This window comes from Leucoraja erinacea, chromosome 6 (assembly GCF_028641065.1).
Source record: "Leucoraja erinacea ecotype New England chromosome 6, Leri_hhj_1, whole genome shotgun sequence".
In the NCBI taxonomy this organism is placed as follows: domain Eukaryota; kingdom Metazoa; phylum Chordata; class Chondrichthyes; order Rajiformes; family Rajidae; genus Leucoraja; species Leucoraja erinaceus.
The window spans coordinates 16,296,314-16,584,671 of record NC_073382.1 but is presented as its reverse complement, the minus strand read 5'-3'; the positions used below and the strand labels follow the sequence as shown (position 1 = coordinate 16,584,671).

The following is a 288,358-nucleotide window of genomic DNA, read 5'->3' as shown; positions in this document are numbered from 1 at the left end:
CACCTCTGACTGCAAAATGAAGGTCATAAGATTGTTTTGACTATATGCATTGCATCCATCTTTCAGAGATAATAAATGTGCAGCAATTTCCAATTCTACCCCGTGCCTTAATATGGGAACAGACATAGAGTATAATATCAGATTAGCTCGTAGCTAAGACCACATTGCTGTTCAGCGGCAATATTTAAGGACAGGTTGGCCCCAGGTTGCGAAGGGGTTCTAATGCTGATAACCTTTTCACAACACAAACTATTTGTAGGTAGGAACTGAACAGAAACAATATGTGGGAAATGATCACAGAATGATGGGAGGGCGAGCAGCTACAGGAAGAGCTGCCACCACACTAAGTTGCCTGGAACAATGCAAGCAGGATATCTCATGGATAAGTCAGTCATTGAACATGTAGTAGCAATTTTACAAAATTTTGAGATTTAAAAAATCAAGTCTGCAATTTATCCCATCAGATAAAGCATAAAAATAAGTTTAATTTGACACCTAATTCACTTTCATATCTCAAGTATTTAAAAAATTATGGCCATTTTCATACTCGGAAATTAGCATCTTGTTCCCTATTGATTTTCTATGGACATAACAAAAAAGCTGTGATCGTGGACAGTCAAAAGCCCATAACCTTCTTAAAAATTAAGAGAACTGAATGAAATTTTCAGTTATCATAGATTAAACCATTCTTAAACAAATATAAAATAATCTTACTTGGATGACCTGAAATTAAAGCATATAATTAGTTAGTTACCCAATTGTAGCTACTTTCAAACTTCAATTACTAGATCTAAACATCTATCCATTTCTTAATAAATGATTAACATTTTTAAATAGCCTGTGTCCAAATAATATTCACAAATAATTCACAATAAAACATGATTTTTAAATCTCATTTACGTTAATTTATAGGCCAAATGGAAAGAATTTAGTGTTCAATTGCTGTAAATAAATGCCCATTTAAATCAGCTTTCTAGTGGGATCCTGTAAACGCGCTGGTTTAGAACGTTCACATTGCGCTAGATTTGTGCCTCAAATGCCCAGAAAAATACTGCGGGATATAATGGGCCCAAAATGAGCTACTCGCAACTTTAAACTTTGTATAAAGGGATCTTAAGAAGCCCTTTTTAATGTAAAAATAAACAGCCTACCTTCCGTTGTCTGCTGTATGAGACCCTGCCGGTTGCCGGCCGTCGGGGGTTTAGAGGTTAATTTTTAAACTACTATAACACTTAGATAAAGCTCGTAAAACTAATAATAGCTCAAGTGAGGGAATCTCCCAGCGAATTTTCGTTAATAATTAACTAGGCTGAACATCCTCGATTTGAACAGCCTAGAGAAAATCGCGTTTTAAACCCGCCCCCTCTAAACGGCGCCACAATCGCGCACACGGGCTGGGACAGATTTTCAGCGACGTTTCAGGTAGGCTTTGCAACATACCTACATGTAGCATAATGGAAATGACTTTATTTTTTGACTTTAGCATGCAGGACAATGGTGCAACTGGTAGAGTCACTGCCTCACAGCGCCAGAGACCCTATTTCAATTTTGACCACCTGTCTGTATGGAGTTTGCACCTTCTCCTTCTGACTGCACAGGTTTTTTTCTGGATGCTCTGGTTTTCTTCCATATCCCAGTCATGCAGATTGGTAGGGAAATGAGCCATTGTAAATTGTCCCTAATTTGTAGGAGAGTGGTAGGATCTGGGGCAGGAAAGTTTAGGCATATTAGTGTAAATGAAGATGGCCAGTATGGATGCAGTGGACCAAAGTGCTTGATGGTTTGCTGTATCTCTCAAACTTCCTGATAACGTACAGTCATCAAGGCTGGATATGATCATCTTCACCAATAGGATGTTTAAGACAACAGCTAAGATTATGTAGGGCATAAATCTGTTTCAAGGAAAAATGGAAAGAATTATTGAGTGGGATGAATTAGCAAGGGAAATGGTACATCCAAGAAAAATAAATCAGAGAGAGACAGTAAGCCCCTGGTTGCTCTGCTCACAAGATGTCCACTTCATGAAATGTAAGATTATTAAACGTTTGGACACGCTAGAGGCAGGAAGCATGTTGGGGGAGTCCAGAACCAGGGGCCACAGTTTAAGAATAAGGGGCAAGTCATTTAGAACGAGGAAACACTTCTTCACACGGAGAGTTGTGAGTCCGTGGAATTCTCTGCCTCAGGGGGCGGTGGAGGCCGGTTCTCTGGATACTTTCAAGAGCGAGCTTGATAGGGCTCTTAAAGATTGCAGCGTCGGGGGATATGGGGAGAAGGCAGGAACGAGTACTGATTAGGATTGATCACATTGAATGGCGGTGCTGGCTTGAGGGGCCAAATTGCCTACTCCTGCACCTATTGTCTATTGTCTATAAAACAATCCAAGTTTGGACAACCTCCTTGTAGGGAAAAGCTTCTAATCCTGATATCATTCTGGTAAATTCACAAAATAAATCAGTCGGTTGTGCATGGAGGCATTAGTGAGATAGTGTTGAAGTTGATACACATTCAAAGGATATGAGGATAGTGTAAGAAGGTAGATTTAGGGTGGATACACAGTGTCCTTTAGCTCTGTGGGGAATCAAGAACGAGAGGACATGGTTTTAAGGTGAGGTGGGAAAGATTTAATAGGAATCTGAGTGGCAACTTTTTCACACAGGGTGGGTGTATGGAATGAGCTGCCAGGGGAGGTAGTTGAGGCAGAAACTATAACAACATTTAAAAGAAATTTGGACAGGTACATGGATAGGAAAGGTTTAGAAATATATTGGCCAAATGCTGGCAGGTGAGGCTGGTGTAGATGGGGGACCTTGCACGTGCAAGGGCCTGTTTCCGTGCTGTATAACAATGACACTGAAATATAAGATTTTTCAGCTTTTTACTGTACCTCAGTACACGTGACGATAATAAACTAAAACTAAACTACAGATCAGCTCACAAGGGGCTAAATCAGGGGTGGGGAACCTGCGGCCTTCTAGGCCATTAAGTGCGGCCTTTTGAATGAATCCAAATTTTGTAGAACAAATCCTTTTATTTTTATTGATAGACAAAAATTCTGGAGAAACTCAGCGGGTGAGGCAGCATCTATGGAGCGTAGGAAATAGGCAACGTTTTGGGTCAAAACCCTTCTTCAGACTTTTATTTTTATTAATATGTTTTTGTTCATCTTATTATTTTTATTTTTTTAATCTTAAAATGAAAGTATTTAAAATACCAAAGAGTAAAAGAAAATTAAACACTCACCTAGTTGCATGTCTTTTTAGCCTAATGAACTACAAATTAGCATTTCAACCTGCAGATGCTAGAATCGAGGTACACAGAAAAGTGGAGAAACTCAGCGGGTGCAAGCATCTATGGAGCGATGGAATAGGCAACGTTTCGGGCCGAAAGCTTCTTCAGAAGATGACAGGGTTTTAAAGCCTATTTCCTTCGCTCCATAGATGCCTGCACCCGCTGAGTTTTCTCCAGCTTTTCTGTGTAACCTATTTGACGCTACATTTTAAAGTCCTTATTTCCGAAGAAAATCCAATTCAAATATGGAAAAATGCAGTAGAATATACCATGAAAAATGCACAAAAAATGCTTTCTTGCTTTTCAACCACTTATTGCTGTGAATCTACTTTCAGATCAGTTCAATTTTATTTGTCATATGTAGGTTAACACAGGGTCAAAGGAACAATGAAATGTGTTTGACAGGACAACGGGTCACCTCAGCAATGATATTACAAGGATAAAATTAAGATAAAATAAGATAAGATAAAAGTGACTTTGGTAGGTAAAAGACAATAATAAAATATTCAACATATATTATGTGTTTATGAGTTCAAAAGCCTGATGGCCTGATGATAAAAACTAAGTGCTAAGTCTGGTGGTACATGCAGCCATGCTCCTGTATCGTCTGCCTGACGGTAACAAGGAGAACAGTCTGCGTGCTGGGTGGCTGTGGTCCTTGATGATGCTGTGTGCCTTCCGCAGGCACCGCCTGTGAAAAATGTCCTGAATGGCCAGGAGACAGTTGCCAATGATGTGCTGTGCCGCCTTCACCACTCTCTAGTGATTTGCGGCTGTGGGCAGAACAGTTCCCGTACCAGACTGTGATGCAGCCCGTCAGCAGACTTTCGATGGTGCAACTGTAGAATCTCCTACCTAATTATGAATTAGTTCTCCTACCTAACCCAAATCAAGACGTCCTTAAGGTCGCAAATGACGGACACCCATCTAGAAGATCAGCTGAAACTGCGTACCTCCATGTTGCCACCAAATATTCATATGCTTTCCCATAAAAATCAGCCACAAAAAAGTCATTATAAGGTTAGTTAACTTTAGAATTAACAATTTTTTTTCATTTTTTTGAAGTTAGTACATAGTAGAATTGAAATGTTTTGGATGTGCCCTTATTAGATTACAGCTAACTAAATGCGGCCTTCCAACATGAAAAGGTTCCCCACCCCTGGGCTAAATGGTCAAATCTTGCTTCTAGTTCTTATATTTAAATGAACAACAAACCACAGGATCCAATATATCAGCCTGAATTTCAGTTTAAATTTACTATCCGTTTATTTCCTTGCTGATGCTCCAGTAATTTCCCAGCTTGCTAGACATAATCTGTTCCAGTCTTCTAAGCATCATTTCAGCTTAGCATGCAGCAAATTATTTACTTGAAAACTATTTTTAAGAATGTTGAAAAACGTCATGACGTTATCTGAGATTACTTTAATTCTTTAATCTCAGATTCCACTGATTTAATCTCTTTCTCTATCCTTCCTCTCCAACACAAAAATAAGATTTATTTTACCGCAGGTAATTTTGCAAAGAGTGAGCAGACTTTATGTTAACAGTCAACAGTCAAGTGTTTTATTGTCATATGTCCCAAGTAGAAGAATGAAATTCTTACTTGCAGCAGCACAACAGAATATGTACATAGTACTCTGTAAACAATATAATAAAGGAGAAAAGCTCCAGTGTGTGTATACGTGTATATGTATGTGTGTGTATGTGAGTGTGTCTATGTATATATTTTTATAAATATGTATGTATATATATATATGTGTGTGTGTATATGTATGTATGTATATACAAACATACATACACACATACAGCACATATACACATATATATATACATACATATTTATAAACATACTAGACCAAGTGGGACCCGTTGGGTCCCTGTCACATGGGAGTCCTGGTCCCCCAACGCAACCCATTCCCCAACGTAATATTCCACCACTCACCCATAACCGACAAATGTGCAGGGGCTGCTCATTTCGCCTTATGCACCCTCCCTCATTTAAAAAAAAATGCAATTGCGCTTGCTAGTTATTTTTTTCCAAGTTTCTTCAGATTTTTGAACATTTTGATTAATAACTCGAGAAATAATGCATTAATTTTTCAGATAAGGCGATTTTTGACTTCAGGGGATAAATCTCTACCGGAATATGTAAAGATTTACCATTAGCACGTCGTTTTTTCTAGAAGATGTGATCGCACACGAACAAATAAACACACACACACACACACACACACACACACACACACACACACACACACACACACACACACACACACACACACACACACACACACACACACACATATAAAAATAAACAAACATTAATAGTGCAGTTGTCGGGGCTATGGGGAAAAGGCATGAGAAAGGGGTTAGGAGGAAGAGATAGGTCAGCCATGATTGAATAGCCGAGTAGACTTGAGGGGGCAAATGGCCTAATTCTGCTCCTATCACTTATGAACTTATGAAGTCATCTAATGATAACTTTCCAAAATCTTCAATGTAGCAAAATAATTAACGTTTTTTCCACAGGAACTGCAAGAAAGAATTTGACGCCATGTTAAAGGTCGAAAAATGAGGATGGGGTTCATTCAGGAGTGTTTTAATAGAGGAAGAATAATTCGGGAAATAAGGTAGTTTAGGGGAAGAATTCGAGATGAAGGCTTCGGGGGTATTGGTGAAATGATTCAATTGGGCATAAACCAAAGGTCAGACTTGGAAGAGAACAGAGATCTTGGAAGGTTGGTGTGCTGGAGAAATATACAGAGATAGAGAGGGATGAGGTGGTACATTGGTAAAACTAACAATCGAGGGATTTGAATCCGAACCCCGCTATGGTAGTTGTGGAATTTAAATTCCATTCATTATTCAACAACATCTCATGTCAGTATATTTAAGAATGAGAACTTTATGAAATCTTGGTAGGTTGGAGGAATGTGGATCTCCAACCACTATGGTGTCTGGCCAATGGGACATGTGTCAAGTTAGGACAGGTGCTACATTTATTTTTGGATACATTCTTTTACAGGGTGTGTGACGAGAGAGATTGGAGAGAAGGGTGTTGGAACACACAGTGTTGGATAAGCTGGGGTAGGGGAGCACTTGGCGATGTTAAGATGGTCGATGTCTTGAGATAGATTATTCATCTCCTTTAGTTGAGGAGAAAATCTTCATATTTCCTTTGAACCATGCTCTAACTTTAGAAGCCAAGAGCTGTGTATCAAGCAATAGGCAAGATTGGCCAAGAAAAAGGTTAGTTGAAAAAACGGCACTAAAATCCCTCTCTTTCCTTCCTTTGATAGATGCTCCTGATTCAAATTGGTTGTGGCCAAGCTGAGTCACGTCCAGCAGGCTGTGGCCAGGGGTTATTTTAAGACATGCACTATGTTCCCACACAAGCAAATCCCAAATGTAACCAGACTTGCTGCTGGATGCAAAATATAGGGGAAAAGGCTGCAACCAAAAGGATTGGAAGTTCATTAAATCATCCTTAGCTTATGAGAGGTCCGTACAAGAGTCTGATAACAGTGGAAAAGGAGCTGGTCGCGAATCTGGTATCACGTTCTTACAAGCGATTAGATCTTCTGCTCAACAGAATTAGATTAGATTAGATTCCTTTATTGTCATTCAGACCTTTCGGTCTGAACAAAATTTCATAGTGGAGAAAAGAGAGAATGACCAGGGTGGGATAGGTCCTTGATTATGTTGGCTGCTTTCCCAAGGCAGCGGCATGAATGTAGATGGAATCAATGAGGGGGGGCGGGGGTGACTGCCTGGTGGCTGTTTTGCATGATGGACTGGGTTGCATCTACGACTCTCTGCAGTTCTTGCAGTCCTGCACAGAGCAGTTCCCATGACAGGCTGAGATACATCTTGCAGGGGAGGGAATCTCTTATCTGGAGTATATGTGACCCCTTTGTAGTTGATTCTTACCTACATGCTAAAATGCCTATACAACACTGAAACTTCTCCAGAGAACTCCCCACCAACTCCTCCAGGGATACACTTGATACCAGCTGCCTCTACCTGTCCCATGCTTCCTTCTTATTCTCGACCAAAGCCCCAATTTCACTTGTCGTCCAAGCTTATTCATTGAGGTCTTTGCCCATCTCCTGTGGCTCCACACTGAGATTTGATGCTTGAGGAGCCATATTCTCTCTCTGGTTACTGGAGGCTGCAGCGAATCATCCGATCAGCTGAGAAGGTTATTGGCTGCAACCTTCCCTCCATTGATGAACTGTACACTGCAAGGGCCAGGAAGCGAGCGGGCAAGATCATCTCGGACCCCTCTCACCCTGGCCACAAACTCTTTGAATCACTTCCCTCTGGAAGGCGACTCCGGACTGTCAAAGCTGCCACAGCCAGACATAAAAACAATTTTTATCCACGAGTAGTTGCTCCACTCAACAGCTAAAAATCTGTAGCCTTCCTTTGATCTGGTATTTTGTTGGTTCACATGCTTGATCTATGGTGTTTTATCATTAATGTTTTATTATTATTAATGTTTAGTGTTTTCTGAGTCATTCGTAACTGTCACTGTATGTCATGTTGTTACTTGTGGGCAGAGCACCAAGGCAAATTCCTTGTATGTGAACACTTGGCCAATAAACGTACTTACTTACCCTTTTCCCCTTAATGCACATAAAATCTCTTCAGGTTACTCGTAATATTTTCTGGCACAGCTTTCTCTATCAGTTCCCAAAACTCCTCCAGGGACACACTTGATCCCAGCTGCCTATACCTCTCCATGTCTCCTTCTTATTCTTGACCAAAGTCCTAATTTCTCTTGTCATCCAAGCTTCCTCAAGCCCACCTGCCCTGCTCTGCCTCAAATGACAAAAAATAGATGTATATTGGAAACCCCTCAGATGCCAATTATATATTGTTTCTTCTTTATATCATTGCTGTGTACACTACCGCTAATTTATGGCATATTCTCATTCTCAATTGACCTTTCACTTGTTCATTTGATGTCAAACAGAAATTTCAAAACAAAGTCACTTAGTATGCTGGTGGTGAATTAGTAACTCAGCCATTTGACAAGAGATTTATTCTCAGGATGATAGATTAGTTTGCATTGAAAAATCCTTTACCTTATTTTTTGTGATAGCAAAACAATAACAACTAGGTAAAGGGTGTAATTTTTCCTGTCACTTCAATTCCCTATTTTGCTCCTGCTCTGACTTCTCTCCTATATTGTTCAATGTAATTTTGCACAACAGCATCCAACCTTCTGACTGAGCACATTAGAGCACTACAGCACATCATTTCTTCAATAACTGACAATGACAATAACTTGAATGATCATTTTTTTTTTTTTTTTTTTACAGGCACTTACCAAATTGGTCCATCTTCCTTCCCCTTTACCATCATCCTTTTGTCATTTCATCTTTCTTACCCTCCACTCTGCCAGGGACCTTCGTTCTTGTTCTCTCTTCCTCTCTCCCTTTCTCTGCATCCTAAAACCCATTCCATTTCTAATGAAATTTCATTTACCCAAAATGTTAACCCTGTTATCGTTTTTATAGATGCTGCCTGAACTGACAAGTATTTTCACAACTCTCTATATATATATAACCTACAAGACATTGGTCAGCAGAAAAATACATTTGAGCGAGCATTTTAGAGTAGAAACAAGGAACTGCAGATACCGATTTACAAAATATAGATACAATGTGCTGAAGTAACTCAGCGGGTCAGGTAGCATCTCTGGAGAACATGGATAGGTGATGTTTCGGGTCCAGACCTTCTTCAGACAGTCCGGACATGTATTTTGTTTATGTTCAAGTATAATGAGACTTGATGGAATAGTTTCTTAAAGCCAGGGAACTGAGGCATAAACTTTCAAGTGGAGGAAATTAAATTCCTGGAGGCTGAAATGATTGGCTATTCGTTGGGCAGTATGTGGCGGATTTCATTAAAGCTGATGATACTGAGATCACTTCTGCTCGGCACAGATACTGCCAGCGTTCCTCATTCATTTTTCCACTAAATCATTCCTTGCCTTCCGTTCTATCCCACACATTTCCAATGGTTATCTATGACAACTTCCCCCATTTCTGGTTCTACAGCCAGGCTTTCAGCCCACCGAGTCCTGACTGACCATCAACTACCATGTACCCGGATCTGACACTAACCCCATTATATTTTCTCCATGTGCTTATCAACAGTCCCGGGCCATCTACCTACATACTAGGGAGTAATTTACAGTGACTAATTAACCTACAGACCCTCACGTCTTAGTGACGAGGGTGGACAATGGGGCAGCTGGAAGAAACAAGGTGATCACAGGAAAATGTGCAAACTCCACACAGACAACTTGAGACTCTTGAAATAAAATGTATTATTATTATTATTACTATTGCTTGTCCATTTACCTCCCCAGATGCTGCCTGACCTGTTGAGTTCCTTCATCAGATAGATGCAGTGCTGGAGCAACTCAATGGGTCAGGCAGCATCTCTGGAGAAAAAGGATGGGTGGCAGTTCTAGTCGGAATCCTTCTTCAGACTCAGTTTCTTTATCAATTGCTTTTTAGTCAGGTATCCGGTATCTGCACCCTCTTGTGTCTTCTTTAATCAATTATCGATTTAGAAAACTTGTAAATGCTGGAGAGTGATAGTTACTTCCAAATAATATTCTGACAGCAGTCAAATTTTAGTCTCATTAGGACTGAGTCAAACATCCTCACTACCAAGAGCGACCGAGATATGAAGGTTGCGGCTTCAAGAGAGTATGATATCTGTAATTGCCAGCAATCTATTTATTTCAAGTTGGTAGAGTTTCTCTGGACCTTAACCAGGTTGTGACATTGATTGCTGCTTTACAGGAAATATTTTCCATTCCTGGAACTTAAAATATTCCCTTTGGCTTGATGCACATTAATTGAGGTTTATCAGTGCAATTCTGACCTTGACTCAGATGCCCAGACACACACATTGTTCGGGGAAGGTCTCAAACACAATGTCAATTAATGGGAAATTCATCCAACTTACCTTATTTGCAGAAGATAGTGAAAACGATGATGAATATAATATAAATTAACAGCATATGGTTAAAAATTCATTGAACTCGCTCTGCCTGATCAAATACATTTGAGAAATATAGACGTTGTGACCGTCACATTTTGTGGAATAACCCCATGAAACCAACAGAAACTTTCCTGATCTTATTGCAGACAAGAAAATTAGGACTTGTTATCAATAAGTCACAACCGGTCACCCCAGGCCTAGCCCTGATGTAGGTCTCTTCACAGTTACGTGCAGTCGCTGGAACGTGTGCTAATTGCCCAATGCTCATAGTCTAAATTCCCCAAACAATTCAGCACTATATCCAAGGACACCAAGAATCTTCTCCCATTGATTCTGATGGCAGGGAACTGGAATGCACAACAATCAACATATTTAAATGACTTCAAGGCATTTACTGTATTATTATACTATTTTAAATGTTTTGTTAAGTCTCTAGTGGCTTGTTAATTTTGATTTTGTAATGTTTTGAAGTGTATTTATTTTCTTTAAGTATCTTAACATTTCTTTACATAAATAGGGTCCAGGGTGACAATGTCAAAGACGAGAAGGCAAAGACTCTGGACTTTGTAGATACAGCGCGGAAACATGCTCTTCAGCCCACCAAGTCCATTCCGACCAGTGATCACCCTGTACACTAACCTAGACACACTATGGACAATTTTACAACCTATAGAAGCCAATTAACCTACAAACCTGTACATCTATGGAGTGTGGGAGAAAACCAGAGAACCCTGAAAAAACCCACGCGGTCACAGTGAGAACGTACAAACTCCGTACAATCAGGATTGAACCCTGGTCTCTGGCACAGTAAGGCAGCAACCCTACTGCTGCACCACTGTGCCACCCTGAACGGTGAGAAGAGCAACATTTTAAAAGGAATGTGCAGGGTAAGTTTTTTACACAGAGAGTGGTCGACGCCTGGAACATACTGCCAAGGGTGGTGATGGAGGCAGATGCAATATTGGCATTGATTAGGCTTTCAGATAAGCACATGGATATACGGGGAATGGAAGGATATAGATCATATGCAGGCAGTGGAGATTAGTCCAAATTGGCACCTCCGGAAGTGGCTGTGCTGGTGAACGGCTGCGGCTCGCCTGCAGTCCGTTTGTTTTTACTTTTTTGTGGTTTTTTTTTCCGTTTTGGTTAGTTTTCTCTGGTTTTTGTTTTTTTAGTGTTTATGTGGGGGGTGGGGGGTTGAAACAGGGCTTGCTGTCTCTCCCTTCGGGGGAATGTGACTTTTTTGTCGTATCCCCCTTCTCTGCCGCCGTCTGCGCTGAGGCCTAATGGCGGAGCTGGCGACCTCGAGGCTCCGGAGGCAGCCTGTCAGTACTCACCCTGGGCTCGCTCCCGTGAGGGCGGTCCGGCTCGGGGCTGGAACGGTGCTCCCGTGAGGGGCTGAGACGCTCCCTACGGCGCTCCTGTGGGGGCGGCCCAGCCCGAGGGTGGAACGGCACTCACGTGAGGGCGATCCGGCTCGGGGCTGGAACGGTGCTCCGGTGGCTGAGACGGCGTTCTGGCGGCGGTGACTTGAGTCCGGGGTTCAGCCGCGGGCCAGTGGACGACGTCGTCAGCGGCTGCGTCCGCTGGACTGGAGGGCGGCAGCTTCGACCACCCCGGGCCGCGGTGTTTGAGCCGGCCCGTTCGCGGAGCTCGGTGAGCCGCGGGACTGATTTTGCCATCGCCCGGTAGGGTATCGCCTCAGCGCAGAGGGAGAAGAGGAGGGAAGAGACTGCAGCCCTAAGATTTTTGCCTCCATCACAGTGAGGAGGTGCTTGGTGGACTCACTGTGGTGGATGTTAATTTGTGTTTACTGTTGTTTATTATTGTATTATTGTATGTATGACTGCAGGCACGAAATTTCGTTCAGACCAAAAGGTCTGAATGACAATAAAGGAAATTCAATTCAATCATGTTCGTGCAGACAATGTGGGCCAAAGGACCTGTTCCTGCCCTGTACCATTCTATGTTCTATGTTAAATCTTTTAAATACTTTTTAATGTCCACACAAAATTTGGAATGCTTCAAAATGATTTAGGGATTTGCCAGCAGTGTGATTTAACAATTTTTTTTTTCCTATTTGGTGGGCAGAGTGATGTTCCTTTTATATCCCCAAATGACGTGCAGAAGACCTCAAGAAAGCAAATGAAGATGGATTTAGTTTAGTTTAGTTTAGTTTAGTTTACTTTAGTTTACTTAGTTTAGCTTAGTTTAGTTTAGTTTAGTTTAGAGATACAGCGTGGAAACAGACACTTCAGCCCCCCTATACAGTGATCCCCTCACACTAGCACTATCCTACATACACCGGGGACAATTTACAATTATACCAAGCCTATTAACCTACAAACCTGTATGTCTTTGCAGTGTGAAGGATTTCCTCTGAAAAGGTATACCAGGATTCAGCAAGAAGCGAGTTGGAACATCTCTTTTTTTGCCGTTGCTAACTTGTCTCAAATGAGATCAATCTGAATTAAGGAAAATCATTGACCTAACCCAGTGCCCATGTCTTAACTTTCACAGTAAACATCAAAAATGATTTAAACAAAGGAAATACTGCCTCTTTTCAGGACACATTGGCAGTGGAAGCTACAGTAATTCATCAATAATACTCAAATGGGAATTGGACACATAGGAAATTTGCGGGGCAAGGGGGTTGTTTGGGTAAGTGAGTGTATTTGGAAAGCTCCTTCAAAGACTTGGCACAGATGCAGTGAGTTAAATGGCCTCTTTCCATGCCAAACAAATGCAAGCCTAAATGAAAAATAAATCAATTTCCAATTAACAACCTCAATGTTTTCTTTTGTAACTGCGGACAAAGAATTTATGTTTACTGTGTTGCTAATCAAAGATCATGCAGCTCACAAGAACCGCATGAATAATGGGCAACACAAACCAATGTTAATCAATCTGGATACTTTTTCTTAGCTGTATAATTCAAGCTCAGTTTTGCATTCAAAGTTTTTTTAGGGTGAGAAGCAAAGGGACTTAAATTCTCAAAGATTGACAGAACAATCTGCAATAAAGGAAACGATTTCTGTAAACATAACAAGCTGACAATTCACAGAACATGAATAGGGTAGCACAATAAACAGCATGCAGAGAATGGAGTATTGAGGTACATAATAGAAAGAAGACACAGTAAGGACAGAAGAAGCATAAACTGGTTGTGCTGTCTGTTTCTGTACTGTTAGTTGTAACTTCACAAATATAATCCAATATTTGAGTACTTTGCAATGTGAAGAAAATAAGCTTGAATGCCAAGAGAAGCCTATGCAGACTGTGGAACCTGTTCTCCACTGAGATCATTGGTTTTACCATGTTGGCAACAATCCCCAAATCCCTGGATTCTGTTAGCATTAAAAAATATCAGCCCTGAATAGATGCAACTACTGAGCACCCAGGGCCTCTGGTGGAGAGAATTCCAATGATTCACACCCAATTGGGAGAAGAAGCTTCCCATCGTCTCCATCCTAAACCGTTGACCTCTTTATCCTAAGGCTGTGACCCTGGTTCTACGCAGTCCAGCCTGAGGAAACATCATATAATCACCATATAATTCTGAAGAAGGGTCCCAACCCAAAACATCATCCATCCTTTTTCTCCAAAGATGCTGCCTGACCCACCGAGTTACTCCAGCACTTTGTGTCTATCTCTACCATAGAAATCACATCAGAAAGGTGAATGAAGTAGAAAATGAATTATTGCTGCCGTTTAACGAAGAAGCTTGTGAGAGATATTTGGCTTTCTCTTCTCAACTGGGAAGTCATTTTACATCTGTAATGAAGTGTGAGGTGTATGCGCCAGATACATCTCCTTTTCTGCATGGTAACAAATGTATTCCAAGTAGGATAGAGAACCTGCCTCTCTCTGAGGACAGGACCAGCTCACACAATTAACACTCCACAAATAAATTGCATGTGTGTGGATATAAAGTTAAGTCCTTACTTGGGTTGACATGGTACACTCCTCTGCTTTGTTGTAATATTGATTACTCTTAATAAGTTATTTTTTCCAATTAGGGATCAGTCAGGTTTTGTTATTATATATTATGAATTTTATTTATATATCAATAAATCTCTATTTATGCGGACGTACAGATTTATGATACACTCAGGTATATGAAGTGAAACTGAATTATCATGCGGGTTCAGTCAATTCAAGGTTATCCTCAGGATTTCTTGATGGTGTAACAAATTAATCTGCCCCAAACTTAATTCTGGTATTTCTTTAATTGATCTAAACAGAGTGGACATTCAGAGTGGAGGGGCACTCTGCCCCAAATGGAAATTGGTTTGGAAGTTGTCCAGACACTGATCAAGCTGTTCATGATGATGTCTTGCAGGTAATATTGCATATTTAGGACTTGTTGTTATAAAGACATTTGAACCTAATTACTTCAAGGTCAAAATTGTATTACTTCAAGGTCAAAATTTGTAAGTTAAGGGCCTGTCCCACTTGGGCGTCATTTGCTCGTCATTTATGCAACATCATTTACGCGCCATGATGCATGACGCGCACGTGGCGTGCATTACACGTGCATGGCGCGTGGTGAGGCGTGATGGCGTAGGCAGTGACGCGGGGTAGCGCTCGACGCCCCAGGATTTTGGGATTCTCAAAATGACGCCCAGGTGGGACAGGCCCTTTAAACTCATGACCAGCTAATACCTCTTGGCTGAAGCTTCCCTGTCAAGCTGCAATACTATCTTTCAACCGATCAGCCTGCTCCCTCAGTGGTCAATTGGGAAGAATCTGCAGCCAAACTTTGACAGTGGCCACACGGTGAATATTTATTTCTCAACCAAATGCTGAAAACACATAGTGTTTAAGAAGGAACTGCAGATGCTGGAAAATCGAAGGTACACAAAAATGCTGGAGAAACTCTGTGGGTGCAGCAGCATCTATGGAGTGAAGGAAATAGGCAACGTTTCGGGCCGAAACCCTTCATCAGACACACTGTTGCTCAATAAAGCTAGGCTGTTGTTAGGGCTTGCTGTTCACAAATTGGATACCTCAGTACAATAATGAGGTTACAGTCAGATGTATATTATATTATATTATTATTACACTATATTACATAATAATATATTATATAATCTAGATTACATAAGGCTAAATGTCAGAACAGACTGCAGGAGATTAGTCATCTCCAAGTTTGTTTTCTTAATAATTTTTCATTAGAAATTCTCTAATACCTACGATTCATAAGTAAACAAGTGGATGACCTGAACTTAATCAGTTATTTGCAACAAGTGTAGAAACAAGGAACTGCAGATGCTGGTTTAAACAAAAGAACACAAAGTAACTCAGTGGGTCTTTGAATTGGCAACATCTCTGGAGAATATGGATACGTAACGTGTCAGAAGGAACTGCAGATGCTGGTTTACACCGAAGATGGACACAAAATGCTCGAGTAACTCAGCGGGTCAGACAGCATCTCTGGATAAAAGGAATAGTTGACGTTTCGGGTCAGGACCCTTATTCATACTCCAAATTCTGAGTCTGAAGAAAGGTCCTGACACGAAACATCACCTATCCATGTTCTGCAGAGATGCTGCCTTACCCACTGAGTTAATCCAGCACTTTGTGTCCTTTTTGCAACCCCCCCCCCCCCCCCCCCCTGAGTTAATTTTGGCTAGACATGTTTCAATGTCTCGGTTTTGGAGGAGGCACGCCTGTGGCTCTGAGCAACCTGGTTGTGGGTGTTGTAGAACTGAGGCGGTGGGAGGGATGGAAGCAGAAGTAGCGACGGGGGCAGATGCGGACAGGGAGCCGGGGCTGGAGAGTGTTTGTCGGGCTGGCGAGTTGCTCGCTGCAGATCTGGCCATGGAGCAGCCTCAGTGCAAGAGTCCCGGGCCGTCGGAGGCGTCGGAAGCATTGCGCCGCTGCCGTGAGAGTCTCTGCGCTGAATTCACCCTGGCTAAAGGAATCAATGGATATGGGGAAAAAACAGGAATGGGGTACTGATTTTATATTAAAGCCATGATCATATTGAATGGCCGAATTACCTATTCCTGCAGTTATTTTCTATGTTTCTATGTAACTTGCTCATGGTTGAGTATCTATATAACTAAAAGTCATTCTTGCACCACTTCCTGTCAGCATTGTATATTGATTTTAGAAAAATCGCTACCATATTGCGCTATGATTTTTGGCCATATTACTCACAGTCCCCCTCAGCAAAAAATCTTGAGATCTGCTGATTGGTCCCCTTGCCTGTCAATTGGTCCCCTTGCCTGTCAATTACCACTGTGAAAGTAACGCCCCTTCCGGGGGGGGGGGGGGGGGGGGGGCAAAACTGTAAAACCCCGGATGCCTGGACGTCAGTCAGTCACTCTGGAAGATTGCAAGGGAGAGTCCACAACTCTCGACCACATGATTTTGAAACATACATGCATGGTGGAGGTATAGTGTAGTCATAGAGTGATGCAGTGTGAAAACAAGCCCTTCAGCCCAACTTGCCCACACCCACCAACATGTCCCAGCTACACTACCTGCTTTTGGTCCATATCCCTCCAAACCTGTCTTATCCATGTATCAGTCTAACTGTTTCTTAAATGTTGGGATAGTCCCTGCCTCAACTACCTTCTCTGGCAACTTTTTTTCCATACACCCACCACCCTTTGTATGGAAAAAGTTACCCATCAGATTCCTATGAAATCTTTTTCCCTTCACCTTAAATCTGTCATCTGGTCCACGATTCACGTACTCTGGGCAAGAGGCAGTGCGTTGAAATGTATATTTCTAATGGATTTTAGATTTCTTGAAGGTTTTACTTTTTATAAAGCAACATTTCCACAAACATATACCCCCTTTATTAATGTCATGGTTTGATGATTCTAAAGTCAAATCAAAATGAAATATAGGTCAAAAGGAGAACGCATACTTTCCAAATACTTGGATTTTTTCCCCGAGCAAAACATAATTTGCATGACTTTGCAAAATCAGGAAATGTTATGATTATTTCTTGTCCCTTTTTCCAACTACAAACAAAAAAAATACCACTTGAAATTATAACCCTTTTAAAAGATTTCTCTTTTTTGTCAAATTTTCTATACAGTGGAAGGCACTGGCATCGATCCTGGGCAAGAGGGGGCGGGGGGGGGGGGGGAATATATCTCCCCACTTTTTTTTAAGGCGGGGATGCCCCCCGTTTTTGGATGTCGAGCAATAACAAAAATAATAATCACCTGCTCCTATCTCTCATGTTGGCCCTACATTCTTAAAAATACTTCAAACAAAAAACATTGAAATCATACTTCTACAATGCACCAAAACATGATTTTAATACATCAAATTTCAAATAGTCCGTACCGTCCCCCCTCCCCCACCCTCCGCCACACGGTCGCTCCACTCCCTCGCCGAGTACCCCCGAGATCGGTGATCAGTGATCACTCAGCCCCCCCCACTTTCAAAAATGCTCCACAGCCCCTGACATGTGGGTTTTATGAAGCAATATTGATGATGGATAATGCATATACGTTCCTGAGAGAGCTGGACAGAGTGGGTGCGGAGAGAATGTTTTTCTCTTGTGGTAGAATTTAGAACCAGGATTCTCTGATTAAAAATAAATGTTCCCCCATTTAAGGCAGAGATGAAGCAAAACCTTTTTAGCTCACAGTCATACATTTTTGTAACTTTCTTTCTCAAAGGACAGTGGAATATTTTTAAGGCAATGGTCTATAGATTCTTGGCAAGGAAGGTGGCGATACAACGTTATTGGGCTCGACAGGGTTGTGAAGCTGAGGTTTACAATCAGATCAGTCTTGAGGGGAGATGGGAGGAGGCATTCCTAGCAGTGGGAATTTTGACCTTCACCCCCCTCCAAAGGAAACCAATAAGGCTGGTAGGTCAAATGATAATTTCCAAACCTTCTTCTTGTGGAAGCTGGTTGCATCTCACAATTAACAGAATTATCGGTTTATCTTAATCAACATCCATATGCATGAGCGCTCTCAGTACCCTAACAAGGCATTCACCTTTCAGATTGCCCTGTTCCTAGCGAGAGGGAGTTTGTTAGCAACCTGGCATTCAATCCTCTGCTCCTTCAATTTTGGCTGTATAAAGTCATACAAATTTCAGTCAATTTGAAGATCGTTAGTTAATTTCCAAAAAAATAGATACACAGGGACTACATTGCCGTAACTATTATGGACATAATTTGTAGGGCATAACTTACCTTCACTCACTGAATATTGCTGGGGAAATCAATCTGTTTGATAAGTAGATATTATTGTAGTTTCAGTCAGGAATTCCATTTGCTATAATTTTTGAACAATTTTTAAATGAACTCTATAGACTAAAGGTGTAGTGCACCCTCTAAATAGACTATAATTGTTTGCTCCATTCCATTTTCTAAACTAGACTCTGTAGACTGTTTGCTGTTGTGCAATGGTTAAATAAACCTTGCCGACTAGTGCAATGTACCGTTTAAATATACTCTACAGGCTGCTTGTCACAGAGCATTGCTCAAATAGTCTCTGTTTGTGGAATCAATTGATTCTGTTGGCTGTAAATAGAGATTTGCTCTGAATCTTTCGTAAGTGCTTGCACAATTTCATTTCATACTCAAACAGTAGTGTCAATATATACGTTGTGAATTCCGAGCAGTGGGATTTCAAGGAGTTGATTAGTAAATCCATCGTTCCTCTATCCGTGATACATCAGTTTTGTAGAAACATTATTCTGTGAACAGCTGCCTGGGGCTTCCTCGCACATTTTCAGGTTTTCAATTGATTCATTACGACAGTTCTTGGCTGATGGGCTGTGTTAATGATCCAGTCTCCTCACTGGATGACCAGTTGGGGAGAACGAGGGGGCAGAGGAGGAGTGCTACAATGTAAGTTTCAGTTCAGTCGCAAACAACATTAATCAGGAATTCTTAACCAGCCTAATCTCTAAAAATCTCAAACTTTTAGTTAACCCTTCAATAGCAATATTTGAACCAATCTAGTTAAATCAGAATGGCATGGCGATCTCTGTTTCTTGCAAACCAATCTTTATTATTTAAGAACAATTAATCTATTCCCAATTCTAAAATCCTATAATAGTACCGCATACAAAAACAATGGGATATACAAATTTGATACCAACAAGCATTGCTCTCTGGTTTAAGAAAGAACTGCAGATGCTGGAAAAATCGCCGAAACGTCGCCTATTCCTTTGCTCCATAGATGCTGCCTCAATCGCTGAGTTTCTCTGGTTTCATGCACATTTCTTCCCATGCTCACTTAATTACACATCAGAAGGAGGCCCAATGGATCCATGCAAGCCCATCAATTCCATTTCCACTTTATTTATTTCCCTGCGTTCCTGCAAATTATTCTTTCCCACACAAATCCATCAATACCTCCGATTATTTTTCCATTAACTTGCTTTAGGGGATAATTGAAGTGGTCAATTAACCTACCAGTACATCTTTGGGATGTTGGTGCGCGGGCGGGGGGGGAACCAAGACACCCGGGAAAAACCATTTGATCATGGAAAAAAATGTGCAGACAATTGACAATAGACAATAGGTGCAGGAGTAGGCCATTAGGCCCTTCAAGCCAGCACCGCCAATCAATGTGATCATGGCTGATCATCCACAATCAGTACCACACTACACACAATCAGACTACATGCTGAAACATCAGTATCGAACCCAGGCCCCTAGAGCTGTGAAGCAGCAGCACTAACTGCTGTAGCTACCTCCATCTTCTCCTTCTCCAGGAATTTGGTGATTAGCTTGTTGGTTTGAACAGGGAGTCAGAGGACTCCGTGGATGTTGCCTGGGCCATAATGCATCTTATAATGCATAATGCATCTATTAAGTTCACTGCTGTTACTTGTTCAGGTTATTTCAATAGCACCTCCCAAACTGACACCTGCTACCATCAAGAAGGACAGGGGCAGGATATCACCAACCATTGCCGCCTCCACTCCAGCTCACACACTATCCTGACTAGCCGGGATGAGAGAGATTCCAAGAGCTAAACAATAAGAAGATATTCCACAAGGCAAGGTTATATTCCCAGAAATTTAAAAGGGTGTGGAACGATCTGATTTCAAGGTATTTGTAGCATTAATAGGATAGATAGGAAGTGCATCAGTTGAGGAGTCCAGAACTGGAGGGCAGAGATGAAATGAGGAGCCAGGATTTCAGAGTGAAGTAAGGAAGCAATGTTGCAACTGGAGCAGAAATTATTTAGAACTTTCTCCCGCAAAATAAAACAATTGATGTCATGATTAATTGTTAATTTTGATCACCAATGACATTGAGAGATGTGGGGGTAACGACAAATCAAGGGAGTTAAGGGCCTGTCCCACTTTCACGACCTAATTCACAACCTTTTTTGCTCGTAGACATTTTTCATCATGTTGAAAAAACGCTGCGACCTACCCGATGCCACGAGTACCTACGACTAGCATCACAACCTACCTACGACCTACCTACGACCTCCTACGACCTCGTGAAGACCATGCTGTGAGTATGAGTCAAGGGCAAACTTGGGAGATGGTCGTGAAATTGGGACAGGCTCTTTAGATCACAGATTGATGGAGATGGAAGAACAGACCAGGGAGACATGAAGGAAAATGTCTCTTCACAATGCTGAAAGGAGAGGCAACAGAAAAACATATGCCTTATGGTGAAATCTAATTTAAGTTGATGGGAATTGCAAAGGATGAACCCTTGAAAGAGGATGCTGGTGGAGTTTTTGGCAGGATAGAAATGTTGCTGCCTGCTAATATTCATGTAAGAAGTGCTGGCACAAGGTTCAAGCTAATGTTTCAGTTGGCACATGTTAGGCAATTGGGTACAGAAGTTGGGATGATATGATGCAGTTGTACAAGACATTGATGAGACCACACTTGGAGTACTGTATTCAGTTTTGATCACCATGCTACAGGAAATATGCCATTAAGTTGGAAAGAATGCAGAGAACATTTACAAGGATGTTGCCAGATCTCAACTGCATGAGCTATAGGGAGAGATTAGGCTAGGCTAGGACTTTATTCTTTGGAGCACCAGAGATGGAGGGGGTGAACCTGTTGAGGTGGAATCAAGGTCTAGAGGGCATAGATTTAAAGTGGAACTTGAAGATTTAACAGGAACTTGAAAGGCAACTTCTTCACACGGAACATTGGGGGTTTATGGAATGAGCTTCCAGAAAATGCAGTTGAGGCAGGTACAATAACACCATTTAAAAGATATTTGGACAAATACACTTATAGGAAAGGTATAGAGGGATATGGACAAACACTGGAAAATGGGACTTGGTTAGTTGAGGCAGCTTGGTCGATATGGATGAATTGGGCTGAAGAGCCTGCTTCCATGATGTATGACTCTAAATGAAGAAGCACGGTGCTAACAGTGTGTGGTGCTGCTGAGCGGCGGCACGACTCACGTCGCAGCGGCCTCTGCAGACCGTCTGTCCTTTTATTATTTTTTGTCTCGTTTGAATGGAGTTTTTTTTTTTTTTTTGTGTATGTGTGTGTGTGTGGGTATGTGTGTGGGGGGCAGGGGGGGGGAGTGGGGAAACTTTAAAAAATCTATCCCCTGCACGGAGAACCCGACCTTTTCTCTGTCGGGTCTCTGTTGTCGTTAGGGCCTAGCACCGTGGGGATGGGAGGCGACAGCTCGAGGGTTAAAGAAGGGGAGGAGACAGCAAGGGCTAGCACAATTGGGAGAATTCAACATTCATGCCATCAGGATGCAAGCTGCCCAGGCGGAATATGAGGTGCTGTTCCTCCAATTTCCGGTGTTGCTCACTCTGACAATGGAGGAGACCCAGGACAGAGAGGTCGGATTGGGAATGGGAGGGGTAGTTGAAGTGCTGAGCCACCGGGAGTTCAGGTAGGTTATTGCGGACTGAGCGGAGGTGCTCGGCGAAACGATTGCCCAACCGCCGCTTAGTGTCCCCGATGTAAATTTGCATGGTTACTGTTCTGCCCAACACCGCAAGAAATTGCAGAGAGTAGTGAATTCAATCCAGTTTATCGCATAAACCACTATTCCCATTCTCCACCCCTCATCGATTCTATCTACACTCTGGGAAAACAGCTAACATGATCCACGACTACCCTCATCATTCTCTCTTCTCCCCTCTCCCGTGCAGCAGAAGATATAAAAACTTGAAATCACATACCATCAGATTGAAGACCAGCTTCTTCCCCACTGTTATCAGACTCTTGAACCGACCATTTATATGCTTAGGACAAATTCCCGATCTTCCAATCTACCTCGTTGCAGCCCTTGTACGTTTTTGATCTGCACTTCCTCTGTAGCTGTAACACCATGTTCTGAACTGTGTTTATTTTGCCTCCTGCATTACCTGTTGCACCTGCAGGTAGGTATGATTTGCCTGGGTTGCATGGAAAATAAGTTTTTTTTCACTGTATTCATTACATGTGACAATAATAAGCATAAAATAACTTTTTTCACTTTTTTCTAAGAAATGTAGCTGCTTAAATAAATATCAATACCATAATAAAAGAAATTATCACAAAAGGCAACTGCAGCCTAAAACTACAACCTGGCCTTTGGAGGCGCAGTTGCCAAAAACAAAATCAAATAACAAAACAAAACAGCAGGCTTGAATTTAAAATGAAAGCTAAAATGGGCTGCATAAAGTAAAACAACAATGACCCCTTGCGATCCCTGGTACATATCAATTATTCAATGAGGAAGCTTGATTTTCAATCTCTGTGTACACAGTATTAAATGTTCAGTTTCTGTAATACCTTTAGCTGTTTAGTCTCAGCTAATCTGCCTTATCTCCGAAGGCTGTGTACCTTCTTGAGGTCAAAGGGGTGGTGTTTTTTTTTTAAATTCACTGCAATAATCCTTGCTCCCACAAAAAAAAATCCTTTTGCTTTTTTTCTAATGACATTTGCTGTTAATCTTGAAGAAGCACTAGTTTGCTTTTGCTTGTGCATTGAATGAGCAATAATCTTCTTGACTGTAGGTGCCCTGTGGCTGACATCTAATGAAGTTAATGTATTAAAGTATTAAATGATTTTGTGTTTAATTAATTTCCTTTACAATTCTGCTTCACACATAATTAGATGCCCTATCAAAAGTTGAAAACAGTGACTGATTAATGGAAGTACGGCACATTCTGACACTTTGTACTCACCGCCTGTTGTACATCCTGCTAAGATTTCAAACCCGTCCCTCCCTGATGCAGAAGAGTTAATCTAATTCATTTTCTTGAAATAAACATAGGATTCTTACATATAACTATTTTAACCACAGAAAGTGACCTTTATTTTAATAACCAATTTAAAAATGTATTCAATATTTACCACTTAGTGACTTGGGCAATAGATTATTTCCTCTGGGTAACATTTAATGAATTTTGTCTTGTGGGGGCTATTTGTTCTAAAATTATGTTGCAAATAGCAATAAATTGCAAGGTAAAAGGAGATATGTGACCTGAAAGGAGATTCCAATGCTCTCAAGTCTTTTCCTCCACTAATGAGGTAATCTATTTTTCTCTTCCTGTTGCATTACAAGGGAAAGTCTGAAACTTGAACACTGTCTGGTGTCCCCCTGAGGTGCTGAATGGAGAAGAGAGGTGACTGCCGGGCGTGGAGAAGGACGACGGTTCGCTGGCCACTCGGATCGAGGCGATGGCTGGAGGCCCTGCAGCCAGGACCACGGGCCTTAATGGCCAGCTGCAGCGCGGGCTTTGACAATGGGGCCAAAACTTGGCGACTCTTGTAAACAGTCTCAGTTATCTATTTCTAAGCACTTTGTTCTTAATCTGGGATTATGTTTATGCATAGTAATAATTTACTGAAGAGTACACACAAAAAAATGTCATTGTACCTTAGAAAACCATTGAATCATTGAGACCTCCCTGGATTGATTAATGTGACGTGCTTCAGGCTTTGGATGCATGGCCATGAATGCCTTATGGACATTCACGGAGCAGGTGTCACAGTGTCCCTGACCCATGGGAACTTTGTGGAGGCACAGCCATAGTTCTTGGCCCAGGGGGAAGCCAAAGGTCACTGCTATGGGGGCAAAGATGGGATTATTCCTCCCTGCATTGAATGTGTCCAATTACTTCCTTTTGGATAATGGAGTATTATTAAGATATTGGCTGTCCTTGCCCTGAATGAGATTTTAACGCCTTTGTAGTAAACTTGACGGTGAATAGAAAACATCTTATGCAATAAGATTCATTTGAATGCAACTATTTTTAAGGTATCATACTGGGCTGATTGGTAACTTTATATGGCTTAATTGTTTGATTCATGGTCAGAAACTATTGCCATAAACCCTCTTCTCTGTGGATTGTTACCTTGTCGTGGTGGAGAAGCTTGTGTGGTCCTCAGATCCTGAGAGCGATGCCGTCTGGAGCTATGCTCCTGGTAGGGCCACCCATGGCGGTAAGGTCGAGGGGGAGGTCCCTGTTAAGAGCAATCCAACCAAGACCTCAATGGTGGAACAGGCAGAGGATGATACAGAAACAAGGGTCCTGAACTTAAAGAAAGGTGACTTTGAGGGTATGAGACGTGAATTGGCCAAGATAGACTGGCAAATGATTCTTAAAGGGTTGACGGTGGATATGCAATGGAAGGCATTTAAAAACTGCATGGATGAACTACAACAATTGTTCATCCCAGTTTGGCAAAATAATAAATCAGGGAAGGTAGTGCATCCGTGGATAACAAGGGAAATCAGGGATAGTATCAAAACAAAAGATGAAGCGTACAAATTAGCCAGAACAAGCAGCCTACCAGAGGACTGGGAGAAATTCAGAGTCCAGCAGAGGAGGACAAAAGGCATAAATAGGAAAGGGAAAATAGATTATGAAAGAAAACTGTCAGGGAACATAAAAACTGACTGCAAAAGGTTTTTATAGATATGTGAAGAGGAAAAGATTAGTTAAAACAAATGTAGGCCCCTTGCAGTCAGAAACAGGCGAATTGATCATGGGGAACAAGGACATGGCAGACCAATTGAATAACTACTTTGGTTCTGTCTTCACTAAGGAAGACATAAATAATCTGCCGGAAATAGCAGGTGACCGGGGGTCAAATGAGTTGGAGGAACAGTGAAATCCAGGTTAGCAGGGACGTGGTGTTAGGTAAATTGAATGGTTAAAGGCCGATAAATCCCATGGGCCAGATAAGTTGCATCCCAGAGTATTTAAGGAAGTAGCCGCATAAATGGTGGATGCATTAGTGATAATTTTTCAAAACTCTTTAGATTCTGGAGGGTAGCTCCTGAGGACTGGAGGGTAGCTAATGTAACCCCACTTTTTAAAAAGGGAGTGAGAGAGAAAACGGGGAATTACAGATCAGTTAGTCTAACATCGGTGGTGGGGAAAAAATTCTTGAGTCAGTTATTAAAAATGGGATAGCAGCACATTTGGAAAGTGGTGAATTCATTGGACAAAGTCAATATGAATTTATGAAAGGTAAATCATGTCTGACGAATCTTATAGAATGTTTCGAGGATGTAACTAGTAGAGTGGATAAGGGCGAACCAGTGGATGTGTTATATCTGGACTTTCAGAAGGCTTTCGACAAGATCCCACATAAGAGATTAGTATACAAATTTAAAGCACACGGTATTGGGGGTTCAGTATTGATGTGGATAGAGAACTGGCTGGCAGACAGGAAGCAAAAAGTAGGAGTAAACAGGTCCTTTTCAGAATGGCAGGCAGTGACTAGTGGGGTACCGCAAGGCTCAGTGCTGGGACCCTAGCTATTTACAATATATAGCAATGATCTGAATGAGGGAATTGAATGCAACATCTCCAAGTTTGTGGATGACACGAAGCTGGGGGGCGGTATTAGCTGTGAGGAGGATGCTAGGAGGCTGCAAGGTGATTTGGATAGGTTGGGTGAGTGGGCAAATGCATGGCAGATGCAGTATAATGTGGATTAATGTGAGGTTATCCACTTTGGTGGCAAAAACAGGAAAGTAGGCTATTATCTGAATGGTGGCCGATTAGGAAAAGGGGAGATGCAACGAGACCTAGGTGTCATGGTACACCAGTCATTGAAAGTAGGAATGCAGGTGCAGCAGGCAGTGAAGAAAGCAAATGGTATGTTAGCATTCACAGCAAAAGGATTTGAGTATAAGAGTAGGGAGGTTCTACTGCAGTTGTACAGGGTCTTGGTGAGACCACACCTGGGGTATTGCGTACAGTTTTGGTCTCCCAATCTGAGGAAAGACATTCTTGCCATAGAGGGAGTACAGAGAAGGTTCACCAGACTGATTCCTGGGATCGCAGGACTTTCATATGAAGAAAGACTGGAGAGTGTACTGGCTTGTACTCGCTAGAATTTAGAAGATTGAGGGGGTTGATCTTATAGAAACTTACAAAATTCTTAAGGGGATGGACAGGCTAGATGCAGGAAGATTATTCCCGATGTTGGGGAAGTTCAGAACTAGGGGTCACAGTTTAAGGATAAGAGGGAAGTCTTTTAGGACCGAGATGAGAAAATCATTTTTTACACAGAGAGTGGTGAATCTGTGGAATTCTCTGCCACAGAATGTAGTTGAGGCCAGTTCATTGGCTATATTTAAGAGGGAGTTAGATGTGGCCCTTGTGGCTAAAGGGATCAGGGGGTATGGAGAGAAGGCAAGGATGGGATACTGAGTTGGATGATCAGCCATGATCATATCGAATGGTGGTGCAGGCTCGAAGGGCCGAATGGCATTCTCCTGCATCTATTTTCTATGTTTCTATTACTTTAGTGGAGCATCACAACGGCTGGGAAGGCAGATGAAGGCTGCAGCAGAAAAGGGCCCCCGGCCGTCTTGGACTCCATGCCACTGGACCCTGACCCAGATCTGTCAAGGACCGTGTGGTGGCTGTCTGTGCACCAGTCTCCCCACATTAAACAAAGTCACGCACAGGCGTCCTCCATAGAGGACAGTCATACTAATTTCAATTGACCGCCGATGAAGACCTGTTAAGTCACCCTGCTTGCTCTATCAAAGCCTTCCAGGGAATATTTGCCTGACTGATATCTGGACTCCAAGAGATAAATGATAGTGAGGAATTGCACACCTCAGGCAGGAATCCCTGGAAGATAGATTGTTAAAGAGGGGTTTAATTAATGTTTTTGAGATACCTTGAGGTTGTTGATGAGAAACAATGTATGTTGCCAGGGAGTCTGGGGCTGGGAAAGAGAGTCTAAACATTAGATCCAGGGTTTTTGAGGAATGGATCCTGGGTCTACAAGTTAGGCCCATATCCTTTCTATGCCTTTCCTATCCAGGTTCGTACCCAAAACAAAACAACGGCACCAACTGAAAACAACCCCAGCCTGTCTCAGTGCAGCACTAACTGGATGACAAGTCGCTACATCTGAAACAAGAGTACTACCACATGAGCCACAGGAAAGAAAAGATGATTTTGATCTGCCACAATCGATCTCCTGCTCCCAGATATGTGTTCACGCTGGTAGTGTTGTCATTGAGTCTGAAGGTAAATTGGAACGAGGGGCTACATGATAGCATCTCTTGCAGAGACAGATGAACTAACAATGGAACCAAGCAAAGTCAGGATGGATTGCCTCAGGCACCAGAGAAAAATGCAATGAAATGCTAAGGCTGTGCTGGGCTTTATCAGTCACATTGGAATTCAAATGCAACAGGTGTCATCCAATTTTCAGCATAGTAAATACAGCTAAATATTATTTTCTACCAATTGCAACTTGAATTAACCTGTGTAATCTTGCCCAGGAACTCATTCCATTCTTTACCCACTTGCTGGAATATTTCTTCTGAGAATAACTTGCAGATTGGATATGCTGTCAATCACAATCTTCCAGTGAATAGGTCAGAGAATGTCATAGACATAGAGTTATGCAGCACGGACACAGGTCCTTCAACCCAACATGTCCACGTTAACTAAGATGTCTATCCGAACTAGTCCCATTTTGCCTGTGTTTGGCTCATATCCCGCTGAACCTTTCCTACTCAATGAACCTGTCCAAATGTCTTTTAAACACTGTAATTGTATTGTATGGCAGTTTGTTCCAAGTGCCTACCACACTGTGAAAATGTTGCCTTTCAAGACCTTTTCATAGATACATAGAACATAGAAAATAGGTGCAGGAGTAGGCCATTCGGCCCTTCGAGCCTGCACTGCCATTCAATATGATCATGGCTGATCACCCAACTCAGTATCCTGTACCTGCCTTCTCTCTATGAATCTGTGGAATTCTCTGCCACAGAAAGTAGTTGGGGCCAGTTCATAGGCTATATTTAAGAGGGAGTTAGATGTGGCTCTTGTGGCTAAAGGGATCAGGGTCCCTTTCCCTGATCCCTTTAGCCACAAGAGCCACATCTAACTCCCTCTTAAATATAGCCAATGAACTGGCCTCAACTACTTTCTGTGGCAGAGAATTCCACAGATTCGCCACTCTCTGTGTGAAAAAGAAAATCTCATCTCGGTCCTAAAAGACTTCCCCCTTATCCTTAAACTGTGACCCCTTGTTCTGGACTTCCCCAACATCGGGAACAATCTTCTTGCATCTAGCCTGTCCAATCCCTTAAGAATTTTGAACGTTTCTATAAGATCCCCCCTCAATCTTCTAAATTCTAGCGAGTACAAGCCGAGCCTATCCAGTCTTTCTTCATATAAAAGTCCTGCCAGCCCAGGAATCAGTCTGGTGAACCTTCTCCACACTCCCTCTATGGCAAGAATGTCTTTCCTCAGATTAGGAGACCAAAACTGTACGCAATACTCCAGGTGTGGTCTCACCAAGGCCCTGTGCAACTGCAGTAGAACCTCCCTGCTCTTATACTCAAATCCTTTTGCTATGAATGCTAACATACCATTCGCTTTCTTCACTGCCTGCTGCACCTGCATGCCTACCTTCAATGACTGGTGTACCATGACACCCATGTCTCGTTGCAACTCCTCTTTTCCTAATCGGCAACCATTTAGATAATAGTCTACTTTCCTGTTTTTGCCACCAAAGTGGATAACCTCACATTTATCCACATTATACTGCATCTGCCATGCATTTGCCCACTCATCCAGCTTATCCAAGTCACCTTGCAGCCTCCTAGCATCCACCTCACAGCTAACACTGCCCCCTAGCTTCGTGTCATCCGCAAACTTGCATTCAATTCCCTCGTCCAAATCATTAATATATATTGTAAATAGCTGGGGTCCCAGCACTAAGCCATGCAGTCACTGTCTGCCAATCTGAAAAGGACCCGTTCACTCCTACTCTTTGCTTCCTGAGTGCCAGCCAGTTCTCTATCCACATCAATACTGAACCCCCAATACCATGTGCTTTAAGTTTGCATACTAATCTCTTATGTGGGACCTTGTCGAAAGCCTTCTGAAAGTCCAGATATAACACATCCACTGGTTCTCCCTTATCCACTCTACTAGTTACACCCTCGCAAAATTATATAACATTTGTCAGACATGATTTACCTTTCATAAATCCATGCTGACCTTGTCCAATGATTTCACCACTTTCCAAATGTGCTGCTATCCCATCTTTAATAACTGAATCTAGCATTTTCCCCACTGTAGATGTTAGACTAACTCGTGTTTAATTCCCTGTTTTCTCTCTCTCTCCCTTTTTAAAAAGTGGGGTTACATTAGCTACCCTCCAGAATCTAAAGAGTTATGAAAAATGATCGCTAATGCATCCACTATTTATGGGGCTACTTCCTTCAGCACTCTGGGATGCAGCCTATCTGTCCCTGGGGATTTATCAGCCTTCGATCCATTCAATTCACCTAACACCAATTCCCGACTAACCTGGATTTCACCCAGTTCCTCCATCTCATTTGATCCCCGGTCCCCTGCTATTTCCAGCAGATTATTTATGTCTTCCTTAGTGAAGACAGAACCAAAGTAGTTATTCAATTGGTCTGCCATGTCCTTGTTTCCCATGATCAATTCACCTGTTTCTGACTGCAACAGACCTACATTTGTTTTAACTAATCTTTTTCTCTTCACATATCTATAAAAGCTTTTGCAGTCAGTTTTTATGTTCCCTGCCAGTTTAGCTAAGAGACGTCCCGAGCTCCAACGTACCCTTTCTATGTTTCTATGTTTCTACATACATTCTACGTACTTACCACGAGTTTGATTCTTTTTTAAACTCAGGAGAGCTCTTGAATTATCTCGTACAGTGGGACAGGCCCTTTAGGTCACCCATCAACCTCCTAAATGCCAATTAAAACAGTGCTAGCCTATCCAGTCTCCCCATATGATTTTTTTTTTTTAATTTAAAATTTTTATTAGAAGGAAACATATTATGGTAAAGTATAGCTACATATTATAGTTTTTAAAAAAATGATTTAAACGATCCAGTCCCAATTTGCCCATTGTGAACCTTCAATATACCTAATAAAATATCCTTGAATCCTTCAGGACTTTCCCTTCACCTGGATTGATACACCATCCTGAAGGTTGTTGTCCATGTTTACCTGACAGCAATCTTCTGGATATCTCAGGATGCTTCACTGTGTTAAAGTTGCAATACAAATATAAATATTTATGGCTCGTAGTGGCAAAACAAGCCACATTGTGCCAGAGACCCAGGTTCAAGCTGGAAAGGGTACAGATAAAATTTATAATATTGCTGCCAGGGCTAGAGGGTCTGAGTTATAGGGAGAGGTTGGGTAGGCCTGGATTCTATTCCTTGGGGCACCAGAGGATGAGGTATAAAATCATGAGAGGAATAGATCAGGTAGATGCACAGTCTCTTGTGAATCGAACATAGGTGATAGGAATATGGGGCAAATTAAATTGGGGACATAAAAAGAATTCGAGTAGGGTTAGAGTAAATGGGTGATTGATAATCAGCATGGATTCAGAGGGCCCAAAGGGGCTGTTTCTGTGCTGTATCTCTCTATGACTCATTAACTATAAGATTGTTTAATTTAATACCTCCTCTCAGCACTTCTTCAGGCTTAGACATTACCTCTGCTTCTATGGTCTGGATAATGTGAGTTGTCTTGAGGACAGTGTTTTCCTTGGAATGCGATGAAACATTTATCTCAACTTATTTTCCAATCATTTGTTCCCCACTTCCCCAATTGCCCTGGTCCCCTTCCCCACCTCTTTGAAATAGCTGTAATATCTGCAATAAGACGTCAAGAACTGTGCGCACTCTCCTAAATGTGTTTGCAGCAATAATTGATAAACCAGCATGATTAGCACATTATTTCAGCAAAATATTGACCTTATATAATTTCCCAATGTCTGATTTGCTACTCACTCCCATGGAGCATTGTTGCAAAATAATCAATTTATTGCAATTCAGAACTTCAGGTCTCTGTCATTTTCCACGCACGTCACTTTCCTCTCACGTAAGTAATAGTCCTTTTGGGGTTATAGTGTTTGTGTCTGAATTGCTTTCCGTTTCTTCACATCGAAATTCATCTGCCAAGCCAAGATGTATTTCATCCATTATCCGATCATTTACAGTTTCATATTCAAATTCATACCCCATAATTTGCAACGTATGACAGGTTTCCTTAAATCCACACAGACCTAGGATTATCGCCATTAAGTCTGTAAGAAATGGTTTAATGAATTCCATTAGATTACTACAAGGAGTGAACTTCAATCGTTCCTCATCGGCTGCAATGCCTATTTGAGCTATCAGAGATACAGGTGCACAACCTTTTATCCGAAAGCCATGGGACCAGACACTTCTCGGATTTCGGAATTTTTCGGATTTCCGAATGGAAGATTTTTAGCATAGATTAGGTAGGTAGCGCGGGCGGCTTGAAAAGTCTGGAGCGGCTGCCTCCTCCCCGGAGACCGGGGAATCATTGTAAATCATTGCTTAAATGTTAGTCAGTTAGTTTGGAGGGATTTTATGTGGTCAGGGGGAAACTTTAATTCTTAGTCCCCTACCTGGTCGGAGAGGCGGGGAGCGGGCAATGCCTTACCGGGTCGCCTTGCAGTAAGCTCCGGAGCGCTGTGGCTGCCGACTCCCAACATCGCGGAGCTGGGGCTGCGGGTGTCCGGCCGCAGGCAGCGCCGATTGGAGCTCCAACCTCGGCAACTACCCCTGGCTGCGCGGCTCTCCAATTCCAGCGCCGCCCGCAGCCCCAGCCCCAGCTCCGCGTTGTTGGGAGTCGGGGGCCACAGCGCTCCGGACCTTACTGCATGGTGACCCGTAAGGCATTGCCTGCTCCCCGCCTCTCCGACCAGGGAGGGGACTAAGAATTAAAGTTTCCCCCTTCACCCCCCCCCCCCCCTTCACATAAAAGCCCTCCAAACTAACTGACTATCATTTAAGCAATGATTTACAGATGTTTAAGTGTCTCCCCAGTCTCCGGGGAGGAGGCAGCCGCTACAGTAGTACAGACCTGGGTCGACCGTGGGTCGTTTCGGGTCAAGTTTGGCGCCAAACGCGAGCTTTGGTGTGCAGACGACATCCTGGAAAAAATGTCCGGTTTTCGGAGCTTTTCGGTTTCCGAAACTCCGGATAAAAGGTTGTGCACCTGTAGTAGAAAGGTAAGCTGTACTTCACATCTTTATAACAGGCTAATGATTCTAAAGTAACAGTTATAATTCCCAGGATTTAACACCTGATCTTACTTATTCTTTAAAAAAAGCGCTAGGATTATCTCCTCCATTCTTTAGTGGTACCTCTGCTGCATTTAATGAACTGTGAAAAATATTACCCACAGCTCCAGTTATTCCGAGACTGGAGTTTCCATTTTGGGGCATTTGGAAAGCTGGGCAAAATGCACTGTAACTCATTTTGATAAATATTCTGGCCTTCACTGAATAGAGTACAGCAGTGCAAGGGGGATTAAATTATCATGGGTTGTAATCAAAAGGCTTCGGAGTAAAAATCTAGGGGACTGAGTCCAGATTCCACGACCCAATTTAAATTCATTTATTACAAACTCTCATGGGCCATTGTTAGTAAAGGCTAGAAAACTCATCTGGGTCCCTAGTGTCCTTTAGAGAAGACAATTTGCTGTCCTTACCCAGTCTGACCCCCATGTGACTTTAAACCAAATGATGCAGTTGACTCTTAATGCCCTCTGAACTGGCCATCTAGTCACTTGATCAAGGGCAATTAGGGATGGGTAATCAATACAAGCTTCACCAGTGAAGCCCAGATATAAGAAATGAATACATTTGTGAAATATTCCATGTATCAGTGTAATAGAGTATAAATGCTTCTTTTTTATTTCCATTGAATAAAAATATTCTTTGAACTATAGTCTGATGCAGCTAAAGAAACATTTGCATTTCTATAGTGGCTTTTCACAATCTCTCACAGCATCTTACTGCTGATGAAGTGAATTTACCAGAGCAATGGAGGAGGCAATTTACACATAGTCAGCCTCCAGGAACTAATAATACCTTCATCTGAGAGACCAGGAACAATTTCTCTACTGAAGTAGCACCACGAGAGAGCGGGAGGAGCAGCAGAAGGGTGGTGCAACTATTAGAACCGTTACTCGAGAACGACACGGTGGTGCAGCGGTAGAGTTGCTACCTTACAGTGCCAGATATCCGGGTTCAATCCTGACTTCCGGTGCGATCTGAACAGTTTATACGTTTTCCAGTGTGACCGTGTGGTTTTCCTCCTGGTGCTCCAGTTTCTGCCCACATTCCAAAAATGTGCAGGTTTGTAGGTTAATTGGGCTTCTATAAAAAATGATCCCCCGTATGTAAGATAGAATTAGTGTACGGATGATCGTTGGTGTGGCGCGGACACTGTGGGCTGAAGAGCCTATTTCCGCACTGTATCTCTAAACTACGTGAAACTAGTTTACAGCGTCAGAAACCCGGTTCAATCCTGACTGCCAGAGCTATTTGTGTGGAGTTTGTAAGTTGCCCCTGTAACCATGTGGATTTCCTCATGGGTGCTCCAGTTTCCTCCCACATCCCATAGACGTGTGGGTTGGTGGGTTAATTGGTCTTTAGTGCGTAGGGGAGTGGTAGAGTCTTGGGGATCTGATGAGAATGTGGGGAGAATAGAAAGTGAGATTAGGCTAGCTGTTTGTGGAGTCTGCATATTCTCTGCCACACGCAGGAAGAACAAGAAGTGTAATGGTTTCTCCATACACTACAGTTCTGGACATTATTCACCTGGTGTAGTTGTCACATCTTACTGGGAGGTTTCCTGCACAGAGAATATCATTCCCTTCAGCCAATCATTCCTATTAACAAACATCCTGCATGGAGATATGAATCAGAGCCTGAACAAATTCTCCCTTTAAACATATATTCTCATTATCAGCTGGCTTTCTCTTCTAACTGAGGGCTAATTAGGTGAGTTGTATAAATTTAATAAAGTAACTATCCATTAATCATGAGCTTTCAAATGAAGTACAAGACATTTTCGACATTACTGGAACATTTTCTGATTCTGCTAAACCATTGAGGTTCGAATGGGAATGTGCAGGCCCCCAAAATGCCAAGTATTTGCCTCCCACTCAGAGTCAGTAGTCCTCAGCTCCATTTGCTGCTGAGCAGAAGATGCAGTGGCCACCATCCTACAAGAACCAAGTCCTGGCAGATTATGGCTGATAAGGCGGTGCTGGCTCGAAGGGCCGAATCGCTGCCTCCTGCACCTATTTTCAACAAATAATATTTGTTCCACACACTTGGCAAGCAAAGGCCATCTCCAACAAGGGTGTCTCACCATCTTGGTGCATAGAACTTAGAATAATACAGCACAAAAACAGGCCCTCCAGCCCATCATGTCTATGCCGAACCTGAAGCCAAGATCATCTCTTATCGACCTGCACATAATCCATATCCCTCCATTCCCTGCATTGCCATATGTCTGTCCAAAAACTCTCAAACTACACTATTGTATTTCCCTCAACCACTGCTCCTGGCAGCACATACCATCCACTCACCACCCTCTGTAAACTTTCCTCACACATCTCCTTTAAATGTTGTCCCTCTCTTCTTAATCCTTTGTCATTCTTTGACATTCACTGTATCCCCTACTATCAGCTTTCTCAAGTTCCCATTAACGAATGCTCAAAATTGGACCAGGTGCTGTAATGGTAAGGGAAGATCAAAGACTGGGCAGGTAATTTACCTCTTGCCACCCCAGTCTTTTCACCAGGCATATTGGGAGTGTGATGGAATATTCCCCTCTTACCTCGATGAAGGTATCTCCAACAACTCTCTCAACACTTGACACCATCGACGACAAAGCAGCCCATCCGCCACCCTCACCATTCCCTCCCTCCACTACTAGTGCATTGTAGCTGCGGTGAGTATCATCCACATAATGCACTGCAGTCACTAGGCTCAACCTCACAAACCTATGCCTTTACCACAAAGGAGTATTTGGGCAACAGATGCAGGGGAACACCACCATGCCGCACATATATCATTGGCCTTTCTTCATTGCTGGATCTAAACACTCTCCCCAACAGCACTGTGGAAGCACTTTCACCAGAGGCACTTCAGGGGATCAAGAAGGCAGCTTACCACCACCTTCCCAAGACCGCCAGAAACTGCAGAGCCATGGACACTACTCCCAGTCAATCTCGCAAACCAGCTTCCCTGCCATCAACTGTACTTCATACTACCTTGGGAAATCTGGCAACACAATCAAGGTCTGCTCATACACCAGTAAATCCCCCTTCTCCCCTCTTCCATCAGGCAGAAGGTACAAAAGCTTAAAGGCATGCACCACAAGAATAGCTTCTTCCCCATTGTCATCAGACTCTTGAACAGAATCTCATATGCTCAGGATGATTTTTCCGACATCCCACCCACCTCATAAAACAGTGCAGTGCAGTACAGGAACAGGCGCTTTGCCCACAATGTCAATGGCAAACATGATGCCTGTCTGTTAAACCACCTGTCTGCAACATCTTTGCAGCCCTTGCACATTTTTTTAATCAGCACTTTCTCTTAACTGTGACACTACATTCTGTGCTCTGTTTATATTAACTTTTGCAATATTCACTCTGCTAAATATATTCCTTTTGATCTTCTGTCTATTTTGTATGGATTTTGAGAGGAAAGGGAAATTAAAGGAATAACTCCAGTGGTGTCCTGTGGTTGCTCTGTGGGGAAGAATCATCTGAAAATCTGGAGAAGTAAAGCATTTGTTGGATTTCAACAGTGGGGAAGAAATTTTAGTTGCTAAGATCTTGTATTAGAAATGATGGCAAAACTAATTGCATTTGTCATCATTACTCCATGACCTAGTAGCAGCTCTGGGATTTATATACAGGCATAGTTTAACAGGCAGATATGAACTTATTGCATTTTAGGACTACACTGCACAGTTTTCATTCTTTGCAATCAGCAAAAATCGATTATATTTATATAAATATTGGATATTCAACCAACTGGTTCTATTGTGAAATACCTTAATCATTTTAAGTCTTGTTAGAACATCAAAGCACAAAAGTATAAAGGCTAGCTTGGGCTACTCAGCCCTTAAGCCTACTCTGCTATTTCATGGAATTGATATTGATTTATTATTGTCACATGTACCGTGATACAATGAAAAGCTTCGTTTGCACGCTATTCAGTCCAAATCATACTACGTATAAGAGCAATCAAGTCATACACAATGACATCGGATGTTACAAAGATAAAAATACCAGAGTGCAAAATACAATGTTACAGTATTATATCATTATTATTATTATTCAGTGTTATACAGTATTGCAGTTACAGAGAAAGTGCAGGATAAAGAAAGTGCAAGAGCCACAATGAGGTTGGTTGGGAGATCGGGACTACACCATTAGCTAATTTAATATGAATGGCTGGTCTGCCCCAGGCCAGTTTTTCCTCTCACTCTCGATTCCTTGATCATGCAAAAATGTATCACTTACTCTTTAAATATCACCCTCCATCCCTGAAGGTAGGGATTTCCAAAGATTCAGTCCTCTGCAAAAGGCCCCTATGTAATTTAGTTTTAAACAACCAGCCCCCAAATTATAAACTGTCCCCTCTTTCAAGACTCTTTCAAGACTCTCCCACTCATGAAAACATTTTAACATCTAAATGGTCCCTCAGGATCTGACATGTTTCAATAAAATCAGCTCTTGTTCTTCTAAACTCCAAAGCATATGAATCTAGCTTCTAGGTTACTTGTAATAGGTTAGAGAGAGAAAATGGAATCTGTGATGTGGTTAATTAAGGGTAATGAAGACATTGAAAAGATTGAATTGAATTAAGAATTTGCAAGGTCAAAATTAACAGCCAGGGTCTGAAACTTAGTAAAACTGGATATCAAATGAAAGATATTTCAAGCACTGATTCCTTGGAGTTTACAATGTGACCTGCACTGCTGATCTGAAAAACATGCAGAATATATATAAGACAGACAGCAATATTTCATTTCCATTAATATTCCTGGTTTCCCATTTACTGGGGAAAATGTGATAACACTGGGAACAATCTCGAGGAACGATTGCAAAATATTGCCAAGTATTTATAGTACAGAACAGGTCCATCTTGATGGCACAAGGAATTATAGATGTTCTCTTACAAAAAAAGACACAAGAATTCTGGAGTAACTCAGTGGGTCAGGTAGCACCTTTGGAGAACATGGACAGGTCGGGACCCTTCTTCAGACCATCTTTGATACCCAGTGCATATATTAATGAAACTATTCAATGGCCACAACAACTCTGCATGACATTGCAATGTACTGTACAAACAAAGGCCAGTTACCCACAACATCCCACCTTGTTGGGTCTGCTCCACAGGATCTTCCTCTCATCCATCATCCACCTTCTGCATCCTTGCCATATACTCTCCCCACCCCCCACCCCCTCCACCTTCTATTCCTCTTTCCCAGTTTTAACCTGATCTCTGATTTTCACTTGGACTGGGCCTTGTGTGGGTGTGGGTTCCGCAATCTCCTGATCTTCGTTGTAACGAAATTGAAATCTATGATTGCAGGTGCTGGTGTTGACTTGCAAATATCCTCCCAGTGACAAACCATTTCATAAACCCACACAACTCTACCAGGTCCACCAAAGATAGACACAAAGTGCTGGAGTTACTCAGCGGGTCAGGCAGCATCTCTGGACAAAAGGAACAGTTGACAAACTAAAGGTCTGAATAGGTTCAGAACAAATCAGAGCCAACACCGATGACCAAGGAAAGGTGGAGCCCACAATGGTCCATTGTTGGCTGTGGAAGAGGTGATAAAAAAAAGGGATATATGGATGTGAACAGTGCAAATGGCTGGACGACTTGGGTGGGGACGGGATGGAGAGAGAGGGAATGCAGGGGTTACTTGAAATTAGAAAAATCAGCATTCAACACAAATATTTTGCTTGTGGCCTCACTCTGACAGTGGAGGATGCCCAGGCCAGAAAGGTCAGTATGGGAATGGGGAAGGGTGTTAAATGTTTTGTAAACAGGAGATCATGTATATAGATGATGTAGACATGAATATACATCATGTAGGCCAAGGCAGACTGAAATTAGGTTTTCGGCAGAACGGGGAATCAGGTCCATCCTCTGTCTCCCCTTCTGCTACAGTAAAAAATACCCATCCCCTTGGACCTGGTTAAGTTTCTCTTACAGCTTCTCTTTGCCATGGTGAGTGTAATGTGGGATGTGGGAAGGACAACATCAATTTTGAAGGATTTACTGAAGTGAGGATGCACCCATTGAGGGCAGGAGAACATTCTTCTTGTAAGCATTACAATTGAACATCCTGAACCTCGTATTAATGGCTTTGAGCATTCAGACAGTGTAGAGATACAGCCTCTGCTCCAGTTAATATCTTTTGTGTCGAGAGAGAAGATACATCAACATTGACTGAGGGGAATAATGTTGCTCTCCATTTAATTCCATTTAATTTAGTTCCACGCATCTAAGCAAATTTATTTTGGAAGCCAGTTATATTTGGCCATGGGTTATGCAATCTTTCAGTGCCATCTGGTGGCGTAAGATTTTACTTTTACCTGACAACTTTTCATAAACGATCACTCAAGTAACTGCAGAGGTTGGAATATAGAGCAAAAAGCAAACTGCAGGGGGAACTCAAGGGGTCAGGCAGTGTCTGTGGAGGTGTGGAAGCAAAAAAACTCTAATGCAGGGCCTTGATTCGAAATGTCAACCGCCCCTTTGCCTCCACAGATGCTGCCTGGCCTCATGGCTTTGTTTTCTTTCTTTGTTTCTTGCTTTTCATATTTTAGTTGTTTTTATTTAACAATTAAATGAAAAAAATGCTTTCCAACATTCTCCAAAGGAGGGAGTCTTACTAGGAACAAAAACCAGTGGAATTGGGTTCAATTATGACCTTGGGTAGTTGCCATAGCACAATCTTAATCACCTGGTGAGTAACCAGGCACATCCCATAAGCCACTCTATTCTTGGTCTTAAGCTTATAATTGGCTTCATTTGTCCTTATGACATTCTGTTGACTATGAATCAATACCATAAGAGCTGTAAACGCAGAAACAAACCCTTTACTTCACCCTGTCCATGCTGACCATCAAGTACCCATTTATAAAAACCCATTTACCAGAACTTGGTCCGTTGCCCTTGATACTTTGCCAATTCCAGTGCAGATCATGGTGTATCAGGCTCTGCCACGGGGTGGGAGATTGCAACCTCAACGTGGTCCGCCTTGTTTCAATGAATGCAATCAACCTGGCGTGCACAATCAAATGAGATCAAATAGAACAAGTTGTTTGCATCTGCTGCTCTAGATGTCAGCTGATCTACATCGGTGAGACCGAGCGTAGGATTGGCGATCGTTTCACCGAACACCGCTCGGTCTGCAGTAACCTACCTGATCTCCCAGTGGCTCTGCACTTCAACTCCCCCTCCCATTCCGAATCCGACCTTTCTGTCCTGGGCCTCCTCCATGGCCAGAGTGAGCAACCCCAAAAATTGGAGGAGCAGCACCTCATATTTCGCTTGGGCAGTCTGCACCCAAGCGGCATAAACATTGAATTCTCCAATTTCCGGTAGCCCTTGCTGTCTCCTCCCCTTCTCAGCTCTCCCTCAGCCCTCAGGCTCCTCCTCTTCCCTTTTCCTTTCTTCTCCCCCCCCTCCCCCCCACCCCACCCTACTTCAATCTGAAGAAGGGTTTCGGCCCGAAATGTTGCCTATTTCCTTCGCTCCATAGATGCTGCTGCACCCACTGAGTCTCTCCAGAACTTTTGTCCTACAACTTCAGGCTGGGAACGTGAAAAGCAAGAAGAAGAAGAGTCTCTGCCATCATTGACTCAATTTAGACAAAGTTTGCAATAAGAAGCAGGCCAGGGAACAGAAGATTAATGGTGGATTCCTGGGCACTTGCTATCCACTGCAGTGTCAGGAGTAGACCAGAAAATGCACAATCAACAGAAGCCTGTAATCCGGATGCTAATGCCCGTGTCCCACTTAGGAAACCTGAACGGAAACCTCTGGAGACTTTGTGCCCCACCCAAGGTTTCCGTGGGGTTCCCGGAGGTTTTTTGTCAGTCTCCCTACCTGCTTCCACTACCTGCAACCTCCGGCAACCACCAGCAACCTCCGGGAACCACAAGGAAACCTTGGGTGGGGTGCAAAGTCTCCAGTGGTTTCCGTTCAGGTTTCCTAAGTGGGGCAGGGGCAGAAAAGTGCAATTGCCCTGTTTGATGGGCTGGGGTCTCTTCAAGAAAGTTTATTCTATTCATTTGTTTATGAGTTATGCACATTGCTGGCAATGTCAGCATCTATTGTCTACCTGTGATTGAAACTGGACTAAGGAGCCAGTCAAGAGCTGACCATGTTAATGAACCAGGAGTCACATCCAGCCAGACTATAAGGGCAGCAGATTCCCTATCCTGAAGGGAATCATAGTAACCATAACCAAAGTTGCCTTTTTTTATACATATTGCAAATTTGAGTTAACTACTTGAATTTAAATTCCACTGCTACCACAGTGAGATTTTAACTTTGTCTCAAAATCAATGGTCCTGAACCTTAGCAGCTAGATAAGTAACCTAACCACTGTAGCACTCTTTCCAAATTGACACGTCAATCAGTCCAAAAGGTCTGTGAGGCTACAAGTCAAGGTTATACGTCCAGCTCAGTTAAGGTTGAAACTTCAACATTTTCAGCACCTGGATTGCATTGACATATGTGACTAGCTGAGCACGATTTGTGGCTTTACTACAATATCCATTCACAATTCATCTTCATTTCAGTAATGTGGCTTTAAGAAGCAAGCTAAGGGTTTCACATTGAGTCGCAATCGGTGATCCAGGCACAAAATGTATTCAAGATTGCACTACATTTAAGAAGCCTTTCCTTTTGCTCAAGTTTCCATTTAAATTCATTTGCCCTATCACAGAACATTAAATCAACAATGACTCTTTTTATTTGCTCAATTTCTGGGATCTGGGTGTCACTGGCAATGCCAACATTTATTATCTGCCCCGAACAGTACTTGCGGAACAGATGGTGAACAACCTCCATGACCCCTGCAGTCATTCAGGTGAAGATACTCCCTCAGTGATGTTGGGGGGTGGGTATTTAGGATATAAAGTCTAGGTGTCAAGATAATATGTAATGTCTGAAGAAGGGTCTCGACCCAAAATGAGACCTATTCCTTCAATCTAGAGATGCTGCCTGTCCCATTGAGTTACTACTCCAGCTTTTTGTGTCTATCTTCGGTTTAAACCAGCATCTGCAGTTTCTTCCTACTCATGATATGTAATGTTACTATATAAAGGTTTCTCTCCAGCATTTGCACCTGAAATTCTATTGCTGTCCATTCATCATTTCTGGGTCTAAAATCCTGGAACTTCAACCCCCTCCCCCGCCCCGAAAAACAACATATTGAAATAAATATATTATTCTGTAGTTCGGGGGAGGGGTTGAAGTTCCAGGATTTAGACCCAGAAATTATGAAGGAACAGTAATAGATTTTCAGGTTAAAATAATGAAGATTATTATTCTAACCTTTTTTAATCTGCACTTTCTCTGTAGCTGTAACACCATATTCTGCACTTTGTTTATTTCCCCATGTGCACTACCTGATGTACTGTTGATGGTCTGATTTGCACTGGATAGGTCCACTGAAACCGGACCTCAGCAAATACAACAACAATAAACCAATACCAATACATATATTTGTTTGCAACTCTCTAAAGTTATACAAACAATTTTGTGACTGGAATTACTAATTGTGATATCTTAATCAGATACTTTTGTTCTCATTGAATGTTATATATTTAACTTAATTTACTCAATGACAGAAGTTTAAAAAGTTATTTTACAAAACCCTTAATAAGATCAGCATAAACAATTAACATGTGTGCAACTAAAATTCTATTATGCTGCTAATATATTTAATCAGTAACACTTCTGTGAAATGGTAAACATGAATTACAAGCTTTTTAATCAAATGAGGTGCTGTGTTATTAACGTATAATAATTATGGATTGTTCACCATTGCATAATGTAGCAGCTCGTTTGCCTTCTGTGAAACCTCTTCCAACTAATTAGTGCCGAATTCTCATCTGGATCACTCCGGCAGCAGGAAACTACATTAAAGGAGAAACAGGTCGTAGAGAATAATCCCTGTACAAAATGCCAATCTTCACTTCTCCCTTTCAAGTGTGTTTAGACACCTAGCAGTGGAAATCTCCCTGTGGTTGCTCATGCTTAATATGTGCAATCGTATTGATTGAATGTTATATTCCCCTCTTGACATTGGCTCATTTTAAATTAGGAGGGTAGAGCTCTCCTGCCCATTTAGCATGAGTAATCAAAGAAAGATTTTCAACCTCAATGAATTCTAAATAAGCATGGAGATATAATTTGTATAAAGGATTCCCTGGATGATGTTGGTTCTACGTTAAGTAGTGGTCATTACTGAACAGGAAGTATCCTGACTGGTTGCATCGTGGACTGGTATGGCAGTTCCAAAGCACAGGAAGGCAAGTGGCTGCAGAGTGTAGCGGACTCATCTCGCTCCATCACGAGCACAGCCTTCCCCTCAGGTGGAGCCAGGTGTAGAAAAAGCTGGATGTGGGAAGGAACTGCAGATGTTGGTTCACACTGAAGATCTGAAGAAGGATCACGACTCAAAACATCACCTATTCCTTTTCTCCAGAGATGCCGCCTGACCTGAATTACTCCAGCATTTTGTGTTCACCGACATCAGGTGCTGCCTTAAGAAGGTGGCATCGATCATCAAGGATCGCTGCCATCCGGTCATGCCCACTTCTCACTGCTATCATCAGGTAGGAGGTACAGAACCTTAATGTTGCACACCATCAGATTCTGGAACAGCCAACCATTTGGTTCTTGAACTGAACTCATCTGAACGACCCTAATACCACCTCAGCAACGGAACTGTACAGACCCCGTCTTGCACGACCAATGACTCGTTCTTTAATTGTGTTGTGCACTAATGTCTTCTCTTTTTCACAGTCGTTTTCTTTGTGATGTCTTGCGTAATTAGGTATGAGTTATGCATAATTTATGTGTTGTGTGCTGCCTGGGTCTGTGTGCTTGTGATGCTGCTGCATTGTACCTGTACCTCACTGTACTTGCGCATACGAATAGCCAACTCTACTCAACGTGACATGGCTTGCAGGTCATTGCGAGTGGGATGCTGTGAATGGAAACAAATGTTTCCACAAAGACTTTATAAGTGATAGTAGAATTAGGCCATTCGGCCCATCAAGTCTACTCCGCCAATCAATCGTGGCTGATCTATCTCCGCCTCCTCACCCCATTCTCCTGCCTTCTCCCCATAGCCTCTAACACCCGATCTTGCCCTTTAATTTGTAACTTCAAAAGCTTAATCAATATAAGCTAAAAATGCCAGAAATGCTCAGCAGATTAGGAAGCAATTGTGGAAGGAGAATTAGTAAACATTATAAACCAATGACCTTGTTTCCAAATTTGAGTATTTCATTTGCACTTCCTATCATCCATTTCTCCTGCCACAACCTCACCCCAAAACAAGCCAACTTCCCCTCTCCACCCCGCACAACCCTTAGTGCCTAATTCTGAAATCATGTCAATAAAGTATTCTGACTTTCTATCTGCATTTCATTCTTCAAGACCCAAGGACAGCACGGTGGCATTCAAACTATTCCTCTTGGCAATAAGAAACAGGGATGGAAGATTCCCAGAGACTTAAGCGACTATAGGTGCTGGAATCCTGAGCAAAAAAAGCACACTGCTGGAGGAACTTAGTAGGTCAGGCAGCATCTGTGGAGGGTAATGGATAAATATGTTTCAGGTCTGGATCCTTCTTCATGGGATAGACACAAAAAGCCGGAGTAACTCAGCGGAAGGCAGCATCTCTTTAGAAGGGTCTCGACCCAAAACGTCACCCATTTCTTCTCTCCAGAGATGCTGCCTGTCCCACTGAGTTACCCCAGCTTTTTGTGTCTATCTTTGGCTTAAACCAGCAATCTGCAGTTCCTTCTTACACATTCCTTCTTCATGGGACCTGACCCACATTTAAATCCTGCTGTTAACGCCTAGAGTGAAACAGCCATCTTCATTCCTGAAATAGGTCGCAGGTCGAATCCCTAAATTCTTGGAAGTTACATATTTACTGCTTGAAGCTCAAAATTAAATTGTGAAATTTGCACTGATGTATTGCGGATACGCAATGGAACCAGACAGAGCCGGTGAAGGAGCAGCCTGGTATTGAATGCACCATTGGAAAGCTATCAAATGATGCTACTGCAAAGGGAAATACTTTGAAAATCACATGAAATGAACCTTTTGCGCAGTTACGTTTTGAATTCCTTAGATCTTATTGTGCATTTGAGATGGGCAACACTAACACATAAAGCCCGGTGATGAAATCAAAAAAGTGCAGATTGTTAGAAATCTGAGGATAAAACAAAAAGGGTTGGAAATATTCAGTAAGTCAGGCAGGAACTGTGAGAAGAGAAACAGTTTGAATTATACTGTATGTAAAGAAACATTCAGCTGTGATTCCCTTAGCATCAATGCTATGGACTGGGATGTATGCCCCACTGTTAATGGAGAAGGACATATGCCCTGCTGTTAATAGACTAGGATATATGCCACACTGTTAATCAAGTACTGGAGCTGCCCAGAGGGTTGAGTCTCCCAAGTGAAAGTGGATGCCTGAAAATCCAGGACAATCCCAGGACAACAGCGCTCTTGTGTTAGACTCCTTGAGGGATCTGGAGAGGGAGGGCAAATCTCTGTAGACTTTCCAGATGCTGATTGTCATGTCAGGTTAACTTGCAACAAGTCCAGTGAGTCTACCGATGTTAATGGAGAAAATTGGCTGGAGACAGCAGGGTGAATGCAAGTTAATTTCCTTATCTTGAAGTTAATTGTGTTGATTTAAATGTAGTTAATACTTTTAATTGTTCCCCGGTGTTCAGGTTTTTCTAAGAAAGGTATTTTCTCGGTACCGTTTCTGGTTCTTTAATTGGTTTCCTTGTTTTTACAGGCATTCACAGTCAATCTATGTATTTGACAGTTTTGCCAGTCGCCTGAGTTGAAGAAGGGTTTAAAAGGAATTCTGGAGATAGGGTTTGTCCGTTTTAATTGGGAGGTCCCTATGCTATTCTCTCGGCGTCATTGATCTGCTAGAAAGTCACACACAGACACGCTTTAGGTAAGACAATCACTGGCTTCAGATAGCAGATAGCCACCGATTTGCAGAAGATCCAAGGCATTAACCTCTGCACAGGTTTGGGTTGATTGAGCCATTAGAACTTGGCATTGTTCACCAAGAAAACATACTAATTATTTTTCACTCATCCATCCTGAATATCTCCTTCATGTACTCTTTGAAAGCAGTGTCTGCTTCCTATGTCCCCAAATGAGGCAGTCAAACGCATCCAAAAGTCCGAAGATCTCCTTCAAGCCTTAAGTCAATTTTACTAATTGTTGTTCATAAAAATCAAGTCACTCGGAAACCCCAAGTGCCCAAGCCGGTGCATGACTGTCAGCAGATTATATCAGTACTTATTGATTAATGGAACTATGGGGTGACCTTTAAGCCAGACTTTCAAACCATATTTTAAAAAATGTCACAAAATATTAACGACAAGAGGTATAGTTATTTTTGTTAAATGCATCTCAAATCAGAGTGCACAAGCTGCTGTTATTGTGTGCGAATTATCCAAGTGCTCAAGATTGAATATCTTTTAAGTGGATAAGATCGTTGTAAATACAAGCATTTTATTTTCCATCAAATCCCCATATTCTGCTAATTAAGACGCTCATTGTCAGCAAGCAGAACACTGAGAACATTGAACAGACAATAGACAATAGGTGCAGGAGTGGGCCATTCGGCCCATCAAGCCAGCACCGCCATTCAATGTGATCATGGCTGATCATTCACATTCACAATCAGTACCCCGTTCCTGCCTTTTTCCCCAATATCCCCTGACTCTGCTATCTTTAATTGCCCTATCTTGCTCTCTCTTGAAAGTATCCAGCCAACTGTTCCTGAGCACAGCACAGGAACAGGCCCTTCAGCCCACAATGTATGTGCCAAACTAAATTAATCCTTTCTGCCTGCAAATGATCCATATCCCTCCATTTTCTGCATATGCATGTGCCTATCTAGAGTTTTAAATGGCACTATCATATGTGTTTCCACCCTGGCAGCATGTTCCTGCCAACTACCACTCTCTATGTAAAAAGGTTCTTACCCTATCTATGCCTTTCGTAATTTTGTAAACTTCTATCAGGTCTCCCCTCAGCCTCCGAAGCCTCAGAGATACCAATCCAAGTTTGTCCAACTTCTTCTTATTGTTAGTACCCGCTAATCCAGGCAACATTCTGGTAAACATCTTCTGCACCCTCAGTCTTACAGTGAGTGAAACAAAGCAGGTCAAATGCAGAGAAGTGGGATGAGTGTAAATGGGCAGTGTAGATAGCAAACAAACATAGAAACATAGAAATTAGGTGCAGGAGTAGGCCATTCGGCCCTTCGAGCCTGCACCGCCATTCAATATGATCATGGCTGATCATCCAACTCAGTATCCTGTACCTGCCTTCTCTCCATACCCTCTGATCCCCTTAGCCACAAGGGCCACATCTAACTCCCTCTTAAATATAGCCAATGAACTGGCCTCAACTACCCTCTGTGGCAGAGAGTTCCAGAGATTCACCACTCTCTGTGTGAAAAAAGTTCTTCTCATCTTGGTTTTAAAGGATTTCCCCCTTATCCTTAAGCTGTGACCCCTTGTCCTGGACTTCCCCAACATCGGGAACAATTTTCCTGCATCTAGCCTGTCCAACCCCTTAAGAATTTTGTAAGTTTCTATAAGATCCCCTCTCAATCTCCGAAATTCTAGAGAGTATAAACCAAGTCTATCCAGTCTTTCTTCATAAGACAGTCCTGACATCCCAGGAATCATTCTGGTGAACATTCTCTGCACTCCCTCTATGGCAATAATGTCCTTCCTCAGATTTGGAGACCAAAACTGTGCGCAATACTCCAGGTGTGGTCTCACCAAGACCCTGTACAACGGCAGTAGAACCTCCCTGCTCCTATACTCAAATCCTTTTGCTATGAAAGCCAACATACCATTCGCTTTCTTTATTGCCTGCTGCACCTGCATGCCTACCTTCAATGACTGGTGTACCATGACACCCAGGTCTCGCTGCATCTCCCCCTTTCCCAATCGGCCACCATTTGGATAATAGTCTGCTTTCCCGTTTTTGCCACCACAATGGATAACCTCACATTTATCCACATTATACTGTATCTGCCAAACGTTTGCCCACTCACCCAGCCTATCCAAGTCACCTTGCAGTCTCCTAGCATCCTCCTCACAGCTAACACAGCCCCCCAGCTTAGTGTCATCCGCAAACTTGGAGATATTGCCTTCAATTCCCTCATCCAGATCATTAATATATATTGTAAATAGCTGGGGTCCCAGCACTGAGCCTTGCGGTACCCCACTAGTCACTGCCTGCCATTGTGAAAAGGACCCATTTACTCCTACTCTTTGCTTCCTGTTTGCCAGCCAGTTCTCTATCCACATCAATACTGAACCCCCAATGCCATGTGCTTTAAGTTTGTATACTAATCTCTTATGTGGGACCTTGTCGAAAGCCTTCTGGAAGTCCAGATACACCACATCCACTGGTTCTCCCCTATCCACGCTACTAGTTACATCCTCGAAAAATTCTATAAGATTCGTCAGACATGATTTACCTTTCGTAAATCCATGCTGACCTTGTCCAATGATTTCACCACTTTCCAAATGTGCTGCTATCCCATCTTTAATAACTGACTCTAACAGTTTCCCCACTACCGATGTTAGACTAACTGGTCTGTAATTCCCCGTTTTCTCTCTCCCTCCCTTTTCAAAAAGTGGGGTTACGTTTGCTACCCGCCAATCCTCTGGAACTACTCCAGAATCTAAAGAGTTTTGAAAGATTATTACTAATGCATCCACTATTTCTGGAGCTACTTCCTTAAGTACTCTGGGATGCAGCCAATCTGGCACTGGGGATTTATCGGCCTTTAATCCATTCAATTTACCCAACACCACTTCCCGACTAACCTGGATTTCACTCAATTCCTCCAACTCCTTTGACCCGCAGGTTTCTGTATCTTTATTTCGTCTGGAGCAATATGAAACTTCATTATGTTACTTTAGATGTTATATGTTGCAGATCTGAACATTTCTTCAAAATGTTATTGATGATGCTTTGCAGAGTGGGAAGTGTGAGTGATGAAAGCTGCTCTTCAGGTTAGATATCTTGATTAACGAAAAGCAAGAGCTATTAATAATTTGAATGCTTGAAGTGCCGCAAAATGCTTCTGGTCCTCGGTGATTGCAACTTTGCCTCCACTTCAAATCAACCAAGAACCCAATGTCTGTAGCAAGCACCGAGTGAAATCCCGAGGTCAAAATCATCATTTTGCAAAAAGTTACAGTAAATGATCTCATCTTGAAATTCATTTTATTTAGTGATATTTTTTCGTTGACAGAGACTTTTGATGATTGTATAGTAACGCAGCAATAGGTGTAAACAAAGACTCCACACAGCAAAAAATCTTCAAATTCTCTTGATATTATAATGTAAACTAGATAGTTTCAGCACCTATTGCTGCCTTGAACAAACATTCAGTAGGTAATACATAGAACATAGAAAATAGGTGCAGGAGTAGGCCATTCAGCCCTTCGAGCCAGCATCAACATTCATTATGATCATGGGTGATCATCCAAAATCAGTACCCCGTTCCTGCTTTCTCCACATATCCCATGATTACAAGCGCGCCATCCACTGTGTACAGATACATGATACAGAGAATAATATTTAGTGCAAGATAAAGTCCAGTAAAGTCCAATCAAAGATAGTCCAAGGGTCTCCGATGAGGTAGAAAGTAGCTCAATACTGCTTTATAGTCGTTGGTAGGATGGTTCAGTTGCTTGATAACTATCCCTGAACTTCTATGTCTTTTTGCGCGATGGGAGAGGGGAGAAGAAGGAATGGCCGCTGTGCGACTCATCCTTGATTATGCTGGTGACCTTGTTGAAGCAACGTTAGGTATAAATGGAGTCTTTTTCTTCTTCTTGCATATGGCGTGCACAGCCTAAAGATGTAGAACAACTTGTTCTATTTGATCTTATTTGATTGTGCACGCATCCGTTGAAACAGGGCGGACCACGTGAAGGTTGCAATCTCCCACCCCATAAATGGAGTGAATGAAAGGTAGGTTGGTTTGAGTATGGTCAGGGCTGTGTCCACAATTCTCGGCAATTTCTTGAGGTCTTGGATGAAGCTGTTCCCAAACCATACTGAGATGCATACTGATAAAATGCTTTCTACAGCGCATCTGTAGAGGTTGGTGAGAGTTGTTGGGGACATATCGAACTTCCTAAGCCTTCTAAGGAAGAAGAGGCGTTGGTGTGCGGGGGACTGAAACATCAGGGGCCTGGAAGGAAGGTAGGTTTAGATTTTTGTTTTCCATTCCCATTCACTGAAAAATATATTATAATACTAGACCAAATGCAGACCCGTTGGGTCTGTTCCCCCAACGTGCGGTTGTGGGGGGGGGGGGGGGGGGGAGGCGGCATGCAGCATCACACACACTAACTATCCTCCCCCCCCCCCCGCATTCCCCTGCCTCCCTCAATTGCACCTCCCCTGCCTGCTGCAGCAGTGAAAAGTTCAGTGTTCCTGTCTTGCAACTTTGTTTCGAAGTGTGTTGGAAGCTGATAGGAAGGAGCAGCCGTCAACGAATCAAAAGGCAGGAAGGGATCCGTACTGCAGGCGGACGTCGGATGGATTTGAGTTTTATATATTAATAGATAGATAGATATAAGATTGTGCAACATGTAAAAAAGAAGTGAAAAAAAACTGCTCTTTGTTAGTCTAAAGAAGGGTCTCAACCCAAAACTTCACCTATTCCTTCTCTCCAGCGATGCTGCCTGTCCCGCTAAGTTACTCCAGCATTTTATGTCTATCTTTAGTTTGAACCAACATCTGCAGTTCCTTCCTATACATTTCATCTGCTATTTGGTAGTAATAGAAGTAATATTCAATTGTTCAAAGCATCTGCTGGTCCCACCCAAGTCCCTAGGCTACCGGATAATCTGAGTTTTACAGGAATCTGGATGGAACTAAAATGTTGGCCTTTATTGTAAGACAGATGGGATATAAAAGTAAAGGCTTATTACAAATGTATAGAATGCTGGTGCACCCTTGCCTGGAGTACTGCATTTGAGTTTGGTTTCCTTATTAAGGAACACAGGCAGCAAAATCTCATTCATTTCTTTCTTGCAATGAACCTTGGTCCCTCACATCACAAAAATCTATCAACCTTTGTACTGAAGGATCCATTAGTAGCCAGCTTCAGCAGCTTTTGGGAAGGAGGGTTGGGGAGGGGAGCAGGGATGTGTTGAGGTGGGGGTAGATTTCTGTATTCCCTCTGCCCACTGTGTAAGAGCCTCTTGACATCACCAACAATGGACTGGCTCCATCCTCTCCGCTCAAAGGGTGGAGACCAAATCATCTTGAATGCTTCAATCAGATATTTTTCCATACTTGAAAGAATGCAAACCTAGTCTGTCTAAATTGACGAACCCTTTCAGTCCAAATCTCACTAAGGTTAACCTACATTGTATCCCTGTTGTTAATATCTGTCATGAAAAGATAATCCATTTTAAAAACTAAGGAACATAGAAATTATGTTTAGCGTGTTTACATTATCAATGGGCCTTCACTCTATAACCAATGTCGAAAGTTTAATAAATATGTACCACTGAAATTTCACATCTGGAGAGTTTATGTCTCAACGCGAGGAGAGAGGCAAATAAAATGTGATTTAATGTAAGTTAGGGACAGCTTCACGCTGAACTTTATTCGTGCTGCTTCATTTGCACATAAATTTGATTTTGAACAGTCTGAATTTGAAGCTCCCAGTGACTCACAACCTCAGAATTCTCCCTTCGTCCTTTGTGCTGTTAATACTTTGTGGCACTTGCAGATATACCTAATAACAGGCTTTCCAGATGAGCAATCTCAGGAGTAAGTGACCAGAGGAAATGCTTTTCAATATCAAATTGAACAACCTTGGGCAACTCACCTTCTCTGTTCGTATCAGAATTGGCAAAACCCACAATCCTTCTATAATATTGGCTCCGTTTTTCTCTCTCCATTGTTGCTGCCGGATTTGCTGAGCATTTCCATTTACCCAAATATTGAAGTAGGCCGTTCAGCCCATCAATTCTATGCTTTCTCTCAGAACAATCTCGTCAATTCCTTTTCACCACCATCCCTTCCACCGGGTGGCACCAGCAATGGCTGTCCCGCCAACATTCTGCCTGTCCCTTCCTTGTTGTTTTAATAATATGTGTTAAATCTGTTTTTCATGTTCTTTAGCCTGTTTTATGTGGGGGTGGGGCAGGGGTGTTGGGGGAAACTTTTTTTAATCTCTTACTTTGACAGAGAAGCGGGGGCTTTGACTGCCGGCTGCGGGAGCTTCGATCGCCCCGACGCGGGAGAATAAAGATGAAGAAGATTGGACTTTACTGCCTTCCATCACAGTGAAGAATGTGGGGAATCCACTGTGGTGGATGTTTATGTTAACTTTTATGTAGTTGTGTGGCTTGTTGCTTTTTTTTAGTATGGCTGTATGGTAATTCGCATATCACTGTGCCTTAATTGGTACAGACTTTTGAAACCTTTGGTACAGACTTTTGAAGCCAAAAGATTTTTGAAACCTTTGAAACCTTTGAGACCCTATCCATATCCATGATCCATTCTCGCAATCTATTAGTAAGATTGAACGAGAACTTACCAGTTTGAAGTTTGATCTTTATTTTATGAGGAGTTACGTTGAGGGACTACGTGAAGAAGACCCATCCAGGCGCACGTGCGTCAATCTTCAAAGCAACGGTGTGAAATCACAAATGATAGATACCGAAGGATAATAGTAAGCTACGTGATACCAACTTAACTTACCTTTGATCTTTATTAGGGTGGGAGCGGAGGGCACGTAGTCCCTCAACGTAACTCCTCATAAAATAAAGATCAAACTTCAAACTGGTAAGTTCTCGTTTAATCTTACTATTTTACTTCGGAGTCATGTGAGTGACTACGTGAAGGTTTTAAAGCTTCTGTGATTTCAGGCCGTAGATTCAACTCTGGCGTATCACTGCATTTGATTGACTCTATATGAGTGAAAGACAGTCAATAACATGCAACCATAACATTTATGTAATCAGTTAATGGTTTTTATTTATCATAAACATTTTGTGTCCCTTTTTAATCACTGGGGAACATTTAATACTGAATCCAAAACAGTACCACCAAATACACCAGGGTCTGCAATCTCTTTGTGGTAATACTTGTAAAACATCCTTTCATTTGCCCATCCTGCGGCCGCGAGGATATGGTCTATTGGAATGTCCAAATCCTTGGCCGCCGATGTTGCCGCCGCCCTGGTGGAATGAGATTTAAATTTGTCAGTATCAATTCCTGCATCCAATAGCACCTGCTTCAGCCATCTGGAAATTGTTTGTGTTGACACTTTCTTGTGTGGTTTTTTGTGGCTGATAAGTAATGCGGATTCTACACCTCTTAGATTCTTGGTGGCCTCAATGTAGTATTTTAAATGTGTCACTACACATAGTCTTGGATCTGAAGGATATGCTGTAAAGACCAATTTACACCCCGTGACTCCTGGTCTGCTCTGTTTTAGTAAGTCATAGACATAGAATGTAATTTCCTCTGTGGTCATTCCCATTCTGTCTATCCGTAGTTTGTGTAAAGTCTGTACTCTTTGGGCTGAGACTAAAGCCATTAACATGACTACCTTCATGGTAATTTTGTCCAAAGACAAATTTGAGATGGGACTCCAATCCCGAAGTAACATGAGCACATCCCTCACATTCCAGATTTCCGTATATCTAGGTCTGGGAGGTTTAGCATTGAAGATGCCCTTCATGTATCTACAGACCAAGGGGTGTGATTCTAGAACCTGTTGTTCAGATGCTCTCCATAAATATGTAGAGAGGGCACTCCTAGCAGTGTTGATCACACTATAACTTAAATTTACATCAAAATGTAATGTTGACAGACATTCTAACACATCTGAGGTGTCTGCATTGTGGTATGAAATGTTTTGTCTTGAGCAAAATTCCTCCCATTTCTTAATGTTAGAAATGTACTGCTTCTGGGTACTATCCCTCCAGGCTCCTGCAATTACATCCATAATGCGATTTGATAGTCCTCTTCCGAGATATGGCCTTTTTAGAATCTGCAAATCAACAAATCAATACGATCATGTAAAGGATGAAAATCACCAGTTACAGGGTGCACGAGTAGGTTTTCTTGTCTTGAGATATGCATTAGAGGTTCCGTCACCATTTTTAACACTAGTGGATACCATGGTTGTGTAGGCCAATCTGGGACAACCAATAATCCTGAAGCATTATCTTGTTTGATCTTTTGTAGACTAATAAAACAAAAGGGAGGAAATGCATATAAAAATGTTCCACCCCAATTTAACGAGAATGCATCCACCACTGTTGCACCTGGATCTTGTTCCCATGAAACATATTGAGGTAATTGATGGTTCCTCTGGATGCAAACAAGTCGATTTCCAGCTTTCCAAATTTTTGAACAATGTTGTTGAAAATGTCACGATTTAACATCCATTCTGTATTGTCATTGAATTGTGACCTACTGTCTGCAATTATATTGAATTTACCTGGTAGGTAAATTGCCGAAAGCCAAATGTTTCTAGTAATGCACCAGTGCCAGATAATATTTGCCAATCTGTCACAAGCTTCTGACTTGATTCCACCCATATGATTGACATATGCTACTGCCGTAGTATTGTCAATCTGAACCTGCACATGCAGATTTTGCACCTTAGCGCAAAGAGCTTTGAGCCCATGAAATGTACTTAGCAATTCTAGATAGTTAATGCCATGTGCCTCGAGTAAAGGTTCTTCTTCCGCATTCTATCTACCTCCACAGCTCAAAATGGTATCAGCAGCTCCCCAACCTAGTGCACTTGCATCGGTCTGCAGAATGATAGCTGGTGATTCAACCAGAATTTTTCTGTAAGAATAAAAAGCATTCTTAATCCACCATTATATATCATCAATTGCTGTTTTTGGTAGTTGCATGGGCCTATCAAAGTGTCCCGAATGTCTTTTTAATGCTTGGACCTTTGCTCGCTGCAGCTGCTGGTAATGCGTTGGACCAAACTGAACAGCTGGAAAAGAAGCAATTAGTTTGCCAAGTAGGCTTGCCACTTGCCTAATTGATGGTTGATGATCTGAAATTAGTTTGTTACAACCCCCAATTAGCTGCAGCTATTTGTCCTTGGGTAACATCACTGTCATGTGCTCTGAATTAATAGTGAGACCCAAATAGTTATTTGTTTTGTTTGGTGACAGTCTAGATTTATCTGGATGTATAAGAATTTTTTTCACACAATCTCTGGAACTCTCTGCCACAGAGGGTAGTTGAGGCCAGTTCATTGGCTATATTTAAGAGGGAGTTAGATGTGGCCCTTGTGGCTAAGGGGATCAGGGGGTATGGAGAGAAGGCAGGTACGGGATACTGAGTTGGATGATCAGCCATGATCATATTGAATGGCGGTGCAGGCTTGAAGGGCTGAATGGCCTACTCCTGCACCTAATTTCTATGTTTCTAAATCCCAGATTTTGAAATGTTAGTTTGACTTCTAACACTGATGCTTTTGTTGTAGCTTCAGTGTCTCCCACAATTAAAATGTCATCCAAATAAGCCATTACCAAATGGCCCTGGGCTCTTAACAACGCTAAAATTGGTTTTAGCAATTTTGTAAACAATCTTGGGGCTGAGGTGAAATCATTAGGCAATGCTTTGAATTGCCACAATTGATTCATCCAGTTAAATTTCAAATATCTATGGTCATTCACATGCACAGCCACCGAATCATATGCATCTTGGAGATCTATGCTTGCCATATAGCATTCTGTTGAAATTAAATGCAAAGCATTAGTAAATGTCTCCATTTTGAAATGTTTATGCTGTACAAAAGGGTTGAGACTTGTTAAATCTAGAATAATTCTACAGCCACCATCCTTTTTCGGTCTAGAAAAGATACTAGATATAAATTGGTGGTTTTGATAGACTGTTTTTTCAATAACCCCTTTTTTACTCAAAATGTCAAGTTCCACTTGAATGATTCTGTTCTCTTCTTTACAGAAAGAATGTATTCGTCTTGGAATATGTTGAGTGGGGGGATTCTCATTTTGGTAGAATTCAATTTTAAACCCCATGATACTGCACAGTATAAATGCGTCAGATGTTATTTTCCGCCATTCTTTGAGAAAGAATTGTAACCTTCCCCCAATTTGCGAATATGAAACATCTGATATGTTTCTTTCAGAACCAGAACCACCTACCTCAAGGTTTGCTGGTGTCACCTTTTGTACCTTGCCCCTTGTGGGAATGCCATGTCCTCAACGTCCTGGGGTTGTGCGCTAATAGCGCATATACGGGTACGAGCGGCTTGTCCCTTCACCAGCTCCAGCAACCCTTCGGTATGGATATTGCCTTTGAACTGTTCTGCCAAACATCGGTGGTTTTATCATACCCATGGTTTTTGCCCCTTCATTCAGGACTTTCAGCTTTTTGGCTAGATCTTCTCCAAAGAGTAAGTTCAGCAATTGTATATTTGATGGTTTACAGAGCCCTGCAAACTTAGGATGTATGTTAGGTCTTATCGCACTTTTACGAATACAGTTTATTTCAAAGTGTGCATTACACATCATCCCCATAACTTCCTGTTGTGACGTTGTCAAATTTCCTTCTTCCAGGTCTCTGGCAAACACCGTAATGTTTGACCCCTTTAATCTTAGTACCCGCTGTAATCTCATTTCTTGTGCGTGTACTGTGGTGCCCAAATAACCCCATATTTCACTGTTTAGTGCTGGGACTGCTAGCAGTGCGCAATTCTGCGGGATTTCGTATTTATTCACAATCTCATCCATCGTTGGTTCTTCCAAATGATGGGAAAGCAGGTAATTTATACTTTCTGCTATATCCTCTGGCAGAGGTTGTCCCTTGTGTCTGGGACTAAAGAATGTTTGGGCCAGACCCGGTACTTTGAGCTGTATTATCGGGCTCTGATCTTCATATGGTTCATTGTCAGAATCTTCTGGATATTCCTCCTCATAATGGGGTTCACCTGGCATTTCTTCTTCAGGCGTTTCATGCGCTAGCTCTCTGAAAGGCCTACGCTTAGTAAACCCTTTTTTGGGTATAGCAGGCTCTTCCATAGAACCATAATCTGGCAGCCCTTTTTTGGATGCTGCTTCATACACTGGCTCTCCTGTAGACCAACGTCTGTATTGTCTTTCAGACATTTCTGTTGCTGGCTCTGTGCTAGGCCAACATACATATTCATCATCATCAGGCATTTCAGGCGCTGGCTCACTTGTAGGCCAACGTTTCCCAAGACCTCTCCTGGGTGTCCCATACGCTGGCTCTCCTGTAGGCCCTCGGTAACTATACTCCTTGCGGAGTTTGCCTTTGTATATCATTTTCCCCATGAGGAATTCCAATTGTGAAACCCGGTCTGACATGACCCCCGGTTCCGACTCATCCGAGTCCACTGGCCTGTTTGTTTTCTTTTTGGCCTTACACCCTGTGGGTGTTTCAAATGAGCTTTTTTCTCCCGTTTTAGAAGTCGCTGATTTTTCTACAGCCGACTTTTTTTACAGGACGCCCGCTACTCTCAGACATTCTGTCCTCTTGAGTTCTTACTGCAGTGCGCTTCCCTCTACTTTTCCCACTTTTGTCCATAATAGACTTGCCTGATTAGCAGCACACAGTCTCCTCGGCCGAAAAATGGCCTGAAGTGAAAGTGAAACTATTTACCTTCAGGTTTACTTTCACTCACCGCTTGGAGTGCTCTGTTCCTCCTAACGCGGTCACAGTCGCTCTGCGTCTGACGATATGTCGCACGTGCGCCTGGACGGGTCTTCTTCACGTAGTCACTCATGTGATTCCGAAGTAAAATCACTCATCCATGCCCATTAACAACACCCTAATTCTCTTAGTGATCTAACCTAGGACTCATTTACATCAGCCAATTAACCTACCAAAGTAGCTTCAAAGTCAAAGTCAATTTTATTTGTCACATGCACGAACTAAGGTGCAGTGAAATGAATTTGCCAGCAGCGATACACTTAAAAAAGAACACACAATACACAATACAATTTAACACAAACATCCACCAAAGCCATTCTTCACTGTGGTGGAAGGCAACAAAGTTCAGTCAGTCCTACGCCTTTGTTCATCCGTCGTCGGGGCCATAAGCCCTCCGTAGTCGCCGCTATGGACATTTAGACATCACAAAAAATGTTGAATAAATGAACACACTGCTGACAGGGCAGCCGACTCGCAGTGCCCCCAACTCCAACTTAGTTTAGGGACACATCATGGAAACGTGTCCTTCGGGCCACCGAGTCCACACGGACCATTGATCACCTATTCTCATGAGTTGAATGTTATCCCACTTTCATATCTACTCCTACACACTAGGGGCAATTTAAAGATGCCAATTAGCCTACAAACCTAAATGACCTTGGGAAGAGAGAGGAAACCCATGTAGTCACACGGGAAAGCATGCAAACTCCACACGGACAGCACCCAAGATCAGGGTCGAACATGGGTCTCTGATGCTGTGAGAAAACAATACCCACAGTGCTATCACTCCACATATCCTAGCTTTTACATTATTTTGTTCTCCACCTGCCCACATTAGCCTGTCAATCGGATAAAATCGCAGTTTTATTGGCATGTAACACTTGGCTTACCCTATCAGAGTTTTTCTTTTTGTTCTTTGCAATGCTCTCTCACCCTCTCTCGTTTTGTCTAATTCCACGTTTTTTCTGTATCCACTGTTTTAATTCGTCAAATAACTTTAAGAGACAAAGATTAGCTGCACCGAAGCTTAATTTCATTTGATGATACAGATATTCAGTACAGAATTTATTAATAGATTTTTCATGTTTTAGGATCAACAGAACACAATATCAAAAACTACAAACAGAGTGGCACAGTGGCGTAATGGTAGAACTACTGCCTTACAGCACCAGACACCCGGGTTTGATCCTGACTACAGGTGCTGTCTGTATGGACTTTGTACATTCTCCCCATGACCTGCCTGGGTTTTATCCAAGATCTTCGATTTCCTCCCATACTACAAAGACATACAGGTTTGTAGATTAATTGGCTTGGTATAAATGTAAAATTATCCTTAGTGTGTGTAGGGTAGTGTTAATGTGCGGGAATCGTTGTTTGGTGCGGGCTCGGTGGGCCGAAGAGCCTGTTTCCGCGCTGTATGTCTAAATTAAATAGTCTGCAGGCCAGTCAGCATCCATACATACTACTTGCAACTTGTTTTTGTTGACCCAATAACCAAGATTCCAACACATTACTATTTACATTCATCATGTTATTTGGTGAACAGATTCTGAAGGTGCTTGGGAGGATGATTCCCCTAGTGACTGAGGGGGCAGAGTTTCAGAATAAAGGGGTCACCCATTTAAGACAGAGATGAAGAATATTTCCTCTCAGAGGACCATGCATGTTTACAATTCTCTACCTAAGTGTGCTGTGCAGTTGGATTCATTATACACATTCAAGGATGAGCTGGTAAGATTATTGGGTCAGAATGGAACTATGATGTGAACAAATAGGGAATGGAAGTGAGATCAATAATCAGATCAGCTGTGATCATAGACAAGGCCAAATGGCCAGAGGCATCTTCTGCTCTTTTATATGATTTTGTATCCATCACAGATCTCAGTTCACAGAGAGCAGTGACAACTTGCATTCTTATAACATCTGACGTGAGACCTAGCAACCTGATAAATGGGACAGAATTGGAGGCATGCAAAGATTTGCAATGCGAAGAAAAGTACAGAGGCAGTGAGAAAGAGACATGGTGGGTCATAACATAATCTTGAGAATTAAAGCAAGAACTAAACCAAGCTGAATCATCAGGGGTAATGCATGAATGCAAACTGGTGTAAGTCAGGTCCTGGGCAGTAGAGCATTGGATGACCTCAAACAAAGGGCTGGCGCAGTGGCGCAGTGGTAGAACTGCTGCTTTACAGCACCATAGACCTGGATTCGATCCTAACAAGGGGTGCTGTCTGTATGGAGCTTGTAAGTTCTCCCTGTGACCGCGTGGGCTTTCTCCGGGTGCTCTGGTTTCCTCCCACACTCCCAAGACATACAGGTTTGTAGGTTAATTGGATTTGATAAAATTGTTACTAGTGTGTCGGATAGTGATAGGGTGAGACGTGATTGCTGGTCGGTGCAGACTCGGTGGGCCGTAGGGCCCGTTTCTGCGCTGTATCTCTAAAGTTTAAGGTAAAGTCAAAGAGATTAATATGGTACACACTAACTTGTAGTGTGTTGATATAGTCATGTTTAGAGGAACAAAAGTGTGGATAAGAAATAGACAAGCCTAAACAGGATCCGTCACTAAATGGTCCTTGTGCTGGAATGTCTTAGATGCTTTTAGTTCAAATAGATAAATTAATTAACAGAACAAAGCAGGACCAAGAGTTGTGTGGAATTATCTTACATATTATTCAATACATTACTTATGACAAAACATCAAATGTAAATTCAAGAATTAATTTGATTGAAACTCCATATGGTTACAATCATTCATCACAAAATGACCTTAGATTCAAACATGAAACAGAGATTGAAAGGTATTAATAATAATCTATCTTCAGATATTACAATCTACAAACCAAGCCAATTGATTTCATTGAAATCACTAAGATTATGGTAGAAATAGGTCATAAGATGTTTTTTTTTAAAGAAAGTGTTTATATTTGTTCCCAGAAAGTTGAAATGATCAAAGCTATCCACAGGATATAAATAATCTGAACATGCAAGGCTACTGTGACATCTGAAACTACTGGAAAGGCCCAAGTACACTGTGACATTATTCATTATTTTGTCCACACTCAGTCTGCATGAAGTCTTTTTGAATCTAATTCTTTTTAAGTTTATGTGAAGCTCTTGAGAGATTAAAAACAAACCTTGGGTTCTCATTTGTTATAAAATGCTGCACATTTAAGAAAAATAAATCAAAGAGAATCAATTTTGATTCAAGAATAATTTTTTGTGGATATTTTGAATAATTTTGCATAACATTAGAACATAACAAACAGTGCGCAGCAAACCCCTCATACTTGTTCTACTACTCAATCAAATCATGGTTATCTTCTACCTCAGCCATCTATACTAATGCCATAGGACAGGGTGGCACAGTGGTACATCTGGTCGAGCTTCTGTCTCACGGTGCCAGTGACCCAGGTTCAATCCTGACTTCAGGTGCATTCTGTGTGGAGTTTGCATGTTCTCCCTGTAACTACATGGGTTTCCTCCGGGTGCTCCAGTTTCTTCCCACATCCCAAAGATGTGCAGGCTGGAGGTTAATTGGCCTCTGTAAATTGCCCCTAGTGTGTAGGGTGGATACGAAAATGGGATAACTTAGAACTAGTTGAATGGGTGACCAATGGTCGGCGTGCACTTGGTGGCCAAAGGGCATTTCAGAGTTCCTTGCATTTGTTGAGCTCACCATTCAGATTATGCGTTTTACTTCCAGTATTTGCTTACAGAAAAATCTAGTGGATGAGGCAAAGACACAGATATAGAACAGAAGCTTGGGGCTGAATGGTGAGTTCTATCAAAAAGTGAGGGCATGGGCAATGGACTGAATGATCTATAACACAGGTGACAAAAGACAATAGACTATAGGTGCAGGAGTAGGCCATTCAGCCCTTCGAGCCAGCACCGCCATTCACCATTCCTGGCACAATCTGATCCTGGCTTATATATCCCTTGACTCCGCTATATCTTTGTGGCCCTTGTGGCTAAGGGGATCAGGGGGTATGGAGAGAAGGCAGGTACGGGATACTGCCTTTGGATGATCAGCCATGATCATATTGAATGGCGGTGCAGGCTCGAAGGGCCGAATGGCCTACTCCTGCACCTAATTTCTATGTTTCTATGTTTCTATGGCTGATCCCCACAATCAGTACCCCATTCCTACCTTCTCCTCATATCCCTTGACTCCGCTATCTTTAAGTGCTCTTTCTAACTCTCTCTTAAAAGCATCCAGAGAATTGGCCAGTCACTGCCATTCTGGGGCAGAGAATTCCACAGATTCGGGAATTAACTCTCTGTGTAAAATGTTTTTCCTCATCTCCATTCTAAATGGCCTCACTGCTGGATTCTTAACTGCACATGGCCCCTGGTTCTGGACTCACCAGATCCGGTACAATGTTTCCTCCCTCTAGCGTATCCAATCCCTTAATAATCTTAGGTGTTTCAATAAGATAGCCCTCTCATCCTTCTTTAAATTGCACTGTATACAAGCCCAGTCAACTCCACTGTTTAGACATAAACATATTTCCCTGTATCATAATTAAGGGCCTGTCCCCGGGAGACTTTTAACCTCGTGAATCTACTCTGCACTCCCTCAATAGCAAGAATATCCTTCCTCAAATTTGGAGACCAAAACTGCACATAATACTCTTGGTGTGGTCTCACCAGATCCCTGTACAACTGCAGAAAGACCTCTTTGCTTCTATACTCAACGCCTCTTGTTATGGAGGTGAACATGCCGAACATAAAGAACAGCAGCTGCACCATGGCAGACCGGGGTGATTGGCTTCATTGAGGGAAAAAACCAGGACGAGCGCAGAGGATCAGGCTAACCCTCTCCCCTCCCTAAATGCCCATCTAACCTCCCGCTGCTTAGCAGGGCAAAAAAGTGGTCTGGCATAAAAGACAGCCCCCCCCCCCCCCTGCGTTTTCTCCTGTTCCCCCCCTGCTGCCCTCTGGAAGGCGCTATAATTGCATCAAATGGGACAGGCCCAAACAGACTCAGGAATAGTGGGCTGTAAAAAGATTGGAAATTATAACTACTATAAATTCAAATTCACACATGCACTGACTACACCGCCCAACACGGCACTTTCCAAGGGGATATTATTGTAAACAACATTATGTATGCGCCTATTACAATCACAGAATTTATCTGCTGGCATTGCACCTAGGCCCCCCCCCCCCCCCCCCATCCCTCCCTTCTGTTTTTCTTTTTTCTGTTTCTTGTTTTTTGTGCTAAATTGTATGTATGCACTGAGTACGAGCAGCTTTCAGTTTCACTGTACATGTATAGTGACAATAAATGGCATATCTATATCTATCATTCAACATGATTATTACTGATCTAACCCCATCTTGAACCTCTCCATCTGATTCATGAATCTTCTGTGGAAACACTTGCAGTGCCTTGCTACAGTAAAGATGCTAGATAAATTCAGATTTTAATCATAGAAACATAGAAAATAGGTGCAGGAGGAGGCCATTCAGCCCTTCGAGTCAGCACCGCCATTCATTGTGATCATGGTAATCAGCCCAAAATGGAATCATCCTTCATGGTTTTCTATATGTATTGGTCATCTTTGCTGATGACTGGGAGCCCATTTAGTCCTTTGAGTCCAAGCTAATTCTCAGCGCATTCCCATGCATCACATATTCCCTCATACATTTCCCTGCAATGCTTTCTCCCCACATTCCTATCAATTCCATCCAGATTCCACCCCTCACCTACACACTAGAGGTAATTTACAGTGGGCAATTAACCTACCGACCTGTGCAATTCTTGGGATGTCTGATGAAACCAGAGCATCCAAGGGCAAATCACGTGGTCTTAGGAAAAATGTGCAAACTCGGCACAAGACAGTACCAGAGATTGGGATTGAACCCAGGCTGCTGGAGCTGTGAGGAAGCAGCATTACCAACTGTGCCACTTTGCACCCGATAATGACATCTTCTTTCAAATAATTCTCCATGAGTTGGTAACTTCATCTTCCACCTTGAACAGGCATGGAATCCCCCATTTGTTCTATACAGTCTAACTTCTTTGTCATAAATTCAATGTGTCAAATAGGAATTTATCGCAAAAAAGGTCCCTTCGAATCACAGTGACCATCAATCACCCAAGTACACTAATCCTAAATTACTGCCATTTATTATTCTCGCCATATTTTCATCAACTCTCCCAAGATTGTACACTCTACACATCAAGAGCAATTTACAATGGCCAACTAACCTACCAGCTTACATGTCTTAGGGATGTGAGAGGAAACTGGAGATCCCGGAGGAGACCCACAGGGAGAATGTGGAAACTCTACATGGACAGCACCCAAGGTCATGATCAAACTCGGGTCATTGGAGATGTGAGGCAGCAGCTCTACTAGCTGTACCACTGTGAAACAGGAAAAATTATTATGAAAAGTATTACATTTTCAGATATTAACAATAATACCAGAACACAACCTTCAGACTGTTCAAGAACATACATTCAGTTGTCTAGGTGGTGAGATCTATTCCGTCTGATGAGCCAACTCTTGCAAAGTGCTCAACTCAGAATTATTGATTGACCAACAGCTCAGTCTTAGTCAGGGTCACAAGCATTAGTTGAAATCTCTGAACAATGGGATCTCAGAAAGCTGAATCTTAGCAAGAAGCACAAGGGATGGAAGTGATAGAAAAAGCTGTGCTTGAAGAGCAATCACAGTCTTGGCATCGGACAACACTAACCACAGGGTATAGTGGAAATACTCAGCAGGTCGGGAACATCATTGCAGAGAAAAGAGGGTTAACAGTTCAGGTTGATGAGATTAGATCAGACAAGAAAAATGTGTGACATGAAATGTGCTTTGACTTGCAAGAAAAGGGGAAGGGTGGAAATAAAAACAAGGTTGATACTGTGGGTGGAGCCCAACAAGATTCAAGATCCAAGATTCAATTTAATTGTCATTTGGACCTCTTGAGGTCCAAACGAAATGCCGTTTCTGCAGCCATACATTACAAACAAATAGACTCAAGACACAACATAATTTACATAAACATCCATCACATCGCTGTGATGGAAGGCCAAAAAAACTTATCTCTCCACTGCACTCTCCCCCCCCCGATGTCAGAGTCAAAGTCAAAGCCCCCGGCTGGCGATGGCGATTGTCCCGCGGCCATTAAAGCCACGCCAGTGATGCAAGGTCGCACACCGGGTCTTGATGTTGGAGCCCCCGGCGTGCGCTCGCACAGTCCCGCGGCCATTCCAAGCCGCGCGGGGCGGTGATGTCAGGCCCCGCTCCAGGAGCTCTTCGACCCCGCAACTCGGGCGGGAGAAGTCGCCGTTGCAGGAGCCCTGAAAAGCGGTCTCCCTCCAGGGACCCGCGGGCTCCCGGTGCCGCCGTCCGCCAGACCCGCAGTTGCAGCCTCCGAATCTCCGGAGGTCGGGCCGCAGCAGCAGCAGCGCTCCACCACCGCTCCACCCGCTCCGGACTCGGCCAGCTCCGCGATGGTGAGGTGAGTCGTCGGCACCAGAGTCCCCGGTCTTCTCCTGTTGGAGGCCGCTCCTCATTGCAGCCCCAACGACAACGGAGACCCGACAGAAAAGGTCGGGTCTCCCGTGCAGGGAGAGATTTAAAAGTTACCCCCTCCCTCCCACCTCACACACACACCCCAACAAAAAGTAACAAAAACTACATAAAAACATAGACAAAAAATAATAAAAACGCGGACGGGCTGCAGAGGCCGCTGCTGACGAAAGTCGCGCCGCCTACCGGTACGAGACAACAGAGACTGGACATCATGGGGTGGCATTGAGGGAAAGTGGTGAAGCCTTGTTAATCACAACTTATTTGCCTAGAGACAGATGAGTTGCAATTAACAACTGATTTGGGGGAGGGGGGGGGGGGAATAAAAAGAAATAAATGTTGAACTGTGACATACAAAACATTGGAGAAACAAAATACTGCAGGGCTGGAAATCCTGAAATAATAGAGAATGCTAGAAATACCCAATGTATCAGGCATCATCCGTGGAGGGAAAAATAGAGTTAACGTGTTGCTATGATGACCATTCATCAGAACAAGCCAGTTATTTTACAAAGGCTTGGCATACTTCTGTGTTCGAAAGAGAACAAAGGTGAGCTGAAAAAATAAAAACTTCTGATCAGCTTCACAGTGTTGCAACAGTAAAAGTCATATACCTATCCAAACGTCTCTTGAATGACACAACCACCCCCAACAGCATGTTCCAGGCACTCACCACCTTCTGTGTAAAAACACTTGTCAAGCTCATCTGCCTTAAACTTTGCTCCTCTCACCTTAAAGCTATGCCCTGTAGTATTTGATTTTTCCATCCTGAGAAAAGGGTTCTGACAGCCTACCCTATCTAAGCCGCTCATAATTTTATACACTTCTACCAGGTCTCCCCACAGCATCGAGAGAAAACAATCCAAGTCTGTCCAACCACTCCCTATAGCTAATACCCCCTAATCTAGGCATCACTCTACCTCCTCTGCACAAAACATTAGCTACTCTCCAGACCTCACCCGTAGCAAGAGAAGACGCAACAAAATTCAAGGCTCCCACAATCTTCTCCTTTGCCTCTCTTAATAACCTACGATAGATCCCATCAAGTCCTGGGGATTTATACAAATGGATGCTTGATGGTCAAAGCATACTCAAAGGACCCGTTTCTGTGCTCTTTGACTCAATGACTCCACGCTCAAAATGTAATTTAGCTGAAACCAAATTTTGGAAGCTGAGTGCTAACCACAGCCTCTAAATCTCACTGTACATTTAGAGCATGCAACCAGGACCAATCACTGCAACCATCAACCTCATTTTAAATTGCATCAGCAAGAAAGCTTAACTGCAACAACCGTCTTTCAGCATCTGAAACCAAACTACTAAATGCGCAGAATAAATAAGATATCAACTGACATCTGAATTTATACTTGATGTTTCAAATTATTGTTCGAATCAAACATATTCATTTATCTGACTTTCGATTCTGCCTGATTGAAACTCAGCACTCATTTGTATTTCAAGTTACAGTCACACTAAGTGACTGATAGACGTTCCTGCCAAAAGAGTAAATTAGAAGACAAAGTACCACAACTTGAGCTATTTATCTCAGCAGTCTGGCTGCTTTGATACTTTTATATTGAGCTAACATAAAACCCTCTAATGTTACCCTCTAATTAGTTTTTGACTATTCTTCCGCTGCTACTCATTTACATATATGTTGACCATTTCACCATTTTATTACAGGTCCTCCACAGCTTACGAAGGCCCGATTTATGGTATATACAGCCTATATATATGATCGAGCATTTAGGCGACAGGGGCTGCAAGCATTTTCTGTTGTGTGGGAACTCGGATTGGGACTGTATGTTCGAGTTGCGAACTATTCAAGTTACAAGGAGTTCACAGGAACGTGCCATAATCAGAAGACAATCAGAACAAGGAAACTCTCTCCTTTATTTCTATCAATCTTTACACTAAATTATGTCAGAGCACCTAACAAAAAATATATAAGATTGTGGGAGACATAGATAAAAAAGGATAGTCAAAATATTCCTCCTATGGATAAGATGATTCAGCATAATCCCCGGGGTAGGGAAGTCTAAAACTAAAGGCAAAGGTTTAAGGGGAGACAGGAAAGATTGAAAAGGGATGTAAGGGGCAACATTGTTACACAGAGTGCGGTGCATACATTGAACAAGCTGCCAGTGGTAGAGGCGTGTACATTAAGGACATTCAGAAAACACTGAGACAGATACATGGATGGGATTGGTTTGGAGGTTTATAGGCCAGGCAAGTGGGATTAGCTCAGCTAGGCAACTTGTTTGGCATTGACAGATTTGGCTGAAGGACTCGTGTCTATGTTGTATAACTCTACGATTCTATAAAAATAAGTCCCTACTTTCTCTGCACTACCTGCCCCTCTGCCTAAAGTAAAGTAGCCTTTATTGTCATTCAGACCTTTCGGTCTGCACAAAATTTCGTTGCCTGCAGTCATACATATAATAAATATGTCAAAAACACCCAATAAACACAAATGTAACATCCACCACAGTGAGTTCACCAAACACCTCCTCACTATGATGGAAGGCAAAAATCTTAAAGTTCTTGTCTCTTCCCTCCTCTTTCTCCCTCTGCTCCGACCTGTGAGCTCCCGACATTGTCGTCCACCTGATCCTCCGAGGTCAGGTTGTGGCTGATCCTCCGAGGTCAGGTCGTCGCTGCTGCCGGAACGCCACAGCTCCGCTGCCGGCCACAGCTCCGCTGCTGGGTCGCAGCTGCCGCCGGAACGCCACAGCTCCGCTGCCGGGTCGCCGCTGCTGCCGGAACGCCACAGCTCCGATGTTGCCACTGGAACGCTGCCCCAGCTCCACCATTAGGCCTCGGTGCAGACGGGGGATACGGGGGATACGACAAGAGAAGTCGCATCCCCCCGAAGGAAGAGACCAAAAACACTGGAACGCTGCCCCAGCTCCACCATTAGGCCTCGGCGCAGACGGAGACGGACACGGGGGATACGACAAGAGAAGTCGCATCCCCCCGAAGGAAGAGACCAAAAACATGTTCCCCCCACACCCATACACAACATAATGTCTTTGTCTCCCTTATGGAAAAATAAAACCAAAATTAACTAAAACAGGACAAAAGAACAAACAAAAAAAAGAAAAAACAAACGGACTGCAGGCGAGCCGCAGCTGCTAAGGCAGCGCCGCCATCTTGCGCCTTATTTTCGTATCATCCGCAAACTTGGCCATGAAGCCTTCAATTCCCTTATCCAAATCATGAATATATATAGCATGAAGAGTAGTGGTCCCAGCACCGACCCCTGCGGAACTCCACTGGTCACTGGCAGCCAACCAGAAATCCCCCCCTCCCCCCTTTATTGCCACTCTTTGCCTTCTGCCATCCATCCAGCCAACTTGCTCTGCATGCTAGTATCTTGCCATTTGATACCATGGGCTCTCATCGTCCCTAGCAGCCTCAAGTGCAGAACCTTAGCAAAGGTTTTCTGAAAATCAGTTATTGCCCTCGAGGTCCTGTCTTTGTCTCCCTTATGGAAGAGAATGTTGATATGACAACAGATGTGAACGATGAGAACATGGTGGGCCAAAGGGCCTGTTTCCATGCTTTATCTTTAAATTAAACTAAGCTCTGCATATTACCTACCAACGTGTTTTTATCCATGAGCAATCTCCAGTGTTACTTCTAATTTCAAATTTGCAACACTCGCAGTTTATTTTCATCCATATTTCGTTACTTTGATCTATAACAATTAATAAGCAGGCATTTTCTCCACGGAACTTGCGCATCTGCTTGGAAGCCCAGTTAGTTGATGGAATCAGGTAGTTATTATACATGGCAGTTTGGAGATATAATGAAAGATGCTGCTGTAGCAGGTTAAACTACTCTCTTATCTCATGTGTCAAAAGACAGATGTGTCTCATGCAACTATGGTTCAATAACATCTGTACCTTTGGAGCAGAGAGAAATAAAATATATGTAAACACCTGGCTATTCATTAATCATTTAACTTGATTTCTCCAGATGCCCCAATTACTGCAAGAATTGACCCGTAAGATGAATTTATGAAATAAAATGAATGCACAAAAGTTAATAAGCACAACTTCTTGAAATCCTGTAAAGCCGTTACTAGACAAATGATGCCTCACAGGAAGGATGAAATATTATTTATTCTTTAAGCTAAATTTATGCTTTGGTTGAAGAAAGGAACTACAGACATAATGCTGAAGAACCATCAAACTTTTTGTGTAGCCTTTCTATCCCACAGGGCTCAGTTCTTGGCCCTCTCCTCTTTTCACTCTATTTGCTCCCACTCGGTTCCATCCTTAGGAAGCACGGGATTTCATTTTTTATGCTCCCACTCGCTTTCAATGTCCTCTAGAAGCACGGGATTGGATTCCACTTTTATGCTGCTGACATCAGCTTTACCGAGAGCGCCACCTATTGGAATTACAGGGGAAAAATAGGAGCTAAGCAGCAGTAATTTGCACAAGAAAACCTATTATGCGACGATTTTGTCAAGGCAGCACAGTTTTCCTTTGCATAGAATTGTACTCTTGCATGGAAAACATGTTTCTCACCTGCGACCCATCATATCCTTTTAAAGTGGGCCTACCTATCTGTCCCACTTATCGTGTCCTTGGCAAGCTAAAATTACGCAACCTCGGCTCCGTGGGTCACGTTGAGGCTTCTCTACGGGCATATCGTATGGCCGCGTGGGGCCGTTTTCCCACTTGTGTTTTAGAAGCGCGGAGTTGTATGGTTGTATGCCTGTATGATGTCTTGCTTGCATGACATTGGCATGGGGCTAACCGAATTATATTTGTAGTGACATCGCAACAAAATGTTCGTGCGCCAACGGCCTGTCACGGAACTGACGGCCAAAGTGGGACAGGCCCAAGACCCTGACGGGACGCAACGTCTCACCTTCAACAGCAGCAGAAGCAGGCAAACGATCGCCGAACTCGGCTTGGGGCTCATGGCCATTGCAGTCCGGATCCGCCCCCACTTCTATTCCCAGAGCGGGGCCAAGAAAATTGAAGATAGACACAAAATGCAGGAGTAACTCAGCGGAACCAGCAGCATCTCTGGAGAGAAGCAATGGGTGACGTTTCGGGTCAAGACCCTTCTTTTCAGACGGAAGAAGAGTCTCGACACGAAACATCACCCATTACTTCTCTCCAGAGATGCTGCTGGTCCCGCTGAGTTACTCCATCTTTGGGTCCATCTTCAAATGATGTCACGAGCTCCAGACGGCTATGCGTATGCATGTAATCGTGCCCGACCTTCGCAGGATCATCGCGGCTCAATTTGCGTGCCAAGGACACGTAAGTGGGACAGGCCCTTTACTGACCATTGAGTACCCATTTACACTCTTGTGTAGTCTTCTCTGCCTCGCCGATTCAGGTAGAAACAAGGAACTGTAGATACTAGTTTATACAGACGACAGACACAAAGTGCTGGAGTAAGTCAGTCAGGCATCATCTCTGGAGAAAAAGACTATGTGACGTTTTGGGTGGTACACAAAATTGCTGGAGAAACTCAGCGGGTGCAGCAGCATCTATAGAGCGAAGAAAATAGGCGACGTTTCGGGCCAAAACCCTTCTTCAGACTGATTTGGGGTGGGAGGGGAGAAGGAAGGAAAAAGGGGAGGAGGAGGAGCCCGAGGGCAGGGGGATTAGAGGAGACAGCTCAAGGGTTAAGGAAGGGGAGGAGACAGCAAGGGCTAGCAAAATTGGGAGAATTCAACATTCATGCCATCAGGATGCAAGCTGCCCAGGCGGAATACGAGGTGCTGTTCCTCCAATTTCCGGTGTTGCTCACTCTGGCAATGGAGGAGACCCAGGACAGAGAGGTCGGATTGGGAATGGGAGGGGGTGTTGAAGTGCTGAGCCACCGTGGGGTTCAGGTAGGTTATTGCGGACTGAGCGGAGGTGTTCGGCGAAACGATCGCCCAACCGCCGATTAGTCTCCCCGATGTAAATCAGCTGACATCTAGAGCAGCGGATGCAGTAGATGAGGTTGGAGGAGATACAGGTGAACCTTTGTCGCACCTGGAACGACTGCTTGGGACCTTGAATGGAGTCGAGGGGGAAGGTGAAGGGACAGGTATTGCATTTCTTGCGGTTGCAACGGAAAGTGCCCGGGGAGGGGGTGGTACGGGAGGGAAGGGAAGAATTGACAAGGCAGTTGTGGAAGGCAGACATGGGGGGAGATGGGAAGATGTGGCAAGTGGTGGGGTCGCGTTGGAGGTGGCGGAAATGGCGGAGGATTATGTGTTGTATTTGCCGGCTGGTGGGGTGAAAGGTGAGGACCAGGGGGACTCTGCCCTTGTTGCGAGTGTGGGGATGGGGAGAGAGAGCAGTGTTGCGGGGTATGGATGAGACCCTGGTGCGAGCCTCATCTATGGTGGCGGAGGGGAATCCCCGTTCCCTGAAGAACGAGGACATTTCCGATGCCCTGGTATGGAAGGTCTCATCCTGGGAATAGTTCTGTGATGCTTTGGGTTGGGGCCCTTCTTCTGACCCGAAACGTCACCTAGCCTTTTGCTCCAGAGATGCTACCTGACCCGCTGAGTAACCAGCACATTGTGGCTATTTGGTCAATTGAGGTGCTCAGTTAAAATATTTCTTGAACATTGTGAGAAATATTTCTTAAACTCCCCATCAGGCGGTAAGTTTCGGATTGCAACCACCTTCTGGGTGAAAATATTCTCCCTTATGCCCCTGCCCCACTTAGGCAATTTTTTAGGCAACTACAGGCGACTAGGCTATCGCCACATGGTCGCCGGGGTGTCGCTTGTATAGTCTCCTCAGTCGCCCAAAGAGTCTTACCTTTTTTCTGGTCGCCGCTGGGTTTCGAAATGTTCAAAACGTTTCGGCGACAGTCGGCACCCATGGGCTTGACGCCCACAATCATAGCCGGACATAGGTGCTATCGCCAGGATGACGTAGGTTGTCGCCGGTGCTGACTTCGGTGAATGCTGTTGGTGACTACCTACGTCAACCGGCGACAGGTACCGGCGACTGAATTGTCTTACCTTGTCGTAGCTTGTCGCAAGTGGTCGTAGGTTGTCGTAGATGGACGACCCTCATGGTCGCCAGTTGTCGGTAGCTTGCCGCCGACTAGGAAGTAGGTTGTTGTAGACATTTTGGTGGACATTGTCATGGGGGGGTCCAGTCGCTGGTTTTTCGGTGACCTGCTACGACCTTGACAGTCGCAGCAGTCGCCGAAAAAATCGTCTAAGTGAAACAGACCCATTAGTTCCCCTCTAAACATCAGGCCCATTACGTACATGCCCTCTAGTTTTAGAGGCCTCTTCTATGCAGAAAGGTTTCCGACCATCTCCACTCCCTATGCCCTCAGACACATATATCTCTGTCAGGTCCATGCTCAGTCTCCTCCCCAGCGCTGATCCTGGAAGATTTGTTTGCATGCTTACCTGTGAATTTCCATAGGGAAGACCATCGGACATTTATATTTTACTAGACCAAGTGGGACCTGTTGGGCCCCGTTCCCCCAACCCAATATTCCACGACTCACCCATTCCCTCAACGTAACCCGTTCCCTCCAATGCAATGTTCCACCACTCACCCGTTCCCACAACGTAACCCGATCCCCCAACGCAATATTCCGCCACTCACCCATAGCCCCCAACTGCGCAGGCATGGCTCATTTCCCCTCATCCCCAGCACTCCTGTCATTGTGGGGTAGATCACTGTTGATGGGCATTTTATGTAAATGAAGTCCGATTGTGATGTCATAGCTGCTAATTGCCAGTGCAAGTTCAAGTGATTTTTCTCAAACTGGATTTTGTAAAGTTTAAAATGTGATTAACTTGTAAAATACACCATGAATCTGAACAAAATTAGATACACCATACCACAGGACAATGTTGAGTAAGATGGTTCCAAAATGTGTACCATTTTGGCGTAATTTCAGGATCTCACGCACAGACAGACAGATTCACAAACAAACAAGATGAGAGTTTAAGTAATATAATAGACTAAGTGGGGCCGGTTGGGTCCCAACTTAACACGGGAGGGCTGGTCCCCCAACGTAATATATTCCACCTCTCCACCAATTCTAATATTAGTGGCCAGTGGGGGGGGCTTTCTGGAGCACTAGTATGGGTGTTGCAGGCTGAAAGGACTGGTTTCCAGAGGGCTAGTATGGACATTGTGGGCCAAATGGATTATTGGGCTGGCGGTTCAGTCACTTAAGCCTGTTGTGCTGGCAGCTCACTCACTCACGGCTGGTGGGCTGTTGACTCACGGCTATTCCTTGAAATTCCACTTCAAGCAGGGTGCAAGGCCACCAAATTCAAATGCAGTTTCATACCATTTCAAGCACGGTGCAAGGCCACCAAATTCAAGTGCAGTTTCAAACCATTTCAAGCAGGGTGCAAGGTCACCAAAGACAGAGAGTCGTGATCTCTCCCTCCCCCATCTTGCAGAGACTGAGCCACGGCCACACTTCCGGGTTTTATAGTCCCTCCCCCCTCTCACTGGAAGGGGCGTGGCATTCATGGGGTGATTGACAGGAGAGAGAATCTCAACACTTTTTAAACACTAATAGCTCTTTTAATTTTCATCGATGGGAAAAATCCTCAGCACCTGATGAGCGGAGGGGGACTGAGTAAGATGGCCAAAAATCACAGCCGTACGTGGTAGCGTTTTTTCTAAAATCAATATACAGCGGAAACAGGGTCAACATTAGACTTTTAATTATATAGAAGGCAACACCACTTTTCAACACGACAAAGGCAACATCACTTTTCAACGAGGCAAAGGCAACACCACTTTTCAATAAGGCAAAGGCAACACCACTTTTTAATAAGGCAAATGCAACACCACTTTTGCATTTTCAAACCAAATCACTTTTGCATTTTCAAACCACATTTTCAAACTACATTTTCAAACTACATTAAGGGCACTCACAGGTCAGTAAAACCACTCACAGATTAGTAGACATGTGTTCATTGTTATTCTCAGTTCAGACTGTGAGTTGTGACCTCCCGCTCCCTCATCTAGCAGAGACTGAGGCAGTCTACACTTCCGTGCTTTATAGTCCCTACCCCCCCCACCCCCACCCCACCGGAAGGGGCGTGGCCTTCATGGCATGATTGACTGAAGAGAGAATCTCAACATTTTTAAAACATTAATAAGTCTTTCATTTTTCATTGATGACAAAAATCCTCTTGTCCTGCGCAGCGGAGGGGGACTGAGTAAGATGGCCAAAAATCACAGCCGTAAGTGTTTTTTCTAAAATCAATATGCAATTTCTAGCTGGTGATTTTCCTGAGCTTTTGCGGACCTTGTCCTTCTGGCTGGAAGTGGTGACAGGTTTGGTAGGTGTTGTCTAGGAAGTCTTGTGAGTTGCTCTGTCTATCCTGTAGATGGAACAAACTGCTTCCACTATACATCGGTAGTGGAGTGAGTGAATGGTTGTGGTTGGGATACCTATCAAACAGGCTGCTATATCCTGCATGATGTTGAGCTTCCTGAACGCATTTGCATGCAGGAGCAGGCCACTGATGAGGAACAGAAAGCAATGATAACAAGGTAAAACAGTGAAAGGCCTGGATAGAGTCAGGGCTGCCAACTCTCACGCTTTTGGCGTGAGACTCACGCCCTGGAGCAATTTCTCACGACCGAGTTCTCCCGCTCATGACCGAGTTCTCACGCTGAGTTCAGTCCCTGCGCAATTTGCCCCTTAGCGCCAGGCCAGGGATCTGTGCGGACCGGGGAAGCGCGTAAGTTGGCGGCTGTGAGTGACGTTGCACCTCTTCTCTTTCTTGGTTGGATGTGCAGCCGCCGACAACATGAAGCAGCCGGAGATGGAACTAACCAGGTGAACCAGTTGTAAAACCTGAGGGGGGGGGTTTCGGAATGGCCATGGATTATTAATTGTATAAATACGAGGAGTCCTCAGTAGTGTGTTTAGATCTTTTGCAAACTGTTCCCAATATGCAATATATGGGGCCATGTACATGTTGCATAATTGACTCTATACAGATCTGAATGGGCTTAAAATTACCATTTAAGCCAAATTGCTCCCACTTTCCACATTTTGAATCTTGAGATCAATATCCCTATGCTTTGTTATTTAACAGCGTTAAAGTACTTATGAGGTAGTCAGGAAAGGGGACATGTTTTTTGTTAGTTTGCTTTAATTTGTTAGTTGATTGTTAGTTGACTGCCATAATTTCTGAAATCGTCTTAAAGTAACTTAACTGTTATAAAGCAGTAATAAGTGATTTTTGTCCAAACAGTTTGAACTTGCATAAAATGTTTGTATTATTATTAGTGTGTATGGGCTGCCAACTCTCACGCTTTGAGCGTCACGCTCTCAAGCAAACTCTCACGCCCTCACGCTGATCAGAAATTTCTCACGCTCTGTGGTGAGAAATTCTGTGATCAACAAAAATGTCAAAACTCGGATAAACTGCATGATCCGCGGGTGTTGGAGAGCCCGGGCCGACGGAGGGATGGAAGCAGCGGGCGGATACAGATGCGGGGAGCCGGGGCTGGTGAGTTTGTGGGGCTGACGAGTATTTGCGCGGCTAGCGAGTCGCTCGCTGCAGCTGCGGCCATGGAGCACTCCGGACAGTGCGAATGTCCCGGGCCGTCGGAGGCGTCGGAAGCGCCGCTGCCGCGACAGTCTCTATGCCGAAGGGACAGACTCTCAAAGGGAGGTGGAGAGAGAGAGAGGGGGTGAAGGAGACAGGGAGACAGTGGGGAGAGAGAGGGGGAGAGAGAGAGAGGAGAGAGAGAGAGAGGGAGAGAGAGAGAGAGAGGAGAGAGAGAGAGAGAGGGAGAGAGAGGGGGAGAGAGAGAGGAGAGAGAGGAGGAGAGAGGAGAGAGAGAGAGAGAGAGAGAGAGAGAGAGAGAGAGAGAGAGAGAGAGAGAGAGAGAGAGAGAGAGAGAGAGAGAGAGAGAGAGAGAGAGGGGGGGAGAGAGAGAGAGAGAGAGGGGGGGAGAGAGAGAGAGAGGGGGGGAGAGAGAGAGGGGGGATGGAGAGAGAGGGGGAGAGAGGGAGAGGAGAGAGGGGAGAGAGAGAGGGGGGTTGAGAGGAGAGAGAGTGCATCCTGGAGGACAACCAATGGCTGCTGGAAGTAAGTACCAAGCACTGGGTAGAAACAGTGGAAGATAGTGGACTTCAAATGGGGGTGGTTGGAGAAAGCATCCTGCTTGCCTGCTAGATTTTCACTTACTGTAACTGCAGGAAAAATGTTCCCGATGTTGGGAGCGTTCAAAACCATGGGTCACAGTTTAAGAATAAAGGGGGGGGGGGGGCAGTTAGGACTGAGATGGGAACAAACTTTCTTCACGCAGAGACTTGTGAATCTGTGGAATTCTCTGCCACAGAAGGCAGTGCAGGCCAATTCACTGGATGTTTTCAAGAAAGAGTTACATTTAATTCTTGGGTCTAACAACATCAAGGGATATGGGGGAAAAACAGGAAAGAGGTACTGATTTTAGATGAATAGCCATGATCATATTGAATGGCAGTGCTGGCTCGAAGGGCCGATGGCCTTTTCCTGCACCTATTTTCTATGTTTCTATGCTTGAGTATATGGCAATAAAACTCGATCACTTGATTTTGAATCATTCATGCATGGTGGAGGTATAATGTAGTCATAGAGTGATACAGTGTGAAAACAGGCCCTTCGGTGCAACTTGCCCACACCCGCCAACATGTCCCAGCTACGCTACCTGCTTTTGGTCCATACCTCCAAACCTGTCCTATCCATGTAGCAGTCTAACTTTTTCTTAAATGTTGGGATGGTCCCTGCCTCAACTACTTCCTCTGGCAGCTTGTTCCATACACCCATCACCCTTTGTGTGGCCAAAGTTACCCCTTAAAAAGTTACCTCTTAAAAATACTTCATACAAAAAACATTGAAATCATACTTCTACCATGCACTAAAACATGATTTTAATACATCAAATTTCAAAAAGTACCCTTGGAGGTGACACATCCTTCTTCCACACCCTCTCCCCACTCGGTTGCTCCACTCCCTCACCGGGTACCCCCAAGGCCAGTGGTCAATGATCGCACAGCCTCCCCCCTTTCAAAAACGCTCCAATCCAATTTAAAGCATATATATTGTATTCAAGTGTAAGTTAAAAGACTCGCTGCAGTATGCACCATATTGCACAATTCCAATGGGGTTAGGAGGGAGAGATAGATCAGCCATGATTGAATGGGAGAGTAGCCTCCATGGGCTGAATGGCCTAATTCTGCTCCTATCACTTATGAACAGTTTGAATTGTTTCATATCTTAATTGACACCGAGCAGATGACATGGATATAATTCGTGTGGTGTGTATAAGAGCTGAAATATATGGCACGAGTTCTTATAAAAATAATTGAGAAGCAACTGTGGTCAAGCTACTTTGGCCTCCAAGTAAGCTGTTGAATATTAATCTAGATACCATATTCCTTGCAAATCTACGTTCTCTCAACAATAAATGTCTCCAGGCAGACCACGATAACAGGATATTGCAGCAAGAGAAAATGGAGTGAGAAAAGGAAAGTGAAAGAGAGTGCAACAAAGAGAAATGGGCAAGAGCAGAGAAAGAGAATGAAATGAATGAAAGCAATGAAAGAATAAGTGTGAAAAGGGAGTAAGAGTGAGCGGAAGATCAAGGGGAAAATAACTGCATGAGGGAAAAGGTTTCTAAAAAGTAGCAGAGAGGAAGGGAGAGATGCTGGTTGATAAAAACAAATTTGGGTTTATGTGTGTTTGCGTTATATCTCTCTCTGGCTCCATGAAAGAGGTGAGGTAGAGAAAAAAAATTAAGAATGGGAGATGGTGCGAAATAAATAAAGATCTGTGCCAGAGTGAATGATCCCGGGTGAGATTAGCTCCACTCGAAGTTGGTAAATGACCCTGGTGTATTCAGAAGCTGCTTAAATAGTATCACGAGGGGCTATTTTTTAATTATTATTACAGTGTGAATACACAACCGTGCAGGATGTTGCAACATCAATGAACATTGAAAGGAAAATCTTGCCACTGGATAATCTACTAACACAACATTAGCCTCCAAAGAATCAAAAGGGAAAAACAATCTGTCAGAAGCAGACAATTCTAATCCCTAAAGTTATTCATGCAATTTGCAGTTGCAGCCTTACATGTTAAGTTTGATAATTTAATATTTCACAAACAACTACTGCTGGTGTTGTTAGCAAAGTACAGAATTATGGGACCTTACACTGAATATCAATAACCACCGCTGAAAGAGATCTTTTGATCCATCTGTCTTGGCCTGTTCTTTGGAAAAACTATCCTATTTATCCTACTCTCGTCGGCGGTGCCGATGATGGCTGCCACTGTGTACTGCTCCTTGCTGTTTTGTATGTGTTTGTTCGTTTGTGTCATCTCTAAAACCCACAAAGATCACTTTCAATGAGAGAGGTACTCGTTAACATCAGACATACAGTATCTTCAAACATTGTTCCGGATTTCTCTCACTCGCTGGATTATTTGGACATACTCGTCCTTGGTGTTGTGGCTGTGTTCGAGTTCTTCAGACGGAGGAAGATCCGGAGGAAGCGCTCTGGAGCACACACCCGACTCACTCCGGCGACGAGGATTACGCACAACGCTCCCGAGTATACCATATTCCTTGCAAATCTATGTTCTCTCAACAATAAAGTGGACGAGCTGCAACTCCTGTGCCAGACAAACAAGGACTTCTCTCGAGCCGCTGCCCTGTGCTTCACCGAGACCTGGCTGTGTGAGTCGACCCCGGACAATGCGCTGCAACTGGCTGGCTTTCAACTACATAGACATTCTCAACCAATCCCTGCAAACCTGAACTGTCCCTGCAAACTTGTACTGTCGCTGCCTGCTTCAAAGTCTCCACTATTGTCCCTGTACCCAAAAAGACAAGGATCACTGGTCTTAATTACTACAGGCCTGTCGCACTGACCTCTGTCATCATGAAGATCCTTGAAAGACTTGTGCTAGCCCAGCTGAAAAATATCACATATCGCTCTGTTCCCTGGGCGGCTCTGGGTCTCTCTGATCATTGATTAGTTCACCTTATTCTGACCTACAGGGTCCAGCAGGAGGCAGAACATTGTTCAGTTTGCATACCGGGCCAATAGATCAGTGGATGATGCAGTCAGGCTAGGCCTGCACTTCATCCTACAGCACCTAGAGCGCCAGGGGACCTATGCAAGGATTTTGTTTGTTGATTTTAGTTCTTTATTCAACACCATTGTGCCAGAGCTACTACACTCCAAACTCTCCCAGTTGACTGTGCCTGAACCCCTCTGTCGGTGGATCACCAACTTCCTGACAGGAAGCAGCATGCGACGTTGGGAAAGCACATCTCGGACCCCCAGACCCTCAGCATAGGAGCACCGCAAGGCTGCGTACTCTCCCCTCTCCTTTACTCTCTCTACACCAATGATTGCACCTCCACAGACTCCTCTGGCAAGCTTCTCAGGTCTGCGGATGACACAACCCTGGTTGGAATGATCCAGGATGGGGAGGAATCTGCCTACAGACAGGAAGTGGCACAGCTGGTGTCCTGGTGCCTTCGTAACAACCTGGAGCTCAATGCTCTTAAGACAGTGGAATTGATAGTAGACTTTAGGAGAGTTCCCCCTCCTCTCCCCCCACTCACCATCAACAACACCACAGTCACATCTGTGGAGTCTTTTAAGTTCCTTGGAACCATCATCTCCAAGGACCTTAAGTGGGGGGGGCCACCATCGACTCCACAGTCAAAAAGGCCCAACAGTGGATGTACATACTTCCTGCGGCAGCTGAGGAACACAATCTGCCACAGGCTATGATGGCCCGATTCTATACTGCCATCATAGAGTCTGTCCTCACCTTCTCCATCATGGTCTGGTTTAGCTCAGCCACCAAGCACAACATTCGGAGGCAGCAGCGAATAGTTCAATCAGCTGAGAAGGTTGTTGACTTTAACCTTCCCTCCATTGATGAACTGTAAACTGCAAGGGCCAGGAAGCGAGCGGATAAGATCATCTTTGACTGCTCTCATCCTGGCCACAAACTCTTTGAATCACTTCCCTCTGGAAGGAGACTCCGGACTGTCAAAGCCGCCACAGCCAGACATAAAAACAGCTTCTTTCCATGAGTAGTTGCTCTACTCAATAACCAAAATTCTGTAATCAATAATGTTTTATTATTAATGTTTAATGTATCATTCTTAACAATCACTGTATGTCATGTTGTCACTTGTGGTCGGAGCACCAAGGCAAATTCCTTGTATGTGAATACTTGGCCAATAAACCTATTCATTCATTCATGTTATATTCTTAATGTTTTAATGTTTTATGTTTTATTCTTAATTGTTTACCGTATGTCATGTTGTTATTTGCGAGCAGAGCACCAAGTCAAATTCCTTGTAGGTGTACATACTTGGCCAATAAATGTATTAATTCATTCATTCATACTCTCCCATTCAGAACCCTGAAAATTTCACAGTAAGTGTACATCCATTGACATATTTTTCTCAGGGTCAAATTTCATGGTCAAACATCAAGTTACAGATGGCGCAATGAGTGTGTGGTAAGATGATTTTAAGACAAGGCTTGCAGCATGTACTTCAGGTTTCCAATGTAGTATGTTCAAAGACCATGGTCTAATGAACAGAATCAGGCTCTCTATTATCAATAGTCATCTGTTGCAGGCTGAGTGTGTCACCTTCACTGGGAAAAAGGCTCATAAAAGTGCTTTGGCAGTTTCTCATACAGCCTTAGAAATATTTGTGGCCGCTGCCTGCGCATTCCATCAACCAGGGAAAATAAACATGTATTTTTGCAAGTGACTGACATAAAGGGAAGTGTGGGAGAAAGGTCAGATCCTAAATGGCCCTTATCATCATTGAGGCCTCAGAAGAGTACGGAATCAGACAAAATTGCACAAAATGGTGTCAAGGTTTAGGTGCAAAGGAAGTGGCCAACATTTTTCTTTAAAACCAACAATGCTGCTAAAGTGTTGCCGTAAGAAGTGATCCACTGTCAGTATATTTTTAGAGCTAATTGAATATGAATCAGGGACATGAGGAACTGTAGATGCTAGAATCTTGGGCAAAACATCAAATGCTGGAGTAGTTCTGTGGGCCAGGCAGTATCTATTGATGAAATGGATAGGCAACATTTTGGTTTGGACCCTTCTTTGGACTCCATATGAAGCAGCTCTAGCTAATCTATATTACTAAAAGTCTGATCTTGACCACTTCCTGTTGTTCTGTATATTGCTTTTAGAAAAAAACGTTGCTACTTACGGCCAAAGATCTTATAGCGAAGCAAGATGGGTTACTCTTACACAAACATGTAGTACGCTCATGGGCGGATTCATGGGTGATTATATGACTCATTTTAGCAACCAGCCTCCGCCATCTTGTTCCGCCGTCTTGCTTCCGGCCATCTTGCTTCCGGCCAAAGATTGGATCCGCAGCGGGGAGAGGGAGTGTGCGGCCCGGGGCAGCGAGGAGAGGGAGTGTGGGGTCCGGGGCAGCGGGAGAGGGAGTGTGGGGCCCGGGGCAGCGGGAGAGGGAGTGTGGGGTCCGGGGCAGCGGGAGAGGGAGTGTGGGGCGCAGCCCGAGGCAGCGGGAGAGGGAGTGTGGGGTCCGGGGCAGCGGGAGAGGGAGTGTGGGGTCCGGGACAGCGGGAGAGGGAGTGTGGGGTCCGGGGCTGCGGGGGAGGGAGTGCACACCCCGGGGCAGCGGGAGAGGGAGTGTGGGGCCCGGGGCAGCGGGCGGGAGAGGGAGTGGGGGGTCCGGGGCAGCGGGGGGGAGAGGGAGTGCGGGGCAGCGGGGAGAGGGGCATAGGAGGGGGGGAGACATTGTAGTGAGGGGGCAGGCAGGGAGTGCCGGGGGGGGGGATAAGGCCTAGTGTGTGTGAAGTTGCGGGGAGGTTTACAATGTTTCTTATTTACAATGTTTCTTATTTAATGTCCCTTGTCTAGTCTGAAATAAAGTTCATTATTGCATCAGAAGAAATATAATTGTGTGTGTTATATGGTTATATGGTTATCCTTAAAGTGTGTCCCCTTGTTTTGGACTTCCCCAACATTGGGAATAATCTTCCTGCATCTAGCCTGTCCAACCCCTTAAGAATTTTGTAAGTTTCTATAAGATCCCCCCTCAATCTTCTAAATTCTAGCGAGTACAAGCCGAGTCTATCCAGTCTTTCTTCATATGAAAGTCCTGCTATCCCAGGAATCAGTCTGGTGAACCTTCTCTGTACTCTGTACAGATGATACCAAGATAGGGGGTGTTGTGGATAATGAAGAGGATTTCCAAAGTCTACAGAGTGATTTAGGTCATTTGGAAAAATGGGCTGAAAGATGGCAGATGGAGTTTAACGCTGATAAATGTGAGGTGCTACACCTTGGCAGGACAAATCAAAATAGGACGTACATGGTAAATGGTAGGGAATTGAAGAATACAGTTGAACAGAGGGATCTGGGTATAACCGTGCATAGTTCCTTGAAGGTGGAATCTCATATAGATAGGGTGGTAAAGAAAGCTTTTGGTATGCTGGCCTTTATCAATCAGAGCATTGAGTATAGAAGCTGGGATGTAATGTTAAAATTGTATAAGGCATTGGTGAGACCAAACCTGGAGTATGGTGTACAATTTTGGTCGCCCAATTATAGGAAGGATGTCAACAAAATAGAGAGAGTACAGAGGAGATTTACTAGAATGTTGCCTGGGTTTCAACAACTAAGTTACAGAGATAGGTTGAATAAGTTAGGTCTTTATTCTCTGGAGCGCAGAAGGTTAAGGGGGGACTTGATAGAGGTCTTTAAAAATGATGAGAGGGATAGACAGAGTTGATGTGGACAAGCTTTTCCTTTTGAGAATAGGGAAGATTCAAACAAGAGGACATGACTTCAGAATTAAGGGACAGAAGTTTAGGGATAATATGAGGGGGAACTTCTTTACTCAGAGAGTGGCAGCGGTGTGGAATGAGCTTCCAGTGGAAGTGGTGGAGGCAGGTTCATTGGTATCATTTAAAAATAAATTGGATAGGCATATGGATGAGAAGGGAATGGAGGGTTATGGTATGAGTGCAGGCAGGTGGGACTAAGGGGAAAAACAAGTTGTTCGGCACGGACTTGTAGGGCCGAGATGGCCTGTTTCCGTGCTGTAATTGTTATATGGTTATATACATTTATATCACATTCATGTATGTGTGTTTATAAACATTTTATTCATTAACAAGAATTAACAGAATTATGAATCTAACCCTATATCACACACAAAAAGTTCCCCCGCAATGTCAATAACCCTGCGAGTCGGGTTGGTTCCGGTTACTACAAAATCAACTCAAACACTGCTTGTGAACCATTTAAAAAGAAATGATTTAAAAAACATTAAAAAAGACAATTACCAGAGTCAAATTTTATTCTTGACAAGAATTATGAACTGACAGATTTATGAATCTAACCCACACAAACTGTTGCCCCGCAACATTGATAACACTGCGAGAATGGGTCGGGTCGGGTCAGGTAGGCTCAGGTTACTAAAAATGGGCGGGGAAAAATGCCCAGGATCCCCTCCATAGCGTACTCACGTCAGCCCATTGCATTTAGCAGGAGTAGCCTATCTTGCTCCGCTATGAGATCTTTGCTTACAGCTGTGATTTTTGGCCATCTTACTCAGAGTCCCCCTCCGCTGCGCAGGAGGAGGAATTTTCCCATCGATTAAAAATAAAAGAGTTATTAGTGTTTAAAATATGTTGAGATTCTCTCTCCTGAAGGCCACGCCCCTTCCAAAGGGACTATAAAACCCGTGTTGACTGCCACGGTCAGTCTCTGCAAGATGGGGGAGCGAGAGGGTCACGTTTCTCAGTCTGAGCTGTGAATAACACTGAACACATGTCTACTAAACTGTGAGTGGTTTTACTGACCTGTCAGTGCCCTTAATGTGGTTTGAAAATATAGTTTGGAAATGCTAAAGCTGTGTTGCCTGTTACCTGACCTACTGAGTGTTTAAAGCAATTTTGTTTTCATCTTTCAGCTCTCTTGTTGACATCTTCCATCCTGCTTCCTCTCGGGACTCCATTCTATTCTTCCTTTTCTGATACATCTGCTCTGATGAGTAGTCATGATGCAGCTTTATGGCATTTTTAGGCAGTATTTGGAGTATTTTGTATTTGGAGTGCAGTTCTGGTTGCCCAATTACATGAACGATTTGGAGCCTTTGGAGAGGGTGCAGAGGAGGTTTGCCAGAATGCTGTCTGAATTAGAGTGTTAACTACAGGGAGAGGTTGGATAGACTTTGATTGTTTTCTCTGGAACATCAGAGGTTCAGGAGTGACTTGATACGAGTATATACAATTATGAGATGCATAGATAGGGTAGGCAGTTCGAACCTTTTTTCACAGGGTGGAATTGTCCAACACTAAAGGGCATAGTTACATGGTGAGAGAGAGAGAATGTTTAATGAACATGTGTGGGGGAAGTTGATTAGTGGGGGCCTGGAACACGTTGCCAGGGGCGGTGATGGAGGCAGATGCGAGAGTGGTGTTTAGATAGGCACATAACATTTTTGGGGAAAGTGGGTTATGGATCAGATGAGATCAGTTTAACTTGGCAACATGTTCAGCATTAATATTGTGGGCCAAACGGCCTGTTCCTGTGCTGTACTGTTCTAGTTCCATTTTCTATGATGAGACTTTCCACACTGATACTTTTAAGATGTCCTTAATCATGTCTCACCTCTACCTTAGTTGACAGAGTTCTCAGCTAGACAAAACGCTGGAGTAACTGAGCAGGACAGGCCGCATCTCTGGAGAGAAGGAATGGGTGACGTTTCCGATCAAGACCCTTCTTCAGATCCGACTGATGTCTCGACCCGAAACGTCACCCATTCCTTCTATCCAGAGATGATGCCTGTACCGCTCAGTTACTCCAGCATTTCGTGTCTATCTTCGGTTTAAACCAGCATCTGCAGTGCCTTCCTAAAGAGTTCTCAACTGTGTCTCTTCTATTTCCCACACTTCTGCACTCACTCCCGGCCCTCTAGCCCAATTCTCTGGAATTCTCTGCCTCAGAGGGTGGTGGAGGCAGGTTCTCTGGATGCTTTCAAGAGAGAGCTAGATAGGGCTCTTAAAAATAGCGGAGTCAGGAGATATGGGGAACGTAGTCAGGGGAGAAGGCAGGAACAGGGGGCGGGGGTACTGATAGGGGATGATCAGCCATTATCACATTGATTGGCGGTGCTGGCTCGAAGGGCCAAATGGCCTACTCCTGCACTATTGTCTATTCTAATAAGATATCCTCACCTTTCACACAACCAAACAGATTGAAGCTAGATTCAGCAAGGAGGTTCATGCCCGCAAATGTTTTAGGCAGTAAGTCATCTAGCAAGCACAGCTGATGAGTTCTGAGGAAATCTCAGACCAACACCCATTGACATTCCAACTCGTTGGGACAAAGTTGCCAGCGAGGCACAAGTAAAGTCTTTGTCCAGGCCTTAACACCACTCCCATCATGTGTTCCACAAATCAATCCCACTGACTGCAAAGCCACAAATTAAATTTGTCCTAATATTCTTGTCTAAATGCAGAGATTCTCAATTATTTACCATTTTCCATCAGGCCTTTGCTAAATATTATCACTATTGGAAAATTGTGGTCAATAAACATCTGAGAAAAGCATAAACGCTTACCTTACAATGATATAAATTGACTCAATTACTTCAGCTAGGCTGCCAAGCCGTGTGGCAGGAAAATTTATTTCAGAGCAATTTAAGTTTAATGTAGTTCAGTGACATTTCATACACATAAATTTGACTGTGTGAATTGTTTATTTCAATAATTTATCCGTGTGCTTTGCACTTGCTTAACTTTAAATGATTGTGGCTGTAATTAAATGCACAGAGGTTGTCAGTTGTAGCTGAACTAATCTGTCACTCTCTCCAAAATCACTCTTGCCCATATGTTTCAAATGATTAACCTTAAATATGCCAATGATTAATGCATAGGAATTAATATGCCTGTTGTCTAATGGATTATGCTTAAGTGCATCATACGGTGGTTTGTAGGTTCAATCTCTTGCTTGTGTTGAGTTTGAAGACTTTATTTATGGGGCATTATGTCTTTCTTTATACTGCACCAATGAGAAAAAAAGAGTTGAAATTCCTGTTAACTATCCAATGGCTTTTTCCCCATCGTGTTTGCCTTAATTAAAATGATGTCTCACAGTACTGTTAAATAATTTCTTTAGAGTTTAGACCAATTGCTTCTTCGATACAACCAAATAGGATTGACTCATGGAGTTAAGGGCCTGTCCCACTTGGGCGACCTAATCCACGAGTTCTGGCGAGTTTGCCCTCAACTCATACTAGCAGCATGGTCGACACGAGGTCGTAGGAGGTCTTCGTAACTCTCCTTCATGCTCGAGAGTGGCCTCCGCGTACTCGAGTCCTCAGCTAGGTTGCGGCGTTTTTTTCAATATGTTAAAAAAGTGCCCGCGAGTAAATAAAGTCACCATGGAAAAAAATCGATACTTTTTTACTCGTATGTTCACCCTATCTATTCCCTACATGATCTTGTACACCTCTATAAGATCACCATTCAGCTATCTGCACTCCAAGTAAGAAAGACCTAGCCTGCCTATCCTTCCCCTTTAGCACAGGACCTATAATCCTGGCAACATCCTCGTAAATCTTCTCTGCTAACAATATCCTTCCGATAGCAGTGGGATCAAAACTGAATGTAGCTTCACCAAGTCTTATACAACTGTAACATAACATTTAACATATAACATATAATAATTACAGCACGGAAACAGGCCATCTCGGCCCTACAAGTCCGTGCCGACACAACTTTTTTTCACTTAGTCCCACCTGCCTGCACTCATACCATAACCCTCCATTCCCTTCTCATCCATATGCCTATCCAATTTATTTTTAAATGATACCAACGAACCTGCCTCCACCACTTCCACTGGAAGCTCATTCCACACCGCTACCACTCTCCGAGTAAAGAAGACCCCCTCATGTTACCCCTAAACTTCTGTCCCTTAATTCTGAAGTCATGTCCTCTTGTTTGAATCTTCCCTATTCTCAAAGGGAAAAGCTTGTCCACATCAACTCTGTCTATCCCTCTCATCATTTTAAAGACCTCTATCAAGTCCCCCCCCTTAACCTTCTGCGCTCCAGAGAATAAAGACCTAACTTATTCAACCTATCTCTGTAACTTAGTTGTTGAAACCCAGGCAACATTCTAGTAAATCTCCTCTGTACTCTCTCTATTTTGTTGACATCCTTCCTATAATTGGGCGACCAAAATTGTACACCATACTCCAGATTTGGTCTCACCAATGCCTTGTACAATTTTAACATTACATCCCAGCTTCTATACTCAATGCTCTGATTTATAAAGGCTAGCATACCAAAAGTTTTCTTTACCACCCTATCTTTATGAGATTCCACCTTCAAGGAACTATTCCCAGATCCTTCTGTTCAACTGTATTCTTCAATTCCCTACCATTTACCATGTACGTCCTATTTTGATTTGTCCTGCCAAGGTGTAGCACCTCACATTTATCAGCATTAAACTCCATCTGCCATCTTTCAGCCCATTTTTCCAAATGGCCTAAATCACTCTGTAGACTTTGGAAATCCTCTTCATTATCCACAACACCCCCTATCTTGGCATCATCTACATACTTACTAATCCAATTTACCACACCTTCATCCAGATCATTGATGTACATGACAAACAACAAAGGACCCAACACAGATCCCTGAGGCACCCCACTAGTCACCTGCCTCCAACCCGATAAACAGCCATCCACCATTACCCTCTGGCTTCTCCCATTCAGCCACTGTTGAATCCATCTTGCTATTCCTGCATTTATACCCAACAGTTGAACCTTCTTAACCAACCTTCCATGAGGAACCTTGTCAAAGGCCTTACTAAAGTCCATATAGACAACATCCACTGCTTTACCCTCGTCAATTTCCCTAGTAACCTCTTCAAAAAATTCAAGAAGATTAGTCAAACATGACCTTCCAGGCACAAATCCATGTTGACTGTTCCTAATCAGACCCTGTTTATCCAGATGCTTATATATATTATCTCTAAGTATCTTTTCCATTAATTTGCCCAACACTGAAGTCAAACTGACAGGTCTATAATTGCTAGGTTTATTCTTAGAACCCTTTTTAAACAATGGAACAACATGCGCAGTACGCCAATCCTCGGGGACTATTCCCGTTTCTAATGACATTTGAAATATTTCTCTCATAGCCCCGGCTATTTCTACACTAACTTCCCTCAATGTCCTAGGGAATATCCTGTCAGGACCTGGAGACTTATCCACTTTTATATTTTTCAAAAGTGTCAGTACTTCTTTTACTTTGAACCTCATAGTATCCATAGCTACACTACTAGTTTCCCTTACCTCACATAATTCAATATCCTTCTCCTTGGTGAATACCGAAGAAAAACAATTGTTCAATATCTCCCCCATCTCTTTTGGCTCTGCAGATAGCTGTCCACTCTGTCTCTCCAATGGACCAATTTTATCCCTCGTTATCCTTTTGCTATGAATATAGCTGTAGAAACCCTTTGGATTTACTTTCACCTTACTTGCCAAAGCAACCTCATATCTTCTTTTAGCTTTTCTAATTTCTTTCTTAAGATTCTTTTTACATTCCTTATACTCCTCAAGCACCTCATTTACTTCATGCTGCCTATAATTATTGTAGATCTCCCTCTTTTTCCGAACAAGATGTCCAATTTCCCTTGAAAACCAGGGCTCTTTCCAATTTTTACTGTTTCCTTTCAACCGAACAGGAACATAAAGATTCTGTACTCTTAAAATGTCCCCTTTAAATGTCCTCCATTTCTCTTCTACATCTTTCCCATAAAACAAAATGTCCCAGTTCACTCCTTTTAAATCACCTCGCCTTTCATCAAAGTTAGCCTTTCTCCAATCAAAAATCTCAACCCTAGGACCAGTTCTGACCGTCTCCATAATTATAATGAAACTAATGGTATTGTGATCACTGGACCCGAAGTGTTCCCCAACGCATACCTCCGCCACCTGTCCCGTCTCATTTCCTAACAGGAGGTCCAGCACTGCTCCTCCTCTAGTAGCTACCTCTATGTATTGCTGCAAAAAAACTATCCTGCACACATTTTACAAACTCCAAACCATCCAGCCCATTTACAGAATGTGTTTCCCAGTCTATGTGTGGAAAGTTGAAATCTCCCACAATCACTACCTTGTGCTTACTACTAATATCTGCTATCTCCTTACATATTTGCTCTTCCAATTCTCGTTCCCCCATTTGGCGGTCTATAATACACCCCTATAAGTGTTGCTACACCTTTCCCACTTCTCAGTTCCACCCAAATAGCCTCCCTAGATGAGCCCTCCAATCTATCCTGCCAAAGCACTGCTGTAATATCTTCCCTGACTAGCAATGCAACACCTCCACCTCTTGCCCCTCCAATTCTATCACACCTGAAGCAACGAAATCCTGGAATATTTAGTTTCCAATCACAGCCCTCCTGCAACCATGTTTCACTGATCGCCACAACATCATACTTCCAGGTGTCTATCCAGACTCTAAGCTCATCCACCTTTCTTACAATGCTCCTAGCATTAAAATATGCACATTTAAGAAACCCCCCCCATCTCTTATTCTCTGTTTATTTCCTTTTTTTTCTTTCTCCTCATGTCCGAGTGCTTCCCTTTTCTGCTTCCTGCCTCCCATTCTGTCTACTAGCTTTCTCTATTTGAGTCCCTCGCCCCAACCATTCTAGTTTAAAGTCTCCCCAGTAGCCTTTGCAAATTTCCCCGCCAGGATCCTGCCCTGGATTTGAATTCCCAAAATGCAACATCTCGCACTTAGCTGCACTAAACACCATTAACTATTCCTCAGCTCACTTGCCCAACTGATCAAAATTCTGCTGTGATTTTTAAAAACCATCTTCGCTATCTATGATATCACCCACTTTAGTGTCAGCTGCAAACTATGCTTTCTGCATTCCCATTCAAATCATTGATATTTCAATGGGAATGCAATTAGGGTTTTGGCGCGAAACGTTGCATACTTCCTTCGCTCCATAGATGCTGCTGCACCCGCTGAGTTTCTCCAGCACTTTTGTCTACCTCCCATTCACACCACTAGTTACAGGCCTCCAATCCCAAAAACAAACTTCCACCATCACCCTCTTTTACCTTCCATGAAGCCAAATTCTATATCCAATCAGCTAGCTCTCCCTGGATCCCATGCGATCTAACCTTACAGAGCAGTTGAGCATGCAGAACCTTATCATACCTGGCTGAAGTCCATATAGATGTCTACGGCTTTGCAATAAATGAGAAATACAGTTTGGTTACATCACACTCAAAACATTGTAGAAATCTTGTCTCTTTCTATACTATGCTGGCACTCCAAAAAGTGGCTGTGATTTACTGAGGAATTGTGTTTATTCACAGAGTGTGGGGAATATGGAATATACTCCCACAGGCTGAACAACTGAACTGAATTTAAATCTTCCCCACATAGTGTGTCTCAGTGTGTGTATATCCTCCCCACATAGTGTGTCTCAGTGAGTGTATCCCTGGGAAAAGCCACATAAATCATAGCAGAGTAGAGCAGCAACAGTCCCTTCTGTCCAAAATTCCTATGCCAAACGTGATGCCAGGTTAAACTAATCTCTGCTGACTGCATGTGATGTATATCCCTCCATTGCCTGCGTGTCCATATGCCTACCTAAAGTGGGATGAATCTGCCTTTATCCCAGACAGATTTTGACAGTCCTGCTTCAAATTTTCAATTTTCTGTTTGAATCCAACATTTTATTTACATCATACCACTTCAGGAACAAGGCATTCACAAATTCTTATAAAAGGTCAAGTATGCCACCTACTGTCAGAATCACTTATTACATGAACCTGGATCAGTTGATACCACAAGTGAGAATATGACAGTATGCCAAGTATGTCTCGTCCAATCTCCAGAAGGAAGAAAAGCACAAGCTACATAATTGTGGCTATGTCACTCTAATGTGAGTTGAGGGTAAACTTTAAATCCAAGTTTTGAAGTATAATAGCCGTATGGCAGACGCATCATTTGGCAGAAACATGGTTTGCGGGGGAGCCTGCAAGTCCTTTGGTCAACCAACAGTCTATAGAAAATAAGACTGAGGGCTTGAGGGCAAGGCAGCTTTACTCCAGCTTTTTGTATCTATCTTCGGTGTTAACCAGCATTTGCAGTTGCTCCTTACACATGGAATAAGCTGTGTGACTGTTTCAGAGGTACACAAAAATGCTGGAGTACCTCAGCGGGTGCAGCAGCATCTATGGAGCGAAGGAGATAGGCAACATTTCTGGCTGAAACTCCTTCTTCAGACTGAACCCTTGTAAAGTGTCCACACCTGATGGCGTTAATGGCCAAGTTCTTAAAATCAGCACAGCCCAACTAGCTGTAGTTTTTCAAGCATCCTCAACCTCACTACTCAGATCCAAAGACACCACCTGCTTTAAAGGACATTCATAATACGAGTGTCCAAGAACAGCAAGGTGACATGCCTCATTGCCTCAACAGTGGCACTGCATCTGTTGTGATGAAGTGCTTTCAGAGGTTGTTTATGGACCTGGACACACTACATTTCACGTACCACCACAACAGATCCACACCATATGCGGTATCACTGCTGCCCACTCTGCACTGGACCACTCAGACAATATAAATATGTACATCAGGCAGTTGTTCATCGACTACAGCTCAGCATTCAACACCATCATGCCCTCTAAACCTATCATCAAACTCAAGGAACTGGGTTTCTACTTGTCTTTATGCAAGTAGATCCTTAACTTCCTCATTGGCCCACCACAATCAGTTAAATTGGCGATGACACTTCCTCAATGACCAACAGCACAGGAGCACCTCAAGGCTGAGTACTCAGTCCTCAGCTCTACTCTCTCTGTACCCATGGCTGCGTAGCTAAACACAGCTCCAATAGCATTTATAAATTTCAGTAGGTCACATATTGCTGGAGGACATGGATAAATGACGTTTCAGCTTGGGATCATCTTCAGAATGATTGTAGTGGGGGGTGGGGGGGGAGGGGATGGGGGGTTGGGGGAGAGAAAGCTGGAAAAAAGGTGATAGGACAAAGCTTGCCATACAATAGGTGGATACAAATGAGGGATTGATTGACAGTGGGTGGGCAAAAGCTAAAGATGAAAAGACGACGAAAGGTTGTTGGATTAAGAAGAGTGAGAGAGGAGCAAAATATAGTCATGGGTGGGATATGTGGAAATTGTCTGGGGAGATAGTGGGAGAAATTGGTGTGCAGCAGAGTGGAGCACAGGAAACAAAGGGGGGAAAGAAAGAAAGGAGTGTTCCCTAAATTTGGAGAATTCCATGTTCATACCATTGGGTTGCAAGCTCCCCAAGTGGAATCGCTATTGGCCTGGGTTGCTTACAACAAACAGTATAAACATTAAATTCTCCACATTTAGGGACTCTTCCCCTCTTTCATGTTCTTCCACCCCAGTGAACAATTATTTCTTCCATTACCCCGACCCCCTTCCCTCACCCATTCTTACCCCTTCCACTTCTAATCCTTCCTTCTGGCTTTACATTTCAGTCCTCTTTTCTCCTTACCTGAAAGACTCTTATGTCGCCTTTTCATCTCTAGTCTTTCTCTACCCATCTGCCAACCAACTCACCTGTATCCACCTATCACTCGCCAGGCTTTGCCCCACTCCAACCTTTCTTCCAGCTTATCATCCGCTATTACAAATCAGTCTGAAAACAGGATTCCTACCTGCTATCCATGTCCTCCAGAGACACTGCCTGACCCGTTGAGTTATTCCAGTTCTACACAATTCCAGCATCTGCAGTTCCTTGTGTCCCAAGGATTTCATTGTTCCAATCTCAATAAATATGACAATTAAACATTCTTGACAGTCAGTATTTTCTTCCCTCCAACAATTTCTACATAAGTATTTGATGTTTATTGAGGAAACACTTTGGACTTTGAGCAAGTTATTTACAAATAAGTTTCTGAAAATTGTTCTATGTTGCCATTTTTAAGCCTTGCTTCCTGTTTGTGGATAGAAACATAGAAAATAGGTGCAGGAGTAGGCCATTCGGCCCTTCGAGCCTGCACCGCCATTCAATATGATCATGGCTGATCATCCAACTCTGTATCCTGTACCTGCCTTCCCTTCATACCCCTGATACCTTTAGCCACAAGGGCCACATCTAACTCCCTCTTAAATATAGCCAATGAACTGGCCTCAACTACCTTCTGTGGCAAAGAATTCCAGAGATTCACCACTCTGTGTGAAAAATGTTTTTCTCATCTCGGTCCTAAAAGATTTCCCCCCTATCCTTAAACTGTGACCCCTTGTTCTGGACTTTCCCAACATCGGGAACAATCTTTCTGCATCTAGCCTGTCCAATCCCTTAAGAATTTTGTAAGTTTCTATAAGATCCCCCCTCAATCTTCTAAATTCTAACGAGTACAAGCAGAGTCTATCCAGTCTTTCTTCATATGAAAGTCCTGACATCCCAGGAATCAGTCTGGTGAACCTTCTCCACACTCCCTCTATGGCAAGAATGTCTTTCCTCAGATTAGGAGACCAAAACTGTATGCAATACTGCAGGTGTGGTCTCACCAAGACCCTGTACAACTGCAGTAGAACCTCCCTGCTCATATGCTCAAATCCTTTTGCTATGAATGCTAACATACCATTCGCTTTCTTCACTGCCTGCTGCACCTGCATGCCTACTTTCAATGACTGGTGTACCATGACACCCAGGTCTCGTTGCATCTCCCCTTTTCCTAATCGGCCACCATTCAGATATTAGTCTACTTTCCAGTTTTTGCTACCAAAGTGGATAACCTCACATTTATCCACATTATACTGCATCTGCCATGCATTTACCCACTCACCCAACCTTTCCAAGTCACCTTGCAGCCTCCTAGCATCCTCCTCACAGCTAACACTGCCCCCTAGCTTCGTGTCATCCGCAAACTTGGAGATGTTGCATTCAATTCCCTCGTCCAAATCATTAATATATATTGTAAATAGCCGGGGTCCCAGCACTGAGCCTTGCGGTACCCCACTAGTCACTGCCTGCCATTCTGAAAAGGACCCGTTTACTCCCACTCTTTGCTTCCTGTCTGCCAGGCAGTTCTCTATCCACATCAATACTGAACCCCCATTACGTGTGCTTTAAGTTTGTATACTCATCTCTTATGTGCGACCTTGTCAAAAGCCTTCTGAAAGTCCAGATCTAACACATACACTGGTTCTCCCTTACCCACTCTACTAGTTACATCCTCGAAAAAATCTATAAGATTCGTCAGATATGATTTACCTTTCACAAATCCATGCTGACTTGTCCAATGATTTCACCACTTTCCAAATGTGCTGCTATCCCATCTTTAATAACTGACTCTAGCAGTTTCCCCACTACCGATGTTAGACTAACTGGTCTGTAATTCCCCGTTTTCTCTCTCCCTCCCTTTTTAAAAAGTGGGGTTACATTAACTACCCACCAATCCTCAGGAACTACTCCAGAATCTAAAGAGTTTTGAAAAATTATCACTAATGGATCCACTAGTTCTGGGGCTACTTCCTTAAGTACCCTGGGATGCAGCCTATCTGGCCCTGGGGATTTATCGGGGATAAACGGATAGACACTATGGGGAGTTAAGGTCTGCTCCCCTCGTCCCTCCCTTGTTAAAAAGTGGGGTTACATTAAGCTACCCACCATCCTCAGTAAACTACTCCAGAATCTACAAGAGTTTTGAAAATTATCACTAATGGACCCTAGTTTTGGGGCTACTTCCTTAGTGACCCTGGGATGAAGCCTATCTGGCCCTGGGGATTTACGGGGCTCATTTTTTTTTCTTTCATTTTCCTTTTTGTAAGCACCATTATTTAGTCACAATTCTAAACATTCGATCCCATGGAATGTTTCAATAAATTACCCAGTAACATTAATTTCCTAATTAAGTATTATAGGAACCAAGTTATAAAATAGCAGACTATATTCAGTTAATAAAAATGGAAAATGCTGGTATTACATACGGTAGCAGGCCAGGGAGCATCTGCACACATTTCTTCAGTAATGGGGAACGTAAACAAAGAAGTACATCTTAATTGTAGAAAAGAAGATTGTTGGAGACCACAAAGAGAATAACTGTCATAGGATGAAGGTCAAGAGAATCCTAATGTTACAGGTGGTGATGGTGCCAGCTGAGATGAAGGCTTGTTAATTGCAATTGGTCTGCCTGAGGTGTAGAGAAAAATGATTAAAAAGAGGAAAATAACTGAAACTGAGATGCAGAACACCAGCTGGAAATCTGAAGTCGATGATTGCTGGATATCGCATGCTGATTAGATAGCATTTCTGGCAGGAGAAAAACTGAGTTGATGTGACAGACCAAATACCTTACTTATCAAAGACTTTATCAGTTTTGACAAAATTAGAAACAACTGGTTATCTGAAATAGTTAAACTGTCCCAGGGACTGTAATATACCTTGTCAGTACATGAAGTACTATTCCCCAGCTTATATTGGGCTTCATTGAAACAGCATACAAGGCCAAAAGACAAGGATTGCAGAATGGAATGGGATGGAGAATTAAAGTGGGGGGCAATTGGAAGCTGTTGCAGAATGATCAAAGGTTCTGTAACAGTCAACAAATCTGCATTTGGTTTCACTAGTTTTAAACTCCTCTGTGACATCAAGAGCAGTAAAGGCAGTACACCACACTGCAAAAAGTGTAAGTGACTCACTACTTCATTTGAAAATGCCAGGTAAATCCCTTAGAGCATGATTTTTTTTCTAAACTGTCCTTCCCTGTGGTCACCTCACTTGGAAATGAGTGTGTTTTGCCCTTATTTTCAAAGTTTATAATTAAATTCTGGTCAGAACAATGGGTATATTTTGTGCTGAAGTGCGTAATTGCTCAAGCCAGCTTCAATTGTTAACTCATAAACAATGTGAGAACAGGTAATTAGCCATGAGGGAATTCGACAGTTACAAGTGAATAGAAAACATCTGTTTCTATTATTTGTATGTTTATCTTTCCGTAGTGAGGACGAAAGAAATAATTGACAAAAATGAAAAATGTTGCTAGGACTTGCACCATACTTTCAAATCACTCTTTCAATAGTCTGTAAATGTTCTGTGTTCTCCAAAGCAGAGCAGTGGCATAGTAACTAGAACATCGCACCAGTAACTCTGGTGTTATGTGGAGTTTACACATTCTCCCTATGATCAAATGGCTTTCCCCCAGGAGCTCCAGTTACCTCCACATCACGGAAATGTGAGAAAATCTAGGGCGTCACAATGGCGCTGCGGTAGATTTGCAGTCTTACAGCGCCAGAGACCCAGGTTCGATCCTGACCTCGGGTGCTTACTGTACAGAGTTGGTACGCTCTCCCTGTGCATTTGCTCTGGGTGCTCCAGTTTCCTTCCATATCCCAAAGACATGCAGGTTTGTAGGTTAATTGGCTTCTGTAAATTGGTCCTTATGTGTAGGATAGAACTAGGGGTGTACGGGGTGATCACTGGCCAGCGTGGACTCAGTGAGCTAAATGGCCTGCTTCCGCGCTATATCTCTAAAGTAAACTAAACAGTAGGACACAGGGAATATTAATGGAGGGGATTGCACTGCTATGTGAACTGGCATAGACTCGATACGGGCGCGATCTATAAAAAAGATCGCAAATGAATATCCCTTTCTCCCTCTGCAATCTACAATTAAAGATAGCAGCAAAGCAAAATCATTCAATGCTGATGTCTACAGCATGGACTTTCATTTTCCTAAACCTACTGTGTGGTCAGTCACCAATTCAAAAGGATCTCTGGCGTCGAGATCTCAAGATGTATCAATCAGGCCCAGCAGACAATTATATTAAAGATTTCTGAAAATGCAAACAACGAAACAAATAGAAATTGTAACATGTAGGAAGGAACTTCAGAAGCAGGTTTAAACCGAAGATAGACACAAAAAGCAGGAATAACTCCGCGAGACAAGACAGTATCTCTGGAGAGAAGGAATGGGAGACGTCACCCGTTCCTTCTCTCCAGAGATGCTGCCTGTCCAGCTGAGTTACTCCAACATATTGTGTCTATCAAGGGATATGAAGATAGTGCAGGAAAGCAAGACCCTTCTTCAGACTAGTCAGGGGAAAGGGAAACGAGAGATATAGATGATGATGTAGAGAGATAAAGAACAATTAATGAAAGATATGCAAAAAAGATGATAAAGGAAACAGACCATTGTTAGCTTTTTGTTGGATGAAAACGAGAAACCTTGGTGGAGTTGGGATGGAGAGAGAGATCGATTGTCGGGGTCACTTGAAGTTGAGACATCAATATTTCATACCACTGGGCTGAAAGCTGCCCAACGAAATATGAGATGCTGTTCCTCCAATTTGCATTTAGCCTCACTGTCAATGGAGGGGTCCTAGGACAGAAATGTCAGTGTGGGAATGGGAAGGAGAATTAAAGTGGTTAGGACCAGGTGATCAGGTGGGTCCAGGCAGACCGAACGAAGGTGTTCAGTAAAACACCTTTCAAAAAGTGGCCGGGGAGGCAACGAGGGCTGGGAGTGAAAGTTGTTAGGTCCACATCTTGAATGGATACAGTAGATGAGGTTGGAGGAGGTGCAAATGAACCTGCCTAACCTGAAGGGACGTTTGGGGCCACTGGACAGAGTCGAGGGGGGAGATATAGGGACAGGTGTAGCATCTCCTGCGATTGCAGGATACCTGGGGTACCTGGGGGGGGGGGGGGGGGGGGAAAGGGATGAGTTAACCAGGGAGTTGCAGAGGGAACTCTAGGCAGAAAGGGGTGGAGATGGGAAGATGTGACTAGTGGTGGGATCTCGTTAGTGATGGTGGAAATGTCAGAGGATGTTTCTATGATAATGTCTTGTATGCAACGGCTGATGGAGTGGCGACTATGGACAAGGGGTACTGTATGTTGCGACTAGATGGAAGGAGAGCAACGCCGGAGCTATGGGGTACCGAGGAGACACGAGTGAGGGCCTCATCTATGATGGGAGAGGGGAATCGCCGTTCTCTAATGAATGAGGACATCTCGGATGTCCTGGTATGGAACACCTCATCTTGGGCACAGATGCTGTGGCGTTGGGGATGAAGCCGGGGTTGCAGTGACCACACTGACATTTGCAGTAGTGTGAACTCACATTATGTACTGTAAACCCTTGTGATAACAGAACATAGGGGGAGGAATGGTGTCCGTTATTGCCAATTGCCCACAATAACCAAGTAAGGGATTATCAATGTATAAAAGTAAAAACAAACAATTCCTGTTGCCGGCAAATACTCAAAAAGACACGAAGTGTTGGAGAACTCAGGTCAGGCAGCATCTCTGGAGAACTTAGATAAGTGAAGTTACAGAACAAATCCCTTCGTCAGACTAAGTCCAGAACTGAGCCTAGAATCAAGGTGAGGCCTGCTTGTGGTAGGGGGAGAGGCAATGATCGGCCGAATCATTGGTTGCTGCCCACTAGCAGCCCGAGTGCAGGTAAGGTTCGGCGGTAGCAGTCGCATACAGGCATGGCCTCTAAATGGCCAAGGAATCCGTATGGGCCGGGGGAGGCATCAACAGCCCATTCAAGAAATAGCCGGGGAGGCAACGAGGGCTGGGAGTGAAGATTGTTAGGTCCGTCTACTGTCAACAAAATTTGTTACACATTAAAACTAGTGTTTACTGTATTTTATTTATAAGCGTGGTGATCTCAGGTTTCTTCCTGCTGATCACCCTTGCCTCAAGAGCAGGGGCTGGCAGTCTCAGGTTTGTCCTGGCAGCTCAGCGTTGGGTTTGAAGAGATGGCATTGGCGGTCTTTGGATTATCCTGGTTGCTCAGTCTTTGCCTCTGTGTGTGGGCAGTCTCTCGTTGTCTGTGGTCAGGAAGTGGCCCTGGCGGCTCAGTCTTGCTCTAGCCACTCAGTCTCAGCACTGGCTATCAAGGGCTTTTCTCAGCAGTTCAGTCAGAGGGTGATGGTCAAAGGTTAATTTTCAGTGGCGGCCTGTGACTAATTGTGCCCCTTAGGTGTTGGTGCTGGGTCCAATGTCATCGGCATTGACCATTTGGATGGGATTGTACAAGGCATTGTAAGTTGCAGGCGACCCTAAAATAAGTGGTATTGTACACAGTGAATAAGGATAAAGAATTAGAGGGATCTTGATCAACTGGGTAAATTGGTGGAGGAATTGAAATTAATAAGTGTGAGGAGTTGCATCTTGGGAATTCAAACCATAGGACTTTCACAGCAAACAATAGGGCCTGGGGAGTGTTGGCAGTACTGAAATCAAAAGCAGGTTGCCAGCAGTATATGTATGTAATTCCATGAAACTGGCATCCAACGTGGACTTGGTGGCCCATGAGGCTATTGGAACACTGGTCTTTATCAGTCAGAGCATAGAGTACAGAAGTTAGGATGTTATGTTACAGTTGCACATTAGCGAGACCGCATATATGGAACGAGCTGCCAGTGGAAGTAGTTAAGGCCAGTACTATGACAACATTTATAAAACAGATTGGAGAACATAAAAGGGATATGGGTCAAACGCAACAAATGGGGCTATCTTTTATGGGCAACTTGGGCAGCATTGTCAAGTTGGGCCAAAGAAGCTGTTGCCACACAATATGACTTTTGACAATTTTATGCCAATTAAACCATCGTGCATTAATGTCACAACATTTTATTAGTTCTTAAATATCTGAAATCCATGTCAGCCCAAATTATTTACTTTGATTCTTTTTTTGAATTCTGCTAGCGATATGGCCTATGAAGGCAGGAAAATCACTGACAGTAACACACACATGCAGTGATCCCAAATTGCTGCCAACTCCACAGAATAATTACAGAAAACGCTAATTATTCCACCATGATTACGAACACAAAATCCACACAATTCTTTTTCTATCTCCACCTTAGTGAACTCCATGATACGGGCATTAAAACTGAGCAATATTCCATATCCAGGAGAAATTCCTTCCAAATGCTCCGTTCCTAATGCACCAGCAAAAGATAACTTTACTTTGCATTGAGAAAAGGGGGGCTGTTAACCATATTTGGATCGGTTTATAAATTATAGCAAGTCGACACATTTACTGCAGCTTTTAGCGCTACCAAGTATAATTGGTGCCAAGGCTCCTGCTGTTTCTAATCTGCATAAATAATCTGGATTTCATTTCACCATCATTAGCTGTCAAATTTGCAAATTAAGGAAATGGGGAAACATAACCCAATCAAAGAGCTAAGGAACAGTAGGGATTCTGGAAAGTTTGAAGGTGAGAACTTACAAAAGCTAAAATTTGTTATACTGAGAAATAAATCAGACAACAATTTAATGAGTCAAATATTCAGAGCAATATCATGATCACTGGATAATGAAGTAGCCATTTTAAAAAAAATGTAAATCTCTTGAATGTTGCAGACTGCACACAAAAGTGCTGCAGGTGACTGATTAAATAAATTGAAGGCTTTGATAGATTTCAAGCACAAGAGGAACAAGAGGATACGAGTCTCAAGAAGGGTCTCGACCCGAAACGTCACCCATTCATTCTCTCCAGAGATGCTGCCTGTCCCGCTGAGTACTCCAGCTTTTTTGTGTCTATCTTCGGTTTAAACCAGCATCTGCAGTTCCTTCTTACATTAGGCACAAACTTAACTGTGCCTTCAGATCTGATTATCAAGGTCATTCAGGTGTACCCATCTCCATGTGAAAGCCAACCATACAAACGGCAAGTTATTTTACAAAGCCATAGCTACACAAGTGATTTATTAATCCAGTTCTATAAATGGATAATCTTTTTCTGGACATTAGAACACTAAATTAACACTCGTGTACATTAACACGCATTTAATTAGAGTTATCCAGTTAGATTCTGAAGAAGGGCTCCAGCCTGAAACGTCACCGATCCATTGATGCCGCCTGACCCGCTGAGTAACTCCAGCACGGTGTCTTTTTTTTCGTAAACCAGCTTCGGCAGTTACTTGTGTCTACTGTCTCGTTCATGATATTGATGGTTACACTTGCCCCAGATATCATTACATTTCAGAGCAATGACTGGCACTAACATACCCGTCACTGCAACAGAAAAGCTGTTTTGATAAACCATAGACACAAAATGTTGGAGTAACTCAAACCAAACTAAAAGCATATCTTGTTTTATGTTACTTGGTACAATAGCAGTTTTTCCTATTTCACTAGTAGTCAATAGACCAGTCATTTTTCAATTCCAACTTTCAACTGCTCAATTTCCTCAAATGAAAATGTTGTCAATGATGCTCACAACAAACATATTTCATTAAAATGACAGCATAAAAATCACATCCTTCTCCTATGGGCTCAAGCAGGAGAAATTTAGTGCAAAAAGATTTACATTTCTGGCACAATTTCCCACATAAAATATTGGCAGCCCCTCTATGGTTTCATCAGAAGATCAAAAGTTCAAACATTTTAATACAATTCAAATGAGGTCCAACCCTGACGTTTATTTTCCACTTGTTCAGTTCGAGCTGACATCAAGGTCTAACATTTCCGAAATCCTGAGGCACATGATCTTATCCAGGAGAAAACTCACCCAAAAACATTTTAGTTACTCAAACACTTCAAACTCCTGAAGTTTTGATATTTTTTAATCCAAAAAAAATTAAGCTAATTTTTTTCTGAGGTAGACCCCACAGAAACACGTTTCAGAGTGCATGATTCCGTCATCTTTGCAGTGGTATGTCCAGAGTTCAAATCTAACTAGTTGTCAGTACGCTATTCTTTTTGTTTAGATACTTGCATTAAATATGAGCAAATAACCATTCACAGTCATCCAATTTGACTCATGATCAGCTAATGGTGTATTGTAATTACATTTACTCCGAGAAGGCATTGCATTTGAAGGAAATTATAAAACGTTGGTTTATTTAAAGACATATTGTTGACATACAGAATGTTAAGACAACAGTTTCACTTGGCACAAAATGTCCCTTTTCTATTTCAAGAGTAAGACAATGCTCCACAAACTAACCATTATCATAATGCAGTGAAGGTCAAGATGACTTTCCCCTCCTGAAGGACATTAATGCGATACATCTCTGAAGTCCATCATCAATTACTTTCACAGTCCTTATGTCAAAGATCTGCTTCTCTTCTACAAACTTCTGGAAGAGGTGGATGCCCCCACCAACCCCAAAGTAATGAGCCTTGGTGGCCAGGTAGATGGTTCCTTGGTCTGACAGCAGACTGGACAGAGCGTGGTGCAGCGCTGCATAGCTCTTTTGGCAGTAGAGCGTCTCGGAACTCAAGATGACATCGTACTTCAAGGAGGCACCACGGTCTGTATGAACTTGACCAAAGAGGGACCAAGGGCCTGAGAAGAAGCAGCAGCGGGAGAGGGGGGAGCCTTCAGCTCTGCTGCGTTTCCCAGGTGGCTCATCATTTTCTTCCAGATCAGAATCTTGATTGGTCCCAGGAAGCGAATGTCCTGGCTCAGCCTTGCTCAGGGCCACATTGGGGATGGTGAGCTGCTCCAGCACCTCACTGTTGTAGTCCTGGAAGTGGACGCAGGCTGCGCCCTTGATGAGGGCAGCGATGCCGACCAGACCAGCACCACAGCCCAGGTCGAGAACCTTTAGGCCCTGTAGATCAATCCCAGCCATGTACTCAACCAGGTCCACAGTACACTCCCAGATCTTCAGGCCTCCCTCATATACGCCAGGCAGCAGATCAGAGTGTGATAACAGATCCCAGGAGAGCCTTTCCTTCTCTGGCCGGGATTCCGACCCTTCACCAGCGGGCCCAGACCCTTCACCAGCGGGCCCCGACCCTTCACCAGCGGGCCCAGACCCTTCGCCATCGGGCCCAGACCTTTCACCATCGGGCCCAGACCTTTCACCATCGGGCCCCGACCCTTCACCAGCGGGCCCCGACCCTTCACCAGCGGGCCCAGACCTTTCACCATCGGGCCCAGACCCCACAACTTCACCATTGGGCCCTAACCCCTCAACATTGCCTTTGGACCCCAGCCCTTCAGCCTCGTCTTTGGGACCTGACCCCTCACCCTCCACTCTCCCGCCCAGCAACAAGGCCGACGGCTCGATGTGTCTAATCCGCAGACCCCCGGCCTTCAGCACCGACACCGCCCCCCTGTCCAGCAGCGCGCCGAGCCCCGCGAGCTCGCCGGCAACGTGCTCCCGGAGCGGTCGCTGGGCAACCGCTGGCTCCGGGCGGTCGCCGGTCTCGGGGCTCCCTCGTGCCTCGGGGCTGCAGCCCAGCGGGAAGTCGAATTTGAATTCCATGGCTCGCGCCGCCGCCCGCAGCAAACCGTCCCCGCCTCCAACCGTCGCTCCCCGTGACGTCAGGCGGCCCGCTCAATGACGCGACGTCGCCGCTAGTCGGCGGCTGGAGCCTAGCGTCCGAAGGCCCGGGACGGGACACGCCTGAGGTGATCACGTGAGTTCAGACCGTCAGCAGTCGGCCATTGAGCCCGTCGGGTCCCGCCTACCTCAGGGCCGCCTTCCTCTCCTGGTGAGAAAATAACTGCAGATGCTGGTTTACACTGTGGGCACAAAATGCTCTACAGGACATGGGGAAGTGCAGAGTCTCCCCCCCTAGATGCACAGAGTAGGTGAATCGAGGACTAGAGTAGCAATGTTACAAAATTTTGAGATTTAAAAATTAAAAATAAAAAATCAAGTCTGCAATTTATCCCATCAGATAAAGCATAACAATAAGTTTAATTTGACACCTAATTCACTTCCATATCTCAAGTAATAAAAAAGTTATGGCCATTTTCATACTCGGAAATTAGCATCTTGTTCCCTATAGGGTGATTTCACCAAAGGTCAAATGAGCGTAGATCCCCCCTCACGTGACCGAAAATTTTAACTGGAGGACATCTCTCAGTTTGGTACATGTAAGTGAATGGGGAAACACGCACTTTCCCACCCGTTAAAAACATGGAAAACGGCCGATTTTTGAGCTGAAATTTTCTGTGCTAGTCGGGGTGACCGTGAAGCACAGCGACCTAAATTTTCAGGCAAAAAAAAAGATAGAAAGTAAGGTAATTACAAGAGGGAACTGAAGGTAGAAAGCGGCGGAAGTGAACAGCTGACATTTGCCGTGGTGATTTTAAGATCCAAAATATCGAGAATTATCGCGTTTGCTCGCTGAATTTCATCAAAAGTAAGGCATTATTAACTTACTTTTGATGAAATTCAGCGAGCAAACGGCCGTTTTCCATGTTTTTAACGGGTGGGAAAGTGCGTGTTTCCCCATTCACTTACATGTACCAAACTGAGAGATGTCCTCCAGTTAAAATTTTCGGTCACGTGAGGGGGGATCTACGCTCATTTGACCTTTGGTGAAATCACCCTATTGATTTTCTATGGACATAACAAAAAAGCTGTGATCGTAGACAGTCAAAAGCCCATAACCTTCTTAAAAATTAAGAGAACTGAATGAAATTTTCAGTTATCATAGATTGAAGCATTCTGAAACAAATATAAAATAATCTTACTTGGATGACCTGAAATTAAAGCATATAATTAGTTAGTTACCCAATTGTAGCTAATTTCAAACTTCAATCACTAGATCTAAACATCTATCCATTTCTTAATAAATGATTAACATTTTTAAATAGCCCAAGTGTCCAAATAATATTCACAAATAATTCACAATAAAACATGATTTTTAAATCTCATTTACATCAATTTATAGGCCAAATGGAAGGAATTTAGTGTTCATTTGCTGTAAATTAAAGTCAATTTAAATCGGCTTTCTAGTGGGTTCCTGTGAACGCGCTGGTTTAGAACGTTCACATTGCGCTGGATTTGTGCCCTCAAATGCCCAGAAAAATACTGCGGGATATAAAGAGCTCAAAATGAACTACTCGCTATAGAAAACTTTAATTACAGGGTTATATACAAGCCCCATTTAATGTAAAAATAAGGTACATACCTTTAATTGTTTGCTTTATAAAACCCTGGGGCTGCGAGAGGTTGCGGAGTGAGAGTGATTTTTAAACTACTATAAATATTATACAAGGCCATAAAAACTAATAATACCTTTTGCGACGGGGTCTTTCAGCGATGTTCCGTTAATGATTTACTAGGCTGAACATTTTCGATTGGAACAGCCTAGTAAAAATCGCGTTTTAAACCCGCCCCCTCTAAACAACGCCAAAATCACACACAAGGGGTGGGGCAGATGCTCAGCCATGATTCAGGTACGTTTTGTAACATACCTAACTAGAGGACATCGATTTAGGGTGAAGTGGAAAAGATTTAATAGGAATCTGATGGGAAGTGGGCCTGTCCCACTTAGGCAATTTTTCAGGCGACTTGCCTAAAAAAACGACAATTGGAACACAACTTCCAGAGTGGAACACACACAAACACACACATCGCTTCCTTCACCAGCCTGTTATGCAGGCGGGGGACAGGGCAAGCGGAGGAGGAGCGCTGTCTGAGTGAAATTCATACGGTGTAAAGCCAATGTGATACAGAAACACACCATGATGAACAGGGTACGGTAAGTCCTTTAAAATAGGAGGGAGAAGGAGTGGAGACAACTTTTTAAAAGCCAAACCTACACGGCTATGAAGCTCGGCGGACATTAACATTATCAGTCGGTTATCCTTGGTTCTGAAAACTACTGCTTATGTTTTTCTTCCCAATGAGCCAATGAAATTCACCGGTCAGCACCGGCTACAACCTATGCAAACATTCGACCTCCTGGCAACCCATTAGGACCTCCTGGTGACCCACCTACGACACGAGAATTCTCGCTGCTCTCCATGGCTGCTTCATTCTGGTCGCCGCTAATTTTTCAACATGTTGAAAAATTCGCAGTGACGATAATGAGGCTGCGACTAGTTCCCAGAATGCGGGAACTCTTCACGAACATGAAGGCGACTACCCAGCAACCACCCGTGAACATGTGGCGACTGCATAGGCCCATAATGTTTTCACACAAAGGGTAGTGGATGTATGGATCAAGCTGCCAGAGGAGGTAAGTTGAGGAACTTGAGGCCGAAGGGCATGTTTCCACAATGTATCACTCTATGACTCTTCGAGCCAGCACCGCCATTTAATGTGATCATGGCTGATCATCCACAATCAGTACCCCGTTCCTGCCTTCTCCCCATATCCCCTGACTTCACTATCTTTAAGAGCGCTATCTAGATCTTTCTTGACAGTATCCAGAGAACCTGCCTCCACCGCCCTCTGAGGCAGAGAATTCCACAGACTCACAACTCTGTGAGAAAAAGTGTTTCCTCGTCTTCGTTCAAAATGGCTTACTTCTTATTCTTAAACTGTGGCCCCTGGTTCTGGACTCCCCCAACATCGGGAACATGTTTCCTACCTCTAGCGTGTCCAAACCCTTCATAATCCTATATGTTTCAATAAGATCCCCTCTCGTCCTTCGAAACTCCAGAGTATACAAGCCCAGCCGCTCCATTCTCTCAGCATATGACAGTCCCGCCATCCCGGGAATTAACCTTGTAAACCTACGCTGCACTCCCTCAATAGCAAGAATGTTCTTCCTCAAATTAGGGGACACAACACAACACTCCAGGTGTGGCCAGACTGGGCCCGGCTTCCGGACCCTCCGAAAATTGGAAACCTCCTCCGGCCCATCCTCAGCTCCAGTAAAGATGCGATGCTGCAGGATGGGGCAGATCGCCATGTGGAGTGACAGGAGAAAAGACCAATCCAGCGGCGCTGAACGGTAGGAAAGGAGTTCGATCTGCGCACGCGCGGTTTTAAAGGTTTTTTAAACCTTGCTATCTTTTACATTAGCCACCAATCGTAACGAAACTTGGTGCAATCGCAGCACAGGAGATCGGTGAGTAAGCTGGCAAAAAAACGTGGCGCTATCGCGTACCGTTTGTGCGCAAATAGAATGACCGCGCAAATAGGAAGATAACAAGATCAGAGCTTTAGATAAGTATAAATACCATCAGATTCAAAAACAGCTACTTACCCACTGTTATCAAATCTTAAATGGACCCCTCATATGCTCAGGATAAGTTTCTGATATTTCAATCTACCTTGTTGCAGCACTTTTTATTTGCATATACTCTAACTGTAACACACTATATTTTGCATTCTATTTTCTCTTTCACACTATTGTACTCATGTATACTATGATTTGCCTGAATAACATGCAGAACAAAGTTTTTCACAGCATCTCAGTACACATGGCATTAATAAATCAGTGCCAACTCGTGTTTGTGGAAAAGGAAAATTTATGCAGTTTATGTTCATTTAAATAATTCTCTGTGCTTTTGTTCTTCAAGCGCCCCAATTTTTTTTTAAAACCTAATTTATCCCATTTAATAGTCTATTTCTCAACCTTTTGCCCACTCATCTAATCTATCATATCTGTGTAAACTGTCTCCCCCTCACAATCTGCCTCATTGCTCTTCTACTGTTGTTCCTTTTAATGTATCAGCCAGGTCCACTTAAACCAATTGTATCCTTGTCCCATGTATTTAAGTTAAATCAGTTGTTTCTGACCTCAGTTTCTGCCTTCTAAACAGAATTCAAAATTCTATCATTTTATGATCACTACTTCCAAGGATACCTTTTAACGTGAGCTTATTCAGATCCAAGGTAGAGTCCTCGTTGTTGGATCTGTGACATGCTGTATTGCTCTGGGAAACTATCCCACCTCCACTCTAAATTTATTCTTGTGGCTACTCTTTCTATCGTGATTAATCCAATCTATATGAAGATTGAAGAATCCCATAGTTAATGGCCCAATATTTGTTGATTTAATCCTTTTCCCACAGTACAGCTATTGTTTGAGGGTCCATACACTGTTACTAGCAGTGTCTTCTTGCTGAATGTGGAAACTACAGGGGCATCTCACTCCTGTCAACAACAGGCAAAGTCCTAGCTCATGTCCTCGGAAACCGACTTCTACCACTGTAGCGGAGGTACTCCCAGAATCACAGTATGGCTTCCGCCCATCCAGAGCTACAGCAGACATGAAATTCCCCCAGCACGCCAACTCCAGGAAAAATGCCGTCAACAAAGGCAGCCTTTGTACATGGCATTCATAGACCTGACAAAGGGTTTTGACTCAGTAGACCACCAGGCTCTTTGGAGCATACTATCAAGGTATGGTTGTCACGACAAGTACATCAGAATATTAAGGCTTCTACATGATGGCATGTCGGTCACAGTGCTCAGCAACTGTGGCTCTGAGTCCGAGCCCTTCACTGTGGAAACGGGGATCAAACTGGGATGCATAATCGCACCCACCCTGTTTGTCGTCTTCATGCCTGCCATTCTTCACCTCATTGGTGAAGAGCTGCCACAGGGGATCCCAATCCTCTACAGAACTGACGGTGGGCTCTTCAACCTTAATAGATTGAAGGCCAAGAGCAAAGTCAGTAACACCGCCATCATGGAGCTTCAGTATGCGGACGACCGCGCCATTGCAGCACACTCTGCAGAAGACCTCCAGGGCATCCTGAATGCCTTTGCCAAGGCATACAGAGCCATGGGCCTTGCCTTAAATATCAAGAAGACCCAGGTCCTACATCAACTTCCACCCAACCAATCGTCTACCCAACCCACTATAAAAGTGGGCTCTTGAAAACATTGACCACTTCCCCAACCTTGGCAGCATTCTTTCCGCAAAAGTTGACATAGACTCTGAGATGAACCATCACCTGAGTTGTGCCAGCGGAGCCTACGCCACTCAGGAAAATAGTCTTTGAAGACCGAGACCTAAAGACCCAAACAAAACTGCTGGTCTACAGAGCCTGTTGTATGGAGCGGAGTCATGGACCTGAGAGCCCTGGAACAATACCATCAAAGATCCTTACGAAAGATTCTGAGGATCAACTGGAGGAAGCCAACATGACCAGCATCACCATCACAATAATGCAGCACCAACTTCGATGGACTGGCCATGTCATCCGCATGTTCAACACACGTCTCCCTAAACAAATCCTGTACTCTCAATTGAAGGAAGGTCGGCGAGCCCCCGGCGGGCCAAAGAAACGCTTCAAGGACAACATCAAGAACAGTCTGAAGAAATTCCATATCACATCAAGCAACTGGGAGCACATTTAACTGGATATGCTCTCCTGGAGGAAATCCGTGCAGGAAGGAATTAAACTACGCCGTGTCGTAGAGATAAAGCAACAGCACCGTAAGGAGAGAGAAGAGGACTCGTCGACTACCAACCACCGCCAGTCTCCACTGCCCACGTTGCATCAAGGTGTGTGGATCGCAGATCGGCCTTTACAGACATCTGCAGACCCACAAGTACTCGACCGTATGGAGTAGATAGTCATACTCATTTTGAGTGACCGCTGATGATGATGATATCCACTCAACCAAACTCATCATCTTCTGGGCCTCAATTACATCCACACCTATTTTATCTCTTATAAGCAGGTCTATTTTATCCCTTTTATCTCGCATCTATGCGTCCAATAAATAAAATATTCCTAAATAGAAACATGGGAAATAGGTGCAGGAGGGGGCCATTCGGCCCTTCAAGCTAGCAACGCCATTCATTGTGATCATGGCTGATCGTCCCCTATCAATAACGCGTGCCTGCCTTCTCCCCATATCCCTTGATTCCACTAGCCCCTAGAGCTCTATCTAACTCTCTCTTAAATCCATCCAGCGATTTGGCCTCCACTGCCCTCTGTGGCAGGGAATTCCACAAATTCATAACTCTCTGGGTGAAAATGTTTTTTCTCACCTCAGTCTTAAATGGCCTCACCTTTATTCTAAGACTGAGGCCTCTGGTTCTGGACTCGCCCAACATTGGGAACATTTTTCCCGCATCTAGCTTGTCCAGTCCTTTTATCTATCTATCTATCTATCTTCTATATTACTAAAAGTCTGTTCTTGACCGCATTTGGCGATCTGTGCTGCGATTTCCGAGAGAACGCCGCCACCTACGGCCATCATTTTTGGCCACCTCGCTCAGAGCCCCCCTCCGCCGCATGTGTGCCTAATGACAGAGATATTAATGATTTTTAAAAATTCCCCATGCTCTCTGCTGCCCCCGCTGGCGGCAGGGGGGGTGGACTATAAAACCAGGAAGTGGTGTGCCTCAATTAGTCTACAAGCTGGAGGAAGGCAGAGGGTCACGTTTCTCTGAGCTGTGAATAACACGGAACACATGTCCGCACAACTGTGAGTAAGTACCCTTAATGTGGTTTGAAAATGAAACTATGGTTAAAGTAAAAAAGCACTGCCTGCAAATGGTTGTTTGGGGGGTTTGGGTTGAAATAAAAAGGCACTCTCTCTCCCCCCCCCTCTCCTCCCCCTCTTCCCCCCCCCCCCTTCCCCCCCCCCCCCCCCCCCCCCTCCCTCCCCCCCCCCCCCCCCCCCCCCCCCCCCCCCCCTCTCCCCCCCCCCCCTCCCCCTCCCCCTCCCCTCCCCTCCCCCCCCCCCCTCCCCCCCCCCTCCTCCCCCCCCCTCTCCTCCCCCCCCCTCCTCCCCCCCTCTCCTCCACCCCCCCCCCTCTCCTCCTCTCCCCCTCCTCCCCGCCCCTCCCCCTCCTCCCCCCCCCTCTCTCCCCCCCTCTCTCTCCCCCCCTCCTCTCCCCCCCTCCTCTCCCCCCCCTCCTCTCCACTCCCCCCCCCTCTCTCTCCCCTCTTTTCTCCCCCTCCTCCCCTCCATCCCCTCCCCCACCGTCCCTTCCCTAAACCCCCCTCCCCTCCCTCCACACGCCCCCCCCCCCCTTCCCTCCGCCCCACTCCCCCTCCCTGCTCCCCACCTCTCCCCCTCACCTCACCCCCCCCTTTCAGCACACCCCCTCCCTCTCCCCCCTTTCCTCTCTCCCCCCCCCTCCTCTCCTCCCCCCCCCTCTCTCCCCCCCCTCTCCTCTCCCCCCCCTCTCCTCTCCCCCCTCCCCCTCTCCTCTCCCTCTCCCCCCTCCCCTCTCCTCCCCCCCTCTCTCCTCTCCCCCCCTCTCCCCCTCCCCCCCTCTCCTCTCCCCCCCTGTCCTCTCTCCCCTCTCCTCCCCCCCCTATCCTCAACCCCCTCTCCTCTCTCCCTCCCCTCACTCTCGCCCCCCTCTCCTCTCCCCCCCCTCTCCTCTTCCCCCCTCTCTCTTTCCTCCCTTCTTTTTCTCCCACTCCTCCCCTCTCCCTCCCCTCCCCCACCGTCTTTCTCCTCCCCTCCACACACCCCCTACCCCCTTGCCTCCACCCTCCCTGCTCCCCACCTCTCCCCCTCCCCTCACCTCTCCCCCTCCCCTCACCTCTCCCCCTCCCCTCACATCTCCCCCCCCCCCTCCCCTCACCTCTCCCTCTCCCCTCACCTCTCCCTCCCCTCCCCTCTCCTCTCCCCTCCCCCTCCCCCTCACCTCTCCTCTCCCCCTCCCCCCCCTCCCCCTCCCCTCTCCCCCCTCCCCTCACCTCTCCCCCTCACTCTCCCCCTCTCTCTCTCCTCCCCTCCACGCCCACCTTTCCCCTCTCACCCCCCCTCCCTCTTCTTCTCCTCGCCACCACTCTCCCTCTTGCCACTCTCTCTGTGTGTCTCTGCCACTTCTCTCTCTGCCCTCACTCTCTACCCCCCCCCCCCCCCCCCCCCTCTAGATGTGACTGTAAGTTGGGGCCTATGCGTAAGTAGATGGGGTGGTTATGGGATAAAAGGAGCAAATTAATAATATTAATATAATATCAAGGGGGGTAATTAGCGTAATTAGTAATTTTATATGTTTCTATAAGATCCCACCTCATCCTTCTAAACTCCAGTGAATGCAAGCCTAGTCTTTTCAATCTTTCCTCGTATGACAGTCCCGCCATCCCAGGGATCAATCTTGTGAACCTACGCTGCACTGCCTCAATCACAAGGATGTCCTTCCTCAAATTAGGAGACCAAAACTATACGCAATACTCCAGATGTGGTCTTACCAGAGCCCTATACAACTGCAGAACCTCTCCACTCCAATACTGAAATCCTCTTGTTATAAAGGCCAACATTCCATTAGCTTTCTTCACTGCCTGCTGTACCTGCACGCCAACTTTCAGTGACTGGTGTACAAGGACACCAAGGTCTCGCTGTACTTCCCCCTAACCTAACCTAACCCCATTGAGATAATAATCTGCCCCCTTGTTTTTGCCACCAAAGTGGATAACCTCACTTTTATCTATATTATACTGCATCTGTCATGCATCTACCCACTCACTCAACCTGTCCAGGTCACCCTGCAACCTCCTAACATCCTCTTCACAGTTCACACTGCCACCTAGCTTTGTGACATCCGCAAACTTGCTAGTGTTGCTCCTAATTCCCTCTTCCAAATCATTAATATATATGGTAAACAGTTGCGGCACCAACACCGAGCCTTGCGGCACTCCACTCGCCACTGCCTGCCATTCTGAAAAGGACCTGTTCACTCCTACTCTTTGCTTCCTGTCTGCCAACCAATTTTCTATCCACGTCAACACCTTACCCCCAATACCATGTGCTCTAATTTTAGTCCCCAGTCTCCCGTGCGGGACCTTATCAAATATTAATTGAAGACTTTGAACTCCCCTTACAACCATCATAATGGTTGTCATATCATCTCTATTTGTACCGTTAGTTCATCAACCTTATGACAAATGCTTCAGGCATTAAGAAACAAAGGTTTTGGATTAACTTTTTCCCATTTTTAATTATCCTACCTTCAAATTATGTTGTGGCCCAGAGCACCCTTGATCTGGTGCCTTTTACTTCTTTGTTCTTTCATTCATTTCTGTCCACGTTTATTTCTCGAAGCTTATACTACTTAAGTTCCCATCCTATTGGAGTAATCGCTTTTTTTGGGCCATTTCTGGAACAGTGAAGGTCACAAATAGGTCCAGACCTGACAAGAACATCAGATTTCCTTCCCTGAAGAATATTGAACTAATTGGATTATTTTATTCCACGTCAAATTCAATTTTTATTTTATTTCACATCAATACTATTACCAACATTGATGTTTTAACGCTTATATTGCATCTCCCAACCTTCATCATGTGATTTTCACAGATTACTTGGCTCTGGATGACTGGTCCAATAATTTAACTATGATTTTACAATCCTTATTTTAGTTTGCATTATCCTTATGTCCAATAACAATAAGATTGGAATTATATGAATAATAAATCACATCATTGATAGATCCTGAAAGACGCAGACCTAATAGCAATAAAGAAAAGTTGAAGTGTGGCCAAGGTATTTCATGAAGAAAAATACCTTCAAACTTATAATCCAGCTTCCTGATCAGTACCAGGCAGGGTCCAACTGAATGTGCTTCACAATTTCTAATTATAAAAGTAATCTAAACCAGTCTACAGATGAGCAAATGTGTTCTAAATAACAGGATGTACTACTTTGACGTGACATCGCCTGACTAGCTGAGGCTAATGGACAGAACATTTTGGAATTATGAAATTAATACCATGTCACAATATAAAGTCATATGTGCCTTACAAATTTAAGGTTTGCACAGAACATTCTCCTGGTTGAACTGATCAGCAGTAAAAGAGACTTTACTATTAAAAGGAAGACATCTGCAGTCTCTTGTGTTTCCAAAAGTGAAGTGGCAGTGAGCCAAATTATATATTACAATTGAGGACCAAAAACATGGTCACAGATTAAGTTTTAAGGAACATCTTAAAAGGAGAGACAGAGATGGCCAGATATAAATTCAGAGTTTAAGATCATGACAGCTGAACCTAATGACATTAATGACAATAAGCTGAATCATGACACCTAAAGGGCCTGTCCCACTTACGCGACCTTTACAGGCGACGGCCGGCTCCCATGATTAGTCGCCGAAATTTTCAACATGTTGAAAATCCAGCAGCGACCAAAAAGACGCTACAACTCTTTGGAGACCTCTCACGACCATACAGGCGACCGCTGGCAACATGTCGCGGGTGACCTCTCACGACCACAGGAGATCTATGTGAGAGGTCTTCATAAAGGTTCGTAGCATCTTTTTGGTCGCCGCTGAATTTTCAATGTTGAAAATTTCGGCGATCTATCACGGGTGCCGGCAGTCACATGTAAAGGTCGCGTAAGTGGGACAGGCCATTAATGGATGCTAAAAGAAGCTGGAATTGGAGCAGTGCTGATACCACATTAGGTCATTTTCTCCCACCATCTCTTCATCAAAATCAAACCCACTCCTAATTGTTCCACTAAACAAAGATGTCAGCTGTCATGGCCGAAAGTAGTGCAGTGCCATGACCTCTTCCTCTGGGTAATTTTATTTGTTACATTTTGAATCGAGGTAAAAATCAAGTTCTTATCCCTTTTATTGAAAACTGTTTTCTAAATAAATGAACGTTCTTCAAATATAATTGCCTCCTGTAAGAAACAGAATTTCTTGAAACCAGGAAATTTCCAGTTTAAACATTATATTAAAATGGTGTGTGTTTAGTTTATAGAGATACAGCACGGAAACAAGCCCTTTGGCTCACCGCGTCCACACCAACCAGCGATCCCCGCATATTAACACTGTCCTACACACACTAGGGACAATTTTACATATACACCAAGCCAATTAGCTTACATACCTATTTGGAGTGTGGGTGGAAACCGAAGGTCTCTGAGAACACCCATGCGGTCACGGGGAGAACTTACAAACTCCGTACAGACAGCCCGTAGTCGGGATCGAACCTGGGTCTCCGGTGCCGCTGCGCCACCGTGGCCACCCTATGTGCATTTAAATAAAACAACATTATCTGATCAAAGTATAAAGAGATTACAATGTATTTATGGGCCACGTTTTCAAATTATAGTGATTGACTGAGAGAAATGAGAATATCATTCCATAAGCACAGCGAACATATAGAAAGCAATTTTAGTGGAGACTTGGAGTCATAGAGTGATACAGTGTGAAAACAGGCCTTTCAGCCCATGTTGCCCACACTGGCCAACATGTCCCAGCTACACTGGTCCCATCTGTCAGCATTTGGCCCATATTCCTCAAAACTTGTCTTATCCATGTATCTGTCTAACTGTTTCTTAAATGTTGAGATAGTCCCTCAACTACCTCCTCTGGCAGCTTGTTCTATACATCCACCACCATTTGTGTGAAAATGTTACCCCTCAGATTCCTGTTCAATCTTATCCCCTTCACCTTAAACCTATGTCCTTTGGTCCTCGATTCACCTACTATGGGCAAGAGACCCTGTGCATCTACCCAGTCTATTCTTTTCGTGATCTTATACACCTTTATAAGATCACCCCTCATCCTCCTGTGCTCCAAGGAATAGTGTCCCCAGCCTACGCAACCTCTCCCTATAGCTCAGACCATCTAGTACTGACAACATCCTCGTAAATCTTCCCTGTACCCTTTCCAGCTTGATAACATCTTTCCTATAATACGGTGCCCAGAACTTAACAGAATATTTGGCCTCACCAACATCTTATACAACTGCAACATGACCTTGTAACTCAATACTCTGGCTAATGAAGGCCAATGTGCCAAAAGTATTTTTATCCATCTGTGACTCCACCTTCAGGGAACTATGCACCTGCACTCCTAAATCCCTCTCCTCTACAGCACTACACAGAGCCCTATCATTCACTGTGTAGGTCCTGCCCATGTTAGACATCCCAAAATACAATACCTCACATTTTTCTGCATTCAATTCCATCAACCTTTCCTCAGTCCACTTTACCAATTGATCAAGATCCTGCTGCAATTTTTCATAACCAACTTCACTATCTGCAAAACTACCCACTTTTGTATCATCTGCAAATGTCCGAGAAGCAACCTTCCACCATCATCCTCTGCTTCCTTCCATGAAGCCAATTATCTATCCATTTAGCTATATCTCCTTGTATTCCATGCGATCTAACCTACCAGAGCAGCCTATCATGAGGAACCTTGTCGAATGCTTTACAGAAGTCTATAAAATTGTGTATATATTGTATGTTATGCAATATCTACAACTCTGCCCTCATCGACCTTTTCGGTAACGTCTTCAAAAAACTCAATCAGATTGTGACACGACCTCCCACGTACAAAACCAAAATGACTATCCCTAATCAGCCCCTGTCCGTCCAGATACCTGAATATCATATCCTTCAGAATACCCTCGAGTAACTTTCCACCCTCTAGTAACTTTCCAACTACAGATGTTAAGCTCACTGGCCTATAGTTCCCAGCATTTTCCCGATAGCCCTTGAATAAAGGCACATTTGTCACCCTCCAGTCTTACGGCTCCTCTCCTGTATTTAAAGACAACCTGTAAATGTCAACCAGGGCTCCCGCAATTTCCTCTCTGGTTTCCCACAATGTCCTCTGATATATATGATCAGGCCCTGGAGATTTGTCTCCCTTCATACACGATAGTACCTTCAGCACCTCTTTGACCATAACACTGACTGCTCTCGACACTTCCATTGACCTCCCCAAGTTCCTCCGTCCTCTTGTCTTTCTCCTAAATACAGAGGAGAAATACTCATTGAAGACCTTCCCATCTCCTGTGGCTCCACACAGAGTTGACGGCTTGGATTACTGAGGGGTCCCACTCTCTCTCTAGTTACCCTTTTCCCCCCGTATGTATTGATAAAATCTATTGGGGTTGTCCTTAAAATAATATAAATAAACTGTCTGTCTGAAGAAGGGTCGATGTTCGCTTGTATGATATGACATTATAATCTGTAAAGCCAGCATAAATTATTGTTATTAGCAATGTTCTGCCGATTGAAGTCAATTAACAGAATTATATAAATGCCAAGTACTGCAGAGTACTGGAAATCTCAAATAAAAAAGCACAAATTATTGTTATTAGGGCTTGATGTTCTAGTCGATTGAAGTCAATGAAATAAGAATTATACCATGAATTTTGTACTGTATATTCTTAGTACTGCAACAATCTCAAGTAAGAAAGCAAAATTTTTGTAGCAGGGCTTGGGATGTCAGTGGTGCAGTAGTTAATAAAAATAATAATGCTGCCCCAGTGGAATTTTGTTTCCAGACATTCTTGGCCCTTGTGGCAAAAGGGGATCATTTAGGGGGTATTTTGTAGAAGCAGGTACGGGATACTGAGTTGGATGATCAGCCATGTCATATGAATGGCGGTGCAGGCTCGAAGCCCCACGAATGGAACTCCTCTAATTTCTATGTTTCTATGTTTCTATGAGTACTGAATGTGGAGATAGCCATTCTCCCTGTGATTGTGTGAGTTTCTGCCAGAACCCTTTTTCTCCTCCATCCTTTAAGTTACCCTCAGAATAAGTCAGTGGCAAAAGAATCAATGGTGAATTGATGGGCATATGTGAGAGAGAGAGAGAATAAATTACAGGGAAATGCGATGGGGAATGGGATTGTTTTGTCATGAATCAAATGTCTCCTGTATAATAGTAAGTGAAATTCATGTTTATGTTCCAAAATCCCGAAACCTATTATTTTGTTTTCTATACAGAACCATATGGCCGCAGTTAGCTGGCATGTCTCGGACTTTTGCAAGTACATGGTCAAACCCAGGGATCTGAGGCGCGCTATAGGTCATGTAATAGCCATTTGAACAGCTGCCCTAACGCAGGACTCACCATTGAGTTCAGCAATGAAACACAACAGGCTAGGTAAAAGGAGCGGATAACTAATAGCTAATTAACAACAGGTCTGACAGCAGACAGCCCTCTGCACCACAGAAGAGAGGTTGGCCCTGTTGGTCCTTTCCATTCAGAACAGGTCAGTGTAAGCAGGTGGGCATGTTTGAGAAGCAGACCAGTTCTAGGACAATTCATCCCAGGATTATGCTAGCTTACAAGTAGACATAGGAATACTGACTATTTATAGGACTGGCTGACACGACTGAAAATGAGAAGCTGCATGCGACAGACTTGAATGCTGAAAAGATATGTGGATGAATTTAGTTCATACAATGTAAGGCAACAGACAGGCAAAATAGCTCTGGTTTCCTCATTCCCATCTATTATAAAGGTCCTACTCCCCACATGCTTCCACTGACAAGGGCCCTGGCTCCCACTCCCTGGCAATCAGCAGTGCCCCAGTTTCCTAACTCCCTTTCACTCACCATGACCCTTGTTTCCCACACTCTTCCTGTCTCCAGGTCATCAGTTCCCACTTCCTTCCATTCACCAGAGCCTTGGTCGCTATATTCCCTTGAAACTCATCTGGTTCTGATCCCCATGCGTCCTTTAAACTTGGTGGATTCACTGAACAATTTATTCTACTATGAAACGATTATTAAAACATTTAAATTAAAAGTGTTTGACCTATTAATAGAATAACACCTGATAATCCAGAAAATAAATTTGTTCATCATCACCAAAGTGCCATGAATGCCAATTTACTGAGTTTTACTGTAATAGGGTAATCCTTAGTCAATCAAGCTTGGTGTAAGCGACTGAAGTTAATTTTATGTGCATATAATTATCCTTTATTTTTTCTGGAATAATTACCCTGTTTTTATTGGGAGAAACTGAGGCACGTCAGTGTTCCTTCACTCTTTAAACATACTCTGTTTTCATGAGTAAATTGACTTTATTTTGAGTCAAGTTTATTATTCTTCGCACAAGCGCAGGGAAATGTAGGTACATTGAAAAACCTTGCTTGCAGCAGTATTACAGGCATATGGACTCAGACAAACACACAAAAACAATTGATACATAAATTACATGTAAGATGTATAAAAGAAAGGAGACTGCAAAAAAACAAGACATTTGTGAAAAAACATAATTAGAAAAAAAAAATCCATAATAGTGCAAGTTGTCGGATTAAGGTTCAGAAGTCAGAGAGTTTAATGGTCATGTACCGGTAGCAAACAATGACATTCTTACTTGCTGCAGCTTTACAGCCCATTAATGAAATAACACACAAATAAATTTATACAATAATCAATAATGCAAGAAATTAAATTCAGTAATAATAGGTAGCCAGATAATAAGTGTGCAAAACTAAAGTACGTAGTGCAACCAAAACAAAGTCCATAGTAGATCATAATTGCGGAGATAGTGTTGAGCTTGATAATTGCTGGGAAGAAGCTGTTCTTGACCTTGGAGGTCACAGTTCACAGTTGAGGCAGGTAGGGAGCTTAGTACTTGTGATGGACCGGGCGATGTTTCTGCGGCCTCCTTTATTCGTGGTCATTCCAGTTATTAAACCAGGTCATGATGCAATGAGTTAGCTTTCTACTGTACACCTGTAGACATTCAAAAGTGTATTTGGCAACATACCAACCTCATAAATATTTTAAGGAAGTTGAGGCTTTGGTGAACTTCCTCTGTAATTGCATCAATGTGCTGAGCCCATGACAGATCTTCATGGTTTTCACGTACAGGAACTTGAAGCTGTTGACTCTCTCCACTGCCCTCCCATTATTCAAGAACCTGATAGTTAGGAAAGTAGCTATTCCTGAACCTGGTGGTGTAGCACTTAAGGTTTTTGTACTTCCCTCCAATGGTAGCAGTGAGAAGAGGCCATGGCCTGGATGAGGCAGTGCCTCTTATAGATCCTTTCAATAGAAGGGTGTACAATGGACCGTTTGCTGCGAGTCAAATGTTCTGCCCCAACTCCAATGCACTGGCTGACACAGTCAATATATATATATATATCCCAAAATCCTATGTTTAGTAACATAAAATCGTTCTTGAGGTTTCTCCGTTTGTTGCTTAATTTTCAAACTACTCAATCCATAAATAATTGTAGTATATTTTTTAAGTCTGTTTCAGTTCCTTACTGCTGTTCTATTAAGTGTTCATTCCATGAAGAGAGCTCCCTCTGAGACATGATATTTGTAGAAATGTATTTGGAAAATTGGCAGCCAATGACTTGCTCCCTTTGGGAATGTCAGATTGCATCTCCGACATTCTTATTCAACCATATTGACCTTTTCTTCTCTTGAATCTATTTTGATCCAGCTTGAATATTTATCATTGCCTCACCAAAAATGTTAATTTGTTGCTTCTAATCAATATCTTGCTCTAAATCACAAGATTTGGGAAAGAAAGTAGACATTTTTTTTCAAAAGGTGTACATTTGGCAAGAGTTTGGCAAATCATTTCAAGATTCCTTAGGAAATTAATTTTCCAAGAAATTATGTTACTTCTCATGAAAATGATATAGCCCTTAAGATTTAGTTCTGGTCGAGTCTTCATTTCCAGAACAAGGCGTCACAGTTTAAGGATAAAGGGGAAATCTTTTCGGACTGAGATGAGAAAAACATTTTTTACACAGAGAGCGGTGAATCTCTGGAATTCTCTGTCACAAAATGTAATTGAGGCCAGTTCATTGGCTATATTTAAGAGAGAGTTAGAATGTGGCCCTTGTGGGTAAAGGGATCGGGGGTATGGAGAGAAAGCAGGCACAGGATACTGAGTTGGATGATCAGCCATGGTCATATTGAATGGCGGTGCAGGCTAGAAGGGCCGAATGGCCTACTCCTGCCCTATTTTCTATGTTTCTATGTTTCAGAATACCTTGATGCCTCACTGCACCTGATCCAGGTTCGAAATTTGACTGTGGGTACTGTCTGTTCAACAATATACATTTTCTCTTCAGAATTAGCAATGGATTGCATATCCAACTCTATTTAAATTGAAAAGAACCTGCACAGAACCATTGCATTAATTATGAGCTAATAATGAGGTTTGGAAGATATTGGTCATGAATTTATGGTCCTATCATCAACATTTTGCAGCTCCTAAAAATTTCCTTTCTTTACTCCGTTTTTTTACATTAAATCTTAGTGTCATTATGATACAGATGAGCAAATAATTCAAGGAAGGAACAGTGACTACTCCAAAGAGGTACCACCACTTTTGAAAATAGAAGTAATTTTCCTCTACCTCATATATCATACTAGCACGATTCTAGATCGCAAATCTATCAAAAGACCTCCATCAAGCCAATTCGGAACAGCACTGGCCCAATGAAAATGACAATCAGCTATGTAGCTCATATGACTTGGTCACATAAGCTTTGGAAACATTGCTAATGACAGTACACAGACAGTAAGCTTTCTGATAAGCTCTCTGCGTAATATTTTAATTTGTGAACTATTTATGAAGTTTAAATTAATAAATAGTCGTTACATAAATATGTTTCACTTCTTGGATAATTTGGCAAGAAAAGGTTCAATTTTGTTCAGCATTACGTTAACTGGAAAACCCCAACCCGTTTACGGAAAAGTTAAATTTTATGAGTATTCAAAATGGATACAGCTTGGTTTGGCAACAGTAATGCCCCTGTCCCATTTAGGAAACCTGAACGGAAACCTCTGGAGACTGTGCCCTACCCAAGGTTTCCGTGTGGTTCCCGGAGGTTTTTGTCAGTCTCCCTACCTGCTTCTACTACCTGCAACCACCTGCAACCTCCGGGAACCGCACGGAAACCTTGGGTGGGACGCAAAGTCTCCAGAGGTTTCCGTTCAGGTTTCCTAAGTGGGACAGGGGCATAAGGTTTCAAGACATTTCAGAGAAATGTGGATATAGCCTAGCCCATCACAAACTAGCCTCCCCTCACTGACTCCATCTACACTTCACACTGCTTTGGGAAAGTAGTCAACGTAATTGAGGACCTTTTACATCCAAGTCATTTCCTGTTCCACCCTCTCTGATCAAACAGACGATACACAATCACAATAATACTTTATTAACCAAGTATGTTTTGCAACATACGAGGAATTTCATTCGCCAAGTCAGTCATACAATTAAAAAGCAACGGAACACACAAAATACAATTTAACATAAACATCCACCACAGTGACTCCTCCATATTCCTCATTGTGATGGAAGGCAAAAAAAAGTTCAAATCTTTTCTAGGTGCATTAGCTCTCCTAGTCTCCTAGCCCTTTCTAGTTGGGAGCCTCGAGCCCTCCGTTGACGGGACGATCTTGACTCCCGTAGCTGGCGTTGTTTGGGCCCTCCACATCGGGGCGATCAGCTCCTGCATCGGGGGGGATGTCAGTTCCCCCGCACCGGCGATCGGACCCCGAGTCGGGGCTGGTCAAACCTTCCGCGACGTTGGAGCTCCCAACTTGGCCTCTCTCGAGACTGCGGGTTCGGGATAGTAAAGTCCGCAGGCCGCGGTTGGATCCCAGGCAAGGGATCGACTCCGATGTTAAGTTCACGCCCGCGGTGGGGCTCAAGGTCAGTCCGAGGAGGCCTCCAGCTCCATCGATGGTAGGCCGCAGAGCGGCCGGAGATGCAACCTGGAAAATAATCGCATCTCCGGCAAGGTAAGAAACTGAAAAAAAAAAGATTTCCCCAACCCCACCCCCTCCCCCCACATAAACAAACCGGAGAACATTTACACGGACTTTTAACATGCACTAAAAAAAATTTAAAAGACAGACTGTTGGCGGGGCTGCCAATCGTGCGGCGCCCCTGGTGGTACCAAAGCTTGAAAGCATATAACTCCGGATTCAGGAACTGTAGGGCAGGACAGTGGTGTGGCACTAGAGCTGCTGCCTCACAGCACTAGACTGGGTTTGCTCCTGACCACTGGTGCTGTCTGTGCGGTGTTTATGTTCTCCTAGTGACTGCGTAGGTTTTTGGTGCTGCAGTTTCTTCCTACGTTCCAAAGACGTGCGGGTTTGTAGGTTAATTGGCTTCTGCAAATCGCCCATAGTGGGTAGGACATAGAACAGGAGTATGGGTGATCATTGGTCGGCATGGACGGTCGGCCTTTTTCCATGCCGTTATTTCTAAACTAAAACCAACAGATGGGTAAATGTGCGCACTAACAATGTTGGCCTTGTCCAGAATTCATTGTAAACATCTGCCAACCCTCCCTAAGGAGTTGTTTTTCTATGACTGCACAGAGGTGTCCAGAACAACCTACAAAGGAAACAGGCCAGAATTTTCAGCCAGGTCAGATGGATGGGGGTTGGAAATTTTCTGTTGAGAAAGAGGCGACGTTAGCAATTTTGGTCACCTATCCACAAAATTCTCATGGAAGTAGCGCAATTGCCTTCAAAGGAAATATGATCAGTTAACTTGCACTGAACTTAAAAACAGCTGATCCCGCTTGGAGATGGCACTGAGAGAATATTATTCTCTGCATCAGGAGGTTGTTGTGAGCTCTCAGGTCCCACTTGATCATAAAACATCTAATGAGGCCCCAGAGCAGTGGTGTCATGCCGGAAGTGCATCTTTCCAATTGATCACATGAATACAACTATGTCCCATGATGCTGCTTTAAAAAGAATGAGAAGAATTTTCCCTCCTGTCCAGTGTCCTCCAAATCAACCCTACTGAAATAATTTATCTTGTGGAGTATGGCTGTGTGCAAGCTGCCTTTCATGTTTACAATACAAAGTGCTGAAGTGATTTTGCGGGTCAGGCAGCATTGTGTCTTCTGGAGGTGCCCAACCCAAAATGTCGCCCATCCATATCCTCCAGAGATGCTGCCTGATCTGCTGAATTACTATAGCACTTTGTGTTCTATACGTGATTCCAGCATCTACCATGTTAATGCCCCTGTCCCACTTAGGAAACCTGAACGGAAACCTCTGGAGACTTTGCGCCCCACCCAAGGTTTCTGTGCAGTTCCCGGAGGATCCCAAAGTTTTTTTGTCAGTCTCCCTACCTGCTTCCACTACCTGCAACCTCCGGCAACCACCTGCAACCTCCGGGAACCGCACGGAAACCTTGGGTGGGGCATAAAGTCTCCAGAGGTTTCCGTTCAGGTTTCCTAAGTGGGACAGGGGCATTACCTGCATTACATCATGAAAGACACCATAGAAAAATGTAAGCCTTTTACATACTTAAAAATCTGCATGTTGTTGCAGAAGAGTGATCAGAGAGCCCTATAATGAAACTAATGCCATTAACTAAGATTTGTTATCAAATGTCATACCTTCATCTGTCAAAAATAGGTTTTTAGATATATTCCGTAACGGGGGCATATTGGAAGTGTAAGTCTATGTCCTTTCTTGGAGAACTTTAGTTTCAAGCTGAGCATCTGAAGAATTTGCTGTACTTTTCTCAAGCACCACCCTGATTCTGCATCGGGCATTCTCAGATTGTGCATGCATGCATGCAACTTTACCTCCATATCTTCTTAGAAACCTATCCAAGGATGACAGAGATGCATAATATTTCCCAGGGAACAGGAATTGGAATGAATCTGAATCTGTGACCTGAATAGTTATGTTGTTTTATACAGACTGGCAAGCATAGCAAATATCACAGGGGATTTCACACTTGGCACTGAGCCAAGCTACTTCTATGCAGTGTTTCAGCAGCACTGCAAGCTTTGTGACTTCCATTACAGGGAGAAAGGTAAGCGTCTTTTTGCAGCACCTTGGTAATTATTGGATTCGTTAAAAGTTGCATATATGATAATAAATTAATCCCCTTCGATAGCTGGCATTACAATACATCTTATTGGTTTATTGTTAAGGTGCAAAGCTTTCTGTTTTTATCTGCATTCGAACGTATAGATCTTTTCCATACAGACTGATTTTGTATTCACTTTGATGGGCTTGAAGTTCAAGGTTACAGAGAAATCCAATGCACGTCATTTTCAACATGTTCCTTGTTTCAACATATGTGCCATGTGTTATAATTGCAGACTAATATTTTTCCTCTGCCACGTAATGGTTGCTGCTGATTTCAGACATGCTTTTTAACCGGTTCTACTATTTATCCATCAAAGCTTTTAGCAAATACATGTTAAGCCTATCGTAGTCTTGCATAAGGTCTGCAAGGTTACATTGCCACAGATAAGGAGATGAAATGCAGAAAATTATCTTGGTTTAATTTGTACGGTTCGGGCATCAATCATTGTTTCTTGTCGGACAAATTCATGACTAATGCTAGGGAATTATTTTTCATGATCAACACATGACTTCCAGATAATGTACTGCAGGTAAAATTCCTGAAATTATTTTAAAAGCTTTTAGATACTGTGATGTGGTTTTTCTCTGGATCGATGAAAGAAAGTGGGTACTATAATTTTGCAATATGCAGATATTGTGCGTAATAAGATGTGCTGGATACTGACATTTTATGACTCATACTTATACGCTCCATGTTGATGTGGGGGTAAATTAATTAGTCGTCATCAAGTTAAAGGTATAAATAGGAGTGAAATTTATATGTTCCATCTGTATGTTTTTAAGCAATGTTGGGAACTGAAGTAGTAGAAAGTTCAACAATATGTTCCTGCCTTTGCTTGTGTTGTTTACTGATAATATTTGGATATCTTGGCAATGTTATGCTCAGATTTAGCAAAAGATTTCATAATTTAGAAAAAGTGAGTTGACTGTGCATTTTAAGATGGAATTGTTTAATTGTTGGCCATTGCATCTGTGTACATAATATGTTCCAATCCGACTCTTCCTTATGCAGAGTCTTTGGTATTGAATATGTATATTTAACCAAAGAAGAATTAAGAAAATGGATATAACATAATCACCAAGGAGGCTGCCAATGTTAGAGTAACGCTGATTGAAAAATATTGGTTTATAGCAGTGCTCAGTCGCACTTCAAGGTGATTTTACCCTGCTCCCTGTTGCTTCAAGAGCGCATAATAGAAAACAAACTATTCCTTTGCTATCAGTTACATTCATGTCCACCTTTTCACCAATTCATAGTCATCAAATCATATTCATCAGCTGAATTATCCCTCAGTTTGAAGGACACATTGTATATCATATCATGAATTCTCAGCTTGGATTGTGCACTGCAGGTTAGTATTCAGCCAAGCAGAATCTTATTTATATGGCTTAGTTCCTGCTTGGCTACAAATCCAACCACTCAGCCCAGACAAGCAATCCAGAGCTCACTCCCCAGTTTGCACAGTAAGACCCAGACATTCCTCAGAAAAGTGTAACTGCTTTGGTCTCAAAACACCAGTAGCCTCTGGCTGTTGTTTAACACTGCAGCAAGCTATAGTAAAAGGATGAGTTAACATTATTCGGAAGCAATTTGCTCAACAGCAACTATAACAACTTAACTTTCGCCATTATAATTGCTAAAGATATAAATATCTATATAAAATGTATTTATGTGAATGATATCTTTAACAGATGAGATAAAATAGCCTACTTTTTACAAAAAATTATTTACAGTGGATATAATAATTTCTTACTAATGTTTAGATAATTTTCTTCAAAACCATCAGGAGAGCTTAGTATTGAGATGTTAAAAAAAAGTGGGAGAGAGAAAGAATGGGGAGATTTCTGGGACAGAGATAGGACACTTGCCATGGAGGGAGCAGGTGTGATGAGAGGCAAAGGCTGGGATAGGAATTCAGTGACAAGATGGAGGAAGGAGAGATAATAAACACCGCTACTCACTGATCAGAGAATTATCTGGGGAATTCTCAGAGTCACGGAAAGATTGGTCTATTTAGTAAAGGGGCAACTAGAGATACAAGTCTTATAAGCCAAAGGTTGGTAACCAAGCACATGGACGAAATGTGATCTGCAAGGTGTTCAGGGAAAGAAAAAAGGGAAGAGGGAGATTGAGGATATATGGGACATGGAGAAAAGTACTGGGGCCCTAATCTGAAATGGGATGTCACAACAAGGTTCCCTTTGATCCCAGTTCTGCCACAACTGCACGCCCCAGCAACGTAATTCACAAATGTGCTGAGTTTTAATGCCGCAACACTGCAACTACACAGTTGAGCCACTTGGCCAGGATTAAACCGTCCAAGATTCAGAGTTCCTCCAATTAAACATTATTGAGATCACAATTAGCCTCTTCAGGAAATGCAAAGGAAACCCCTGCCTCCACGAACTGAAGGTTTGATGCACCCAATTGGGCATATCTTAACTTCCAACCATCTGCATTCACCATCATCCACACATCCTGCATTACAAAATCAAAGCAGAAAAGCCCTTAATGTGAATTTGAGTCTTATGCAGGATCGTGTATTGCTGCCATTTATTGCAAGATGGTTAGGCCATACATTTAAGAAAGTATTGTTACAATTGTACATCATAATGGTGAGGCCACACCTTGAAAATTGTACACAGTTTTGGTCTCCTTATTTAAGAAAGGATATCCTGGCAGTGGAGTCGGTCCAAAGGAGATTCATCAGGATAATTTCTGGGATGAGGGAGTTGTTGTATTGCAAGTGCAAAATAATTTAGATGTATATTCTTTCACATTTAGAAGAACGAGAACGAACCTTTTGAAACGTTTAAGATCGTTAGGGGGCATGGCAGGGTCGATGTTGAGTGAAAGAGTCAGGAACAAGGGGGCATATCTGCAAGGTTGGGATAGTCATTTAAAACTGGGGTGCATAGGAACTGCTCCTCAAAGAGGAGGTGAACCTCCAGAATCCTTTACCCCAGAAAGTTACGGAGGCTGGATCACTGGGTATTTTTTTTTTTAAAGTAGATACATTTTATTTCTATTTCTTATGGTTTTAAGATTTATAAAATACATTTTAATAGAATTACATTTTTTTTAATTGTCAAAATGCTCTCTGCCTTACCCAGAAGCCTTAGCCCTCCCTTACACTATAGATCACAACCATGAAACTCAATCCCAGAGCCAATTATTTTACTTTTAAATAATAGATGTGGTTGTTATGTAGGAAAATGCTACAGTTACTGGATGCAGAAACTTTGCGGATGAGATGAAAATAGGTGGAGGGGCAGGTAGTGTAGAGAAAGCAGGGACTCTGCAAAGAGGACTTGGACAGATTGGGAGAGTGGGCAGAGAAGTGGCAGATGGAATATAATGTGGAGTCATGCATTTTGGTAGTAGGAATAAAGGCGTAGATTATTTTCTAAATGGGGAGAGAATCCTGAAATGGGAGGTGCAAAGGGGCTTGGGAGTGCAGGATTCCCAAAAAGTTAATTTTCAAATCAAATCAGTCGTAAAGAAGGCAAAAGCAATGCTAGCATTTATTTCAAGAGGGCTAGAATACAAAAACAGGGATGTAATGCTGAGACTCTATAAGGCGCTAGTCAGGCTGCATTTGGAGTATTGTGAACAATACACCATATCTGAGGAAAGATGTGGTGGCTCTGGAGAAGGTCCAAAGGAGGTTTACAAGAATGATCCCAGGAATGAATGGGTAAAAAGAGCATTTGACGACACTGAGCCTGTACACTCTGGAGTTCAGAAGAATGAGGGAGGACCTCATTGAAACATACCGAATAGTGAAAGACCTGGATAGAAGTGGAGAGGATGTAGATAGAAGTGGAGAAGATGTGGAGAGGATGTTTCCACTAGTGAGAGATTCTAGGATGAGAGGTCATAACCTCAGAATTAAAGGACATTCCTTTAGAAAGGAGAAGAGATTTATTTTGTCAGAGGGTGGCGAACCTGTGGAATTCTTTGCCACAGAAGGCTGTGGAGGCCGTCAATGGATATTTTAAAAGGCAGAGATAGATAGATTCTTTTCTAGTACGGGTGTCAGGGGTTATGGGGAGAAAGCAGGAACATTGGGTTAGGAGGGAGAGATAGACCAGCCATGATTGAATGGTGGAGTAGACTTGATGGGCCGAATGGCCTAATTCTGCTCCTATCACTTATGACCTTATGAAAGAGCTTGCAAAAAAATTAGATGTATGACCAGTTCTCTGCTGGTTTCAACTTATCTGGGCGACTACTCCAGTTTTCTCCCAATCGACAGCCCATCTTCCACTGTACTCAGTAGAAAGTATGCAATTGTGAAACTCTTATTCACCGTAGAATATTACTGCTATTTATTGATAAAGGGTTAGATCTTAGAAATAAGAAAGTATTATTACAATTGTACAGCAAGAGGCCACAACTGGAGCATTGTTCACAGATTTGGTCTCATTTAAGAAAGTGGCAGTGGAGTCAGTCCAAAGGAGATTTATCAGGCTAATTTCTGGGATAAGAGGGATTTTTGTATTGCAAGCGTCAAAATAATTTAGATAGAGGCATAGAGTCATAGATTAATAAGTGCGGAAACAGGCCTGTCGGCTCAACTGACCCACACCGGCCAACAATGTCTCAGCTACCCTAGTCCCACTTGACTGCGCTTGGTCCATAACCCTCCAAACCCGTCCTATCCATGTACCTGTGGTTGTTATGGGAGATTTCAACATGCAGGTAGATTGGGAAAATCAGGTTGGTACTCGATCCCAAGAAAGGGACTTTGTAGAGTACCTTCGTGATGGATTCTTAGAGCAGCTTGTATTGGAGCCTACCAGGGAGAAGGCAATTCTGGATTTAGTGTTATGCAATGAACCGGATTTGATAAAGGACCTCGAGGTTAATGAGCCATTAGGAAGTAGTGACCATAACATGGTCAGGTTTAATCTACAATTGGAGAGGGAGAAGGGTAGATCGGAGGTGTCAGTGTTACAATTGAATAATGGGGACTATGGGGCCATGAGGGAGGAGCTGGCCAAAGTTGTCTGGAAAGATACACTAGCAGGGATGACAGTGGAACATAAAATGGCAGGTATTTCTAGGAATAATACAGAAGGTGCAGGATCAGTTCATTCCTAGGAGGAAGAAAGATTCCAAGGGGAGTAAGGGGCAACCGTGGCTGACAAGGGACGTCAGGGACAGTATAAAAATGAAAGAGAAGAAGTACAATGTAGCAAAGATGAGCGGGAAGCAAGAGGATTGGGTAAAGTTTAAAAAGCAACAGAAGATAACTAAAAAGACAATACGGGGAGAAAAGATGAGGTACGAAGGTAAGCTAGCCAAGAATATAAAGGAGGATAGTAAAAGCTTATTTAGGTATGTGAAGAGAAAAAAATTAGTTAAGACCAAAGTTGGACCCTTGAAGACTGAAAAAGGTGAACTTATTATGGGAACAAGGAAATGGCAGATGAGTTGAACAGGTACTTTGGATCCATCTTCACTAAGGAGGACACAAACAATCTTCCTGATATAGTAGTGGCCAGAGGATCTGGGGTGATGGAGGAACTGAAGGAAATCCACATTAGGCAGGAAATGGTGTTGGGTAGACTGATGGGACTGAAGGCTGATAAATGGTCTGCATCCCAGGGTACTTGAGGAAGTGGCTCTTGAAATCGTGGATGCATTGGTGATAATTTTCCAATGTGCTATAGACTCAGGATCAGTTCCAGTGGATTGGAGGGTAGCTAATGTTATCCCACTTTTTAAGAAAGGCAGGAGAGGAAAACAGGGAATTATAGATCAGTTAGCCTGACATCGGTGGTGGGGAAGATGCTGGAGTCAATTATAAAAGATGAAATAGCCGCACATTTAGATAGCAGTAACAGGATCGGTCCGAGTCAGCATGGATTTACGAAGGGGAAATCATGCTTGACTAATCTTCTGGAATTTTTTGAAGATGTAACTAGGTAAATGGACAAGGGAGAGCCAGTGGATGTAGTGTACCTGGACTTTCAGAAAGCATTTGATAAGGTCCCACATAGGAGATTGGTGGGCAAAACTAGGGCACATGGTATTGGGGGTAGAGGGCTGACATGGATAGAAAATTGGTTGGTAGACAGGAAACAAAGAGTAGGGATTAACGGGTCCCTTTCAGAATGACAGGCAATGACTAGTGGGGTACCGCAAGGCTTGGTGCTGGGACCGCAGTTATTTACAATATACATCAATGATTTGGATGAAGGGATTCAAAGTAACATTAGCAAATTTGCAGATGACACAAAGCTGGGTGGCAGTGTAAACTGTGAGGAGGATGCTATGAGAATGCAGGGTGACTTGGACAGGTTGGGGGAGTGGGCAGATGCATGGCAGATTAAGTTTAATGTGCATAAATGTGAGGTTATCCACTTTGGTATCAAAAACAGGAAGGCAGATTACTATCTAAATGGTGTCAAGTTGGGAAAAGGGAAAGTACAACGGGATCTGGGGGTCCTTGTTCATCAGTCTATGAAAGTAAGCATGCAGGTACAGCAGGCAGTGAAGAAAGCGAATGGCATGTTGGCCTTTATAACACGAAGAGTCGAGTCTAGGAGCAAAGAGGTCCTTCTGCAATTGTACAGAGCCCTAGTGAGACCACACATAGAAACATAGAAAATAGGTGCAAGAGGAGGCCATTCGGCCCTTCGAGCCAGCACCGCCATTCATTGTGATCATGGCTGATCGTCCCCTATCAATAACCCGTGCCTGCCTTCTCCCCATATCCCTTGACTCTACTAGTCCCTCGAGCTCTATCTAACTCTCTCTTAAATCCATCCAGTGATTTGGCCTCCTCTGCCCTCTGTGGTAGGGAATTCCATAAATTCACAACTCTCTGGGTGAAAAAGTTTTTTCTCACCTCGGTCTTAAATGACCTCCCCTTTATTCTAAGACTGTGGCCCCTGGTTCTGGACTCACCCAACATTGGGAACATTTTTCCTGCATCTAGCTTGTCCAGTCCTTTTATAATTTTATATGTTTCTATAAGAACCCCCCCTCATCCTTCTAAACTCCAGACAATACAAGCCTAGTCTTTTCAATCTTTCCTCATATGACAGTCCCGCCATCCCAGGGATCAATCTCGTGAACCTACGTGGCACTGCCTCAATCACAAGGATGTCCTTCATCAAATTAGGAGACCAAAATTACATAATACTCCAGATGTGATCTCACCAGAGCCCTATACAACTGCAGAAGAACCTGTTTACTCCTATACTGATCTGTTCAATTAATTTAATCAGTCTCTGTAAAGCACTTTGGTTCAAATACTGGTTTTGTTGAAAAGTGCTATATAAATAAAGATTATTATTATTATTATTATACTGAAATCCTCTTGTTATGAAGGCCAACATTCCATTAGCTTTCTTCACTGCCTGCTGTTCCTACACCCCAACTTTCAGTGACCGGTGTACAAGGACACCCAGGTCTCGCTGTACCTCCCCCTTACCTAACCTGTCCCCATTTAGATAATAATCTGCCCCCTTGTTTTTGCCGCCAAAGTGGACAACCTCACATTTATCCACATAATACTGCATCTGCCATGCATTTTCCCACTCACCCAACCTATCCAAGTCACCTTGCTGCCTCCTAGCATCCTTCTCACAGCTAACACTGCCCCCCAGCTTTGTGTCATCCGCAAAGTTGGAGATGTTGCATTCAATTCCCTCGTCCAAATCATTAATATATATTGTAAATAGCTGGGGTCCCAGCACTGAGCCTTGCGGTACCTCACTTGCCATTGTCTGCCATTCTGAAAAGGACCCGTTTACTCCTACTCTTTGCTTCCTGTCTGCCAGCCAGTTCTCTATCCACATCAATACTGAACCCCCATTACCGTGTGCTTTAAGTTTGCATACTAATCTCTTATGTGGGACCTTGTCGAAAGCCTTCTGAAAGTCCATATATTACACATCCACTGGTTCTCCCTTATCCACTCTACTAGTTACATCCTCGGAAAATTCTATAAGATTTGTCAGACATGATTTACCTTTCATAAATCCATGCTGAGTTTGTCCAATGATTTCACCACTTTCCAAATGTGCTGCTATCCCATCTTTAATAACTGACTTGAGCAGTTTCCCCATTACCGATGTTAGACTAACTAGTCTGTAATTCCCCGTTTTCTCTCTCCCTCCCTTTTTAAAAGGGAGGTTACATTAGCTACCCTCCAATCCTCGTTGTTCCTTTTGCTCACGTCTTCAAAAAAATCAATCAGATTTGTGAGACACGAGCTCCCATGTACAAAACCATGCTGACTATCCCTAATCAGCCCTTTCACATCCAAATGCCTGTATATCCGATCCCTCAGAAAACTCTCCTGTAATTTATCAACTATAGATGTTAAGCTCACCGGCTTATAGTTCCCAGCATTTTCCCTGCAGCCCTTCTTGCAAAGAGGCACAACATTTGCCACCCTCCAATCCTCTGGCACCTCTCCTGTATTTAAGGGTGACTCATAAATTTCAACCAGGGCTCCTGCAATTTTCACTCTAGTTTCTAGTATATTTTTCGCCAGTATATTTTTTGCATCTAGAAGAATGAGAATGGTCTTTTCGAAATGTATAAAATCATTAGCGTTCATAACTGGGTCGATGTTGAGTGAAAGAGTCAGGAACAAGGGGCATACCTTTCAGATTGGGGACAGTCATTTAAAACTGGATGGCATAGGTACTGCTTCTCACAGAGTGTGGTCAATCTCCAGAATTCTCCATCCCAGAGAGTTATGGAGGCTGGATCACTAAGTTATTTAACAAGAAGGTAGATACATTTCTGAAAGATTAGGGATATGAGGCATGTGGGGAACTGGCACATAAGGAGAGATAAAACCTAGGGCAGAAAACCCATGATCTTATTGAATGGAAGGCAGGCTTAATGAGCCACTGGGCTTATTCCTGCTCCTGTTTTGCTTTGTGTCGAGTTCTTTAACCAAGTAAGCGAGGCCACAGACAAAACTGCTAATAACCTAATAATTAAAATATATTTTATTGTCATTGCACATAAGTACAATGAGATTTGAGGTACATAAGAATTTCTGAGTCTATTATTCTTTACATGTTGTTGTAATTTTCTTTTAAGCATTGTATTTCTAAATAGATTCAATTTGAAAATTCCTATCTTTTGCCAACAGGATTTGGAAGTAATTAGCATAAATTGCAGTAGATTGAAATGTTGAATACATTGGCCTAGAATAGACACAATGCTGGTAAAGATACATTATAGAACAGTGTGTGGAGGGCCAACTAGCATTGGCTAATCCCCAACCACACTGAGTTCATTGCTATATTCAAATAACAATGAAGCTTTTTGTTAATAAAGGAACATTTTCCAGGGCCATCGGGAATGAGCAGAGGAGTGCAACAAATTACAACAACTTGTATTTGTGTGGAACCCTTGACATAGGAGATCCGAGGCCCTTTAGACACACATAATCAAATGAAATTTGAGAACAAGTTACAAAGGAAATATTAGGACATGACTAAAATATTGGTCAAAGTGGAAGACACATTAATAGGCATTTAGGGAAGAATTTCAGACATTAGGGAGAGAAGGTTCGGAGGATCATTTATATTCAAGAATGATCAAGAGGTGCAGGGGACCGAAGAGATGGTCAGAAGCAAGATTTAGGAATGTGTGAAAATGAGAATCGAGTTTAAGAAATTGTTTAGCCGGGAACCAGTGTAGGTCAGCAAGTAGAGGAATGTGAGTACTGGGACTGGATGTAGATTAGGGCAATGGTAGTGGAGCACTGGACGACATCTGAAGTTAACGATGGGTTTCAAACAACCATTGCTGTCAATTTGGCATGAATATCCTTTTTCTGCATTAAAATCACAGACATTTTTAGTAGAGAATGTGTCCTTTTGGCCCATCACATCCATACTGGTCATCCCCAGGGTTCTGTTGCTGTGAACTGTTTGTAACCCGAACAGTTCACAAATCGGAAACGCGGCCGCACACTGAGTCCCCAATGAAAGATGCCTGCAGCCCTGTAACAGCTGACAGATCCATCCCACGATCTCCCAAACAGGCTGCACATAAGTCTGGTGTTTGCAAGCTGAGGAGGACCTGTACTTTCAAATATGGTCAAATTCATAGATCTCATTCTGCAAAAGTTTATGGATTTTCAAGTGCCTACTCTCCTTGGTCTCCTTTGTTCCGAAGAAAATAACGTCAACTTAGACATGTGTATAATTCTCGAGCCTAATAACAATTCCATAAATCGTTGCTGCATCTTTCCAGCAGAACTATGCTCCATCTGTGGCCTAACCACAGATCCAATAAGACCCCCACCCCTGCTTGTTTATTATAAACACCAACTAAATTTCTCCTCTGTCTCCTTTGTTCGGAAGAAAATAACATCAACATAGACATGTGTTTAATTTTCGAGCCTCATTACAATTCTATAAAACGTTGCTGCATCTTTCCAATAGAACTATGCTCCATCTGTGGTCTAACCACAGATCCAATAAGACCCCCACCCCTGCTTATGTATTCTGTGCCTTTTCTGATCAGTCATCTGCATCATAGATCTGCCGAGAAATGCCAGCAGTGAGCCAGGAAAGACCTTGATCAGGACATTGACTGCAGCACTTGTTGCATAGCTACTGGTTAGCCAGACAAGCAGCACGTTAGAGGTGCAGTTCTGACGTCAGTGAAGACCGTGTCTGAGCTCCACTCGCATTGCACACTGTTGTAACACAGCCCCTTTGATACTGAGAAACTCCTGTGGTAAGTACAGTTGGTGGTTTTGCAGCTAGATTTTGCATTAATCTTGTGTATTTTGGAGTCGTCTCTTGTCTGTGTTCCAGTTACTACGCAGTTACATTTCAGAGAGCACTGGAGAATTAAAATGTAATTGCCTCCCTCAGGTTTGTGCAGTCTTCCCTCAGGAGATTTGTTTATTAAATCTTCGAATTGAAGGCCGACGACGGAAAAATGCTTCTCAGTTAAGATTTAAAAATACTTCATTGTGATTCTCTGTTAAAACCAGTAGATGGAGTGACATACCACAGCATGGGATACAATGCAAGTGGCGTGATGGCACAGTAGGCAGAGCCGCTGCCTCTCGGCACCTGAGTCCCAGGTTGAATCCACCTTGCTCTCTGTGGGGAGTTTATTTGTTCCGCCTGTGACTGCGTGGGTTTTCCAATCTTCCATGTAGATAAGTTGGAGGGAAAAAAATCAAAATACAAATGGTTGGCATGAGTGGAAGAGAGTAACTTGCAGGGCTACAGGGAAATAAGAAGAGGGAATGTGATTGATTCGAACCAGAATGGACCCAAGGGGCAGCTTAGCTACTTTCTGTGCAGTGGTAAGTGAAGGGAAGCAGGGAGATCAGATCCATCATATAACATGGGTAACCAGTCCTTGTCAAGTATTTGTTCTGACTGCAAACCGTAAAGAACAATATGTACATTCGCTTATACATAACAAAAAATAATTTTCGAGAGTGAGCACAAGAGGTTTACCAGGATGATGCCTGGAATAGAGTATATATTACTATAAGGAGCGGTTGGGCAAACTTGTATTGTTTCCTCTCGAGCGTCAGAGGTTGAGGGGAGACCTGATAAAAATGTATTAAATTATGAAGAGAAATAGATAGGATAGCTAGTCAAAACTTTTTGCCCAGGGTGGAGATGGCATATACTAGCAGGGATAGCTTTATAGCAGAGGACGAAAGTTTAAAGGAGATGTGCTTGGCATGTTTTAACGCAGTGACAATATCATATCTGTTTCCACCACCACCACCCTTGACAGTTTCAGGCTGCACAAAAACGGGTGTTTATATGGGCACGTGAATGTGCAGAGAACATGTGCAGGCAGAAGGGATTAGTTTAATTTGGCATCATACTTGGCACAGACATTGTAGGCTGGAGGGCCTGTTGTAATGCTGTACTGTTTTGTGTTCTATGAAAAATGTAAAATAAGAAATAGTTCCGAGATGGTGAATCATTTACATATCTTTTTTTAACAGGGATGAAAATTGTAATTCCCAAGAAATTGTAATTTTATGTCACTGACTGTGATTTACATTATTAGCTCTATTAAGGTAAATACAGTGTTGTTGAATCATTCCAAGTGATAAAATGTTAGGGGAAGAAAAAAAATAAACCTTATAAAATCCATCCTTCCCATGGCTGCCAACTAAATATTGATTGGCTATTGATCATCCTCTTCACCTGCTTATTGCTTGCCAAATCAAACATCTCTTAAGTATTATTATCAGTTCCAAATCATGGCAATTACCAATAGCAGGATCTTATACTTTTTTGTTTTTAACCAATAGTAACCAAAATAAAACACACCCAAATAATTATTCTATTCAATTTGTTGCACCAATGAAAGTATGTTGACAGTATAGTTTAATAATGCATTTTGCTTTCAGAATGTATCTTTAAAAAATGTGTTTTTTGTTGTCAGACTACACACATTTCTGACTCCCATTATTATATCAACTAGTCTTCAGCCCACCCTGTTTCTATTCTCCCGTATTTGCTCCGATGTTGAGGCATCCCATACAGATGTCTATGAAATGTAGACGCAAGCATATGCAGATACTGAAATCCTCTGCAAAATACAAAGTGCCGGAGGAACTCAGGGGATCAGATTGCATTACAGGTAAGGATCGTTCTTCAGACTGAAGTCTGAAGAATGAAAAATTGTCTGTCTATTCCTTCCACAGATGCTGCCTGGCCTGCTGAGTTCCTTTAGTACTTTGAGTGTCGCCTCTGAAATGTCTTGCTTCTTCCTTTATCATTGGCCACCCCTCAACCATTTAAACCTTTGACCACATTACATCCATTTCCTACGCATCTTCATTTAAATGAAAAGCTGATGAATGGTCTTTGACCTGACACATCGTCTCGTTTCTCTTCCCCTGGATGCTGCTGACCTGCTGAGTATTTCTAGCATTTTTTTTAAATTTTAGATTTCCAGCATCTGAAGTTGTTTTTCTTATTCTGTTTGACCAATTGCATCTGTTTGTGTACATGTAAATCATTGCACATTAACGTCAATGGAGAGATGAACCCAGAATAGTGGATTATTTTGCATTACCAATTTATTTTCTGTTTTGATATGGAAACTGAAAGTTGATGCAAAGCCTAAAGCTTGCTCTGTAAACAAAAACGCTTCTTTTGCAGCAGTCATAGCCAAAACCCAAATATGAAAATTGCAAAGTTCAACCCCCAATGAGAGGTTTTCTGATTAAAGGGGAAAGTGCATTTCATCCATTAGATGTATTTCATCAAAAAATGCTGGGAGTACTGTTTCAGTATTTCTCTGCAAGTACACGTATTCAAACATTATCTGCTTCCTTTAAACTGATTCCTGAGTTTTGGACAACAAACAAAATGGAATAGTTTCTTGTTTGTCCTGCAGATTAACTGCATTCCACAGGGAGTTGGTTGTAGGCGAGGTGTAAAAATACAGTAAGGAAGATTGCGAAAATTTCCTTACTACATGTTCCTGTCTGCCTAAAAACTGGGTCGATGGGTCAATTGGTTAGGATCATAACTTGCATGCTATCCAGCAGCAGGCATAGAAATGCAATGAATTTCTAAGGACAGCCATGTTTGAGAAGGATTCTCTATAATCACTCTGAGTAAATGGAATCAAAGACGTTTTGCAAGGTCAGAAAAAGGCATGTGGAATGTGAGTCTGTGACTGCGTAGGCGTTGTGTACTTGAGTTAGTGATGTCATTTTAGAATAACATTAGCTGATTTTTAAACAATGAGTAGAAGGCACAACTTTTAATGTCTGAGCGGCAGGAAGGTCTGGACTTATGAATGCATCCAAGCATTGCAAGAAGTGACAGGCTGCCCATAGATCTGTAATCTGCCTTCCGTCTCCAGCTCTGCCTCTTTGTTGAACAGTGTTACGCAGGAAGCAGAAACCACAGTCATTCAAGGTCCGGTTGCTGAAACGAGAGATGCAAAGCTTGCGGGTGGAAGCCACGCTTGCTGGAACGGGTGGAGGAACGGGACCCACGAGGCTGCAAAGGTTTAGCACAATCTGCTCATTATTTGGCACCACTGCTCATTCAGGTCATTAACCAACTAGTGGCCTCCCTGCTCTGGTACTGGTTGACCACATTGGTCCCAACGGCCACCTTTGCTGGGATCATTCAGAGGAAGTTGGTGGACTTCTTCAGAACCAGTGAGGGTCCCTCTACACAGGAATTCTCGCCCTCTACATCATGAACCTGGGGTGGAGGGTACTGCAACGTGGAGTCCTTTGCAACCTGTTTCTCTCGGGGTTCACAGACTCGCCAACCGCTTGCCACTGTTGCAGGCTGGAAGAGCCTGTGTTCCACGTGTTTATGGAGTGTGTGAGGATGAAGCCCCTGTTCCAATATTTAAAGGGGCTGCTCCTTGCACTCTGGCTGAACTTCTCACCCACCATCCTCATCTTTGGACACCCTGTGCATAGGGGAGAGGGTAGGGCCGAAGATGTCCTGGTTGGGTCGCTCCTGGGCCTGGCCAAGCTGGCTATGCGCGAGTCACAGCGCCAGGCAGAAGAGGGCTCTTCCCGAGCCGGCTGCCTGCCAATTTTTCAGGGTTACGCCCGCGCCCGAGTGGTTTTGGAAAGGGACTATGCGCTGTCCACGGGCGCCCTGGGGGATTTCAGGGAATGGTGGATACTGCATGGGATGGAGGGTATCCTCAATAAGGATGGGGAAATAGTTATACAATATTTAAGAATATTTGTTTATTTTGTATTATGGTGGTGGGTATGTTTGTATTTTTGTGTGTATTTTTTGTAAATAGTTAATTCAAATTTGTTGGTAAAAAGAGCTGACCCTCTGATGTCTCAAGCCTTCCGCAAGCACGCTCATTAATTATTGCTTCTCTGTAACCCCACTGCTTCTCTTCCTCCACCTCCAACAGAATGAGCTGCGGCAGCATACAAATGACTGCACCAACCTTTTGATGAAGATTCTCCAGAGTACTAGCAAAACCCCAAAGTCCACAGTGAAGTAATGAGGCCATCATAGTTGCAGAAGTCTCATTGATCTTGAGGTTCCTTTACCATTTAGCCCCTTGGTTCAGGTTTTCTTGGTGATTTTGACCACCTCTTTGAAATGCCTGCAGCAGCAGTTAAGATCTCATTGCATTCCCACTTTTATCTTAGAACTCAGATTTGAATTTATTCATAATCTACTGACTGCTGCTCTACTTTTACAAATAATCCATTGCCAGCAAACAAGTGGATTGGAGACTAGATTGACATTTTCCTTGCATCCATTGTTGGTGGGAGCTAGGAACCACTAGTAAACACTTCCATGCCCATGTGTGTTGCTTCCGTGCAGCTGTCTAAAACTGTAATACGAGATTGTCATTGTTCAAAGTCTCACTCGTCATAGTGAGTGGATTTCTTAGATCAGATTGCAGTATTGGAGCATTGATTGTGGCATACGGTTTCAGGAATGTTTGTCCAAGCTTTTAATTGTCTTGTAATTACACAAAGCTAACAGCACAGAAATAGGTCATTCATCCCATCTGGTCCGTGCTTGTGTTTCAGTTTCACACAAACCTCTAACCACCCTTTTTAATCTCTTCCCCGTCACCATCTCTTCTCTCTCTCTCTCTTGTGTATTCATGCAGCTTCCCATAAACCTATCCCAGCTTTTTCCTTCAACTGCTCAAGATGAAACTTGTTCTCAACATGATCTGGATAAATGAATTTATTTTTAGATTTATATGAATGATTACCTTATACACACGGCCCCTTCTTTTAAGGTTCCCCCCATTTTAATATTGTCTCTCGGCATTTTCTCTATGGAAATCTCAAAAATCTTAAATATCTCAGTTATACTATTTCTCTATTTTTTTTTTTTTTACCAGAAAAAGACGCTCCATAATCTTATATTTTCTAATTGCATGCTGGGTGTTGTCGTTGATTCTGGTATTGTCCTTGTAAATCTTTGCTCATTCCCCAGTCCCTCAGTATCCTTATCCCAACTATTGAAATAACCTGGCAATAAATATTCAAATTCAACCAATTTGGATTCATGAGGTGGATCATTTTTAGCGTTATCTTAAGTTGAGGGAATGCCAGAAATGCATTCAGTTTTGTGTACCCTTTTTCTTCAACACCCACTGGATATAATCTTATTATTTTAAACTAAGATGATCCTCCAGTAATCTAGTATTAAACCCAATCATGTTTCCTGTGTGTTTGACCTAGATAATCATCTTTAATTGAAGTCACCAGTTAGTTTATTCACGGGGGAATAAGACTATGCGCAACCAGAAATACATATGCAAAACATTATGGAACAGCCTGATCTTAATGAAACATTAAAAATACTTATGGGGTTTGACCGAGTAAATGTAAGGATATTGTTTCTTTTGGTTGGAATACCTAGAATGAGGAATTTCAGTCTCAGAAAAAAAGGGCTAGACATTTACAAAGAAACATTTTCACTCGAGGGGCCGAGCCTGTGGGATTTCCAACCCGGGAGCACTGTGGAGACTTGGTCACTGAGTGTATTCACAACAGTTATTGATAGATATTGTCAGTTTTAAGGGTAGCAAGAGATATTGGATCAGAGCAGAAAGGCAGCACAGAGATTAAGTGTTAACCATGATCTTATTGAATGGTGGGACAGGGATTATGGCCTAATTCTGCTTATATTTCTTATGCTTTTATGTTTTATAAAATAAATGTTAAAAGGATTACATTTTTAAAAATAGTCGAAATGCTCCTCTTTGCCTTACCCAGCAACCTTAGGCCTCCCTGACACTATAGATTGCAAACATGAAACTCAACCCCAGCACCAATTAATTCACTTTTACATAAAAGGTACTTTGTTATGTAGGAAAATGTTGTAGCTACTGGATGCAGCAAGAGTCCACAAAAATTGAGATGCATGACCAGTTCTCTGCTGTTTTCAACATATCCAGTATTCTCTCAGCAGACTACCCGTCTTCCACTGCAGCTTACTCAAAACACAACTGCCCTGTGCGTAGTTCACATGGTACGAGCTAACCACCATCCCTGTATTATCTCCCAGTGAAACAATTTCCCAGTTTTAAAGTTCCCACTCTCCAGCAGTAACAATTGCTCAATAGACTTGGCTCGAAAACTCCCTTTCTGAACTTCTCTTTCCTATTTTGAATTATTTCTTCTAATACATCTGGAATCAAATGGTGCTAAAAGAGGTCAGTTGGCCATTCATGCTTATGTCTGTCTTTTGATAAGCTATCCTATCATTTCCACTCATTCCACACTATCGTATAAATTTCTCATTTTCATTTCAAGCATCGGGTAGCATTTGTAAGTGACAAAAGTATAATAAAGGTTGAGTACCCTGCATTACGAATTGCTTCTTGTAACACTTCAAAATCTTCCCACTGCTCACAAGGGACACGAGGAGTGTAAAAATACAAAGTTAAGGTGCTAAAATCAGTACTTAGAGTCAAGTCTTACGACACAGAAAGAGGCCCTTCAGACTAACTTGTTCATGCCTGCCCAGGTGACCCATCTAAGCTAGAACCATTTGCCTCATATCTCTTTAAACCTTTCCTATACATGTAAATATCCAAGTGTCTTGTGGAATATTGGGTGTGTACCCTTTAAGAATTGCAAATGACCAACCACTGCTCTCTGTATGTCACTGTAAATGTTTTAGTGTTGAACTGAACAGAACCTGTTTGCCTGTCTGGTGGTAATAATGTTGTCCATGGCTGTAAGCTTATCTTTTGTTCACTGCAGAACCCAACAGTGTTAAAATCTGTTACGTTATTTTCAGGTATTTCAGGGAGAGCAACTGAGACCAAAGCTATGGTCATGGAATGAACAGAATTTGACTCAATAAAATAAAATGATTGCCTGCAGTATGTTGCGTGGCCTGTCCTTAAGTGTAGAATAAATTTTAAGTTGGCTGCATTTACCCTGTGGCAAAGTAACCCTCCCCACTGTGTGCAAAACCTCCCTAAACTAATGACCTTGACGTCAGATTGTCAGCTCTGTCTGGATCTCAGCAGAATCTAGGTGCCTGTCTTTGGAATTTCTCTTTTCCTTGAGTTTTTCTGCACTCATGCTTGGCTACCATATCGTGGTAATTTATACTATTAATGCAGTTACAGAAAACTTTGGTTTGTTCCTTTTTTAAAAGAGGCAAGTCTATCCTGTTACCACCCAGACAGATAATGGCAGACTTCCTTAACTACAGTTTTTCTGTTAAAGCCCAAATATTTGACCTTTGCCACCATAAAATTCTGTAGCTGACAGCTGGACTATCTTTTATTAGTTAAGTGTCACTTAGATAAGGGCAGTCAACACAGATGCTAAATAGGAATGTGTCTGATCTTTAACTCTTATAGTACTGGAAAATGTTACTGTTATTAAAACTAACTTTAAAGTATCTGGAGCTATATTGTTATAACTATCTGTCCACTCACCTGGAAAGCAAAAAAAGAATGTGACAAATCTTATTTATATCCTGCCTTTCAGTATAAAAGACAATGGAAGGGGAGAGATTGCCTACAAGAGATTGACTTTGCTGAACTGATGAAGTCAAATGGGATTACTATAGAAAGGTGCAACAGTTGGTGTGGATGTGGTGGGCCGAAGGGGCTGCCTTGTGTTCAATGAGATAACTCCATAGCTCAAGGCTTGATCAAAGGGGATAGAAACATAGAAAATAGGTGCAGGAGGAGGCCATTCGGCCCTTTGAGCCAGCACCGCCATTCATTGTGATCATCCCCTATCAATAACTCGTGCCTGCCTTCTCCCCATATCCCTTGACTCCACTAGCCCCTAGAGCTCTATCTAACTCTCTCTTAAATCCATCCAATGACTTGGCCTCCACTGCTCTCTGTGGCAGGGAATTCCATAAATTCACAACTCTCTGGGTGAAAAAGTTTTTTCTCACCTCAGTCTTAAATGACCTCCCCTTTATTCTAAGACTGTGGCCCCAGGTTCTGGACTCGCCTAACATTGAGAACATTTTTCCTGCATCTAGCTTGTCCAGTCCTTTTATAATTTTATATCTTTCTATAAGATCCCCCTCATCCTTCTAAACTCCAGTGAATACAAGCATAGTCTTTTCAATCTTTCCTCATATGACAGTCCCACCATCCCAGGGATCAATCTCGTGAACCTACGCTGCACCGCCTCAATCACAAGGATGTCCTTCCTCAAATTAGGAGACCAAAACTGTACACATTACTCCAGATGTGATCTCACCAGAGCCCTATACAACTGCAGAAGAACCTCTTTACTCCTACACTAAAATCCTCTTGTTATGAAGGCCAACATTCCATTAACTTTCTTCACTGCCTGCTGTACCTGCACGCCAACTTTCAGTGACTGGTGTACAAGGACACACAGGTCTCGCTGTACCTCCCCCTAACCTAACCCCATTGAGATAATAACCTGCCCCCTTGTTTTTGCTACCAAAGTGGATAACCTCACTTTTATCTATATTATACTGCATCTGCCATGCATCTGCCCACTCACTCAACTTGTCCCGGGCACCCTGCAACCTCCTAACATCCTCTTCACAGTTCACACTGCCACCCAGCTTTGTGTCATCCGCAAACTTGCTAGTGTTGCTCCTAATTCCCTCTTCCAAATCATTAATATATATGGTAAACAGTTGCGGCCCCAACACCGAGCCTTGCGGCACTCCACTTGCCACTGCCTGCCATTCTGAAAAGGACCCGTTCACTCCTACTCTTTGCTTCCGATCTGCCAACCAATTTTCTATCCATTTTAACACCCTACCCCCAAAACCATGTGCTCTAATTTTAGTCATCAGTCTCCCGTGCGGGACCTTATCAAAGGCTTTCTGAAAGTCTAGATACACTACATCCACTGGTACCCCTTCATCCATTTTACTTGTCACATCCTCAAAAAATTCCAGAAGATTAGTCAAGCATGATTTTCCTTTCATAAATCCATGTTGACTTGGACTAATCCTTTTACTGCTATCCAAATGCCCCATTATTACCTCTTTAATAATTGACTCCAGCATCTTTCCCACCACTGAAGTCAGGCTAACTGGTCTGTAATTCCTCGTTTTCTTTCTCGCTCCTTTCTTGAAAAGTGGGATAACATTAGCTATCCTCCAATCCACAGGAACTGATCCCGAATCTATTGAACATTGGAAAATGATCACCAATGCATTCACTATTTCTAGAGCCACCTCCCTGAGGACCCTGGGATACAGACCATCAGGCCCAGGGGATTTATCCTCCTTCAGTCCCATTAGCCTACCTAATACTATTTCTCGCCTAATGAACATTTATTTCAGTTCTTCTACCCCCTTAGATCCTCTGTCCTCCAGTACATCTGGGAGATTGTTTGTGTCTTCCTTAGTGAAGACAGATCCGAAGTACCTATTCAACTCTTCTGCCATTTCCTTGTTGCCCATAATAATTTCACCCGTGTCTGCCTTCAAGGGACCCACATTTGACTTTGCTACTCTTTTTCCCTTAACATATCTAAAGAAGCTTTTACTGTCCTTCTTTATATTCCTGGCCAGCTTCCCTTCGTACTTCACTTTTCAGCCCGTATTGCCCGTTTTGTTTCCTTCTGTTGTCCTATGAAAGTTTCCCAATCCTCTGGCTTCCGGCTACTCTTTGCTGTGTTATACATCTTTTCTTTTAGTTTTATTCTATCCCTAACTTCTCTTGTCAGCCACGGTTGCCTCCTACTCCCCTTGGAATCTTTCTTCCTTTTTGGAATGAAATGATCCTGCGTCTTCTGGATTATGCCCAGAAATTCCTGCCATTGCTGTTCCACCGTCATTCCTGCTAGGATCCCTTTCCAGTCTACCTTGGCCAGCTCCCCTCTCATGCCTTCATAGTCCCCTTTGTTCAACTGCATCACTGCCACTTCCGATTTAACCTTCTCCTTCTCAAATTGCAGATTAAAACTAATCATATTATGATCACTACCTCCAAGCGGTTCCTTTACCTCAAATTCTCTTATCATATCTGGTTCATTGGACAACACTAAATCCAGAATTGCCTTTTCTCTGGTCGGCTCCATTATAAGCTGCTCTAAGAATCCATCTCGGAGGCATTCTACAAACTCTATTTCTTGGGGTCCTGAACCAACCTGATTTTCCCAGTCCACCTGCATATTGAAATCCCCCATCACCACAGTGGCATTACCTTTGTTACATGCCAGTTTTAACTCCTGCTGCAACTTACACCCTACATCCGGGCTACTATTTGGGGGTCTGTAGATAACACCAATTAGTGTCTTATTGCCTTTACAATTCCTCAACTCAATCCACAGTGACTCTACCTCGTCAGTCCCTATGTCTTCCCTCGCAAGGGACTGAATTCCATCCCTCACCAGCAGAGCCACCCCCCCCCTCCTCTGCCCACCTGCCTGTCCTTTCTATAGGATGTATAACCCTTAATATTAAGTTCCCAGGCCCGATCCTTCTGCAGCCACGTCTCAGTAATCCCCACAATGTCATATCTGCCAACCTCTAACTGAGCCTCAAGCTCATCTACTTTACTTCTTATACTTCGTGCATTCATATCCAATACTTTTAATTCCTTACAAATCTCACCTTTCACATCGATCCCTATTACACTTGGCCATACTCTCCTATCCCTTTGTGAGCTTCCTTTCCCGTTAATTCTGGGGTAATTAACCATCCTTTTACTCTCTTTCCCTTTAACTCCGTCCTCGACTATCCCATTTGACACCCCACCTCCCTTATTCAGTTTAAAACCACCCGTGTAGCAGTGGCAAACCTGCCTGCCAGAATGCTGGTCCCCCAACCGTTAAGATGCAATCCGTCCCTTTTGTACAGTTCCCCCTTACTCCAAAACAGATCCCAGTGATCTAAGAATCTAAATCCCTGCCCCCTGCACCAGTTCCTCAGCCACACATTGCAGAGAGTAGTGAATCTCTGAAACTCTCTGCCGCAGAGGGTAGTTGAGGCCAGTTCATTGGCTATATTTGGCTAAAGGGATCAGGGGGTATGGAGAGAAGGCAGGTACGGGATACTGAGTTGGATGATCAGCCATGATCATATTGAACGGCGGTGCAGGCTCGAAGGGCCGAATGGCCTACTCCTGCACCTATTTTCTATGTATCTATGTCCCGTATCTCCCTGTTTCTGTTCTCACCAGCACGAGGAACTGGAAGCAAACCGGAGGTAACAACCCTGGAGATCCTGCTTTTCAGCATTTTTTCGAGCTCTCTAAAGTCACGCTGCAGAATATTCATCCCCTTCTTTCCGACATCCTTTGTGCCGACATGCACTACCAATGTATTTTAAGGAGGCCTTAGTCTCAGCAACAGAGAGGCACAGTGATTTAGATGGGAATTTCCATAGAGTGGGATCTATAGGGCCAATATATACTTAATTATCTAAGGAGGATCAAGGGAATTCAAAACTAAGGCCCATAAATACAGTATTGCCATTAATAGCCCCTGGATATATTTCTGGATGATCCCCTTTATAGAGCGAGAATAGAATGTGGAGGAGTTACATAAAAAATGGAGATATATTTTGAAGGGAAGCTGGGGAGGGGAAGGAAGGCTTCATGGAAGGAGGGAGATGAAGAAGACTGCACGGTGGTTCATGCCGTGCATTAAACACCGCCGTGGAATGGTTGGGCCAAAGCGCCTGTTTCTGTGCTGTAACATTTTGGTTGCAAAATATAATTTTAAAAATGGTAAAGATCTAAATATGCAGCTGGGGATAAACTATGCTCATTCAAAACTTTCCCTGGCTTCAAAGCAAATCAGTGCTCAAACCTGTCCTTGTTTTCTTTCCGTTCAATGGCGCAGCTGGTGGAAAGTTTAAGTGTAAGCACAGGTTAAGTCTCGTCACATTCCTGCCTTTGGTAAATTATAAATATGTGTGCAGAATGCAGTTGCAAAATATCAAACCTTGAAATTCAAGTTAATAAAAACAAATGTAATAATATTGTAGCCGTGAACCAGAAGCTTTTGTCACAAATGATTTCATTCAAGGCTGATGTTGGGTGGTACATCACGCATTGCATCGTCAACCTATGTATTTATTGCATATCCTTAGTGATCTTGACACTTTGGTGCTGGGCTTTTACCTTGAAGCTCTTGTGTCCTTGTAATGCTGCTCCCAGCACTGTATCAGAAGTCAGAGGCATCAGGCATGTGACTATGTGGTGATGATGATGGTCCCAAACTCTTCATTCTTTATGTCTGTATTAATTGAGAGTGTATTGGGTTGAAAGACTCTGTTGCAATGAGCTTGATGTGCTGTGTAGAGTGCTGGGGTGAACCCACCACTCATCGGGGACAATGTGGAATTTACTGGTCGGTCAGAAATAGGCTGACCACTTTGTTGTTCTTCATTTTGAAGGTGAATTGTTTGGCCTGGGAGGAAAGGGAGTATTTCCATTTCTGTATATTAGAAAGAAGGGTGGTGAAGTGTAGTGTCCCTGGAAATGGGGGTAAATGTTGACAGGTAAGACAACAAGAAGAACGTGAGTACACCACCTACCCCACCCCACCATTCAACATGATCATGCCTATCTTGCCCCAGGTCTCATCTCCTCCACACTGCCAGTTTCCCCCAGCCTGCAGTTGCCAGGCAACATCTGTGGATTTTGATCTTTCAAAAGTGTATCTACCTCCAATGATCTAGCCTTCACACCTCTCCAGGCTGGGGAGTTCCTGTGATTCACTACCCTATACAAGAAGAAGTTACAACGCAACGTTCAGTACAATGGTATTAACATTGACTATTGAAGGAATCCAAGCCTGTTTCATCCACTAGAAACTCGGATATCATTGCTTATGTTTGGTGTGAAGTATGTACAATTTTAATGTGAACAATTTATAATTAATACAAATAAACAATTTAAAAACTAAAAACTCATACTAGAGAGACTATGACTCTGGACTCCTCTGTATTAGTGTTATTTTTGGACCTGTTACCTGGCTACACTTTTGGTGCAATTATTTCCTTCAAGCTGTGTAATGCAGTGTAGTGTTGCTCTGTATTAGAAGCTGAAGGTTCAAGTCTTGCTCAGAGAACAAGCCCAAACCACTACCCCAGTGGTGCAGCAATAAAATTCAGGGTAGTGCACGGACCCAGAAATGGAAGAACGCAGATATCTCAGAAGACAGGAGAGCTGTCAAAGGTTACAGAGGGACCACAAAAAGATTGCAAAGGATGAGAATTTAAAAAATCTGCCCATTGTTGTATTGGAAACCGGAGAAGATCAGTAAGTATAGGTGATGGAAGAAGAGGAAATTAGCACAGCAGGCTGTGTTTTGGTTGAGCTCCAGCTCATGGAAGGACAAATATAGGAGTCCACCTGGAGACTGTTATAAAACTCATCCTTAGGTGTCAAATGTACTAATGACAGAGCCACAAGGAACTGAAGCTGTTGGAATCTTGAGCACAACATATAGTGCTGGAGAAACTCAGTGGGTCAGGCAACATCTGGGGTTATGGGTCTGGACCTCAAACATCGTCTGCCCATTTCCTCCACAGATGTTGGCTGATCCATGGGTCCACCAGTCCTGCCTGGTTTCTCCAACAGTTTGTGTTTTGCACTAATGTTGGAAATAAGCTGAGACAGCACTGGACTAGGGCAATGTTGTGCATGAGGAAGCAGGTAGTTCTTGTCATGAGTGGTTTTATAATTTGACAGAAACACATTTCACGTCATATACATATTTGGAATTAAATCGTCAAACCAAACTTATTGTCATATACGCAAGTACGGTGAAGTACAGGTACAATTGAAAATCCTGCTTGTAGCGGCATCACAGGCAGACTCAGAAAACGCACAAAACATAAATTATGCATAAAAAACACAACATTTCTCAAAGCAAGACTACAAAAAACAAGGCATTGACACAAAGAATTAATTAATAAACGCATTTTATAGTTTTTAAGTGGTCTTTAGTGTTCTTTTTTTTAAATAGTTAATACTTCTATGTTTTTAACAGTATGATTACATTTAACTTGTTTTTGATTTTTTTTTAATGTTATTGAAAGTCAGAAGAACTCAGTGATATTCAAAAAAATATGACTGACAATTCTGTTTGCAGGCAAAGCATAGCTGGCTGTCAGGGCCCTGATCCTATGTTGGAATTAATCTTTATTCTTTATGAAGGTGATCGCTAACCCATGGCGTTGGGACCTTTTGGTCACTCATACAGAGGGTCCAGTGGGTATGGAGGGCTCACCCACACAGGACAGGTGGACACATAAATCAGAATTTGCCGGGGGCCATAGGATTAGAGTAATGATATTTCTTAGTTCCTCATGGCAGTGTTTTATGTGAGATGAGTTTGGTGGTCTGTGGTACACTGGCATACACTGCAAGCTTTAATGGCCGCGGGATTTACTTACCATCGCCCGCCGGGGGCTTTGGCTCTGACATCGGGAGGAGAATGAGGAGTGCAGGGGAGAGATAAAACTTTGCCTTCACGTTTATGTAAATTGTGTTGTGTCTTGGTTCTTTTTCTTGATTGTATGACTGCAGAACCAAATTTTGTTTGAACCTCAATGAGGTTCAAATGACAACAAATAAATTGTATAATTTAGTATAGAAGCTGGGATGTAATGTTAAAATTGTACAAGGCATTGGTGAGACCAAATCTGGAGTATGGTGTACAATTTTGGTCGCCCAATTATAGGAAAGATGTCAACAAAATAGAGAGAGTACAGAGGAGATTTACTAGAATGTTGCCTGGGTTTCAACATCTAAGTTACAGAGATAGGTTGAATAAGTTAGGTCTTTATTCTCTGGAGCGCAGAAGGTTAAGGGGGGACCTGATAGAGGTCTTTAAAATGATGAGAGGGATAGACAGAGTTGATGTGGACAAGCTTTTTCCTTTGAGAATAGGGAAGATTCAAAGGTGATCGCTAACATGACTTCAGAACTTAAGGGACATAAGTGGGTATGGGGGTAATATGAGGGGGAACTTCTTTACTCAGAGAGTGGTAGCGGTGTGGAATGAGCTTCCAGTGGAAGTGGTGGAGGCAGGTTCATTGGTATCATTTAAAAATAAATTGGATAGGCATATGGATGAGACTTAAGGGAATGGCCGGGGGTTATGGTATGAGTGCAGGCAGGTGGGACTAAGGAGAAAAAAAAAAAAAGATTTGTTCGGCATGGACTTTTTGGGCCGAGATGGCCTGTTTCCGTGCTGAACCAAATTGTTATATGAGGTTCATATGGTTATAAAATTGTATATTGTATCAAACCATTATTCTGAATCAGAATGAAGATGACTGGCTAATTGGCCTTTCAAACACTCTTGAAATCTAGTCAAATGTTTGGCTGCACTTTCATGCACGAGGACCATATTAATGCTGTGATCAATACTGGTGTAATGCCACTTAATCTTGGGGACCCAGAAAAGGAACAGTGAGTCAGCTGTAAATTGTTCTGGAGAGTTGTTACATTTTACAACTTTAAATCACTTCTTACTTAAATATATTTTTTCCGTCTCTCGAAGTACACTACTTTTTAAAAATTTCTCTTTTAGCAATTGATTTGATCAAATTTCCATTATTTCCTCCTCCATCGATCCTCTGTTTTGCTCCTTTGGCTTACACTTCAACGGTAAGAGAGATTCCAGATCTCTTGCTGCCTTCAATGCATTATTATCGGGTCAATTACATTTGGAGCTGATGGGTGGGAGAAGAATGTCCAACTAACACCACTCACTACCTCTCTCCTCCAAGTCCCAGATCATTCTCTAAAGTTAGTATTCCACAAGTTTAAAAACATGGGCAACTTATATTTTAAATAACCTTCACCATATTTCAGAGGCTGGGGGGCTGTCAGGGCAACAGTAGATGGCAGAATCTGTTGCTTACAGGGACCCAGCATGAGACATGGATGCAAGTCAGTGGTCAGTAGAAGCTAGAAGACATGCAGAGGAAGAGAACACAATCTGGCCCCACTGGGATTCGCACTTTCACCAGATCGGAAATGCCTTGCCATCAGTGCTCAACCAACAGCACACAACAGGTCAGCTTTTAGATTCTGAAATATTATATTACAGCTTCGAATTAGCCTTTAACGGGTCATGTGCTGGAATTTACTAATTAATCCTCCTGGGAGCAATATGGACAAAACTCTCAGAGGTTGCATCACAAATTGGAAAGTATTACAGCGACAGGAGTTCCTCATTAAAGGTGGCAAAAGCCAGCCTCTTCCATGTGTATTTCATAGACTTAGCACCAAAACAAAATGTTGCTACAGTATTCAAGAAGGAACTGCAGATGCTGGAAAATCGAAGGTACACAAAAATGCTGGAGAAACTCAGCGGGTGCAGCAGCATCTATGGAGCGAAGGAAATAGGCAACGTTTCGGGCCAAAACCCTTCTTCAGACTGATAGGGGGTGGCGGGGAGAAGGAAGGAAAAAGGAGGAGGAGGAGCCCGAGGGCTGAGGGATGGGAGGAGACAGCCCGAGGGCTGAGGAAGGGGAGGAGACAGCAAGGGCTAACAAAATTGGGAGAATTCAATGTTCATGCCCGCAGGATGCAGACTCCCCAAGCAGAATATGAGGTGCTGTTCCTCCAATTTCCGGTGTTGCTCACTCTGGCCATGGAGGAGACCCAGGACAGAGAGGTCGGATGGGGAATGGGAGGGGGAGTTGAAGTGCTGAGCCACCGGGAGGTCAGGTAGGTTCTTGCGGACCGAGCGGAGGTGTTCGGCGAAACGATCGCCCAACCTCCGCTTAGTCTCACCGATGTAGATCAGCTGACATCTAGAGCAGCGGATGCAGTAGATGAGATTGGAGGAGATACAGGTGAACCTCTGTCGTACCTGGAACGACTGCTTGGGTCCTTGAATGAAGTCGAGGGGGGAGGTAAAGGGACAGGTGTTGCATTTCTTGCGGTTGCAACGGAAAGTGCCCGGGGAGGGGGTGGTACGGGAGGGAAGGGAAGAATTGACAAGGGAGTTGCGGAGGGAGCGGTCTTTGCGGAAGGCAGACATGGGGGGAGATGGGAAGATGTGGCGAGTGGTGGGGTCACGTTGGAGGTGGCGAAACTGACGGAGGATTACTTGTTGTATGTGACAGCTGGTGGGGTGAAAGGTGAGGACTAGGGGGACTCTCCCCTTGTAGCGAGTGCGGGGATGGGGAGAGAGAGCAGTGTTGCGGGGTATGGAAGAGACCCTGGTGCGAGCCTCATCTATGGTGGAGGAGGGGAACCCCCGTTCCCTGAAGAATGAGGACATTTCAGATGCCCTGGTGTGGAACGCCTCATCCTGGGAGCAGATGCGGCGAAGACGGAAGAATTAGGAGTAGGGAATGGAGTCCTTACAGGAAGAAGGGTGGGAAGAAGTGTAGTCCAGATAGCCATGGGAGTCAGTGGGTTTATAGTGGATGTCGGTCAGAAGTCTATCACCTGCGATGGAGGTAGTGAGGTCAAAGAATGGTAGGGAAGTGTCGGAAATAGTCCAGGTGTATTTGAATGCCGGATGGAAGTTGGTGGTGAAGTGGATGAAGTCAGTCAGTTGTGTGTGGGTGCAGGAGGTGGCACCAAAGCAGTCGTCGATGTAGTGGAGGTAGAGGTCGGGGTTGGGGCCCTGGTACATATTGAACAAGGATTGTTCGACGTACCCGACAAAGAAGCAGGCGTAGCTGGGGCCCATGCGTGTGCCTATAGCTTCGCCTTGTATTTGGAGGAAATGGGAGGAGTCAAACGTGAAGTTATTGAGGGTAAGGACCAGCTCCGCTAGGCGGAGGAGGGTGTCAGTGGCTGGGTATAGGTTGGTTCTCTGGTCGAGGAAGAACATCTTTAAACTCAGCAATACCATTAAACAAGTGGCTAAGTTTAAAGAACTACAAAATGATCCATCCTTTTTATTTTGATTCCTTTGGATTTCTTAAGATTTTGATGTACAGTATGCTTCTAAGTTGTGGTATATGAATGCTCTGGCCATTTCAAGATTCTCCTCCTGTAAATCCAGTTTACTGTTTTATTGAAGATAGACACAAAAAGCTGGAGTAACTCAGCGGATCAGACAGCATGTGTCAGAAGGAACTGTTGATGCTGGTTTAAACCAAAAATAGACACAAATTGCTCAGCGGGTCAGGCAGCATCTCTGAAGAGAAGGAATGGGTGACGTTTCCGGTCGAGACCCTTCTTCAGACTGTTTTATTGTTTGGAAGTTATTAGTTTGGTAATCCTGCAAGAAAGGAAAGGACAATGGGAGGAGGATTAAGCCACGGCCCCTCAAACCTGCACTGCCATTAAATACAGTCATGGCTGATCTATGCAGGTTTCAACTCTTCTGTGCCAGTTCCCAGTAGCCCTCAATTTGTAGTCATAGAGTTGCACAGCATGGAAACAGGCTATTAGGCCCAAAGTCCACGCCAACCATTTGACACCCATCCATATTAAGCCCATTGCCCAGCATTTGGTCCATAGCCCTCTGTACTTTGCAAATTCAAGTATTCAGAAATTCACAAATTCAAGTAATCATGTATTGTCTTTCCGCTGACTGGTTAGCATGCAACAAAGGTTTTTCATTGTACCTCAGTGCACGTGACAATAAGCCTCATTAGTACTCCTAAAATACATCACCTTACATTTGATTAAACTGAATTCCTTTTTCACCAACACATTGATATCTCTATGCAGCCTAAAACTAACCCACATTCTCAACAATTCCGCCAATCTTATTCTAGGATAGCAAGCACCAAAAAGCTTTCCACTGCACTTCGGCCCACGTGACAATAATAAACTAAACTAAATTCTGAGAGATGAAATCTCTACACACCTCTGTTTTAAATGACCAGCGTCATATCTTGTCCCTTGTTCATCACTCTTGCACTGGCCCCAATGTCTATCCTGTCAAGCTTTCTTTGCATATTTTATGTTTATTATTATTCTAAACTTCAAGGTATTGAGACCAAAATTGTTCAACCTCTCTTGATAGGACACCCATTAAGCCCGGTTGCCAGCTGCGACGGTGCAACTCTCCCTCGGTCGTCCCGAAGCCGGGCTCATCCGACACTGTACCCGCTCTAGCTCTAACTTGTCGGCATGCCTCCCAAATTCGACCCCAACAAGATCAAAGTTGGTGAGTCGAAGATGTGGGGCTGGGCCCCAGGGTTAGGCCTCAGGCCTGGGCCTTGGGTCGCGTGTTCCCTGGGCACGCATGGGACGCGAGGGCGGCGGCCGCTTCGAGTGATGCCCAGGGAGTGGGTTCTCATCCGGGTCGGGCCTGCAGTACAATGTTTACAAGCCTATTGTTGTAGGTCGGAACTGCTGGTTTAAACCGAAGATAAACACAAAATGCTGGAGTTAAACAGTGGGACAAACAGCATCTCTGGGGAGAAGGAATCAAGAGAGAGTTAGATTTAGCTCTTAGGGCTAACGGAATCAAGGGATATGGGGAAAAAGCAGGAACGTGGTGCTGATTTTGGATGATCGGTGCTGGCTCGAAGGGCCGAATGGTCTACTCCCGCACCTATTTTTTTCTGTTTCTAATCCCAAGAATTAGCCTGGGGGGATCTCCTTTGCACTGCCTTCAAGTTTACATGGTGTCTTTCCCATCCACTGGGTCTTCTAATGAAGCAAAGATTGGTTTACGTTTTTATGCAAGTAGATGAGATTCATCTGTTTTAAGCTACAAACATCTAAACCAACACACAACAGCTTGACTTCTGCAAACAATGTCTATTTTCTCATCAAATATGACCCATGTAAACAGCAGCAAGGTTAAACAGTCTATTTACAAAGGGTCTCTACAGATGTGAGTAAATTGATCTCATGGTCTAAACTACAGCAAAGTCGCCTGACAAAAGCAGGATGATTTGTCCAGGAAGGTGAAATGAACAGAGGATGGTAACAAATTAACCCAAGCCAGTGCTTTCAGGTAGAACCAAGAGGGTAATTACCCAATCATTCTGACTGGGAATACAGACTTCTCTGCATGCAGCTGGAAATTAAAGGCTTTTCCCTTAAGGGCTTATTGACTGAGGTTTTTATGGAAGGTGTGGGGCCTAATGCTTTGTGTATTCAGCATGCCCCAGCGTATCAGAACCAGGAGGTTTAATAATTCAAAATTTTCCAACAACAACACTAAGACGTCTACTTCAAGAGCAAGAGCTGTTCATGTATACAGTTTTAGAAAAAATGTGAATCACAGGCATTAAGGAATGGGTGTAGGAGCTGTAGATTATAATGCAAACCTAACACCGTGTTGCTTGGAGTGTTTATAGGCCCCACCATATGTTTGATTTATATGGGTAAAAGCATTAAAATTGCCAATGTGTCTGGATTATCCTCAGATTTCGGTGTAAGAATCCAGGGGTCCTCTCAAAAGATCTAGGATAGATCTTAATTTATCTTGAACAATAAATAATGCACAAAAACATGAAAATACAGAAGAATATAAAGCCAATATGAAACAATTGGTTCCATTGTTATTCAGAGCTTAGTCTCCTAATGCACACGTCAACATGGATGCACATTTGTCTTTTCTGTTCTCTAAAACTATATTGAATTGAATATTGTCACGTGACAAGTCACGGTGAAATTCTTTGCCTACCCAAGGTACGCAACGAATGTTAGCATATGGATGTTATAAGGGCATCAGGATCAATAACCGCGGTGACGAAGCTATCCCAACATAGCTAAATTTAGGATACCCTAATCTGAATAGGACGAGAGGTATGATAGCACCACGGTTACATTAATAGACTAAATTTAAAAGCATAACATTAAGAGTTAGTGCAGAATGTATCCTGATATGCTAAATATATTTTTCAAATGTATATTATTTTCCAGTTGTGTATTTATGCACTGATGTGCTTTAAAAAAAATCTTATTTGTTTCACTGCCGTAGAATTTATGTGTAATTTCTGTATAATTTGTGTTGTTATGTGTTGTCTGAGTCTCAGTGATCCTGCTGCAAGCAAGATTTTTATGGCACCTGTACCTCACTATACTTGTGCATATGATAATAAACTTGACTTTACTTTAACATAGTATATACAGTAAATCACATACTCATTAAGAGTGAGAGTTTAGTAGTGTATCAGTTAAGGTATTAGACTTGCATCTGGAGGTGACTCCATGAAGTCTCTTGGTGAGGACTTTTTTCCTGGATTTGCCTTGACAATTAACTGAACTTTATTTGCCATTAGGTTCATTAGTGTTTTATTGGTTTGCCTCTTAAGAGTTTAGCATTCCCAATGTTACTACTTCACCAGCACCTCAGTGGCCTGTGCTCACATTTTGGTGGGAAAGGTTTTCACTTAGCCAGCCCAGTCCTTGATCCTGTGTCTCTGCACAGAGATGGCTTCTTGCAGACATAAATACCATCATGTGATGTTGGGGGCGTGGGGTCAGAACAAACCCCACACACAAAACAGCTGCCAAAGAACTGTAATTGCTGGCTACGTCACATCCTGACAAAATCTTCCAAAAACTAATTTATAAAAGTATTGAAAATGTAATAGCTAAACTCTTAACGACAGTCAAAATATTTAATTAAAAAAATATATAAATTAACTAAAAGCCTTAAAATAGTCATAAAACCAACTGGTTTTCACTCTATCCCAGTTTTGAGGAAGGTGCTTCCACCTGAAACATAAACAGTTTCTTTCTCCACAGATGTTGTCTGACTTGCTGAGTGTTTCCAGTATTTTTAATTGTTATTTCAGATTTCTAGTATCTGCAGTTCTTTGATTTTCATGTCTCTGGAGTCCAGTCCAACATTTATCCATGAAGCGACACCATCAAAAACAGATTAGCTGACGGTTTATCTCATTGCTACTTGTGACACCTTGCTGTGTGAAAACGTGTTCCCCTTTTGCTCAAGTAGCATCCGCTTTTGCTGCCAGGGCGAAGAGCTTTCAGCACTCCATTGTGTTTCATCCCTCGTACTTTATAAACAAATCCATCACTTTGGCTATTTAATTGATGTATAAAGAATTAAAAATAATATTAATGACCGAATGTTCAAAATGCACATATCTGGGGTTGTAAGTTCGGGTGGAAAGATAGTGTCAAGTTTCACAGATAATAATACAAGACATAAGCCGTCAGATGGCAGCATGGTAGGGAATATTGTTCATAGTGCAGCTATGCAAATAAATCTGATGCAAAAAGATAGCAAGCTTTTTCCCTATATGGACAAGACGAAGATTAAAAAGCCTTTCTATAGATTTTTATAAATAATAATATTGATCCTGAAGAAAAACATCAGAAACCTTCTAACCAATTAATCCAACAAAACATTTAAGTGACCAACTATTTGCAGTGAGTAACCATTTGATAGGTATCAGAAAAGACAGCAACAGCTTGCTGAAGTTGACACCCCCTGTACTGATCCATAATCTGTTTTGAAGATGCTGACCTTCACTGTTGAAAAAAGATCAAGTTCTCTGTTTAATGTAATTTATTACCCCCTTGCTCTCGAGGCAGGCTTTATACTCATTTGCAATATTTATAATTCAAGAGGGGTTAGAGACCCAGAGTCCATATTCCTACCCCTGGTATAACCACCTGCACCGACCACTGTTCAGCCAAACAGCACAGCATGCAGCACAGCTTGTAAGCATCAGCCAATACCATATCTTCTCCTTGCTCTTACAACAGATCAAAGTACTTCCATATTTAAATAGAGCAAGCCAGATAAGGTAGGGCAGCAAGTCATCACAATTTTCCTCTCTGCCTCACCACCATGTGGTGCGTCTGCAGAGGCTAGTGTGGAGTGCTGGTTGATTCTTTGACCAAAAATTCAAATCAACGATCACATTGCTCTTTTGGGAATCTGGATCTTCTAAATCTAATTTTGTGGGATAAAAATAAAGAAGGAAGGGTAGCCTGAGACTGCTACATACCAAATCCCTCTACAATTCCACCCCAACATGCATCCCCACCCCTCCTGAGAATGGGTTAAGGGCCATTCTTTTTTATTATTATTATCCACTATTTATTTTTTAATTGGGGACCACTAGTCCCCCTCCAACACCATTCCTTCCACCTGTAAAAACTTGTTATCACAATAAGTACCTCTCCCCACATCCTAAAAATAGAATGTTTTGTTTAGTTTAGTTTAGAGATACTGCGCAGAAACACGCCCTTCGGCCCACCGAGTCTGCACCGACCAGCGATCCCTGAACATTAACACTATTGTACACATACTAGGGACAATTTATACTTATGCCAAGTATACAAACTCAAGCCAATTAACCTGCACGTCTTTGGAGTGTGGGAGGAATTCGAAGATCTCGGATTAAACCCACAGGGTCACGGGAAGAACATACAAACTCCGTACAGACAACGCCCATAGTCTGGACCGAACCCGCATCTCTGGCGCTGTAAGGCAGCAACTCTAACGCTGTGCCACCCTGCCGGCCTGAGATAACCACCAGCACTGACTATTGTATTCAACAGGATTTACCTTGTAGATACAAGTTGTGCTTGACTCCTTGAATGCCGAGCCAAGAGTATTATCTTATGCAAAAGGACCAGAAACAATGAAATTCCAACTTGCCATAGCTTTACAGAAACATTAAACGCAACAAATAAATATGCCATAAATTATCAGTTATAATTTATCATAACAGTGCAAGCCAAAGCATGTAGTGCAACCTTATACAAAGTCCATAGTAGTTCAGTGCTAAGATAGGGTTATGGTTTGGTTTGTGCACTGTGGTTCAAGGGCCTGATGATTAATAGGAAGGCTCTGATCAGGCCACATACGGAATTTTTGAGCAGTTTTGGGCCCCAAATCTGAGGAAGGATGTGCTGGCATTGGAGAGGGTCCAGAGGAGGTTTACGAAAATGATCCCAGTGATGATTGGGTTAACATATGAGAAATGTTTGAAGGCTCTGGGCCTGTACTCGCTGGAATTGGAGTTTAGAAATGGGTGGGCGGGGGGGTGGTCTCATTGAAATATACTGAATAAAGAAAGGCCTAGATAGAGTGGATGTGGAGAAGATGCTTCCAGTAGTGTGTGGGTCTAGGACCATAGGGCGCCGCCTCAGAATAAAGGGATGCACCTTTACGACGGAGATGAGGAGGAATTCCTTTAACCAGAGGGTGGTGAATCTGTGGAATTAATTGCCACAGACAGCTGTGAAGGCCAAGACATTGGGTATTTTTAAAACAGAGATTGATAGGCTTTTCATTAATAAGGGCATTGAAGGTTACAGGGAGAAGGCTGGAGAATGGGGTTGAGAGGGATAAATAGATCGGTCATGATGGAATCACATAGGAGACTCGATGGGCCAAATCCTGCTGCAATTCAGCTCCTCTGATGGTCTTATATTGTGGGACATTGATGATATTTGCTGCCACCTTGATGCAGAGCTTAATATAGATCCCTTCAATGCTGAGGAGATCTCACATGAGTAGCAACTTCAAGCTGGCAACAATCCCCCACAATAGACAGAATTTGTTAAGATATTGGTTACCTTTCAATTAATTAATTCAAATCGCACAGCTTGTTTCTTGGAAAATAGTCTACTTAAATAAATTACTGTAATAATCAAGCCTGACAATATCTCATAGACATGTTGAGACGTAAATCAGGAATATTAGCACAACATTCAGGCTTTGAATCTGTTCTGCCTCCCATTTCCAGTGTCCCATTTTTATTTACCTCCTTGTTCCAAATAACCTTAATATTAAATTTTAAAAGTTGAATTTATTGTTTATAAAATAAAATTTGCAACAGAAACGTTATGGTTTTCTGGGGGAACAATGTCATGAGCTCTGTGGAATTAGCTTCCTGATTTAAAACTAATACAACTATGATAAACCCCTCTTGTTCTGGTCCTCTCCAAAACAAAGTAAAGAGGACCTTCTCAGCGCCAGTACTTTTTCCTGTACCTAGCCTATAAAAACTCTTAAATACCAACTGCTGGAGTAACTCAGCAGGACAGGCAGCATCTCTTGAAAGGAGGAATGGGTGACATTTCTGGTCGAGACCCTTCTTCAGACCTCTTCATCTTTTAAAATACCTCTAGTATATCATTCTTCATTTTCTAAACCCAAGGGAATGCCTGCTGAGATTAGCATCCTATCTTCATAGGTTAATCTTCATTTATATTTCCTTATTTAATTTCCTCATTTAGCATGAAGATATAAAAAACTGCAGATGCTGGAATTGATCAAAACACAAAATGGAGTTACTCAGTGGGTCAGGCAGCATCTGTGGAGGGGACGATTAGGTCGTTTTGGGTCAGGGCCCAAAATTATATTTGTCAGCTCAGCTGACCATGCACCCATTTCACACCCATTTATAATCAATGGACCTAGATCCAATCCATCTAATTTTATTAGAGTGGTTCAGTGTACACTGTAGGCCGTAAAGTATTGGGAATTTGTTCTGGAAGGTGCCATTTAAATACCATTTGTTGTTTATATTAAGAGATTAATCAGTCGTCTGCCTCAGTACTGCCTCTTTGAAGAGCTGTCCAAGTTAAGGCCGTTTTGCTGCCCTGTTCCTCGGGTATCAGGTTGGATCAGTTACCCACTATTTTTGCCTGAGCGAGGGGTTTTTTTTTGGGGGGGGAGTCTGTGGCACATATGGCACATCCTGCAGAAGAGGATGTGCCACTTTCCAGTGAGACACTAAACTGTGGCCCCTATCTCAGGTGACTGCGAAGGGCCCAAAGAGTGACAAATAAGCAAGAAGAGTTCTCAAAAGTCAACTTTATTGCCATATGCACAAGTATGGTGAGAGACAGGTGCAATGAAAATCTTGTTTGTGGCAGCATCAACAGGCTCTTTGATGCAAACATACATCGTACAGATATTCCACATAAAATTTCTAAATTCATGCACGATTTAAGGTCCCACTGCCAATGTTTATCCTTCAATCAATAGACAATAGGTGCAGGAGTAGGCCATTTAGCCCTTCGAGCCAGCACCGCCATTCAATGTGATCATGGCTGATCATCCCCAATCAGTACCCCGTTCCTGCCTTCTCCCAAAATCCCCCGACTCCACTATTTTTAAGCCCTATCTAGCTCTCTCTTGAAAGCATCCTGATAACCTGCCTCCACCGCCCTCTGAGGCAGAGAATTCCACAGACTCAACACTCTCTGTGAGAGAAAGTGTTTCCTCGTCTCCGTTCTAAATGGCTTACTCCTTATTCTTAAACTGTGGCCCTGGTTCTAGACTCCCCCAACATCGGGAACATGTTTCCTGCCTCTAATGTATCCAAGCCCTTAACAATCTTATATGTTTCAATGAGATCTCCTCTCATCCTTCTAAACTCCAGAGTGTCCAAGCCCAGCTTTTCCATTCTCTCAGCATATGACAGTCCCGCCATCCCGGGAATTAACCTTGTAAACCTACGCTGCCATCCCTCAATAGCAAGATTGTCCTTCCTCAAATTAGCGGATCAAAACTGCACACAATACTCCAGGGGTGGTCTCCCTAGGGCTCTGTACAACTGCAGGACCTCTTGCTCCTATATTCGATTCCTCTTGTTATAAAGGCCAACAAGCCATTCACTTTCTTCACTGCCTGTTGTACCTGCATGCTTACATTCATAGACTGATGTACAAGGACCCCCAGATCCCGTTGTACTTCCCCTTTTCCCAATTTGACGCCAGTTAGATCGTAATCTGCCTTCCTGTTTTTGCTACCAAAGTGGATAACCTCACATTTATCAGCATTAAACTTCATCTGCCATGTACCTGCCCACTCCCCCAACTTGTCCAAGTCACCCTGCATTCTCATAGCATCCTCCTCACAGTTCACACTGCCACCCACTCAATATTACTAAAACAAATAACACAATGGTTTTCATGTATTTGTGAGTTGCTGTACTTATTCCATAATTAGTGTTCTACACCTCGACTTCAAAGCAATCTGTGAAGACGTGTTAGGTAAATCCTTATGATAAACACTGCAATGCAACGTCATCTGACGGCATACCACGTTGTTGCACATCAGCAGTGCTGATATAATCGCATCTCCAACTCACTTCCTAATCTCCCACCCCTTCAAAATCGCACGCCTTTACCAATTTTAAGAACGTTTGCGCATGAATATGCAACACGTTGGCCCACCTACTTCTGGAGAGTTTGGCGGAGGGTAAGGCTGCTGCAGCTGTTCTATTCGGAGCTATTCTATTATTTATGCAAAGTTTTGCAGCAAAAAAACAAAATATATTCGGATTAGATACTTCAAGTCGGAGACCTGCAAGAGAAACCATAAAGCTTTTTCTTTAAAGGGGAAATTAGAGCTCTCCGAGGGGAAAAGAACATTTTTTTTAAAAACAAATATGAGGCATTAAATGGGTCTAGTGGAGGACAGCCAGGGCAGGGATTGACGCAAGATTCCAGCACAGGGCCCGGCCAGGGTTGGCATGGCAACCGCCTTCCGCCGGCGAACCACGGACCCCTTTCCACCTCTCGCAGTGGGGGAGGCACGGCCACCAGTGGGAAATAACCGCGGGGATTGAGATATGGCTGATGCACGCACAAGAAGCCGCATTACCTTGTTCTTGAATTGTGCTAATGATTGGGGCCTGTGAAGGCCCGGGGGTTTGCAAGTCATGCAAGTTCATGTTCGAGGGCCTGTGGTGGTGTGGTGTGGTGTGGCCCCCCCCCTCCCGGGGCCGCCCAGGTGGTGTCGTCCGGGCCAGCTGTCAATCAGGGGGAGGGGGCGGGGCGGAGGTTGGTCAACGGCACCGCCTCCGCGCTCGATGGCAGCGCAGTGAGAAACCGCCGCCGCGTCGCTGCTGCTGCTGCTGCTGCTGCTGCTGCTCCCCCGGACCCCCCGCCAATCCGCCACCCGGAGACCGCACTGCACACTCCCGAGGAAGGAAGCCATGTCGGGGTAAGCGCAGACCCCGGTGTCCCCGCCCACTGCCGCTGGAGCCCGCCCCTCATAAATACCCCCCATAACCGCCCTGCGGCGTGACCTCCTCCCGCAGTGAGTGGCTGATCCCACCCTGATCTCACCCTGATCCCACCCTGATCTCACCCTGATCTCACCCTGATCCCACCCCCCCCCCATCCCCCCCACCCTGATCCCACCCCCCCCCCCACCCCCCACCCTGATCCCACCCCCCCACCCTGATCTCACCCTGATCCCCCCACCCTGATCCCACCCCCCCCACCCTGACCCCACCCTGATCCACCCCCCCCCCCCCCCCACCCTGATCTCACCCTGATCCCCCCCCCCCCACCCTGATCCCACCCCCCCACCCTGATCTCACCCTGACCCCCCCACCCTGATCCCATCCCACCCCCCCCCACCCTGATCCCACCACCCCCCACCCCCCACCCCCACCCACTCTGATCCCCCCCCACCCCCCCCCTGATCCCACCCCCCCACCCACACCTGATCCCACCCCCCCCCCACCCTGATCCCACCCCCCCCACCCTGATCCCCACCCCCACCCTGATCCCACACCCCCCACCCTGATCCCCCCCCCCACCCTGATCCCCCACACACCCCCCACCCTGATCCCACCCCCCCACCCCACCCACTGATCCCACACACCCACCCACCCCCACCCTGATCCCACCCCCCCACCCTGATCCCACACCCCCCACCCCCCCCCCCACCCCCCCACACCCCCCCACCCTGATCCCTGACCCCCCCCCACCCTGATCCCCACACACCCCCCACCCTGATCCCACACACCCCCCACCCTGATCCCACCAAACCCTGATCCCCCCCCACACCTGATCCCCCCCCCCACCCTGATCCCACCCCCCCCCCACCCCCCCACCCTGATCCCACCCCCCACAACCTCCACCCTGATCCCACCCCCACCCTGATCCCCCACCCCCCCACCCTCCCCACACCCCCACCCTGATCCCACACACCCCCACCCTGATCCCACACCCCCCCCCACCCTGCTGCCCACACCCCCCCCCCCTGATCCCACACCCCCCCCTGATCCCACACCCCCCCCCTGATCCCACACACCCCCCCCCCTGATCCCCCACCCTTCCCCCACCCCCCCCCCCACCCTGATCCCACACACCCCCACCCTGATCCCACACCCCCCACCCTGATCCCACACCCCCCACCCTGATCCCCACACACCCCCCCACCCTGATCCCACACCCCCCACCCTGATCCCACACACACCCCCCACCCTGATCCCCACCACCCCACCCTGATCCCACACCCCCCACCCTGATCCCACACCCCCACCCTGATCCCACCACCCTGATCCCCAACCCCCACCCTGATCCCACAACCCCCACCCTGACCCTCCACCCCCCCCCCACCCTGATCCCACCCCCCCCACCCTGATCCCCCCCCCACTGATCCCACCCCCCCCCCACCCACACCCCCCCACCCTGATCCCCACCCCCCACCCTGATCCCACCCCCCCCCATCCCACCCCCACCCTCATCCAACACCCCCCACCCTGATCCCCCTCCTACCCCCACCCTGATCCTCCCCCTCACCCTGATCCCCACCTCCCCCACTCTGATCCCCACCCACCCTGATCCTCCCACTCATCCCCCCACCCTGATCCCCACCCCCCCTCATCCCCCCCACCTCATCCCCCCACACCCTGATCCCACAAACCCCCAACCTGATCCCACCCCCCCACCCTGATCCCACAACCCTCAGCCTGATTCCCTTTCCTCAGCCTGATTCCCCTCCCTCAGCCTGATGCCACATCCCCTCACCCTGATCCCACAACCTCTCCTTGATCCCATCCCCCACCCTCATCCCACACACCCCCCCACCCTGATCCCACACCCTCTCCTTGATCCCACATCCCCCACCCTGATCCCACATCCCCTCACCCTGATCCCTCACTCTGATCCCACACCCTCTCCTTGATCCCCCACCCCCACCATGATCCCCCCCACCCACCCTGATCCCACCACCCCCTGATCCCCCTCCCTCAGCCTGATCCCACACCTTGATCACCCCTTCCCTTGATCACTTCCTACTTTGACCCCTCCTCTTTATACTCTCCCCCACCTTGATCCTTCCTCCACCTTGATCCCTTCCCACCTTAACACCCCCCTTGATTCCCCTCACCCGGAACCTCTCCCCTTGAACCCTCCCACCTTGAACCCCCAATCTTGATCCCCCCCCCACCTTCATCCCTCCTCCACCTTCATCCCTCCCCTCGATCACCCATCCCATCGATCATCCCTTGCCTCAATTCCCCCACCTTGATCCCTCTACTCAAAATCTCTCGTGCCCAGAACCTCCCCGCCCCCTCGCCCAGATCCCCCGAAGCCGGAACCTCGCCACCCCCGCATCTTGGTTGCTCCCCACCCTGATCCCTCTGCACTCTGAACTCCGTGAACCCTAATCCTCCTCTGCTTGGATCCTCCCACCCCGATCCTCCCGCTCCCAGATCTCCCCCTACCCTCTCCCTGATTCCCTCACCCTCTTTCCCGCCCACACCCTGATTTCCCTCTCCATGACCCACTCTCTCCCTGGCCTTTAATCCCAATCCCCTTGCCTTCACCTCACCTGCCCATAACACATGGCTTGTCTTGCTTCCTCCCCAATGGTCTTCATTCCCTCCCTGGCCTTGATTCCCTCCCCCGGACATGAACTCTACCCCCTTTCCCGTTAACCACCCTGGCTATAACCCTCCCCTCCCCTACCCCACCTTGGCCTTAATTTGCCCTCCATGCCGAAACCCCCCACCCTAGCCATGATACCACTACCTTCCCTTGCCCAATCTCCCCTCGTGCTCTAGCCTCGACTCCCTCCCCAGTCCTCATGCCTCAACCTCACCCTAACATCCCTTGTTTTGACCACTCAACACCCCGATTCCCCTCTTGCCCCAATCCCCTTCTTACTCCTTCACCCTAGTCCTCGGCTCTTCCTTCAGCCCTCCTCCCCGTGCCTCCCTAATAGGTTAATTGGCTATTGTAAATTGCCCCTTTGTGTTGGTAAGTGCCAAGAGAAGCAAAATGGACAATGGAAAGGGAATACGTGGCAGAGTGACAGTAGAGTGGGATAATGGAGAATTTCTATTGGTATTGTTATCGTTTAAGCTGTATGAAAGGAAATATTGTAATACATATATGTGTGTGAGTTTTTGAGTATTCTCCATTAATCCAAAATCTCTGGCCTCCAGTTCGACCATCTTAAATATCTTTCACATAATTGTTTTTCTGTTGGCTGCCATACTTTTAGGAGCTGAGATCTTGATCTTCTCTCAATCTACCACCTTGGGGGTGAGATTTTAAATTGAAATTTCATTTGCTCCTCATTAATAGATCCCATGGCATTTTTAACCCTGGCAGAGGTTGATAATTCATAGTCATAGTGTAATATTACACAGAAACAAGTCCTTCAGTTCAACTCCTCCATGCTGACCAAGTTGCCTAACCGAGCTGGACCATGATTTGCCTCCAAATCTTTCCTATCCATGCACCTGTCGCAGTGTCTTTTAAATGCTATAGTTCTACCTGCCTCTCCCACTTACTCTGGCAGTTTGTTCCATGTACTCGCCACATTCTGTGGAAAAAGTTGCCCATCCGAGATCTTTTTAATTTTTATGCTCTCATCATAAATTAATACCCTCTAGTTCTAAACCCCCCTGCCCTGGAGAAATTACTGTGGTTATTCACCTTTTCAGTGCCCCTCTTAATTTTGTACAACTCCATAAGGTCACCCTCGAGGGATAAAAGTCCTAGCCTATCCAGCCTCTCCTTATAGCTAGAGACCTCCAGTCCCACTCACATCCTCGTAAATCTTCTTTGCGCCGTTTCCATTTTAATGACATCATTCATATATATATTTGGGCAGTCAAAACTGTATACATTTGTTAACATGGCCTTACCAATGATTTGTACGGCCGTAACATAACATCCCAATTCCTGTACTTAAGCCCAGACATTGAAGGCACGCATGTAAAATGTCTTCTTTGCCATCCTGTCTATCTGTATCGTGACGTTCAAGAAACTATCTACCTGCATCCCTCATTCTCTCTGTTCCACAACACGTCAGGGCCTACCATTTACTGTGTAAGTCTTGCCTTGGTTTGTCTAACCAATCCTATTTATATGAATTAAACTCGATAGGCCGTCCTTGGACCGTTGGCCTAGTTTATCAAATTCCTGTTGTAAACTTGTTCTTCACTGTGCACTAAACCAACAATTTCAGTGCCACCTGCAAACGTTCTAACCACACCACCACATTCTCATCTAAACTGTAAACATAACTAACAAACAGTGGAATCAGCATCGATCTCTGTACCACACTACTTGTTAGAGACCTCCTGTCTGGTAAAACGACCTTGTTCAACCTCCCTCTATCTTCTTTCTTGAAGCCAATTTTGCATCCATTTGACTACCTCGTCCTGAATCCCATGTGATCTAACCTTCAAATCAGTTTGCAGAGTGGTACTTGTTAAAGGCCTTCCTAAAGCCCATGTAGACATCAGTTGCACTGTCCTCACCAAATTTGGTTACCTCTTCTAAAAAAACTCAAATCAATTTGTGAAGCACAATTTCACACACACAAACCCATGCTTACTGACTATCTCCGATCATTTTCAAAATGCATACAGATCCTTTCTCTTAGAATCCCCTACGTAACTTACCCACCAATACAAGGATTTTCCTTGTACCCTTTCCAGCCCCTCACCCTTCGCTATCAATGAGACAAATATATATCTGACGAGGGTCCACATATTCTTCCTTCACTTCACATCTTGCCCCAGGATACACTTGATCAGGTTTTGGTGATTTATCTACCTTAATGTGCAATTGAAATTTGAAATTGAAGCTCCCCTCTATTAAGGAATGGGAAACTGCAGTAGCACTAACCTAAATAAGTCCAGCAGACAGTTGGGCAGTAGGGATGACATAAATATCTCCAATTTTGACCATTGTGGAAATGTACTCTGCACTCTCAATTTCTATCATTCCAAGACTTTTTGACAGCTAGGAAAATGGAGGCTGCTGAGTGACTAGATGTTTTTACCTTTTATTTGTCTCAGTGGCATGGCAGTATAAAATAAAGGACACGCCAGCTTGGTTTCCCAGTCCTAAATGACATGTTGCAGATAGAAGAATGTTCACGTGTTTGGATCATTACACTATTTTGCAAGATCCAACATGCAAAATTACCGGAGGCAAGAGCATAGTTCGGATTACACAAGTTAAAACAAAAACAAAGTTGTTTTTTTGTAAATAAAATGCCCAATATTTAATAGCATAAAGTTGAATATTCCTCAATGAGCTCATTTAAACTAATAGTTTGATACAGGCGCAGGATTTTTGCATTTGTATTCCCTGACCGAGCACTGGAGGAAAAGACGAATCCAAGTTTAATATACTCAATTTTATCAATTCAACAAACCATCTACAGTTGAAGATTTTTCTGATGCACTCTATGAGTGATATCTTTTGCATTGTGTGAGGAGAAAATTGAAATTTAATCTCTTTCCATTTTTGTATATTGTGCAATAACACAATTCTGTCAGGAAGTAAAGAGTTAATTCGATTAAAATAGATGTAAAGATAATTGATGGGCTGGAATATTTAAATAGGTTAGTTTAAATTTCTTAATCTTAAACTTTTTGAAATGGTAAGTCCGATCTTCAGTACATGAATGCTAAATTTTGAAATACTAAGTAGCATAATTCTTATAGTAATTTGTCAATCTTGAAAATATCTTCATTTGCAGTGAGGATTATTACCACCGTGTATATCCATATCACAAAAAATGTATAGTTGTAAAATTCACTGTGTGATCGTAAAATCTAATGAAAAACAAATTGGGTTTAGTTCAGCATTCTGATCGTCTTTGTCAATTACTGTTGGTATTAGGTGCATAGAGACTTCTTATTCATACAACATGGAACCCAAACAAATGCAGATGCTGGAAATCTAGAAATAACATAAAATACTGGAAATACTTAGACGATCAGGCTACGTCTGTAGGAAGAAAATCAAAGTCAATGTTTTAGGTTGAACACGCTTCATTATAGCATCAGAAGTGTTTTCAATGTTAATTTTGATTTTCTAGAATAAAGGAGGTAATCAGAGGGTGTACACGAGGTACTAAACAAGAACTTTACATTTGTTTTAACCAAAGAGAAGGACCCAGAGGACAGTGAGATTTGTGTTGAGAATGCTAATATGCAAGGGCAGTCTGTGATTAAGAAGGAGGAAGTGCAGGGGCTTATGAAGAGCATTAAGATGGATAAATCCCTAAGGTCTATTGGGATCTATCCCAGGTTATTGAGAGAGGCAAGAGGGGAGTTTGCTGAAGCCTTGACAAAGATCTTTGCATCATTTCTAGCCATAGGCAAGGTCCTGGAGGACTGGAGAATAGCTAATGTTGTTACTTTGTTTAATAAGGGAAGTAGGGAAAACAAGTTTAGATCTAGCAGCAGAGTAAGATTACGCACTATGTTTCTCAATGATACCGGGATGTTTTTGATAAGAACAGTGTATTAATTTGGGATATTATATTTAGTAAGTTAAGGCCTTCTTCAGATGGATGCAAAATATTCTACCATACTGTTTCTCAAAATAAATCAGTTTTCAGATGTCCTGGACACAGTTTTGCTTTTGGCCAATATGATCAGATCATTGTTGCTGAATTAACTCCTTACCTATCCCAATTTCCCCTCATCACCACTGAACCCACCCAATAGTCTTGCAGTGTCATAGACACTGCACACCATAGGAACAGACCCTTTGACCCAACCTGCCCATGCTGAACAAGATACCCATCTCAGCTACCCTCCTTTGCTAATGTTTGGCCCATATCCCTCTAAACATTTGCTACCCAGTAAGACGAAAGATGATCAGGAAGTAGTTTATCCTATAATGTATTTTACCAACATGCCCACCGTAGTACCTAAAGTATTTCTCAGAAATCCATTACGTTGCTCTTGTCCATAAATCATAGGTCCAATGTTTCCAGTGTGGTAGTCAGGGTTGTTTATTGCAAGTGAAACAAAACTAACTGAGAATTTACAGATTGTAGCGATTACAATAATGTATGTCAACAAATAAATGATATCTTGTGAATATCTAATTGTTAGGATGAGCAACTTCTGAAGTTAATTTTCATTGGTCACTTGAGTAGTTTGAAGTATGTAATTTATTTACTTCGGCAAAAAATGTGCACAGTGGTATAGGCTACCCCTGTAAAAGTCTGCTAATCTTTGATACTTTTGCTGCAGAAACGGTGCCTGTTTACCAAATTGGTACATGACAAGGAGCAAAAAGCCCATTATAAGGAATTTATAGTGTCTGGTGCATCACAACGCAGACACTTCCCATTCATTTGCAATCTGCAGGGAGAAACAGAAAAACAAGCTTTTTTTACATGCGGTTTTCATCTGGAAAATTCCTCTGATCCCTTTAATTGAAGGATACTAGACCAGCAGATCATACACATTTAATTATTTCTGAAGAATGCCTACCTTGTGTAGTAACCCCTGTCCAAAACTATTCCAGCCCTTTTGAAGTAATACAGTGAATCTGTAGTCACTCTACAGCAAATTGTTTTGAAGAAGGAGCTAGGCCTTAAACGTCATCCGTCCTTTCCCTCAACAGATGCCGGCTGAGTTCCTCCAGCACTGTTTTTTGCTCATCATTCCGGAATCTGCAGTTTCATGTGTCTCAAACTGTTTCATGAATGCACTGTTCCCTGGGGAAAATGAATTATCTGATGTGTAAGCTTGGACAATTTGCAGTGATTCATGCCTGTTGTGTACACTCATACGTTGACTGCACAGAAGGGGATCTTGAGTATCTTGATTGATTGAAATGATGTATTGGCGCACTGAGTCAATACTGATCATCGATCACCCATTCACACTAGTTCTATGTTATCCCCCTTTTGCATCTACTTCCTACATGCTAAGGACAATTTACGGAGGCCAATTAGCCTACGAACTGGCACATCTTTGGGATGTTGGAGTACTCGGAGGAAACCCATGCGGTCACAGGGAGAACATGCAAACTCCACACAGACAGCACACAATCCGGATCTCTGATGCGGTGAGGCAGCAACTATACCAGCTGTGCTACTGCGTCACCTGATCTTGAACCATGCCAACTTACAGATCATTCACCCGCCATCTAGATCTAAACGATAGATAGATAGATAGATAGATAGATAGATAGATAGATATCCTTCTTCTCCCCCCCCCACATCAGTCTGAAGAAGGGTCTCGACCCAAAATGTCACCCAGTCCTTCGCTCCATAGATGCTGCCTCACCTGCTGATTTTCTCCAGCATTTTTGTCTTAGATAGATAGATAGATAGATAGATAGATAGATAGATAGATAGATAGATAGATAGAAAGAAACAAGATGAGAGTTTTAGTAATATATAGATAAATATGCTCTGAATTACGGTAATTCTAGTGTGGTGTTAGAATAGTTTACATGAAAGTGTGGGCATAAGTAAGCTGATTTATTCAATCCCATTAAAGTTTATTATTCTGCTGACTCTAATACTGGGAGGTGACTTGTGCTGTCAGGAAATGCCTTACCAGTATTTTGTTTCGGTGTCTAAACTCAACTGGCTTTTATTTTCATATTCAACAACAGTGGATTTAATTCATCCTTTTATGTGTGGTCAAGTAGCACAGCTGTAGTAAGGCTGGGTGTACAACCAGATGTACTCCCAGACTGCCCTTGAGCTGTACAATACCTCCATTTGTAAGCTGAAGTTCTAATGTCGAGCCAGTTTTGAAGAATACCAGTCTACATGTATCAATATACTTTATGGGGTGTTGGAAGGGTGGCTTGGGGTGAAAAAGGAAATGGTGGGAAGGTAGCAGAATACAGATAATGTGTTCAGTAAAGTATTTGTTTATGTAGTGTTTATTGACTGATTCAAGATTTCCCATTTGTTTGAGTATGCTTTAAATCTCACTTATTAGAGACCAATATTGGCCCAAATGCTGTATCAACTTGGTGAGATGATTTATTGAGGTACCCGGGTTGATTTTTAAATTCAGCATGTGGAGCTTTTATGTGCAGTTCTTTACAGTAAATCATAGGTTGTAAAAACCTCGGGGCCATGGTGAAGACATAACAAGACTTCAGAAAGTTTTTCTTGTGTAAAGAAGTGATTCACAACGTAATTGTTATTGAATCAGTTTTCACTAGGTCTAATGATTTTGACACATTCAAACTTAAAAAACAGCAGAGGTAACTTTGTAGTTCTTGTGATTGGATGATACCCAAACATATACATATACAGTATATTATATTTGATGTATGTGGCTCCGAATTTGGGCGATTGTTTATGAGAACACAAAAAATAAACTGCTTACACACAAAAGTCGACTCCCAGAGTAGTTGAATATCAATTATGCTAGAAAATTGTGGATTGCAGTGAAGGTCTGGTTCAATGGATGAGTTTATTTTTTCTCAATTCAGTAGTAATTTAACTGATTTAGGATTGTTCATTGTAGTGGCTTTCAATTGGGTTTTCATTGACAATTTAATTGAATCGACTAACAGCAGTATATTGTTGCATTTCAGTCATTGAGAGAGACTGTAGTAAGTAACATGGTGTCAAGTCAACAACCTCACATTGCCTGCAAAACGAAGGAGCTAGTCATTAACTTCAGGAGCAGGATAGAGTGCACACCCTAGCCTGGATCAATGTTGCAGAAATGGGGATAGTTGAAATCTTCAAGTTGTTAACTAAATATCACAAACAATTTCTCCTCATCCAATCACATTGACACTGCAGCCAAGAATGCACATTTATGCCTCTACTTCCTCAGAAGGTTGAAGGAATTCAACTTGTCACCAATGACACGTACCAATTTCTACAAATACACCACGGAAAGCATCCTATCTGGATGCCCCACGGTCTGGTATGGCAACTGCACAAGACTGCAAGAAATCACAGAGGTTCGTGAACGTGGCCTAGTCCAACGAGAATAAGCATCCCACAAACAAACAAGCATCCCTCGACCTTCTCCCATTTCATCTTTACTTCACGCTGCTGCGAGTAAGCAGCCAACGTATTCAAGGACCACTCATACCCCAGTTGTTTTCTCTTCTCCCCTCTCCCATCAGGCTGAAGATATAAAGGAAACAAATACCACCAGATTAAAGAACAGCGTTTTCACTGCTATTATCAGACTCTTAAACACACCTTCAATATGCCAGGAATGAATTTCCAATCTACTTTGTTTTAGCCCTTGCGTGTTTTATCTGCACCTCTTTAGCTGTAATACAGGTGCACAACCTTTTATCCGAAAGCTTTGGGACCAGACACTTTTCGTAATTCAGAATTTTTCGGCTTTCGGAATGGAAGATTTTTAGCGTAGATTTTAACGGCTGGCTCAGTGGTAGAGTGCTCGGTTCATATCCGCAAGGTCGCGAGTTTGCGCCTCGATCCCGGCAGTTACTCGATCGCGAGTTTGAGTCTTCAATGTAGTTTTTTCTTGCAAAATAGGAGAGAATAGGGAGGGTTAGGCTGGGATCATTCTCTGCGAGATGATCTTAGTGCGGGAGACAAGTATAGGAGAGGTGTACTGACTGTGTGGGCAGAACTTTGGAAGTAATTGCCCACCATTCTCAAAAGCCGCTGTGTCTCCCTTTCCCTCCAACTCCAGAGGAATCTGCTGCCCGATGGGCCGCTACGGCGACAAGTGGCAGTTCGCCCACAGCCCGAGCTGCGCCCCCTCATCCGCAACCCGGGTTCCTCTGGAGTTGGAGCGGGGCTGCGCTAGAGTTGTTGCTGGCTGTGAGTCTCTGGGATCTCCGTGCTTGCAGTGGGCCTGGGGGTCGGTGTCCCGATGAGGGGGCGCAGCTCGGGCTGTGGGCGAACTGCCACTTGTCGCTGTAGCGGCGCATCGGGGAGCGGCTTCTGGTGGTCCTGACGTCTCTCAGCTCCTGTCCAGGGGGATGGCCGGAGACGTCAGGACCACCAGAAGCCACTCCCCGATGGGCCGCTACAGCGACAAGTGGCAGTTTGCCCACAGCCCGAGCTGCGCCCCCTCATCCGCATTCCGGGTTCCTCTGGAGTTGGAGCGGGGCTGGGCTAGAGTTGCTGCTGGCTGTGAGTCTCTGGGATCTCCGTGCTTGCAGTCGGTGTCCCGTTGGTCCTGACGTCTCCGGTCACCCCTCTGGACTGGAGCTGAGACTGGGAACTGTACCGCCCTTGCCCCCTCCCTCTGCAACTGCAAACAACCCCAGTTCCCAGTCTCAGCTCCTGTACAGGGGGTGACCGGAGACGTCACAGCCCGAGCTGCGCCCCCTCATCCGCAACCTCAAGACCAAGACGCACCTTGCACACCATCAGCTTCTGTCCCTACGGGGAGCGTGTTCCTCTGGAATTGGAACGGGACTGGGCTGCTGCTGGCTGTGGGTCTCTGGGTTCTCCGTGCTTGCAGTGGGCCTGGGGGCCGGTGTCCCGTTGGTCCTGACGTCTCCGGTGACGGGCACTAGCTCCGACGTGAAGACAGTGCAAAACCCCCGCGCCGGTGCAATGGGCGGGGAGCTGGAGAGGGGAGGGAAGGGGTCACACACATGGCCTGGAAGCAGAGGGGTGTAGGTGGGGTGAAACGTAAGGGAGCGACAATTTGCTGCTGCCTGCCCGCTGAGTTTAAAAAGTTCTCATGCACCGTGTACCGTGGGAACTTTTTAACAGCGGGCAGACAGCAGCATATTGTCAATTATTAACCCTCCCGCGCAATATACCCTCACCTTCTCTTTTATGAATGGGGATTTAGTTCCATTTTCTTCGAGGACCGACCAGAGGTTCCGCTGTCACCTCTGCGGGCCGCCCTCGGTGAACGTTTTCAAGGACCTTTCTTCAAGGACTGAAAAAATGTCGCTATTCGGAGGTTTTCGTTATTTGGAACTTCGGATAAAAGGTTGTGCACCTGTACTATATTCTGCATTCTTTTTACTTCCTCTTTTGTATATCCTGATATACTCGTGCAGTGTGATTGATGTAGGCAGCATACAAAACAATCTTTTCCTCGGTGCACAGAACAATAATAAACAAAGATTCATACATGTATTACAGGCTTCAAATGAAAGCTATATCAATTTGTTTTAAACAATTGCCTGTGTGAAAAGAGGGTTGGTGACAGTGAAATTCAAACAAACTCAGTGATAAATAAAAATCTGCTGAGCAATGTGTTACTTTATTCCAAAGCGTATCCGATTTACAATGGAAACTATTGCATACTGATTAAATTTATGCAAAATTATAGTTGGCGATAAAGAAAATTTGCTAAAATGAAAACTTTGTAAGATTTAGATCCCAGTGACACTCCTGTCCCTGTATGGAAATGAGAAGATGGAGATGAGTAACTAGTTTGAAAAGAGAAGGTCATCTTGAAGTCATTGGGGACCTGGAAGGGTGATCTGGTCCTTGGGGTGGACTAATTGCTGGACCTTTGTTCCTTAGAATGAGGTTAATAATTTCAACAATTCAGGACTCCACCCTACTGTGTAAGGATATTTAAGAGAAGGCAGTGTTTGTATACTGTCACAGCTTTTCCATTCGCCTTCGACAAAATGTGCTTATTCAAATTAATTTAAGATATGAATGCCCCCATACATACCTCCAGTTTAACACCATTTCCTTGTGATAATCTGATTAGTCTTGCAGAACATTGTCATAGTTTTAGCAGTGTCTCAGCGCACATTAGCTATGATTTTCTAATGATTTATTTTAATTGTGAGACTGCTGTTGTCCTTTGAAAGAATTATGCTGCATAGGGGAAAAAAGGTTTTCACAATGGACCTGCAGTGTTGAAACAGATTTATGAAAAGAGATTATTTTTACAAATAAAAGGCCATCATGATCTTTGGCATTAAGAATGCAACACAGGAGGTGTAACCTGTTTGGGAGATTCAAGTGCCTTTGGGCCAATAATTGTTAAAGCTTGTTACCTTGCCTTGTGTCCGAGGCTAAGAAACCAATTGATGCAGTGTAATAGCCATAATTAGTCAACAGCAACATTATTGTATCATCCGATTCCCAGGGCAGTGGCAGGTATACCTTTCAGGTCTTTCATGATCTGGTAATTACTGTTTTTGTTGTTCCAATTGAAGTGCTACAATGCCTCCATAATGTTTGGGTCAAAGACCCATCATTTATTTATTTGCCTCTGTACTCCTCAATTTGAGATTTGTAATAGAAAAAAATCACAAATGGTTAAAGTGCACATTGTCAGATTTTAATAAAGGCCATTTTTATACATGTTGGTTTTACCATGTATAAATTACAGCAGTGTTTATACATGGTCCCCCCATTTCAGGGCACCATAATGTTTGGGACAGATGGCTTTACAGGTTTTTGTAATTGCTCAGGTATGTTTAAATGCCTCCTTAATGCAGGTATCGGAGAACTCTCAGCACCTAGTCTTTCCTTCAGTCTTTCCATCATCTTTGGAAACTTTTAGGTTACAGTTTGCCAAGAAGTACTTAAAAGAGCAACCACAGTTCTGGAAAAAGGGCTTGTGGACAGATGAGACGAAGATTAACTTATATCAGAGCTATGGCAAGAGAAAAGTATGGAGGAGAGAAGGAACCGCCCAAGATCCAAAGCATACTACCTCATCTGTGAAACACGGTGGTGGGGGTGTTATGGCCTGGGCATGTATGGCTGCTGAATGTGCTGGCTCACTTATCTTCATTGATGATACAACTGTTGATGGTAGTAGTATAATGAATTCTGAAGTGTATGGAGCCATCCTTTCTGCTCAAGTTCAAACAAATGCCTCAAAACACATTGGCCAGCGGTTCATTCTACAGCAAGACAATTATCCCAAATATACTGCTGAAGCAACTAAGGAGTTTTTCCAAAGCTAAAAAATGGTCAATTCTTGAGTGGCCAAGTCAATCACCCCATCTGAACCCAATTGAGCATGCCTTTATATGCTGAAGAGGAAACTGAAGGGGACTAGCCCCCAAAACAAGCATAAACTAAAGATGGCTGCAATACAGGCCTGGCAGAGCATCACCAGAGAAGACACCCAGCAACTGGTGATGTCCATGAATCGCAGACTTCAAGCAGTCATTGCATGCAAATGATATGCAACAAAATACTAAACTTGACTAATTTCATTTACATGACATTGCTGTGTCCCAAACATTATGGTGCCTTGAAATGGGGGGACTATGTATAAACACTGTTGTAATTTCTACATGGTGAAACCAAAATGTATAAAAATGGCCTTTATTAATATCTGACAATGTGCACTTTAACCACATGTGAGTTTTTCTATCTAAAATCGTGGACTACAGAGGCAAATAATTAAATAAAGAGTCTTTATCCCAAACATTATTGAGGGCACTGTATAAAGGCTTATTTAATTGTTCTGAATTTGAATGCAACATTTTATTTTCAAACTATTTCACTGCAATTTATGAGACAAGTAAATTTTCTACCATGTTTACTAACCAGAGCCTTATAGAGCCAGCATTTCTTCAACCAAATTTGTAATCCATACCTCATGAGCAAACATTCCATTAGCCTATTTTAATTTCTTTGTCCCAGCCCAAGGATTGGTGAACTCATCTTTACAGGTCTAGTGCTATGTTACTAATTATCAATATATCCTATATTTGACTGTTCTTCAGTTCCCTTTTAACAGACCTTCATAAGTCAACTCTGCTTATACGTTGGAAATGCACAAAAGACTATACAGTGCATTCAGAATGTATTCAGACCTCTTCATTTTTCCACATTTTGTTACGTTACAGCTTTATTCTAAAATGGATTAAATTCTTTTTTTATCATCAATCTACACACAATACCCCATAATAAAAAAGCGAAAACGGATGTTTAGACATTTTTGCAAAGTAATTAAAAATAAATAACTGAAATATCACATTTACAAAAGTATTCAGACCCTTTACTCAGCACTTTGTTGAGGCACCTTTGGCAGCGATTACAGTCTCAAGTCTTCTTGGGTATGACGCTACAAACTTGGCACATCTGTATTTGGGTAATTTCTCCCATTCGTCTCTGCAATCCCCTCAAGCTCTGTCAGGTTGAATGGGGAGTGTCGATGCACAACTATTTTCAGGTCCCTCCAGAGATGTTCGATGGGGTTCAATGGGGCTCTGGCTGGGCCAATCAAGGACATTCACAGACTTGCCGCAAAGCCACTCCTGCGTTGTCATGGCTGTGTGCTTAGGGTCATTGTCCTGTTGTAGATGAACCTCCGCCATAGTCTGTGGTCCAGAACGCTCTGGAGCAGGTTTTCATCAAGGATCTCTCTGTACTTTGCTCCGTTCATCTTTCCCTTGATCCTGACTAGTAAGGGTAAAAGTGTATTTTTAAATAGACGAAATGAGCTAATAGTTCTTATGGTACTAGGCAGAGTGTTCCAGTCAGAAGGAGCTTTGAATTTAAATGCACGTCTCCCAATTTCTTTGTTAGTTCTTGGAATGAAAAAGAAGGGTTGCTGAATATGTCTTAGTGAATATGAGGGTGTGTATGGTAATAGGTCTTGTTTTAAATAAGAAGGGTAATCGAGATGGATGCATTTAAAGATGAACTGGAACCAGTGGTAGCACCTTCGAGCGTGGGGGGATAACCAGTTTAGAGTTTCGTACATAGAACAGTGGTGAGTTATATATGGACACCTTAAAATAAATCTGCAAAGACTATTATAAACTACATTAAGGGGTTGAAGATGTGTATCAAATGTATTCTGATAGACAATATCAGCATAATCCAGTGTTGGTAGTAGTAGTTGAGAGACAAATCTTTTTCTCATCTGAAAGGTGAAACAATTTATATGGCGGTAAAGAATAGCTAGATTACAGCTGAGTTTTTTAGTAATCGTCTCACTATGCTGCGTAAATGAAAGCGTTGGGTCGAGCCAAATACCAAGATATTTGAAGTTCAATACTTGTTCTAATGGTGATCCTTCATTAAATGATATAGTTAGATCTACAGAATTACCAAGGCCTTGACTGGTACCAAATAACATACTGCATGATTTATTTTTATTTAAAATTAATTTGTTAAATAATAGCCATTTCTGAACAGAAGTAAGATCTGATTGAAGGGTTCTTTCAATTTCAGACTTGTTAGTACTAGATGTATATAGCACTGCATCATCGGCATATAGTTGTGTTTGACAGTCAGAACAGATATTAGGGAGGTCGTTTATGAAAATAGAGAAAAGGAGTGGTCCCAAGGATGAACCTTGTGGGACCCCCTTCTCAACAATTAAGGAATTGGATTGACTTCCATTAAAGGTGACACATTGGTGTCTGTTATGAAGGCATGAGTTAAACCACAGTAGATTGTTTTGAGAAAGACCAATAGAGTAAAGTTTATCAAGCAGTAAGTAGTGGTCAACAACATCAAAGGCCTTGGTTAGATCAAGAAAGATGGCACCGGTGAGTTTACCATCCTCAGAAGCAGTGAACACATCGCTGGTGAGTTTTAACAGAGCTGTAGTTGTGGAGTGATTAGGTCTGAACCCAGACTGGCATGGAGATAGAATGTTGAAAGTTGAGACATAAGGTTGAACACTAGTTTCTCGAGGATTTTAGCCACCGAGTTGATAATTGAGATGGGGCGGTAGTTGTTAATATCGTGTGGGTCGCCTCCCTTATGCAGTGGAGTAACATTGGCACACTTCCATGCGGAAGGGAGGGTACAAGTTGAGAAGGACAAATTAAACAAGTTGCATAGTGGGTACATTAGAATATTAGCTCCTAACTTAATGGATTTAGTCTCAATACCAGCTGGTCCATATCCACAATCATCCTTTAATTCATTAATAGCATGTGGGACCTAATATAGACAGGTGTGTCCCTTTCAAAATCATGTCCAATCAATCGAATTTACCACATGTGGACTCCAATCAAGTTGTAGAAACATATCAAGGATAATCAATGGAAACAGGACTAACCTAAGCTCAATTTTGAGTGTCATCTCGAAGGTTCTGAATACTTATATAAATGGAATATTTCAATTATTTATTTGTAATTACTTTGCAAAAATTTCTAAACACCTGTTTTCACTTCTTCATTTCTGGGGTAATGTGTGTAGATTGATAATAAAAAAAGAATTTAATCCATTTTAAAATAAGGCTGAAATGTAACAAAATGTTGAAAAAGTGAAGGGGTCTGAAAACTTTCTGAATGCACTGTGTAATAGATGGCATATAATGAGAAGAAATGTGTGGTTATGCATGTTGTTTTTCTATTCTACCTATGTATGATTTTAAAATGTCATTGCAGTTAATGCTGTTATTTAGAAGGATTAAAGTTTTGCGATGGTAATTTTCCTTCATTGTACCGCTGTTTGAAGTCTTGGTAATATTACGTAGGTTTACACACATAGATACCTACCTAAAATACTGCCCTAATATCCTTGCCTAAGGGAGGATGTATTTAGCTTAGTGGGAACGCAGTGAAGATTCTTGAGTCCAATTTCTGGAAAGACATGATTTTCTCAGAATAGTTTTTTTATAGATGAGTTTACATATTTCTGAAGTTTAGAACAAAGATGATTAATTGAAACATCTTAATCTGTTGTGAGAATGACAGTGAGTTACACGTCATTTTGATGGATGGAATTTGACAGCAGCAGCTAGCATTCTCATGGAAATCCAGAAGTGGTTGTCATTGCCCATTAGATAAAAGTGCAGAGTTTTTACTTAGTTACTCAAACTGAAGTTTTGAACTTATTGGTTGTTGATCTTTTTCTCATAGATGTTTCTAAATCATGGAACACCTTCCCTGTCACTACTATGGGAGCACTTCTATCAGAAGGATTGCAGAGTTTCAAGGAGGCAATTCACCATAATCTTTTTAATGGCAATTAAGGACAGGAGATAAATCCTGGACTTGAAAAATGAATAAATCTTGAAAAATGGTTCCTGTGTTCGGGTAATGGAAAATCCCCTTTTATAGCATTTAAAAATTACTTCCCAAAAATGTGAGAGATGCAAAAAATATTTACTCCTATGGAATTGACGAGAAGAAAGTAAATAAATACATACACATTGGATTTGAACTCGAGCTTTTGTGAATGGATGATAAAGCTTCAGAAAAATGTGATACGGACCTTTTTGTTCAAAGTACAAACGACACGCCGCTCCCCCCTCCTCTATCACCATCCCCCGTAACATGATGATCACCTGTAATATAAAATAATTAAAGTACTAATTAGTGGTATTACTCCTGTGGCTATTTCCTCCTTTTAATTGATTTGTCCAGCAGGTATATCTATAATACTAAAACTCATTGACTTGTTTATGGCTGTGTGTGTGTGTTAATATTTTTCTTTACTTCTTTACTCAGAGAGTGGTAGCGGTGTGGAATGAGCTTCCAGTGGAAGTGGTGGAAGCAGGTTCATTGGTATCATTTAAAAATAAATTGGATAGGCATATGGATGAGAAGGGAATGCAGGGTTATGGTATGAGTGCAGGCAGGTGGGACTAAGGGGAAAATAAATTTGTTCGGCACGGACTTGTAGGGCCGAGATGGCTTGTTTCCGTGCTGTAATTGTTATATGGTTATATGGTTAATATCTGGTTAATTCCTGTTTTCTTCCAAACACTAGGCCACAGCCTTCCCATTTTCACCCATTCTACTCACATTTTTCCCATCGAGGCGATAAACATCTTCCCGTCGCATTCCCACCTATATTTCTGATGTTTTTAAGCCTTTAAAATTTAAAAAACAGCTTGAAAACTCAAAATTTAAAGAAAAGCCAGGTGACATTACAATGCACTCGCAAGACACTCCAGGGGGCCGAGAAGAAGCCGCCGCTGGAACCAAAGACGAGCCTAGGTCTGGGGTCAGGGTCGAGCTGGGGTGAGAGTTGAGCCCGTGGCTTGGGATGGGGCCTTGACCAGGGAGGAGAAAGAAGCCGTCGCAGCAACCAAGGACGAGCCTGGGTCCGGGGGTCAGGGACGAGCCCGGAGATGAAGTCGGGCCTGGACTGCAGCCCAGGCGGCGGCCGAGCTGACGGCTGCAGTCTACAGTCAGGGCCAGGCCGAGTATGAGAACCAGTCCGAGTTCCAGGCCCTGGCGCTGCTCTACAACCTGGGTAGGTCTGGGGCAGGGAAGGGAGTGAGGGGAGGAGGAGGATGAGGGAAATGGGGTGGGGAGTGTGGTGGTAGAGGGTGATGGGGGGGGGGGGGGGGTGGAGGAGGGAGATGCCCCCTCTCTATCTACCCTCACTCCCACCCTCTCTACCACTCTCCCTCCATTGCTCTCTACCCTCCCTACCCCCCATTCTACCCCTCTCCCTCTACCCTCTCCCTCTCTGCTCCTCCACCCCTCTCCTCCTCCCCCTACCCTCCCTCTCTACTCATCTCCCTCTCTACCTCCCTCCCTCCCTCTCTACCATCCCCCCTCTACAACCCCTCCCTCTCTATCACCCCTCCCTCTCGACCTCCCCCCTCCCTCTCTACCCCCCCTCCTCCCTCTCTAGGGATTGAATAGGGAGGGGGATGAGGAGGGTGTGCTGGGGATGAGAAATGAGCCGCGCCTGCGCAGTTGGGGGCTATGCGTGAGTGGTGCAATATTGTATTGGGGGAACGGCTTGCGTTGGGGAAACGGGTGAGTGGTGGAATCTTGCGTTGGGGGAGCAGACACAACGGGTCTGCACTTGGTCTAGTACCATACAAAATTGTTCACACATTAACTTAGATCTGCATGTTCAGCAGCTGAATGACATGCTTTTGCAGGTGTGTATCAGAGATGGCATTTCAAAATGTGTGTGGGAGGGAATTGTCTCCTCGTTAAAGTACGTCTTTAGAGAGTTTCATTTTTAGCAAGACACAGAAAACTGTTGTGTCCAACAATTTGATTTAAAGGTACTTTGATAGAACCACGCAAAAGCAATTAGTAGTATCTCGTGATCCAAGGTTCATATACACACACTTTTGACTCATTGTTTGCACAATGTTAGTATGTTCCTTCAAGTAAAAAAAAAATTTAAATTTTAAATGTGTAATACAGTGGATGCTGGAAATCTGAAAACACTGGAAATGCTTGGCATGTCAGACAGCATTGAAGTAAGTGGTGGATTAACTGAAGTTGATGGCCGAGAAGACTTTAAAAACAAAACAGCTTTAAGAGTTAGGAGTTGTCACTGTCTGCACCTGACCTATACATTGGAAGGCAGTGACTGCAGCACCAGCCTCATTCTGTATGAAAGCAGCTTTTGTGTGATGCCTTCCCCAGTTGTCACAATTATTCTGCTGGTGAACAAGACAGCCTTTCAGAATAATAACGGTAATAACTGTTTTTATTTCTCTTATGGTGTTGCATGTGTACTGCCTGCTATCAATCCTAGAATTTAAATTATTTGCTGCTGACCTCAGCAATCTAGCAGGTTTGATGTTGCTGCTCGCCATGTGAAACCCACACTTCTGGTTCTAGCAGAAATCGTACACTCAGGCAAAGTAGCAACATTTTTACTCTGTGCAGTCTGCTGCTATGAATATATAATTTATAACTGGTTTTCTAATTTAGTTTTCACTTCCACAATGTTTCCTCACCTCCACACCAAACCCATTAAAACACCTAAAAATAAATCTTTAAAAGATAGTTTAAAAAGTTATATATTTTTTCAGGTTGTTTAGAGAAATGTATGGAGGAGAGCAGCGGTATTTCAGTGCAAAATTTAAAAATAAACATTTTTTACTAGTCTTCAATCTCTGAATTGAAAAGAATTGAGATCGAGAAAGGGAAGAAAGGTGTCAGATAGTCCAAGTTACGTTGAGGGCAGGGTGGAAGTTAGTGGTGAAGTTGGTGAAATTGACAAATTCTGCACGAGTGCTGGAGACAGCCCTGATGCAGTCATTTTTGTCTGGGGAACAGGACCAGTGTAGGCCTGGTACAAGGACTGTTCTACCTAACCAACAAAAAGGCAGGTGCCCATGGCTGCATCTTTAACTTGAAGAAAGGGAGAGAAGTCGAAAGCGAAGTTGTTGAGGGTGAGGACAAAGCCCTCAAGCCGAAGGAGAATGTTGGTAGAGGGGAACTGATTGAGTCTCTGTTCAAGGAAGAACTGGAGTTCTGAGACCTTGGTGAGGAATGGAGGTGTAAAGGGACCGGACATCCTTGTAAAGATGAGACGATGGGGGCCTAGGAATTGAAAGTTTTTGAAGTGTTGTAAAGCATTTGAGACATTATATAGTGACAAGGCTACCAGTGACCCCCGTGCTCCCAGGAGGGCTTTATAGTGAGAAGCCAATCCTATCACAGTTTTCCATAGCGTTAAGCCATATTATCTGAGCATGTGTGAAGGCATGAGAGTTCAAAAATAATAAATGTTGTACTTTTATTCACATAGATTCTGTGAAAGCAAATTTTATTATGTGCATCAAATTTTTGGGTAGTGATTTGTGAATTCTATAAAACATATTTCCACCACCTGAACGGCTGTATACTAAGGTTGCCTGTACTTGGATTCCCATATCACTCTTCATTTCTCCAAATTGCAATTCAGCCAAAGAAGTATTTTTGAAGTAGTCACTGCAGTGATAAATCAGAAACACACAACAAACTCCATCATGGTGCAATGATGACCAGCTAATCAATATTTGAGTAATATTGACTGAATTTGACACCAAGAAACCTACTGCTCAAAATCCACATGCAGCAAAATTGCAACTAATTCAGCATCTCTTCCAAAAGATAGCACTGTTGCCAAAACTGTGCACCCTTAGCACTCCTTTGTAATATCAACCTGAATTTATCAGTTAAAGCTTCTGATGTGGGATTTGATCCAATAAATGTTTGACTCCAACAAGAGGCTACAGCTGACGACGCCCTTCTGAACATCCCGCATAGATTTTACAGTTAATGAAGCACCTTCAATGTGTAGTTACTGTTCTAGCAACACCATTTTGAACAGATAAATATTTATAATAGACCATCTCACCTTGGGAATAATGCAATGACAGGTGATGTTCCTGTATTGTTGTCTAGTTGTAATACCTGAATCTATGCACAATTATTTATCTTGGCTTATCTTCAGCATTTTTAGCACAAAATTTGTGTACCAATGTACTCGCTAATATTATGACATGTTATAATGAAAGGTATGCCGTTTTGTTTTAATACTGTTTGACTCTGTTAAGAATGTAAGAGTATTTGGCATTGGTGTGACCAGCACAAAATGTTTATTCCAGGAATATGAAATACATTTTCACCTTAATAGGAGTCAGAAATCCTGGAGTATACTTGGGTTTTTTTTTTTAAATGCCATTGGCAAAAGAATTATGAAGCTATTCAGAACTTTTCATTCTATTTTTCCTGCCATGATGCCAATACATTATTTGGGGTTTTCTTCCCTCTAGTTTATTGAGTTTGAAAAAAGCTGCCTGACTCAGGGACTTTTTGATATAATACTGTTTAAAATTTCTCAACACACATAAGTTGACCCAACTGTGAGAAAACACGCAGCAGACAAAATGGACAGTGTAACCAGTATGTTTTCTTTTGATGATGCAAAGTTGAATTAAAATTAATTCATTTGAAAGTCCTTCGATTGGGCGTGTAAAACAGACAGTGTAAAATTAGGAACTATGAGTCATCAAGAACATATTTTTCATGAGTATCTGAGAGGACATATTACCTACCAATGTATAGCCTCAGACTCACCTTCAGACCTTCCTTTATTCTTCATGCCCTTTCAGTGAGTGCAGTTAGAGGAATTTACAGCTTTAGGGTTTACTCACATTTTTGGCTTAACTGTTAAATTCTAACTCTGAATTTCTGTGTTTGGACCTGATTTGTTGCCCAATAACATTGTTGACGAGCAGATTTTTTAAAAAGGGCACAGGATGCCCCACCCTTGGCTGTGATTTAAATATAATCATTACGGAATCTGTTTGAACAAAGCCATCCTGTCTGGAAATTCCCACAAGAAGAAAATGCACTGTATCCTTATCTAAAAAAAGTGTTCATGCAATTTAATGGCTATCTTTTTATAATGTACTATCTTTGACTATCAAATGAAAAGAAAGGGAACCATAATTCTCCCTTTCATCTGCAGTTCCGGGAATTTTAAATTACAATATTAGCTGAGCCAATCCTTCCAAAATTATCTTTGCCTTGCCCAGGTTGCATGCATTTAATTACATAATTCTAAAGGTGTTTTTCCAGGCTCTGTTTTAAATTGAAAGTTAAACCTGCCTGCGACCAGAGAAAGTCACAACTTTTAAGCAACCAAAGTAAAAGCCTGGAAATAACGCAAAGTAGCTTTTATTAAAAGTTACTCCACGGTTCTCTTTTCTTTCCCTAAGTATTGTAACATGAAGCAGGAAGTTTACAGGCTACTCCCTCTGTGTTTTGCCTTCTGTGCAGAAGGTTTTGCACTGTGTTGTTGGTTGATAATGGTGCTCTGTTTTGGTGCAGAGTGAAAGCAAAGTCAATCATTTAAAATGCATTTTCACAGTGCACCTGCTGTAAGTGAAATTACTGAGGAATGAAGCCTGAAGGCTTTTCTTGTTTTCCTCCCAATCTTGCACTATACTTGTTCTAATTTACACCAAAATGTACTAACATGCATCAATTTCACAAACGATAAATTTAAGTGCAAGGTAGGAGGTTTTCAGTGAAGTTTGCGTTCCTGAGGTGCCTGTCACTCAGATTTTCTGTCTGGCCAGATTTTGGAATTAATTTCCTCAGTTCTTGGCCTGGCTGTGGGTGGAGCATTTTAAAAAGACATACATTCCACTGGGGGCAGGGTGGGGGTGGGGGTGGTGGTTGTGGAAGGAAAATTTGACATTGTCCAAGTCATTTTGCTGCAAATCCTGCTCCAGTTCGCTAGGGTGTGGTCCTTCATTTCTGCTTTTCATACAACCTCTTGATTATGCAGCACTGTTTACAGAAGCACTGTTTATTCTAGTTGAACAAAATCAATGTTGGATATTACTGTGAGCAGTACAGTGTGGGCTTTGAGACATTTAGCATGAAGTAGACTGTTTTCATCTCAAGGCTACTCATGTGCTGAACTCTTGCTACTGTTAAATCAGGACTGGGCCATGAGGGGGAAGTAAGTATTTTTTAAATGGCTGTTGTTGGTTTTAATTAGAATGAGTAATTTGTTTCAAGATGAAGATTCTAAGATTGTACATTGGCAACACCCTTGCCACCCTTTGACATGCTGTTTGAGGTACTTCATTGACATAAAATGTGTTTATTGGGAATGTATAAGCCAAAAAAATATCTTGCAAATCTAATAACATAATTCCTGTTTTGGATATTGCTCAAATAGAAATACAGTGCCCTCCATAATGTTTGGGATAAAAACCCACCATTTATTTATTTTCCTCTATACTCCACAATTTGAGATTTGTAATAGAAAAAAAATCACATGTGGTTAAAGTGCACTTTGACAGATTTTAATAAAGGCCATTTTTATACATTTTTGTTTCACCGTATAGAAATTACAGCAGTGTTTATACATAGTCCCCCCATTGCAAGGTACCATAATGTTTGGGTCACAACAATGTCATGTAAATGAAAGTGGTCATGTTTAGTGTTTTGTTGTATATCCTTTGCATGCAATGACTGCTTGAAGTCTGCGATTCATGGACATCACAAATTGCTGGGTGTCTTCTCTGGTGATGCTCTGCCAGGCCTGTATTGCAGCCATCTTTAGCTAATGTTTGTTTTCGGGGCTAATCCCCTTCAGTTTTCTCTTCAGCATAAAAAAGGCATGTTCAATTGGGTTCAGTTGATTGACTTGGCCACTCAAGAATTGACTATTTTTTAGCTTTGAAAAACTCCTTTGTTGCTTTAGTAATATGTTTGGGATCATTGTCTTGCTATAGAATGAACCGCCGGCCAATGTGTTTTGAGGCATTTGTTTGAACTTGAGCAGATAGGATGTGTCTATACATTTCAGAATTCATTATGCTACTACCATCAGTAGTTGTACCATCATTGATGATAACTGAGCCAGTACCTTCAGCAGCCATACATGCCCCGGCCATAACACCCCCACCATCGTGTTTCACAGATGATGTGGTGTGCTTTGGATCTTGGGCAGTTCCTTATCTCCTCCATACTTTGCTCTTGCCATCACTCTGATATAAGTTAATCTTCGTCTCATCTGTCCACAAGACCTTTTTCCAGAACTGTGGTTGATCTGTTAAGTACTTCTTGGCAAACTGTAACCTGGCCATCCTATTTTTGCGGCTAACCAGTGGTTTGCATCTTACAGTGTAGCCTCTGTATTTCTGTTCATGATGTCTTCTGCAGACAGTGGTCATTGATAAATCCACACCTGACTCCTGAAGAGTGTTCCTGATCTGTCGGACAGGTGTTTGGGGATTTTTCTTTATTATAGAGAAAATTCTTCTGTCATCAGGTGTGGAGATCTTCCTTGGTCTGCCAGTTCCTTTGCGATTAGTAAGCTCACCAGTGCTCTCTTTCTCCTTAATGATGTTCCAAACAGTTGATTTTGTTAAGCCTAAGGTTTGGCTGCTGCTCGGACAGTTTTATTCTTGTTTCTCAGTCTCATAATGGTTTTTATGACTTTCATTGGCACAACTTTGGTCCTCATGTTGATTAACAACAATAAAAGTTTCCAAAGGTGAGGGAAAGACTAGGTGCTGAGAACTCTCTTATAACCTGCATTCAGGGGGCATTTAAACACACCTGAGCAATTACAAACACCTGTGAAGCCATGTGTCCCAAACATTATGGCGCCCTGAAATGGGGGGGCTATATATAACGTTTTCAAGAAGGAACTGCAGATGCTGGAAAATCGAAGGTACACAAAAATGCTGGAGAAACCCAGCGGGTGCAGCAGCATCTATGGAGCGAAGGAGATGGGTAACGTTTCGGACCGAAACCCTTCTTCAGACTATATATAAACACAATTCTACATGGTGAAATCAAAAGGTATAAAAATACCCTTTAATAATATCTGACAATGTGCACTTTGAACACATGTTATTTTTTTTTTTCTATTACAAATCACAAATTCTGGAGTACTGAGGCAAATAAATAAATGATGGGTCTTTGTCCCAAACATTATGGAGGGCACTGTGTGTGTAAAGGTTTTAAGGGGAAATGCATTGTGTAAATATGTTATCTTAACCGTCATTATATGTTAATAAGTTCAGCATGTTATGAATTCATGTAGCTGAAAGAAAGATCATGGGACAAAGCAAAGTATGTTGGTCTGTACACTTGAAACATTAGGAAATGTTCCTGATACTATTGACCACCATTCTATGTAAACATTTTCTTTTGAAGAACAAATTTATCTATGCTACCCGCCAATAATGAATACTTTGCCGGGTTTGCTGAAATGACCAGTCACAACACCAAATATACATTTGGAATTATTAAATATATTTTGCAAACCATGGTTAATGGGAAGTTTTGCTTTGCAGAAATTGTAGGGTTTTGATTGCCTACTTCCATTTTAAATGTATGCAAGAAATAATGTGGATTTCACAACCAAGGAAACCACAAGAAGTATTAACCACATTGTCTTCTGATGTCAGAGGCCATTTCGGGCCATCAAGGCTATGCTGACTGACAGTAAACCCATTCTCTGCTAATATTCCAAGTTTCAGATTCTCCACACTCTTGACAACTGCCCAAAGATTCACCTGCACTGAAGGGGCAATTTGCAGTGGCCAATTAATCTACCAATCAGCAAAGCTTTGAGGTGTGATAACACCTGGAAGTAACCCACATGGTTACAGGGACAATGTTAAAAATTCACACAGACAGCACTTGAGGTTAAGATTGAACTCGGGACTCTGGATCCATGAAGCAACACCTCTATGAGCTGCACCAGTGTTCTGTACTGCAGAGTCCTTGGTATAAATATTGTAGGATAATTTCTCCTCCCTAACTACTTCTACAAAGGTTATGTAGGATCTTTCTGGAAAAATCCCCACATGGGGAATAAACCTAGAACAAAAAGTGCGAAGTCAAGTTGTGAGATATTTGGGCAACTGATGTTTGATCAAAGCAGTGGGTCAAAGGAAGATTTGACAAAAGTAGTTTAGTTCACACAAGGAATTCTGGAATGATACTGATAGAGATGAAGGTGCACAAATTCCAGGGCAAAACTGGTGGAGAAAGGTGACAGATGTGAAATTGAAATGACTTTCTGGATGACTTCCTGAATTATGCTTTGATTCAAAATTGCGTTTTCACTGTAAACTAGATTTTAATATTTCAGTTCAATCCATTTTATTTTCTCAGTTTGCTTTCTTTTAATCTAAAATTGGTTAACTTCTAAATTGTGTTTTTATTAGTAACTTCTAAGTGTACTGCTTAGATTTTTTTTAATGCTCAACCTCCATCCAAAAATTACCAAATAAAAAATGCTTTCACATACTACCGATATTTGATTATATGGCAGTGTGAACCCATACCAAAGCCAAGTTACACCAGAAACATTGGATTAGCTCAGGAGACTCAGTTTATCTCGAGAAAAGATTTTGCTTTTGACAACGCAACAATGCTTTCTGGAACGCAAGGAGTGCTTTTTTTAGTTTCCCTTTTTGCAAATTTGATCATTTGGATTTTTATAATGGTGATTTGAATATATTGCCGTGTTCTTCTTGAATACATTGAAATCATTTGACATTGAATTGGTTCTTTATAAATGCATATGTTTATAGGGACAAGAGCCCACTTATCTCCGTCAATCTCTTCTAATGCCAGATATTAACATGAGGTGGTTTAGAACTAGGCCTAAAAACAGAACATGGGAGAAGTATTTTATAGCTCGGGCAACATTTATGAAGAGAGAAAAATAGAATTAATATTTCAGCACAATGCATCTTCAGTCTGAAATAAAAGCTGGTGTATCTACAGTACTTTACAGTGGAGCCAAATAAGATGTGTTTATTGCATTGAAATAATTTAGGGCATTGATTTCAGCAGCTATGCAGTACCGAGGAGACACGAGACTGCAGATACTGCAATCCTGATTTAAAAAAACAATCTTATGGCGGAACTGGTGGGTCAGGCTGTATCTGAAGGGAAATGGACAGATGACGTTTCCAGTTAGGACCGTTCTTCAGACTCTTGCTGGAAGGTCAAGCCCAGCATACCATCGACTACATTTACTTAGTTTTTCATTGAAATTATGAATGTACAGAAACACGGATAGAAAACAGGAATACAGAATAATAGAAAACAGGAATTCTGTCAAATGACTTTGATTAACCTTGAATATGTTGGTGCAGGTGTTGACAGCTTTGACCTTTGCTATCTTTATTGAAGGTTTCTCAGTTCACAAACACAAATGATGGGAAATAAAAAGGAAATTCAAGAGATTCTGAGTGGCTTGGGCAGCACCTGCAGAAAGGCAAACAGAATTATCATTTTGGATAGTGGAAAAGTGAGAAAATAAGAATGCAGGTGTTGGTGGAAAGAATGTAGAGAAAGTCTTTGATAGTGTTGAGACCATGACAAACCAGATGACTCGGATTCTGCTGGTGCTTTCTGAGAGTATAACAAATACTTGTTAATCACATTTGATTTGTTTGGAGGAGGTTTGGATGAAGGAGCAGATTTAGGCCAGAAGAGAGGGATGATAAAGGAAGAAATGTTGTAAAGAAGAAGCAGAAAACAGCAGTTGCTGGAAATTTTTAATTGAATGTTTTTCCCCTCCACTCAGTCTGTAGGAACCCAATACATTGTCTCTCTCCATTCACTCCCCAGATGCTGCCTGACACACTGAGTTCCTCCTGCACTTGCTTTTTTTCCCTCAAGAATGGAATGGAGTTCTTTAAAAATGCAGGGTGAAGGAAGGTGTTGTAAATATGGCTATGGAGGACTGTGAGTTTGAAATGAATATTTGTCGGTAACCTATCGACCGAGACACAAGGTGTGAGATTGGCTCTTTAAGCCAATCCATTGAAACCTTTCTCCATATTTTTTTACAGCTGCAGCTTTGTTACAGAACTGAAAATAAAATAAATGATTGATAAATGATTTTCTATTGTAATAAATTATTTTGTTCCCAATGTATTTTGGGAAAAGACCATTTCCATAGCAATGGAGATTGATATCTGTCAAATATTATCAGTTTTGTAGCACTTAAATTTATAAAAATCAAATAAACAATGTTAGTGGGCAACCAACAGGTCACTGTCAGTCTGCTTTCTAATGGCGGGAATCAAATTTTGTTTGCAAACAGTTGCTTTTCCAAACCAAACAGAAACATGAGATTGCATCTGCAGTTGCATTTGTTCAGGAAATATCAATGACAATATATTGAGCATATTAAAAGTCACTGAAATAAAATGAGCAGTGCATTTTTAATGTGAACTAAATGAATTGTTTGAACAAAATGGAAAAGTTAAATTATAAGAGAATTAGAATAAAAGCAGAAGATGTTGAAAACGCAGAACAAGCCTGATGTTGCCTGAAAATAGAAAAGATAGAGTCTGAAGAAGGGTCCTGACCAGAAACGTTGTCTAACCATTCCCTCCACAGATGATGCCTGACCCTCTGCATTCCTCCAGCACTTTATGTTTTGCACAAGCTTCCAGCATCTGCAGTTCCTTGCGTTTCCAAAAATAGATTTGAGTTCTGCTCAAGATATATTAAGTTTTGAAGAAATAATACAAATAACTCGTATTTCAGGAAACTAAAATACAGCGTTGAAGTATTGATCAAGTCACAACGTGTCAAAATTTTGTCAGAATTGGAAGACATTGAAGATAAGTAGTAGGAAGCAGGATATAGTGGCCGTGGAATCAAAGGAACAAACAAGCAATGTCAAAGTTACTGTTTGCACAGCTAGATTGGTGTTTCAAGTCTGAACAGTTTATTTTTCTCCCCCTTTTTATAGAACTGATAGAATTGAGTGGAAAGCAAAAAGTGAAGTTCTGCAATGAAAGCAGAAACTGTTGGAAAAGAGCTCGTCCGTTTAATGAACAAGCATTTTCAGGAGCTTCTAAAAATAAACAAAAATAAAATACAGATGCTGGAAATCCGAAACAAAAGCAAAAAATGTGAGAAATGCTCAGCAGGTCGTCATATCTGTGGCAAGATAAATGGACTTGCTGAATGTTTCAAGAAACAGGTTTTCAATATAAATTCCCATTTATCCAAACATTGGAGGTAGAATTGTTGAAAAAGAAATAAATAGAATAATAGCTACTTTATTAATAATGGAATGCGTATATTTTGTCGGGTTGAATTAACTAGTACCTAGAATGTGTTGCCATGATCATATTGAATGGCGGTGCAGGTTCGAAGGGCCGAATGGCCTACTCCTGCACCTATTTTCTATGTTTCTATGTTGCATTTTTGTTGAAAAAAGTTTGGCGAAATGTCTTGAAAGGGGGGGTGGGTGGTTCATGAGATTTCCTTTGGAACATTTGAATCTCAGCATTGGATGCAGGATGGATTTTATCAAATTTATTTTATGATTTCCTCATTATTAAAATAAAGGTAAAAACATGACGCAATTATGCCTTGCGCATTAGCTCCCAACAATATTTAGATTTGTGCAGAATGAACAGTGAGAACATTTAATACTTTAAAAAAAAGTCAAAATTTGGAGGTTAATTAATTACCTTGAGCTAGGATCAAGACAATCAATTTCTAATTTTAATCCTTGTTGCTTGCTATGGAATCTTTGTCTTGAACATTTTCTCTCTGTTGAATGTTAATCTTGAGAAGATGGGAAGTGAATTACACATATGAACAAGAATATGTCATTCGAGTGGCTCTGCTATTTAGCTTGACGCTAATTGGTCAAATCCCACCGTTCTGTAGCAGTGGGAAGGGTATCATTAAACTTCAAATTTAATGGTACAGTTTTTAAATTATTGGCTTTGGAAGATTATTCTATAATATCTATAATTTGTGCAATTTCCCCATTTTTTAATGCTTTGGAATGGAAACTAGTTATCTAAGTCTTCTTACTTATTTCAGGCTCCATTGGTAGTTTTAAAAGCATTCATCTAAGTATTCTCACAGCAATATGAAGAAATTGCCGTAAAATAAGTACTGCTATGTTTTGTAAAGGAAGTGACTTTAAAGTTTTAAACTAAAGTCATCGCTAAAGTTTGTCTGCCCAGATCTTCCCAGCAAGTTATGTTGTGGGGAAAGAAAATAATAGTTGTCTACTGATTCCTTGGGTATAGTCTGTCTTTTTATTAAACTAGTCCAGCTGTTACTGCGGCAGTAAAGATACCATTCCTCACGACCTACTCGTGATACCATATTTATTGCCAGCATTATGATCAGGATTATTAGTGTTCTGTAGCAAAAGATTAAGGGAAAAGGAACTATTTCTTTCCAAAGAGATGTAATTCCCAGTGATTCCACATTGGTATTGCTGTGAAAATTTTACTTTTTTTCTGTTTGAGATAAAGCTCCAAACCTCAAGCTATTTGAACAGTAGTGAAAGAGAATTGTTACTTGGTTCAAATGTTTTGACCTGTCTTTGGTTCTAAGCAAAGTGAAAAGTAAAAATGAATTAGAATCTGCTGTTCAAATATTCAAGTCAGGAAATGGCATTCATAGAACATAGGATTGCTACTGCTGCATCAATAGGGATTATATAGCTGAAATTATTCTCTGCTGTAAATGTAAAAATTATTACCTAGCTACCAGGGTATCAGGTGGAAAAGCTAATTATGTTCGTAAACAGCTGACATACAATAGTATTTACAGTGTGTAATGGGCTTGTCCCACTTAGGCGATTTTTCAGGCGAATGCCGGCGACTCAAGTCATAACCGTTTGCTGAAAAACCGGCAGCTGGAACGGCGACTGTCAGAGTGGAATACATCCCTTCCTTCACCAGCCCGTTATGCAGGTGGGGGACTGGGCAAGCAGGGGGAGAGCTGTCTGAGTGAAATTCACACGGTACAAAGCCACATTACGATAAACAGGAAGGTTGGCGCTGTAATTAAGACGGTGAAAGCACAGTGTACGGGAAGGGTCATTTAAATCCTTTAAAAGAGGGGGGAGAATGGGGAGACGGGATGGAGAGAGGAGTGGAGACAACTTTTAAGAAGCCAGAGATACACAGCTGTGAAGCTCGGTAGACATTTACATTACCGGTCGGTTATCCTTGGGAAAACTATTCTTTATGTTTTTTTTCCCCAGTGAGCTAATGAAATTCACCGGTCAGCACCGGCGACAACCTATGAGAACATACAATAACCTACGACCTCCTGGCGACCCACTACCACTGCACCTATGGCACGAGAATTCTTGCTACTCACCATGGTGGCTTCATTCTGGTCACTGCTAATTTTTCAACATGTTGAGAAATTAGCGGCAACCAGAATGAAGCCGTGACTAGTTCAGAGAATGTGGGAACTACTCACGACCATGAAGGCAACTCCCCGGCAACCACCCGCGAACAAGTGGCGATCGCAGTCTCCTGTAGTCGCCTAAGTGGGACAGGCCCATAAGTTTACCCATTGGAACAAAAGTCAAAAGTAGCAAAATGCAGCAGGCTATGATTTTTAAGAAACTTCTTGGTCCAGCAATATAAAAGCAGATTTTTTCCAATTCGCACTGTAGATTAATCAAACGCTGATCACTGTTTTAAAAAAACTTTAAAGAAACTTTCAAATAAAAGTTTGACCTGATTCTAGATGATATTTCATGAGTTTACAAATGCTGTTTTAATCATGTGAGAAGAACAATTTCAATACTCTTAGGGACACAAATCTGCACTTTCATGATTATTTACTGTTATGAGTATGGTAGTCAACTCCAGTTAAAATTGTCTTTAATTTTTAACCAGTGGCTGATACTGAAGCACTGTAGTAAGACTCAAGGTAAGTAGTGTTGCGTGTGTGACGCTTTCTTTCTTAACAAATACCTGTGATCATGCTGTAGAACCTCTGAAATACATAATGTGTAATCAAGTATTTGAATTGTTCTTTCTTTTACTGTGCATATATTAGTCAAATCAGTTGGAAGGTAAAACATTTATAGACAGACAAACTGGTTTTGGAGTTGAGCAGAAAGGTGGCAGTTTGGGCATTTCTTCAATGGTTGAAGTGTGTAGCATAGATCTTTCAAGATCACATACTTTGCAAACCAAATGGTGAATTACTTATACAATAGACAATAGGTGCAGGAGTAGGCCATTCGGCCCTTCGAGCCATCACCGCCATTCAATATAATCATGGATGATCATCCACAATCAGTACCCCGTTCCTGTCTTCTCCCCATATCCCCTGACTCCGCTATATTTAAGAGCTCTATCTAACTCTCTTGAAAGCATTCAGAGAATTGGCCTTCACTGCCTTCTGAGGCAGAGATTTCCACAAATTCACAACACTATGGGTGAAAAAGTCTTCTCATCTCAGTTCTAAATGGCCTACCCCTAATTCTTAAACTGTGGCCCCTGGTTCTGGATTCCCCCAACATTGGGAACATGTTTCCTGATTCTAGCTTATCCAATCCCTTAATAATCTTATATGTTTCAATAAGATACCCTTTCATCCTAAATTCCAGACTATACAAGCCCAGCCGCTCCATTCTATCAACGTATGACAATCCCGCCATCCCGGGAATTAACCTTGTGAACCTACGCTGCACTCCCTCAATAGCAAGAATGTCCTTTGTCAAATTAGGGGACCAAAACTGCACACAATACTCCAGGTGTGGTCTCACTAGGGTCCTGTACAACTGCAGAATGACCTCTTTGCTCCTATACTCAACTCCTCATGTTATGAAGGCCAACATGCCATTTGCTTTATTTCACTGTCTGCTGTACCTGCATGCTTACTTTCAGTGACTGATGAACAAAAACCCTCAGATCCCGTTGTGCTTTCCCTTTTCACAACTTGACACCATTCAGATAATAATCTGCCTTCCTGTTTTTGCCACCAAAGTGGATAACCTCACAGTTAGCCACATTAAACTGCACCTGCCATGCATCTGGCCACTCACCCAACCTGTCCAAGTCACCCTGCATCCTCCTCACACTTCACACTGCCACCCAACTTTGTGTCATATGCAAATTTGCTAATGCTGCATTTAATCCTTTCATCTAAATTATTAATGTATATTGTAAATAGCTGCGGTCCCAGCACCGAGCCTTGTGATATCCCACTAGTCACTGCCTGCCATTCTGAAAGGGACCCATTAATCCCTACTCTTTGTTTCCTGTCTGCCAACCAATTTTCTATGGATTAGTTTTGCCCACTAATCTCCTATGTGGGACCTTATCAAAAGCTTTCTGAAAGTCCAGGTATACTACATCCACTGGCTCTCCCTTGTCCATTTACCTAGTTACATCCTCAAAAATGTCCAGAAGATTAGTCAAGCATGATTTCCCCATCGTAAATCCATGCTGTTACTGCTATCCAAATGTGTCGCTATTTCATCTTTTATAATTGACTCCAGCATCTTCCCCACCACCGATGCTAACTGGTCTATAATTCCTTGTTTTCTCTCTCCCACCTTTCTTAAAATGTAGGATAACATTAGCTACCCTCCAATCCATAGGAACTGATCCTGAATCTATAGAATATTGGAAAATGATCACCAATGTCCACAATTTCTGGAACCACTTCCTTAAGTACCCTTGGATGCAGACCACCAGGCCCTGGGGATTTATCAGCCTTCCGTCCCATCAGTCTACCCAACACCATTTCCTGCCTAATGTGAATTTCCTTCAGTTCCTCCGTCACCGTAGATCTTCTGGCCACTAGGCCTACTATATTCTACTATATATGAAGGCTTTTGACAAGGTCCCACATAAGAGATTACTATACAAACTTAAAGCACATGGTATTGGGGGTTCAGTATTGATGTGGATAGAGAACTGGCTGGCACACAGGAAGCAAAGAGTAGGAGTAAACGGGTCCTTTCAGAATGGCAGGCAGTGACTAGTGGGGTACCGCAAGGCTCAGTGCTGGGACCCCAGCTATTTACAATATATATTAATGATCTGTATGAGGGAATTGAATGCAACGTCTCCAAGTTTGCGAATGACACGAAACTGGGGGGCAGTGTTAGCTGTGAGGAGGATGCTAGGAGGCTGCAAGGTGACTTGGATAGGTTGGGTGAGTGGGCAAATGCATGGCAGATGCAGTATAGTGTGGATAAATGTGAGGTTATCCACTTTGGTGGCAAAAACAGGAAAGTAGACTATTATCTATGTTTCTATGGTTCTATCTGAATGGTGGCTGATTAGGAAAAGTGGAGATGCAACGAGACCTGGGTGTCATGGTACACCAGTCATTGAAAGTAGGAATACAGGTGCAGCAGGCAGTGAAGAAAGCAAATGGTATGTTAGCATTCATAGCAAAAGGATTTGAGTATAAGAGCGGGGAGGTTCTACTGCAGTTGTACAGGGTCTTGGTGAGACCACACCTGGAGTATTGCGTACAGTTTTGGTCTCCCAATCTGAGGAAAGACATTCTTGCCATGGAGGGAGTACAGAGAAGGTTCACCAGACTGATTCCTGGGATGGCAGGACTTTCATATGAAGAAAGACTGGATGGACGGCTTGTACACGCTAGAATTCAGAAGATTGAGGGGGGATCTTATAGAAACTTACAAAATTCTTGGGGGGTTGGACAGGCTAGATGCAGGAAGATTGTTCCCGATGTTGGGGAAGTCCAGAACTAGGGTCACAGTTTAAAGATAAGAGGGAGGTCTTTTGGGACTGAGATGAGAAGATCATTTTTTACACAGAGGGTGGTGAATTTGTGGACTTCTCTGCCACAGAAGGTGGTTGAGGCCAGTTCATTGACTATATTTAAGAGGGAGTTAGATGTGGCCCTTGTAGCTAAAGGGATCTGGGGATATTGAGAGAAGGCAGGGATGGGATACTGAGTTGGATGACCAGCCATGATCATATCGAATGGCGGTACAGGCTCGAAGGGACGAATGGCCTACTCCTGCACCTATTTTCTATGTTTCTATTGGGATGGTAACAAGGCACACATATTCTGGAAGGTTGATTAGAAGAAAATAGGTAGTTAGTAATTGCCCAGTGTAAATTCTCTGAAACAGATTTCATTTTTTAATAAATTAATTTGGAAGTCCTGCAGAAATACATTTTTGATGAGTAAGGAGAGTTGGAGTGAACCAATAAGTGTGTAGACTGTGGACTTAATAGACTAGCCTCCCTCTTATCTGCAAATTGTATGATATTTCCATTCGTTATCATCTAAACCACTGCTTGTTTCACTATTTACATCAATTTGAGCCTATTAACCAAGAGAAAGGTATTGTGCTTTTAGCTTGTTTTAATTAGATTCTTTCATTTTAATTCAGTAAGTATACATTTTTTTAAATATTTTGTCTTTACTGTAATATTTTACTTATTATTCCTAAATATTTAACTACCACTTACTTAATGGTCAATACTGAATATGCTTAATAAATTCATTGTCATTTCAATTTGCATTTTTGTTGTTAATTGTACTTGTTTTCCTGTTGCAACTGATATAAATTAATATATAAATTCTGTGTTGTTATTCCTATCAGTGACATTTAAGGTCTTTTTTAACTAAGTTGACATTTTCATCCAATATCGTTGATTCTTTCCCACTTCAGAGTTTGTTTCATAATGTCAGATTTCCTACTTTGTAGTTGATGGCTGATTCAATCCCAAAAAATTTTTTTTAACATGGTTTCTTCGTCTTCTTCGTGCGTCTTCTTCTTCTTGAATTTGGCGTGAATTTGTAGGACAACTTGATCTTATTTGATCTTATTTGATTGTGCAAACCGGCTTGATTGCATTCGTTGAAATAGGGCGGACCATGTGAAGGTTGCAATCTTCCACCCTGGTTTAGTGCTAATGTCCTAATTGCTAAATTGGAGCATGTCAAATTGTAAGTGTCCTTAGCTGTCCTGCACCCTATCTCTCCCCATCACCATGCTTGTGTGTACCTGCCATATGGAGAGGATGAAGTTGATTGAATTAGCTAATTTCATTGAACAGCTTAAAAACTAGCTTGCGTAACTCTGTTCCTGTGTTCCTCAGGACCTAATGTTTATCCCTGAGAAAGGAATTTTGTGTTTTGAGTAGTCTGCACACTCATGTCCATCCATTCCACACTATTGAAATATGATATACCATGATGTTATACTACTGCTTATTTTTGAAATCCTGTACTAAAAATGTACTGGAATTTCACGAGTATTACCCAAAAATCTGTTGCACTGATCATAATCTCTTTGCGTTAAATTTGACGCATAAACCAAATTTTTTAATCTTGTGGCTCAATAAAAGCATAACGTTTTGTTTGTAAGAACTGTGGTTTTAACAAGCCGCTGAAGTTGTGGATAAATAATGCTTGCATTTCTGGAGCCACATGCCATTGAAATATGTGCTAGTTCTCTTGTAATTAGACAATGTTCTGTTGTTCTGTCATGATTGTGACAATGATTATGTTCTGTCAGGAAATTGGATTATTAATCAATACATTATACTTTTGAAATCTTGTTTTTGAATTGTGTTTTTGACTGGTTAATTGTCTAGAAATGATAGTTTAATTCTGTTATGCCTCATTGTCGCCACTCTCAGTGAGTCATGTGACTGTCCCGACAGTTGTATAGAGGTCATCTTCAATTGTTTCAAAGAATGATTCAGCTAACCAGTCAGAACATATAGAGTTTTAAAACTAGATTTTAAATTAACTGTATAATTTTCAAATCAGCCACATAATAGAGGTTAGAAAGAATAATTCAATATTGTGATATTATAATGTCCTGATAAGTGCAACATTTAGATGTGTTCATTCTTAGTTAGCATTCATAGGGTTAAATCATGAAGGAAGTAGGATATAGCTGCTGCCTATTTGACAGAATTTGTGTTGTTTACTTTCCCCACCCCCATTCCGTCATTACCTTCTGTGGTTCCCTTCTGCTCAGCATCTGTAGATGTAAGTGTTCGCAGATGTTTGTGAAATATTGACTGAATTACTGTAAGTCCATTTTCTTCCAGATAAGGGTACTGAATGTTGCGACTGCATTTGTGCCTTTTTGGGAATAGCACCCCTCCTGAACGAACAGGAAGAATCGAGTTAATAGAGGCAGTGCATATTCAGTAGAGCACTGTAGTCTGTAGAGATGAATTCCCAATCAATTTGAAAGCAGGCCTACACAGTACCTCTATATAGCATTAGGCCTGGTCGTATTGGGTTGAAGCATTTTCTGTATTGAGAGCGTAATGTCATCTGGCACACTCAGCCATTTGAAATACATCAGACTATTGGACTGCTGCCCAGAATATTGCTGCAATACATGTTACGATTGGCTGTTCCCTCGATCAAGCATAGTTTCACGAGGGAAGCCAACTCCTTTTTTTAATCTGCAATAGCATGGCTGACTGCAGTATGCTGCCTTGTTAGTACTGCTTCCGTTCTCTTCTCGAGTACATGGAAAATGAAATGATGGCTGTATGTTATTGCGTATGCTGGTTTAAACAGTGAAAGTTACTTTACAGAAGCATGATTTTTGTTTTATTTTTGTTTCCCTCAACAGGTATGTCATGAAAAGTGCCTTTGCTGAAGTCTGTGTTACTTGGAACTGCTTGTAGGTCGGTCTGCTCTCGTGAGCCTTGCTTGCTGCCAATTAGACAAATGTCTGGCCTAACGTGCAACTGAAAACCGAAATCTCTGCTGCATCTGTGGCTGCTGTTTTATCTTAAACTGAACACTACATAAAAAATCTGGAACAACAATCTACTGCAGGAAGAACTAACCAACATATGGAGAGCTTACGCTGAATACAGTAAAATCAATAACAAAGTGAATCAAGCACGATTCATATTCAATCAACTGATGTGATTGCGTCAAAACAACTTTTAATTAAAAGCAATAAAGTGAACGTGTCAGCAGAAATACATTTTCAACTATCATATCGACAAAAAGAAAAAAGGGTTAAATCTCCTCAAACGGAAGGCCGCAGCTCAACCAGTGACCGATCGACTACTTGCTGACTTGACTGTTTTGATGTTGACTAATTCATGGCAAACCAATTTTCGAGCAGCGTTTTATGAAGTGATTATTTTGTTCATGAACATTCAGAAGTATTTTATATATTGAAAAAAATATCTTTTTGTTTTTAATTCTTTTGGCTGCTGCATTTCCCTCAGAATACTGATATTAAGCTGTTCTAAAACACGCTAAAACACTTCGATTTATTATGGCTGTAAACGTTACTCCAGTACGTGATACAAAATGGCTGACATTAGAAGTGTGCAGACAGTTTCAGAGAGGGACATGTTCACGTTCAGACCAGGAATGCAAGTTTGCACATCCACCAAAAAGCTGTCAAGTTGAAAACGGACGAGTTATTGCATGCTTTGATTCTCTCAAGGTAAGATATTTTAACTTCAAGCTTTTCACTGGTGCAGTTTCCAGTATTTTGACACAAGGTCCATTGATCTGATTTGGAGACTCGGGACTCTAACCGTATCTTATTCGTATGAACATATATTAGAATTTGACAAGTTTAACTATAGAACATTGGCACTTTTCAGTGGACTGCTTTAATTATCTTTGAAGGACAGAATAAGAATGTATCTTTTCTTCAAACGTGCCTTGTATGTAGCTTCTGAAAATAGTTTTTAACTACTCTAGGATATTACAGTATCCGATGAAAAATACTTATTTACTATCAATGTTTCATCAAATCCACATATTTATTTTCACAGACCTGAAAAATTGTTTTAAAATATTACATAGAAGCATAGAAACAGAAAATAGGTGCAGGAGTAGGCCATTCGGCCCTTCGAGTCTGCACCGCCATTCGATATGATCATGGCTAATCATCCAACTCATTACAAGCCCTGAAAAGCTACATACATACCTCTTTACCAATTACCTTTCCTCACAATGCTTTTAATCTTTGGACTATTTCCTTAACATTAGAGTATTCAAATTATGCCCAAATTCCCACTCTGCTCATTTCTGTATCCAGAAACCTAGCTCACCCACTGCTAAAAAAAAAAATCTCTCCTATGACATCCTGCACTCCTCCTTGAAAACCTCTCAAGTTATTTCTGAACAGTACTTTCTTACCGCTTTGATTTTCTTTTTCTGTTCTTCTCCACTTAAAAATTTAATGATGGGAAAAGCTCACTCAGAATTACTGTTAACTCCTAATGCTTTCCCCGCACCATAACACCTCTGTTGTTATAGGATTAATGAGTGATTTTCTGACCTCTAACTTTGACACCTTCTTTTATTTAAACAATCACATTTCTATTTTTATTTGCACCTTTGGTGTACCTATCACTCCTTAATCAGAACTATGTGAGTGTAAGTGTAAATAATGCTGAACTTATTGTCATCATTCTCTGGATTTGGCATTTCTATATTTGCCGAAACTCAGACTTCACTATCACAGTTACTACTCAAAAATCTACCCTTGGATGACTACGGCACCTTTATTCCACAACTGATCACTTTCTCAAACAAGATCAACTCTTCCTCTCTCCTCTTACTTATATGTTTTTTTATTTAATTTAAAAAAAAAATTTTTAAATAGTTTTTATTTATGCGTGAAATGTTTAATTTTTTTATGTGCGATGCTCCGGTATTCCCTGGGAAACGTCTTCTCATTTTGCACTGTACCATTGTTGCTTTGCAAGATGACAATAAAAGGATGATAAATATCTTTTGTAGACATCTTCCGCAACCAAAAAGTCCAGTCGAAACAAATATGATGCAGTACCGCTGCATCTGTTCCCATAATAAATTTACCATTTTGTTGCTATCTTGGGTCATGAATATAGAAGTTACTTCTGATGAACACCTACCACTGGTGGTAAAAGGTTTACTTACATGGGCCATTTTGTTTTGGAACTCCCTAACTCCTGTAATTTGGCCTGCCATATCTGTATTTTAAAAAGATCCACCTTGAAATCTATTTTCCTATACAAGCCAACAATTAAACTAACTCATAAACTTATCTCAGTATTCTATCATCTTCCTGCTAGTCTGTAATATATCATGGGATGGACTGATTGGCACGTTTGCATGAAATTTTCAGCCTGTAACCCTCGTCACTGGGCAAATGTCTGATTGGTCTTCCTGAGTTTTAACCCACAGAAAGCAATTGGGCCATATAGAGTCCCCAGTCGCATCCTCAGAACCTAATGGCAGCTGGCAGAAGTATTCACAGATATCTTTAAACTCTTAATCCTCCATTCTGAGTCTCCACCTACTTTAAGAAGCTCACGGTACCCAAGAAAAGCAAGAGCGCATACCTTAATGTCTATTGTCCAGTAGCTCTTTCATCTACCATCATGAAATGTGTTGAGAGGTTGGTCATGGTACGTTATGAGGTTACTGAACGGTCTTCCCATAAGATTGGGTGTAGGCCCGATCTTCCAATCTACCGCCTCGCAGATGTTAGACATTTTCTTTGTAACTCTGATGCTACAATGTTGTAAACTATATTCTGCATTCTGTAATTTTTCTCTTTGCACTACCTGTTGTACTTATGTATGACTTGATTGTACTCATTTATAGTATGATTTGATTTGACTGTATAGCACACAAACAACAGCTTTTCACTGCATCTCAGTATACATGGCTATAACAAACCAATACCAATAAAGTAAAAAGGTGAGAATTTAATGAACCAAGGCAGATGATAAGTGACTCATTGTGTTGGTTAGTCGAAACACTTTTGATAGGATCAGTGAGGTATAAAGATATAGGTAGAAAGTATATTGAAGTCGGGTAGTGCCAGATCACGTTGCAAAACATAAGGAAGTAGAAGAACCTCGTTTATTTTTGCTTTGGTGGACAAATTAAGGATTGCTCCAACGTCAATGTGTTCTTAACTTTTTTTTGCTTGTAGCTTACGGCTTGTGTAATGATGAATAAGAAGGGTAACAATGGGGAAAAGCACAGTTTTTAGTTCATGGCTTTTGATATTTTTAAAACACTGATGTCAAATCCGTCCTGTCTCTATATTCATTTTCAGTCCTTCCAACTTTCCATGATAACTGCATTTGTTGTTATTTTGGCCTGCTGAGCATCCCCTGGTTATAGATACATTATTGTTGGAGACTGTGCCTTTATTGTCAAGGTCCTAAACTCTGGAATTCACTGCTTAATCTTCTTTCTCTTTCATCTTTTAAGATGTTCCTTAAAACATGTTCTTTTCCTAACCCTTTCGATCAAATATTAGAATATCAGCTTGGTGATAAGTTGCAGGATGTTTCATCTGCAAAGTGCCTTAGTCCATTTTACGAGGTCAGAGGCAATAATACATGTGTCAAAATAAACTTGAAGCCTGAATTAGCAGTTTGTTAAACATCAATTGTCTTTTTAGTTCATATGTACCCCTCGGTTATAATATAAAGTGAATTCAACTTCACTGTATTCAAAAGTGGGTTTTCCCCAGGTGCTCCCACTTCCTCACACATTTCAAAGACAGCAGATATCTAGGTTAATTAGCTTCTGTAAATTATCCCTTGCTTGTAGGACAGAACTAGTGTATGGGATCGCTGGTCGGCGTAGACTCGGTGGGCTGATGTGCCTGTTTCCATGCTGTATCTCTAAACTAAACTAAAAGTCTAACAATATAAGTTCTACAATACTACTGCTATTAATACATGAATAGACATCTGAGAAAAGTAATCTGTGAACTATATTTGACTTTGCGCCTAAGCTTGCTGCTCACAGAAAGGTTGGTGTGGGAATGGAAAAGAAAATTAAAATGGCTGGCATCTGGGAGATTCAGATGTCCTTAGCAGTCGGAGCACAGGTGCTTGTCAAAGTGGTTGTCTCGTCTGCGTTTGGCCTCACCAATGTAGAGGAGGTCACAGGAATGCAATGGACAAGATTGGACGAGGTGCAGATGAATATCTGACTGTTTACTTCTCGACATATAGAAGCAGACTTCAGCTGTATACGTTATCTCTTTACAAAGATAAAAAGCCTAGTTTCCCCCCCCCCCTCCTGTTTTTATTGGTAATGAGTTATCCAGCTGTCCTACCCACCATTTTTTCCCAATCCTTTACAGAAAAACACTAACCAGTTATTCATCCAGTTATTCGTAACAGATCTTTCTAGGTAAATTCACAATCCGGTACCTGACATCGAACTAATTGTATGTAAAATGCTTTGGGATAGTTTTGAGATGTGTTACGGCACTTGTGAGTACAAGTTTCTGCTTGTTTCTTTAGCTCTGATTTTGTGACTCACCTTTTCAAACATAAAGCACAGCTTTATAAGATTTTGTAAAGGAACGCGATATAGAAAATCATTTGATTTTTGCTTGATTATGTGCTCAAATAGTGCAAATAGTAATGTTTGATTGTTCCACTCTGCTTCAGTCGAACTGATGTTCAGAAGCAGAGTCCGATCTGCATTCACTTTGGTGCATGTCTTGTGCGTAACACAGAGAATGAATTTCTACCTCTCGTGTCTTAAACTGGATACATTATCAAAGAAAAGTTTGATGGATAAGCAACTCGGTGATAAGTTGTAGGGTATGTTAATAGTTAATACGGTACTTTTTTTTTTTAATGCTTTTTTTGCAATCATTGTCTGCAACCTAATTTTCCAGCCAATAAGTTGCATTGATTGAGAATTTGAATCTTGTTTTAAATTCTGTGACATAAACTTCAGTGACATATTTCACAATTCTTTAAAAGAGCAGTTTTTATTATAATAGTGAATTCTTTTTTTTTTGGAAAAGGAAATAGATTGTCTGAAAAGTGTTATTTTCCAGAGACCTTTTGCATCTTCTGGTCAGCGATAATTGGACTTATCACACTGACGTCTTTGTGAATTCTTGAGTTTGTAAATTAGCTGCTAGGTTTCCTACAACCAATCATAGCTCACTAAAAATAGTTCCTTGGCTGTAAGTTACTTCAGGGCATTCTAAAATTGCAAAAGGGACGACATAAATATTTATCTTTTTCTCTCTCTGTCACTTATTTCAGATACAAGACCTACGCCCCCCCCCCCCCCCCCCCCCCCCCTCCCAATGAAAACTACCATAACACGTTGCTATTTAGACCATTTCTGAAATTGGAGCAGCTTTTGTGTAAAACATTTCAGGAGTTCTATTTCTATTTAAGTTGGCTCACTGTTCTAAGTGGTCTGTCGTACAAAGACATGTCAGCAGGTTGTATTCACCCATTGTTTACTGGAAGGTGATTCAAGTAAAACATTTGTTGGCATGCTTTCTTGAGATGATGCTTTTTATTAATCATTTTAACCAACGTTCACTGACTGATTACTGTCTTGTTTTTGGAAGAGCTAGTAATGTGTCTGATGGATAAGCAACTCGACTAAAGTTTTTGAATATGTTTTTGCATAGTTTCGGGTATGTTATTTACAATCCAGTCATAGTTCTTCATATGTTGTATTTTTCAGGGGGGGGTCTGGGTCCTGGGATTTGTATGCAAAGGTTGAAAAATTAACAAAGACATTTTGTCCTTTTTATATTTTTAACATGTAAAAAGTGGAACAAAATATATTTTAATATTGAGAATAGAATTTAAAGTTTTATTTCTTGTATGAATGTCTCAGAAGCTATGATAAACAACAATTTTGGACTTACTCCCTATTAATGTTGTTAATGGAGAAGGAAGATTGCCAGTATAAAGAGAAGTGGGAGAGGGTGGGACAAGGGGCAATTGGTGTACTGAGATGCGGTATGGGATGGCAGGCAGATGCAGCAAGATGGAAGAGGGGTGGAGTTGTGAGACAGAATCAGGTGGTAGCAGACAAAAAGGCCAATTAAACCAGTTTGGGGTTCGGGGAAGGAAGGGCAAAGTTACAAACAGCTGCTGGAGGGTGAAATGCAGGCAGAACATGATGCTTGATATCGTTCCTGAGGCACAAACCAGAAGAAGATCATCTTCATGGAGTGAGATTCACTGTCTAGAATGAATTGGTCCTGCATTTCAGCGACACCCCTCCAGTGGAATTATTGAGCACCTTATAACTCTTTGGGTCACGCTTAACACAGAACTGGGATCATCAATGCATATGCCCCAACCCTTGAAACTTGAGATAAGGCCAAGGATGACTTATTTTCTGACTTTTAATAAAATCCTGATCTTTGTGGGCAATTTCAGTACCAGAAATGGAAGAGACACAACTAGTAAGGTGAGATCAACAAACAAGGATGGCTATCGTGCAATTCCTAGATACTGCTGCCGTCTGGTTGACCACATCTGCAGCAGTTGTGCAGCCTGAGAGGGAACATTTAACTACCAGGCAGACAGTGAGAGATAAGCTGGTAAATAGGGAAGCCTCAAAGTACATCTCTCAAAATTGTTTTTACAGAAGGTAGTTGAGGCCAGTTCATGGGCTATATTTAAGAGGGAGTTAGATGTGGTCCTTGTGGCTAAAGGGATCAGGGGGTATGGAGAGAAGGCAGGTACAGGATACTGAGTTGGATGATCAGCCATGATCATATTGAATGGCGGTGCAGGTTCGAAGGGCCGAATGGCCTACTCCTGCACCTATTTTCTATGTTTCTATGTTTTTCTGTGTTGGAAAATGCACCCAGAAGCAGGTTCACAGCACATCTGGTGGCTCAGCTGTCCAAGAGAAGAAGAGATAAAGTCCAAGGACAAAACAGTAGGTGGCCCAATGGTGAGGAAAATGGAAAGGTGTTTCTTTGACCGTTGATGTAGTCCATGATAGTGTGGTGCTTCCCTAATGCCAGAGTCAAGAATGCCACAGAACCATTGCAGGACATATTAAAGATGGAGGGTCAGTGGCTGAGGTTCACGCTGGCATTTAGTAAGATGAGGCATGAAGCTTTGCAACTTAAATGCAAGGAGCCAGGTAGCTGATTTAAAGAGCAGGAACTCAAAGGTTGTAATCTTTGAATTACTTCCTGAGTATTGCACGCTAGCCAATAGAGGACAGGGGACTGAGCAGTTGAGTTTGCAGCTGAAGAAGGGGAGCTTTGGATTTCTGTATTACTGGAACTGTTTGTGAGAAAAGTAGAAACTATGCAAGCTGGACAGTTTGCATATGAATTGGAATGGGTCCAACACCCTTGCAGAGGGAGTTGGTTGGAGCTGTTGGATAGGGTTTAACTAACTTGGCAAAGGAATGGGACACAAAATAAGAGTTCAGTAGAGGGTGAGGAACAGTCAAGTATAGAATGGAAAACTAAGTCTCCAGGCACATGGGAGGAATGCAAGGCTGCATCTATTTCAACACACGGAGTAGGCAAAGCAAGGCGGATGAGATGAGGATTGCGAATAACATGTGAGGATATGATATTGCTATTACAGAGATGTGGTTGAAAGATAGGCAGGACTGGCAACATGTACTGGAGTGTGAAGTTTTAAATGGCTTGTGAGTGGTGCGGGTTGTAAAATAGTAGGGATAATCAATCAATCAATTGATTGTATTAATCAAGAAGCCAGCAGTAAGGATGGAAGATATCCCAGAGTGTTGTTCAATTTAGGATGTATGTTGGTGGAACTTGTAAACGAAAAAGGGGGTGGTCACTTTGCACGTGCACTACAAACCTGCAATTAGTCAAGACAAGACAGAAGACCAGATATGTTGGCAAATCGTAGAAAGGTATAAATAATAGTATTTCAGTATATCCTAATATTAATTGAGTTTATCTAAGGCTGATAGTTTTACAATGGGTGGAGTTTTTTAGAGCTGCCAGGAGAAAACTTTTTGAGACACAAAGTAGAAAGTCCCATTGCAGAAGGGGAGGTGCTAGTTCTAATCTGTTGGAATATAGCTGTGCAAATAGAAGGAGTGTCAGCGACCATTACTATGCAAGTTTTAAAATTGTTATGGAGAAAGACTAGGATGGGCTGGAAATTAAGACAAGATTAGGCAAGATTAAGGACAATTCCAAAACATTCTTAAGCATGTTGAAGGCAAGTTAGTGATCAAGGTAAGGGTTGGGCTCATTAGGGATCAGAGTGGCAATGCATGTGGAGCCAGAGGGCATAGATGAGGTCAGAGATTAATATTACTCAACTGTATTCAATGTGGAAGAACATGTTCTAGTTAGATAAGATGGCAGATTTCTAGAACATATTATAGAAGATAAGTATTAGACATATTTTGGGCCTTGCGTGGATAAATCCGCAGAGCCTCATGAGATATATACAATGCCACTGTGGAGGCAAGGAAAACGTTTGGTGGGTATCTGCAACAGAAATGTTCACATTATTTTAGACACAGAAGAGGTTCCAGATAAGGACAGTGAATTTGAACCCTTATATGTTGCTCAGTCATCCTTGCTTAAATCAGTCCGCCTGAACCTACCTTATCTCCCGGTTGCGAAACTCTTTAATTCTCTTTCCCATTCCCACACAGACCTTTCTGACCTAGGTCTCCTCCATTGTCCGAGTGAGGCTAAACACAAATTGGAGGAACAGCATCTCATATTGCACTTGGGCAGTTTACAGCCCAGTGGTATGAATATTGATTTCTCTAACTTTTAGAGAAAGTAACCCCGGCATTCCCTCTCACTCTGCCCCTCCCCCACCCAAGTCACACCAGCTTCTCCCAACAAACAGCTAACAATGGCCTGATTCCTTTATCCTTGTTACTTTTTTGCATATCTTTAATTCATTGTTCTTTATCTCTCTACATCATTGTCTATATCTCTCATTTCCTTTATTGCGAACTAGTCTGAAGAAGGGTCTTGACCCGAAAAGTCACCCATTCCTTCTCTCCAGAGATGCTACCTCTCCTGCTTACTCTAGCTTTTTGTGCCCACAGTCCAATTATCTTTCCGCTTCCCCTGCCCCAGTCTTTCTCCACAGCTCTTCTTCTTCTTGCGAATGGCATGCACAGCCGAAAGTTGTATGACAACTTACTCTATTTTGATCTTACTTGATTGTACACGCCAGGTTGATTGCATTAGTCGAAACAGGGCAGACCACGTGAACAGCTCTGAAGGTTGCTCTTGCCAATACTAATACTTTTGATAATGTTGCACAATGCATCCGAATAAAATAAAGATAACTCAACCTTGATTATGAAGTCCATTGAATAAAGATTTAAAATTAACTATGTTTGGCATACAATTTTCATTTTCCATTCATATTTGACTTTTCTATACTTAATGGTTTGTTGAAATATTTTAATAAGAATTTTCCAGAAGATTTTAATTTATTATATACTGTAAATTAAAAACATAACAATTCCTCATTTTGTAGATTTTTGTGCATTTCCAGTTTAATCATGAATGCATTTTTCATTGTTTCTACCTGTTTTGAACTATATATTAAGCTATTTATCATTAGACACAATTCATATTTTATAGTATCTATCATTGCCTTAAGATATACCAATGTGCCACAGAGAAAATTAAGTATTTCCCGATTATTGGCCCTGTGTTTGTGTAGGGAAACGTGACAGCCTGTTTGAACACTGGTATCACATTGAGAAATGACTGAAAAGCAAATATCTGCGGGGGGAAATCTGTGGGGGGAAAACACAGAAAAGTATTAATCAAGCAGCATCTGTGGGGAGAAAAACCAAAATAGTGTTTGGGATTGATGATCCTCATCAGTTAATGACTGTATAACTTTCCAAATGTTGGTTGAGGGATATATGTAGGCCAGCATTCCCATCCGTACTCTTTGAATGCCACCTTTGGATTCTTGAGTTGATAGACAAGAGCACCACATTCACTGAAATGCTTTTAGTATAGCCTTGACGTATTTATCTGGATTTAATAATTGTAGAATGAGGGTAGAATGTATAAAGTAATGACTGAGAAAATAATACGCTCTTCTAGGTTTGATTGGCACTTGTTAATTCAAGTAGATTGTTCAAATATTCTCCAGGCTGGCTTTGTGCTCCATTTTCCATTAATGAGGTCATCTAAAGCTCTGCTACCCTAATTGTAACTCGCCAAATCTGGTTTATCCATCATTCATGTGACTCCCAGTCCAGCAATGCATTTCTTAAAATGGTTTCAAATCTCTTCTGTTTTGTCCCTTCCTATGATTTGTGTTTCTGTAATCATTAGTGCTCTAGTTCTGCCCTCTTGAAGGTCCCTGAATTTAATCATTCCATGTAGAAATAAGGAACTATAGATGCTAGTTTACGAAAAGTGACACAAAGTGCTGGAGTAACTCAGTAGGTCAGGCATCATCTCTGGAGAACATTGATACAGTGCATTCAGAAAGTATTCAGACCCCTTCACTTTTTCCACATTTTGTTACGTTACAGCCTTATTTTAAAATGGATTAAATTATTTTTTTATCATCAATCTACACACAATACCCCAGAATGAAGAAACGAAAACAGGTGTTTAGAAATTTTTGCAAAGTAACTAAAAAGAAATAACTGAAATATCACATTTACATAAGTATTCAGACCCTTTACCATGATACTCAAAATTGAGCATAGGTTCATCCAGTTTCCAATGATTATCCTTGAGATGTTTCTACAACTTGATTGGAATCCACCAGTGGGAAATTAAATTGATTGGAGATGATTTGGAAAGGCACACACCTGTCTATATAAGGTCCCACAGTTGACTGTGCATGTCAGAGCAAAAACCAAGCCATGAAGATGAAGGAATTGTCCGTAGACCTCCTAGACAGGATTGTGTCGAGACACAGATCTGGGGAAGGGTACAAAACAATTTCTGCAACATTGCAGGTCCCGAAGAGCACAGCGGCCTCCGTCATTCTTAAATGGAAGAACTTTGGAATCACCAGGACTCTTCATAGAGCTGGCCGCCCGGCTAAACTGAGCAAACGGGGGAGAAGGGCCTTGGTCAGGGAGGTGACTAAGAACCTGATGGTCACTCTGACAGAGCTCCAGAGTTCCTCTGAGGGATTGGAGAACCTTCCAGAAGGACAACTATGTCTGCAGCACTCCACAAATTAGGCCTTTATGGTAGAGTGGCCAGACGAAAGCCACTCCTCAGTAAAAGGCACGTGACAGCCCGCTTGGAGTTTGCCAAAAGGCATGAGAAACAAGATTCTCTGGTCTGATGAAACCAAGATTGAACTCGTTGGCCTGAATGCCAAGCGTCACGTCTGGAGGAAATCAGACACCACTCATCCCTGGCCAATACCATACCTACGGTGAGGCATGGTGGTGGCAGCATTATGCTGTGGGAGTGTTTTTCAGCGGCAGGAACTGGGAGACTAGTCAGGATCGAGGGAAAGGGTGACTGGAGCAAAGTACAGAGAGATCCTTGATGAAAACCTGCTCCAGAGCATTCTGGATCTCAGATGGGACTAGGGGAAAATAAGTGTTCGGCACGGATTTGAAAGGTCGAGATGGCCTGTTTTCCATGATGTAATTGTTATATGGTTATATTAACCATATAACCATATAACAATTACAGCACGGAAACAGGCCATCTCGGCCCTACAAGTCCATGCCGAACAAAATTTTTTCCTCTTAGTCCCACCTGCCTGCACTCGTACCATAACCCTCCATTCCCTTCTCATCCATATGCCTATCCAATTTATTTTTAAATGATACCAATGAACCTGCCTCCACCACTTCCACTGGGAGCTCATTCCATACCGCCACCACTCTTTGCGTAAAGAAGTTCCCCCTCATATTACCCCTAAACTTCTGTCCCTTAATTCTGAAGTCATGTCCTCTTGTTTGAATCTTCCCTATTCTCAAAGGGAAAAGCTTGTCCACATCAACTCTGTCTATCCCTCTCATCATTTTAAAGATATTGGAGCGGAGGTTCACCTTCCAACAGGAAGCGGATATGGGAGCGGAGGTTCACCTTCCAAACTTAAAGCACATGGTATTGGGGGTTCAGTATTTATGTGGATAGAGAACTGGCTGGCACCCAGGAAGCAAAGAGTAGGAGTAAACGGGTCATTTTCACCAATGGCAGGCAGTGACTAGTGGGGTACCGCAAGGCTCAGTGCTGGGACCCCAGCTATTTACAATATATATTAATGATTTGGACGAGGGAATTGAATGCAACATCTCCAAGTTTGCGGATCACACATAGTTGGGGGGCAGTGTTAGCTGTGAGGAGGATGCTAGGAGGCTGCAAGGTGATTTGGATAGGCTGGGTCAGTGGGCAAATGCATGGCAGATGCAGTATAATGTGGATTAATGTGAGGTTATCCACTTTGGTGGCAAAAACAGGAAAGTAGGCTATTATTTGAATGGTGGCCGATCAGGAAAAGGGGAGATGCAACGAGGCCTGGGTGTCATGGTACACCAGTCTTTGAAAGTAGGCATGCAGATGCAGCAGGCAGTGAAGAAAGCAAATGGTATGTTAGAATTCATGGCAAAAGGATTGCAGTATAAGAGCAGGGAGGTTCGACTGCAGTTGTCCGGGGTCTTGGTGAGACCACACCTGGAGTATTGCGTGCACTTTTGGTCTCCTAATCGGAGGAAAGACATTCTTGCCATAGAGGAAGTACAGAGAAGGTTCACCAGACTGATTCCTAGGATGTCAGGACTTTCATATGAAGAAAGACTGGATGGACTCGGCTTGTACTCGCTAAAATTTAGAAGATTGAGGGGGGATCTTATAGAAACTTACAAAATTCTTAAGGGGTTGGACAGGCTAGATGCAGGAAGATTGTTTCCGATGTTGGGGAAGTCCAGAACAAGGGGTCACAGTTTAAGGATAAGGGGTAAATCTTTTAGGACCGAGATGAGAAAAACATTTTTCACACAGAGAGTGGTGAACCTCTGGAATTCTCTGCCACAGAAGGTAGTTGAGGCCAGTTCATTGGCTATATTTAAGAGGGAGTTAGATGTGGCCTTTGTGGCTAAAGGGATCGGGGGGTATTGAGAGAAGGCAGGTACAGGATACCGAGTTGGATGATCAGCCATGATCATATTGAATGGCGGTGCAGGCTCGAAGGGCCGAATGGCCTACTCCTGCACTATTTTCTATGTTTCTATGTAACAGGACAACGACCCTAAGCACACAGCCAAGACAACACAGGAGTGGCTTTGTGACAAGTCTGTGGATGTCCTTGAGTGGCCCAGCCAGAGCCCAAACTTGAACCCGGTTGAAAATCTCTGGGGGTCCGGAAAATAGCTGTGCAATAGAATTTACCCAAATGCAGCTGAGCCAAGCTTGTAGCATCATACCTAAGAAGATTTGAGGCCGTAATCGCTGGCAAAGGTGCCTCGACAAAGTACTGAGTAAAGGGTCTGAATACTTATGTAAATGTGATATTTCAGTTATTTCTTTTTATTACTTTGCAAAAATTTCAAAATACCTGTTTTCACTTTTTATTATGGGGTATTGTGTGTCGATTGATGATTTAAAAAAAAATAATTTAATCAATTTTAGAGTAAGGCTGTAATGTAACAAAATGTGGAAAAAGTGAAGGTGTCTGAATACTTTCTGAATGGACGGTTGGTGACATTTCAGGTCGGGATCCTTGTTCAGACTCAAGCTTAATCATTCCACTATTGGCATTTTTATCTTCATTGGATCCAGACTTTGAAATTCCCTGCATACACCTTTTTTTTTCAGTGTCACAAATATTTTGGGACATCTTACTATTTACTAGAAGTAAGATGTTGAAAGTTTAAAAGAAAATCAGTGTTATGTGAACAATTGGATTTACCTCCCCAGAGGTAGATTTGTTTATTGCTATTTTTAAAAAAATGAATTAAAAGAAAATAAAAGACTAAGATTATTGAATATATCAGTTCCTTTCCTTTTAAAAATTATATCTATTTTTTTAAAAAGGAGTGCCCCATCATGACCAGCATTCTGATTTGCTCACTATTGTTGAAGAGCAAGCTGTACCAAAGCTTCTTCTTAGTTGCCGATTATGGCAGAAATCAAATTTAGAATGGTTAGCTTCATCTAGCTAAATGTATAACTAAGGACCTTAAATGTTTAAATGCAGAAAATGTGCCTGGAATTCCTTGATCATTTTGAAAGAATGTTTGGAATGTTTGTCTGCCGCTACTGTTTTCTTTCAGATCCAGCGGTCTTAATTATCTTTGGAGCCTTTTGTGAATTGATTAACAAACTGAAATATTTGATAAAAGAATATGCCTTTTGAGGAGAATCACATTTGCATCAACATTTGAATAAAAAGATGCTGCAGATTAACAAAAATTATAATACTGTTAATTGTAACTTCATTTTGAAAAACGGAATTCCTTTTATAAAAGGAAAATTATTATTTTAAAGTATTGGTAAATATTAGGAATAATTGCTAACTGCAAACCTATATAAATAAAACACTATAAATGCTTTTAAATGTCAGTTATTCTTTTAGAACACCACATTCAGTATATTTACTGTATAATAACAAACTATTTATTAGTTTATGCACCAGGCGAATTTCCCTCAACTCCACTCACCGTTGTTATCAATGTCTCCTTCAGTGCTTTCTCTCCTGCACATCTAATTTCCCCCCAGCTTAATCTTTGATATTTGTTTCAACCACTCCACACGCAAATCCAAACAATTTCCATTTTCTCAACTTGGAGTAAAGAACTTTGCCCTGAATTTATTAGATTTATTAGTGATCTTTTTACATTATGATTGCTAGCATCGGACTTACCTATATGTGAAAACATTCTTATCACTTTAGTTCTTTTATCCTATCAAACGCCTACAGCAACAATTTTATGACCACTCGTCTTATCTGGAGAAAGGAACCTAACCTGTTCACTTAGTTCAGCTTATAATTTTTAAGATGCAAAGGCGTATATAGCTTTGAATGTTGTTAGAAAATGACCATAGGCAAATCATTTTTACCTCTCAGTGCTTTATGTTGATGAATGTGGAATAGAATTGATGATAAACACAGAAATCTGCAGCCCATGCTTTCGCAACAGTTTGGAGCTTGGAAAATTGCAGGATGGAAATTTTAAGGCAGAATTGATAATTGATATTTAAAAAGCTGCCTAAGTTAATAGAACTGCTATTAGAACTCCAACGGGATCCCACTACTGGCCACATCTTCCCATCTCCACTGCTTTCCGCTTTCTGGAGAGACCATTCCCTCTGCAACTCCCTGGTCAAATCGTCCCCTCCCACCCAAACCACCCCCTCCCCAGGTACTTTCCCCTGCAACTGCAGGAGATGCAACACCTGTCCCTTTATCTCCCTCCTCGACTCCATCCAAGGACCCCGACAGTCTTTTCAGGTGAGGCAAAGGTTCACTTGCACCTCCTCCAACCACATCTACTGTATCCGCTGTTCCAGGTGTCAACTCCTGTTCATCGGTGAGACCAAGTGCAGGCTCGACAATCGCTTCGCTGCACACCTCTGTTCAGTCCGCCTTAACCTACCTGATTTCCCGGTTCCTCAGCACTTTAACTCCCCCTCCTATTCCCAATCTGACCTTTCTGTCCTGGGCCTCCTCCATTGTCACATTTACCACTCTGTCTACCTGCGATGCCACTTTCAGAGAACTGTACACCTGTACTCCTAGATCCCTCTGCTCTACAACACTCCCCAGGGCCACTGTGAGGTCCAGCTATGATTTGACTTCCTATAATGCAACACCTCACGCATACGTGCATTGAAAAAAAAAAAAAAATGAAATGATTCAATTTATTGTCATTGTCAGTGTACAGTACAGAGACAACGAAATGCATTTTTAGCATCTCCCTTGAAAGGGAGACACAGGGCGTCGCGGTGTGCCCGCGCCTGCCGCCGTAACATTCCATTACAGGCAAAGGTGGGTGAAGTGTCTTGCCCAAGGACACAACGACAGTATGCACTCCAAGCGGGATTTGAACCGGCTACCTTCCGGTCGCCAGCCGAACTCTTAGCCCATTGTGCTATCTGTCGTCCATTGAACTCCATTAGTCATTCTTCAGCCTACATGCCCAGCTGATCAAGATTCTGCTGTAATTTTTGAAAACATCCTCACTGTACGATACCACCTACTTTAATGTAATCTGCAAATTTAGTAATGATGCCTAGTACATTCTCATCTAAATCATTGATATAAACAGAAATAGGCCCAGCACTGATCCCTGAGGCACACCACCAGTCGCAGGCCTCCAGTCTGATTTTGATCTTGTGTCTCATCTGCTCTTCCTATTGTTCCTGTTATCAGAGTAGGTAATGTTCGGTTATGCAAATGGAAAAATGCATCAAAGTTGCATTGATAAAAACCTAACAAAATCAACTGATAGTATTTATATTCCACTCGCTTTGCCCAATACCATAATGCCACCAATTATGTTTTATTCTGTGTTGCTCTATCCAAATTGCATAAAACTTTTTGGAAGGTTAAGGAAAAGCTGATGTCATTGTTTTAATAATATTAGCTGCCTCATATATAGATACTTTTATCAAAGGGTGTCACACCTGTTGAAGGATGCAAATTGAAAATTGAGACATTTTCTAGTTAAAATGATTTGGCTGCATACAGAAGGAAACCTAACCCAGCAGAGCCAACCAAATTGGAAATTTTCCAGGAAGGAAAGTGTTTAAATACGTAGACCTGCACTATCTGGAGACAACATACTGTATCCATGGACACGCAAAGGAAGGAGATGGCTGCAGAGAAATGTTCAAGGTCTTTTCTATGGAAAATTGAAACGTGTTTTATTTCCAATGTGCTGCTTCTAGGCCATAAACAAGAATAGTAATCTGAATAGAATTTCCACTGAATTGATTCGTGCAGATTTTAGCAGCAAACCATTAGCATATATGGATTGTATTGCAGAAGATATAATTGAATAACTGTATTACAGCTTTGCCTCATTGGTAACAAACAGATCTGTTTGAGTATGAAAATTAAAATATAAAATAAGGGTAAAGTTGCCAGAAGATGAAGTTGATATTGTTTCTGTGTGAAAACAAAACATAGAACAGCACAGCAGAGGAATGGGCTCTTCGGCCCATAATGTTTGTGCCAAACATGATGCCAAGTTAAACTGATCTCTTAAACAGATTAAACAGATCCATATCCCTCCATTCCCTGAACTTCCACTTCTATTTAAAAGCCTCTTAAAAGGCATTATCATATCTGCTTCCACCACCACCCCCTGGCATTGCGTTCCAAGCCCCCACTACTCTCTGTGAACAGAAACGTATCTCACACATCTCCATTACACTTTCCCCCTCTCACCTTATAACCATGCCCTTTAGTGTTGGACAGCTACAGGTGGCTGTGGAGGCCAAGTCAAAGGATATTTTAAGGTGGAGTTTGACAGATTCTTGATTAGTAAGGTTGTCAGGGGTTATGGGGAGAAGGCAGGAGAATGGGGTTGAGAGTGAAAGATAGATCATCCATTACTGAATGACGGACCAAATGGCCTAATTCTGCTCCGAGAACATATGAACCTATGAACATTTCTACCCTGGGGAAAAAATTCTTACTGCCTAGCCTATCTTTACCTCATAATTGTATATACTTCTATCGTCTCCCCTCAACCTCCGTATCTGTATTGTACACAGACTAATTGAAAATTTCAATTAAAAAGCATTGGGAGCATTGTAATTTAAAAAAAATATATGTACTCCCGAGTACTGTAGGGAACAGCACTGAATAGGAAAGCTGTTCAACTTTATTTTATTCTTTCTTTGTCCTCACACAGTATGTGATTATTACTTGTTCGGAAAAAGCAGTGCAGGGTCTAGGTTTATATTTGAACCCGCTATGAATATATAATTAAAGGCACTGACTAGTTATTCTTTCATCACCTTTTTTTTTTTTTTTTTTGTTTGTTTTTCTGTTTCTTGTTTCTTGTTTTTTGTGCTAAATTGTACGTATGCACTGAGTACGAGCAGCTTTCAGTTTCACTGTACATGTATAGTGACAATAAATGGCATATCATATATATCTAATGGTAAGTTGGAGGATATTTTCTTTATCTCATTCAGATTTGTTTATCTCTTTTTTCCCTCCTCTTTTGGCTTTACATTGAGTTGTTTTTTCTTGCTGCTGTCATCGAAATGCCGTCTCCCTTAGTCTCCAGTTTTGTCAGGAAGTCAAGATATGTTTTCTTGTTGGTAAATTCAAGGAAAATTGCTAGAATGGAATTAGGGAATGGGACAGGAGGAAATCGCAAATGGAAGGGAATGGAAATAACCAGCAATCTGTGTGCTTGGGTGGTGAGGGTTTTTGTGCCTGGAAACTGAGAAGAGATGAGGTAAAGACAAGTTCATGATGCGTGGACTTCAGCAATAGATTGACCCCAGTATCTGAGATTCTGTTTAGGAAATTGGAGCAGTTGCAATGGTGATTATTTAAGATTATGTTTAAGAAATCTAGTAAATTGTAGTAGCTAACCTTCCTCTTTTTTAATGTCACCAGTGGCCTGATCCCTGGGCAAAGCCACTTCTCCCTTGGTGCAGTCATCTCTCAGTTATCAGCATAGTCTACGGCCTTTCCCTAAACTGGCTGCACTGATACAAACACACTGGAAAATAGGAACAGCTGTAGGCCACAGAGTATCATAAGGCTGCCCACCATTCAGTGTGATCGTGACTGATCTGCCCTGAGCCTCGACACCTATTCTGTTCCTGTTTCTCCTTTGCCCTCAATTCCCCAATCTTTGATCATGTATTGTCTCCATAATGCAGGTCTCCATAAATACAGTGCAGTTTCCAGAGTGAAAAGCTGCACTGCCATCTCTGTTCCAGATTAGCCTAGTTACGGCTATGTGCTGGTAAATCCACGTGGACTTCAGCAATAGATTGACCCCAGTATTTGAGATTCTGTTTAGGAAATTGGAGCAGTTGCACATTCCAGCTTTGTTACTTTGAGTGTTGGCGGAGTGAAGCATTGAAACCTAATTGTTAATATGGAAAGAAATGTTGTTCCATTTTTCGTAATGTTGATTTCAAGAATATAGGGAGTGGTTTTTATTAGATCCACAACTTTAAAAGTGGTAGTTCTCTGTCATCATGGAGTTAAACATTAGTGATCACCCAACTTGCCCTCGGCAACCAACTTGCTGCATCTGCACTGGTCCCACTTGCCTGCTTTTGGCCCATATCCCTCCTTTGCTATCCATGTACCCATCCAAATGTTTCATATTTCAATTAATAGCCTCTCTTTAAATTATTTGAATTTGAAGATTTGCGTTTGACCCTAATGTTTGATATCGTCCCTTAATATTCCAAGGCTTCTTTAACAAAAAAATAATATCACTTAACAAGGCTACATTCCTCCCAGAAGCAAACACATTTTAAGTGTTGACACAAAGTGTCTAGGCATCATATCAATCTGAAATTGCCCATTCGTACATGAGTAAATTAGTTCACATAATGCAGTAAAATGAATTTTGATCATTCAGTTCCTTCAGATGTTTTCTTGGTTTTAAGTGTCACTACTAAAGAGAATAACTTGTAAGTGCTATTGTATCCTACAAAATGAAGGAACTAAATAAACACAGATCTGATGCTTTTCAGGATAATATCAATATTCTTTATACACTATTGACATTGCACAATTCTCTTCCAAGTATTTGGAGTAAATGGATTTTCTGATGCCATTTAAAAAACATTTTTTTTAGTTCTTCATGATGTTGATTAAAATTGCCCAAAATATTTTTAGTGAAAAGGAAGGGAAATTCATTTTCCTTAATTCAGGAGAAAGGCTCAATGGAAGAATCAATGAAACTAACGGAAGATATAAGACGGGAGGAGGGGGGAGGGAGAGAGACAGGCAAGCACATATTTTGGTGAGAGATTATTCACTAAAGTTTAATATGTTCCAGTTGCATATCTTGAGTGTTGTGGCATAGTTCTGCTTTGTTATGTTGATCCTTCAGTGCAGAACTGGTGTGGTTTCTTGCAGATGATCTATTACCCAAAAATGCAAACACGTCTTTTGTGTGCCAGTAAATTACTAAGATGGAAAATACTGGCTTACAAGAAAGACCTGACCACAAGAAAAAGTTGCATATTTTCTACATGCCAGATTACATTTTATGCAAAAAAGTGTGAGATCTTACAGTTTTTAAGAAAGAACAAGAGAGAAAAGAGTCAGTTGGACAACTTCAAAGGGAACATGGATAAACTGTTCATATGCACCAACCATTAAAGATGGCATGACAAGTTGATCAAACTGTTTCACATTTATGCACAAAAATATGGTACAAGAATCTTAGCTTCAGAAATTGAAGTTTAAATTAAAATATATATATAATGTTAAATCTTTATAAATATCTGGACAAATCTCAGCTGGACTAGAGACCAATTTGGCTGCCGTCTCTAATTTAAGATGTTTTGGAGAGGATGCAGAGATTTAATGGTTCAATGATCCTTTATTGTCACGTGTACCAAGGTACAGTGAAATTTGATTTACCATACAGTCATACCAAAAAATCAGCAAGATACAAAACAAGATAAAGATTAAACATAAACAGCCACCACAGCGGCACACAGCATAAGCGGAGACCGACAACCATCAGTTCAATGTCCGGGCCACACACAGGCTCCTTCACCGTGATGTGACCAGAGTTGTACCGACCGCTGTCACTCTCTCTGAACAGTCAGAAAGCCAGAGATTTACTAAAAGGATAGACCCAAGATGTGTGTCCATCTTCAAGATAATTTAAAACAGAACCAGTGTAGAGATGTAAAGAAATTACTTTACCAAGCACGAACTTCATAGGCTGACTGAAAGGTTAATGGAAATAGATTTGTTAATGACTTTTAAAAGAAAATTGGATCTATATTTGAAAAGATTTGTAGGGCTATGAGAAAATAGTGGGGGAGTGGAACTAATTGCTCCTTTAAATAGTATGATCTATTTAAAGACTGCGAACGTGGGGATTAATATTACTAACGTATCTGCACAGGAAATGGAAAAGGAAATTGACAGTTCATAAAAAAGATGAAGAGAAAACTTATCATGCTTGATGAAAGTGAGTCATTACAACTGAAATTAGCATTTAGGCAAATTACATTACTCGCGCTAACACGAGTCACGCAGGAAAATACATTTTGTAAACAATATTTGTGTGTCTATTTCTGCATTTTTTAATTTAAATGCGCACAATAAAGATAGTTGCAGAGTCCGCACTCCCAATATAGAAGCTGTGAATTACACATTATTGAGATTGTGTATTTTGAGGCAGTAGCAGATTGATACCATGTCTTATTTTGTCCTCCATTTCAAGTTTATAACCATGAATTAAAAAAAAGTAGGCCATTCAGTCTCATGAGCTTGCCATACAGTGAATTCCTGTCTGATCTCATGGCCAAACTCAAATGTATTAAGATCTTTGGTGAACAAAAAATTACCAATCAGATTTAAAATTAACCATCAACCTAGATTTTTTGGAAGTGTTATCACCCTATGCAGAAGGAGCTATTTACAAAACATTTCTAAGAATCTAGCACCAAATTTGAGACTGATCCTAAATCGTGAGATACCACACCTATGGGAATTATTCTCTTAATCTACTTTAACTGTTCCACTTAACATCTTGATTTTACGATTAAACCATGCAGAAATTTGATGGCATTTGGGGTCACATACTCACATAGTTTAAGGATTAGTTCAGGGCAATAAACATTGGCCTTCATAAAGTAAAATAACATAAGCACAAGAATGGAGAACTCTTGGTCTGATTACATAGAGGCCATTTGAGATCATGACTAGAATTTTGTGGGATGGTCTGATCTGCTTAAGGAAGGATATCCTTGCAATAAATGGACCACAACTGAGATTCATCAGATTGATTGTTGGTGTGGGGAGGGAGAAATCTGACGACATTTGAGGACTGATTAAACAGATCATATTGAAATGTACATAATTCTTAAGGGACTTGACAGGGTTATTATTTCTCCTGACCGGGGGTCCAAAACCAGGGTTACTGTTTCAAACTAAAGACAGTTGAACACAAATTCATCCAAAGGATAATGAACGTTAGGAATTCTTAACCCACAGGCGGTGAAGTCCCAGTTGCTGGGTATATACATGCAGTTTTTTTGTTATTTTGGGAAAAAACTGATATGAATTATTAGGCTAAGATAATCTTACTAAATGGTAGAGGAAGAAGCCCCCTACTGTTATTTATCTTGTTACAAATTACAGAGAGTACCACCTCAATGTGTTCACTCTCTCCTCATTATTTTACCATTAGTATCCAGGTAGAGTTTTGGTAAATTACTCTATAATTCTTCAAAGGCAAAACATCTCTCTCAGTAATGTGAATTAAACATCATAAATGTCACAACATTGTGAAATTGTCTAATAATTTGATGTAATTAGCATTGAAATATAAACTACCCAGAGGTAGTTCATATCCTTTGGTTATTTTGATCAATGACAGCAGCAGTCACGTTTGACTTTTATGTTTCACTGTTTGTGGGGTTAATCTTTTTGACATTGTCTTGCCTCTTTACTTTCCCCTCAGACAGCTGTGCAGTGGGCCCTGGTTGTTTCCTGGAATTTTCCTGTCAGTATGTCCTAGCCTAGATCCAGCCATTCTAGAGCTGACAACACATAAGCGGAAATTCCCCTCTTCCATTATAGATGAGGCTCTCACAAGGGTCTCCTCGATGTCCCGTAGCTCCACTCTTGCTCCCCCTCCCCCCATTCGCAACAAGGACAGAGTCCCCCTTGTCCTCACCTTCCACCCCATCAGCCGTCGCATCCAGCATATAATCCTCCAATACTTTCGCCACCTCCAACGGGATCCCACTACTGGCCACATCTTCCCATCTCCACCCCTATTTGCTTTCTGCAGAGACTGTTCCCTCCACAACTCCCTGGTCAACTCGTCCCTTCCCACCCAAACCACCCGCTTCCCAGGTACTTTCCCCTGCAACTGCAGGAGATGCAACACCTGTCCCTTTACCTCCTCCCTCGATCATCCAAGGACCCCAAAAGTATTTCCAGGTGACCCCAAGTATTTCCAACCTACCTGATCTCCCGGTTGCTCAGCAATTTAACTCCCCCTCCCATTCCTAATCTGACCTTTCTGTCCTGGGCCTCCTCCATTGTCAGAGTGAGGCCCAGTGCAAATTGGAGGAACAGCACCTCAAATTTCACTTGGGTAGCTTACACCCCAGCGGTATGAACGTTGACTTCTCTAACTTCAAATAGCCCTTGTTTTTTCTCTCTCCACTGCCCCCCCCCTCCCCCTTCCAAGTTCTCCCCCTAGTCTTACTGTCTCCAACTACATTCGATCTCTGTCCCGCCCACTCCCCTGACATCAGTGTGAAGAAGGGTCTCGACCCAAAATGTCACCCATTCCTTCTCGCCAGAGATACTGCCTGTCCCGCTGAGTTACTCCAGCATTTTGTGTCTAACATTTACTTCAATTAAATTTTGAGTGTTTAATCATTTATGGAAATGAAAATTGCATTTATGTAGTGCCTTTCACTATCCTGGGATGGAAGCCCAATCATTGAAGTACCTTAGAAGATTTGACAGTGTTATAATGTGAGTTGCGCAGGAAGGAATTAGATCTCTCAGACTTCCACAAGCTGTTTTATGGTATTGTGATCATTTTTATTGATTGTGAGATAAATACTAGCATGGGGAATAACACCCGCTCTCATCAGTGCAGTCTGTGGAGATCTTTTATAACCCCCGAGTGATTAGATGGGGCATCAGTATAACTTTCTTTCAAGAGGTGGTCAGCCTGATCACTGGATCGTAGAGTGTCAACCTTTGATTTTTTTAAATTAATAGAAACATAGAAATTAGGTGCAGGAGTAGGCCATTCGGCCCTTCGAGCCTGCACCGCCATTCAATATGATCATGGCTGATCATCCAACTCAGTATCCCGTCCCTGCCTTCTCTCCATACCCTCTGATCCCCTTAGCCACAAGAGCCACATCTAACTCCCTCTTAAATATAGCCAATGAACTGGCCTCGACTACCCTCTGCGGCAGAGAGTTCCAGAGATTCACCACTCTCTGTGTGAAAAAAGTTCTTCTCATCTCGGTTTTAAAGGATTTCCCCCTTATCCTTGAGCTGTGACCCCTTGTCCTGGACTTCCCCAACATCGGGAGCAATCTTCCTGCATCTAGCCTGTCCAACCCCTTAAGAATTTTGTAAGTTTCTATAAGATCCCCTCTCAATCTCCTAAATTCTAGCGAGTATAAACCGAGTCTATCCAGTCTTTCTTCATATGAAAGTCCTGACATCCCAGGAATCAGTCTGGTGAACCATCTCTGCACTCCCTCTTTGGCAATAATGTCCTTCCTCAGATTTGGAGACCAAAACTGTACGTAATACTCCAGGTGTGGTCTCACCAAGACCCTGTACAACTGCAGTAGAACCTCCCTGCTCCTATACTCAAATCCTTTTGCTATGAAAGCTAACATACCATTCGCTTTATTCACTGCCTGCTGCACCTGCATGCCTACTTTCAATGACTTGTGTACCATGACACCCAGGTCTCGCTGCATCTCCCCTTTTCCTAGTCGGCCACCATTTAGATAATAGTCTGCTTTCCTGTTTTTGCCACCAAAATGGATAACCTCACATTTATCCACATTATACTGCATCTGCCAAACATTTGCCCACTCACCCAGCCTATCCAAGTCACCTTGCAGTCTCCTAGCATCCTCCTCACAGCTAACACTGCCCCCCAGCTTAGTGTCATCCGCAAACTTGGAGATATTGCCTTCAATTCCCTCATCCAGATCATTAATATATATTGTAAATAGCTGGGGTCCCAGCACTGAGCCTTGCGGTACCCCACTAGTCACTGCCTGCCATTGTGAAAAGGACCTGTTTACTCCTACTCTTTGCTTCCTGTTTGTCAGCCAGTTCTCTATCCACATCAATACTGAACCCCCAATGCCGTGTACTTTACATCTCTGGAGTCCAATATGAACCCAGAACTTTCTGATTCAGATGTGAAACTAATTACAATGGAGTCATGACTAACAATTAAAATTGGGGCGTGTAGGGGAATATGAACTCAGTCACAGGCTATTTTAAATTTGTTCAACAAATTCTAATCCTTGCGTTGTGTTTCTTCTAAAACTAAAAAATTTAAATTATATATTTTTTCATGGAAACACCTTACGAGACAATTTACTTGAGGCACAGCACACCAAATTTCTGTTTCAGTAATTGTTTACTTCAGTTAATACGCAACTGGAAAAATAACTAATTCTATATACACAGCTGTCCTCGACACAAACAAAGAGCTTGTATCGACAACAGCTGCAAAACAAAGTCACTTCCACTACAAGATGCATCAGCTGCTTTTCATAACTGGCAATTACGAGCTGCACAAAATAATATCAATACTTTGAGTGTTCGGCAGCAGCAATGTGAGAGAAAAAGTACATTTTGGTAGCTGCAGCATAAGTTCATAATTGATAGGAGCAGAATTAGGCCATTTGGCCCATCGGATCTTCTCTGCCATTCAATCATGGGTGATCTAGCTCTCCCTCTTAACACCATTCTCCTGTCTTCACCCCCAAACCTCTGACACCCTGAGCATCTTTCATTTAAAATGCAAGTGAAAACGATTTGTTTGATTCACTTTATTGTTTTTCAGCACTGTATTTGGGAAATGTCTAACTTTTCTTCTGTCTCATCTGCGCAGCCCTACCACAAAACAATCACTGTGAAAGCTGCTGTAAGCAACCAGCTGGGTACTGACACTGGGCCATTGTCATTGCTGCTTTAGTAGAAACTTTAGGGCTGGACTGCCTTAAAAAAATTCTGTCCCTGCATTTTTCGTCTCAAAAGAATCTGTGATTGTCCACCATCAGACCATTAACAAAAATAAATATTTTTTTCCATTACCTATATTCATACATTTTAATTGTCCTTCTCAACAGAACAATCAATTTTGCACATATGACTTCTTAAAGGGCATGCTCTAAAAAACAGAAAGGTTTCCTGAATTTGAGTGTGTTTGCTTTTAATGTTTAAAAGCTCCTTTTTCTTTTCGGTAGTTTCATTTTCTAATTATTTCTAAATCCATTATTTTATGTCTCAATCAGGTAATTCCTAGGGAATATAGAATCCACGTTCACACAATCCTGTTACTCCAAATATCATGATCAATTGGGAATAGAACCTAGAATAGAAATACATGTTCTCAGATGTTTCCTAAAGGAAATTGAATGCCAAATCACAATTGCAGAGATTAGGTTAATGAAGATACAGAGTTCCTTCAGTAAATAAGTCAACAGTGATGTAAAAATATATATTTTTAATAGTCATTTTAATATATTAGCACCATTAAAATGGATTTTGGTGCACTAATTTACAGTTTTGCTCTTCAGATTAATTGCAAGAATATTTACAAAGATACTCATCTGATGGAAATAATGGGATTGCTCATAGTCTCATACAATTCACACACGCCAGTTTATCTATGACACTTAATGCTGATACATTAGGATTGCTATTTTAAATGGCAAAAAAACGACGTAAATTCATCCTGACTAGGCAACACCTCCAAGCAGTTCACAGACTCACCTAGGCCATTCAAACTGCCCCACAAAACCCACAAGCTCTACCACCGAGAAGGGCAAGGAGGCAAGAAGCCACATGGGACTATCACCATCTGCAAGTTCCCATCATCCTAAGCTGGAACTGTACCACCATTTCTTTGTGGTAATTGAATCCAAATACTGCAACTCCATACCCGGGAGACAAATAAAACTGAAGATACTGGGTCTGAGACGAGAACAGAAATGCTGGAAGAACTCAACCAGTCAGGCATCGTGGAAGGAATAACCAGTCAACATTTCAAGTCAAAACCATTCATCATTTGAGAGGAGGGAAAGCAAGCAGGTGGTAGTAGCAGGGAAGGTGGGGGGTGGTTAGTAATAAGATGAAATGATGTAGCTGTGGAATGGACAGGTGAATTCCTTTGTTTGAGTAATGTATTGCTAATGTTGTGAGTCTGGGTGGTGGCATATAGTCTGGCCGACGAGGACTAAAGAGGCCAAATATACGTGAAAGGGAAGAGTGGGGTTGCAGAATGGCAGCACAAATAGTACAAAAGGAATGAAAGATAAAGTTATCCAAAACTGGAGACTCAGTATTTGGTTCTGTAGACTGCAATGTTTCCAAATGAGAAATGAGGCATTAGTCCTTGAGCTCAATACCTTATTTCGCTATAGGAGGACTTGCATCAGAAAGATTGCAACAGGTTCAAGAAACTCCCTCACCACCACAATTTACTTGAGGCAGTTTCATTATTTCAAACTATCCACAAATATTTCAATTGGTGTCATAAATTTTAAGTATTGCCAACATTGTAGCTACAGCAGGTTTAGAATGGTTAATCCCATTTAATTTATGGAGGTGACTAACTTGCCTGTATCTTTTAATTTTAAATCTCAAATTCCCAATTGTGGATTTTTCTTTTGCTCAACCAATAACTTACTGATGTGCGAGGGTTCATGATTGATTGTTGCAGCATGTTGTGACATCCCTCCCAAATGAAACCTGCAATTTATTTGAGTTGATTGATTTACTGAAAATGCAAATGTCAAGTTGATTATTGTTCTATTTTTCACTCATCTTTGACTTTAAACAAGCAATTTATCAAAATGTGCAGCAATTGTATTAGTCCTTGTTAGAAAAAGAGATTTAATGAGTATTTTTAATATTGTAGTAACAGTAAATAGAGATCAACCCGGCTCCACATTCACAAACATTAAAATTTAATTGTAGTTTGAACACATTCAGTGTATAATTCCTAATCCTGAATCGGTTTCCCTTTCAGATCAAATGATCAAAAAACTCCCAAATTAAGGCATTCAAGCATTATTTAACAATATTTACCTTGTGTTTACAAAAATTACCTGCGATGCAATATTTGAGGTCAGCTGATCCCTTAATAGTGGGTGCTCCATCTAAATTTTATTGCCCTTCTCCCCTACCCATTGTGTAATTTCTGGCCCTCTTCTTTGTTTCAATTGTTTCAATTGATTTGTTTTCATCACAATAAATCTCACCAACCTGATCAGATATATTTGAGGAGGCTGTGGGAAGTTTGAGAAGAAGTTGTGGTAACCCTGGCTGAGATATATAAATCATTGTTAGACATAAGTGAGGTGCCTGATGACGAATGGGTGACTAATGTTGTTCCTCTATTGAAGAAGGGCTGCCAGGAAAAGCCTGGGAACTATAGTCCAGGGAGCCTAACATTTGTGGCAGGTAAGTTAATAAAGAGGATTCTGAAGGATAAGGATCATGAGGGGAATAGGTAGAGTGAATGCACAGAATCTTTTACCCAGGTTAGAGTAATCAAAAATAAGAGAATATGTTGAAGATGAACCTGAGGAGCAACTTTTTCACCCCGAGGATGGTGGGCATATGGAACGAGCTTTCTGAGGAGGTAATTGAGGCAGATACTATAACAACTTAGACACCAAGATACTTGGACAGGTACATGGATAGGAAATGTATCGATGGATGTGGCCAAACACCGGCAAATGGGATGAGCTTCGAAGGTGGTATCTTGGTCAACGTGGACCAGTTGGGCCAAAGGGCCTGTTTCCATGTTGTATCATTCTAAGACATCATGGATATATAAGGAAAGACTTGCAATTGTAAAGCATCTTTTATGATTTTCCAGATTTTCCTTGGTACTTTAGAAGCAATGAAAATCTTTTGAAAAATGTCACTGTTATAATGAGAGAAACACTGTTTTCAACGTTTACAAAATACGTTCCTGCACGATGAATTGTAGAAATTACCAGATAATTGTTTTTGTTTTCAATAATGATTAGAACATAGAACTGTACAGGACAGGAATGGGTCCTTCAGCCAAAAATGTCTGTGCCGAACATGATGCCAAGACAAACTCTTATCTGCCTGCACATGATTTATATCTGTCCATTACCTGCACCTCCATATGCCTATCCAAAAGCCTCTAAAACATCACTATTGTATCTGCCTCCACCCCTTTGCAGTGTGTACCAGGCACCCACCACCCTCTGTGTTGAAAAAAACTTGTCCCGCACAGATGTGTTTTAAATTTTGCCCCTCTCACCTCAAAGCTATGCCTTTAAAGTTAATGTGTTATATTTATTTATTCTATATCCGATGTGCTTGGATGGCATTCATTACAAAGCTTTTCACTATACCTTGATACAAGTGACAATAATAAACCTAAACCCTGTGATATTTGATATTTCCATCCTGGAAAAAAGGTTATGACTGTCTACCCTATGTATGTAATTTGAGGAATAAACGTTATCCAGGATACTGATAATACCTTTCCAGTGCCTCTTCAATGTAGTACCAATGGATCACCTTCCACTATTTGAAAGTGTGGGGAGAGTGAAAGACAGCATTGTTCTGTCGAACATACAGTATTATCTAAATACTGCAATTGAGTCTCAGCTGAGGTTTACGTCTCAGTGATGGGATTTGACCAGCAACCTTCTCACTGTTCAGAAATATCAGTGAACTTGAGGAGAAAAATTGAAAGTTAAAATGCATTTAAAAAATTGTTTATCGGACTTCCGGTGGCGCTATGGAGAACTAAGTCCAGCGCCAACCAGCTCCGTACCGAGGAAAACAAAAAACGGGAGAAAAATCGGGACCTACCTGCAGCGATCGCAATCTGAAACGGCAGCCTGCGTGACGTCATCAGGCCTGCGACTTAAGGTATGTCGCTACAACACACCCCCCCCCGTGGAACAACAAAAAAATCGGCTAAAGGAAGACCCCAGATGGAAGAGGAAGGCCCTACAGAAGCCTCGGCCTCAGTTACAACGATGGCCCAGGAAGATCCTCCAAGGAAGATTAAAGGGGGGAAAAAATTGGAAATGGAAGATCTTAAAATCTTTCTGGCTGCTGAAATGAAGACTTGTCTGGCTGCTGAAATGAAGACTTTTAGTGAGAAATTTCAAAAATCACTAGACACCTTCAAGGTAGATTTTAGAGCAGAAATGCTCGTTACAGTTCAACAAATGTTTGAAAACTGGAAGAGGACGAGGGAGGAAGAGGTCAAAGACCAGATGGAAGTGATGGAAGCCAGACTCGTTTCGGTGGAAACAAAGGCTCAAATAGAGGTGGACCCCATTCGCCAAGAACTCGATCAACACAGAATAGCGATAACCGAGCTTGAGAAATGTGCGATGACGAGTGCAGAAACAGTAAATCAGCTCCTTACTGAAAACCAACGCCTCACAAACATGGTGAGCAAATTAAATGATAAATGTATCGATCTGGAGGGGCGTCAAAGACGAAAGAACCTAAGAATTGTAGGGGTGAAGGAAGGAAGGGAGAAGGAAATGGGTACTCGGGATTTTGTGGCAGACCTACTACATACAGTCCTAAAATTGGATCACAAACCTCTACTCGGCCGAGCCCATAGAGCGCAGCGACGTCGTACTCAAGATGATGTCCATCCAAGACAAATTATTGTAAAAGTCCTACAGGATCATGAATTTGATGAGATAATGAAGAAAAGTGTTCGGAGCGGTCAACTTTTTTTTGAAGGCGAGAGATTTAGCATCTACCGAGATTACTCGACAGAGGTCTTCAAGAAAAGAATGCTGTTCAACGAGACCAAAAGAATATTGAAGAGTGTACCGGATTTGAAATACAGCCTACTCTATCCCGCAAAGCTAAGAGTCACCTACAATTCCAATGTGTTCTTTTTTACAGAGCACGAAAAAGCACTCGAATACGCCAAGGTAGTTGGTAACGTGCCTACAGACTGAAGAACCCACACCACTCCTTAGGAGCCAAGGACTAAGATGACCATCAGATCTAAAAGGACCTTTAAAATTCGTTCAAGAACTTTATAGACACTTGGAAATCGAAAATGATGGAGGACACTGGACAAAAAAACTGCGATTTTTCGAGGGTTTTTCCCTTTTTTCTCTCTTTTTTGTTTTAGCTCTTTTTAGGTTACTAATCATTACTATTATATGTAAATTCATATTTAACTATATAGGTAACAACTAATACTTATTAAATATCCTTATTTCCACTAAAATTATTAACATTATTAATTCTTATAAAAGTTAATACGGTATAAGATGGATAACAATGATCAATAACTAATAGTCTTTGATAAATGAAGAAAGGAATTACATAATATAGTATATAGAAAGATATGTAAGAGGTAAATCAACCTATATGATAATTATGATTGACGGGGTTTCCTTTTCTTTTTTTCGCTCTATCTTTCAATTTAAAATCATTTTGCTGTCTTGAACCTTTCTGCAGGGTTACGTGTTGACACTAGTATACATGTGGGTATGCATACATACATATATATATATATATACGTGTACGTAGGTAGGTGTATATATATTGTGTGGGTATAAGTATGACTAGGTAAATAAGTTTGATACTCCCAAAGAAGTTGATTGAATGTTAAATATAATTTCCCTTTTTTTTTTTTTTTTTTTTTTTTTTTTTTTTCCTCTTCCTCGGGCACGGGGCTGGGAATTTTCTCATTTTACAAAGGCTACGGAAGTCTTTAGAATTCTAGCCACGTTAGTGTGGCTATCACTAACTACACTAATTGTAGATGTAGTTCTTTTTTCTTCACCCTACACTAAACAACCCTATCACTTTTCTTTCTTTAAATACTTCTTTAACTCAAGGTTTGAATGGAAAAACAAGACCAAGGCAAGGAGATATGATCGGAAGAATGATGTATTTGAATTTAAATTCATCTATCTGAGGTTTGGGAGCAGGGTCAGGTTCTATGTGTTGTTCCTTCTACCCGATTATAGACCACCACAAAAGCAATATGCAAGATGCTAACATGACAAGAAGGGGTCAGGGAATAACATTTTGTAGTTGGAATGTCAAGGGAATCAATGAACCAATTAAGAGAAGTAAAGTTTTGGCACACCTAAATCAAATCAAAACAGATATAATATTTCTTCAAGAGACACATCTTAAAAAGGAATCACAACACAGACTTAAAGCTAAGTGGATCGCTGAATCATATCATTCTTCTTTTTCCCACAAGTCAAGAGGAGTAGCAATAGTAATTCGTAAAGGAATTCCTTTTGCGACCTCCTCAATAATAGTGGATATGGATGGCAGATATATTATAGTGGTTGGAGAGTTAAATGGTGAAAAAAGTGATCCTTCTAAATGTTTATGGGCCTAACTTCGATAACCCCACTTTTTTTAACAAAACATTTAATAAAATTCCTGAATTTGCACAATACAAATTAATAATTGGAGGAGACTTCAATTGTACATTAGACCCATACTTAGATAGATCATCAAGGCAAAAAAAATCAACATCCAACTCAAGTGTTTTTTTAAATTCATTTATTAATACCACTAATATTAAGGATATCTGGAGAATAGAAAACCCAACCGGACGGGAATATTCATTTTATTCACCAGTACACAAAACATACTCAAGAATAGATTAATTTTTAGTTGATTCTACGTTTATTCCATTTACTTATATAATTCAAAATATCATAACATTATAATCTCAGATCACGCACCGGTAACATTCATGATTAAATTAAATGGAATGTCCGAGAAACAAACATATTGGAGACTTAACCCGCAAATCTTGAACGAAAGATCATGCCAGGAATATATTATTAAACAAATTCAAATATTTTTTGAGGTAAATGACAACCCTGACACACCTGCTTCTCTTATGTGGGAGACGTTCAAAGCGTATGTTCGAGGTACATTAATCTCTGCCCAAGCATTTTATAATAAAGAAAACAGGATTAAACAAAAAGCACTGGAAAGTGAAATTAAGCAACTAGATACAGAAAACGCGAGAACGCCATCTACGTTAAAACATAATAAAATTGCTGTACTGAAATATAAATTAAATAAAATGTACTCAGAACAAGTAATAAAACTTTATCAAAAAACCAAACAATTACAGTTTGAATTTGGAGACAAACCACAAAAATTATTAGCACGCCAGCTGCGAAAAATGGAAGGGAAAAAAATAATTCATAAAATTAGAACAGAGACAGGAGAATTATTAAAAATGCCCAAGGATATAAATGATAGATTTCTACAATACTATCATAACCTTTATTCAACTAAAACTGTAGCACAATCAGAAGGAATAGCAGATTTTTTAATAAAATGTAATTTAAAAGGTTTAGATTCAAAGGATAGAGAATTATTAGAAAGGGAAATTACGATAAAGGATATTGAGGAGTCTATTGGCTCTCTTAAAAATGGTAAGGCAGTAGGGCCAGATGGTCTAGGTTCAGAATTTTACAAGAAATTTCATGATTTGCTGTGCCCACGCTTGCAAAGACTATATGATTATATCTACACCCAACAGAAACTCCCAGATACCTTAAATGAATCTATAATAACGCTTATTCCTAAAGCTGATAAAGATCCGGAAGATCCGGGATCATACAGAGCAATTGCACTTCTGAATACAGACCAGAAAATACTAACTAAAATACTAGCACGTAGATTAAGTACAGTGATGAATAAATTAATACACCCTGACCAAACAGGCTTTATTCAGAAACGGTATTCATATTATAACCTAAGAAGATTATTTAATATTATATATACCAAGAGAATTATTAATGAAGATTTAGCAATAATCTCACTTGACGCTGAAAAAGCATTTGATCAGGTCGAATGGCCTTATTTATTTTCGGTGATGGAAAAGATGCAGCTAGGGGAGAAATTTTGCACATGGATAAAACTGCTATACACAAATCCTACGGCCAGAATACTTACCAACCAAAGACTGTCATCTAAATTCAGTCTATCTAGAGGGTGTAGACAAGGATGCCCGTTATCTCCATTACTATTTGCACTTGCAATTGAGCCACTTGCAGAAAGAATTAGGGGGCATCCGGAAATATATGGGTATAACAGTAAAGACACAGTGAATAAAATTTCTCTATATGCAGATGACGTATTAATTTACATCACAAAACCAGAAATTAGTATCCCAAACCTATTAAAACTAATAAACCAATTCGGTGCACTTTCAGGATACAGAATAAATTGGAATAAAAGTGAAATTATGCCAATAAGGGAACATAATAAACAGATAATACAACAATTCCCATTTAAAGTAGTAAATGAAACATTTAAATATCTAGGTATCTATGTAACTAAGATATATACATCATTATTTAAAGCAAATTTCCCCCCATTATTGAATAAATTACATAAGAATATCCAATACTGGAAAACATTACCTATTTCAATGGTTGGTAAAATTAATGCCATAAAAATGATTTTTTTACCGCAAATATTATACCTTTTTCAGACGATTCCGATATACCTGGCAAAAAACTTCTTTAAAAAATTGGACTCTATTGTTAATGATTTTATCTGGGATTATAAGAATCATAGGATAAGCAAAAGACACCTGTGTAAATCAAAAAATAATGGAGGCTTGGTTTTACCTAACTTTTTGTTTTATTACTGGGCAGTTAATATTAAAAATATGAACTTCTGGTTGGGAGAAATAGACCAGCAACCAGACTGGTTAAAACTGGAAAGGGAAGATTGTATGCCTTATGATATTGGTGCGATATTATTTGCTACGTCTAAATTAAACAAGAAAATTTATAAGGAAAACCCTATAATATTTAGTGCTATAAAAATTTGGAAACAATTAAAAAAGACATTAAAATTAGATAACTTATCTCTTTTTCTTCCAATTGTGAATAACTCATTGTTTAAGCCTTCATGTTTAGACGGGGGTTTTACACAATGGAAGAATAATGGAATTAAAAATATAGGACACCTTTACAAAGAAGGCTCTTTTTTGACATTTCAGGAGTTGCAACAGATTTATGGACTTCGAGGAAATGATTATTTCAGATATCTTCAACTCAGAGATTATGTTAAATCGAATTCTAAAAATTTTCGAAATAGAAACCCAGAGATTCTAGATGAATGTTGGAATAAGCATCCTAATACAGAAAAATTAATATCTTATATATATAATATCTTATTAGATAGTGACATTCCTTTGACGGACTTACACAGACAAGCATGGGAAAAAGAATTAAACCAGGTAATAACGAAAGACACTTGGGAAGAAAGTCTACAACACATACATCAATGTTCACTAAACGCGAGACATTCTCTAATACAATTTAAAGTAATACATAGGTTACACTACGCCAAAACAAAATTACATAAAATTTTTCAACATATCTCACCTATATGTGATAAATGTCAACATTTAGAAGCTACGTTATCGCACATGTTTACAAACTGTACAAAAATTAAAAAATTTTGGGTAAATATTTTTAGTATAATATCCAAAGTAATCAACACACAACTGGAACCCAACTCAAAATTAATAATATTCGGAATATTAGAATCAAATCAAACACTTAGAATAACACAAAGAAACTTTATCGATTACAGTTTAATAACAGGAAAAAAATTAATCCTAAAATTTTGGAAAGGCCCTACGGCCCCCACAATCAAAATGTGGATTATAGAAATGACGGAGACCTTAAACATGGAAAGAATCAGATTTTCCCTGTTGGATAAACAGGAATTATTCGTTGGAACATGGTCTCCTTTTATTGATTATTTAAAGGGTCAGAATAGTTCAGCACAGGAACCTGACTAGCACCCGGACTAAAGATTGGATGAAATGCTATACTTCGAAATGTACGAACATATCTCGAATGATGTTTTTAAACTTTTTAACAAATTTTTCCATTCTTCTTCAACTACCTCTTTCACTCCTTTTCCTTTTTTTATTTTTTATTTTAGTTTTCTTTTTCCTTCTTCCCTCTCTCTATTTCATCTATCCCTTTAGCCCTATCTAGTTATAAAAAAAAATGAAGAAAAATGCAAAAAGTATTGGAGACAATGTAATAATAACTGACAATATTATCAATTTAAAAATGATGTAATAATGATGTAATAGATGTAATAGATCATGTACCTATCTCCAATAATAAAAAATTAAATACAAAAAAAAAAAAAAAAAAAAAAAAAATTGTTTATCTATAATAACTAAAAGTCTCATCTTGGCCACTTCCTGTCTGCGCTGTATATTGATTTTAGAAAAAACGCTACCCTATATCTTTATGATCTTTGGCCATCTTACTCACAGTAAGATGGCCAAAGTGGGGGCAGGACTATAAAACCCCGGATGCCGGGACGTGAGTCAGTCACTCTGGAAGATCGCGAGGGAGAGACCACAACTGTGATTCTAAGCTGTGAATCAACTGAACAGTGAGTCTGCAATGTACTTGCAATAAATAACATATAAATAAAATAACAATTACAGCACGGAAACAGGCCATCTCGGCCCTTCTACTCCGTGCCGAACACTTATTCTCACCTAGTCCCATCTACCTGCACTCAGACCATAACCATAAATGATTTGTTAGCCCTTAATGAAAATGAAATCTGTTTGGCCTGCCCTGTACTTGAAACTGCAATGGAAATGGAAATGAAATGAAAATGCAACGTGCTGAATGGCCTGCCCTGTGCTTGAAACTGCAATGGAAATGGAAATGAAATGAAAATGCAATGAGCTGTTTGGCCTGCCCTGTGCTTGAAACTACAATGGCAATGGAAATGAAAGGAAAATGTAATGAGCTGTTTGGCCTGTCCTGTGCTTGAAACTGCAATGGAAATGGAAATGAAATGAAAATGCAATGAGCTGTTTGGCCTGCCCTGTGCTTGAAACGGCAATGGAAATGAAATGAAAATGCAATTAGTTGTTTGGCCTTCCCTGTGCTTGAAATGGAAATGAAATGAGTTGTTTGGCCTGCCCTGTGCTTGAAATTGAAATGGAAATGAAATTAAATGAGTAGTTTGGCCTGCCTGAAACCACTAATTTCGGCCCACAAGGCCCCTATTAGCCAAGAAACCAGTCCCTATTGCCAAAAATACCCGGAGGAGCATTTTTGCCCAAAAGGCCCGTGCCAGGCCAGGAAAAGTCCAGAAAAGGTGTCTTTCACTCAGATTTTTTTTTAAGAGCCCCTTCGGCCCATCAGTCCTGTACTGACCCAGGAGGGGTCCATTCGGCCTATCAGTGAGTATTCCCCCCCTGCAAGTATTAAACCTCACCCCAGTATTTTTCTCCCTACCTTCATTGGCTCCCTGTGAGACCCAGGCCAGGATAGACTTTCCTCCTTCATTGCTGTGATCTGTAGAAAAAGATGAAAAATGTCTAAAATTGATTCTCCACACTCTCCCCCTTCTCTCTCACAATCTATCACCTGTTTTGGGCAGAATTTCTGTCCGTTTCTGAGCTGCCAGCCCACCAGCCCCGAGTGACTGAGCTGCCAGCCCACCAGGCCTGAGTGACTGAGCTGCCAGCCCACCAGGCCTGAGTGACTGAGCTGCCAGCCCAAAAATCCATTTGGCCCACAATGTTCATACTAGCCCTCTGGAACCAGTCCCTTTAGCCCACAACACCCATACTAGCGCTCCAGAAAGCTCCCTCCCCCACTGGCCACCAATATTGGAATTGGTAGAGAGGTGGAATATTGCGTCGGGGGACCAGCCCTCCCATGTGAACATGGGACCCAACGGGTCCCACTTAGTCTAGTTTTTCAAAAAGATGTCTAATTATTTTTCTAATTTAAGGAGCTTTAGATATCACACTTATTTTTGGGGAAAATATATCAAGGGCCAATATGTCTGAACTGCTGCAGAGAAAATGGCCTGATCTTTGTCTCTACAAGAAACATTTAAATAAAGCTTTACAGAGTGACACTAACTCACCAGTGAAGTTGTACATGTATAGATTATTTTTGCAATGGAATTTTTGAGAGATTTGAGCAGACGTAGTTTGCATGGCCAGTGACGCATGGTGCAGAAATCAATATTCTGGGGCACATTTTTTAGGTGCTTTAAGATGGAGGTATATTTACCACGATGCCTGGCTTGTTGTGTTCTTAAATCATATCTATCATATCGATATACTTTTAAAACTGTGTGTGTGTGTCATTTTGCTTTTGAAACCTATTTCCTCGAAAACCAGACGCAAAAACGCGGAGAATTTTACATATCTATATAACTTATGATTTCAGAAATTTGCTCAATTATTTCCCCAGATTTTGAATAAAATGGTTCACAAAACTCAATTAAAAAAAAATTTATCACCACTTGCCAGCTGCTGACGTTACATTGCCCACATGCCCACCAATCAAGCCCCACCGCCTGGCTCCTCTCCACCCCACCTCCTCTTCTCACCTCCTCCCCTCTCCTCCCTCGCTCTCTACTCTCTCCTCTCTACCCGTCACAGGGGCCGACCTTCTCTCCGGGGAGGCCCGATCGTCTGGGCAACTATTCAAACTCTCTTTGTTAGTTTGTTTGGTTGTTAGTCACACCTCCTCCAAAATCCGACGCGGTAACGTAGACATTTTTACATATTCCGGTCGAGATTTACCTCATGAATTCAAAAATCTTATCATCTGAAAATGAGGTTAATTATTTCCCAAATTTTTTACCAAAATTGTTTTAAAACCTAACTGAATCTGAAGCGAGCTGATGACGTCACAATGCCTTTGCTCCTCGCGACCAGCTGCGCAAACTTTTCAATGCGAAGCCAGGAGCTGTGAGTTACCTGGCCTAGCTGCCCTCCCCCCCCCCCCTCCCCACGCGCTCTGGATTGAAGCCCGTGAACACGTGATCAAGTCGTGCGGCACACTCCGCTGGACTTCCTGAAGTTCAACAACATAGCGGCGGCGGTCGTTATTGCAGCGTGGCCGCGGACAAGCCCAGTTGCAAAGTCGCCGTCGCGCCCGTCACAGGGGACAACCTCCTCTCCGTCACCCCCGCCCGATCGTCTGTCACGCTGTTGAGTGCTCTGCCGGCCCTCCGCTGTTTTTCACAGCCCTCAGAGCGTTGCGGGCCTTGCTCCGGTCAACAACGCCTGCAGCCTAGCTCGGGCCCGGCACCTGATGGGAAGACTTGTGCTCTACGACTTTGGTAGCTGCTGCCTCTCCCCCCTCCCCCTCCTCCCACTCCCTCTCTCCCCCACCCCCTCCCCAAGGCAGAGAGAGAAAGAGAGAGAGGGGGGAGGGGGAGTGAGGGGGGGGGGGGGGGGGTGGAAAGAATGGGGGTGGGGGGAGAGGGGAGGATGGAGAGAGAGAGGAGAAGGAGAAGATGGAGAGAGGGGGAGAGGGCCCTTCCTCTCTGTCCCCCTTCCTCTCTGCCCGCCTCCGTCCCCTCTGCCCCCCCCCCCCTCTCTGCCCCCCCCCCCCACCCTCTCTGCCCCCCTCCCTCTCTGTCCCCCTCCCTCTCAAGGGAATCTCCCCACTCCCCCTTCTCCCCCCCTCCACTCTCCACCTCCCCTTCCATCCCTCTCCCCCCTTCCCCCTCCTCTCCACTCCCCCCTCTCCCCACACTCTCCCCCCTTCCCCCTCCTCCTCCCTCCCCCCCTCTCCCCTTCCCCCTCTCCCCCCCCCCCCCTCCCCCCCCTCCTCCCTCCCCCCCCCCTCCTCCCCTGTGTGTGTGGGGGGTGGTTCGTGTGTGTGTGACGCCGCAGCCCCCCACCCCTTCCCCCCAGCAACCGCGCGTTGAGGAGATGGGACCCAACGGGTCCCCCTTGGTCTAGTATCATCGAAAAGTACACAGGATTAAATTGTAAAATGATTGAAATCTAGCTTATTCAACAATTGTTCAGTTGTTTTTATTGTATTATCATCCGATAAATACTTGCACTCGATTTGAATAAAGTTCAGATACTTGTTGGTCGAATATAATATTGGAATTTATAAATACGCTGAGTGTCTTTTTAAAAAGGTTTCTGAACCTTTATTTCATCTAACAGGGTCGATGCACAAGAGAGAACTGCAAGTACCTTCATCCACCAATGCATTTAAAAACGCAGTTAGAAATTAATGGACGTAACAATCTCATACAACAGAAAACAACTGCAGCTATGCTAGCACAGCAGATGCAATTTATGATGCCAGGTGCACAGATTCAACCAGTTGTAAGTATACATGTATTTAAAGCAACAGCTTCAAGAATTAAAAGGATGCTATGGGGGGAGGAACCTACTTGTGGTGCAACCTTAATCCAATTACCATTTTCCCCATCATGTTTAGATCCCAGTTGTGAATACACAGAATTAGTAGAGTAAAAGTATAAAGGGAATTGTCCTTAAGTTGTATTCATACACCTTGTGATTATTATAACACTAATGCAGGTCTAGAAGCAGTTACTCTACCTGCAGACAGGACATTGGGAAGACCCGCTAGTCCAATTCTTTTCATATTCTGACGGTTTTTCTTGAGATTACTATTATATTTTCTACCAGCTTCCCATTATATGTTATTCATGTGGTAGAAAATGTATGAATGGTAATCTCTTTTTTTATATATTTACTTCAAGAAATGTATAAATATCCAAATATTTTACACTTGCACAATATCAGAATCTAAGCAAAACATTACTCATCCTTGCTTTGTCAAGTTGAGGGCCTTCAATAGTTGGCGAGCTGTTCTCTAACTTCTTGTTATTTTTATTAGTCCTGTTTAATACTTTGGGGGGGGGAAACTAAATTGTTTGATGAAGGAAGCTGACGTGTTTGTCCAGAGTAGTTGAAATGCCCTCCATTTTACCTTTTCCCAATAGTACCGCATTGGAATCATAAGCATTTAGTTACTTGGTCTTGGAAATCTCATGGCTCATCTCTGTTTGGGATATCATGATGTATTTATTACTAAGTTACTAAGTTAAAATGTTCCAACTGTCAGATTCAATTATTTTTATGTTGAACGTATGTTTCATTTTTCATAGCGAGCCTTATGTTAACTTCTAGAGTTTATTGTCTTGATACTATTAATAACATACTTTATCTAGAAATAATTCTAACTCTTGGGTTTATTCAAGAGAAATATTTTACAAAGCTGTATTTTATTCTGTGTGCAACTTGGTCTCTTTTTAATATGATTTTGTAAACATGCTCATTTTTCTCCACAGGCCACATTTCCAATGAATCATGGCGCAGGATTAAATAATCATGCTTTTAGTTTTAGCCCTTTCCTGGCACCCATGCCTCACAATGTCGGATTAGTTCCAACAGAAATTCTTTCTAATCCCCCTGTCCTTGTCCCTGGAAGCCCACCTATTTCAGTTGCAGGAACAGGAAATGTGCAGAAGCACATGAGAACAGACCGATTAGAGGTAATGTCATGATGTTAATTGAATTCAGCATTGAAATATAAATGTAACCTAATTCTGGTTGATCTTTCTTTTATCCTTTATAACATTACAGAAATTGTTGGAAGTAGACTATGATCTTCCAAATCTGTGGAAGGACATTATTGCCATAGAGGGAGTGCAGAGAACGTTCACCAGACTGATTCCTGGGATGTCAGGACTTTCATATGAAGAAAGACTGGATAGACTCGGCTTATACTCGCTATAATTTAGGAGATTGAGGGGGGATCTTATAGAAATTTACAAAATTCTTAAGGGGTTGAATAGGCTAGATGCAGGAAGATTGTTCCCGATGTTGGGGAAGTCCAGGACAAGGGGTCACAGCTTAAGGATAGAGGGGGAAATCGTTTAGGACCGAGACGAGAAAAACATTTTTCACACAGAGAGTGGTGAATCTCTGGAACTCTCTGCCACAGAAGGTAGTTGAGGCCAGTTCATTGGCCATATTTAAGAGGGATTTAGATGTGGCCCTTGTGGCTAAAGGGATCAGAGGGTATGGAGAGAAGGCAGGTACAGGATACTGAGTTGGATGATCAGCCATGATCATATTGAATGGCGGTGCAGGCTCGAAGGGCCGAATGGTCTACTCCTGCACCTAATTTCTATGTTTCGATGTTGGTGCAGAATGCAAAGAAAGAGGGGGGAGTCCCTTTGCAGGCTTGTATGATTGTAATGGGAGTTGAAAAAAAGGAGAGGAGCTACATTCAAATCTATGAACTGCGACTTCAGCTAGAAGCTAGTTAATTGAAAAAAAAAGAGGTGAAAGGACCAAGGAGTGATAAAATGTGTGATCCATTGAGAATGCACAGAAGGGAGGGAAATTTGTGTCTGGTGATGGAACCATGTTGGACCTGGCGGAAATTGCAAAGGATTGATTGTGGAGGCTGGTAGGGTGGAGGAAAAGGACCAGAGGATTTCTGCTCTTGTTCCGTTCAGAGTGAGGGGGTGGCGAGCACGGGTGTGGAAATAGCGGAAACACAGTCAAGGAATTTGTCCACTATTGTTGGTTTGGGAAGAAGAATAGCATCTCAGATGCACCTGTGCGGAATTTCTCATCGTCAGAGCAAATGCAGCAGAGGTGGAAGGACTGGGAGAATAATGGAAAATGGTGGAATGTGCAGGTCAGTAGCATCTGTAAAAGGAAAAACAGTTACAGTTTCAGATCTACGACCCTTCAACAGAACTGAGCATGGAGTGAGGTTGTTGTATTTACATTTAGAATCATTGACCTGAGTGTCAAGGAAGTAGGTAAGGTGCTGTCTCAGAATTATTTAAAAACATAAGGTAGACAAAAGTGCTGGAGAAACTCAGCGGGTGCAGCAGCATCTATGGAGCGAAGGAAATAGGCAACGATTCGGGCCAAAACCCTTCTTCAGACTGGAGTCTTTCCTTCGCTCCATAGATGCTGCTGCACCCGCTGAGTTTCTCCAACATTTTTGTCTACCTTCGATTTTCCTGCAGTTCCTTCTTAAACCAGTTATTTTAAAACATGTTTAGGAAATTGAAGGAGGAAATGTCAAAAATTGGAATGATTATGCATGTGTGGGTTGTATGAAGCACATCCTCATCCTGTAGTTTGATTGTAGCAAAATTGCAAGTGTCATTTGCAGATTTTGCACTCTCCAAACCCAAGTGTGTGCTTTCCAATAACAGTTATGCCATAGAGATCAAGAGAGCAATCTCTGACTGATTATTATTAGAATTTGTTTCCAGGAATGGTATAACTGTATGTCTCTACGCAAAGCTGATTCCAGGTGAAATTGGCAATCTTGGGCCACTCTGCAAACTCAAATCTAAAACCTCCATGTGACTCAATATGTGACATATGTAGTTACTGAACTGATGGATGATTAAAAATATGTAGTTACTGAACTGCTGGATGATTAAAAAGCATTTAATCTAATATTATTTATCTTCCCATTTCAAGATTAGAAGAACGAGTAAAATGTGCTACTTATCAGCAAGCTGTATAGGCAAATAACCATTTTACTAATTTCCATATTTTTACTGTACCTTCTATAGATGTTTCTCAATCTATTTTTTTTAATATCTTCAGATTTAGCAACACAAAACAAATTTAGATTTTAATCAGATCGCAACCAGATCATTAGAATCTAAACTGAATTAATTATACATTGATCCTGCCAAACTAAATACATATAGTACAGTTGCTCTGAAATGTTGTCTTCAAAAGTAATAATGATTGCTAAATTAATGAACTTAATTTGCCTTAATAAAAGGTTTGCATGGATTTCCTGCAGTTGTTACACTGAACAGTATATACTTGAAGAGGGTAATGTTCACATAAAAGCAGAGTTCTCTGAAACATGGCAACTTTAGTTCCAGTGATATATTTAATAATAATAATACACTTTATTGTCAATATAGTGTAAATACATACAAATAAATATTTCAGCACTGTATAATTTTTGTATGTATGAATGATTTTTTTTCATGTTCACCCTTGGTTGTACAGTAAAGTATCGTTTCTTAGCTCTAAGATGCTTAAATGTTAACCAACCCCATTAATCTAAGCACAGTGCAACTTTATTCTTTCTGGCAGGTGTGCAGGGAGTTTCAACGAGGGAACTGCACTCGGGGTGAGACTGACTGCCGTTTTGCTCACCCTGCAGACAGCACAATGGTGGAAACCAATGACAACACCGTAACTGTCTGCATGGATTATATCAAAGGTCGATGCTCAAGAGAGAAGTGCAAATACTTCCATCCCCCTGCGCACTTACAAGCCAAAATAAAGGCAGCTCAGCATCAGGCCAACCAGGCTGTGGCAGTAGCTCAGGCAGCTGCTGCAGCAGCAACTGCAATGGTAGGTCATTTATTGAGGTAAAATGCTATACCTGAACAGCAAATCTATTGCACTACTCAAACATAAATCAACATAGCATTTTTTAAAGATGGAAGTCACCCACTGTTGGTGATGCATCTAATGCATTTGTTTTAGAAGCATTTTTATCTGTGTCAATTGCAATAGAAAATAAGAAATATTGCGGTTAATAAGCATTACTCCTATTTAAATATTGCGATTAGTGCAGCAAAAGAATAACATTCTAAGCTGTTTTACAGGAGCAATATCAAAGATTGATGCTAAACCAGAGTGATATTAGCGTGAAAGAGGTTTTACAGAGTCTTAAAGGAGGAGAGAAGTGGGGATAGAAGGTTAGGGAGCAAATTACAGAGCATATGGATTGGGAGCCAAAGGCACGGTAGCCCCAGGTAGAGCAAGTTTGGAATGAGCAAGAGGCTAAAGTTAGAGCATGATGGAATTGGAAACAAGAAGAATTAAAAAATGGAGCATTGCATTAAATAAGAGTTAGGGTAAATTGCTGAGAGTGATTAGGGAACGGAACTTGTAATAATTTAATGTAGAGACAGCAGAGCTTTACATTGTTTTAGATTCACCCCTTATCAGAATAATCGACTTAGTGAGATATATTTAAAACTCAATGCACGGATGAAAAGTAGAAGGTAATTTATGTTTTGATCAGAAAGGAGATTGGAAAGAGAATTATGTGTAAAACCTGTTGGGCGCTGTTAAAACTAACAGTTTGAAACAGTGATTTGCAGTGTTTTTAAAACGTTATATGCCACACTTTAACCAGCTTTATGATAGTAATACATTTTAAATTCATCTAATCCCAAAAACCTTTGTTTTTGATAAATTAGTGTTATGTATAATTTTATTTTACCATGATATAGTCAGATGCAGATTTGTCATGCAAACCAATAACAATAGGGCAGTAATTGATATTTGAATTGATAAACCATTCTTGGAGGACTAATTTCTAGTCCCACTATAATTTAAGAGCAATGAAGGAGAAATGTTTTTTTTTCACATGCCTAAGGTCCTCTTTTCTGCTTTGTTTCAGGTTTGAAGTTGCACTTTCTGCCAATAAATTGTCTGTTTTGGTGTAATTTATCCACATTTTTTCTTTCTCTGCAGCTATTGCAGCAGAGTTAATCTTCTGTTAGTCATACAGATATTTAAAGTTAAAAGGTACTTTAGGCAATAATGTGATCAGGATGAGAACAAACTGAATTTGTGATGCAATGCTACAGGTTTCAGCTTCCTAGAATGGCATAACAAATATTAGATTTCTCTAGTATTTGTTCTAATGCCAATCTAATGCCGCAGGAATAATCAATTTCACCAGTTGGAAATGACACCTATCTCTTAGCATATTGTAAAAATGCTAACGCCCTCCAATGTTGACCTGAACTGTAGTGGTTAGAACTCTTACAGGCTCCGGATCCACTGAATCACTGAGGGGGCTATGTTGCTGCATTTATAGTGATTAGAAATATACTTAGGAAAGTCAGTCAATGTTGAGTGCTGGAATATACTTTTACATTGGATATTTAAAAAATATCTTTATTAATGAGGAAGGCATGGTGCGTTTGTCTACATATGAAGGTAGATCTCCAATATTTGTACTATGAAAAACTCCTTATAGTTGGCTTCTTCCCTCATTCCCTAAATATTGTTTGTCATTGTTAATCCCAGAGGTTTTCCTTTTTTTAAAGAAAAGGTTTATTCCGCTTTTTTTTTAATTTCATCCCATGCCCTGCGAGTTGTCAATCATTAATACTATTTTCCAATGCAAACTATAATAAATGACATTTGCATAGCAGTGAAATACTCCTAGATACTAAGGGTTTGTTATGCGGTGTCCCAATGTATAATCTGTAGGCTTTTGCTTAATTTATATTCCTTATATTATAATTCGAAATAATGTAGTTTACTGATTACAAAATCATGGCATTTGAGGGAAAAATAGCATTCAAATTTACTAAACATTTGTGCAATTCCTTATAAAAGCCATTAGGGTTAATTATTCTACCTTTAAAATGTGAATTGACTTCATATTCAGGCAGAAGTATTTATAGGCCAACAGTTACTATAATTGTAAATCCACCGGTTCTATTGTTACCAAGGTTATATGAGCACCAATTCTGCGGAGGACTAATTTTCCTTTTATAAGTTTCACGCATTGCAATCTAAATTGATAAAGCTCCACGCAAATTAAATTATGAACGTACATGAAACTGTCACTGTGATCTTGTTGATTAGCTGTACTAAAAATGATCCCAAATTCCTACATTACATAAAGGCCTTAAACCTGTCATTCTGCTGGTTTATTTCACCTGGCCAAAACTCCTTTTGTTCTAAATGTCGATCACTAATTTGGGGGAAATATCATGTTTGAACTGTGCTCTGTAAACTGAGATGTTCCACTTTGGTCTCTGTGCCCAAGATGAAACATCTTAGAGGTGGCGTGGTGCAGATTCACAGGATTGATTCCAAGGATGAGGCGGTTTACAAACGAGAGGAGTTTGATCCACATTCACTGGAGTCAAGAAAAATGAATGTTGGATGTCATTGAGACATCAGTAATTCTGAAAAGGATTAATTGTGTTATGTATTTCTTCTGACTAGAAAGGGTGCATAGTCGTTGGAAATACGTTTGGTTATTTAGGAGTGAGATGATAAGAAATATTGGTTGGTGTTTCACCTCATTGTTACTTTTGTGCACCAACTCTGTAAAACCCTTTGATTCTCTTAATATCCATAAATATATCAATCACTTCTTGAATATACTCAGAAACAGGGCTTTCTCATTCCTCTTTGGTACAAAATCCCAAAGATTAATTACCCTCTGGTTGCAAACAAATTTTCCATCTTAAACCTGAAAAGTATAAACTATACTTTGATCCGAAACCGCTGATTCTAGGGCCTCAGCCAGTGGGTCAAACGTCATCTATGTCAATCTTTATCAGAATTTTGTACATTTCAAAGAGATCCTCTCTCAGTCTTTTGAACGTAGGCTATGTCTGTTTTATCTCATATTCCATGAATCAATCCAGTAAATAATTGCTGCACTTCCTCTAATGTAGTTACATCCTGCTATCTTATAATCTCCACATAATATTCCAGTTGTTTCATCAGGGCCCTTTATCATTGCAATTAGACGTCTTTGTTCATGTCTCAAATCCTCGTGTAATGAAGAACAATATTCCATTAATCTTTATTTGCCCGTAATACCTGCATTTTATTTTTCAAAGATACAAGGACATCCAGGTCCCATGGAATATCAACCGGTTTCAGTCTCTCACCATATTTAAAAAAAACATCATACTTCTCTTTCTTTTATTTCTTTTGGAAACTAAGTCAGGCAGTTTAGCCTTGTTAGAAATGTTCATGGGAATTGTGGACATTTAATTGGAAGGTACAGGAATCAAATGTGACGGACAAACTTGTTTAAGTATTTGAGGAAGAGGAAAGAGCTGCAGAATGTCTTTTGGTAGTTCCACCTCTGAGGGGTCATTTGCAGAACGGAAAGTTGCAAAATCTTGGATGAGGAAGTTGTGCTAAGGTACATGTTGTGGTACAAAAAGAAAGGGAGGGTGAGAGATAATTAGAAGCCATTTGATCTAACATCGGGAATGGGTTAATTTCCCAGAATATAAAATTAATATTTAATTAATGCTATATGTTGAAAAGGTCAGACTTTAAGCTTGTAAAAGGTGAGTTATGTATCAGAAACCGATGGCCGTTCTTTCAGGGATTAAATATATTTATTTTAAAAATTCAATGAATGTTAAGGGCTGTTTGATAAAGTGTATCGTGAAGCTTGAGATCAAATATTTTATTTGAAAGGACTCATTTCAGGATTCTTTCCTACTTTTGGTGTAGTGAGTAAGCATTTCAGCTCCATTAGGGAAGGAGATCAGTGCTGGTCAGGCAATGCTTTATTTGTTTGCAGTCCATGTTCTCAAAGATTAATCATCAAGGATAAATCACAAGGTTAAACTACAGTTTAGGTACAGGTTGAGATTTGTTTGCAATAGGCCACCCACCAGTTATATATCTTGTCAGACTTTTACCATCAAGGAACTTAAATATGTTATGCAGCTGACCTGATATCACTTCCAGCTGAAGTGGTTTGGGAGCCCCTACTTGACCTTGATTATGATGGACAGTGAGAGTTGATGGGAATTCTGTGGCAGAATTGTCCTGTTGACTTTCCCACATCTAGTTCTTGTCAACTCAATGCTGCAGGTAAAATCTAAATGTGTGATTCCAGCGACCACAGAAACAGGAGTAGGCCATCCATTTCCTCTACGAAGTTTCAAAGGCACTGGAATGCTTTTGAGTATTAGTATTGAAAGTACACAATTGTGATGAAGCTATGCATCTCCTTCCAACTCCAGACAGTCAAGCCCATCTCTACAGAAACTGACAAACTAGTTCTCAATAATCCTATACGTGAGAGATAGGGCTAATATTCTGAAATGCTTCAATGGGACTATTTTGGAGAAAAATGTCAGCTTGTGGAGGAATCCTAGACACGAGATCATAAGTATAAGGTAGCTACTCCTAAATCCAATGAACACGGGTAAATGTTTGCTATGTAGTGATACATGAAACTCGCTTTTACACGGCTATTGAGGTAAAGAAAATGCATAATTAAGGAAATGTATGTAAAATAGAAATGAATAGAAGGATACTTTTGAAGAGGTGGGATAGGGAGAGGCTTGAATCGAGGATAAGCAGCAGCATGGACTAATTGTGCTGAATGCTTACTCCTGTGCTATGTTCTTCTATGTTGTCTGGCTCCCTACATGTATCAGTTACGTTTTCTAACTGAGTAGATGCAGTCTTCATTGCCCATTCATTTTGTCCATCAAATATCTAATACCCAGTTTTTTCACTACCCTGGACTTTTACTTTTGCCCATGAAACTTGCAGCCCATGCTGCATCACACAGAAAGCTTTCTAAATTGCATCTTTGCTCATCTGCTGATCGAGAGAATAGCACTGATCTTGTGGTGAAGGCCAGATGAGAGTCCTGTTCAGCATTTGAAGAACTGCGCCACAGAGTCATACAGCACAGCCACAGTCTTTTGGCCCATCACATCCATGATGACCATCAAGCACCATATATATTAATCCCATTTAGCAGCATTTAGTCTGTAGCATGGTGGAGAATTCAGTTCATTGTGCAATATGGGTGGGGTTGATCTCCAGCCAACTCTGCATTACTCTACATCATGTGGGACCTGTACTAGAAAATATATTATTTGTAAAATCATAAGGCGCATAGATAAGTGGATGGTAACAACCTTTAACCCAGGGTAGGGGTGTTTAAAATAAGAGGGCATAGGTGTCAGGTGAAAGGGGAAAGATTTGAGGTGGACCTGAGGGGCATGTTTTTCATGCAGAGGGTGGTTGGTGTATGGAGTGAGCTGCCAGAAGAAGTGGTAGAGGTGGATACAATTACAGCATTTAAAAGGTATTTGAACAGGTACAGGGGAAGGAAAAAATTCGCAAACAGGCAACTTGGATTGACTCAGGAAGGCACCTTGGTCAGCTTAGATGTGTTGAGTTTCCGTGCTGTATAACTCTCTTCCAATCTACGCAACAGCTTCTTGAGTTCAGTTCATGTCTGACTTGCCTGAATTAATTTATGTTCGTGAATTTGCTTGATGAGAAAACCGCATTATATTGTCTTAAATTCTCATTGAAAATTCAAAAAGAGACAGCTATCTGTGGAACTTGTGTAAGAAGGAACTGCAGATGCTGGTTTAAACCGAAGATAGACACAAAAAGCTGCAGTAACTCAGCAGGACAGACAGCATGTCTGGAGAGAAGGAATGGGTGATGTTTTGGGTCGAGACCCTGAATCCCATCCCCATTATTATTCCTTCACTGATATTCCCCTCTTAGGTGCCTACTTAAACATGCCTATCCAAATTTTTTCAAAGGTATTGGTTGATTCTATTTCCACACCCCTTGCAGATAACAGACAACATAGTCCAAGTCATAACTACTCTGAAAAACAATTTTCCCTTCTAAATTTTGTCCAAAATTTAAATCTGTTGCTCTTGTCCTTGAATCTTCAACTAATGGATTTTCTCTCTCTTCCACTTCTAGCCCAGGCATGATCTTGTACCCTTTCTAGCATACATGTGTACTAAGAAGCCTATACCTCAAACATAACACCATTCCATCTTTCACCCATCTACTTCCCATTTTGACGTGCACATTTTTAGTTGATTAGTCAGTCTCTAGACAAACTGGTCCTCAACAGTCCATCACTTCTCAAACTTCACTGCTTTAGAAACCACTGCACCATCTAGGAAAATTTGACTAAATTGCACATAGCTCTGTTCACATCTAACTTTGGACAGATTGTTGCACTATTATTGAGAATCTGGCTGAAACGGATCAGGGAATAATGTGAATCTTAATGATCTTTCCGATGAGAATATCCAAGGTTAATCATTATTCTGCTTTAATCAGGAATATATCCTGAAAAGGAAAGGGATAATATAGCAATTTCTAAAATTAAACAGTAATTAAATGATTAGCTTCCAAGAACTTTTTACTGGGATGGTTATTTTTGAGAAGGGAAAGTGGTCTTTTGATGGTTAACTGCCTCTGAAAGATGCAGTTAAACGAGCAATGCAGAATGTAGCCATCTATGTGTTTTGTTAGAGCCTGATGATGCAATAACTTAATTATAAACATGATTATTGCACACCGTTTGCACATGTTGTTATTAGTAATAGTTAAAAGATATTTGTGTTTTGCTCCCTTTATGCTTTTAACAAAGGTACAGTAAATGCTTATTTTGCTGTACAGTACTAATTCAGTATTTGTAACTGCAACCTTTGACAACTCATTTTATGCATGCTATGTGTTATGTATGTTGTATACTGCATTCAGGGTTTTGTTTTTTGTTTTTTCTCCTCACCTACCTGCAATGTACTGCTGCTCCCATGATGCACTTCTGCTTGCTGTTTACCTGTATGTTAATACGCTTGAATCCCATTGGTCCATTGCCATCATATGCTCGCTGCCTGCTATTTAAGACTCAGTCGGCTGCCAAATCTGTGAAACGACCCCTCGAGGCAACCTTTGACCTGGTACTTTGACCTTTCACCTTCTTGCTTTGCATGCACTAGCTGTAGTAAACTAGTATGATAACTTAGATTTTATTTTAATTTTATTTAAAGTGCTTTTAGATGTTGGAAGGATATATTATTCATACTAACTTAGTGTACTGATCATTAAAAAGCAGCAGTGTACTAAATGTAAGGTTATATTTCTGAATATCAGATTTTTGCTCTTTGCGTTTCAGGTGTAGCAGCAAATAGCCTATGCTTTTATATATTGTAGCTTAAATTAATAACTAGTTTGTGTTTTTATGCTATTTAATATGGGGGTCTTGTGCCAATGTACTCTTTTTAAATTGCTTGTTAGTGTCATTCCCAAATTCCAAATTAGTGAAAGAATTTTCGTCAAATGTATGTTTTTAGATCAGGATAACTCAGGCTTTTAAAATATTGTAGATTATTATTATGTAATGTAGTACTTTCAAATATCACATGGTAAAATATGCTGTGTCGTTTTGCTTTGTTAAAAAAGCCGCTCTGTGCCTTTACAGAAAGCTTGTGTTCAGACAGAAGTGTTTTCAGCTGCTTTGAAAACTATGATACTTTCAGTGCATGAAAGAAATTTGCATACTGTTTTTCTCTGTTTTTTTTAAATTATACATATCTTACTAAATCCCTCATTCACAGGCCTTCCCACCTGGTGTTCTTCACCATTTACCAAAGAGACCAGCCCTTGAAAAAAGCAATGGCACCAGCACAATCTTTAGTCCGAGTGTTTTGCACTACCAACAGGCTCTAGCCAATGCACATATGCAGCAGCAAACGTTTTTTCCAGGTATGTCCTTTACCCCCTACTGCGAATGATATAAAATTGCACTGGTAATTTGATCAATAAGATGATGCAACTTTCGAACCACGAGTTAAATGTTCAATGTTATATATTAATACTTTTAAACCTTTGCTGGCAGTCAGTAACATGCTAATGAAGTAAACGGCTTTAAAAGTGCTGTGTTTTAGTTATTCTGGTAAAACAAGACTCAACAGATAATGCCTTTGATGTTGTACCGTGAGACCTATTTCCTTTGCATATTTGCTTTGAACCTGGTTCAAGTTCAAAGAAATGTTCATTTCTTCAAAAAAAACACAACCAGTCTGTCTCCAAGCCATTTCTGTACAGAAATGGGTTGGAGACAGGTTGTGGTATTTTTTTTTGTACAGATTGTCTTTAGGGATATTCATAGTATTTTTCATCAAGCTACAAAGCATTTCTTAGAAATTATTATTTTGTAGAGTTAGGCTTAAACTGATTATGCTAAAAAATATATAATTTTAATGGATACAGTGGTTGTGAAATTCTAATATTTAAAAGATTGAACCTTGTTAACAATTGATACTTGCATCAAAAAATATTATTTGGCAATAATATATTTAGTTATATACAATGTTTTAACATTTTAAAGCTTATTTTTCTGCATGTGAATACAGTTTGTTAGCACATCCTTTCTGACAGCAGTGCCATCAATCGTAAAATTTACTGTTGATCCAACAATTAAACACCGTTAAAATATTCAAATAAGGTACACTATTAAAAACAAATATTATAAAGGTAAATCCATCATTCAATTGATGTTGATATTTAAAAGCAGAAAGATTCAGGCTGCGGCTTTATTTTTTCCAGCTTAATTATCTTTGAGAATCTTGCAATAACTAAATAGGCTATGCTTTCCATTCTGCCAGTGAGGGTTGTCCAGTTAATCCTCCCCCTTGCTCTTTGTCCATTTCTTATCCCTCCTTGACTAATTAGTCACTAATGCTATTAAATTCACATTCATTGGCTGATTGACCTACCAAGAAAGGAAAACCCAGGAGAATAAATGTAACTATTTCCCATTATTTATGCAGTCATTTAAAAAAATCTGAATGCAGGGCTTTGTGTTGCATATTTACATTAAATACTTTGCCACTCAAACATAAGGACTAACAAAATTGTGAAATTTATTCTGACTATAGGTTGTAAATAGATCGCTCGTGTAATATGATGGGTACCAAGTACTCAGCTATAATATTAACACAAATATACTATGTTATTGACCTACTTGAATATTCATGGTAAATGACTTTAAAGTACTTGGCAGATTTGTTTTATTTATTTGAAAATATCGGTACAGTTGGTCTTTTGTTCTCATAATTTGATGAATAGAGTGTTTCTCTATGTACAGCAATGATGTAAATTTGCTAAAAGTGGTTAATTCAGACTTTCTATACTTGATGCATGCTTTCTTGTAACAATAAATCAAATTATTCAAGTTCCCTGAAAATTAATTAAAACCATCGCTAAAAATCCCATAAATAAGCATTGTTCAAAATTCAAGATATTTGCAATTATGCATCTTTTCCTTCATGCCTAAACTACGAAAGGCAAATTAACATTTGCCAATTTTACATTTTGTTATTGTTTTGCTATTCTACACAAACTACTTTTGAGCATTGTACAGCCAAAGAAGTACAGGTTTGTAGGTTAATTGGCTTGGTAAATGTAAACATTGTCCCTAGTGGGTGTTCTCTGGTCGGTGGACCCGGTGGGCCGAAGGGCCTGTTTCCGTGCTGTATCACAAAATAAACTAAAAGAATGTAATCGCCCACCTAACATCTGCAAACTGATTTTTTTTTTTGCCTTTTGCTTCATCCTTAAAGTTGTTTTCCTGTCCATTGTGTTTTCAATGGTGATTAAAACTCCTAAATTACCCAGTTTCACCTCCGACTTTGTTATAGATTCATCATATGTTTTACTCTCTGTTCTAATAATATAACTGACTTCAGAAGGAAATCCAAAATAATTTGTTTTGCTATGTTAGCAAAGAGCTGTTGTTTGGTGTAACACTTTGACAAGTTCATTGCTTAACAAATCAAGAAAACAGGAACATTTGGGATTTTGAACTGAACTTAGTACTGTTAAAACTAACTGAGATATAAGTAAGGTATTTAATATATGTTCTTCAAAGTCCTGGCTATGAGATCTAACACTAACCATGCATTTGTTAATACTTTCTTTTTCCAAATTCACCTTTTTAAATGTTCTAAACATGATGCCAGGGTCGGTGTTTTGCATGACTCCTCCAGCTACAACTGTTGGTAGGTTTTGCTTTTTGTTTCCTAACCTTTAATGTAGTCAAATTTAATGAGAAGCTTTTATTGTCTTTTTAAAAAAATGTATCTTAAATAATATGCTATGCAATATATTAAACTGTTTTAGGTATTGTTAAATCGATTTGTGTAGAAACTTGTATTTCTTACCCCTTTTGATACATTTTAAATCCACTTGATAAACTGTAATAAATTTTAAGTAAATGTATCAAGATCATTGCATGCATTTGTGTATTTTGGATATTTTTAAAATATTGATTGACATTTTGGAACATAACCTGACAATAAAAACTGTTGTTTCTAACATTGAGCCCAATTGGTACTCGGAATCCACCCTAAACTCTTTCTCTAAATAGTTGAAAATAGAAAATATATTTTAAAATTAATGTGAAATCTGATTTTCTGTAGTAATTCATTTTGTGTACGTACCTGTTTATGCAACTTATTTTTTGTCAGATAACACTGAAGCTATTTTAAGTATATTAGAGAATCAAGTCTTAATATATTATGTATCAGAGTCTTCCAGAGAATTTTGGGCAAGTGGATTCTTAAAAACAAAATTAACTGATATATAATTTTTCAAAAAGATTATTTTTTGAAAAATGCTTTGCTGCTATATTTTAATCCATTATTATAGGTGGGAGGGGAGAAGTCTGGAAGAATATTTCTGGTCATTTATTCCCATGCCTTTACCTTCCTATTGTGTGTTCTCTGGGAAACCCTGATTATGTTGGCATTGGTCCTTTTTAATTGTGATTGTAATAAGCTTTTTCCTTTCTCTTTTTTTTTAATTTTCTCCCATGCTTCCTTGCTTTGCATTATGATTGCATGTCACCTGCTGGTGTAACCTCCTCCTCCCTCCACGATGGCTTTCTGCTGTGTGATATCTGCCATACCCCAAAATCCAACACATGTCATGGTTGCCATGTGCCACACCCTTGTGTTCATTGCTTCCATGGTTCCCTTCCTGAAAGTACCCTTGATGCACAGTGCTTCGCCCGCCACTGTCTCTGCAGCAACAACATCTGCCACAAGCGTTCCTTTCGCCGCAGCAGCTGTAGCCAATCAGGTTTGCTCCTTTTACAGCTTTCTTTCATAAACCCTTCACCCCACGACTCTAAACAAGTGCTCATTAAAAGATGTTAACTATTTACTAAATATGCAAGTTTTCGGATACTCAAAATTGGCTAATGCAGAAGCACTTGTTTAGAGTTGTCATTAATCCCAAACAACAGTATGTTTTTGTGTGTTCTGTGCTGCTATTATTTTTCATTAATTTCAACCTTGCTGTACTAATATTTTTGTTTGAAGTTCATTAAATCTAAGTTGTACTGTTGTTGCACCATGCAGCAAAACATAATTTATTAAGTATTTTTGGTTTGAACACAAATGAAAGTATTTCAGTACCTCATTAAGTTTCCTTATTCTTGAGTGCAGTAACTATCAGAGAAAATTTGTTTTATTTTAAAATACTGTGTTTTGAATGTTCTGTTGCATTTCATTATAGTTTTGTAACAAAACCAGATGATATGATTAGTGGTAGCATTTAAAATAAATATGGTTTTCCAAAGCTTCTCTAAATACAGTAAATTAATGAGTCAAGAAAATCAGCAGTAGTATTAATTAAACCGCTCAGCGAATGGACAGTGTGTAAATTGTAATGCCGATTATAAGTCTATTAGATTTTTGTCAAATCTATAAAAGTGTGATATGTGATCCTTCCTTCAAGGGGTGGGTTGACCAAAATGTGTTCCCAAGAATCCTGCCACACCTTGAGTTATACTTCTTCTGCAGGGGAAGAGCAAAGCTGTGATTGATGGCCAATACCTCAGAATGCAGCTTTATAATTTTGTTGCAGTTTTATGGTAACACAGATAAAATAGGAATAAATTCATCAAAACAAAATGACAACACCTCCTCTAAATAAGATCCTCAATGATCCGATTTACGTTTGTTAGTTAGAATAAAAAATAATGTACAAGTTGCTCCAGCGTGCAATTTGCTCACCCCTTTTGACAACTTCACCTTTGAGGAAAACTTCTTCCATAGATTTAGAATAGGTTTAGCTTTTCCCCCTTGTATTAATGAAGACAGGAAGAAAAATGAAGCTTTGAAGCCCATTTATTCAGTTAATAAAGTGCTGTGTTAATTACTACAAGTTTAGCTAAATAGGAATAAATGTGAAAAGATGGACAAATAGCATTAAAAAAAATAAATGTTGTTCTACCAAGCCTTTTGGCTCTTCCCCATTCTTGTAGCAATCTAGACTACATTAAAGGTCTGGGTAGTGCCAATTATTAAATTAAACCATTAAAGAATATTTAAGGCAAAGGATCTAGTTTGAGCAAAGTCTACCTGAAAGTAGAGTATTGACAACTTCAAAATTATATTTCAACAGTTAAAACAAAAGGTGAATTTTTAAATGCTAAATAGTGATCAAATGCTGTTGAAGTTGATTCATCGGAAATTTGTATCTTTCTAGCTTTTATCAAATAACTGTAAAATATCAGCAAATCTTCGACAGCTAAGAAAATAGAAATTATGCATAGTATCAAATAATCTAGTGTTTCCTCTCGATAATCTTTCAGGCAACTTTCAGCACATCGAGTAGATCTCCTAAGATGACGTGTTTCGGCTTCAAAGCTAATTAGCTCTACTTGCTGTTAGCTCTACTTGCACCACAAAACTGCAGTCCCTTTCTGTCCCCTTCCTTAAATCCCAGAGCTAATTTTCCCTTTGCAACAGTCTTAGTTTCTATGTTACAACGTGGCAAACCAAGCCTAGCATTCCAAGTTTTATGACTAGGTTTGGTAGTAGGAATTAAATCGCACTCATTAGTGTAAACAGCATAATGTGATAGTGGTAGCATATTGCAGTCCACTTCCAATGTTTGACTACGGAGGTGGAGAACAAGATGCAACTATTGCTATTTTATTCATTTGGCACAATCAACTGAGGTCAGATTTGCATCGCTATAATCATTAATTACAGATTTTTGAAGCTTGATTTTGACCTTCATCTTTTGGGTTATCTTTTTGTATCACTAGAATTTTGACTTTTTTTAAAACATTATTTGTTTCCTATACTTTACTATTGTTTGCTATGAAGTGCCATGGTACAAAATGCAACCAGGTTTAAACAAAAAGGGTAGTAATTGGGAGACATGCAGAATGCTCAAAAGTCTGGACATAAGAAAAGGAAGAAAACCAAGGGAGAGAGAGGATCATTTTTTTTGTTTTATGAAATTGTGGGTTTAGTTAATGCTCTGAATCATGACTTAAGTGCAACAAGACAATAGGAAGGAGGAGTTAGTAAAATAACATAGATGCAGCTGATCCAGAAATTCATATGTGTTGTAGGAAATATAGTGTTGAAGTTATGGATAAGCTTTGGCTTTTGAAAAAAAGTTATTGAAAGAAATTGATTAAAGCTGAGTACAAAATTCTTGGGAGTTACCCATTACTTTGTTTAATGACACAGGGAATGGGGGCTAAAATCAAGACTCTATAGTCAATTCTATTTGAAGTAGGCAAAGTTGATAAGATGACAAATATTGAAAGGTTGTGGAAGATCTTCATTGTCCAGCTACCAAAGCTACCAAAGAAAGTAGTGTTGGTTCCACTTGAGACTAAAGAATTGGTATCCCCCTCTTTTTATTACCCCTCTCAGTTCCCTGTGCCCCACCCAGATGCGCATCCATTTCTTTCACCATTCCTTTGCCCCCTCCCCATCCCCTTCCACATATTATTCCTTCCTCCATCCACAATCAGTACCCCGTTCCTGCCGTCTCCCCATATCCCCCGACTCCGCTATTTTTAAGAGCCCTATCAAGCTCTCTTGATATAAGCTTTTCTCTCACTACAGGTAGCCTCAGCATTCCCTCTTTCTATCCCTCGCCCGCCCAAGTCACAATAGCTTCTCATTTTCACTCTACAAACAGCTTACAGTGGCCCGTTTCCTTTATCATCATTACTTTTTTGCTTATCTTTCATTCATTTTTCTTTATCCTCTACATTACCATTTATATCTCTCGTTTCCCTTATCCTTAACCAGTCTGAAGAAGGGTCTCGACCCGAAACGTCACCTATTCCTTCTCTCCAGAAATGCTGTCTGTCCTGCTGAGTTACTCCAGCTTTTTTGTGTCTATCTTCACCTGTAATTAATTCCTCTTTAACTCTTATTGATTTTCCTTTCATTCTTACCCTGATAATACTGCTTATACCTATGGCTACTCATTCCAAATTTCTTATAGTATCTGAAATTTGTCCTTAAATTCCTAATTCATGAACCCCAAACTTTAATTATTTTTACATTAACCAACACTAAGGGATCACTTATCAGCACACCCTGAAGAAACTGATACACCCAAAGGAAGCGAGCATGGTCTTGGAGAGATCATTAAAGATGGTCTGAGGGGCATGTTTTTACACATAGATGGCATATGGAATAAGCTGCTAGAGGAGTGGTAGAAGAAGGTATAATTCGAATATTAAAAGATAATTTGAATAGTTCAGGAATAGGAAAGGTTTTGAGGGATAAGGGCCAAACTCAAGCAAATTGAATTAGTTCAGATTGGCATCTTGGTTAACATGGACAAGTTGGGCCGAAGGGCCTATTTCCATGCTATATAACACTATGATTCTATGCAAACTCTACACAGATGGCAGCTGGGGTCAGGATAGAACCCAAATCCTTGGAGCTGCGAGGCAGCAGCTCTGACTGTGCACACCATGCCGCCCATCTTTTAAATGCATCTGTGCTGTTCATCTAAACTGTGAGTTCCACATTCTCTTCAATCTCTGGGTAAAGAGGCTTCTCTTAATCCCCCTGTTGAATTTCTTAGTGACTATCCTAAATTTATGGATCCTAGTTTTGGTATCCACACAAGCGGAGGTATCATCAACACTCTATCCTATCAAATAATTACATAATTTCATAAAGTTCAATAAGGTCCACCCCTGGTTCTCTTGACTCGAGGATAAAGGCCCAGGTTAATACTGAGTCATGTAGCATCAGTGGAAGGGGATGGACAGACAACATTTCAAGTCGGGGACCTATTGTCAGTCGGAAGAAGTGTCTTGACCTGAAACGTCACCTGTCCTTTTCCCTCCACAAATGCTGCCTGACCTGCTGAGTTCCTTCAAAACTTTGTTTTACACCTAATATTCCATCAAACCACAGTCCTCCAGGGTTAATATTGATTTCCCATAGGTTTAGCTTATGAATTCTGTAATCATCCTGGCAAATCTTGCTTTCCAGTTTCTCTATATCCTTATGGAAACAAGAACCGGACACATTATATGTGGTCTAACCAAACTTGATATATGTTTAACTTCTCTGCTTTGCATTTCCATCCCCTAGAAGTGAAGCTCAATGTTTCATTTGTCGTTATACACGTATCGTTTGCCTTTCTACCACAGTTAGACTCCTCCTTTCATATTCAGTGGTCTTCCTATTTGTACTGAAAGGTGCTATCAATTACTCAGCTAATTTGAAATGAATTGTCCAATTACAGTTCCAGTTTAGAAGTTTATATGTACTTTGTATGTTGCTGTCGTCTTTAGAATGGGCTTAATCTCCAATACGGTATCAAATGATAATTTCCAAACAGTACCAATGATTTGCAGTCAAAATCATTTATGGACAAAAATGATCAACTTCTACTGCCCGATTGAATATGATGATATCTTACAGAAAATTTAAATTTGTAACATGGTGGTATATTGTCAGAATCTTATCAGTGTAATTACTAGGAAGTTTTATATATTTAATTTCAAACCCTTTTTCTAATTGTTTTGCCTTTATTGAATAGAAATGTCTGATCTTTTTTCCCTCCAATTACACTAACATGGTATTACAAGGGATTTCAAAAAAAATTGTTGGTTTATTGATGTTTCCAGAGATGTCCTGTAATTTGGTGTAAATGGTAACTGAATGTTGCTAATGCCACAAGTGCGTTTGTTTCTCGTAATACTTCACCAGTATTTATACTGGCACAACCTTACATTGTAAGTTGCAGGTCCCTTTCCAACAACTGCTTTAGAACCCCATTTTGGGAGTGAGGGGTGAGAGATGTGTACAGTGAGGCAGGAGGAAGAGTTCCAAACCAGTTGGGCCATCTTTCTGAAAATGCACAAGGTTGAGCAACACAATTTGAAAGGAAGTGTGTGTGTGTTCTTCATAAGTTGTTGTTAACCATATGCAATTGATCACCGATAACAAGTATTTGCTTGGAACTCCAGTGCAATTTTCAGTGGACGTTGGTAATATAACACAATATACTTTTATCACTGAATCTGAAGTTATGTAAAAGGATGTTCAATAATAAAGCAGTTGCCCAACAGTTACTGTGTAAGTAGTTCCAACTTGAGAAGGTGCTAATATTTTCACACCACTATATCACTGTTTTCTACAATAAAGTGCTCATGGCACAGTTAATAAACAATTCCCTATTGCTGGATTTTTTTGAAACCAAAAATACGGTACCTTATTAGTGTCCTGGAATGGAAATAGGATGATAGATCAACATATCTGCTCCAAAGGAGAGAAAAAATTGTATTTTAATCAAACAGTCTGCAACTTGGACATGTTATGGCATAGACATTAAATATTTCAAGTGTCAAGAAAAATCCACACATGACAAGATAATGATCAATTCTGATGTTCTTAAATTTAATGTAAATAATAGATAGACTCAGTGCCTCCTAACCTGGGGGCTGAGGGGAATTTAGTTCACAATGCTTATGTTCAATGAATAAAAATAATGCACAGAGCAATATTTACGGATGTCCTTAAGCTACTTTTGAAAAGGAAATTCAAAACTGAACGACCTCCATTTTTTCCAGTAACCTTAGTTTCAAAACCGCAGAGAAAATGCCTGCTGAGCATTTCATGCACTTCAGATCCACTCTTTGTTCATTATGATAGTAATGTTGCACTGCTTTTTATCAAAGCTTTTATATTGCTTATGCAGCTACACAAAATTTGCATGTTCCTGTTTCACTTTGGGGTTCAGCACTTAAATTCATCCAGAGTGCCTCTTGGTCATTATTGCATTTATTCCAGGGAAATGTATCATCACAGGTAGATCTCTCCCTTCCCCTTCATTCACACTGCACCCATTGTGTGTACCTAAATATATATTCAATATTTACTCTTAACTTTCTGGTTCTTTAAATTGCATTTACATTTGTCAGAAGCATCTCGCTGGCAAAGGATTGCAATAAGTTCCTGACTCATTTGGGTATCTGATGCAGAATGTTTTTGGATATGCACAATTTAAAATTTCTCTTTTAAGTACTTGGTCTTGAACCCAGAAGTTAATGGTGCTTCAGCCATCTTAAGTCAACCTATTGTGATCATGTAAGCTTAATACAGATTAAGTTGAAACCTATATATACAAAAACTTAATCTACATCTTTAATATCTCCCTTGTCTTGTGTTTAAAACTGCCTTTTTCTGTCATCGCAATGCAAAACTAAACCTAGCACTGTTTGTTTCCTTGTTAAACTGACCTACCCTATTCCCCTGTGGTATGTCTTTCAACTAACTTTCTATTCAACCTGCTGATACCCCATCCTTTATCCAAGTGAATGGAAGCTTTGCTCATCTGTCGGGCCACTGTTCTTACTTAAGCTGCTGCTTTCCGAAACATGGGAAAGGTATGCTATGGTGAATCTGGCAAAAGATGTGCTTTGCAATTTTTTTAACAATTCAGTTTACGAGTGAGACAGCTGCTATTACTGTGCCTGCCATGTTCATAATAATTCTGTTCTATAATTGTGCTAAGAATGTAGCTTTCTCTCACTGGCTTCTAACTGAAACTGGTCAAAAGATGATATGTAAGGCCTTAAAAAAATCATCTCATCCCTGATAAATGGCTGCAAGCACTGAATGCCATAACCAACTACTGTAACTTAATTTATGTTCTACCCATGAGCATTATTGCTGTATACTATAGTTTCAGACCAAGTATAGATTTTTGAGAAATCTAAAGTACATGTTTCGGAGGTGTCTGCTAGAAAAATATATTGGCCGCTCAATGTTGTTGTTCATGATTTTGCCCAATGTTTAGGATTTACTCAAAATGGAAATGTGTACATTACTATTTTACAATTGACGATTATTTTAAGAACCAGTATGTTAGTAAAAATGGAAATATAATATTCAATTATATAATTGGCCAAATTCAATTAATAACCTTCGCCGAACACCTCCGCTCGGTCCGCAATAACCAAGCTGACCTCCCGGTGGCTCAGCACTTCAACTCCCCCTCCCACTCCGTCTCCGACCTCTCTGTCCTGGGTCTCCTCCATGGCCACAGCGAGCAGCACCGGAAATTGGAGGAACAGCACCTCATATTCCGTTTGAGGAGTCTGCATCCTGGGGGCATGAACATCGAATTCTCCCAATTTTGTTAGTTCTTGCTGTCTCCTCCCCTTCCTCAGTCCCCCTGCTGTCTCCTCCCATCCCCCAGCCTTCAGGCTCCTCCTCCTTTTTCCTTTCTTGTCCCCGCCCACCCCCGCCCCCGATCAGTCTGAAGAAGGGTTTCGGCCCGAAACTTGCCTATTTCCTTCGCTCCATGGATGCTGCTGCACCCGCTGAGTTTCTCCAGCTTTTTTGTGTAACCTTCAATTAATAACCTGTTAGTCTGTTGTTTTTACCTAGTTTTTAGAAGACAGGAAATGATTCCTTATTTGAAAACATTTCACCAGATCCAAATAATAGATTTTTGTGGTTAATACCTTGGGAGCAACTAATATTTTTTTTCTTGTTCAGTTTACATATTGTATAAAATATTTGGTACATCACCTTTGTGTGAGTTCTGCTTCGTCATTGCTCTATTGTAAAAATATTTTTCTTACCATTTTGCTATTGCATTGTGAGTCTCTGGTTCTGATTCTTGGTACAGACAGCCTAGTGGGAAATGTTCATGACCTGCTTCACAAAATTTGCACAGAAGATAATTTAAAGTTCACTAGAATCCAAACGATGGCAGAATAATTCTTCCACCCTTCATAATTCGTGTCACATATCTTAAATTTATTTTCGTTTCCAACTGATTTAAGGAAGTTCCAGTCCCTCCTTCATCACCATGATAGTACATCACTCTTTGCAGTTGATGCATGCTCTTGTGCTTTAATTGTGTTAGCATTGTAGATCATAGGGATAACACTGATTTGTAGGTGCACCAACAATAAACTGCACAGCATTAACCATCCTCCACTTGCTTCAGTCAACTGAATGAGCTGAAGTTAGGATTCTTGGGAACGTATTCTTGAGATCATCGGCAAATATTACACAACTTATTACAATTTATTCACAAACATTTCGAGAGATTTAGTTAATTATTTTGCAAAATGGTGTTTACCACCCTTGCTTCCTTTTATCATATCTACAGTGCCTTGCAAAAGTATTCATACCCCTTGAACTTTTCCACATTTTGTCACGTTACAACCACAAACGTAAATGTATTTTATTGGGATTTTATGTGATAGACCAACACAAAGTGGCGCATAATTGTGAAGTGGAAGGAAAATGATACATGGTTTTCAAATTTTTTTACAAATAAAAAACTGAAAAGTGTGGCATGCAAAAGTATTCAGCCCCCTTTACTCTGATACCCCTAAATAAAATCCAGTGCAACCAATTGCCTTCAGAAGTCACCTAATTAGTAAATAGAGTCCACTTGTGTGTAATCTAATCTCAGTATAAATACAGCTGTTCTGTGAAGGCCTCAGAGGTTTGTTAGAGAACATTAGTGAACAAACAGCATCACGAAGCCCAAGGAACACACCAGACAGGTCAGGGATAAAGTTGTGGAGAAGTTTAAAGCAGGGTTAGGTTATAAAAAAATATCCCAAGCTTTGAATATCTCACGGAGCACTGTTCAATCCATTATCCGAAAATGGAAAGAGTATGGCACAACTGCAAACCTACCAAAACATGGCCGTCCACCTAAACTGACAGGCCAGGCAAGGAGAGCATTGATCAGAGAAGCAGCCATGGTAACTCTGGAGGAGCTGCAGAGATCCACAGCTCAGGTGGGAGAATCTGTCCACAGGACAACTATTAGTCGTGCACTCCACAAATTGGGCCTTTATGGAAGAGTGGCAAGAAGAAAGCCATTGTTGAAAAAAAGCCATAAGAAGTCCCGTTTGCAGTTTGCCACAAGCCATGTGGGGGACACAGCAAACATGTGGAGGAAGGTGCTCTGGTCAGATGAGACCAAAATTGAAGTTTTTGGCCTAAATGCAAAACACCATGTGTGGCGGAAAACTAACACTGCACATCACCCTGAACACACCATCCCCACTGTGAAACATGGTGGTGGCAGCATCATGCTGTGGGGATGCTTTTCTTCAGCAGGGACGTGGAAGCTGGTCAGAGTTGATGGGAAGATGGATGGAGCCAAATACAGGGCAATCTTGGAAGAAAACCTGTTAGAGTCTGCAAAAGACTTGAGACTGGGGCAGAGGTTCACCTTCCAGCAAGACAAAGACTCTAAACATACAGCCAGAGCTACAATGGAATGGTTTAGATCAAAGCATATTCATGTGTTAGAATGGCCCAGTCAAAGTCCAGACCTAAATCCAATTGAGAATCTCTGGCAACTTGAAAATTGCTGTTCACAGACGCTCTCCATCCAATCTGACTGAGCTTGAGCTATTTTGCAAAGAAGAATGAGCAAAAATGTCAGTCTCTAGATGTGCAAAGCTGGTAGAGACATACCCCAAAAGACGTGCAGCTGTAATTGCAGCGAAAGGTGGTTCTACAAAGTATTGACTCGGGGGGGCTGAATACTTTTGCACGCCACACTTTTCAGTTTTTTATTTGTAAAAAAATTTGAAAACCATGTGTCATTTTCCTTCCACTTCACAATTATGCACCACTTTGTGTTGGTCTATCACATAAAATCCCAATAAAATACATTTACGTTTGTGGTTATAATTTGACAAAATGTGGAAAAGTTCAAGGGGTATGAATACTTTTGCAAGGCACTGTAGATATGATGAAAGGAAGCAAGGGTGGTAAACACCATTTTGCAAAATAATTAACTAAATCTCTCGAAATGTTTGTGAATAAATCGCCCCCTCCTCTTTTCCCCTCCTCCTCCTCCTCCTCCTCCTCTCCCCTCTCCCCCCCTCCTCCTGTCTCCCCCTCTCCCCCTCCCCTCCCCCCTCCCTCCCCCCTCCTCCTCCCCCCCCTCCCTTCCTCTCCCCCATCCTCCTCTCCCTCCTCCCTCTCCTCCTCTCCCCCCTCCTCTCCCCCCCCCCCTCCTCCTCCTCCCCTCCCCTCCTCTCCCCCCCCCCCCTCCTCTCCCCCTCCTCCCTCCTCCTCTCCTCCCTCCTCCCTCCTCCTCCCCCCCCCCCCCACCTCCTCCCCCCCCCCCCCCCCTCTCCCCCCCCCCAACTCTCCCACCCCCTCCCCTCCCCCCCCTTGTCTCCCCCCCCCCCCTTCTCTCCCCTCCCCGGCCTCTCTCCTCTCCCCCCTCCTCCTCTCCCCCCCTCCTCCTCTCCCCCACTCCTCCGCTCCCCCATCCTCTCTCCATATACGCCATCTGAAAATTTCATGCTTTATTTCTCAAGTTATTACTGAAAATGTTCAAAAATCTGACAAAACTTTGAAAGACGACTGCCTTTCGCTGATGACGCCACAATGGGTCTGCGCCATCTTGCTCGCGCTGCCCCACTGCTCCCCGTCCCGCTCCTCTCCCCTCCTCCCTCTCCCCCCCCTCCTCTTTCCCCTCCTCTTTTCCCCTCCTCCCCTCCCTCCTCCTCCTCCTCTCCCAAGCCCTTCCTCCTCTCTCCCCCCACCTCCTCTCCCCCCCCTCCTCCCTCTCTCCCCTCTCTCTCCTCTCTCTCCTCCCTCCCTCTTTCATTCCCTCTCTCCCTCTCCCCTTCTCCCTTCCCCTTTTCCTCTCTCTTTTATTTTTCCTATATTCCCTCCCTCCCCCCCCCCCCTCCCCCCCCTCTCTCCCTCCCCTCTCTCCCCCCCCCTCCCTCCCCTCCCTCCCCCCCCTCCCCCTCCCCCTCTCCCCCTCCCTCTCCCCCTCCCTCTCCCCCCCCCCCTCTCTCCTCCCTCCCCCCCTCCACCTGCCCCTCCCCCCCTGTGTCCCGTACCCCCCCCCCTCCCCCCCCCCCCCCCTCCCTCTCCTCTCTAGACGCGCCTGTGAGTTGGGGGCTATGCATGAGTGGATAGGGCGGGGATGGGGTAAAAGGAGCGAATGAATAATATTAATATAATATTAATATATCTATGGGTGGTGGTTAGTGTGTGTGGGGGGGTTAGTATGTGTGTGGGGGGGTTAGTATGTGTGTGGGGGGGTGGGGGGGTTAGTGTGTGTGTGTGACACCGCAGACTGCCCCCACCACTGCGCGTTGAGGGGACGGGACACAACAGGTCCCACTTGGTCTAGCATCCCTATAAAAATAACCTTTGCTAGTTTTTGTTATAAGGTAATAACTGCTGCTCTGTCATGAAGTAATTTAATAATAATTTCTAATCTCTTGTCCCAGTGCTTCCAGTTGGAAATTAGGTCTCTGATACAATCTTGGAATAGTGTGCATGACAACAACCGGTAATAAGTTAGAAAACCCAAGATCTTGATGGGTAATAGAATGTATAGTTTGTGTAAATCGTTTGACATATTGTCATGCAGCAGTCTGTGGTTAGTTTTACAACCATGTCAAGAGTAATGTTACAGATTGCCAGGAGGTTTCAATTCATCCTATAAGAAACTGTAATTCTTCTAACTGAAAGGAATGTGTTTGATACTTTAGGGTCTCATTGATTTAAAAGAATCAATTTAATCAAAATAATTTGGCTTTATTTAAACACTGGGTACTGATTGCTAAAATAGAATCTTGAACATGTAAGTTAAAATAAGCAGCTTTGAATAACACGATTTGATATTCCACACACCACGTTCACTTGTCGAACTGAATAAAGATGATGACTGTGGTAAAACAGTGTGAGGAAACTGGGTTTAGTAATAAAAATAAGAGCTTGGACAAATACAGTACAATTTTATCTAATGATCTCTGGCAATCTGGAGTATATTGGCAATTTGTTAATGTTTAAATCAATAACCCGGAATGTTTCTTAACACTGATCTGTATATTAAACCTGATGAGGTAGATTGAAAGACGCTTCTTAAAGGAGAAAGGGAGATTTAGGAAGGAAAGTCTGGAGCTTATGGTCAAAGTAGCTGGAAGGACAGAGCTTTTAAAATTGAGGTAGTGCACGAAGGTGCATGGATCTCTCTGGGAGTATTGCATTGCCTGAGTCCAGTCAATGCCTTGGTCACCAGCAATCGGGTGTAAAGGTAGACTTCTGTGATATGAAGGGAAGTAATTGGATTAAGGATTTAAGGCATAATTCATTTACCCATTTTTTTCCTTTCCATCTTTTGCCTTCTATTTTCATCATAAATTCAAATGGTCTACATTTATGAATGTCAACTTATGGAGCTGTAGTGACACCAGTGATTCATTTAGGCTTGCAGCTTAATGTGTTTAATTAAGAAAAAGTGAGGGAAACAATGGAATAAAGCAATAATGTCATCGGATGAATACACATCGCACTTTTATTCGATTCAGGGTAGTAATCAACAAAATGTTTAATATGATACTTGGATTTGAAAGAAAAAATTGGTATGGTTGAATTAATTTGGCACAAAGATTAAGTCATTTCAATGGTTTGATGCTGAAGGTTAGAACTACATAATTAACTTTGGTAGTACAGTTTGTGTATGGTTCTGACGATGGTATGAGAGCGGAGACAGGTAATGCACAATGAAGGTGATAAAATGGTGCACAGAGCTGAATGTTTAAATTATAGGTATAACTAATTAAGAAAACCCATGAACAGGAATCAATGGTATCAGGATCAATTATGTTTATGAAAGTATCTTTAATACAATACACAGTAAATTATATATTTTCTTCTAATAGTGGATTATGAAGGTAAACTGGAACTTTACATGTTTTGGGGCCCAAACAGCAACTTTGGAAGGCTAGTGTTATAAATAAGGTAGTAATAGAATGTTTATTATATCCAAACATAAATGAAAGCTTGGCACAGCAACTGAGAGATAAGGTTCTTAAAAGAAAATCAGGAACTGGGGACTAAGTTGTGTGCAGTTGCTCAAGGTCGAGCAGAATATCCCTGTAAAGGGCCTGTCCTTCTTGGCGATTTTTTCGGCGACTGCCGGCATCATATCAGGGTCGCCAAAAGATTTAGAACATTTCAAAATCCAGCGGCGGCAAAAATTGTTCCGACACTTTAGGAAACACCGTGCATCAATACGTCATCACGCCGCGACTTTTTCGGTGACCTGATACGTCAGTCAATTATGCCAGCAGTCGCCGAAAAAAATCGGCAAGTGAGACAGGCCCTTAACAACCCTTTGATCTTGAGGATACAAATGAACCCAGCAAGACCTAGTTTGACTTCCCCCTTCCTTTTCACCCATATTTTAACTTCTGGAATGAAACATTTTTCTCCTAGTAATCTAGAAGCCTTCACATGCGAGTCTGGTAACAGTTTTTCCACATAAATTAGGTGTTCTACTTTGTTTCTTCTTATCATCTGGAATTGCTTAGAGTTTACCCAGTACTACTGGTAATAACTATGTTTAAGAAGGAACTGCAGATGCTGGATAATCTAAGGTAGACAAAAGTGCTGGAGAAACTCAGCGGGTGCGGACTTTTGATGCCAAACCGACTTTTGATGCTGCTGCACCCACTGGTACTAACTACTTTGGTTTAAGTTGCATAAGCCGCCTCGTATACCTCTTCAACCAAATGCATCATAGGTTTTACCCCCGTATTTAATTATCTCCATTCCACAAATGCATTTATGTCACTTATTCTGAGTTGTAATTTTGCATTCTAACCATTGTTAGGGTGAAGATTTTTTTTAAAGAATTCTATAATTGATTCACTAATGACTAGTTGCATCTTCCAATTATGGATCCTCTTTCACTCCTACATCAAACCCCTTCACTTTTAAAGACTTTTGCATCATTGCTCAGCATTTTTTAGAACAGTTATTCCCTCCTGCCCCATTTTTCTTCCCAATTAAAACTTCACGTTATGATCTCTTAATCAAGCCATTAATTAAAAATGACATGATTGATTCCAGGGTATATCATTCCGAAATAAGACAAAAGATCCTCATAGGTGTTCAGCTGGTCAGACAGCATCTGTGCAGAAACATAATTAATGTTTCAGGTCAGTGATCAGAACTGGAAAAAAAGTTAAATAGAAAATGCCTTTTAAGGTTCAAAGAAAGGAGGAGGTTGAGAGGAGAACAGACGGTTTGCTCTGGGATGGAGAAGTGATAAGAATTGAACAAGTTGATAATGGCATTTAGAGAAGACTCAATTTTATCTTTCATTTCACCAACCTCTGTATCCAACACATCATCCTCTGACATGATCCCACCACCAGTCACATCTTCCTCTCCCCACCCCTTTCTGACTTCCACAGAGATTGCTCCCTCTGCAACTTCTTGATTCATTCATCCCTTCCCACCCAAACCATTCCCTCGCCAGGTATTTTTCTGTGCAACCGCAGAAGATGTAACACCTGTCCCTATACCTCCTCCCTCTCCATCCAGGGAATGCAAAAGTCCTTCCACGTGAGACGGAGATTCACGGGCTACTTGGCGACCGTTTCGCCGAACACTTGTGCTTGGTCCGCCAATGCTTGCAGAATCTCCCAATTGCTATCTATTTTAACTCCTCTTCCAAAACTGACTTTTCTGTACTGAGACTCCTTCATTGCCAGAATGAGTCCACACTCAAACTGGAGGAACGGCACCTCATATTCCACTTGAGTAGCTTACAACCTAATGGTATGAACATTGAATTCTTCAATTTTAGGTACCTACATAACCCTCCCCCTCTTCCTCCTTTCCCAATATAACCCCTCCCCACTTCTTCCCCTTCCACTTGCACCTTTTTTTCCTCTCCACTTCCACCTACATTCCTTCCTGGTCAATCGATCAAGATCCTGCTGCAATTTTTCACAACCATCTGCACTATCTGCAAAACCACGCATTTTTGTATCATCTGCAAATTTGCTAATGTTGACGTGTATGTTCTGATCCAAAGCATTGATATAGATTACAATCAGCACCGAACCCTGAGGCACACCACTAGTCACAGGCTTGCAGTCCAAGAAACAACCTTCCACCATCACCCTCCGCTTCCTTCCATGAAGTAAATTTTCTATCCATTCAGCTATCTCTCCTTGGGTCCGATGCAATCTAACTTTCCAGAGCAGCCTACCATGTGGAACCTTGTAGAATGCTTTGCTGAAGTCCATCTGCACAACATCTACAGCTTTTTGGTAACGTCTTCAAAAACACGATCAGATTTCTAAAACATGACCTCCCACGTACAAGACCATGCTGATTATCAGCCCTTGTCCATCTAAATGCCTGTATATCCTCCATCAGAATACTTTTTAGTAAAATGAGAAATGAAAGACACCTCTTTCTCAGGCCTCATGTGGGTATTCCTTTCAAATGAATATAAGTATGTATTGAAAAGATCCATGTTTGTTTTTTGTTACTCTCAGTCATCGTGATCTAAATTATTCCCACATAGTGTTGAATAAGCAATTGACAAAATCTAGCGCTCTCCTACAATCCTGTATTTTCATTCTTGAGATCATGAGAGAACCGTTTTCCTAATTTTCTTAATGTTTCTCTTTGCCAACATCACTAGCTTGATTGGCTGATCAATGTTGTTTGCTTTAACTTGCTAGCATCTACAGTTCTTTGTTGCTACAAATTGCTTAGCATGTTTGTAATTTATCAAGATTAGCCAGATTAAAGTAGTATTCAAATGCTTGTGAGATGTTCTAAAGAGGCACGAATAGTGCTAAACGCATGCAACTCCTTTCCATTATACTGAGGTGCTGTCAAAAACAACTTGTTACAAAAAGGGGGATCCTCCTACAAAGTACTAAAACTTGACTGAAGGGAGCAGGCACCATAATTCCAAATTTGCTGCTGACACAAAACTAAATGCATTTGGAACCCACAGTAAGGAGGAAGAAGATATTACAAGTCTTTGAGGGGAGATAGACAAAGTTGAGTTGGGCAAGAACATGGCTGATGGAATATAATGTGAAAAATGTGGTATTCAATTTGATGCACAAAAAATGGTGACAGACAGGAAAATGTTGTTGTTCCAAGGAACCCAGAATACCCATAAGCACAAATCTTTGGAAGCCATTATTCAGGAGTAGCAAATGATTTGGAAATTTGGAAAAGTGCAGATACTGAAAACCAGAAATAAAAACAGAAAATGCAGACGATCACTCATGGAGTTGAGGCATCATCTGTGCAAAGTGGAAGAGTACATGTTTCAAACCAAAGACCCTTCATTGTAATTATGCTCCTAGAGATGTAATTATGCTCCAGGAGCTAACCCCCGTAGTCTAGTTCAGTAAAACAAGCACTGGACCACTAAACTTTTATTTTATGAAACTATAACGAATTCCCTGTACGATACCTAGCCACACCGCGGGATCGATCCTTGTCTCTGCTTGTCCAAGCCCTTTAGCCTCGTGTAAGCAGATATTTCCAAAAGGGTACGGAGTCCCAAGCGCTCCTCCAGAAGATCGCAATGAACCTCGTGGGGGTTACCTATTATATTTTTCCAATAATGCAAACCCGAATAAAAGCAAATAATTCAGCCTGTTGTGCTGAATACGGTGACTCAAAGGCAGCTGCCTTTACAATTTCCCCATTCTGATTAACAATTGCGTACCCAGACAATTTCTCTCCCCATAGTCCAATAGATGCACTCCCATCTACATACATTGTTATATCAGAGTCCTCTATAGGCGCGTCCCTCAAGTCCTCTCTTACAGATGTTTCCTCCTCGATGACAAATAAACAGTCATGTCCTGCTTCTAATTGCTCTTCTGGGGGTGAGACAAGAAAAGAGGCTGGGTTAATTAATGTACAGTATCTAAATTGAAGTTTTGGATTGTTTAAGAGATAGATCTCATACTTATTTTGGCGAGCCATTGTTAGGTGCTGGATTTCTAGCTGCCCTAACAATGCCGCTACTGAACGTGAGCTATATACTACAATCTCCTGCTGGAGAGTCAAATTAGTAGCTGATCGTTGCATCTCCCCTTTTCCTAATCGGCCACCATTCAGATAATGCAACACATGCACATGCATCAGAAACACATGCACATGCATCAGAAACACATGCAATGAGCTCCAAACACGTGAGCAAAATCATACACAGACAAGAGAATATATCATTTATACGGGAGATGCAATGAGACCTGGGTGTCATGGCACACCAGTCATTGAAAGTAGGCATGTAGGTGCAGCAGGCAGTGAAGAAAGTGAATGGTATGTTAGCATTCATAGCAAAAGGATTTGAGTATAGGAGCAGGGAGGTTCTACTGCAGTTGTACAGGGTCTTGGTGAGACCACACCTGGAGTATTGCGTACAGTTTTGGTCTCCTAATCTGAGGAAAGACATTCTTGCCATAGAGGGAGTGCAGAGAAGGTTCACCAGACTGATTCCTGGGATGGCAGGACTTTCATATGAAGAAAGACTGGATAGACTCGGCTTGTACTCGCTAGAATTTAGAAGATTGAGGGGGGATCTTATAGAAACTTACAAAATTCTTAAGGGGTTGGACAGGCTAGATGCAGGAAGATTGTTTTCCGATGATGTTGGGGAAGTCCAGAACAAGGGGTCACAGTTTAAGGATAAGGGGGAAATCTTTTAGGACCGAGATGAGAAAAACATTTTTTACACAGAGAGTGGTGAATCTCTGGAATTCTCTGCCACAGTTCATTGGCTATATTTAAAAGGGGGTCAGATGTGGCCCTTCTGGCTAAAGGTATGGAGAGAAGGCAGGTGCATGATACTGAGTTGGATGATCAGCCATGATCATATTGAATGGCGGTGCAGGCTCGAAGGGCCGAAGGGCCTACTCCTATTTTCTATGTTTCTATGTATGTAAATGGTCAGGGCTGAGTCATTGAAGTCATTCTGAATGTTCGGATAGAATTTTGGATTTCGATTGATGTGGGGACTGTAGGAAAATGGTATTAATGGTATCAACCATGGTCTTGAAGAATGGTGGAGCATGCTGAAATGGCCAACTCCTGGTCCAATTGCATAAATTCTGCATCTAATGCTCTGCAGAGGAAAGGGCAAAGAATCAGTAAACTTATAGGAAGTAGGGTTTAGCAGCTGAACAGAGCAACGCTCTGGATGGTAGTCATAGTATATTCTTAGGTGCTGTTTTTGATGATCCATTCCAACCATTCCAAATTCCAACTATTTACCAAAATATCCGGCTTGGTTTTAAGAATAGGATTCTATTAGTATGCATGCACAACTGTGGGTGTTCCTTACAAAAAAATTGCAATCCTTGAAGTCAAGATCAAAGTGGTTTTACAAACTGAATAAGTGCAAGTTCAAGTTTTCATGTTGTGATTACCAAATGCATTTGGAACCCAATGGCCTGGATCAATTTCTTGTGAAGAGTGTGCAAGCCAAGAAATCAGATTGTCCAAGACCACAGCGTACATCAGTGGTTTCCCCAACAAGTGTGGTGCATCACTATAAGAAAGTAAAACGTCATGCAGATGTTTTTTTATATATTAAAACATATGCTTTGATGAATAACCACGCTCCTTGAACCTGTGATGCCAATATAGATTGTGGATTCTTTATCTTTTCCATTGGGCCAATTTTCTGAATGCCAGAATCAATCCCATTCTTTAACTAATTGATTGATCATTATCCAGAACAACAGGGGGTGGATGAAGAGAGAGGAAGACAAACCACCTTTCTACTACCTTTGTGTAGGTCTTCCTGAACCCTATCACTGGAGAAAATAGGATGACAGAGAGAAAATGTGATAATTATAAATATTTGAAATAGGTTGCCCTTTCATTTTCATTGTGGCAAGGGAATATAGGCCACCTATTCTCAAAACATAACCCTTTTGGCCTTAGTGTCAGTTTTTGATTAGATCTCAATACTTTGCATTATAACTAAAGCATCAGCTTGTGTTTTCCGGTTATTTGACATCGACCTGGAAGGAGGTAAGCATGCTTATGTAGTCCAGTATTTGAAATTTCTCAACTCTCAGCTTATCCAGTTTGCGGTTCTGATTAACAGTTAATGAGAAATAATTTAAATTAATAAAGCAAACAGAATATCAGATCTTAATGATTTCTCATTATTTTATGATCATCTTGTTGAGTTTCTGTGTCAGGTCAGGAAAATTGGCTGACCAAACCTGTGTGAAATTGTCTTTGTATATCTACTGTCACTGAGGTTTGAATTGGAGTTAGCAGAAGCATTGGCAAGACATGAGGAGCTTCTTGTTTACTTGTTACTGTGTTACATTGGCAAAACCAAAGGTTCAATAGAATACATCGTCACATTTAGACCCATGAACATTATACATTCCTCAATTTAAAATTTTGAATTGCTGGTTTTATATTGCCCAGTCTGATATTAGACAATTTGAATCCTGCGCAATTTTGATCTTATTTAGTTTCCAATTCCAGATGAAGATAATGACCAGTGCACATTATTTATGCATGTGCGGTTTCCATAGCAACCTGCATGTTTTGTTTGAAACGGTCGTGCCAATTATTTAGGGATTTGTATGTCATTACAACTATTGTTATAGATCCTGTCCTCTTCCTTGCCTACATCTGCGTTACCTTAAGCCTTGCTAAATTCCTCTTTTTTTCCTACATCCCTAACAGATCATGCTGAAATAGTGAACCCGAAGCTATTGAATTCCCAGGACATCTCTATGGAAACTCACGAACAAGCTTACTGTAAATACTATCCTCTTCACTCCCCACCTGCATCAATATTGGGCTTACCACAGCCAGCATGCTAACTAAATCAAGATGCATTCTATTTAGATTAAGCAACAATACAAGATCTTGATTGGAAATGCATTATCAAATATAAGGATATAGATGATTTCAGGCACATATGTAACATTCGTATATCCTGTAAATAACTCTAGCACTTAAGATAAATATTACAATCTAGGCAATGGAAATCTACTTTCTGATGTCTCATTTTGTGGAGATGTTAAGCCATTACATTCTGTAAAGAGTGTGATGTGGTTATATTATTAATAATTTGTTGTCTGATATCATGGTATACAAAAACAGCACCTGCTGAGTTGGAAGAATCCCCACGGACATATATACAATAGACAGTACCTAAAAAAACTTTGAAATTTACAGTGCAAATTAAAGTAGGCTTTTAAATCTTTTAACAGCCTAATTAATCACTGGGAAAAAAATAGCATTTAATCAATAGTGATCAGTTTTATGTTTAAAAAAAAAAAGATGAAGAAAACTAAATCTTAAATAGGTGGGAATTATGAAATAACTCCAGGGTTCTTATTGATATTAATCTGAAATATTGCACAGGCATAATGACTTGCCAAAGTTTACCGAATATTGATTGCAGATGCTCTTGATGTCTTGTTTAGATGTTAAGAGCAAATCATGAAAGGACGTTTTTCCAGTGCATTGAAGTCATTTGTGGATATGTAGGTCCTAAGAGAAGTTGAGAGGTTGGTTGAATTTACTGAGGCAGCTTGTTTCAAAGTTTGATGAATCATGTCAAAGGATAAAGTGAAGTTCCCACTGCCAATTCTGAAAATGTCAGTAGAGTTTGCACAGTGGAATTTCAGTAAGTGTAGCTGGCTACAAAAGCACTAGATTGTTTGCAGTAGATCGGTTTCACTGCAACAAAAATAATTTTGCCCACTATATTTCTGCGTTACCAAAGATTCTTCCAACTCCAAAAGATGCACCGTATTATAAAGTCACTTATAATCTAGTACATGATTTATGTAACAGTGCCTAAAATAAAGAGGGTGGGGCAATTATTCACAAATATGTACAAAATGTAAGTTTTATCAAAATTGCATTTTATTTTCTCTCATGTTAGCAAAGGAAACTGAATTAGCTGGCACAATTTGACAAAAATGTCGATGTAATACATGATGAGAAGAATTAATTTTTTTTAAAATAATTATTCTTTTTCTAAGAAAAGGCTCTTCCCAAATGCACCCTAATCTCTCACTAATATCGTTTTACTGTCAATGAAACAAGAATGAGGGCAGGTGATTATTTTTTCCTTTAAGCCAAATTGAATCCTTAAGCTGTAAATTTTACCAAATTTATTACCTTCATTCTGCAAGTCACAATATAATTGTGACTCTAATATGACGTTTGGAAGAAATGCTGATGATAAGAAAACACTGTTCAACAAAATTATGTTACAATGTCTAAAAAAAACACGATGTACATTAAGGCTGGCTCAGTCCCGTGGTATAACTTTGAATTCTACAATTTGATTTTAATACTGGTGAATCAATCTGCCACTGCATATGTTAATCAGAACATAGTAAACACAAAAACCTATAACTTGGCAATTTTCTTTTTTTTAATTATAGTTTATATTTAAAGAAAACTTTTTTTAAGTCGTAGAAGATCATAGATAAGTTCCTCCATTGTAATGATTAGAAATTAGTTAAGTTTGATCAGGATCTTTATTGTGTTGAAAATATATATTCCTTTTTCATAATAGGTTTACCTTTTTACAAGATTGGTTTTATGATATGAAATGTTAATGGTTTTATAGTAGAATTGATACTAAAGATAACATGTAATGATTTTGTTTTCTTTAACCTTTTATTGAGGATGAATAGTAGTTATAACCTTTTTTTTTAAATCCTGCTCTTATATTATACATGTGAAGCTCAGTCCATTACAAATCAACTTGGCCTGCATTTTACAACATAAAACACACTGTTGACAAATAGGAAACTATATCATAATGGGACGTTCAGAAGTCCAGTGCAGGTTTTCAGTGGTCTTAGTACAATGATAATGTCATAACTTTTATGTGCTTGTTTTTTAAAACCACATTTATTCTCAATAACCATCAAATTATTTTTCTGTCTTTGTGTAGAAAGACAGTTTTCTTCAGATTTCTGATGCAATAGTGATATTTTTTGTTATGAAATAGTGCACTTAGCTTAAGAACTTGTTGCACTACAATAAGATGGCATGGCTTCTGGCCGCAGCACTTAGTCAGCGCACTTAGTTTTCTGAGGGCTCAGACTCAAACTCAAACTCATAACAACATTTATTGGCTAATTAGTACTTTAACATACATAAGTTGATCTTTAACATGAAATAATTATGTCATAATAATGGCAGGATACATGTGTACTTACATAGATCTGTGTATTTTTTTTAAATGTTAAGGATAGATAAGGTCTTTATACTTCAGTTTTTCAACTGATAAAGTGAACCATTTGACCTGCAGATATTGGCTCTTCGCCATCTGTGTACTGTCAGATGGTATAAAATTGATACTGTTTGAATATTTTTGGAATTCGCACCCAAGGAACGCATTGGTTTGTGTTTTTCAAAGGGTTTGTTGTTTTCAAAAGTGTTGTGACTATCTCAGAGTTGACATGCAGCTGAAATATCTGATACTGATGATGTTCAGATATGTACAACATATCTAGTTGCACTTATGTACATAGTAAGTATGTAATAACTGTCTTTATATTGTAAAACGAGCAGCGGAGGTTTTTAAATAGAAACTAAATCCTCCGTTCAAAGCATTGTCATGAGAGGCAGTTTTACATTAATTGTAACTGTTTACTGAAATATAATATATTTCTTGATGGAATTCTAGGCAGTTAACACAAACTATTTTTAAAACTATATATAAAATTGTATGCTGCAATTTTTATTTAGAAATTAACATTCACGCCTCGACTGAGGAATACTAACTGCGGTTGGTCTCTCATGCTTGTAGCTTTGAGCAACAATAAAAGATAAAATATTCAAACATATCATACAAGTCTGACAGAAACAGCATCCCTGCTTAGGATACAACATTTTCAACCTGGTGGTAAGCTGTTTAGTACCCTTTCACTCACTGTACCTTATTTACATTTTTATTGGGTTGAAATCTCAAGAGTTGTTTTACCAGGCATCACACTAGAGAGCCATGGAAGTTTACAGTCCTTATTCTGTGATTTCTGATATAATTTTCTAGTTAGAAAATTGGAGTTAAGTTGAAAAAAAAATTACTCAGGCTGCTTTTGGCAAACAGTTGCCTGGTAAATATTTCACAATGCCAATTTGAACTCTAGTTACAGCGGCCAAATAAGTTTACTAGCTATGCTATTTGGTGAATCTTAGTAGTTGAAGAATGTACAGCTCGATTCACACACACACAAATACAAATGGGTGCAGTTAGGGGTTCTTATCAATAGGCATAACAATATGTCACTGCAATGAAACAATTTATCTGTACACAGAGCCTCCATATCCCAGGTATACAGTACTGACTTTCTGTATTACTGCCAGATTATATACTGTTTATGGTTTAGTTATGTTGAATGATTCACTGTTATATTTCTTAAAATACAACTATTTGTTTATGACCATTGAGGGGAAAATAAAGAAATATTTGGGAACATGTTGTTGTATTATTTCATGAATGTTGATTACCCACTCATACACATATACGTGACCTGTAATTAGGAGACTGAAGGGTGATCTTGAAGAGGCATACAAAATCATGAGAGGCAAAGATAAGGTGAATGATCACAGTCTTTTTCATAGATAGAGCAGTTGAGAAGTAGAGAGCAAAGCTTTAAAGTGCGAGGGTAACATTTTAAAAGAGAACTAAGGGACAATTTGTTTTCTCACAAAAGCAATGAGTATATGTAATGACCTGCCAGAGATAGTGTAGTCAGATACAATGGCAACACTTTAAAAAAAAAATTTAGGCAGTCTGCATACACAAAGAAAGGAAAGATCATTTTCAAGACTGCTCAATATCCTAATACAGTTCAAGGGTAATGAAGTATTTGACATGTAGAAAATGCAGTTTTCATCTTGGACAAATGTCATTAATAATTGAAGAGGCTACAGATGCTGGAATCTTGAGAAAAACACAAAGCGCTGGCAACATGGTAGGGAGATGTCAGATGACATTTCGGGTTGGGACCCTTCTTCAGATTGATGGAGTGAGGGGAAAAACCTGGTAAAGAGAGAGGAAGGGGTGTGCGAAAGGATCTGTGACACAGAGAGCAGATTTTAACTGGATATTCCCTACATTGTGAAAATATTGACATGTTCTTCCAGCGCTTTTGCTGAAGCTATGCAGTAACCAGAATTGTGCCCTCTTGTGTTGTCCAACGGTATTATTGAATGAAATTAGGTTTGGCCCAGCACCAACCGTTGTTTAAAATATCCTTGCAAATTCGATTATGTGATGTTTTAAGCATGTATCGTTAATCAAGTGACACTGTTTGTGTAATGCGATATCAATAACATTTAATCCAAGGCATTCATTCACCCACAGGCTCCAAATATCAATGAGTTTAAAATGTCACCTTTACTCAGTTGAGCTTATTGTCATATGCACAAGTAGGGTGAGATATCGGTACAATGAAAAATCTTGCTTGCATCAGTTTCACAGGTACATAGACTCGGACAAACACAGGACCAAATTATACATAAATTCCACAAAATTTCGAATAAGAAGGAAGACTTTTTTTAAAAGACATGAAAAAAAACATGATTAGAAGTGATGTCAAGTCCACATCAGTGCAAGGGGTGGGCCCTATTGTTCTATTGTTGGGGTACTAAATATACTAAAATGCCAATATACTAAAATGACAGTGGAAATAGGTTCAACAGTACACTTCCAAAAGATAGTATAGTGATTACTTGAAGAGGAAATAATTCACAGGATTGTAAGAAGGAATTCATGAATGGTACTTCAGCCCAGCATAAGCACAATGAGATGAATGAGTTTCCTCAATAGTTACCTCTCCATATTTTTACAGTATTCTGGTGACTGCATGGTTACATTAGTAATACCCTCTGTATTCTTTGGCTTAAAATATATTTTAAAGACTTTGTGCAGCACAGTGGTGCAGCTAATAAACCCATTGCCTCGCAGTGCCAGAGACTTCGGTTCAATCCCAACCCAGGGTGCTGTCTGTTTTGCACATTCTCCTGTGGGCAAGTGGGATTTTTTCCGAGTGCTCAGATTTCCGCTCACATCTTGAAAACATGGAAATTGATGGGTGAGTTGGCTGCTGTAAATTGCCCCCAGTGTGTGTGGTAGATGAGAATGTGGGGAGAATAAAATGTGATTAATGTAGGACTGGTGTGGTTGATGGTATGCGTAGACTTGATAGGCTGAAGAGCCTGTTTCTACGTTGTATCTCCCCATTACTCCAACTTGTATGTTATCTCATTTCTGTAACAAATTCTGGCTTACAGAATTCTTCATGAGAAGGAGAATTCAATCAACAATTAAATTAAAACAAAATACATTTTAAATTAAATTGGAGCTTCAGGGAAAAAAATAAATTTTATCCTGCTCCACCAAATCTCATCCACCTAGTAGTTACTCATTTTAATGAAGACTGCCATTTTCAACAGAATCTAAAGAGCTCCGTCAAACCTGTCATCCCATTCTGCAATGCGTAGGAAGGAACTGCAGATGCTGGTTTAAACCAAAGATACCATTCTGCAATGCGTTCCTTCCAGTCCTCCAATTTCACCAATGGTATTAATCATGTTCTCTTTTTGGAAAAGGCAATGAAATACTGACCCCACCAGATGGAGCATCTTGTGAATGTTTTTTTTAAATAAAGCTTGCTACTTTAAACTTGGCCCCACAATGTTTGCCTAAATAAGAATGAACTTGCAAAGTACATAATGCGCGCATTGCAATGCAATGGCTCTATAAATAGGTGGACACTTTGCAGTAAAATGGAGACACAAGAAACTGCAGTAGCTGAAATTATAAAGAACCAACAAAGCACACAAGGAGTTCAGCAGGTCAAGCAGCACCTCTGGATGGAATGGACAGATGTTGTAGGTCCCAACCCTTCTCCTGACACATCACTTTGTTCATTGCTCTAGGTACATAGCAGAGTTGGCACTTCTTGGTGGACATATGTTGGGAGCTTTAATCATATAATATCCAGTCCCCTGACACTTAACAACAGTTTGTAATCATTATTTAAGATTCAAGTTCCCTGTAGATGAGTGTCTGCTCACGAATTTATGCCAGAATTTGTCACGCTCAAACGATCAGAAGGCTACCACAAGCAGGCACATGTTCTAACCATGGGCTCCGTAACTCCCAATTTATTAACGCTGAATCAGTTGGAATGGGAGTTGTAGGGATAAGGCATACATTCAACACAGGAAAAAGATGCAACTAAAATAGGTTTGCATTCATTTACAGCTGAGGCTGCAATTAAACAATTAAATAGATTTATAATTCAGATGTATTTTTATGTATTTAACATTCCTCTACAAATAAACTTGTACAAATTTAGATTCTAATCTAAGAAGCTGTTGAGAATTTACATGGTTTATGATGTTAGCCATGTTCCCTGGGTCCACATCAATCCGTGATTTCATTTTGAAAACTTTCTTTTGTGTCCAAATAAATTTCCACTCCAGACACTAAAATGCTTTCTATCAGTATCAGTGCAATGTCCCAGAACTGAATCATGCCTGGGCACACTTCAGAAGGGCTTCGTAGTTACATCAATTTACAAAAGAGCTGGAAAGGTTTAGGTGAGTGTACAGCCAGGGTGACCAACACCGCCTAACCTTGTGTAGGAAAGAACTGCAGATGCAGGTTTAAATCAAAGATAGACACAAAATGCTGGAGTAACTGAGTGAGACAGGTGGCATCTCTGGAGAGAAGGAATGGGTGACATTTTGGGTCAAGACCCTTCAGGTTCTTGAGCTGAATCTTCACCTATTCCTTATCTCCAGAGATGCTGCCAGACCTGCTGATTTACTCCAGCATTTTGTGTCTATCTTCACCCCTAGATACTGCCTGAGTGTTTCCAACATTAAAAAATATATATATATTTATACAATAATAAATAGATCCATGTCTGCAGGAAGAATCCCCTCCACCAGCAGACAACATGAAACAACTGGGCCAAATGGCTAGTTTTTTGCTACATCGCTGTTTCTAGATCTCTTGTATTGCACATTCAAACTTAATTATTCTTAAGATAGAAAATGCTGGTGCATCTCAGCGGGTCAGGCAACATCTCTGGAGAAAAGGAATAGGTGGTGTTTCTGGTCGAGACCCTTCTTCAGACTGTCGGGAGAGAGAAACTAAAGGTATGAAAAGGTACAGAACTAATCAGAGCCGGCACCGATGGCCACAGAGCCCACAATGGTCCATCATTGGCTGCGGAGAAGTTGATAATGAGATGTATACGAACAGTGATACTTGCAGGATTACTAGGTTTGGATGGGATGGAGAGGGAATGCAAGGGCCATTTGAAATTACATAAATCAATATTTATACCTCTGGATTGTAAGCTGTCCAAGGGAAATATGAGGTGCTATTCCAACAATTTGCGTGTGGCCTCACTCTGACAGTGGAGGAGTCCCAGGACAGAAAGGTCAGTATGGGAATGTGATGATGGGTAGTTGGAATGTTTGGCAACTGGGAGATCGCTTAGGCCAAGGCAGACGGAGCGCAGATGTTCATCAAAACTGTCGCCCAGTCTGCGCTTGGTCTCGCTGATATATAGGAGTCAACACCTGGAACAGTAGATGAGGTTTGAGGTGGTGCAAGTGATCCTCTGCCTCACCTGAAAGGAGTGTCGGGGTCCTTGGATGGAGTCGAGGAACAGAGTATAGGGTGATTTCACTAAAGGTCACTGGAGCGTAGATCCGCACCCACGTGACCAAAATTCTCAAGTGGAGGACACTCGAGGGTTCCGGTACATGTTAGTGGATGGGAAAAAACGCATTTTCCCACCCGTTAAAAACATAGAAAACGGTGAGGTTGTGAGCTGCAATTTACTGTGCCAGTCGGGGTGACCGTGAGGCACAGCTACCTAGATTTACAGGGAAAAAAAAGATAGCAAGGTAGGTAAATTCAAGAGGGAACTCAGAGTGCCAAAGCGGCGGAAGTGAACAGCCGCCCATTTGCCGTGGATATTTATGGCTGCGGATAAGTTGAATTATCGCGTTGTATCACTGACATTTCATCATCAAAAAGTAAGATTATTATTAACTTACTTTTGATGAAATTCAGCGAGCAAACGCGATAATTCCCGATATATTGGACCTTAAATATCCACGGCAAATGTCGGCTGGGAACTTCCGCCGGTTTGGCACCTTCAGTTCCCTCTTGAAGTGGACCTTAGTCCCTTGCTATCTTTTTTTTTTCCTGGAAATGATGATGGGTAGCTGGAATGGTACGGTCAACCCCGACTTGGCACAGTAAATTGCAGCGCTCACAACCTCAAACTTTTCCCAGTTTTTAACGGGTGGCTGAAATGCGTTTTTTCCCATCCACTAACATGTACCGGAACCCTCGAGTGTCCTCCACTTGAGAATTTTGGTCACGTGGGTGCGGATCTACGCTCCAGTGACCTTTAGTGAAATCACCCTATAGGGACACAATAAAGCTGGAGAAACTCAGCGGGTGCAGCAGCATCTATGGAGCGAAGGAAATAGGCAACGTTTCGAGCCGAAACCCGAAACTTTGCCTATCTCCTTCGCTCCATAGATGCTGCTGCACCCGCTGAGTTTCTCCAGCTTTTTTGTGTACCTTCGATTTTGCAGCATCTGCAGTTCCTTCTTGAACACAGAGTATAGGGACAGTTGCTGCATCTCCTACGGTTGCAGGGGAAGATACCTGGGGAGGAGGTGGTTTGGGTAGGAAGGGATGAGGACTGACCTTTTTGTCCTGGGCCTCCTCCACTGAGAGAGAGAGGCCACAATCAAATTGGAGAAACAGCACTCATGTTGTAAACCAGCATCTGCAAATCTGCAATTCCTTCCTATACATCTTAATTATTGTTTTTCTTCGGGAGGCTCCGAACCATAGGACATCAACATTATTATGTTGCAGGAGCATTCATCCCAGATACTCGGCATTAGCAAAGATCTTTGGGCATTGGGGCCCAGTGAATCAGGGGGTTTCCATGGCAACCGCATCCGGCCGCCCACCTGGACTCACCGCGCCCTCCGGTTGGCTGGTCGGGGGAGCCGGGGAACTAACAATCCCCTCCTTGAATCCATCCGTTTCCGGGAGAATGCGACCGCCGATTGGCCGAGTAGGTCACGTGGCGGCGTTGATAGAAACGTGATGACGCAACGACGACGCGGGGCGCTACATCTTTTCCCTGAGACGAATGTCCCTTCAACTTCCATTCCTTCTCTCCAGAGATGCTGCCTGTCCCGCTGAGTTACTCCAGCACTTCGTGTCTATCTTGAATATAAGAGGAATATTGACGGCAAGTGGCTCAGGGCCTCCCAAAGAAAAAGTATAAATAAGATGTGTAGGAAGGGACTGCAGATACTGGTGTACAATAATCTAAATCTAAATTTTATTAGTTATTTAATTATGACATCGGATGGAAGCTGCAAACCCAATCTCGTTGCACTTGTGTGCAATGACAATAAAATATTATTATTATTATTATTATGAGGTGCTGTGTCAATAATTTGCGTGTGCCTCCTTGTGGCCAGCATTGTGTCTACTTGAGCGTCACCAATTCTGGGATAAATTCATGAGCAGACAGACACTCATCTACATGGATCCTGAATCTTAAATAATGATTACAAACTGTTTAGGAAGGAACTGCAGATGCTGGTTTACACCAAAAGTAACAAAATGTTAGAGTAACTCAGGCAGCATCTCTGGAGAGAAGGAATGGGTGATGTTATGGGTCTGAAGAAGGGTCTCGTCCCGAAACATCACCAATTCCTTTCCAGAGATGATGCCTGTCCCACTGAGTTACTCCAGCATATTGTAGCTATATTCGTTTACAAACTGCTGTCAAATTTATTGGGACTGGTTATTATATGATTAAAGCTCCCAACATACGTCCACCTGTGCCGGAGACCCGGGTTCGATCCCGACTACAGGTGCTGTCTGGACGGAGTTTGTAAGTTCTCCCCCGAGGTTTTCCCCAAGATCTTCGGTTTCCTCCCACACATCTGAGGAAGGGTCTCGACCCAAAACGTCACGTATCCCTTCGCTACATAGATGCTGCCTTACCCGCTGAGTTTCTCCAGCATTTTTATCTACCTTCGATTTTTCCAGCATCTGCAGTTCCTTCTTAAACACTTCAAAGGCGTGCAGGTTTGTAGGTTAATTGGCTTTGTAAATGTAAAAAATGTCCCTAGAGGGTGCAGGATAGTGTTAATATGCGGGGATCGCTGGTCGGCGCTGACCCGGTGGGCAGAAGGGCCTGTTTCCGCTCTGCATCTCTAAACTAATGTACGAACTCTGCTAGACACCTAGAGCAAAGAACAAAGTGCTGGAGGAACTCAGAGTTTCAAGCAGCATCCGTGGCCGATGAGTCGGAAGAAGGTATTTAAGAAGGAACTGCAGATGCTGGAAAATCGAAGGTACACAAAAATGCTGGAGAAACTCAGCGGGTGCAGCAGCATCTATGGAGCGAAGGAAATAGGCAACGTTTCGGGCCGAAACCAATGTCGGGTCGGGTCTGTCCATTCCACTCGGAGATGCCTGACCTGCCGAATTCCTCCTGCGCTTTGTTGTTTCTTTATAATTTCAGCTTAAGCGGTTTCTTGTGTCTCCATTGTACTGCAAGGCACCCCACATAGAAACATAGAAATTAGGTGCAGGAGTAGGCCATTTGGCCCTTCGAGCCTGCACCGCCATTCAATATGATCATGGCTGATCATCCAACTCAGTATCCCGTACCTGCCTCTCTCCATACTCCCTGATCCCCTTAGCCACAAGGGCCACATCTAACATCAAGGGCCACATCTAGCCAATGAACTGGCCTCAACTACCCTCTGTGGCAGAGAGTTCCAGAGATTCACCACTCTCTGTGTGAAAAAAGTTCTTCTCATCTCGGTTTTAAAGGATTTCCCCCTTATCCTTAAGCTGTGACCCCTTGTCCTGGACTTCCCTAACATCGGGAACAATCTTCCTGCATCTAGCCTGTCCACCCCTTAAGAATTTTGTAAGTTTCTATAAGATCCCCTCTCAATCTCCTAAATTCTAGAGAGTAT

General features: G+C 41.8%; 2 protein-coding genes across 14 annotated transcripts; one reads left to right on the top strand and one right to left on the bottom strand.

Moving 5' to 3' along the window:
- Positions 1 to 101,640: 101,640 nt before the first annotated feature.
- On the bottom strand, positions 101,641 to 103,490 carry LOC129697946 (histidine protein methyltransferase 1 homolog). 3 transcript variants are annotated; one of them, XM_055636689.1, is made up of 2 exons: positions 103,069 to 103,490; positions 101,641 to 103,026 (listed from the first exon to the last, which is right to left on the bottom strand). In XM_055636689.1, exons 1-2 carry the CDS (start codon positions 103,455 to 103,457, stop codon positions 102,210 to 102,212), a joined length of 1,206 nt encoding a protein of 401 aa, XP_055492664.1. In that variant the 5' UTR covers positions 103,458 to 103,490; the 3' UTR covers positions 101,641 to 102,209. The 3 variants fall into 3 exon arrangements, with proteins under 3 accessions (XP_055492664.1, XP_055492665.1, XP_055492663.1); XM_055636690.1 differs by having other exon boundaries at positions 101,641 to 103,047; positions 103,132 to 103,488; XM_055636688.1 differs by having other exon boundaries at positions 101,641 to 103,490.
- Positions 103,491 to 135,060: 31,570 nt separating this feature from the next.
- On the top strand, positions 135,061 to 280,770 carry mbnl2 (muscleblind-like splicing regulator 2). 11 transcript variants are annotated; one of them, XM_055636681.1, is made up of 11 exons: positions 135,061 to 135,173; positions 201,730 to 202,566; positions 241,764 to 241,928; positions 242,921 to 243,124; positions 245,724 to 245,987; positions 253,055 to 253,108; positions 253,766 to 253,913; positions 256,172 to 256,210; positions 257,197 to 257,291; positions 260,883 to 260,996; positions 277,004 to 277,144. In XM_055636681.1, exons 2-10 carry the CDS (start codon positions 202,393 to 202,395, stop codon positions 260,991 to 260,993), a joined length of 1,254 nt encoding a protein of 417 aa, XP_055492656.1. In that variant the 5' UTR covers positions 135,061 to 135,173; positions 201,730 to 202,392; the 3' UTR covers positions 260,994 to 260,996; positions 277,004 to 277,144. The 11 variants fall into 11 exon arrangements, 10 of the variants coding, with proteins under 10 accessions (XP_055492656.1, XP_055492655.1, XP_055492652.1 ...); XM_055636680.1 differs by lacking the exon at positions 135,061 to 135,173 and adding an exon at positions 162,289 to 162,462; XM_055636677.1 differs by lacking the exon at positions 135,061 to 135,173 and adding an exon at positions 163,084 to 163,209.
- Positions 280,771 to 288,358: the final 7,588 nt, after the last annotated feature.

Excerpts from the sequence above, each read along its gene's own strand:
- LOC129697946 (XM_055636688.1), bottom strand. The coding sequence starts at position 103,457 with ATGGAATTCAAATTCGACTTCCCGCTGGGCTGCAGCCCCGAGGCACGA.
- mbnl2 (XM_055636681.1), top strand. The coding sequence starts at position 202,393 with ATGGCTGTAAACGTTACTCCAGTACGTGATACAAAATGGCTGACATTA. Across the intron at positions 253,109-253,765 it reads TCGAGGCAACCTTTGACCTG|GCCTTCCCACCTGGTGTTCT; the intron begins GTACTTTGACCT and ends CCTCATTCACAG. Across the intron at positions 253,914-256,171 it reads GCAGCAAACGTTTTTTCCAG|GGTCGGTGTTTTGCATGACT; the intron begins GTATGTCCTTTA and ends ACATGATGCCAG.